General features: G+C 42.5%; 6 protein-coding genes, 3 long non-coding RNA genes and 1 other non-coding gene across 21 annotated transcripts in view; 4 read left to right on the top strand and 6 right to left on the bottom strand.

Annotated features, from left to right (window-relative positions):
• LOC107321995 overlaps window positions 1–434 on the bottom strand; it is a 5,626-nt gene extending 5,192 nt beyond the window's left edge. For all 3 annotated transcript variants that reach the window (XR_001558742.2, XR_001558744.2, XR_004309212.1), the window contains exon 1: window positions 102–434. This is a non-coding gene — a long non-coding RNA (uncharacterized LOC107321995). The remainder of the gene's footprint in view (window positions 1–101) is intronic.
• Window positions 435–470: 36 nt separating this feature from the next.
• HELZ (helicase with zinc finger) lies at window positions 471–66,477 on the top strand. 4 transcript variants are annotated; one of them, XM_015879518.1, is made up of 31 exons: window positions 502–599; window positions 14,934–15,161; window positions 16,877–16,913; window positions 19,509–19,633; window positions 22,272–22,328; window positions 22,801–22,849; window positions 23,120–23,195; window positions 24,572–24,770; window positions 25,817–25,924; window positions 26,253–26,550; window positions 27,453–27,720; window positions 30,349–30,682; window positions 33,522–33,652; window positions 35,941–36,120; window positions 36,616–36,720; window positions 41,337–41,515; window positions 41,932–42,050; window positions 43,224–43,369; window positions 44,858–45,005; window positions 47,014–47,197; window positions 48,139–48,367; window positions 50,831–51,035; window positions 53,701–53,752; window positions 54,547–54,740; window positions 57,070–57,280; window positions 57,754–57,830; window positions 58,205–58,772; window positions 59,162–59,402; window positions 60,572–61,085; window positions 63,233–63,485; window positions 65,346–66,477. In XM_015879518.1, exons 2-31 carry the CDS (start codon window positions 14,952–14,954, stop codon window positions 65,675–65,677), a joined length of 5,829 nt encoding a protein of 1,942 aa, XP_015735004.1. In that variant the 5' UTR covers window positions 502–599; window positions 14,934–14,951; the 3' UTR covers window positions 65,678–66,477. The 4 variants fall into 4 exon arrangements, with proteins under 4 accessions (XP_015735006.1, XP_015735004.1, XP_015735005.1 ...); XM_015879519.1 differs by having other exon boundaries at window positions 36,619–36,720; window positions 65,346–65,677; XM_015879521.2 differs by lacking the exon at window positions 14,934–15,161 and having other exon boundaries at window positions 517–599.
• A 5,871-nt stretch (window positions 66,478–72,348) lies between these two features.
• Window positions 72,349–78,023, bottom strand: CACNG1 (calcium voltage-gated channel auxiliary subunit gamma 1). Its single transcript, XM_015879532.1, has 4 exons — window positions 77,655–78,023; window positions 73,911–73,985; window positions 73,117–73,254; window positions 72,349–72,709 (listed from the first exon to the last, which is right to left on the bottom strand). The coding sequence occupies exons 1-4, from the start codon at window positions 77,893–77,895 to the stop codon at window positions 72,483–72,485; spliced, it is 681 nt and encodes a 226-aa protein (XP_015735018.1). The 5' UTR covers window positions 77,896–78,023; the 3' UTR covers window positions 72,349–72,482.
• Window positions 78,024–78,170: 147 nt separating this feature from the next.
• Window positions 78,171–80,364, top strand: LOC107321998. The gene is made up of 2 exons (XR_004309215.1): window positions 78,171–78,761; window positions 79,282–80,364. It is a non-coding gene; the product is annotated as an uncharacterized LOC107321998 (long non-coding RNA).
• CACNG4 (calcium voltage-gated channel auxiliary subunit gamma 4) lies at window positions 80,079–116,640 on the bottom strand. Its single transcript, XM_015879525.1, has 4 exons — window positions 116,303–116,640; window positions 89,390–89,473; window positions 85,275–85,415; window positions 80,079–84,093 (listed from the first exon to the last, which is right to left on the bottom strand). The coding sequence occupies exons 1-4, from the start codon at window positions 116,523–116,525 to the stop codon at window positions 83,555–83,557; spliced, it is 987 nt and encodes a 328-aa protein (XP_015735011.1). The 5' UTR covers window positions 116,526–116,640; the 3' UTR covers window positions 80,079–83,554.
• On the top strand, window positions 85,422–106,554 carry LOC107321997. Of its 3 annotated transcripts, none has more exons than XR_001558748.1 (4): window positions 85,422–85,803; window positions 88,293–88,464; window positions 92,020–96,393; window positions 96,494–106,554. It is a non-coding gene; the product is annotated as an uncharacterized LOC107321997 (long non-coding RNA). The 3 variants fall into 3 exon arrangements; XR_001558747.1 differs by having other exon boundaries at window positions 85,422–88,464; window positions 96,494–97,490; window positions 99,754–106,554; XR_001558746.1 differs by having other exon boundaries at window positions 85,422–88,464.
• Window positions 116,641–137,852: 21,212 nt separating the features above from the next.
• CACNG5 (calcium voltage-gated channel auxiliary subunit gamma 5) lies at window positions 137,853–147,881 on the bottom strand. 4 transcript variants are annotated; one of them, XM_032448232.1, is made up of 7 exons: window positions 147,267–147,363; window positions 141,785–141,926; window positions 141,290–141,550; window positions 140,403–140,489; window positions 139,918–140,058; window positions 139,600–139,745; window positions 137,853–139,392 (listed from the first exon to the last, which is right to left on the bottom strand). In XM_032448232.1, the coding sequence occupies exons 3-7, from the start codon at window positions 141,495–141,497 to the stop codon at window positions 139,135–139,137; spliced, it is 840 nt and encodes a 279-aa protein (XP_032304123.1). In that variant the 5' UTR covers window positions 141,498–141,550; window positions 141,785–141,926; window positions 147,267–147,363; the 3' UTR covers window positions 137,853–139,134. The 4 variants fall into 4 exon arrangements, with proteins under 4 accessions (XP_032304123.1, XP_015735017.1, XP_015735016.1 ...); XM_015879531.2 differs by lacking the exons at window positions 141,785–141,926; window positions 147,267–147,363 and adding an exon at window positions 147,710–147,881; XM_015879530.2 differs by lacking the exon at window positions 141,785–141,926 and having other exon boundaries at window positions 147,267–147,392.
• A 3,424-nt stretch (window positions 147,882–151,305) lies between these two features.
• On the bottom strand, window positions 151,306–255,389 carry PRKCA (protein kinase C alpha). Of its 2 annotated transcripts, XM_015879946.2 has the most exons (18): window positions 255,090–255,389; window positions 252,441–252,472; window positions 214,664–214,746; window positions 193,025–193,136; window positions 192,180–192,308; window positions 184,424–184,580; window positions 184,200–184,334; window positions 183,485–183,581; window positions 174,625–174,648; window positions 172,014–172,157; window positions 171,099–171,272; window positions 170,174–170,265; window positions 168,793–168,855; window positions 168,391–168,529; window positions 163,635–163,715; window positions 162,147–162,254; window positions 160,056–160,196; window positions 151,306–156,544 (listed from the first exon to the last, which is right to left on the bottom strand). In XM_015879946.2, the coding sequence occupies exons 1-18, from the start codon at window positions 255,260–255,262 to the stop codon at window positions 156,380–156,382; spliced, it is 2,049 nt and encodes a 682-aa protein (XP_015735432.1). In that variant the 5' UTR covers window positions 255,263–255,389; the 3' UTR covers window positions 151,306–156,379. The 2 variants fall into 2 exon arrangements, with proteins under 2 accessions (XP_015735432.1, XP_015735433.1); XM_015879947.2 differs by lacking the exon at window positions 174,625–174,648 and having other exon boundaries at window positions 255,090–255,386.
• On the bottom strand, window positions 223,134–223,206 carry TRNAR-CCG. The gene has a single exon. It is a non-coding gene; the product is annotated as a tRNA-Arg (tRNA).
• Window positions 255,390–268,112: 12,723 nt separating the features above from the next.
• Window positions 268,113–273,430, top strand: APOH (apolipoprotein H). The gene is made up of 8 exons (XM_015880169.2): window positions 268,113–268,245; window positions 268,391–268,567; window positions 268,902–268,998; window positions 270,111–270,187; window positions 270,772–270,960; window positions 271,523–271,702; window positions 272,130–272,327; window positions 273,038–273,430. The coding sequence occupies exons 1-8, from the start codon at window positions 268,182–268,184 to the stop codon at window positions 273,103–273,105; spliced, it is 1,050 nt and encodes a 349-aa protein (XP_015735655.1). The 5' UTR covers window positions 268,113–268,181; the 3' UTR covers window positions 273,106–273,430.
• The last annotated feature ends 2,511 nt before the right edge of the window (window positions 273,431–275,941 follow it).

Here is a 275,941-nt window from a genome sequence, read left to right as displayed (position 1 = left end):
ATGGAGAAGGGAAGGGATGGAGAAGGGAAGGGATGGAGAAGGGAAGGGATGGAGAAGGGAAGGGATGGAGAAGGGAAGGGATGGAGAAGGGAAGGCCCAACCTGCTCGGCTCGGGGGGCTCCGCCGGGCGGGTACCTGAGGGACCTGTCGGCCTTTGGCAGCTGCTGCGAGAGTGTGGAGGCAGCGACACGACTCCCAGGAAACGAGAGGGGGGCAAAAACAACACCCCCAACCCCAGCCAAAAAAAAAAACCCACACAAAACACAAAACAAAACAAAACAAACCTCGAAAAAACAGAGAAAAAAAGCGCCTGCCGCCCGGCCGTGCCCCCTCACACAGCGGTCAGAGGGGAGGGCAGAGCCTCGGCCGCAGCTCGCACACCCGCCGCCTCCCCCCATGTCCCCCCGGTGTGGCGGTCAGCCCCGCTCCCATCCCGTCCCTCCTCACCCCGTCCCGGCCGTTCCCAACCCGGCCGCCCTTCGCCCTCCTCCTTCCCCCGCTGCCCGCCGGGCCGTGAGGAGGGCGGGGGAGGGTTTTCCCACAATGCTTTGTGGGGACGTTGACAAGTGGATCCAAGATGGCGTAGAAAGTAATGACAGGTAAGTCAGGACTTCCCCATTCGCCCCCAGTGAGGCCCGAGGGCGGCGGGGCCGGGCCGGGGGGGCCCGTACGAGAGACTCGGGGTGTTCCCGGTGCCCCTCGGACGGTCGAAGGGCCGGGAGGAGCGTGCGGGGCGGGCCGGGGGCTGAGCGGTGCCGGCTGGAGCGGGCCCAGTGTCTGCGGAGGGCCCTGCGGCGGCGGCCGCTCGGGGGCTGTTTGCGGGCGGGCTCGGCCGGAGCCCCGGGGGCTGCCGGGCTCTGCCGAGGGCCCAGAGCTGGGGGCGGGCGGACGGGTGCGGCCTGGAGCTCGGTGAGGAGGAGGCAACGTGGGGGCAGCCCGGGGAGCTGGGGTGGGGAGGGGGGGTGCTCGCACAAGGCCGGCTGTCCCCGCTCTGGGGGTGCTCGGTGGGGGAGGGCGATGCGGGGAGGCGAGGGGCGGCTTCGGGTTGTGCCGGGCGGGGTGGGAGGGGACGGGCAGCGGCAGCCAGGAAATGCCGAAATAAATAAGTGGGGGGAAAATGGCTTAGATAGCAGGGACTGCGGAGGGGTGGAAAAAGAAGCGGTGAGGATTTAACGGCTGCTTTAAAACGAGCCCTCCGAGCGAGGCAGGCTTGGCACGGGAGGGGGATTTTGGTTTTTTTTGCAGGCAGGCTTTGTGAGGGCGCTGAGCTGGGAGGGCCGCGGAGATCCCGAGATCGCCTCCTGTACAAAGCCACTGTTGTGAAACTGCGGACGGGAAAGTTTATACCGCAGGTTGCCCTACGGCCCCCTTTTGTTTTGTTTTCTTTTTTTCCCCCCTTTATTTTTTGAAGCAGATTTCCCGAGTAGAGCTGCTCACAGCTTTACCCCTCTTGAGGAATTGAATGGGTCGTGTCCTGGTATTAATATCCAAATGATTGGGTTTGTTTGGATTCAGTGCACTGTTGGTGGAGCTGTTGTTTGATTGTAGTAATGTGATTAAATGCATCATCGATGGAGATTCAGAAATGCAGGGAAATGGTTGCAAGGTTGTTTTTCACTTACTGTCCAAAGGAGTTCACAAGGTAATGAGGTTTAATGTTTTTAGCCCAGTCACACTGAGCTTCAGCCGGAGTTTTAAAATCACATATTGAATTCTCTGTTTAAAACATAAAATAAATCAGTTGCAGTACCAGAAATGGCATAAGAATACATCTCCTTGTTGAGAGATGGCCAGTCTTGTTGAGGTGGCTTCAATTGGGGCTTTATAGGTGTTGGTCTTTCTGTTCAATATTAAAATGGAAACAAAGGAAAGGATGAGTTATTCCTCTTTTTAATATATTACTTTTAGGAGATCCAAATTCCTTTGTAAAATTAAAAGATAAAACTAAATTACATGAGATACTTTGCTTGTAAATGATTTTGATTTGTTTTTCCCCAAGACACACTGGTAGAACAGAGGTTTTAAGATGAGATTTCTTAAACTGTTATTTAAATATCGGTGAATCTGTGTTTTAAATGGCAAAGCCTGTTGGCTTGGGGCAGCTGGGTGAGGGCAGAGCAGTGACCACCAGCAACATCCTCCTCTTCCGGATGCAGACGGAAGGATTTGCCCATGAATGAATCAGGCCTGGGTAGGCTGAGCTTCCACTGCAGACAAATTATGAGCGCTGGAAGCTGAGTTCAGCTTTCTTTGTTGAACTTTAATTAGCAGAGCACTTCTTTATTGGTAAGTGAAAGAATGTTTTGTGCGTTATTACTGATAAAATTGAGTTGTATTTGTGGTATGTTATGAAAGCACAAATTACTTAAAACAAGCAACAGAAACACACAGAAATCCAAGTTCTGTTATCGTTCCTCACCTGTGCGGATTCTGGACTTAAAAAAACCCTCAAACATAGAGTATGTATTTCTCATCCTTTATTCATATGACCACTGTGACTTTTTCAGTGAGTTCAGATACGTTTTCCTGAGGAAGAGGGAGATGCATTCCAAGCGATAGCTCTAGGACTCAAGAGATTATAATAGCAAAGTGGTATGTTCTTATTTTTTCTTATTTTTGAGTGGTTTTGTCTCTCCCAGCTGACTTGAAACTAAAGGGAGATGTGGAAGCTGCATGTTGAGCTGTATTTTCACCCAGTTCTGTTACTTGATCTGCCAGGTTGTGGGATCTCATTGATTTCAGTGAAGTTGTTCCTGGGCTTTAGGATCTGTATTTGTGGAGCTGGTTGTAGGTTAAGGGCTGTGGTTTGCAGATAACATTTCAGGTAACACTCAGAAATTCCCATTTCAAGGGAGAGTGAAGAGCAAATGTTTCCAAGTGGATGGGGTACAGGCCTGGCCCTCAAGGGATTTGGGCTGTGTGATGAAAATCCCTTCACTTGTTTATGATTTTTTTTTAAAGGAATTTAAAATAGGAGTCATGAATCTTGTAAAGAGTTGTGACGGCTGTAGATGAGGGAGGGTATATAAAAGCTGGGCAGAATTATTACTGATCTTTTCTGATTGTTGATTTATTAGTCCGATGAAATATTTCCTCCAATGTATGCAATTATATTCGTTACTAGAATCCTCTTGGAAGTATAGCTGGATATTCTTTCTGACTTATTTTTTACTGCTGTTTAGTAGCACTTTGTTTGCTACTGCCCTTAATTCTAGGGATTCTCATTTTAGTAATGGCAGAAGCAGTTGCTGGAGCAATTCAGATGATTAGCTGAAAGCCCTTGAAGCTTTCACCTCCCTGGTATTCCCTCTTGAGGTCAGTGGTACCCAGATAGGTCTGGTAGCAGGAGTGAAATCTCAATTAGAGAAGTGTTTTGTAATAATATAACTCCTGTCTCCAGCATGCAGCCTAAATAACTTGGGAAAGCCGCAGGAGAACAAGAAGGAAGGATGGTGTTGTTCTAACCTAGCGTAGGGGTAGGCGGTTGGGCAGCCAGCATTCCCTCTGCCTTGGTGATCAGTAGGCCAAGAATTCTCACAGGAATGTGAATCCTGGCCGTAATGTTTTCTTAGCATTGTATCTGGGGGAGGAGATTGAGGTCTCGTTCCCAGAAGCAGATCCCCAGTGTTCCTCTGTGCCCAAGGTTGCTGATGGCCCACGATGGGAGGACGAAACTTGGCATTCCCCATCTTCCCTTCTTTCACAGTAGTCCTAAAGCAAGACCCCTTTATCACTGCGTGGAATGTATGCTTTTCTCCACTTAAGTGGATGTATTATGGATCAAATTACCAGAACAAACAAGGCCTTCCTTTTCTTATTTGTCTTGCTATTTTTTTCCATGGCCTTTGGCAATAGCCAGCACTTGTATTTATATATATCAGTAACATATTGAAAGATATAATAGTTCATATGCTTGTAGAGTACTGCTGTTGTCTTTTTTTTCCCCCAGCCCACCAGCAAGCAAATGAAGAGAGAGAACAGTGAAAAAGAGACCACTTCTTCAAAAGCTGGTGCAGCATTGATGTGCAGTGAGGTTTTGACCAGTATTTAGGGATGGCAGTGGACGACTCAACTGTTTATGGTGAACTTAGGAGTCTATGATGTTAGACTGCTATACAGAAACAGGGCTTCTGGTGGTTTTATTGTGGTAGTACTGGTACGTAACTCAGGTTCCGTATTCAAAACCAGTCCTGCTTGTGGAGATCTCATCTCTTCACACAAATGTTTATAACGTGAGGTTTCAACAAGAGGTGATCTCTCATGTCTGAGGAAAGGGAATGTTATTGTAGGAAAAGAAGTCCTTAGGAATGGAAGCAGGCAGATTCTAATTACTCAGGCGTGCAATTTTGTAGTTGTTGTTGCATTTCCATTGCACATTAACATTGGTTAAAGGATGCCTAAAGTAGAGGTAATATAATATGCAAATATTTCCCTACAATTTATATGTCAATTTTTTTGTTATCGATCTAATAGGAACGCACTGATTATTTCCCCAGTCTTTTCTCAGGGTCCTCCAAAAAGTCAGGTAAGAAACCATAGGTTTCAATCTTATTCCTTTGTAAATGAAATTTTACTACACTGAAACAAGTGGTTACTATTGCCCCACCTGAGTTGTGGATGAGACCCAAACGGTCTTGATCTGAGCATCACAGAGTCCTATCAGGTGTGCAAAGACTCTGCCTTGTACTCTACAGCATTGCCAAGAAGCAGCAGGTATGAAGTGCTGCAGAGTTGGGGGAAGAGTTTCTGTAAGTTATTTTATGTGGAGAGATATTTTGGAGGTGGTGACTGCAAACTGCTGTGTGATTTGTTTCTGTTAGTCTCAGGAAGTACCACTCGTGTGAAGAATGGCATTGGCTGAAGTGGATGTTTTTCAGTCTTTGGATTGTGTGTGCTCTGGGGAAATAGGTTTTCTGATCTGTTCTGTCACAGGAAGACTACTGATCTCAGGGCAGAAATGAAAGAAAAACAAGAGTAGAATTATGTCACATGAGAAATTTTAAATGTTGGAGGGGCAGGAAGTAAAGGTCAAAATGCGAGCAGTGCATGCGTTGTTCTGAGCTGTTCCTGGGGTAGTTAGTGTTGTTTAGAAGCAGTCGTTCAGTCTGTGAATTGCATGTTGGTTTTTTTTTCCTTCGTAATTATATACTGCAAAAATAGTGTATTCATCAAAACACTAAAAATTACACCGCTTAAATATGCTTAGGAAGATATTTTTCAGAGCCCTCCAGACCCCACAGCAAAGGGAAATACTTAACAGCGAGAGCTGTTCTTGAATCTCTGTTGTTAGCAAAGCAGCACAAGTGTTTAATTTGCTGGAAAATATTTAGTGGTTTAGCAAACCAAGAAAGTAGCAAATCTTTGTGGACATAATAAATAGAGAGTGCTACAAATGAAAAGCATAGTGGTTTTGGCAACATGTTAAACAGTGCTTCCTATGTATCTTCTCTACATTATCTTAAGATAACTGATATTTTAATAATGATAATTTAATTTTATTCTGAGATAATTCTGGGGGGAGGATGGACAGTGTGTTTGTGTTCCTGAAGGGTGATCTCTTGCCATCTGAATTCCCTGCAGCTGGTTGGGATTCCTGGATCCTGCTTGCAGCTGATCCCTGCCATCCCAGCAGCCAGAACGTGTTGGACTCCTCTCGTCTGCACAGGGAGGTTGTTAAGGAGAATGTTTTCATAACGTGCCTCTGAGTCTCTGCTAGCACAGTGTTGTAGCTGAGCACTGCGGGTATTTTGCTGAAATTGTTTTGGATTATAGTTGTTTAGGCTAGTAGCTTTGAGGTAACTGTACTTGGCCATATCTCGAGGCAGTCGCATGTGTGGAACGGTGCAAGGCAGTTGTTTTGACTTTGGAACTCATGGATATTACTTGGCTGTGCCCTGGTTTGTATTTGTTTGCCTAGGCTGGGCACCGCTTTTCTTCTCCCAAAGCTTTGTCAGAATGATTCCGTTAACCACAGTAGGATCGTTACTCATTGCTGCTGATGTCTGTTTTTTGAGTGGGGTTTAAAAATATGTGACTGAATCTCTAATGTTCATTTCAAAAGGGATGAGTAGGGAGAATGCCGAGGGGTCGGGAGAACGCCGTTGTGCAACTTGTGTTGTTTGGGAACTGAGTTATGGGGCTGCCCTCAGGGTTTGCTGTGTGAGGAGGAGTTTGGGAGTCCATATCCTGATCTCAGGAGAGTTCTGGAAATAGAACTTGTTTGTGGTATTGCGTTCCTGCATTTTAGGGGAGGAAATAAGGAAGTTGTAAAAGCATTATCTGGATGCAGAAGGATAATATCATTAAAATATGGAGCCAGAAGAATATTCCTCAATCCGAGGTTAGCTATATTATGCCTTATTATTTGAAACAGAGCCACGATGAGATGAATTTCAAAGATTATTTATAATAAAGATAATGATTTGTAATGGTGGAGGTTTGTTACTGCTTTGAACTTTCAAAACAGTGCCCAGAAATACCACGGTTACATGATAGGTAATAGCTTGGGGAAAGGTGTTTGGGGTATCTGTGGGTGGCACTGTGCTATGGAGTCTGGTACAGTGGGACCCTTCTGTGTGAAGCACTGTGAATGTGTAACAAAAAATTTGGTCAATGTTACTCACTATGATAATAAATGTAAGTTCATTATGATGCGACAATGAAGAATTTAAGTGTATTGAAAGAGGAGTTCTCTGTTTTGTGTCACTGCCTTCAGGCAAATTTCTGCATTCGGTTTATGAACTGTGCACTGTTAGCTGATATTCAGCTTGAAGAGTTTTGCATTCTTTTCCTTCTTGAATGAATTGAAAGAGCAATTCAGAGCAGTTCATGCTTTGCTTCTCGAACAAAATAAATTTTGGGCTTTTTAATTCAACTCTATGGTATATACCTGTAGCAACTGGTGACCTGAGCTGTGATTTCCGGGTAGATCCCTTACACATATGGTTGTGGTGCTCTGCATTATCAGGATGTGTAATGGTTGAGAAACATCTTGTGTGAAACTTGAAGCTTGACACTTGAGAAGAGACTCAGCATCACGACAGAATCATTTTAGAGCAGAGGAAACCTGGATTGAGCCACTGGGCTTTGGAGCTGCTTTGCTGGTAGAGGAAAAATGGGAGAGTTTGTATGGGGCTTTCCAAAAGGAAAGGGTTTGCTGCGGGAAAGAATTTCCTGGTTTTAAAAATACTTTTAATAGTGAAATCCAAATATAAGTTTGTTAGCAGAAGATGATTTGAACACGAGGCCAAGTGAGGAACTGCTAAGTCTGATTCTGTCCCTGAGCTCAAGGAAGTCGGTGAGCTTGGCCAGTGGGCTGTTGCTCTCTGTGGGCCGTGCTGTGAGCGGAACTTGAGTGAGCCTGGTGGGGAGCTGCTGTGCCATATGTTGTTGCCTTTAAGCTTCTGCATTACATTCATGTATATCGTTATGTGTGGAAATGGTGCTTGGGAACCTTGTCTGACATCCCTCTGCATTCACTGGTCACATCATTGTGTAAGTGCTTGGCATTTTGGAAGTGAAGTGACGTGTTTAGTCATACGTACGCAGATGTACCTGCATGTCATAGCACAGGCATAGCTCAGGAAGGGCTTTTGGCAGTCGTATGACTCAGCGGAGAAGAATATTGGTAACTGCGTGACTGATAAATCCTTGAGATCAGCGGGATTCGCTTTTTCTTGGTCAAAATCATTACTAACCATTATGTTGTGAAATGTGCAGATACTTGGGAACGAGGCCTGGTCGTGTTACTCAAGTGTTTGAGAAGAGAAGCTCTGCTATGTAAGCTGTAAGCGCTGCTGATAGGACATTTTAAACAGCTGTAGAATATGGATACCATCTTCTGCTGCATCACTGTAGGAGCTGGAGACCTGTAGGTTGGTCCTGCACCACGCCGTAGTGATTTTAGCCTTTGTTTTCCTTGGGTAAATGTCATTAAGAGAAGCCAAGATTGAATTACCTTTATAAAGCATTTTTAAACAGTAAGTAATTGGTGATGTTGTTATGGGGATAAAACGGTAACCATGAGACAATATTTCAATTAAAATGCCCTCATCTTGCATAAGTGTGAGAAACTCTGCTCTGAAAAAGCAGCAAGAACATATATGGGAAAAAAACCAATACGGAATACAGGCGGCTGCTGTTGCCCAGTTATTATGAAAGCCTGCTTACGTGAGGATTTTCTAAGAAGGAGCCAAAAGAACTTTAGGCGGGGCAGAAGCACCGCCTGTTATGATGTTACCTGCTGCTCACTATTACAGTTACTTGCCAAATTGTAATTATTTTGGGCTGAAATTTCCCATGGTAGGTGTCTATCTCAGGGCATCTTTTCAGGTGCTGTAGAGGGAGTGAAGGGTTCTGCTGACATGGTTGAGTCTTTCTAAACAAGTTCTAGAAAATATATTCTTCTGTTCACAGTAAAAAGAACAATGGAAAGGAAAAAATGGAAGGTGCTGGAGCTCAGCTTTGCAGGAAGATAAGAAGAGGTGGCATAGCGTGCTGTTCTGGCCAAGGTTATGTTTATCAACCCTGTGAAAATCTGCATCGGTTAAATTGGTTATTAGCGCAAATCTAAAAGATCATCTCTGCTGTGAATTTATTTCAGCCTGAGCTGAAGGGGATTTCCGTACTATTTGAAGGCTGGGGCTTTTTCATTCCCCCAGTCATTCCCTGGTGTAGTTTTGGACAAAAATGAGAGCGCAGAATTCCCCATCTGCGCTCCCAAAAGTCAGTTCCGCTTTCCTGTATGTTCTGTCTTCACACAGCACAGAGGAGGCAGTGACTTGGTTTAAACACAGGGTCCAAAGTGTAGGTTTTCCCAGGATGTGTACAATGAATTTGAAGATGAGCATGGATGAACAAGGAGATTGAGGTCAGGAAATACTGGGTGTTAGAAAGAAATGGAAGAGCTAATTCATGGGTACGTATAATTTCTCTTATAACACTAACACATTTTCATTATGTGCATAAATTGGGCAGTTTTTAGTAAGTTGGAATTGGGCAGGTGAAGCAATTCACAATTGAGCCATATCTTTGCTTTATTTTCTGTTCTTCTGATGAGTGATGTCGTGTTGTGATGTAAAGAAGTGCTGAATGCTGCAGTTACACTGAAGTCATACCACAGATGCTGAGTTTTACCCTGGTTGTATGACAGGCTCTATGGAATATGGTAGAACACAAGGGGGGAAAGTCACTTTTTTATATCTTAGGCTGAATATGAGAGTCATAGAGACTGGGCGTTAATGTTTATGAATTAAAATGAGAAGGCTTTTCTTAATACTTGCAAAGTGCTTTGTCAGGCATTACCAAAAAGCTTATGGAAACACTGAAATGCAGTTCTGAGACCAGGTTTGAGTTGCATGCAGTAAATAAGGCCTTAGGTGCTGTGCAGAAGAATTGAGCTGGGTGCTGGTAAAGCAGCAGCCTGTGCTTTGCCTGGTTCTTTGACCTGGTACCATGTGAGAGGGATGATGTGATTCCTGCAGGTACATGTGTTGGCATCATACAGGTGCATGGGAGGGCGAGCATCACCTTGTACCAGTCACTTGCTCACTGCACAGCTTCCGCATGGTGAACTTTGCAACCCAGTGCTTGTAATGGCACTTCAGTGCAGTGCTGTCATGTAACTAGGCGGTGTTTTCTGGTTTTGCTGTGTGTAAATAGGAGACTTGTGTCTGTCATTCCTGCATGCAGTGATGCATGTGAGGTGGATAGTGTGGGGCTGTGACTTGCCATCTGTTTTGCATAGTAATAGGTAATGCTTTTGGACAGCTGTATATAAACAAACTTACCCACCCCCTCCCCCCAGCCCTTCCCCCCAAAATGTATATATTGAAAGGCAGGAGATGAAGATATTCAGAATATTAATATGTTGGATGGGATGATTACAAATACTAAGAGCAGGAGTTAATTTGGGATGTGAGGCCAAAGATGGCCAATTTATCCATGTGTGATTATTGCTGCCATTTGTGACATAAATTGTTCTTCCTACTACTGCTTCCAAAGTGAAAACAGAAGAGATTAGTGGAGATAACAAGCTGTTAATGATCACTTAATAAAGGGTCTGTACTGAAATCCTAGCTGTCATGTGATAAAATCTAACTTGTTCCCATCTGTGATGTATGTAAAGTGATCTAAAGAGCACAGGATTCAGATGCAGAAACCATTTAATCTGAGTTGCTGCTGTATTTCTGTACTGCTGGTAAGTGAATGGTAAATCACCCATAGACACTTGTTCCTCATACTGTGGGTGCTGTTGTGTTTATTTCATGTGTTAAGTTTACAGGATCAGACTGAAGGCTGGAGTTGTGTGACCAGAGATCCCCTGTCCTCCTAGTTTACAGTCCTGTCTTTTTTTCTTGATTTTTGAAGTGGAAGGACAACCTGTATATTTAATATATTTAACAGGTTCATGATGTTCTCTACTTTTCATTCATTTTTTTTTCCTCCTGGAATCAAGCATATCATGTTCTCTAGAGGCAAAGCAGTGCAAGTTCTTGTTGCTGTTATGCTATATAGTGGAACCTTGAAATAAGCCTTCCTCCTTCTGTATGCTCCATTTCAGATTTCACATCATTTATGGAATGTAAAGCAGGGTCCTTTTCCCTGGAGTTGTACAGCATTCACTGGAGTAATTTGGTTATTTTAGAAAACAGATAAGATTGTCCTCTCTCAAGGGTGGGGACTTTGTATTTGTTCTGTAAGGTGTGCAGTGCATTTCTGAGCACTGTGTGTTACCAACTTCAGCCATAGCTACATCATCTACATCATACTGTAGATGAGTACATAAGAATTCAGCTGTTAGGTTCTTGCTTTAAAAGACAAACAAGCTCAGCAGTAATCTTTCCTGTGACTCTTCTGCATGCGAGAGGCACTGTTCTTTTCCTCTTTATTCTGTTCCATATTGGTGTAGTGCACAATCATCATCTGTTTACACTTCATTCAATGATTTCTGAGGATGGGATTATTTATGATGTATATGTAGTGCACATATGTACTGTATGTCTGTATGTATGTCTGTAAGTGGCATCTGTATTATATTCCGTCTTGTAAACTTGCCTAAAATACTTTTTTGTATAAATACTTTTTTAAAGCAAAATACATTCATTTTATATTTTTAAGTAAGGAAAGTTAATAATTTGATTTTGCTTATCTAAAGATACTTGAGTGCTATTTCAGTGTACTACAAAAACAGTTACATGACATTATGCAGAGGTACCTTAAGTTGATGAACAACTATATAATGTGGTTTAGCAGTAAATGGATTTATTCTCTATTTCAGTATGTGGACTGACAAATAGAGTATGTTTGCTGTGTCTCTATAGTTGAGCTTTAGTGATCTATTCCTTTTTGTTTTTTTAATTAAGTATGATGTTGCAGTTACAGGTATGACAGCTAACATTTGTGCTGTGTAGCACTACCTCGTGTATTTTACTTGCTTCGGGTTATAAAATGAACCCAGACTTTTCCTTGCCTGTATAAATTAAAGTTTGTTGTGAATCTTTTCCTGATCATTTTGAGGGAGACGGAAGTAAGGGCTGTTGAGTCACAATGCTGTGTCCTTCCCGGCTATCTGACTTCCCAAATATTACTTCTTTGTATTATGGAAACAGTTCTCACAGTTCTGAGACCTTCATATGTGAATTGCTTACATCTTGGTGTAACTAACTTCAGGAAGTTATGCCAGGTGTACAAGGTTTGGAGACTGCTTTAGTGAAGCATGGAAACTGATGGATGGATTCTTGAGCAGCTCCACTAATGAATGCAGTTTTTGGCCTTTATTATTACAGGTAATAAAATAAATTTGTTCTTAACTAGCAAAGATCTTTAGAACAGCATCTTCTGTCTGGGTAGATGGCAGCACGTGGCAAGAACTGCTGGAGCAGCTGACCTCTGCATATCAGTAAGAAGCTGAATGTGGTTTTCCTTATTGTCCAGAGGCCTTTTCAGTTTTGTGCAAGTCCTTGGAAGCAGCACAGTGACCATATACCTTTCCCAAGCTGATGTACTGCTGCTCTTTCTCAGCGCCTGCAGCACGGTGCTGGCAGGACGTACAGCTGATGGCTCTAGCAGGGAGCAGGTGGGTGCTGATTGCTGCCAGCAGAGCTGTGCATTGTAATGGGAGGCAGCTGGAAAGGCTCTTCCCCTCCGTGTGCCCATGGCCCTGGGTCTAACATGTGCTACAGAGCACAGATCCCACTTTGTGGCTCTTGGAGCATCATTCAATTCATGGCAAATTCCTCAGGTCTCGCTGTGGGACTGCAAGTTGAACATCGCTGCTTTAGCATAAATCTTCACAAGAGATGTTAATGTCTGGTTAAAATATGCAAATATTTACTGACTTGTCTGCTGTTTGTCAGCTTGGCATGCGAGACCTTGGATCTGATCCTTCTGTCTTGGCAGACATTGGGAATTTTGCCAATAGCATTAATAGGAATAGAATTGTGCCCTCTAATCTGTTTGTTTATGAAGTACAGCAGGAGTTATCTGGCTCGATGCTTTACAGTGAACTAAAAATCATCTGCTTGAATTTTTTTGGAACTGTTGTTTACTTTCTCTTACCATTATCTTAGCATGTGGACCCTTTGGTTGCATGAAATACATCAGTAAACTCTGTAGTTTTGAAGTGCAGAGTCGGGAGTTAAACTGCTCTGAAATACTGAAATTCTAGATCACGATGTTCTCTCCTACACTCATTTTCCGTTTGCACTTGGACCAATCAGGCTGTGGAGTACTACTCCAGAAGCTTCTTGTGCACCAAGCAGGGTGGTAAATGGGAAGTAAATGGCAGTGTAGGTGGTCTTGTTTGGAGCTCTTCCTTCTGAAGCTGTCCCTTCTGCCTTTCCTGGCCCACTCTGCAGTTGGGCAGGGAAATGGGCAGTTTTATTTGGGGATTAGCTTTTAATTAGTCTGTTTGTTTGTTTAGAGAATCTCATTGGCAAGAAGGAGAAATACACATTATGAAAATCAACCCCAAAAATCATTAGTAGGGAAAAAGCCTCTCACAAATCCCGGACAAAACAAAACCAGGTACCAGGGTTTGAGTTACACCAGTTTGGAGTTAGCCAGATCTTGGAAATGATAGAGACAGCAGATGTTCTGCGGAGGTTAAGCTGGACATGACTTGAAATAAATGTAGGTCAGGAAGTTTTCTTCTACTAATGGGAGGAGGCTTTTGGAAGCAGGGATTACAAAGTGGGGTTTACATCTCTGCATTAGCTCACCGGGAAGAGCTGCCAGCTCCTGTGTGTGCTCAGGTCAACATGATGCTTACTCTTCTATCTGGCAGCATTTGCAGGTGCTGTGTGTGAATATGTTACTTAATTGTGTAAATCAGAAGCCTTCCTGTAGGGCAGTGGCACTGCTGTGAGGTGGTTTGAAGCTGAGGAATGCTTTGAATTGGTCACTGATAATGAAGGTGTTGCTGATAATACGTTGTGGCTGTATTTCTAAGGTCCTCTTGTTTCAGATGTGTAACTTCAGATAGTGGGGATGTGCCTGTCAACTGATTCTGCAAAATTCTGAAGATGTCTTGAAGTTTGCTATTAGAATAAATAATTGTTCAGATGTGAATGAAGCTCTTTTGGTATGCAGCCCTCCGGGCCATTTGGAGAAAATGAATAATCCTGACATTTATTCTGCTTCATGCTTCGGATTTTAATCTCGGTTTAGCAGGCAGAAAGACTGAAGTGGGTGAGTCATTTGCTCAGTTTCTCAAAGAGCTGAGAATACAGCATCCACTGCAGTGCTCTCCAGACCTACAACTGACCGGAGAAATTTGTGCCTGCTGCTGGGGGTATCAAACCACTCCACAGAATAGTTCAGTGTTAATCAAAACAGCCAGCGTAATGCAATTGGTGAATAATATTGGCTTTTTGTAGTGCTGTGTTGGGGGAGATGGGCTGGGTAAAGGAGCTTCCCTCTGCATGCTGGTTGTGCTGGCCAGCGTGGGATCTGTGTATAAACTGTTGTTCTGCAGTAAACACACAGAAGCTCTGCTGAGACTTCTGGTCAGAGGAATTTTGGTTCTTCGTCAGCCAGGAAGTGAGGAAATCAGAAGTACAGCAGAGTTCATGAAATCCTCTCTTTTCAGTCCCTCAGGAGGAAAACAAAGTACGTGAGAAAGGCATCAATTAACTATTTTATAGCTGGGCAGCAAGTCCTGGATCTGTAAAGCTTGCTGCAGTACTGAACTTGAGTCAAGTGGAAATCTGTTGCAATTTTAGTTGTACACAGAAGGCTCTTTGCGTAAACGTAACAACACCTAACTTTTCTGATTGAAAACATGTGATTATTGAAATGATCCAACTGAGTGTTAATGTAGTTACTCTTTAGATGAACTTTCTCATGTGTTTGGAAACGCAGAAGCTGCTTCATTCCCATGTACCTTCCCCTTTGGGACGATGCAGTGTTGGATGTGAGACATTTTCGTATAAATGGTGTAAAAGGGCACATAATTTAAGTCCATCCCATGTGCCTCATCCACCCCGTCTGGCCCACGTGCCCTAGAAGTAGGTGAGGAGTGCTTTGAAACTGAAGGTGTCTTGGGGAAGGCGCTGCAGGCTTGGAGAAGTGGCTGGTGGATGAGTTTCATTGCTTCCAAAGCAGACTTGAGGACACAGAAGCCTCTATGCAGCAAAGTGCTTAAACCCATGCTGGCATTGAAGTTTGAAACCACTACATATTTTTTAAAATCAGTCATGGGCTTAAGTACCTTCTTGAATTAGAATTGGAAGTGAGAGCCAGGAGGGCTGTGAGTAGGAGCACGGAGAGAAAAGGGGTAAGAGGTTAGTTAGGTTGGGATAGGGAATGCAAGTGGCATGGACCAAAGGGGATGTGCTACAGCACCTGGAGGTGGGAATGGCAGTTGGTTGGCAAGTTGTCACTGCCATCATGCAGCTAACCAACGTTTTATCACCCCTCTGCCCCCACTCTAGGATTTCTGTCCCTGAGTCATGGCAGACAGAAGACCAGAGAAGTCATGTGAACAAGCATGTGAATCCCTTAAGCAGCAGGATTATGAAGTGGCAGTGAAGCATTGCACAGAGGCACTCCTTTCCCTCAGCCAGTACCCCCCAGCTCACCTCCCGGAGGCATGCCAGGCAGAAATCGACCGCATCAAAATCGAGACTCTGCTGTATAGAATTGCTTCCTTTTTACAACTTGTGAGTGTCACTCTTTCATAGTATCTAATGAACTGGAAAGAACAATCAACTATCTTATACCATCAAAAATTTAAATAAAATTATGTGTTTTCCTATAGTTGGCATATTGGTTGCCACAGAATCCTCATTGTTAAAACATTTTGAGGCTTCTCTCTCATAGCTTTCCCTGACCTGTTTATTTTTCAAGATTGGGCCCTCTGAATAGTCTGGGTCTGAATCACAGTTTCTTAAAATAATAGAGAATTATCTTTTTTTTTCCAAAAAAATCCCAAATATATTCTAAGAAGAAAAATAACTTATTTTTTGAGTATTATTTTCATTGATCTATGCTGAGTGATATAACAAATTACCTTCTCTTTAAAGAGCAGAAAATAAAGTTACAGATTTGATTGCTCAAAAAACAAAGTTAGGAAATACCAGAATTCAGGCAACCAGTTCATACTTAATTTAGCTGCTTTTGCATAACTGAACAGTAGTCTTTTAATATTTGATCACTACTAGTTTTCCATTGCTAGGCTAGAGCATGTCTGCTGAAAGACGTAACTCTTAGGCTCTGGCAGATTTTGAATAGAAATGTGAAAACTGGGAGCTTTGTAGGGGATTTTGTAAATGCAAGGCAAGGTGCATGTCCCTGTATTGTAGGTGATGCCATTACTGAAAGTGTGACCTTCCCTGAATGCATTAGAATGCTACAGTTCCTTAAGGGAAAGGACACTGGAATGATTAATTTTTCTTTACCCTTTTGGTTTGGAAATGTTGTTATTATCAATTTAGAGGAGTCTTCTTGTCCTCAAATCTTCATGTATCAGTTATGAACATCAACATCTCACATGGAAAATGTTTGGCCAACTTGTAGGACCTTGCTGGACGCCTTTAAGGTTGATCATGCCCCTTCTAACATCAAGAATCAGGACGCTTCCTGAGTTTAGATGTGACCTACCATATAGATGGCTTGGTTTTTCTGTTTGTTTTTTTAGTGGCAGTTGTGTTTCCACAGGTTGACTTCTCAAAATCATTTCCATAGGTCAATAGGCAGATAGATGCTTAGCAGTATTTAACACATTTCTGGCCTGAATGCCTCTGGAAATGCTTTGAGGCACCTGTCTGGCTGTTCAAGATAGTGACGTTTGCTGTAGTAAGTAAGCCTTGAGGGATTTTGGAAAACTCTTCCAATCAAAACCTCCCTATTAAAGAATTATGTAGATACTTTAAGTATTCAAGTACTTAAGTATTAAAGATTTGTACAGATTTTTAAGTAGAAAAGTGTCTTATTTCCCTTTGTGTTTTAGTAAAAGATGTAGTGTTTCGAATCACCATTAATAACACAGAGTAAATAAACTACAGACCCTACAAATTCCAACAGCACACCATTAGCAGCGGTTATTTTTTTTTAATCCGGAGTCTAGGAAGAAAATTCAGTTTTCTCCTGGATGCTGTGAGCCACCTACAAATACGTACTTAAACACGTACCTTAACTCATTCACATACCTCTTTTAAAATATTCATTTGCTGAGAATTTGAGGACAAAGTCAACATTGTAAGGGTTCTTTAGATTGGATTTGTCAAGTGACTGATGTTCCTTATATGTCCTACCCAGGAAAAGAAAGAGCCAATGAGTTTGTAAAAGTTTTAAGATACTTCTAATTCAAGCATGTCGTTGTTTGTGCCAAGTGGAATAACGCTATTTTTAAACTTTTTCATGTTTTACCTTTCAGAAAAAGTATGGGCAAGCAGATGAAGACTGTAGGCATGGTATGGTTATTTCTTTTTTTTTTGGGGGGGGGGGGGGTGTTTTTTTCTTTTTTTTTTACTATTTAGTGTTATAAATTGCAGTCAGTTGTCTGAATTTGTTGGTTTGCTAACAGGGGGATGTTTTGCTAGTTAAATTTGTGTTTTATAATACTTTCTCTACTTGTTTTCTAAGGAGATATCACTATTTTGTAATTCACGTTCAGGTGCTAGAACTGAAACACAGCTTCCTTTGCCATAGGGGTGCTCTTTGGCTAGTAGATATTTTAGTATACAGATGTAGGATAGGTTGATAATATTAGGACTTTTGTGATGATAAAGGCAACCGGTTGTTCCATCTTCCTTCCTAGGGCTGTTGGTTGATATTTAGCTATTATAACTCAAGTTGTAGACTTTTCTTGGTCTAACTGTTGACACATGCCAACTTGCCTTTCATGATGGCAAATGAGAGATGTGTGGAAAGAAGGATGATGGTTAAAGGAGGAAGGAGAATTCTTTTTAATGAATGGTGTTCTCATTGATGCAATATGATGGGATTGTTGTAGTGTTAGTTGGGTGACATTTGTCTATTGAACATTCTTCTTCTCTTGGCACGTGTGCCAGAAATCAGCATCTCGGATGAACTGTAGTGTGAACTGCATTATTCCTTTCACTGATTGTGTGTAGAAATGGGTGGGATCGAATACCAATCATTTGGTACACTTGAAAATCTGAAAAATCTAGAGAAACCGGCTTTTATCTTAGTAATAAAAAAAAATCAGTCCAGTGTAGTGTTAATATCTTCAATTCATGGCAGCGTGTTCTGCGTGCACATTTTCCAAATCTAAAACTGAAGACATTTATCAACTTCAGGCCAATGTAGAGGTGGTGTGTGTGTGTTCCTATGTATTATATACACCTTATTTTTATGCATATAGCAATCAGCAATTGGTTTGGGGTTCCCTTTGTTGCTCTGTTATTGATTGTAGCCTAGCACCTGAGTATTTTCATTGTCATTCTTAAAGGTTTTTCCTCCAGTCTTGGTTGAAATAGCACCTGAGTACGGCCTAGCTGTATTCCTTGATGCTCACAATGTTTTTTTTAAGGACAGATTTCCCTTTCATCTTTTTACAAACCCAGTGTGTTGCATACCTGTGGCTGTTTTACTTTGACCTTGAATGATAAGTTGTTCTGGGGGTAAATGCATGTTCTGTATAGTGTAGTGCTTGCACTGCTACAAGGAGTGATAGTAAAGTAAAATCTACTAAGTTGATACACAAATCTTTAACAGAAGGAATTAGTCCGTGTCTTGTAACATTTTATGCTTTAGCTCAGTAGTACTGTGTGGTTAATGATACGAAATTTCATAATTGGACATCCAGTCTTTGAGGCTAAAATAGCAAACTGTCAGACACGCTGAAGCTATTTCTGGTGCTGCTGCTTCTGGTTTGGGAAGTAGGCTCTATTTTTGGATATGTGGTCAGTATCATCAGAGTGGTGAAGCTGGAGTAATGCTGGCGGGGCTGTACACACAGTACTTAGTTACCGTTTCATTTTGAAGAGCTGTCTAATTGGTTTTGTGTACGTGTTTTTGTGGGTCTCTTATTTCTGTCACATTTTATGTAATTCCTGTTAGTGATGTGAACGTCTGTGTGAGGAGCTTTGATTTATTATTCCAAAATGTAATCCTGAAGCTGTGGCGAGTGTAAAATTCCTGTTTGCACTAACACAAGCTGTTGGTACCCATGGTCTGCGTGAATAGCGGTATAAACACAGATGCTGATGTTGCCTGCAATAACAGTGATACAGATTTGGAGTTCTGTGATTTTATTTATTTATTTTTTTATAAACAACTGTCCAGCCTTCTTTTCAACTCATGTGCTCAGATTCACTGGCCTTTTAGTTGCTTGGGAAGGCGTTGCTTTTTCTGGTCAGGTAATATATATGATTATATGTTATGCCTCCTGGTCTGAAGCAAAGCTGTGTCATGAAATAAGTCTTTTCACTATTGGAAGTGTCACTGAAAGTGTCACTTTGTCTCGCTGGCTGATTCAGTGCTAGAAAACATGAGGCAGGGTTTCAGTTACGTGGAGCTTGTAAACTTCTCGACTGAAACAATCGTTCCTATATCCTGAATTTACAGCATAAGTGAATAAAAGCCCTTTTAATGTAACAGGAATTGACCACGACGAGGTTAGCTATATTTGGAAACTACAGGGCATGCTTTTTGTGAGCATGAATGGATCTTCCTGAGCATGTTTGTGTTACTGAGAAGTTGTTGGTTGCTGGGTTTTTTTTTCCCCTTTCTGTGAAGAGGAGGTCCTTTGTGTCTGTGTCACATATTAGGATTTATCCTCCCCATATTTAATTTTTTGTCTATTTTAGAATGTAAACATTACAACCTTTTTTGAGACTCATATACAGCATTTCTTAGATGGCATGAGACAAGTTTCCAGTTAATATTAAGCATGAGCAAGTAATACCAAGCCTTGTCTTTCAAAGAAGCCACAGTTTTAACCCACGTTTCGGACATTATTTTCATGTTAAAGGTGAAGGAAGACTGGGGTTTATTTCACTGTATGCTGTGATGAAGCTAATAGTTTCTGGTTTGTGTTGCAGTGCTGGGAGAGGGGCTGGCCAAGGGAGATGGATCTTTCCGTGCAGTGCTCTGCTGCATGCATCTTAAAGGGAAGCTGCAAATTGTGTCTAATGTTCTTTCCAAATCACTGATGGGTGAATCACTGGTAAGTGTGTTTCCTGCAATCTGTGTAATTTAAAAAGCAGTTTTATATTTCCATTTTTTGGGGGATGTGTTTGAAAAACAAATGTATGTATGGCAGGTTGCAGCAAAATGAGTGATACCAAAAGCCAAAGATAAGTATCTGTTCAGTCAGGACATCGATCATGCTGTATCAGTGCTTTGGAGTCAGCATGATTTAGGCAAGTTTTTCTTACTGTTGACTATGAATCCTGAAGAGAGAAAGGAGAAAAAAAAAAATACAAGGAAAAAAAAAAGTGTATTTGTGTAATTTAATAGAATAATGTGAATTTCAAACTTCAGCTTATATTTTTGGGTCACATCTGATACCATTTTGTGTGTGTACTTCAGTAAGTTTAACCTTTGAAGCAGAAAAAAATACTGATGGGACTGTGAAGTAACTGGTCTACAGAGTAAGGCAGCATGAAGAGCTTCTCAGGGAAATACTTTATTGTATCAGTACTTCTATTTTACCCTTGAACTGTCAAAGGGTGTTAAGGTTTAAATGTGACTGCTCATATGGGGAAAACTAGGGGTGTGTGTAAGTCTCCAAAGAATGATTTCCTTTTAATTTTTTTCATCTTGATTAAATAATATGCAGTTCATCACCTTGAACTGCTGGTGGTGCTAAATCCAGAGATGTGGCTGTAGCACAGAGAAGAGCAACACTTAGAGACGTTCTAGGAGAGACTGTTACCTTGAAGTTGGGTGTTAGGAAGTAAAAGGAGAAAAAAGAGATCTCTTCTGGAGTATATTGCTGCATGAGCACTACCTTGTAATTACATATTTCCAAATGATTAATGGTATCCAGTGATACTTAACTGTAATGCTTAGGTGTAATTTTTTCTGTGTTATTATGAGTTGTGTGTTGATACTTTATTAGTTATGCAGAGTCACTTTCCTGATAAGGTAGCTATGAATATGGATATATATATTTTTAAATTTCTTTTGGAAAATATGTGAATTAAATCAAAGACATGAATGTGCACACTGAGTGATTGTGCTTTTCCCTTGTTAGATGTTCAGCTAGAAAATAACCTGCAGTGAGCTGAAGTCCATGTCTTGTATTTTGGTGCTTGACTTAAGCAGTAGGTTTTTCTGGGGGATGTTCTGGTTATCTGTCTGTACTGTATATATCTGGATCTATTCATTGATTTATTTATTTCCTTCTCTTCATTCCCCTCTGTTGCCTGTTTCTACATAAATAAAAGATTTTTCTTTGGCTGGCTGGTGTTTTCTAGTGGGGGAAACAAAACAGAAAAAAAAAAAAAAGAAAGAAAAAAAAAAAAGAAGCGTCATTGAAAACTTCAATGGCAAGTTGAACAACTGGCAAGACTGAAGGAAACTTGATTTTAGAAAAACTGTGTAAAATAGCCCCAAACTCCTTATCATAGGGAATGTACAGTGACCTTGTGTGGTACTGCTGTTGTATCTTCATCTGTGATTAAGGTCATTTACTGTTGCTTTTGGTGGGAATGTTAAAATCAAATTCAGTTACCGACTTCTGCCAGTGGATGAGAAGAGAAATGAAACAAAGTTTTGGAAGGAATTTGTTGAAGAGCTGGAATCCATCCACTTTCCTCCCCTGTGACTTAAAGAGAATGACTCTCGGTAACTTTAATTATGCTTTAATACATGTAAGCTCAGCAGGTTCAATTTGCAACCTTTCTACCGAGGAAGTGAAAAATGATTTTGAAAACAAAAACCCAAAACTTGTGAATTGTTGAGTACGTAAATTTTCAGCAGGGCACAAAGTAAAAATGTGAAGGATCCTGGTGAACATAGTGATACTAAAATTTCTGCAAAAATATATTGAAATTAAAACAAAGATCTTCTGCTGGGTTTTGTCTTACATGAGTGTGAAGCTGTTACACGCCAGTTATCTATGTGAGCAAATTCCATTTTGAAAGATTTTAATTCAGATATGCTTGAACGTGCAGGTATATTTCATTACATTGCTTATCTTTAGTGAAAAAATCCAGAAATGATACAAGTCTGCATCAGAGCAGAGAGAGTTGGAAGCAGAAATCAGTAGGCTGTAAAATACATCCTTAAGAAGAAATGAATTCATTGCTGCAATGGCAGTGACAGTTTATTATATTGATTCCTTTGGAGCTGAAGTGTTCAGTAACCATAGCATATGGCTGATGTATAGTGCTTTTTGCCAGCAGCTTACCAAGTGCTATGTAAAGGCAGGCAGTGTTACAATCAACATTTTGCAAGTGGGAAGCTGAGGCATGGAGATGTGACTTGCAGAAGGTGACCCAGCAGGCCAGTAGCCAAGCTGATAACAGAGCAGTGATGTTTGAGCATAGAACCCTTGTCCACTGGGGCATCATGCCTCCATGGCCACCTCTTGTGTGGGGTATTGGTCTGGATCATAGCATTCAGTAAGTAATGTCACTATTATCTATCTTGGGTGGGTACCAAATGTTGTAAGAGCTTTCTTTCCAACTTGTTCTACATGTGCTGCTCTTGTACACAGATGTCATTTAGCTCTATGCATTGCAAGTCAAATTCATCTTTCCTCATTACCCTTCTTTCAATTATCTTGCTGTTGCTTAATGTGTTTGAAAGTTTGTGTTTCATATGTTAACATTTTGTTCTTCCACGTCTCTCCCCAGAACGGGATGGTAACTAAAGATCTGACACGACTGAAAACACTTCTTGCTGAAACAGAGGTAATAATGAGCATGCTATTGGGAAAACAGTGAGTAGCAGCCGATAGAAATCAGGAATATCCCTGCTCACAGAGCACCTGCTGGTTTAGATTCTGTTGTTTCCATTGGGCTGTTGGTCTTTACCACCTTTTCAGCAGCCTTTCCTCTAAGTTTCTCATGACGTATAAGAAAACAGTGATGCTCAACCTCAGTATTGAGGTTGGACTTTTGGCCTTTTCAATTTAGTTTGCAGTCCATGTCCAAGTACCCTCCAAAACTCTCTTCTGAAGTTGGGTGGACTCAGTGTTCCTGATAGAATTAATTGTATCAGTGGTTGTAACTTAGTTGTTACGAAATCAATTTTGTGACTATAACTGATTTCAGACTTCTGATTGTTTTTGTATCAATTGATACATTTTAAAAGAAGACAGGGCAGTTCTCATTGCTGAAATTGTTTTGTGATCCTTTATAACTGTATTTTTAATGATTGTAGGCAGCTGATAAAGTTCCATCAGGATATCATGTAGAAGATTTAGAAGAAGGTATGTAATTCATTTATAAAGCTCCTTAATTTTGTAGTGAGAAATCCTTGAATATTCTGATTAATGTTCAACACTGGATAGCAGTCACCAGAAACTAGTTTTGACTGTTTATTTTGGTGATCCCTTGGGATTTAGCTGGAATTATCTCATTGGTAGAATTTGTTGACAGAATTTTCCACCTATTTGTCAAAGTGTTGTACCAGAGTTTGCTTAATTCTGCAAGTTATTGCAATTTGCCTTCATACCCTTAAAACCTTTCCTACCCTGCAGGGTCCCGGGATGGCTGGCAGTTCCGCCCTCCACCCAGGGGAGTCACAAGCAGTGAAGAATATACGCTATGTAAAAGGTAACGCTTTTGCTTTATACCAACGTTCTCGAAAGAATCAAAATGCTATTTGTTCTGGGTAATGAAGTTATGGAATTACAGGGATATTAAATAAGAAACTAATCACAAAAGGGAAAAAATACTCTTAACACAGAAAAGTTAAAAAACATGCATAATGATGATGGGTTTTTAAGGTAAAATGCTTTTCTATTAAATAATGGAAAGAAAAGCAAAGCTGCTGGATTATATATACATTTTCTAGATACCTTATAATAATTGCTCAATATTGTATTTTATACCTGTGCTCCATTTCCTCTGGGACATGATAATGACAGTGATGCTTTAGCATTTTAATATATAAATGCAGTGCTGAATTTGAAGATGTGTAATACTGTATTGAAATTGCCTACTAAGGAAAATATTTAATTCAAAAGGTATTGAATATCTTAGCTTCAAAAAATCTGCAGTAACATCATAGTATATATCATGCTAATTTTATTAGAAATTTGACACTTAAACCTTTACATAGTTAACAGATTTTTCTTAAAGGAAAGGTGTTATATTATAGTCAGTGATAAAAGCATGGCCTGTATATCCAGGTACTTTTGCTGCAAGGTTTTTCTGTCATAGCCACGTGTTATTTTTGTCAGCTAGTTCAAATTTCACATGCTAATTCATGCTATGTTTTGTATTATATAATATGTTTACTGTAGAAATGTTTTTCAGTCACTGATGACTTCTGCTGTGTTTGTCAATGATGTGGGGTGCTGAAAATCATTAATTTAGATACATCAGCTCATGCTGTGAATTTGTAACAGATCCTTAACCTCTTTGAAAATAGACCCTTTTGGACTGATGCTCTTCGCTGAGGGGAATAAATCTTTTCCTTGAGAGATTTCTGTGTAGGTGTATTTAGTGCATAAGTCCACGTGATGTCACTGTTGTTCCAGGAAAAACTGCTGATTGAGCAAATCACAGCTGATGACTTAACTATTGGAGGCAATTATGCTATAACATCCCTCGCGACAGCATTTTATTCATGTTAATGCAGTGCCTAGCAATTTTGGGGATGGTCTATGATCTCCTTGTGTTAATTGCTTTGCAGTCATTTGATTCTTCTTTGGAGCTTCAAGTCTTGTAAGAAGTTCCTGTGTGTTTCAAAGAAATCTGACACACCTTATTGGACTTTTCATTAAGAGGGGCTGCAGCCTATCTTACAAAACACTGTGTGTGTTTATACATTTCCAAATTAATTCCCATTGACTAAATGTACCTATAGTTCAGAGAAAGCTTTAAAGAATGTTCTTCTGGCTTTAAAAGTAAGATTTTGATAAATTTAACTTTTTAATTGGAGAAGGAAAAGTTCAAGGCATAATCGTTTTTCGTATTTTATGTAGATTTTTAGAGCAAGGGATCTGCAGGTACGGTGCACAGTGTACTTCAGCACATTCCCAGGAAGAGCTAACAGAATGGCAAAAACGATATGCTTCCCGCTTGATCAGATTAAAACAGCAGAAGGAAAACAAACAATGTTCGGGCAGTTATATGGAAACCTTGATTGAGAAATGGATGAATTCGTTATCTCCTGAGAAAGTGGTAAGGAAAATATGCTACCTCCCTATGTGCTCATGTTTTAAACTAACAGATGAGCCTGGTTTTGGCCCTTACTATCAGAGCTGGTTGAACTACTCATTACCAAAAAATTGTCCAGCCAATTTGCTCCTCTTTCCATCCTGCGCTGTATCTTCTTGCAAAGACACCCGAGACTTGAACTGAGTTCTGCAAATGTCCTTTTCAGGAATTCATGGTAGAGTTTGTGGGTTGATCATAGTGTGCTCATTTTGCATATTTACCATTCCTAGTGCAGGATGAGTCAGACAAGTCTCATGTTTCTGTTCTGGGAGTGGATGGCAAAACCTTTTAAGCTGGAGAACAATAAATGGTGAAGCTTTCATGACGTAGTGGAGAATACTTTTATTTTTGTATGGCTCCCTTTCTTTGCCTGCAGCTGCAGACACTTATGAAGAGAAATGTTCAAAAGTTTGAATGCTGAAGAGTGAGGGGGTATGAATATAGTGAAACCTAGCAACTGTTGGGAATTCCAAAGGATTTCTGTGGCATTTGACCAGCTCTACTTACCACTGACCCTAAGGAGTTTTCGGTCCATCTATTGTTGATCGAAGTGTGGGAAGAGTGGGCTTTCTACTGAATGGATTAATGAGAAGGAAGCTTCATTCTAGTTTCCTGGTGTCTCTAGAGTTCTCATTGATGTCATTGAGATCTGGGGTCTTCTGGAAATGCAGTCTTGGGGCCTCGTTGTATTGGATATTTCCTTCCAAATATAATCATGTTCTGCTTAAAACATATACAGTTCAGTTGGTTTTTGAAAATCAAGTCCTAAGTGGTTAATTGTCATAAATGGTTATACTCTCTACCTACTCTACATGATCTAGTAGATCTGGCTTGCTTATCTCTGAAGTAGGACATGTTATATTCAGTTCCCACACAGGGCTTACATCATTCCTGCACAATCTGAGAGACCATTCTTTTTGTTTTCAATTCCAAATTGCTGTGTTTTTCTTGCTTTTCTTTTAACTTTGACTGTAGAATTTTAATATTATGCTCTTTTTCTTCTAATCTAGCTTAGTGAAAGTATAGAAGGAGTGAGAGTAGAACATAATCCTGAGCTATCAGTAACTGTCACCACCAAAAAGTCTCATCAAACTTGGACATTTGCTCTCACTTGTAAGGTAAGACTCATGATTTTTTTTGACAGCGAGTGTGTAATAAAAATGAGAATGTATTCCATAGCCTTTTGTGGTCAGAGTTGTGTAGGGCTTCTTTTTAAAACAAAGCAGTTCACTGGAACCATGCCTTCTCCAGCAGTCCTGGTGGCTGTTTATCAGATGCCCTGTTTTGTACCATGACTTGTGCCTGCAGGACTTGTACCTGCTTTGTCAAGTTGAGAACTCATGTAAGCTGTCACTGACTGCGAATAAAGATGCTCTTGAAATATTTCTTGTTTTCCAATGTAGTTAATTTCAACCCTTGCATTTTTTTATTTTTTTTTTCTGATAGCCTGCAAGAATGCTGTATCGAGTGGCATTGCTTTATGATGCCCATCGCCCACATTTCAGTATCATTGCAATATCTGCTGGAGACAGCACTACCCAGGTATCACAAGAAGTTCCGGAAAACTGTCAGGAGTGGATAGGAGGAAAGATGGTCCAGAATGGAATAGATCACTATATATACAAAGTCAGTATAGCTTTTAACACAGAAATCTTCGGAACTTTTCGCCAAACTGTTGTGTTTGATTTTGGATTAGAACCAGTCCTCATGCAACGAGTAATGATTGATGCTGCTTCAACTGAAGGTAATGTATAAAAAAATTTATTTTTTAATAATGGAAACTTTTAATGTCATCTGTTTATTATTTCACATTTCTGGGCAGATCAGCATATTTATTAACAGCTAATGAATAAATTTTACCTTGTATTGTCTTAATCACATGTGTGAATACAAATAGTAGACAAAAGCTTCAGACCACAAACCAGGCTTTCCAGATGACCAAAGAGCAGGAAGTCTGTACAAGTTGTAGTGCCTCTTGAAGCACAGAATATTGTATTGGGGACAAGATACTATGCTTAGAAGTAAGGCAGTGGTCTTTTCAGGAACTATTATCTGATCCTCATGTAGCTGTGTTGGGTAATCACAGCTGACAGACTTTCATAAGACATCAAGTTTTGGGAGTGCTGGTGCCCTTTTATTTTAAAACTGTTTAAGACCCAAAAAAAAAACAACCTAAGTCATAATTTGTTTGCAAAGTCATTGTCAATCTAGTGTGTTCTGGGTTCTTGCTGGCTTAAACCAACCAGATCAGTGCAGGGAACAGCTGATTCAAGTCCGCGTGAAGGAGGTGGGTAAAGTCGAGATAGAAGTCTTTAGCATTAGTCAGTGATGTTTTCTCATATTGCTTCTCTATGTACAGAAGGATTCCAAAGTCTTAAAGCAGTTTGCTGCTAATAGTTATTTTGAATGAAAAGAGTGCTAGGTGTTTAATATGTACTCATAAAACCCAAATCCTGGACCCTTGTTAAGGTAATTTGAGAGCCTTGCTCTGTGTATACCTGACAGTAAGGGGTGGTAGGTCTGACAATTAACTTACTAAAAAATTGTAGGCAGAGGAGCCTCTTGCACTTCATTCATTCTCTCTAATGGGATTATTTTTGGTAGTGTTTGTCTGTAACTTACTTCCTTTGTCTGTTATGTACTCAGATCTTGAATACCTGATGCATGCACGGCAACAGCTACTAACTACAGCTAAGCGTTGGGATTCTACTTCTAAGACTATTGTAGAGTTTGAACCTAATGAAACTACTGAATTGGAGAAGAGCCTTCTTACCAGATACCAAATCCCTCTATCTGCTGACCAGTTATTTACACAATCTGTCCTGGACAAATCATTGACCAAGACCAACTATCAGTCACGGTTGCACGACCTCCTTTATATTGAGGAAATAGCACAGTATAAGGAAGTTAGCAAGTAAGTAATACATTTACAAAAGTATATGCTACATATTTGTTACCGTTCTGTTAAAATGGCAACTTTTCTCATTAAATCTTCTTAATTAGTTAAAATATTGTCATCTTTTTTGCTTGGAGAAGTTGAATATGAATTTGAAAATAGTGATTTGATGAAAGAGAATAGTGCTTAACAGGTGTTACTTAGTGATGCTCATTGAAAGTAGGTTGTACGTATCACTTTTTGCTTACAGTTGGAGACACTAAACTTCTCTTGTATGATGGTTTACTAACGTATGTATAAAAGTTATATATAAATATATATATGTTTTGGGCTCTTGATACAGAAAGAAAATGAGTTGTTGTGAAATATGCTGCAGAACGCGATTGTTATTGCTTAGTGAATTGTCACATCAAGAATTACACTCTTGTGCCTCACAGGAAGGCAAAGAGCAGCGTGCCTGTAGAAATGAGAGAATAAGAAATGTGTTCTGTGTCATGCTTCCCTTATGGTGCAGTAATAAGTTTTTGCTCTTCTTTTTCTGTCTTGTAGATTAGTAAGTTTTAATAATGTTCTTGAAATCTTCTGCTTTGATAGTGTTGATGACAGAAGCATTCTTTTGATCTTGTAGCTGACCCACTTAATTGCAGCAAGGCTGAAAGTAGCACATTTTTCTGATCCTCTGTGGCTAAGATCACACACTTGTTATTCTCTAGTGAGGTGCTAGGGTTGCAAGCCTAGAAGTAGGTCTGGAAATACAAATGCAGGTGGGTTGTATTACCTCTGAAGTTGTCGAGAGTCAACATGTTGATAAGCAGCTACTCTCTAATGCATTTGTGGACGCATCTTGTAAACCAGTAGGGTTGTCAGCATGGTCTTTTCTGGCAGGGTTGGAAAAATATGACTGTGTGCAGCTCAGATTGGGGTGGAATGTTGATTTTTTTGCACTTTCTAGGAAAACAGTTTGAGTTTGAGGCCACCTGAGTGGGACCACTGAAAGGTACTGGATGAAGGTTGTAATGATGTTATGAAGTCCTGAGTTTAATTCTAAGGGAGTCCATTCTGGATGGTCTTGAAAAGCTTTATTTTTAAATTGTGTTTATTCTAATATTTCAAGGGGTGTTTGTAAGCATATGCAACGTGACTGCATTGCAAAACAAAGCAATAAAGGTTAGAGAAAGGGCTGTATTACTGACTCATTTTCAAATGCAAAAAGCAAAACAGTGTTCTGATCTAGATGCTAGCTTGGTTTTTGAACACTTTGCTGTAGGTACCATCTGCTGATTGTTTTAAGTGTCATCCTTTTTTGTGCATTCTGAAGAGAAGCAGCCTGTAATGGTTAGGTTGGCTAAAACTCACTATATGTTTGCTTGTATGAACATCAGTGAGTGTGTGAGGCAACACAGCTCCTCCCATGCACTACATTTTCTGCTTCCAGAATTATAGAACAGGTTTAGCCTCGAGGCTGTGCAAACTAAAAAATTTGACTGATGGAAAATAGATTTGTTTTCATCATTACTGTGTCTTATATTTTATCAGTGCATAAGTACATGTCACACTGTGCATCCTGCCTGAGCTCTGCAGTTACAAATGTAAAATGAAATATGTTGAACTTACCTTGAAGAAAACATTACATGGGGCTTTGTTCAGAATGGTTTCACTTGTCACAGAGAATTTGGCTGCATTGGCCATGCACTGATTCTTGATTTATCTGGTATTTCTCTGATTTGACTTTGCAGTGAGGAGTCTTACATAAATTCCTCCCATTAAAAATGTAGTTAGTTGATCTTTGCATAAAGCTCACTGCTAAACAAGGTGAGAAATAGGGTGGAAGAAGAAACTTGGGGATTTTTAATTCTGATCTTGATTTTGTAATTTAACATCTTACCAGAAGATGTCAGCTTACTCACAGAGAACTGATAATCTCTAAACTTGAGATTCCCTTTAGCATAGTAGGATCAGTTTATTCATGTACAAAAACAGTAATTTGTGCCTTGTGTCAGATTGGCAGCAATAATATTTCCCTGTAGCTTTTTACAAATCCAAATTTGAGAATCAGGTAGTGTCCATTTAGCAGCTTGGGGATTTTTTAATACCTGCGTGCTGATTTTTAGGAAGCATTTTAATCAGTCCATCCAATTTATAGGTATAATATCATTTACCTTCTTCGAGATGTGCGCTGCTTTCATTGGTGTGCAGCTTGGGAGAGGTGGATGGAATAAACAGGAATAAATAGGTTCTTCTGTACCTCTCTGCCTGAATACCTTGTATTGTTGAGCGTAGTATAACGTTATGAAGTATTTATATCTTTTTTTTAACTGATTTGGAGCCTTCACAGCAGCTCAAGTTCACTTATTTTGGTCACAGAGATTTTTGTATTTGATTTAGTCTAGTGAAGGTGGTTTTTATGACTTAGTTTTTTAAAGCTTCATCAGTATTTCTTCTCTCAGTTGTATGTTTTGTAGGCTGACATCAAAAGGAAAGCATGTACGTGTTCTATAGCTACATACTTCTGAAGGGCCACTTTAGCTATGCTTGTTCAAATGTAGTTCCATACTCAGAGTGTTGGGCAGTGAACCTTGGGTCTGGATGCATGGTATTTCCAAATCAGAGTGTTTTCCTGCACTTACTAGATGCTTTCTTGCTTAGGTTCAACATAAAAGTGCAATTGCAGATTGTAGCAAGCTTCATGCTCACTGGGGTTTCTGGAGGTGCGAAGTATGCCCAAAATGGACAACTCTTTGGACGCTTTAAGCTCACTGAAACGCTGTCAGAAGACACTTTGGCTGGACGGCTGGTGATGACCAAAGTCAACGCTGTTTATTTATTGCCCGTCACTAAAGAGAAGTCAGCACAGACCCAAGGAACCAAAGAGAAGGTTTATGAAGCAGCTATTGAAGAGAAAACAAAGGATTACATCTTCTTGAGGGTATCCAGGGAATGCTGTGAAGAGCTTAATCTTCGGGCGGATTGTGAGATGCAGGTAAGTCTGAGACAAAACTGTTCTGGCATGTTTGTGTTTTGTCTGTTTCAGCTCCACCCGAAATAACTGCTGGAAGATATGGTAGGGAAGCTTTTTTTTCTCTTTGTGATAAGGAGAAAGTAGAGTGCAAATGAGAATTTCAGATAGGTGAAATGTGTATGCTTATTTATCAAACATGTTTTGTCACCAGGGTCCACAAGAATCATTTCATTAACAGAGTCAAGGGAAGGAGTGTTATGATTTATTTTTTCCTCCAAAACAATAAATCAGTGGAGCTCTTTACATTGTCAGCTGGAGCTCTCTTTGGTAATTTGCATCTGAGGCTGTTGATTTTGTGTTGTCTCCTTGTGTTGCTGTGGATTCTGTTACATTTGTTCCTGGGTTTGAGGTGAGATGGGCTTTGTGCTGCCTTCTTCATCTGTATCACAACAAAAGGAATATACCCTGAAATACCTGTCTGGGAGGCGTTCCATCACAACATGAAGTTACAACACTGCTGCGGGTGACTGTAGTGTTGGCAGTAAGATCAAGTTTTTGTTTACTTTGCAGTTAAAATGAAATGAGGGGGATGGAGTGTGCTTTCAAATGGTGGTGTTATGCAGCTTGCAAACAAGCTTGCAATTCCTGCTCATGCAGGAAGGGAAGATAAAGCTGTAGTTAACTACTTGCACTCCTCCTACCTGTTCCCTCTGTGTGCCTGCTGTTGAATTTGCAGTTGACCTTGTTTACTAGCCAGAAATGACCTCAAATTAAGGTCACTGAAATTACTTGAAGTGAATGCATTTTCACCAAGGAATTATCTCAATTTACTTTCTGTTGTGGAAACATATGTAGGAATCTTAATGTCTTAATTCAATGTGACTGATTGGTCTGGGAAGGCTTACGCTCTTCTGGGCTCTTGGTTTTGTGTTTGTTTTCTTAAAACAATAATTAAATCTACTAATTGATTCTATCAAAAACTGCTCTGGAATTCCAAATGAGCTGGAGTTTGAGTAACTGACTTATTTTCCTTCGAGTGTCATAGAACTAGGCCTGAGGCAGCAAATCTCTTCTCCATTAAAAACTATGTACTGAGTTTATTTGTGAAATCATGCAGTGCTTCACATATACAGCAGCGAACTGGTGGTGAAATCCTTAAGCAGTTACCTGTATTTTAATGAATTGTGACTGGGAAGAAAGTTTTTCTGATGAAATGTTGACTGAAAAATCTGAGGAAAGACATCCTCAGATTAGAACTGAGGGTGGTAAAGTTTGGAGGTATATTGATACTATTAAAGATGCTGGAAATCTTGCCATTATCTCTAGTGGATTTAGTAATCCCTGTATGATTCCTAAACACTGTCAAAATTGCTGTAATTTCTGTATATTTTGGATAAAATGCATGCCTTTCTTCCTTTTATTACCTAATCTTGGAAGTCTGCTGATAATTTCCTTGTCTGTTGTCCTGGCTAAACTAAAGCACGAAGAGAATTTTGGCTTGGGCTGGAACGAGCTGGTGCTTTAAAGCCCCTTGGCTGCTGCTCTTCTTGGTGACCAAACTAACAGGAGACTGTTTTATTTTTGGAGTAGTTGCACTGTCTTGTGTCGTTTTCTGTGAACTGGCAATGGATTAACTTCCTTTCCCACTGTTTTCTTGTTCTGGAATGTTTATTGAAGCAGGTTACATGCTTCTCCTTCACAGATGGCCTCATTCAGTACTCTGCAACAGCAAACATAACTACATGACTCAATCCAAACTGGATTCAAAACAAAACAAATCACAAGCTGTGAAAATGGAGAACGCTGGTAGATAATAAGAGACATTGAATGCCAGTCTCCCTCCTTGGACTCCCAGAAAGGGCTGTTGAAGTGTTGCTCAGATTTATAGTTTCTGTTTAAATGGCAGCTTTTTAATTGCAGGTGGGCTTCTGTTAGCCTTGGGTCTTTAGGAGCAAAGGAACTTTTCCTCTATAGAGTGGGGGAACAGTGGTTTGAGCATTTTTAAGAAACAAGCTTTGCTCCCAGTTAAATTAGTCTGTGAGCTCCATGCTTGTTCTTTAGCTCCATTGCTGCCCTTTTCTTTATACATCTTGCTGTAAGATGCAGTAGGTAAGATGAATACTTAGTGCCTTATATCTGTGAGAGACAGGAAGTTAATGGCTGCACTGATGCAAGCAGGTGTTTATTTACAGCAAAGCTAGTATTGCTTGCTTTCTTTTACATGCTACGTTGTGCTATGAACAGTGCTTTTAAATGTAATAGAGGGGAAAAAAGGGAAATGCTAAGAGCATTAAAATATGAGTAATTGAGAAGGCAAACAGAATGTATTGATAAACAACTAGATTTTAGAAATAACGTTTTGGAGAGTTCTCGCAATTCAACAGAAGCGACAAACTGTATTATTGCAGATTGTTTGGCTGGAATTAAGCACTGTTTGGGTTTTATCTCTGCTTGTCACACATCTGATTTGTACTATCTGTTCATCTGCAGCAGTTCCTGGTCTGTTTCTGTTTTCAAGTTGTTCTTACTGTAAAGTATGGAGGCTTAGATGTTTAAAAACAATGCTCTAGGTCAGTGCTGTTTTCAAGGAGTACTTTTTTGTGTTCCTAAAATAATTTGAAGGATATTTTGCTATTTTTTTCCTGAAAGTGCAGTGGAATCTAATCTTAAACAACAAAATGATGTTACAGAGGTGCTGTATTCTATTTTGTTTACAGAAAAACAAAACCAGTCCTGTTTCCTTCTGAGAACCAATGGGTTGTAGGAAGAGAATAGTTCTTGTATGCAGCAGAATCTACAGTGACTTCTAAAGAAATGGTTTTGGGTTCATCTGTTAATTCATTCATTTTTGAATTTGCAGGTTGAACTGCAGTTTCAGTTAAATCGCTTACCCCTCTGTGAAATGCATTATGCCTTGGACAGGATTAAGGACAACAGTATTTTGTTTCCAGATGTCAGCATGACTCCCACCATACCCTGGAGTCCCAACAGGTACAAGAATACAAACACTTTAATATCAACGGTTGTATGGTAATGTAGTATTGAATTTCCCATAACAGATGGCTGAAATCTGCCCTGGAACAGGAAATATGTCTTGCTCTTCATTAATGGTGAGGATGGTTCAGAGAAGGAGTGAAACTCTTGTGAATAAAACAAGAAAGCTGGTCCTCTGAGGACTGGAATCTGTTGATTAGTTTTTCCCTGTGGTTGAATGGTGACTTTAATAGACACTGCAATTGTGTTGTAGCTGCAGCAAGCAAATCTCCTGTTCTTATTTCCTGTTCTGCTGATATTCATTCAAAATATGTACTTTATGAAAATGGAAATACCTGTTACAAGGATTTTGGTGTGCAGGATCTTAAACATGCAGACTCACTAACATAGGCAATCTGTTAGTACTCCTTGAGTTTGATGCAGTGACCCAAATTTGGACATGCCACTGAAGGGAACGGCAAAACAAAGGGGTGTGTGAATAAGACATTGCAGTTAGTCCTGAGATTCCTTGTGTATATGTTGTACATTTTCTTTTAAAACATAAAAACCTCCACATTATTTAAACTCTTTTGAGAAAACTTTCATTGCATTACTGCACCCCTGTAAAAAGTTCATCTTGAAGAGGAAACTTGGAGAAGAAATGAGGCTTTGTGGCTTAGGGAATATGGCCGGTGTTCTTGGTGCATGGAGAAGGATGAGGGGGGAAAAAAAAGTTTCTGTACTTAGACAGTAGGGAAATGAGAGGTATGTGGAACTGATCCTGTGCAGCACTCAGGGAGTCGTGTGATGTCTTGAAGGTGCAAATGAGGAGTGTGATTGTGCTGCACTACAAAACAGAAGATAGCTCAAGGATGAGAAGGAGGGTGATCTGGCCAGAAAGCTGAGGCAGCTAGAAAATGTAAGGGAAAAAGTTATTGGAAAAAGTTGAGTTTGTTTTTGAAGCATAGGAAGAACAGCGATGATAAAAGGGGGCTGGTGCAGTGTTCTGGGTGGTGAAGATGACAGTAAAGGCTGAAAGAAGGGAGCAGGTTTTGCACAGCTATACCACAAAGCTAATGAGGGACAAAGACAATCTGTTCACTGACTTAATTAAGTTTTGGATAAATCTTGTAAAGAAGTAGTATTTAGGAATGGTTTGGAAGTAAGCAGTGATTTCAATGAAAAGGAAGGAAGTCGAGCAAGCTAGAACGTTTTTTGTTTCATGTCAGGAGATTTATGTTATTAGAACCTTACTTACTGCTTCTAGTTGTGTAATTATTTGTATAATTGATTTGTATCTTTTATATATGTAAATAATGTATATAATGATTACCATTCAGTTTAAGTCATTGTAATGAGCTTATTTTTTCTCCCTCTGATGGCTTGGTTTGCTTTAACTCTGAACTGTCTTTCCTATACTGCTTTTCTTGTACTTCTCTTTTTTGTCTCTCCTACTTTCCAGTATTTCTTAGATTCCTTTGCAAGCTTTTTGTTCATAGCTATCTTAAAAGTTAAGACTTCAGTCAGCTCCTCTTGATTTTAGTCCCTTTTGGTAGCAGAAGCTTTCCTTATTTGCAAGAATTGTGGTGCTTGTACCAAAGCAGATCACGTTACTAAAGTATGGCCATATGTGCAGCAGTGACAGGTGTTTTTTACTGTGTGTGTCTACTTTTAAATCTGTCACTGGGAATATTATAAACTGTGCCTACAAATCTTTAACCTCTTGTGCTCAGTGGAACTTTCTGAAAGAATCTTTCTGTTAATGCTGGTATCTCTAACTGGTTATAGCAGAGGTTCTTTTAGACTTCCTTTTTGTTGGAGTTATGCCTTAGTGATCTCAAAAGAGGGAAAAATAAGTCTGTAATTGGTGATTACTAGTTAGTTTTTGTTTTTCTTGTTTGATTTTGAGATTCATCCTAGTTCATTTTTGCAACGCCTGAGGTAATATAAATGTTGACTTTTGAAGCTGACAGGGTAAATACTGCCTGGAATAAATGTAGCTAATGTTACATTTTATACAGTAATGACAGAAAAACATTGATGTCTGCTTTCTTTTATTATCAAGTAGTGGTTTACTATATACTTCTGTCTGAAATATGCTTTATAGAGGGTAATTATTTTTAGGCAAGATACTGTAAACATTTTGCTAGATCTGTTGGTTTGTTTAGTATGCCTCAGAATAACAGAATCAATACATTAACATACAGACCTTCATGAAAGCTTTTGAAATCTTAACTCATTTCATTTCTTTTTGATTGTGAGTTGTCATAGGTTCTGATTTTCAACTCTTGCCTCCTTTTGTACAGACAATGGGATGAGCAGTTGGACCCTCGGCTAAATGCTAAGCAGAAAGAGGCTGTTCTGGCTATCACTACCCCACTTTCAATACAACTGCCTCCTGTTCTTATCATCGGTCCCTATGGGACAGGAAAAACGTTCACGCTGGCTCAGGCAGTCAAGCACATACTGCAACAACAGGATACTAGGTGAGGTGGGGCTCTAAAGAGAGCAATACATGATTAGTAAAGAGAGTATCATTTCTTATTAAATTCATGTTAAAGGTAGAAGTATAGATATAGAATTTCCATCCAGCTTAAAAACAACCAAAACCCGAGCCATCTATTACTGTTTCAAATGGTAAATTTATAGTCTTAGCCTGTATTTTCCATTTTAAAAGTATTTAAAATTGACAATGACTGATTTGTTCAACATGGAAAGCTGTGCAGCATATTTGATAGTAAAAGCTGTTCCTTACTTAAAATCAAGTCTGGATTAATAACTGCAAGATAATGTTTAAACTTTTACATAAGTGAAGGATTTAAGTTAAAGGACTGAACCTTGTGAACCACAGTAGGTCTGTGCCTAGTTTTGTTAAGAGAAATGTACAGGAAGATGGCCACTGTTTCCTTTGTTTTGTATTCTACTGCTTTGAATTGTTTTCTGTTTCTTCATTGCTTTTTTATTTGCACCATTTATTCCAGCAGGATTCTCATTTGCACCCATTCTAATAGTGCTGCTGATCTCTACATAAAGGATTATTTACATCCATATGTAGAAGCAGGCAATCCCCAGGCAAGACCTCTCAGGTATTTTTTAAGGCTTATTATGTATCTATAAAATACTCTTCTTAAGAAAAGGTGTCTATTAAAAAAAAAAAAAGTTAAAGAACATTTAAAAAATAAAAGCCTATTGGCATTACCAGCAGTGATTTAAAACAATAGACTAAAAGGAATGCGAAACGTCAACGTAACTTTGCATCATTTCTTAAACAAAAATAAAGACATCCTTTTTTAAGCTTTTATTTTTCTATTGCTAAATGTGTCGTTCCTAATGAGCAAACTTTTGATGTGCTCCTCTAAAAGCTACTGTAATAAAATAAAAGTAAATTTAACTGTATTTTAAATTCCAGAGGATTTTGACTCATGCTTATGGTTTGGAAACGGGGGCTGCTCACCTGGCTTTTTGAAGAACAAATATGTCATAGGAGTTAAATATTTGGAAAATACATGTATTTTTAAATCATGATAGTTTGGCCTCTTCCGATCAGTCAACTTGAAGTCATTGTGGATGTGATTAAATGTGTTCACCATGGTTATTTTGGGGGAGTTACTTATGGAAGAAGATGAAGAAGTAGAAAGCTAAAGCACAGGAAGAGTGAAACGTGCCTATGAATAGGGAGTATGTATTTATGGGCAGAAACTCACTCTTGGGAATATTTGCACAGATACCACAGGGCATAATACTGATAGCTTGGTGTATATTCTTTAGATTACAGGCTTCATTTTCTATATGCCAGTGTGTGAGTTTATTATCTTACAAAGCAAATGATTCGCTGTATTTACTTGGTAGCTACTAAGAGCCATCCTGGACTTAAATTTTACATAATGTCAGCAAAGCCAAAGAAGTTCCATGAAAGGGTGAAATTTGCAACAGATGTAAATTCTGGTAGGTGTGCTGGCTTTAGTTGTTACGTGACAGACACTGAGGATCTGGCCAAAAAGAGAAGGCAATTTGTATGGAGAAGTTCTCTTGGATCTGGTGTGTTTTGACACAGATAGTCTTCAAGCGCTTTGTAAAGCACTTTGTGATGGAAAGCAATACAGTATATTAATTTTGTAGTGGGGAAAATTGAATGTGATTTAACAGAGCAAGGTGATAGGTAGTCTTGTTGTGTTGCCAGTCTTCTGCTACCTTCTGCATGTGCTATATTCTGTTTAGCACAATCTCGACATGCTCGTGAAAAACATACATAAACAATTTCTTTTCCATTAAGGTGAAATAATATACATATATAAGTGTGACATAGCTTCCAAACAACTTATACTTGGGAAGCCTAACTGCATGCCAGCTGATCTAGCAGGACATAGAGGATCAATATCTGCACTGAAAACTAGAGCTGTGTGATATTCCTAGCATAAAATCAATTGTGGTTCTCTTACCTTTCTTATTGACTATTGTCAAGATACGTTTCCAAATTAAAATCATTACTGTTAGTTTAAACAGGGTGCTCTGAGCCTTTTGCTGCTGCCTGAGGGAAACAGAATGGAGCAGAAGCAGGAAAGTACTCAAGCAGGATGTGCTGCTTGCAGTGTTTGTGCTTTGCAATGGCCGAGCAGTTTGTTTTAGGTGTTTTGTATTTACTCTGCAGCTATGACTTGGTTAAATAGCATCTTTGCTAAGAATGTTCCCACAGATGACTTGGAAGCACAGTAATATTTCTATTGTTTGTGAAGTAAGCTTAATTATTTAGTATTGGTTGAGTACTGAGAACTACGTAAATATTTCTGTAAATTTCTGTGGGTAAAACACACACTAAATAATTTATCCCATTAGGAGTTGCACCATAAAAGCGTGAAGTCTTTAGTTTGGGGGGAGGGTTGTTTAAATACCATGTAATAAATTCATGTGTTTGTACTTTTTTCTAACAAATAATTATCTCTGCCCTCTGGGAAACATAAAGGCAGAATGAATTGGGGAAAACTTACGTTGAATCTAAGTTCTGCACCTAAATAAGAGAGCAAGGAAGCCGGGTGGCCAAATTCTCAGAGTCCTAATGTCCATAAACTGCTTTGTGACCAGTAAAGACAATGGCACTGGTTGTGATTAGGGGTAATGCAACTGTTCAAGGGACACTCTCCAAAACCTGTCTGTTTCTGAAGTTTTAGTGATGTAATTTAACGCTGAGGTGTTTCTGAAAGGAACCCAGTAACCTACACTTAGGAGAAAAGAGCCTGCAATTAAATGCTTCTATTCCATGCAAAGACTCTACATTATTTTTTATTTTTTTTTGCGTGCAGAAGCAGGTGGTGATGGAAAGTGATTCAAAGCAGTGGAGGTGGTAATTGACATCCAACTTGTGTATGCTTTAACTCTGTGGCTGTGCTTGTCTCTCTCCATCAGCTGCTGGAGCCCTCAGGAGGCTGCTCTGGCAGCAGGCACTGCAGGCAGGTGCTGGAGCTGCACGTGGCACCTAAAAACTCCAGTCCAGACCTGGGAAGCATAGAGATGCTCTCCATGCAGTGATTGCAGTATCTATAGTTTATTATTTGTGTGTTTCAAATACGTTATTAAAAGGAGGGAAATTTTGTTGGAATATGTGATGTCACACTTAGACACAAAGGTGGTATCATTTTCTGTATGAAATACAGATTCTGTGTAAGTTAAACCTGTATACGGGGGATATTTTCGGTGCTTTTGTTTGTGAAAGATTTAAGGGATTCAAACTTACAGGGCTTCTGTTTCAATGTGGTTCCCAGTGTATTTGTCTGTGATTCCACTGCCTGTGGTTTGGGTAAAGCTAGATTCCAGCATCCAATTTCTCTGTAATTAAAGTCTTGAGGTGAGGCACGTGATGTGAGAAAGTACACTTGCATGTGAATAGTGGTTTGATTTTGGTTTTGTAGTGGCATTGATTATACCTCCAGCTGCACATGAGCAGAAGAAGTTGGAGGCACTTAAGGAAAGGTCAGTTGGTGGCTCCTGACTGCTGGCACTCAGGGCCTTTGCTTAGGGAAGCATCAGGAGTAGAAGTTGGCTTAGTTGCTCGCTTGGAAGTTAAGTGTATGTTGCCGAACGAGCTGTTTTTGAATTGTGTTAAGATGGTTAAAAATATTTGTATATATTGCAGCAGGTTCCTCCAGCTTTAAGAAAACAAGGTTGAAATTACAGAAGGTGCTATTAGTGCAGATTGCACACAAGAAATGCCACATTCTGCGTGGCTTACTTATATCGTGACTTCCAAGTAGTCACATCTGCCAGGTGCTTTTGTGGCAGTGCTGCATATTAGCTTTGGGAAACCTTTTTGATCTTGCATCAAAATAAAATAAATTCATGGGTAAGCAACAGTGCAGTTTGAAATGCTGTCAGCCAGTCTTTGAGTCACAGATAGTTGGATTTGTGTAATGAAAGACAGTGCATGGTATAATAATGTCTAATAACCATAATATTTTGCATTTCAATAGCACCTTTCATCCAAGAATCTCAAAGTGCTTTACAAACATAAACTCACAATAAACTCATTAATCCTCACAGTACTCCTGTGAGATGGTAGGTAAGTATTATCCTCAGTTCACATTGGGAAATTGAATCATGTGAAAGCTGAATGGCTGCGATGGAGGGAGCAGGGCTGTTCTGCTCCTGCTGCCTCCTCCTTGTGATCCGGTTCTGACTGCATGTTGCTGCACTGGTGTAATAACAGCATATCAAATAAGGCTTATGAGCCTGATGGCTGGTAGGAAATAAATTCATTGATCATGTTGTAAGGTTCTTGATCCTGAAACAGTGCACTTGTGCAGCACCCAGGCTGAACTGGTTATGGTTGATCACTGTCAGTTTTGGCTGGTGGTGTTGCCATTCAGATTAGTGCGGCACAGTTGCACCCCTGTGCCTTTCATTTTGTGTGTCTTGTCTGAAATGGACATTGATAGTGTATTTTCACCAAATTAATCACAACCTTCACTGTTTCTCTCACGTTATGTGGAACTGAGCTGTGCTTTTCCAGCTTGAGGAGACATATGGTATCCAGAGTCCAGCCATTGCAATCATGTTTTGCACTTGAGTGCATAATTTCACTTTTTCAAATATTTTATTAATGATTTGGGATTTGTAATGCGGGTGCGGGAGAAACTTAATCAAAAGGAAGTAATTAATGAATAGATAAACAGCATTGAATCCCATATTCAGAACTTAAGTTATTTTAAACCATTTCATCTTAATTTGCTTTGGAAATAAGTTGGAATAACTTGAATTCTAAATAAGAATGTATAGTAGTGTCTCGTAATTTAAAGATTGCACTTCAGATTTGCAGTTCTGACTTGATACAGGTGATGTTTACGAGGAATGCCACTTAAAGAAGCCCTTTCACATCATTATCCTGATATTTTAGTTGAGGAAATTGTATATATTTTTATAGTGAGCTTACAGACAGAGAAAAAAGGCATTGATGTGAAGGTCATAGTAACTAAATGTAGGAAGAACTTAGAGATTTTTGCATGTGGATTAATCCCTGGTAAACATTCATATATGTAGTATTGCTCCTCAACAAGTAGTGGAAGGAAACCAAGGTATTTCAGCATGTAATTCTGCACAATAGTGATGATTTGCTTTTTGAAGACTTTTATTTGCTAGAATACGAGAATTTGAAACATTAGGCAGTCACTGTGTTCCAACTGTATAGAAAACAAACCTCCTTTTTCTTTCGTAGGGTATATTTCAGAAATCGCTGGGTAAAGACTGTCCACCCAGTTGTGCATCAGTACTGTTTGATTTCAAGCACACATTCCACCTTTCAGATGCCACAGAAAGAAGATATTCTTAAGCAACGAGTAGTAGTTGTTACTTTAAATACATCACAGTATCTGTGTCAACTGGATCTTGAACCAGGTATGATAGCTGTAGAGAAGACATGTCTGTAAGGTGCTTTGAAAGGTAGCTTTGTCTTTCCAGCATTGGTGACAAGTGTTCTTTCTGTTCCCTACTCAGTTCTTTGAACAGCTAAAAAGTTAAATTAAAAAAAAATAAAATTGTTTGGATTGTTTGTTTTGTGAAAAAAATGTTCCTTAAAAAGCTGTAAAATTAATGACCTTCAAGTTAGCCTTTTGCCTCCCTATTTTTTCCCCCTTGTATAAATAAAGAAGGAAGAAATACTGTGTGTGAACTGGTGTTTCAGAGGGAAAATTCTGTTTGATTTTTATTACTATCAGAATACAGAACTTTTATTACAGTTTCTTATATTGTTATCACTGTTTATTTTACCATATCTCTAGTTTCACTTATTTGCTGCTACCTCTGTCTTACAGGTTTTTTTACACACATTCTGTTAGATGAAGCTGCGCAGGCTATGGAGTGTGAAACTATTATGCCTCTAGCATTAGCTAATAAAAACACGAGAATCGTCTTGGCTGGAGACCATATGCAGGTAAAAGCTGTAGTATATAATATCAGATGTATATGTAGTATGTTTGTTTGATTACATAGTCTAACTTCTCCAGATGTCCATGGCATGTGTGATAGATTTGCCTTTCCTTTCTTTGACAATTCAAGATGGCAGTAAAGTGGATGTTTGCATAGTTCTTCAGGTCCTGCCTGTGAAGTCTCTGTTTTCTTTACCATTTTGATTCTTGTGTTGATATTGAGTTACGCATCCTGTTCCTGCTGCTGGATCATGTAAAGTCATGATAATCATAATCTTATGGACTGTTTTTTGTTTTTTATGAAACAAACCTCAGACGTGCTTTTTAAGAGGCTGGTGTGGTATCCTTAACTCTTCAGGCTAGAACTCGTGAGTCCCAGCAGGATGGCTGGAGGTAACTCTGGTCTGCGTGTCTCTGGCTACGTATGTAAAGAGCTGTTTTGTAGCTCAGGTTCGCACAGAGTTCTGGTGGAAGCTGTTCTGTGAGGAATTTACATTTCTAAAAATAATACCTGAGGGTAAAAAATAATGAACTCAGATTGTGAATAATGAACATTCAGAACATCAACAGTTTGGCTTAATTTTTGAATTTTGACTTGAAATTGTTTTTTCAGCATCTTTAGCTTCTGTTTTTCCTGCTATCTTAGATGATGTTGTTGTTAAAGAAGGCTGGTAATAGTGTATTTGTAACTGGGCTGCTTTTGTATTACTTTTTTTCAAATGAATTTGTTAGCTTTCTTTTCTTTTACAAATTTCTATATTTTATGTACAGCTCTATGGGTGGTAGTAACCATCTGTAAAAGGTTTCACAGCATAATTGTTAACGGCATTCAAAACAGTCTTTTTAATTTTAATTTTTTTGACCATACAGCTCTGCCCTGTATTATTCATCTTTGCAAGCCACAAAGAAAAATGTATGAAGGTTCTTCTCTCCTTTGTACCTAGTTATTAAATGTATTATTGTTCCTGTAAGTGCATGCTGCTCTTTTGTCACTTTTACAGTAGGAATGGATGTTTCTCTGGAATAGAAAATGCTTATCCATACTCTATGTATTCCAAATATGAATATACAATGCAAATTTTGTTTTTATTTTTATACAAAGTGTGTTTCTTGGGAGCATGAAATACAAAATCCACATATTTAGTTACGTTTTCTTTGTATGTGTGTGTCTATTACAGCTCAGTCCTTTTGTCTACAGTGAATTTGCCAGGGAAAGAAACCTTCATGTTTCATTGCTTGATCGGCTCTATGAGCACTACCCTGCAGAATTTCCATGCAGGATCTTGCTGTGTGAGAACTATCGCTCCCATGAAGCTATCATCAAGTAGGTGTGAACTTTTTCACTGTATCATGCTTTCACTGATGCGAGTGAACTCAACAGATTTTTTCTTTTGATATGCCAAGAACAGCTGATGAAGCATTTCACATTCCTCTAATGAAATCTTAGTTGTCTCAGAGTTAATTAGTAGAATAATTCTGTCTTACAAGGTTGAAATTCTGTCTCCTAGAGCAGACATCAAAGAGTCACTTATACAGATCTATTACAGACCTTCTTATTTGAGGAGAGCTGATCTGGCTACAAGATGGGCATGCAGAGCCAAAATGCTAACTTTCCCTTTTTAGCCATTACACAATATTTTCAGTAGGATCTGTATTTCCTTAAATTATTTCAGATTTTCAGAATTAGTAGGGTAAGTTATGTTGGAGCAGTAAAATATGTGCAGTATAAGGAACTTACAGATGTACAGCTATGTAGAGGGAAAAAAGTAGGTCAAATTTTGGGCATGTTTGCTTCTTCTTTCAAGAAGTTAATCAGTGGTTTTGCATTTTTATGCTATGATAACCTAATGGCTGCAAGTGTAATGTAATGAGCTCATCCATGAGCTGTGCTAGAAAGAATAAGTGCAATCATGGGGAAAAATGCTAAAGTTTAAGTCCTGACTCAAATATGTACTGAGGGATATTTTGTTGGTATCCAGTCATACTAATTAGGTTATCACTGTGTTCAAAGCAAAAGCAGGAATATTTAAATGCACTGGGGAATCAGAAAGGAGAATGTAGTGTACTTTATTACACAGCTTGATCCCTATTTTATTTTTTACATATTCTAGACTTCTTAGACATTTCTAGAAATTTTAAGTTATAAATGAGAGGGAGTCTGTAGGAATTGTTTCAGCTTTTTCTTAGAGGTGATTCCCATGAAACTTGCCTCAGAAATTTCAGCAGAAGAAATTCAGACATTGTGTTCCTAGAGAGATTCACTGTGTTGAATAACAAGGTAAGGATTGCAAAAGTACCGCTGGGGATAGTTGGCTATTGAGTCAAAATGCAGTGTATGTAATGTACTGTTGTGTGAAGTGAAACGTGCTCTCACAGTGATCCAGCTGTAGGGATTCTGTCAAGTTTACTTCCTTTATAATGTGGAGTTTCCTTTGGTACATTGGACCATGACATTTATGACAGAAATAAGTGTGGGAAGACAATTCATGGTGATCTCATTAATCGTGCCTACCTAACTGAAGAGGAGAGACCAAAAGAAATAAAGATCAGCTTTGGAGCTGTAACTGGAAAAAGAAGTCCTTGTGGAAAGGGTGTTCTGTTGTTTAATGAGAACTCATTACTAAGAATTAATGTACAAAATAAATTGTAGTATGGCTATACTGCTTTAGAGAGTATCCTTTGGAGACGGTGAATAGTAGTCAGTGGTTTTACTTACAAAGAATTTTGTGATTGCACATTTGACTGGTGAAATTCTCGTGTTAGTGACCTCATGTATAGGCTCCACATTTTATTCTGTTTTGCTTTGTTGCAGTTACACATCTGAACTTTTCTATGAAGGCAAATTGATGGCAAGTGGAAAGCAGCCAGCACACAAAGATTTCTACCCTTTAACTTTCTTCACAGCACGTGGGGAAGATGTGCAGGAAAAAAATAGTACAGCTTTTTACAATAATGCAGAGGTAACTCTTCTTTGGCTTTATTCTTGGTTTTTCTTACAGCTCTCATACCCTCACATCTATTGGTTTATGCTCAGTGTGGGAGGAAAGCGTGCATTGTTGTCTAACATGAGAGAGAAACGTGAAGTTTGTTAAATGTGAAATAGTGAACATTGCAATTGTGGTAAACGTTTCCACTAATTTATTTTCCTTTTCTCTTTGCAAATTGCAAGCTGCTTACTTTTCTCTCAGGCTCGTTTTTTGGGTTGTCTTTCCTGATAATTTTTGAGACAGTGTGACGGACGTATCTTAGCAACTGAGAGTAACTGCAATTTGAAGTAAAACTTAAATTTCTTCTACCGTTGTAGAAATGCTCCCACTCAGATAAGAGTCCTCTGGAGTAACATTTCGTATTTGCTTGAATGTGTTTAGGAGTGGTGTCTAATTGATCATGTGCAGATACTTTTTTTTTTGCTTTTTTTCAGTGAGAACCTGGCTTAAAGTATTTGTTTCACATACCTTTATGGGAATTCAAACAGTAGTTATTTTTAGTTGTTCCTTCCATTAAGTTTAAGAAAAAGACCAGACATGGCACTATTGTTAATAGGCATTACTTTAGGATTAGCCCTTGTAATTCACCTATTTTGGCCCCCACCATCAGAGGTAGATGCTGGTGGTATGGCAGTAAAGGTTGAACCTTCCCATCATTCTCCATTTCATGTGGCAGTAAAGGGGCTGTCTGATTTCCCTCCTTGACTAGAGGTTCATTTCATTCGACACACAGTTTTTAACCTTTTTGTTGTTGCTATTCTGTGCTAGTTATGCATTCCTCCATGTATTAAAATATCTGTTTCAATAAAAAACTCACGCTGGTTTTAGGAGCGTTTCAGCCTGCAGTGATCTCTGGACACATCACAGAGGAAAAACTGAAGGCACCTGACTACTTTCATCAATATACTTGTACTGCTTCTCCATTAGAAAAAAAGAAGTTGTAAAAAATGCTTAAAATATCTTCAGTGGCCCAATAACTGTCAGAAAACTGTGAGTCATTAATAGCTGCGGGCAGAAATGAAGGACAACAGCTGCTTAAACCCAACATAAACTGAAATTCAGGGGATGAAGGAGATTTTTTTGCTGTTTGTCCTTTAACTAAAATTTTAGTTGGGCAATGTAAGGTTTGTTGGTGCCTCTGTTAAGTGAATTTCCTCTCTTTGGTTCTAACTCCAAAATTTACCTGTGTGGTGATAATTCTAATGTAGGCATCTGAAAATTAATAATAAGAAGAAAAAAACCACCCATAAAGCTTTTCAGAAATACTTTTTATTGTGCAGAATATCATATCTGTGTGTTGAAACAGGAGCATTTATACCTGGTACATTTTGGCAGGCGGCTGCTTCAGGCCTGTCTTCTCACAGGAAATGTTTTTCAACCATTATTTTTGTTTAGTCTTTTCTGGTAATACACTTATTACTGTTCCATAGGGATGGGCTAACAGCTGATTAAATAAAATCTGAAACTCCTGATGGTATCCTTTGGAATGGGAAATGAATGTCTTCTGACATAAACGTTCTTTTTATTTTTTGAGTTACCAAACTCAAATATCACTTATAAAATCCACGGTAAAAATTAAATAATCCCTATTTAGGCAGTGTATTTACTTAAAAAAAAATTAGATAATTTATGATCAGAAAGGTCCTACTGCACTTGACATTTTAGTAAGATCATAAGTATTAAAATTAATGTTATTAATATCATTTTCCTGTTTGTACTGTAAGGTGACATTTTTGTGGGCAAACTTTTAGTTCAAGGTTGGAAAAATGTAATGTATAGTAAATACCTTTAATGCATTGTTTTACTACATAATACTTCAGAGTTTTGGTGTAGAATACAATAGTATTGTTTCTTGTTCAGTAGAGCTATGCAATGCTGTATTGTTTAAATGGTTTAGAACTTTAAAATTAAAACCATCTTTCCATATCAAAGAGTGATCTTCACTCAAGCATTCTTTTAAGAATTCTGACTTTCTTTTAAGGTGTTTGAAGTAGTAGAGCGTGTTGAGGAGTTGAGAAGAAAATGGCCTGTTGCCTGGGGCAAGTTGGATGATGGCAGTATAGGTGTCGTAACACCTTATGCTGATCAAGTGTTCAGAATTCGGGCTGAACTTCGGAAAAAAAGGCTGTCTGATGTCAGTGTAGAGAGAGTGCTAAACGTTCAGGGTAAGTAATGGTTATATGTCTCAGAGATGTGATAAAGAAGTTAAAATGTGATTGTTGAAACTAGGTATGATGTACTTAAAAACTTACAGTGGTCAGAACATAAGGAGACCTGTGATATAGCCAATGAAACTGGTGTATTGAAATGAACATGGCAAATAGGCTGATGTTTTTCCAACGTAGAATAGCAAAATAATACTCATGGATATGTTTTTGGTTTTTTTTTCCAGAACTAAGTTCAAGCTAATTTCAAGACTAGATTTACTGAAAGCAGATATATTTTCACTGTAAGGAAAAAAATAGTTCCAAATAAAAATGTAACAAAGCTTTAGCCTCAAAATGTTTTTCTGATTTTCTGCTTTTAGAACAGGATGTAAAAAAAGAGGTCCACACACATAAGTCTCTTGGATCATATTGATAACGTAAGAATTTTGTGTAGGCATGGCCTGTTGCTAGGTTGCACTTTTAGTCAGGAATAAGCAGAGCAAGATAAGAAACTGAGTGACAGGGAGTGGTGTGCTCTGTTTTTCTCATGGCAGTTATCATATATTGGAGAGATTTGGTCAATATAAAACAAGAATGTCCAGAGCATTATGTTTTTTTAAGGTAGAATAAATAAGTGCATGAGCTGTTATTGGCTGAACAGACGTATTATAAAGATTATTAGAATTTCAGAAAGTTCTGGAGTGATTAATTTTGTGATGGAAAATTATTTTTTTATACAGGAAATATTCTTATAATAGAAAATGCTATTTATAGTGTGTCTTTTAAAACTTTTACATCTTATTATTCTTGCATAAAGCCCTTCATGTGAAGGGTAACTGTCAGTTCTTCCGAATATCCAGGTGTGAAGTCTGGCTGGCAAGAGAAGTGTGCTGATTGTCTAACCAGCAGAAATAGCGAAATTATCTGACCTCTTTTGTTTTTCTTTGCTTTGTTTTTAGGAAAACAGTTCAGAGTGTTGTTTCTCAGCACAGTACGAACACGGCATACATGCAAACATAAGCAAACGCCAATTAAAAGGAAAGAGCAGTTACTCGAGGATTCAACAGAAGACTTGGATTATGGTTTTCTGTCTAATTACAAACTTCTCAATACTGCCATTACAAGAGCACAATCCTTGGTAGCTGTGGTGGGAGATCCCATTGCTTTATGTTCCATTGGAAGATGCAGGTATATTTTCTATATATATTATGTATGTTCCTTTGTTAACTTAGAAATGCTGGAAAATATGTTTCATCTATGACTGTTGGATTCAGTAAAACAATGGATGTGCCTTTAGGTACCAAATAAGACATGTTATTACATTTTAAGTCCTTAAAATAACTGCATAATGATATTTAAGCTCTTCACACTTAAACCCACTAAAATACCATAAAGGTGGCAAAGCATTTGTTGTATCCCCAACTCTTGCAAAGATTTGAACTTTGGATTTACTTTTTATAGACCTAAGTGAAGAAAGGTGAAAAAGAAATGTAAGCTGTGTTGTTAAGGATACTTAGCTCTTGTTCTTCAAAGGTTTCTTTTTCAATGGAAGACCTGAAATGTTAAGATGATCAGAGATAAGCCCTAAGGCTTGTTTTTTTGGAAGAGGGAAAACACTGCATGGACTGCGTCATTATAATAAAACTAAAAATATGTACTACATCTACATTGTATTCTACTTTCCTAACCAAGAACTGAAAATGGAATGTGGTTTTCAAAGGTTAGAATTGAGAAGCCCAGGTGGAATCCAAACCTTTGATTGCTGTATTTATGAAACATAATCTGTATTTAACTACTTATCTGTGAGGGAAGTGCCAAGAGTGTCCATATGTTTGTTACTATAGTAATCTGCTCAGGACTACTAATAACATCTTACTGAAAGTGAAATAAGAGTTGTGGTTTTATTTCATTTTTCCTATTAATCTGCTTCTGTTTCAGATGTGATCTAGTTTAGCTGATCAGAGAGAGCTCTTGAACACTTGACCCACAAATGATGAGTGTCTCTTAGTCTGCTGTTGCAGTCTCTGGTTCATTAACCCACACAGCACAGTGCATGACTCAGCTATGGAGTCTGCCATGATGTGCTGATTGACATTTGTTACTTCTGGTTCAGAATTTATAGTTAGTTGACAAATTTTCCTCCCCTTCCCAGAGTGGTGTTCAGGATGCACAATATTACCTAAGACAGTCTGTTAGTTAATCTGTAATTAGTTTAGCTGGCACCTAGAACCACTATAGGTTCTGCAACTAAGTACAGTTCTTGTGGGAGAATGACCATTTTATTTTCTCTAATCTCGCTGGAGATGATGATCTCATGAATTTTCATGTACGTCTGGATGTTGAGGTTCTAAATTAGATGGTGAAAAGAGACCTGGTTTTCAAATGTGGGAGCTGGGAAGTTGCTCTGGGTATGACTCTTTCAAAATACCCTCAGTCAGGAATGCAAGATCTTGTAAAAATACAAGCATAGACTATCAGCAGGGTACCTGTTACCTGAGTTACAGTGTTGGCACTTAAGATATTTGGTCTGCCTTTCTAAGACCAGCAGCTGTTTATACATCTATATGCTGTTCAGAATCATAAAACGAAAAAGATAATTAAGAAACCAGAACAACTGGAGCTTTATTAGGATGTAACTCGAGCTTTGCTTTTAATATGCCATTGTCTCATATCACTGAATAATTGAACATTCACTGTTTGAAAGTAGTGCTGGAGGGGCTCAGGCGTACTGCGAGGAAGATGGTTCTTTTTTAGTACAGCAGGAGTGAAGAAGTCTGAAATCAGTGACATTTCGTTAGGAAAAACAGACCTCAAAAAAGTTTAGAGAGTACTTGAATTTTATAAATATTCTAATACCTGTCAAGATGAGTCAAGACTCTGTAATGATAGTTGTAGAAAGCTTTGTGAAGTATGCCCTGAGTAATCATTACATTTCTGTGTGTTACAACCAGACTAGACAGGGCTGGTATGGCAGACACTCCCTTTAAACTCCAGAGCACTCTGGAAGACAGAGGCAGCAGTATTTTATTCTCTGTTCTTACACCCCAGTACAAGTGTTCCATGTATAGAGAGACTGCTTGGGGCATTTTAAGCAAAGTCTATGGGTCCCTGTGGATTTGTGGTACTCGACAGTAGGTTTGGTGGGTGAATTGATTAATCAGAGGGAGTTCCATCATTAAAGCATCCCAGTGAAATATTTCATTTTGGTTTTAGTCCTTCCTTAAAACTTTGCAAGATATAAATTCATGACGTCTTTTTGACATGTTTTGCAACTGGAAACCCATACGATCCCTATGACTCCTTGAGCTTTTATCACTTATATAAATCAGACACCTTCCAGTGTTTGGTCCTTTAGAAAAAAATTCTGTGTTGGGATCTATTCGTGCTGTTAATATTGTATGTGATATAGACCCAGTGCAGAGTCTGATATGCACAGACAAATCCATATGTCTGTTTTAAGAGACTGGAGAGCTTTGCATTATGCTGTTGGGTTCAGATGGAAGGGTCATGTTGCAAAATTGATGGCTTGATGTGTAAAATGAGCATATGGGAAAGGTAAAAATTGACTTGGTTGTATAAAATCCATTTTCACTTTAACAGCAGCCAGCGAGTCTTACTCCTTTCTATTGTTTCTAAAAATTGTTTCCATAGGAAATTTTGGGAAAGGTTTATTGCCCTATGTCATGAGAATGAAAGTCTCCACGGTATCACATTTGAACAGATCAAAGCTCAGCTGGAAGCTTTGGAGTTAAAGAAAACATACGTGTTGAACCCACTGGCTCCTGAATTTATTCCCCGAGCTCTTCGGCATCAGCATTCGGCGAATACCACCAAACAGCAGCAGTCACCTCCAAAGGTAAACCTTCAACTTTGTCAGGGAGCTGATAGAGAAATCCTGTTGGTGGGAAATGATGTAAAAGGCTTATGGGCAAGTTGTTTTAAAGTGGTATCCAGGCACCCAGATACAAATGCAAATTCTGATGGGATTCTCAGCATTTTCTGAGCATTTTCTACTCTGGACGTAGCAGTAATTTGGGATAGGTAAAGCCTTGTTCCCTTAGTAAAATATATACTGTGGGCCACTGTAGTGTGTTTAGAGCAACAGGTTGATGCAGTCAGTGGCAGGGAACACAAGGAAACAAGCCACGAGCCATTTGATCTGAAAATCACATTTAAAATTCAGGGGCTTATGTGTGAGATAAGTGTCTGATTTCATTAAAAATAACTTGTAAGACAATATAATGCCTGGATTATCTCACTGACAACATCCTCCAGGAGGCCAGACCTCGTGGGCATTAAGAGGGCAGAAAGAGGCAATTACCTCTCAGCAGTTATTTTCTCAGCTCTTTTCATAAAATCATGTGAAAAAAGTGATGAAAACACATTCCTTGCTTTCTTAAGATGATAAAGAACAACGCTGAATTTTTTAGAGCTGTTTGTGATGTAATTAATTCTATTTTAATAGATTTTTGTAGCTTATTTCAAAATGTATTTAGTTAGAATTTATTTAAATTGTCTTTTGAGAGGCAACTAAAATGCAGGCTGCCAGATTTTGTGAGGAATTCTGTTGTACATCAAAGAAGAAATGCACTTTTGTCACAAACTATTGAATTTCATTTAAATTTTTACCATTTTTTTCCCCTAAACTTCAACAATGCAAAACAGAAAGCCTTCCCTTTAACACTCCTTCTTTAAAAAGAGATTTTGTAAGTGAGAACATTTGGCTTCATCATCAACATGCATTACTCCCTGAAACAAACGTCTTTTGGAAGCATCCAGAGATGTGTCAAAACAATTCACTTACAGAAAAACAAAAATTAAGGAATTCTTTAAGCATTCTCATGAATGCTACAGCCTTGAAGGCTCTTTTCTTTCTCTTTTTTAGTGTCACTATGGAGTTATTTGAAAATGCAGGTATGGTAGTCTTGTGAATAGACTCTTATATTTTTTTCTTCCAGTTTGTTAGTAAACTAAGCACATGTGCTGTAGAAATCAGAAGGCGCACTTTGAATCAGCTGGCGCTGTAATTTCAGTTTAAGATCTGAAGCATTTTAACCACCTCTATCATAACTATAATGAAATCTCTTCCCTCTGTGTGCAACTGGCAGCTCACATGTGCAAAACCAGACAAACTATGCAGAGAGTTTTCCAGTGTTACAGAAAATGGCTGTGTTAAAGGATGTATTTCCCTTTGCTGAGGTTGTAAAAGCAGACGGTTTGTAGCTGAGCTCATTTTCAGCCTCAGAAGTGCAGTGTTTAACATACGAAGATGAAAGGCTAAAAACCTAATGCTGATGTGTTTTATACTGAGAAATGAATACAGTGTGTAAGACGCTGTTTTGTGCTGATTTTATGGACATCCATTGCAGTTCAGGGCCATCAGAACTGTTAAAAGAAAAAAAGGAAAAGACAAAGCTCCTTTTCCAACACAGAAATGGTCACAGTTCATTTACCTTCATCCATGTGATATGGTTACATCCTGAAGGCCCTGTTGGACAGGACAGCTATTTAATCAAATGTGTACAATTTACAGTTTTGGTTTTAAAAATATGGCCCCATAAAATAAAAATGTGGAAGGCAGAACAGACATTTGTTGTGCTTCTGCACATCCAGCTTAATGCTAACTGACAGCAGAACAGGTACAAAAAATGCTTTGTTTTAGCCAGGAGTGATTGTTAAAGAATGTAGCTTCTCTAAGGTTTGTTCTAAATTGTCTATTCGCTAAAGGGAACAAGATTCAGATTTCTTTTAAGTACTGTAATATAACGAAAAGTAATTATTACTTTATTTTTCAATAATTCATTTTAAAATGGGGAGGAAATTCAGAGACCAGTTCTTTAATCTAGTTTATGCATGAGTCAACACTGTCAAACAACCTGTCTTGGTACCCTGACTAATTTGCTCAGACTGCTGGAAAACTGCCTAGACTTATCTCCTGGGCAAGAAAAGTTTTGCAGCATCAAAGGGTTTTTACATTTATTTCAAACTAGTGAATGTATTTAAGTCCAGATTAAGTAAGGTATTCCTTTTCCACTAAGTATTTAAGAGCATGCAGATATTTGAATATGTGCTCACAGCTTATGAATATTCACTGCTTACTTGGTGCTGTAAACTCATCATCTCCAGAGGGGTAACTCAGTTCTGTTAGCCTTCTTTTCTAATGTACATTTTGTCAAGGACAGATAGATTCCTTGGGGTACTCTGATTGTCTATTACAGTTCTGGGGTGGGCAGTAACTAAGAGGCAAAGGTGCAGAAGCAGGTATGTGATATGGGGTAGGGAAGCATTTTCTAAGGAAGCTGAGTGAACATTGGCATCAAACTGGTGGCGGCTGCTTTGGCTCCAAGGTTATTGAGCTGGAACCTGGAGAAAAACATGGATTATGCTTCCACTGAGAGCTGCCACTCTGAGGGTGCTGAGGGTTTTGCATTTGATTCGGTTATAACATTCACTTGAAATAAAAGCTAATTTTAATTTTCAGTCTGCAAAGCATTACTATTACTATTTTTTCCCCTTTAAAGGGCAAGGTCCATCATCATAACCAGAATGACCATTTCCCACCTGATGGAATTGGTAAGTATGTGCTATAATAAGGAATTTCTCTGAGCTCGTGTTGAATTGGCTTCAATCAGGTTGATAGTAATTTGATGTGAATGGAATATCTGATCTGCTCTCTATCTGAAAGGCATTTACTTCTTGTATGCACTTGAGAAACAAATCGTACACTGTTAAGTGTACATCAGGTATATCCCAGGTTGTCCTTTTACAGGTATTATATGAATTAACTTTTTAGCTTTATCATAGTATAGATTGTGAACTGTTCAAAAAATAGCTGCTTGACATTCATTATGCAAGATACCATACCAGCAGTGTTCTGACAAGAGGTAGGACATAGTATTGCATGTAATGGTATGTATTTTGAACTTATATTGGACTGTCACATATCCAGATAGTACTGAGCATACTTGCAAGATAGCTTGAAGCAGCTTAAGAGTTTTGTTATTAAAAGGGTGTTAATTTAAAACTTGTCTTCCCTGCTGATGAAAGGAGGATGGCTCTGCTTTGATGCAGTGTCTAGCAGCTACTGTTACTGTCAGCAAATGTAACTGGTTTGGGACCTTCTTTTTGTAACAGTTACCAGTGACCTGTTATTCTGTATTTCAACTTACATTTTCTGTCTCTTCAAATTTCTGAAGTAGGTTACAGGATTTAATATATGATTAATAATTTTTCTCAGTACATCAGTCCTATCCTGTTGCTGTTGCCCATGTGCTTTAACAAGAGAGTTGCTGTTAGTATGAAGAAATAGACATCATGTTCTTTTAGTGTGTATACATGTATCTCTTTTTCTTTGTTTTTTTTTCCAGTTCAGCCCAATCCTTCTGTTCTAATAGGAAATCCTATCCGAGCATATACTCCTCCCCCTCCTCCTCTGGGACCTCACCCCAACCTGGGGAAATCTCCAAGTCCTGTTCAAAGGATAGATCCACACACTGGGACAAGTATTCTATACGTACCTGCTGTCTATGGAGGAAACATGGTCATGTCTGTGCCTTTGCCTGTAAGTATTCATTTCCTTTATTTTTTCCCCCATGCCTCCCTAAGGTTTATTTATGTACAATAAATGAAGTTATTGAATATTAGTTATTGAATATTTTGCTGCATGTTCCAGCACTTCACCTCAAATGTATGTCCTTAGCTGACTCGACAGAGTGGCTGTGCGGAGGGCCACCCAACACAGAGGGCTTAAAACTGTTGTTCCCACAAATAACTCCAGACAACCTAAAAGCAATTTCATGTTAATATAATTTGGCTTATTTTTTTCAGCTACAGACATAGACACGCCACTGGGATTTCTCATCTGACTCAAGATACCTACATGCGAATTAATTGCCTAGTCCAGTTCTTAATCATTGGAGAGATATGGGCAATTCAGAGCAAGCTCCATACTGTTAAAATTGTCTCTTTTGGATGTCTGCAGTGCAAGCTGTCTGAAGTGTAGTGATAAGGAAAATAAGCATAGTGGGATGTTTTCCCCTTCCAGAGCCTCACAGTGCACTCGTTTCCTCTCCCCTTTCGTCATAGCATTTGGGAGCATAGTGAAGATCTGTAATCAGGTCTCTTGAGCTCCACTTTGTATAGAATTTTGCACTGCATCTAAAGCTGGTCTACGAAAGCTCGTGCAAATGAAAGAAGCAGTCTCAGATTTCATTCTAACCTTCATAATGTATTTTGGGAGGAAAACGGGGAGGAAAGAACGGTGGCTGCAGAAAGGATGTTCTGGCATAAAATGTATGCACTGTCTGTAGGATTGGCATGGAATCCACACGTGCATGTGTGTTTAATTCCATTCTGAAGCCTAAGTATTTGCATACATTTTGCTGTTGACTACTTGAGTCTTCTGCTGAAATGTAGGTTATGGTCCCTGTGTAAGGGACTTGCTGGAGAAACTCGAATTTCAGATGCAAGTTTTGAATCAACTGGCAGATTGATTTTTATTTTTTCCTTCTTTTCCTTCACTAGGTCAACTAATTTGCCTTTTTCCTAGCTTGCTGGAAAGCCTGCATTTGATGGATAAACTTAAATGCAACAAGAAGGCGAGCAGCTGTATCTTTGTCAAGCTTGCTCACATTGTATTAATATCAAACCAAGATAATTTGAATATTTTTCTTTTATTGTTCCAAGCTTAATCTACTTTCATGTATTTCCTACTAAAAGAAATGTATTAGAAATAAGTATTTTGAGCTCACCTTCCCTGAGGATGGACTTTTAAAATAATTAAGTGGGAAGACTGAGGTACTAATGAGGATAGCTGCTCTTGAAGAGAAAATTATTGGCCATGATTTGAGATTGTGCAGATGCTGCAGCAGCCCAAAGCTGAAGTTCAAAGTGCATATTTTCAAGGGCAAATACAAATTTTTAAAAAGGAATGGCTTGGAAGTCATTGCACTTGAAAATAACTAAGATCTGAGGTAAAGTGAGTTTATGTTTGTGTAAGATAAAATGATCCCTTTACTTAATTTAAGGCTGTTTCCATGTCTGATGTAAAAACATGGAGAGTTTGGTTGTGTTCTGTCATCAGTAAAAGGATACTTTGTCAGCCTGAGTGTTGATAATTACTTTCCTGGCACTTTCCTCTTACTCATATATCTATTTGCCTTCTTTTAATAAATTCCCTACAGAGCAAGATGGAACTAATTTGATCCCGAGATGCCATCCTTTGCATTCCTTATAGGAATGAAATCTAAAATCTTGTAAAGTTTCCTGACTTTTTTTACATATTTTCAGGAAGTGCATTTTACTTGTAATAAATAGGAAGACAATCTGCAAAGATGTGTCATGTAGAATAGAGTGGTCGTCCATGCAGATAGTGGATTCTGTCAGTAGTCCGGTATGCCCACTCATTCTGTGTTACAAGGTTTACAACACAGGGTGATTAAAGGACCATAAGGAGGTCCTTTAGGTTAAGGAATCCTCTTTCTGTTCCATCCCAGAAGTGCAGCCCAATCTCTCTTCAGCTACCAGGAGGAAGAGCTTTGTTTTACTGAACCCAACGTTAATTTACCAAGAGAAAAATTGAATATAATAATTATTAAAATGTAATTTGTCCATCAACCTTTTCTGTTTTAATCTCGGCACCACTGAAGCTGGAATGGATTTCAGTACAATAATTTGTACAACGGATAGTCCTCTGAAACCTTTCTGTTCCTTGCCACTAGACTATCATTGTTGCTCTCCCTTTCAGTGTTACCTGTAGCTGTGTGCTAGTGTGCCAGGCCACCTGATGCATGGAAAGCTGCTTTTTACTGATGTCATATAAATATGCTTGTAACATTACTTCCTTTAATGTACCTTAACAGGTTGCTTTCTTTATTTTTTTGACTATATAGGTACCATGGACGGGGTATCAGGGTAGGTTTGCAGTTGACCCTCGAATCATTACACATCAAGCAGCTATGGCATATAATATGAACCTGTTACAGGCACATGGGCGTGGGTCTCCTATACCTTATGGCTTGGGACATCATTCACCAGTTAGTATAGGACAGCAGCAACAGCTTCAGCATCCAGACAAGGAGCAACATGAGCAAAGTCGAAATGGTGAGTTGTTGAAATTCCATTGTAAATTAGTTTTGTTTTGAGTAAGTTTGTAACTTAAGCTGGGTATTGTGGAAAGGATTTCTTTCTTTCTTTCTGCCTTTTAAGTGCAACTGAGGAATATGAAGAGTTAGGGAAACAATTGATGTTTTGCCAGTGTAAATAGAATAACTCAAATATTGTGGCATACAGAAGAGGAAGCAGTCAGAACTTGTCGAGGGAAAAAAGAGGTGGGAAGATCTGTTTCTGTTCTGCAGTCCAATGATAACTGCAAATAACATCAGCATCAGTTAAGTTGGAAGAACTACTTATTGATGATTAATGAAGAAAGCACAGAGATTAGCGGAGAATTTATTTGGGTAAATTGAATTACATTTCTGTGATACTGTAAATGCAATACTAATAACTCTAAATCTTGCTGCATCTGGAATACAAACTTCCATTAACTAGTTACTATGTTTCATAAATGTTTTTAGGTAAAAGTGAAGGCACTGCTGGACCTGAAATCAATAAAATTCGGACACCTGAGAAGAAACCTGTAGAATCTAAGCAGGTTGGTTTGCTGTGATCTCTTTTAATAGTCCCATTTTTTTCTAGATGCTGTTTTTTTGTTTTTGTGCAAAGAGTCTGTTTGTCTCTTTCTGACCTCTTCATATCGTTATTTTTCAATAATTGGAATAGTGACAGAAGAATTAGTTACCTTCATTTGAGAGGGAAAAAGACTTTAAATTCATTAGAGAACAGCAAGGAATTAAATTGATGGCTAGATATGTCTACTGTGTAATGAAGAATATATTTGCTATTCCCCTCCCATTATATTGTTGAAGTCTTACAGTCTTTATTCATTGTTAAATGGCTTTATGCATTGCTGACATTCCCTTGTTTATTAGGTATGTTTTCTTAGTTTTTCTTATTCTCTTTTTCTAGGTTGACATAGATACAAATTCTCAGACTAGAAGCCCGGAATCACGTTCCAATGTTGCTTACCCTAATGCTAAATTTCATCGTAAAGATAATCTTAACCCCAGGCAGCTGAACCTACATCTCACCCCACCCCACTCGCAGTATGCAGTTCCCAATCGCCACTTCCAGCACCTGTCCCAGATCCCAAGGCAGCCATATCCTCTGCAACAGCAGCAAAACCTTTTAAGTCAACAACAAAATCATTTGCCTGAACAACAAAACCAAATGCCACCACAGCAAAGCCAGGTAGTTCAGCAGCATAATCATTTGAACCAACAGCCTCCACAACCTTCGCAGCTTTCCCCTGCTTACCAGGCAGGCCCCAGCCAATCTTTTTTTAATAACCCAGTTCCCCACCGACCACATTCTCCTGCTGTAGATGCTGTGATTTCAGAACAACACCCCCCACCTATGTTACAAGAAGTCAGTAATCCTTTGAGGCCTATTGCACAGCACAACCCTGTTCTGCCAACCCACTTGAACAACTTCATTGAAGAGAATCCATCAGGAATGCCCCTAGGGGACACTTTAGGTAGGTGACTTTTCTTTATTTAAATTCGGTGTTCAATTATAACTACATTGAAGTGAAAATGAAGGAGTTATTTACCTTTCCAGGCATATTGCTCTGAATTGGGTCATTGTTGGGTTAGTTTCCATAAGTAATGTCATTGAGCATAATTTGCTGCTTAAGGCATGTTTGAATATTCAGCCCTTTATTAGAAGATTCATGTTTATATGATTTTCCGTATAATTTAAATAAGCAGGTTATACACTGCATTGCAGTTAGTTGACAATAGGCCTTGAAATATGCTGTATAAAAAGTATTTTTTTTCCTGACATAAAAATCTTTTTTCTTTTTTTTCTCTTAAAAAATAAAAAGGGGGGCATTAGATAAATTTTTTTTTAAAACTATTTTTATAGATCGTATGCATGGAAATGTAGCTTTGGAAACAATAAGGCAGCAGCAACAAGCCAGGTTACAGCAATGGAATGAACATAATGCCTATCTCAGTCAAGGCACAATTCCATATCAACACCATCACCATCCTCATCTACCACATCTTCCTCAGCAACCAATTGGATTGCATCAACAGCAGCAAGTTAGGGCAAACTGGAAACTTGCCAGTAATACAGAAGATGAAACAGAGGCAACATATTCAAGGTATTTGTTTACTGAGTCATCAGAGCTTGTATAAAATTGAGCAGTAGGCACCTATCTGTAACACTGTGATCTGGTACAAGGCACTAAAAGGTATTGTGTTTTGCTGCTGTTATTATGAAGGTTAAAATAGTTGGCAGGCTGACTCGCACCTGTGCTTTTGTTATATGTTATGCTTTATTCTGTTTATTGGATTGTAATGAAGCTGTAGTGCTTTTTTTTATTTGTCACTAAAACTAGTGAAGAAAATACGTTTATGGAGTATCTCAGTGTTGTATTTATAGAGCAAGTATGGCAAGAGGGTAAGGCCCCTGTGCTTATACAAGTGGTATTGGAGTGTAGTTAAGGCCTGCTAAGTTGCAAATTCTTCAGATTGAATTGGTCTTAAAAACTTCAGACTTCTGTGCTTGAAAAAACCAAACCCCTGCCCACAGCTCTTCTCCCCAGTCAAATCCAAACTTCTCTTCCTTTTTAAAAAGCCTTTGCTTTTAAAGAGGATTAAACAAAATGTGCTTATTCTTGAGATGCTGCATTAAGGGGCAAGAAAGAAAGCTGTTGAACATAAGCAAAAAAAATAAAATAGTTCCTGTGGCCACCAGCTTTAATCACATATATTGTAAAGGCCAGATTTTTCAATTGCCTCTGTTTACTGTCATCTCCCACTGAGCTTTATTTTCCATCTGGTTTGTTAGAGCCATGGTAAAGCCTGTAAATGCTCTCTTACCCGACTCTATAAAGTGCTGAATTGTATAATCCCCCACCTTTTAAAGAAGTTTGGAAATGCACAAGTGAGGGAAATCCCCAGTTGTTGTGGTTTTTACCTTTTAAAGAGTTAAAATTTTCCTTTAACTGTGTGAAGGCTTTTGTATAATAAAGCAGGAAATCCTTACTTTGGTTGTCTCCTAAGAGATAACAAAAACTTGATTCTTCTGACTGAAAAGGAAATCTCAAGAGTTATTAAAACTTTGAGATGCTTCAGGTGGGTATTTCATCCAGTTAATCCTCTTGTGCCTAATTTCTGATTGCTCACAGTCATATCTTTTGAAGTTAGGGTCAGCTCAAAGATGAGTGTATTTAAATCCAGTGTTTTGTGCTTTGAGTTTTCTCAGTCTCAAAGAGTGGGATTTTAGAAAAAAACACCTTTTCTTGATACGTTTATTCTGTCAATACAGATTCCAGGATTTGCTCAGAGAACTGTCACACCGTGATCAAAGTGAAAATCGGGACTTAGCTGAAATGCCACCCCCTCAGTCAAGACTGTTGCAATATAGACAAGTTCAGACCAGAAGCCCACCAGCACTCCCTTCTCCTTCCTGCAACTCTAATCACAGTGGTCACTTTCCTAACTTCACTGAAAACAACAGAGACATTGAAATCCCCAGTAACCCAGCATTTCAGCAGCATTTACCCCAAATATACAATCCCCCTTTCTCAATGCCATCTGAACACATAACCCCATCTCCCTTGAAATACCTGCAACCTGATGGATCGTGGACTTATGCTAACCTACAGCAGAATCACCTAATGGGGCAGGGCTTTCATTATGGTATACCTCCATTGCCCCATAGGTCACAACAAAACCCTTTTATACAAATACAGAATCATCAGCATGCAGTCGGTCAGGAGCCATTTCATCCACTCACATCTCGAGCAGTATCTGCTTCTTCGCTCCACAGCTTAGAAGAGGTAGGCATTTTTGTCTGCTTATGCAATTGTTGTGTCGTTTTAATATCAGGTTATATTTTGAAATGGTCATGAATGGAAAAAATGCCTCATGTTTTAAAAGCTTCACACTAGGGATTTCTTTGAGATCAAATTTTCTTTAAGTCTTCTGTTTTACCCTTTGTGTATTTGTGGTTCTCCTCGCTGCAGGTATAAAGTTTTCTCTGCTTAATGGGAGGTCTTTGGCTTTCTGAAGGTTACCAGAGGGAGAGAGGGGTAGTGTTTTTTTGGTGGCTTTTTTTTCTTTCCCTATTGTTGCTCAGTTATCTACAGTCATTTGTCTGTCATTTGTTTTCACCTCAGGTGAAAACCCATGAAATGATTCTCTGGCAGGTCAGCATGGATCAGCTGGCCAGTTGGCTTACTGCTAAATTGAACGTGTGTGTTTTCATACTAATTTGAGACCAGAAACAGTGCTTTTTTTTTAATTTATTTTTATAAACATGGTATAAAGTTTGATTTAATAAATCCCACCTGACCTGAATTAATTCTGTCAAAACCATTTTGTGTATTTTGGGCACTTGGTGTTGCATGTCAATGCAGAGATATCCAGCTGTGTAGCACAAATCTGGGTCCAGCACAGACCTACTACCAAAAACCGTGTCTGAGAAGAATAACTAAAATTGAAGTTCGGTGCATTTTACTAATTTTTGTCTTCTGCAGATGCACAGAGGTTAATGTAGTCCTCTGGCCCAGCTACAGCTGCAATAAGATTCGGATTTATAGGCATTTAGAAATTCTTTGTCTCAGTCCATTAAGCTGTATCACCTTGTATAAAATCTAATACTTTGTGACAGCATTTAATGCCATCAGTGCAGCGGGACATAAGAACAATGGCACTTCAGCAGTAAACTATTAAATATTCCCACAGAGTTTGTGACAGCTCCTGCTATCTGAAGACAAATAGGTTGAGTTTTTATGTAATCAGAGCAAATTCATTTTATTTCTTATTTCTTTCTCATTTCTTCTTCCTTTGAAAATATGTGACAGAAATGCAAAGTGTTATAAAGGTGTTACAAGACAGGACTTGCTTGTACAGTTTTCAGGAGGGCTTGAAAGCTTTTCACGTGTATAGTTAAGCCACGTTTGAACATATCAAAGGGAATAGAATCATAGAATCATTGAGGTTGGAAAAGTCCTGGCTTGTGTTCAGCCAAGTGCTGACCAACACCGCCAGGTCTTTTGCTGACAGGCAACTTTCAAGCTGCTACACTTTGATAACTTCCCAATCACTTACCAAAATATGAAATTGAGCATTGAACTTAATAAAAGGAAGGGCTTTTGGCTTTATCCCAGGCTATAACTTACAAATTTCGTTTCTACTGATATCTAAATGCTACTTCCGTGATATATTGTGGTTTAGTAGTTGTGATAGGAATGCTCTAGTTTTTCCTGTTTTGTGCATTGCAAGCAAGTTATTTGATACTTCTGAGCTCATTGTTTTTGGTGTAGACTAGTGGGTCTTTAAATCTTGAAGCCAACAAGTTAATGGAGGTTCTGCCATTTTCGTTTACGTGATCGTGAGGATTTGTGGAAGCAAGTAGTAGTTCCTGTGGTTTCAGATAAAAATCAGTTCTTTGCATTATTTTTCTTGAAGTCGTGCACTTGTCCAGAGCCTTCATTCTGTGTATGTGTGTGTGCATGAAATCGAGTGTACATCTGTGTTTTATTAAACTCTGGACCTTGGAATTGACTTTTCTCTTGCTCTCATTTGTTTTTGTGCTTCCTTTCTATCTTGTGTAAATGCTGGGTGTCTTTCTCATCATTCTGTGACACATTTCCTGTGTAGGAGTGTAAGATATAAGGGTTGATTTAAAAAAAAATAATAATAAAAAAGAAGGAATCTTAGTTAAAGCACTTTACACATCCTCCATCTGTTTTGTGTGGTTAAAGTACATCATCTGTGTACTTACATGCAACATATATTATACAACATATTTGAAATGCACTAGTTATTTTTCCTAAATATGCTTCTTTTATTTTAAGACATGGAATGGAAAAAAAAAATAAATAAAAAATTGGAATGGAAAAATGGCATTTGCTACATAAAGTTGAATAGAAGGACCAAAAGGTCTTTTTTTATAAATTGTTTTTCTCTTTTGTCTTTGCAGTATGAACCGAGAGGACCAGGCAGGCCGTTGTACCAAAGAAGAATTTCCTCTAGTTCAGTCCAGGCTTGTTCTGAAGAATTAAGCACTCCTCAAGACAGTCTTGGTCAGTGTAAAGAGCTTCAGGACCACAGTAATCAGTCATCCTTCAACTATTCATCACCTGAGTTGTGGGTCAACTCCTCCTCATCTGCCCCGTACCCAAACATTCCATGCAATGGAGCCAACAGAGCAGTTCCACATCGGGAGTTGTTAGGTAGGTACAGACTCAATCTTCGCTTGTCTCTCTGCTCCATTAGATAGACTATTGAAGTTAAGTTCTTTTGTGCTGGGTTTGGAGGTTCAAACTTGGGGCACATCCACATCCTTCAGGTTCTTCATACATTTAATGGATAATTAAAGAACTGAATGCATGATATTATGCCTTATCAAGGGTGGTGTCCAGTTCTGGCATACAGTAAACTCTGGGGTCACTGGTAGGAATTGCTTAGGAACCCTAGTGTGATTATGTTGGGATCTGTTGATACCACCTTTTCTTGCTTTAATGTACAGATGACGAAAGCATTAATGAGTAAAATCCTCAGTGGAAATACCTATAAGTGTGAAGTGGCTTACCTGCATATTTGCTGTCCAGTAATAAATACTAAAGTAAGGGGACAGGTTTTGACTGGTACCTGCATTTCCTATGAATGTGTTCTCTGTTCTGGTTAAGCATGGTTTCTGTTTTGTAGATATATCCATATACAGTGTTGTCCTGACCCTAACCCTGTATTTAACAGTTCATGGAAACTGCTGTGCTTTTCTGCATTTGCAGCTCTCTATGATGATAATATTTACAGGCCAAGTGGGTTTTGTCGTGCTGAAAGTTAATGAGTAGTAACTTCAGCGTTTCTGGTGTTTTTATATCCATGAGATAAAATATCTACAAGAATGAGAAGCTATGAACTGGTCCTGTGTCTGTATTCATGTATGGGAGTGAGCTTTTGTGACACCAGGCAGTTCAAGGACTTATGTACAACAGAAATGGTTATGGCTCAGCTATTCAGTTACATATAGCTTATCTGAAGGGGTATTTTGCTGGTGTTCTGTGGGTGTGATGTTGTTCTGTAGATATGCTGTTGTTTATTTGCTGTTCTTTTTTAGTTTTGTTTTGAATCATAGCAACCTTAGTAAAAATGTTCTGCTTGTGTTCTTTCCCCATTATTCTTCTAAGGTATTTTTGAGTACTTCATCAGAAACAAAAGGTTGAGAGCAATCCTTCCAGTGAGAAACAGAACTGTGCACGTCTGATTTTGTACTCATTTGATCATACATTCTTGTGTGTGCACTTCAACATAACTTTATGAATTTAAAGATGTAAATAATTACAGATTATATCAGTTCCTCAACTGCTGAGCTATTTTATCTGTAATAAATACCTGCATTTCAGAGTAGTTTCTTTAGCTGTGTGAGACAGCAGAATTCCCCTGACAAAATTAAGATGCTTCATTAAGATTCAGGAAATCCACTTGAAGGCAGTTTTATGCCTATGGTTTAAGGAACTGTTTTTTCTTGTAGTACAGAAGTTGTTAAACGTGGAGCAAGAACGCATCAATCAGTGGAAATGCATTTAGTCAAAAATATCATTAAGTTGGGTGGCATTCGGAAGGCCGAGCTGCTGCTTGAGAATGCATTATATGTGGTGCTGCAGATTGTAATGTGAGCCTTTTATGGTGTAAACCGAGAGAAATGAAATGCTCTTTATGCTGTCTCAGTGGATGAAGTGTCTAAATTAGGGTATATTCCATTCTGACGCAGCTTACTTCCCATCTGTGCAGAATTGCAGGTTCACTGTTACCAACTCTGTCGGTAGGTGTGCATGGAGAATATGCTCAATGATGTCAGTCTAATTAGCATTGCTGACAAGGCCATACAAGGGCCGGTAGCTGGGAGTGCAGCTAGGTAACTTAAGAAGAAATTTCCCTGGACAAAGAGGGACTAAACAGAGAAAATTGGTTGTGAGGAAGGTTACTGATAGAAGTGGTTTCTATATCCCTCTGTACCCCTTTGAGCTTCCTGGGAGAGGATTTCTGAAGTCTGCTGTTCACTTGACGGACTCTGCTTTCTCTTTTCCCAGCTCCGCTGAAAACAGTCAAGCCCCCAGAGGAGCACCTGAAGGCTGAAAACATACAACTCTCCAATTCCTTCAACTACAGCGTGCTGCAGCATCTCGGCCAGTTCCCACCTCTCATGCCCAACAAGCAGATCATGGAATCCAACAGCACCAGCCAGCAGAACGCTGGTGGGAGCAAACCTGTCATGTCCTACGCAAGTGCTCTGCGGGCGCCTCCGAAGCCCAAACCTCCTCCTGAGCAGACAAAAAAGAATAGTGACCCTTTGTCTTTGTTTCAGGAACTTAGCCTAGGTAGTTCATCAGGTAGCAATGGCTTTTACTCCTATTTTAAATAATCAGATTATTTTTTTTAGAGAGAACTTAATTTTTATTTGTGTCAGTAGATCTAAGATAGTTGGGGCTTCACCTGTAGTTGCAAATATTCCCTTTGTTTATATTAGTAAATATATCCTCACCTAATTGCTTTGCTGCTAGACTTGCAACTAATTTTTTTTTTTTTTTTAATTGTATTCCATTTATTTTGGCATTTTTTTGATTGTGGGTCGTTTTTGTTGTTTTGTTGGTTTTTTTTTCCTTTTTTTTTTTTTTTTGGAGCATTTTCTGTAGGAAAACACCACAGGTTATTTTTTAATTTGTGTAACGTTGATGAGGTGTTTGTTGCATTAAACTAGCAGCTGAGAAGCTTACCTGGAAAACTATTAAAAAAAAAAAAAAAAAAAAAAAAAGGAAAAAAAAAAGGAAAAAAGAAAAAAAGAGAAAAAAAAAGGAAAAAAAAGAAAAAAGGAAAAAAAAAAGTTTGTCTAAATTGTATTTAAAAAGATTGTAAGTAGCATTTACATTTATTCAATAACATTAGCATACTATGCTGGATTTCTGTACCAGAAATGGCCAGTTAATGTAAAAATGTATGTTATTTCTGCTTAAATTCATTTAATTTTTTTTAATAAAGATGCAGCATCTTCTAAATACTTTCAGTTTTATCAGCTTTTTTGTGAAGGGATGCTGCATTCTCAGACTTTTATAGTTTTAGATTCTGTATGATGTGGTCTTGTATTTTCCATTCACTGTAGGGTAAAGTAAAGGCATTCTTTGCAGACACCGATGCCATTGTTTGGAAGCATTCAGATATAAAAAAGAAAAAAAAAAAGAAAAAAAAAAAAGTGTTGGTATATTGAAAAAAAATAAAAAAATAAAAAATAAAACAGCAACAACAACAACAAAAAAAAAAAACAACAAAAAAATGGAAACAAAACCAAAAAACCCAAAAAAAAAAGACAAAAAACAAAAAACAAAAACATGACATTTTATTTTTGGACAAGCCGGTAATATAAGCTTGTTTGAAAAGTTAATTTGATAGGTTTTTTAAATGAATCATGAAGCCGAAAAGAAATTTTTAGGTATGTTGGTGCTTAGTAGATTTAATAACTATTTTAAAAGAAACAAATTGCGTGAATTTAGTAAAAGATTTCTTTTGTTTAATTTTTTTTTCCATTATGCATGTGTAAATGTTTGTAATCTGGCTTTTTCCTCCCCCTTCTCCAGTGGTATCAAGGATTGTGCCGCTTTAATTCTTTTTTTTTTTTTTTTTTTTCCAGTAAAACTTTTGGTACATGATTTGATGTTTACATTAAAATGTGACATTATACAAGGAAATTCAGATATTTTGCTAACTGTTTTGTTTGAGGAACGTCATTAAAGAAGAGATTTAATGTTTGTCAAAGCTGTATCCAAATTAATCCAAATCTTGTGGGGGTAAGAATGGGATCCAGGTTGTTCATCCTGTGCGCCAGCCTGGCCCTTCAGGAGTACAAACTGAAGGGAAAGGAAAAATCCAATGAAAAATCATAATTAAAATTGAATATTGAAAGAAAAAAAAAAAAGAAACAAGTGTGAATGATAACGCAGAAGATCAACTTTGTGGGTAAAGATTTCTGGTCTTGCACACTGTTCATACTTCTGGCTGGGGTGTTTCTTTAGATAAGCAGTTCCTTCTTTTACACTTGAAGAATTAACTCCAAACCTGGGAAACGTTGAATTTTGACTGAGCTGGGTTTCTTTGCGGTGTTCCTCTGCTTTATTACACACAGGAATTAAACTGGTAGAGCTGTGTGGAGGTGATGCCGGGTTTTCCAGCTGTCCGTGGGACGCCGTGTGGACCGGCAGTGTCAGCTGCTGTGTTCCTTGAGGTTTTTGCTCTGGTCACAATCATTATTCTTGCATTTGACTTCACGTTTAAAAGTCTTTACATAATGGGGCTGATTTAAACTCAGTACAACACGAAGGTTTGCATATAACTTTTTATTAGGAATTTTTGCTGGTTTATGATTCAGAGAAAAAAAAAATTATCTTTTTTTTCTTTTATTTTTTATTTTTTTGGCTGTAAAGAATAGCACGCGTAACTCGTTAATTTATTTCCTAACGTCTATACCAAACAAACGATGCTGGGGGAGGGGAAAAGCCCCTGCCACGATGAGCTGAGCCCTTCAGCACCACGGCATCAAATCACGAGGACTCTAAAATGAGTAGAGGCCAAATTCTGCAATTTTTGGGTTTTGTGCTGATCTGGAAGCTGCAGAAACAGGTCCACGGGAAACTCATTGGCAAAGGGCCGGGCATGTGCTCTGTACACGTTAGCCTCAGTCATTTTATTTCAGTGGAGCTGTGCCGGTCCTCTGAGCGCCTGGCACTCCTCTGGGAGAAGAAAAATCTGTGTGCCTGAATGTTATAGTCTGGGAGGAGCTGTGGGTGAGACGTGCAAGACTATGACAAGAGATTAGGTAGGGTTCAAATGCACTTCACTTCGCCGAGTTGGCATTGTAATTTCAGGGGTTTCAAAATCACTCATTTATATGGAGCAGTCTTTTTGATTCTGTTCACCATATTTGAATATTAAACTAATAAACATCACTTGATAATTTACCGCTATCTGTGAATTAGTTAAAGGGGAGATGGCCGCATCTCACCACGCTCTGTTCTCTTTCAAGCTTTATCACATTTTATCTACTCTGAAAATATTACGGGTACTTTTGTCGTACACTTTCAATTCAGTAACTTCATGGATGTCCCAGCAGATTTGGGTCACTAATTGTTCTGAGTGCTGCCACCCGAAAGTCTGGGGAGGATGTGGTGGAGATCTCCTGTCTGCTCTGGTAATATTAGTCATGAATCCATTATATTTTTTGGAAGTTAGTTTTTCTTTATCCCCACAACATCATTTTGCAATGCTTTGTCTGGCCCTCGTGCCCTGTATGCAGCCCTGTGTGGGTTCTTTTGCTTTTTAAAGCGATCTGCTCAATTGTTATTGCAGTCGTAGCTACTTAAAAACCCCCAGATCTGTTCTGTAAGCTCTTTTGGGGCTTAATTGAACTCTTATGAAAATCAAATTAAGCCTTACAGATGGCTCCAGTGGGCTCAGGCTGCACTGTAAATACAGAGCTGTTACAATTACAGTAAGAATTGATGAGTTTAGATTCTTAGTTTGCGTAAATTATCTCTAATTGATGGAAGCTTTGGGCAGTTTCTCTATTTGGCTTCTTGGCTTTGTTTTTTCTGATAGCTGAAATGTTTGAGATTACAAATAATGCCAAATCTGATGCTCTTTGTCCAGCATTTAAATGACTGGGTTGTCCAGACCTGTACTTAGAAAATGTGTTTACTAACAAAAAAAAGGGTCTGGTTTTATTCTTTACGATCTCAGTTTTCATGAGGAAGCTCTGGAGCTCTCATGGGGTGTCAGCGTGAGGGTGGGAACTAATGAAGAACGGAGAAGAGGTAATATGGAAATGGATTCTGAAGCAATGTTTTTTCTTCTTAAGGGTACAGGACTTCTGCTGTTAAGTTTTATTGAGGCATTGGCTGTGAATGTGCTCGTCTGTGCCTTGATGTTTTTTCTTGCCTGCAGACATCAGCATATTTGTAAAAAGCCACTGAAGTCTCAGGCAGAGTTTTCTTGCTCCTGTCCTGCCTCACTCCATTAGTTCTCGGCTCCCATCTGCTGCGTGCTGCCCTTCCTGCTCTGCAGGACCCCCAGGTACCATGGATCCACCTGGGGATACATTCAGATGTGCCCACAGTGTCATCATAACCAAAAGCATGTCAGGGGCTTCTCCATACCCTCTAGCATAAATCTTGGCCCTTTATAATGCTTAGCACCTACTCAAAGCCCATCCTTATGTGTTTCCACAATATAACTACTAAATAACTGTTATGCATAGAAGCTGACTAATTAGATCCAAAGCCCTTGCATCCATATTTTCTCTGGAAGTTGACATCTAGTATACTTTGTTCCATTATATTTAATTGCATGGACTGTGGCACCACCGACCCTTAGCAATATGTGAATATTCCACTGACTTTACAAACCCCTTGAGCATTATTCCCTACTTTGATTAATTAATGTTTTGTTCCCGGATTTGTCAAGTGCAGCTGGTGTGGGGTTTTTTGCAGAGGTTATGCTCTATAAGCAGTTCTTTTGCTGTGTGTACAATGCATCCACAGTGAGTAGCACTGAGAGCAAAGTTTGACCAGACAGAAATTTGCCTTTTTTAGAGTGAACTGAAGCGTATCAGAGTCTGCACATTTCCAAAGCAATAAACCCACGATGCTTCATGCGCTGTCACTCAGCTCTCTTCATTTGTTTTGTTACTTGAAGTTTCTGGTTTTCCTAGTTAAAAAAGCAAAAAAACTGAGGACAATTAACCTGTCAAATTGGTTGGTGATGATCTATGGAACCTATAAAAAATGTGTACATTGTATTCCTTGATGTGAATTATGGGCTGTTTCTGCTGGTGTAGCAATATTTGCTCGAGTGTCTTTTTAGCTGCTTGTGTCTGGAATTGAATCACACAAAGTTCTTTTCCTTCAAGAAAAGCAAAAAGGTTTTACAGCAAATGTGGGGATGCTGGTTGGATGTGGGGTTGTGGCAACTTCAGAGGACAAATACTGAGTGCACTGTATTTCAATCTATATGTTGGTCAAAGCCAAGATGTGATGCTCTTTTCTGGCCCCTGAGTGATGATGGAAAGGGGAAACGATTTGATTGATGAATCCCAAGCGGATCCCATTGCTCTATGTGTGATGTATGGTGCAGAGCAGCCACATAGACCTGTGTTTGTGGACCGTGGCAACACAGCATTCAAAAGGGCACCGTCCCACTGTGTGAAGCTGACGTTTATTTTAAATGAAGTTTATGGTGAGGTTTAATCTATGAATGTTTTCTGCACAGCAGTTGGGTTCTGTGCATGTATGTGTCTGCCTGGAGTCTGAACTCAGTCTGCAGAGCTTGCTGCATCCCACAGACCATGGCCCTGCTGCCTGGCCCCGCTTTCAATACTGGCCTCTTCCAGAGCTATCAGCCCATCTGTGGTGGGCTCTCATAACAGGGGGGTTAACACAGCCTTATTACAGCTCCTCCTCCCCACATGAAGTTATTCTTTTATTATTCTCATAGAGCAGATAGGAAGTAAAGCTTGGTGAGTTTAGAAGCTGGGGCTGCAGTCAGTGCTTCACTGCTGGGAGCTCTCACTGCTGTGTATTTGCTCTGAGCAATGTGAGTGCCCGGAGGCTGGAAAATGTCTGGATCCAAACCAAAGCCCAGAACCCAGTGGGAAGCTTTCCATTGCCTTCATGGGGCTTGTACAAAGTGTGTCAGCCTTGACACAAAAGGGGCACATGGGGGATAAGTGAGGCTGGGAGATAGGCCTATCTGCAATACGTTTGTAGATGCAAGGAGCATCAGTTTGCTCTGTGCCATGGCAGCATGTGAAGGAGTTCCTTAGGAACTGCCCCCTGTCTTTCCATGCAGCACAAATGCCAGTTGTGCACTCCAGCCTCGTGCCCAGAAATGAGACTTCAGACCCAGTTAATGTTTCATGGCAGTGCAGTGACAGCCCCAAGACTTGTGATGTGTCTCATTAGGAGCGAGTTCCCCAGCTCGTTCCCAGCTCTGAGCACCAACGAGTGCTTCATCCCCAAACTTTACAATCTGCATGTTAGTTGTAGCGCTTTCCAGCTTCAAAGAGCTTGAAAAAGATTCCTGCCACTTCACAAAGGGCCGTTTTCTTGCTGCTGCTTCTCTGATGGGAGAGCAGAGATGTGGCTGGCAGCAGGGCCAGCCCCAACCCCACTTTGCTGCATGATTTCCCACAGCGCTGTGATGCGTCACCATTTCAGATCTATTCAAAACAATTGGACGTTTTCTGTGCTTTTGTGTGTGTGTGTGTGTGATAAAATTGAGGACAGTTAATTGCAGAGGAAATGAAGAGTTTCCTTTTCTCCTGCTTTGTAAACTGTTGGGTAGAGGGGGGAAAAATACAACAAAAAACATGTTTTTCCTGCTCGAGAGGAAAAACAATGAGAAATGCTGAGTGGGCTCTAAAAGCTGAACTGTAAATAACCAGCAGCTTTGGGAGCAGCACTCTGTGTTCCTCCAGGTGTGCACAAACAGCCACGCACCACCGTCACGTTTTTGGGGCCGACTCTCCCATCTCCCTTTCTTCATGACAACTGCCTTGAAGGATTTCTCCTGATGTTCAGGTTTACACAGGTATGTGGTGAGCCTTCTATTCACGAGGCACAAATGAGAGCTCTGTTAAACACCACTTATAGAATTGCATTGTAATGCTGGACTTAGCGGGGATTGATGGGCCGGGTGATTCATCCATCACATCAGCTTCCAGAACATAGGGCTACTGGAAGGTTGTGCTTTGTGTTGGAGGGAAATATTGCTCTTCATGCTCACTCCTCATCAGGAGGCAGAGCAGTGTGGCACAAGGGGAGGTGGGCTCCCACAGGGCTGGAATTACCCCTCATGGAGCTGCTCTGCAGCCCCAGCAATGCTGTGTGCACTGGGGAAGCCTTCTGCTCCATGACACGAGCTGTCCTCTGTGCTCACAAATGGCAAAACAGCCCCTGGCAGGGGGAGGAGGAAGAGAGCAGTGCCCTTCACCCACAGCACTGCTCTTCTTAGTAATAGTAAAGGAAGAAAAGAAAAGAAATGAAGTAATAGTTACAACTGAACATGCCTTGGTTCATTAATGGCTTTGTTAATGGAGTGCCCATCGTACAGTGAGATCCCGACATCTTAAAAAAGACAAACTTTATCAAGATACTCTCTGGCTTCTCTCGGGGATGGGGGGAGCATCAGTGCTCAGGTTCTGCATCCATGCAGGTCTCCCAGGGGTTCTGGGGGAAGCGGGGCAGCGCGATGAGGAGGAGGATGATTCCGAAGACGAAGAGCAGGACGAAGGCGGAACAGGCACAGGCGAAGGACCAGGCGTAGCTGTACTCCATCCAGGCTGTTTCCTTGCTGTCGATCATCCTTTTCACAGACTGTCTCATGACTTCCACGGAGATGATGATGCAGAGACCTGAAGGAGATGAGAGCAGTGGATGGAACAACCAGCTGTCAGTTGTCCATCCTTAACTACCTTTCAGTGTGCTGTGGGGTTCACAGGTGAGCCATATTTTGGGCCTGGATCATCTTTTCTTTGGTTTGAGTTCTCATATGTTGCTGTGTTTAGAATAAATGAGATAGAACAGCGTATCGCTCTGATTTAGACCAGGGCCTGCACTTGATGTGTCAGAAATGCCCCTTTTAAAGGCAATTGTAGAAAATTCAGGCTGCTGTGTGATGTGACACACAGATACATGGCATCTCATTGTGAATGGGAAGAAAATGCCACCTCCAGGCACTTAGCAGTGTGTCCATCCACCCAGGATTTACCCGAGTTTCTCAGTGCTGTGCTGAGGGCAAGCAGCACGAAGGTGCTCCTACCTGCAAAGGTGTAGAACATGGATGCTGGCTTCAGCAGGTAGTCCCTCTTCTTCTGGAAGGAGAAGAGGACGCAGATTGTTCCGATGATTGCAAAGCCAACGCTGAAGATGGCGATGGCTGCAGCTGAAATGCTGTATTCTGCCAAAGGAAAGCAAACACCAAAAGGACATGAATGTTTGCATGTTTTCAGCGTGTTCCCATCAGCTGCTGTGATGTTGTGGTAGGTCACTCAGAAAGAAGGGTGTCCAGGCAAAATCGTGAGGAATCATTTTGCCTGTTACTAATTAGATCCCATCAAGATGTGGCTGCTGTGAAAGGGGAAACGTATCCCTCTTTGTTCTCATTGCCACTATTTCACTGTGATTTCCATAATGTTATGCTTTTCAGCTGTCTTTCCCATGTGCTGGAGCTGCCCCACAGAGTTAGTTGTGATGTGAAATCCTTCACTGATGTCTTCTTGCTTCTATGGTGAGGCTCAGAGTGAGGCAGGTAGTGGTGGAGCTGTGATGCTGTTGTGCTGGCAGTGTTGGGGTGGGATCTGATAGGAATTCCTCTCCTGCTTTCCATGGAACCAGGATGGAACCCTTGTTCTGGGGACCCCCTCCCCTTTCTAGGTTGTATGTGGCTCTGGGCAGCCTGGTCTGGTGGTTGGTGACCCTGCACATAGCAGGGAGTTGAAACTGGATGAGCACTGTGGTCCCTTTTAAGCCAGGCCATTCTATGATTCACCTACATCCCATGTGCTTCCTTGATTTGTGCTGTGTTGGAGAGAAGCTTTTCAGGGCTGTTCTTACCTTTCTGGGTGGTAACTTCAAATATCTCCGAGCTCTGTCCGGGTGTGAAGTGCTTGAAATAGGAGCAGTTCTGAACTGAAAGGGAAAAAAGGAATATTTAATTCTGTGCGCTTGGAAACCACTGATAAAATACAGCAGAATGGGATTTACTTTCTACCGATGTTTTTTGGGTAGGTGCTAATGGGATCTCATTCCTACTCCAGACATCCAGACAATGCTTTTTTCCCCCCTTTTTTTGTCTAAAGCAATAACAGCAGCAGGAGGCAGACCTCGAGGATTTGGGCCTGGATCTATCACAACACTTCAGGAGGTGATTAAGCAGCCCTGACAGCTGTGCTTCCCCAGGTGCCCTCCTGGGATCACTCCCTGCACAGAGATAAAGCTGCTGGTTGGACACCTTCCCCTCACACCCCAACGTCACTCACAGTGCTGAGCCCCAGCCTGGCAGCAGCACGGCTGGGACGAAGGGTGCCTGCTATTTATAACCTGTTTAATTGGAAGCTTGGAGAGGTGGGGAGCAGCTGTTTGTAGGGAATTTGGCTGGAAATGTGCACCTACAGCTCTCTGCTGTGCTGGGCTGGAGGGCTCTTCAGCACCCCAGTTTGTCCCTTTAGGATCACTGGCTCCTACCACCAACACCTCTGGTCTGTTCAGTCATGGAGCCAGCACTGGCTTCCAGGAGCTCCCAGAGCAAACTGCATTTGTTGTTTATTCACACAGCTCTCTTTGCTCGTGGTGAGGAGGTAGCAGAGCACTCTGTGTTACATCTTGGGTTCTTTTGTTTTTTTGCTGTCATGTAAATGGCAGATTGCAGAGTTACTGTTTCAAGGAAGGTTTACTTTCCCTCTCCCAGGGGATGAGCAATTCCAAGGCAGCGTTTTTGGGCCCATTAGTGGAAGATTCCTCAGAGATGCTGTTATCTACTTGTTTTAAAAGCTGAATTTTATTCCATCTGCAGCTTCTTCTCGCTGAAGACCCAGTTCATGTTCAGCTCTGACATCTCCTGACCTGTTCTATATGATCCCTGGAGAAAACATAGCTGAACTCAGACCTCACTGTCTAAAATTGCCTATTTTGAGGCCCAGAGCAGAGGCTGCATGTTGGTGCCTGATGTCAGTGAGGGTCTGGTGACCCGGGCTGGGGAATTCTTCAGCTCCCGTGCTAAATGGGAGGGAGATGGGATACAAATGGTGTGCTCCATCTTGGGTTGGTTGGTTGTTCAAAGTGTGAGGTGAAGCCAAGCAGTGTCTATGCAGGGATCCAACCCTTCACTCCACAAAGGCTCAGTGAAGGGGAGAGCACAGAAACCTCTCAAAGATAGGGAACTGTCTGCTGTGATGTATTGTTCTCAGTTTAAAGACACATTGGTGCACTGCTGAGCTGGGAATGTCTTTATCAACAAGATTCCCTGTTACTCAAGAGAACTGAGGCACTTCAGTCCCTCCCTGGTGCCATCATGAATTAGAGAAAAGCCCATTTGTGTCACAGCACATTTACATAATGGATGGGATTTAAATTGAGTTTTATAGTGGAAGAAAATTTTGTGGCGATCTTTGTTTCTCTCCACCCCTTAACTGCATTCTCTCTGCCACAGGTCGTATGCTGATGGAGCAGCCCATGAGCTCTGCAGTCATTTAGAGCCACTGTGAACTTCAGGGACATAGTGTGTGGTTTATCTGTCCTCCCTGCTGCAGGTCACCTGCAACACTCCTGGCCCCTTCCCTTCAGATCCATCATTACTGGGGGGATATGGACCAGAGGGGAACAAAGCAGATCTTCTGGTAACCTATTTGCTCTGCTACATTTCCTCTCTATTCCAGATGCTGGCACCCATGTTCCCACACTCACCAGCTCCCATCTCTGCTGCTGCCCTGAGCTAGGAGCACACTTCTGAGCTCTCCTAGAGGTGGAGGTGAGCTGTGCTCCCCCAGCAGTGCATTGCCCCAGCAGGCTTCAGACCACAGGTGAAAACATCTCAGTATTCACCTGAAATTTCCCAGCTTTTATAGCCCTTTCCCCGGACTTCATCTTTCTCATAGTAGCACACTGAATCCTCTCCAATTTGTCAGCATCCTCACAAGAGTGCTGTAAAATTTTAAAGTTCTGCCTAAATCACAGTTCTGCTCTGTGGACTGCAAGCCAACGCATCCTCTGCTCAGAACCCAATAAATAGTGCTAATTGTGGCATCCATTTCTTCCTCAGGGAGTGGCTGGTAAATGCTCATTAAAGCAGTGATAAGTTCTGCTGTTTCTTTTCCAGGGCTGGCAGTGATCTCTGACCACATCTCATGATTTCCAGGAAAACCAATGTCTGCATCTCCTCTCCCTGTTGCTCCATTCAGGTTTCCTTGACAGCTGCAGGCTGCACAGCTTCTCTGTCCCCTCAATGGACTGAGATCGATCCAATGAGCACACTGAGCATTAAGCAGCCCCAGCCCAGGGGGGCTGTGCTCTCCCCATCTCCCCATGGTGAACAAAAAGGGGATTTGGGTGTTGTTTTTATGACAGAGATAAGAATGCGAGGAGCTCTGAAGCCCCCGATGCTGCTCATGGCACAAGATATCATCCAAAGTGCCAAATATTTTTATAAACAGTGAAAAAGCTGCAGGCTGTCCAGTGTGGGACTCAGCTCCATGAGGTTCTTTGCAGAGAAAGGCAGCTCTGGGCTGGGGTTCAGTGCTCTGTGAGCACATGCTGGTGTCTGTCAAAGGCAGGAGCTGCTTTCATGCTGCCCTGGCCACAAAACTGCTGTCTGCAGACAGCTGGATATTTATGGGCTTTATATTTACCCTGCAGTTGAGCCGTTTTGTTGTTTATTGAACAATTTCTATGGTTTTCCTTCCATGGGTGCTATGCTCCCCATGTGAGGAAGGGCAGGGTGTGAGCAGCGTGCTCCTGGGCACACAACCACCTCTGTGAGAAGCAGCGAGTGACACACTCCCAAATTTGGTTCGAGGCAGATCTGAGCACTGTGACTGAGCCAAATAGGTAAAGAACTGTGCAAATACGGGCAGCATACAGCAAACACAGGCACTAAGATTGTTCACATGAAGTTTTCAAGTATATGCTAATGTATGTATTTCATTTCTAGCAGCGTAGCTGACATGAAGGCAGTCCTGTTTTTTTCTGACCTGGAAGGTGTCCAGTTCCCTACGGGCCTCCTGCAGCACAGTCACAAATGGGAACGTCAGTGCACGCGGTGCAAATGTTGCTGACTTGGCACCACGCGCGGAGCTGAGCCCGCTCCCCATTGACTGCAGCAGGGGAAAATGGGGAGAGAAGAGTGAAGGGTGGAGCAAGTTGGTTTTGAACTCCTTGTTGGAGTTTACAACTCCTTGTTGGAAGCTCGCAATATAAACGGCAGCTCCCTGCCCTGAGAAATGATTGTTCTTGAAACTGCTTGGGGATAAGCTAGTGCTGGCCATGAGCAGGCTCAGGGGATCCAAAAGGCACAGCCATGCAGTCGGGCCCAGTTCTTTAAACACTCCTTCTGCTAAAGCTCTGCCCACTGCTGTCAGTGCACCTGGGTGCTGTGGGACATCAGCAAAGCTCACTCTGTCCCAGTTCCCACCGTGCCTGACCCTCTTCCCCTTTTACCCCCTGCTGCCATTGCACTGGAGACGATGACTCAAATGCAGCTGCAAACACACAGCACTGTGCAGCCCATTGGGCCACATTCGGTTCCCACAGCATCCTGCAGCCTCCCAAGCAAAGTGCCACACAGGGACAACCAGCCATACGTACCTCCAGGCAGACTGATGGGCCCGCAGCCCCTCTCTTTGGCACCTTGCTCCTGCATCTGAATCCTCTTCGTGCAGAGCCTCCAGAGCCCGAAGTGAGCCGCCTCGCAGGTGGCATTGAAGTCCTCCACCCTGGGGCTCAGCACAGCCCAGTGGTCCGTCACCACGGCCGCGAAGAGCAGCGAGACGCCCACCAGCAGCACGCAGAAGGTGAGACGCACCTTCAGTGGTTTGGTCTCGTCCATCCCGTGCTGGGATGCAGCTCCTGGGCCGCCTTGCCCTGAGTCCTGCTCACCCGCAGCCTCCCCACGCGGGCTCCCTTCGTCCTGGCGCGTCTGAGCCTCTGCAAAATGTCAGCCCCAGCTGCTGGGCTGTGTCAGGAGGCTATTAATGCACAGAGAGAGGAAAGCTCAGCTTTCCGCCCCGTCCCATCCCGCGTTTGTTTTGGATTCCCACGGCCAAGCGGGTGCTCCTTCAGAGCCGCTACCGCCACTGAAAGACTCCGTTCTGCTGACTTGCAGCATGACCAGAAATAGGCATTAAAGAGATGATTAACTTTTCAGTTAGGTTCTAAGCCATCTGTGTTTATAATAGCGGCGGAGCTGCGTTCAGTCTGATCCTAAATAGCTTAATAACAGAGCCAGAGCCTGCAAAGTGCCTGCACACGCCGGCAGCTCGTGGCTGTGTCTGCACGGGGAGCTTTGGAGCTGGGTGCTGGCAGAAGGGCAGGCTGTAAAGGACATGCCAAAGGAGCCAATTTTTATCTGTTGTATTGCTTGTTTTTACTCATATTGACTCGTGAAGGTATTTAGAGGTGTCTGAAGGATGGTGCTGTGCTTCCCTCCAGAAGAAGAGAAAGGTTTATGTCCAAAGTTTAACTTCTGAAATACGGTGAAGTTATATCATTGTAATTCCACTGGAGAATGGCTGGGACTAAATGATACCTGAAGGTCCCTTCCATCCCAAACCATTCTGTGATTCCATATTGAAAGGATATGTTCCACTCAGAGGGTGGTGAGGGTGGTGAGGACCATCATTGCTTCTTTTGTTGCTGTAGGTTTTTGCGCCTCTTCCAATGCTGGCAAGGATCCTGCTGTCTGCTCTCATTCAGGTACTCTGTAATCTGGATTGTCCCTCAGAATTTGCCTTTCTTTTTCCTTCCTTTTTTGGGGGGGGCGTGGGGGTGAATTTTGTTAAAAACGTTCAGGAAATAATGAAGGTGAACGAAAAAGGAAAATTTCATCCTTCCCTGGCAAATAACATGATTTGGTGCCACTGGTTATTGAGAGAGGAAACTCCTTGGTTGGGCTGTGCTCCCACAGGACCTGTTCCCCCCAAACTATGGACAAACAACCAGTGAAGCTGATACCCAAAGGGGCAGAAGGAGCAGAGAGGATTGGCTCTCGCTGTGTCCCTGTGTCAGCTGGGCAGCATTTGCCTCCAAAAATCAATATCACTTGAAATATAAACAGAGTATTAATGAGGACCTGTTGGGAAGCAGGCAGGGCTGTAATTAGAGGCACTTAGCAGCAGTGAGTGAAAAAAGTGAAAATGGCACGGTCGTGTTTCTTTACTCAAGACAATGGTAAATGGTGTCTCGTGACCAAGTGCTGCCTTTTTTGTCCCAGCAGAGGTGTTGGCGTGGCTCTGCTCCCCAGCATCTGCACCTCTCTGCATTTTGTGCTGACTGACCTCAGTGCTCACCACAAGCACACTAACCAGGACCTGCAGCTCCCTTCTTGCAGGAGACCCTCACCGAGTGACAAGGACTGAGGCTGAAATCCTCGCAGACGGTGAGAACAAAGCAAGTTTTTGTTGTCATGTGTTCTTTAATAGACAAAGAAGCCTGCTGCCCATCTGCCAGCCCAGCAGCCCCATGGTGCACTGTTCCCTGCAGGCTCCGTCCCTTTGGGCAGTAAGGGCTGTCCCAGAGCTGTAAGGGCTCTGCCTTTGCTCCCCTCTCCACATCCTCCCTGTTTGTGATACCCCACTTATCTGTGAGCACTGGGGGCTGCAGGTTTGCAGGCACATGTGCAGCCTCCTATTGAGAGACCACCTGGAGGCATAGGAAATGGGAAGGGAAAGTTGAAAGAAGTATTTGAGGAAGACACCAAGCCAACAGCTAAAGAGTGCGCCTCATCTGGGCCATGTTCAATCTGGTAACAAGAATCATAGAATCTAGAAACTAGGAGGTGTTTTTTTTTTCTGAGGTTCCTACCTGAATGTCTGGAAATGTTGTAGAGATGGCTTATCCTGGGTATTTCTTGCTCTGTGTGAACACAAGAGTGTTCCTACCCTTCCAGTAAAACAAACTAGCTGCCATCAAAATAGGTAGAAACATAAAAAAGAACAAAACAATGCAGAAATCTCATCTCAGAGAATCTGGAAGCTGAGAATCTATAGATCTTTCTCCACGCAAGCCCAGATATACATTTAAAATGGTTTATTTAAAAAGGAAGGATTAAGTACATTATACACGGTTGTGATTACACCAGCAGAACTGAAGCACAGTGGCAATAACACGTTAGAACTGCAGACAGAAATGCAACCTCAAGGGATGTGATATATTAGCCCTTGTGGAGTTGTGATCCATACAGAAAGGAAATATAAAAAGAGTTTACTGTTATTGGTACGGGCACATGAAGTGATTTCTCCTATTCTGTATGAGAAACCAAAAAGAGAGAGCTGATGAGATACTCGAAATTTGTTTCTCAGAAAATGGAATCTGCTCCAATAGCATTTCTGCTGTTGTGGTGTGCTATAGGCTATTTCCAAAGGACCGGCTGTTGTTAATGATGGGATGATGATACCTGCGGGCCTTACTGAGAAACTGGGGCTGATCTGTTTTAGATGCTGTCCAGGGATGAACAGAGAGATGCAGAGAAACAGGTTTATTTTAAACTATCATTGAGTGGTTTCAAAGTCCAACAGCAATCCAGTGCCTTCTGATACATCGATACCATTCATGCTCAAGGATCACAAATCAGTTTTGTTGGAATCAAAGTTTCCTACAGGAAAAGGGATTTTGGGGGGATTTTATTTTTTTTTTTAATTGGAATTGGCAAATGTCACAGGTTGTTTTTTGCTTTGGCTGAACAAAGCAGCACGCTGCAGTCTGACACAGACCTTGGCTTTTGGGATGTGAAATCACTGCCCCATCCTCCCACAGGACGTGCATCCCAATCCCCATCACCTCCCAGTGCCTCAAATCCATGTCCCAGCACCATCCCAGGGACACATCCCCACTGTGAGCGCATTTAAGCATATTTACTCCGAATGAAGGTAGAAAGAACAAAACCAAGGCGCAAAGGGAACCTCACACTGTCCACTTTCTGTTCAATGGACATGAGTTTAGAACAAACAGCCTATATCTAACTCCTGGTTTGAAAGGGAACAGTTTTATTCTTAATTACAGTAAACACGGATGGGACTTATTTCTAACTATTAGTTTATTAACACAGTGGGAAACAAATAGTTCTGGGAAATTGCACTTGAAAAATACATTGACTATAATTAGATGTAAATTAATTAGCACTTAGTATGACACACTAATGAGACAGAAGGTTTTTTTTTCATTGCAAACTTCTACTTCTATCATAGCTAATCAAAGTATTTTAATATTACGAAGTCTCAAAAAGTAGGAAATAATTTATTGTTTGAAAGCATAAAGATTCTTGTAAAAAAAACCTTTCGTCAAGAACTTTAATAATTTTAGAACTCTTTTTCGTTGTCCTAGCCGAAAAGTAGGTAAAAAAGTTTTCTTGTCTGCCTCTGTTTGAATATGTTTAAAAAGCTCGTGTAATACCTTTCTCCATAGTGTGTTGATACAGAAAGAAGCACGATGTTTTCTACTTCTTTTCAATAGTTCCCATCACTCCGTTCGTATCAGCTCTCAGAGTTCAGAGGTCTGAAAAAGGATCCCAGCAGAGTTTTAACCTGAATGGAAATTCATAACAAGCAGGGATGAAGGCTCCAGCCCACCTCCGCTGGATGGTTTGCCAAAATAATGCTTTCCATCATCTGCCATGATGAGGGCAGAACAGAGCAGGACAGCGACTAGGGGAAGACTTGCACTTAAGACTGAGCATTGTCTCGGTTCTTGCAAGGAGAGAGGGCCAAGCAGGGTTTAGGTGGGAGGGAGAGGTTTGACTTAGTGGGTTGTTAAGGCAGCTCCCCCAGGGCTTCGCTGGAGGACTTGGTTCCACTGGCTGAAAGCCTCGCATCCAAACCACCATCGCGTTGTGACACTGCGGCCACCATAGGGTGAGTTAAGACTAATGAGGTTTTAACAGCTTGGCTGAGATCTCTCACTGTCAAGTTTCTCAAGTCATGTTCTTTCCTTGTCACCATTTCTCTAGTCTTCAGGTAGCAAAGATTTTCAGGGTGAAAAAGATGGATGTGTTCAAAGCAGCCTACAGGAACTGGATGCTCCTCTCTCATTGCAACTAACTCGTTCAAGGGGAATCGGGCACCTCATTCTCGTATGGCTTGGCTGAATGATCGCTAAAAGAGATGTGAGTACTGTTAAATTAAATTACCTTCAAGTTAGGCCCTCAAGATTTGAGAATCCAAGCCTAGGTGTAAAAACAAAAGCAGAAATTTAAAAGAAAAATAATTCAGACCCTTTTAGAAACATATAGAAGCAAAGGGTGCAGACCAATCTCCCCCTTAGGAGATGCATAGAGTTTCCTGTGGGCTCTCTGCACATAAGTAGAATCATCATTACGAAATAAATTAAATTAGGCTGACCCATCATTTCCATCTAAAAGCAACTATACCTTGCACCACGCGGCACTTATTCATAATAAAAAGTTTAATAAATATCTCATAAACGGCAATTGTTTTTGTTCCACTTCAAAAAAAACCCACAAAGTCGCCATCTATTCTGTTAACGCTCAGCTCCCATTGCTGCAGGATGTGTTGCTAGTCCGAACATAACAGCTTCTCATCTTCGTACGCGTGTTGCTCAGATATCTTAGTTTCCAGTAGCGTTAGTGTTGCACTTGTGAAGCAGTAAGGAAATAGGGGCTGTGGTCGCAGGCTCAGCCCTGCTCCTCACCCTGGCTGTACGCAGTCCGTAAGGGCCTGCTCCTGGCAGACAGCACTCAGCACCTCGCCGGATCAGGCACTAGGGCTAGTCAGAATGAGAATTCAAGTTTTCTAATTGTTAGGCAAGAAATGATATTTGCAAAGACGCTCAAGTCCCACCTACCTTAATCCCGCCCTTGCTGGGCAATGCACCCACCCTGTTCTCCCCACCCGCGCTGCCCAGAGGGTTGCCTTCCACCCCCCAGGTAGGAGACCCCTCAGTGCCCCGTCAGGGAGTCTGTAATGCTCAGCACATGGATGATCTACAGGTTCAGTAGCACAGGTCAGTTTTAGACATTGTTGCCTTCAAAAATATCTTCTATATTTTTCTTTTTTTTTTTTCTTTTTTTTTTTTCTTTTTATTTTTTGGAAGAGGCAAAGCTCACGCTGTGTCAAAGGGGAGCTGATCGCTGGAGGACTAGTTCGTATCCTTGGGCTTGGTTGTAAATTATAGTTGCAAGTTTGTAGTAAGGGATCTTGATTTAGAAAACAGTTGTACAACAATTCTGCGACCCTTGAGTCACACTGGTGGCAAGTCCTTCACAGCTTCTCCAAGGGTTTGTACACATTACAGAAGTGCAGGAACATGAACTACCTTCATCTTGTGACACCAAGAACTGAAAGAAACAAACTCCAAATAGCTTCGAAAAAGCTACAAGCGTGTAACATCTTTTGTTGGTCCAGAGGATCCCCACTTGCTGCCTCAATACATGCCACAGTTAAAGAGGTGAGAGGGTATTTTAACGTCGCTCCTTCTCTTTCATGACAGGTCTGTTCTGATATTCTTGTCAAAAAGCACAGGGAGGGGAAGGAACTTCAGACAGGCGTTGTTCTCCTGTTGACCATGTTGACGTGGAGTCCTTCCTTAAATTCCTTCTGAAGGAAGTTGTGGACCTGCAGAAAACTGGCTTCTTGGTCTGCGTTGTAGCTGGCGGCTGTTGTGACCTTCAAGGGCTCTCTGGAAAGAGTGTACATGGAAATCTCGTTCATGGGAATGGTGCTTGCTATCTTCATGCCAACCGGGGAAATGTCTCTAGATGGAGAAGGCTCTGTAGATCGAGAACTGGACCTGGATCTCCGCCTCCTGTACCTGTAGCTTGGCATCCTGGCATAAGGAGAACTGGAGGAAGTCTTAAGGAATTCCCTCTTGGTCTTAAACCTCAGCTCTTTATTCTTCTCAATATAAATGTTCACAGCCAGAACACCTATGGTTTCAGCCACGATAAAAGACAAGGCTCCAAAATAGAAAGACCAACCGTAGTTGTAATGGTTTTTTTTGTCCTCATCTCGCTTATCACTTGGGTCACCTGCGTTGCTTGATATGTAGACAATGATCCCTATGATATTACTTAGTCCTAGCGAGAGAAAAAACAGAAGTCAGCTGTCACGTGGCTGGGAAATTAAAAAATTCAAGCCATGTTACCTTATAGATAAGAATATTTCTAAGACTATGAACAGGAAATTTCATTAAGTTACATTTACTCTTTTAACTATCTACAGATTTAGTTCTTTCTTGAAAAACAAAGAATAGACCCACATCGTGTTTGTGGTTGCTTGCAAAGATCTTAAAAGATTCATTGGGATCCGTCCCCATTTCCTCATTGACATGATGGGAAAGAAGCAGCGTATGGGAACTTGCTAATATTGTTAGTAGTAAAAATACATTTTGAGCTCAGGGCTATGGCTGTTCACCTTGATCAAGACAAATTCTCTTCCACCTGAATTTCCATCTGAATGCAGCATGCTTAATGTGAGCTTCAGGGAAAACTATTAACAATGTGGATGGCTCTCTTGGATGTTTCTAACATGGGAAGCACACTCACCGAGTATAGGTGAAGTTTTTCTGTCCTCACATAAGAGGAGAAAAAAAGGGTCGGGATGTAAGAGATGCCTGATTCGTGCTTCTATTTAGGCATCTTATGTTTAGTACATTTTAAGTAGAGCAAAAGCTGCATGCTACGAGCTTTAGCTTCCTGCAATTTCTTTTTCAAGAAAAATGAAAGTTTCTCAAGGATTTGCTTTTTGTACAGCTTCAAGAACATTTTCTTTTCTTAAGAAACTTGCCTAGTATGAGGTTGGTCCTGCCCTCAGCAGAGGAAGGGGATAGAGGGAGAGATGTGTCACCCAGTTACCCTGTGGGAAAATCAGTCCTAGAAGCTTTGCACCCAGCCAGAAGGCTCGACCTCACTTGTTTTCCTTGTGCTCTCCTTCATCAGCAGTGAACAACGAAAACAGGATTTCCTGATTTGGATATGAGCAGCTCAGCAGCATTAAGCTGCAGGAGCACGTGATGCCCACCTGCAATGAAAATGGCTTGAAAGAATTGGGACTTTGGGGAAGAAATTCAGGAAATTGAAGAAGAGCTGTGGATGTGATGCAGTGTCCTTCTCTCCTCACTGGGCTGGGAGTTGCCCCATGGTATTTTTGGCCAGGCCAGGCCTTGCTGGTGGCTTTCCCACCAGATGAAGCTGCATTTATGCACGTTTCAATCCAAAAAGGCAGAGCTTTTTAAGGACTCAATTTAAGGAGGACATACCTGCTGCGACAAAGAGAATTCCAGCGCTGAGAATAATGTTGTTTTTGCTGTTGTAAATCCTCCCTGCTCCAACACAGAGCCCTCCCAGCAGCAGCAATATTGTGCTTAGAATGGGGAACACACTGGAGGCACGGACAATGCCTGCAGGGGAGATAGGAAGCAAACACAACAGACCATCATTTCAGATGCCTCCTCAGGTGCTGCTGTGGAGACAGCAAAGTTTCCAAACCCCACATTTTGCTGCAGTTACCACTGATTCTGCATTTGTGGGCAGGTGTGGGAGAGCCAAGGTGAGTGGTCAACATAGCAGGGCTACTCTTATTTAAGCAACTTCAATCTCTTGAGTTTCCCCCTGGGAAATCTGATGTTTTTGCCTTAATGTGATGCCACCAGAACATTTCTGATGAAGCACGAGGTAAATGACAGCCAGCATCACGCAGCGGGCAGCACTGAAATATTCACGAGCTGGCGATGAACTCTGTGCTGTTTGGGGACAGCCTCAGCAGAGGGTCTATTGCACGTGTGTAAGGTGAGCAAAGCTCTTGGAGTCCGCAGCATTTGTGTTAGCAGTGTGCTAATTACTCTTTTCGTCCCTGTTGACTATTTAGGACTTTGAAATCTTTCAAGTATCTAAGGAGGAAATTGTAACAATCTTGGGTGTTTGCGTTTAGTTTCCTGACAGCTAAATGGAGTCACTTAAAATGTTGTGTGCTTCAGCCTATTCATCAGTATGGGCTATAAAATCCCTACACAGCAATCTAAGCCACTGCATCTAGCCAGCCTTCAGACCCTATGGGACACTATAGGGCAAGGCAGCAGATGAAAGGGGAGAGGACAGCACAGTGTGAGGACACGCATGGGGAGGATGGGGGGCCTGCAGAGCTGGGGGCACGAGGAGGGAAAGGCTGCCATTAAATGGCATCTGGGACCATAGGCTGCTGCAGTCCCCCTGAGGTGCCATATTCCCGGGGACACACATGGTGCTGCTTCCCAAGCAGGAATGGCCAGATGCTGCTGCTGCTGATTTCTCATTTGACTTCTGATGTTGGTGGCGTTGCCAATTTAGTGAATTGCTTTCAAACGATTCCCCTGGTGACCGGTGGCAAAACTCCCACAGATTGCAAGAGGGACAGGGCTGGGCATTTAATAACAGCAGTTCTTTTGTGTGTGCTGCAAAGCCCCCGGGAGCCCCAGCGACAGGCCCGGGGCTCATTAGGATGGTGCAAACATAAAGCAAAGAGACAGTCCCTGCCTGGGAAGCTTGTGCCCGTATTGATCTGCCACTGTGAGAAAAGGACATCTCCTACCAAACCTGGCAAGGCTGCTGCACGTGTCCTTTGCTGAGGGGGAATGTTCTGTCCGGATTTAACCCAGCTCAGCTGGGTGCTTTCCTGTTCAGAGTGAGTCTTGCAGTAATTGGCAGACCCAAGGAGTGAGGGTGTCAGGTTGGATATGTGCTGAGTGCTGAGAGTGCATTCTCTTGTGCTGGGTGCATCCCTGGGTGTGGTCAGAGGTAGAAGTGCTTTAACTTTTGGGTCAGTTTTTGGGGTCAGTTATCAGAAAAAGACTCTGTGCTCATGGACACAGAAGCACCTCAAGTCATTGTCTATTTATATCCCAACAAAAGGCAGCATAGGATTGAAATCTGCTGTGGCCGCACTATCTGCTTATCTTTTTCCTATATTTTATCTTTGAGCAGTTTATAATGATTTGATAATGACTGTAGCCTACTCCAAGGAACCTGCTTTAGTGGGGTTGGACAGGGGGATCTCCACCCCTCCAACCCCTACAGTTCTGTGATTTCAAAGGACTTCTCTAAACTGCTTCTGTGACAGTATGAGAAGGGACTTGCCAGACGCGCCATGTACACGGGGTGGGTTGTATCACATCTAGCAAAAAGCCCCAGAGGTAATTTTTCTCTATTAGTTAATTAATGCGAAGAGAAACAAAACATACTGTATTCCCTTGGGTACAATGGCTACTTTCAGCTCTGGAATTTAAAAGGAGGCTCATAGGTACCATGTAGAATTTACATATGTCTCCCAGTACTGGTAATAAAATGACAGCAGGTCAAACAGCATTAAGGGAATCTGGGCTTTGCTCTCTCCTCTGCTTTCTCCTTGTTTACCATCCTGTCTGTTCGCATCGGCCGCGCTCTGTGTGCTGGCACCTCGGGGAAGCAATGCATGGGCTGTGCCATCAGCCACGGGGCTGTGCTCGGCCCTATGCTGCCTTCCTGCTGTATGCAGCTGCAGGAGCTGAGCAGGAGGGCTTGCAGCTTCCTTGCATGTGTTTGCAGTCACTTGGGCCGCTGCTCTTTTGGTTTTGCAGGGAGCAGATTAAGTGCAGAAAGGGCAAAATCCAAACTGCTTTTCCCTTTGCCTCGCTAAGACAAAGAATTAGGGCTGTCCCCAGCCAAGGTCTTGTGCTGAAGAACGGCTGCAGGTCCTGAAGGCTGATGTGGGAACAGCAGCTTGCAAAGGTGTTACAGAGGGGGCAGAAGTGGGAAGGAGGGTCTCACATCTCCTGTGAGCAGGATGCAAACTCCTTGTCTCTGTGTCTTGTTAGACGAGATCTGTGTCTCATTAGATGATATGTACATTTACATATAAGCCCATTTATTCTTGATTTAGGTACACAACCTTCCAGTAATCTCTAAATGATCTGCATTCATTTCATTTGAAGTGGCAGTTTTCCCTCCAGGAGTTAAAGCAGGGTTCCTGCTCTCCATGCAGGGCTCAGGAGAAGTGGCTGCATCCCAGTGTTGCAGGAGGCACCAAGGATTGGGCCAACTTGCTTTTAAGGTCTGTACTTAGTGACTCCTGAAAGCAGCTTTTAGGATCATCAGTCACAGTACACCTACAAACAATTTACCCATCTCCTGTCTTACAGAGCGGCTGTAACTGTTTTTCCCATCCCTTCCTCCAAACAAAGATGACATAATGCACTTTTATCAAGGCGCTGCTTAATTCATCTTTCCTTTAAAGTCCTTTTACTAATCATGTTTCTTTCCTAAAGCTGACTTGGCATCAACTGAACATTAGTTCCAAGGCTTTGTATGAAAGATAAATGCAGCCGTGCTCGCACTCTGCAAGCTCGACTTCGCCCAAGCACTGCAATCACGTCACCTCAGCATCATGACTGATCGAAATTGACAAGAGGAAAGATGAAAAAAGATTCGGGTTTTCTGGTAAGCACACTTTGCAGAGCCCTATTTTTCCCCCTTCTTGTCTTAGTAAACAGAAGTTGTTTCCCAGAAGCGAGCAGAAGGACAGAGTGGTTCTCTAAGTGGTGTTTCAGGTAATTAATAGCGGTGTAATTGAGGAGCACTTTGCCTCACTGGATGTCTCAGCCAGCAGCCAGGCTCATTGCTCCCTGAAGCTTTCCCAACACCTTGTGAACTGCAGTTTCTTTCTCTTGCAAAAGGCATTGCTTTCAGCTTCGCTGGGCAGCTCTTTTGCACGAAAGAAACAACAAGGTAAATGTGGCAAGGGAAGGGGAAATCTAACTCAGGTTTTGCAGGATTCATGAAGTCTCACACTCAGGTTCCAAGATGTTGTTTCAACTGAGTGAGCCGCGGTCAGGAGGAAGGCAGAACAACTGCCATGTCAGTGGATGGAAGTACTTCTGTGTGGGCTTTCACACCAGCACAGAGCATCAGCGGCCAGCTGCCGTGCAGGGAAATTGCAGCCCACATTCCCACTGAGATTTTGCTGTTATCTGCAGGAATTTCAGCTTCCTTCCTAAGCTGCAGCAATTTCACCGCATGGGAGGTGGTTTGGAGCAGCTGCAAAGGATGAGGCTTGCATAAGGGCTGTGTTTAAGCGACAGGAAAAGCTTCCTCATGGGCAGGAATTCACTCCTCAAACCGCTTTTGGTACAGGAACCAACTAAATGCTCCCTCTGTAAAACATCCTCTCCAATCTGGAAATGATCTTGTTTCCATTAAGAACATTTCCATGTAATTTTAAGAGAACCAAAATGGGGTGAGTTCCCATGGATGGAGGATATCCTTAAAATAGGGACCCTGAGGGCTGGGCTCTTGCAATGAATAATCCCTCTCTCGGGCTCTCAGGCTGTTAGCTCTGTGCACCAGGCAGTGCTTTCCAACTTACGGAGAAGGTATTCTGAGCTGTCATGGTCGTAGTCATTGTCTTCAGGGAAGTGGTTGATTCGGAAGCAGTGTCCTTTGTAGATTCCTAAATGAAAACAAAGCAAACAACATATATTCAAGAGAACCAGGTAAAAGTGCCTCTGCCAGCTCTGCTTTGTTCCCCTTTCCTCTTCCCATGGAGTTACTCTACTTATGCAACTAATTTGCCACTGATGTTTCATGCCATCAAGAAACCATCTCTTAGGTTATGAACTTGGAGCAGGTTGACCAGAAGCTCAGCTGCAGGAAGGGACAGCCAGGATTCTTCTGTTATTCTCTTCACTCTGCTACTTGTGAGTTTTTTAATCTCTCTGTGCTTTACTTTCTCAGTGCTGTTCTTATCTTGGTAGGACATCAAGTCTGCAAAGGTGCTTTTTATTCCTAGCACAGCTGTCCCTGTGGGTCCCTGCCCCATAGCATGGGCTTCACAGCAAGGCTGGACACCAGAGCCACGCTCATCCCCGCTGCTTCCCCTATCAGAGCTCCTGGATGTTGAACTGTCTGATGCCACTTCAATTGGAAAACAAGTCCATAAATCTCTTCCTGCTGCAACTTAAACCTGCACATCCCCCAGCCCCAAAGTTGGTTCAGTTTTTAATGGCATATTTGCTCAGTTAGCTGGGAGCCCATGCAGGAAACCAGACTGAGCAAGCATTCCTGAGACCTGCAGAAACAACACCAGAGTTGAATGGACGAAAAAGGTAAAGTGCTCAGCACTTTGTCCACCTGCATAAAGGTTTGCAGTGGTGTTTTATATTACTTTCTCTGATTACACTGAGCTGCAGCTGGTCTCAGCCTGGGAGCTGTGCCTGCTCCTGCAGGAGCTGCATGGGGAGGTCTATCTGAGAGCTTCCTGCAGCAGTGTGGCCCCGAGGTGTGATCCTGCCTTGCTGCTTTCATTATTCATTAACCAGCACTTTGGCGCTCAGGAGCATCCATCACCGTGGGTGAGTTATCCTCCGCACTGGAGTTTCGTTACTTACAGCTCTAGCTGGCAGAAGGATTTAAAAACCATCACTTAATACGACTTTAACAGAAGCACAGCTGCAGTCTGTAGGATATAACCATGGATTTATTTCGCTACCTATTACCAATGATTACAAAGATCTCAAAAGAATTACTAATCCGCGGGATTTCAATTGCACCCTGTGAGTGTCAACTGCAGGTTTGCTACTACAGTGCATTTAATTCTTCCAGCAAATGATAGATCAGCTCTAATTGTGGGAATAGCTCTGGCTTTTCCTGCACAGCATTTTAGGGACTGTGAACAACTCATCAGGGCTCCTGGTGCAGAAGACAGTGCCATGCCAGTGCTGATCCACTGAGCACATTCCCTCCACATCCCCTTTCCTAAACTTGGGTCTGTATGCACCCCCAGCAAGTCCAGATTTTAAAGATATAAAGAATATTATTATAAAGAAATAAAGAATAGTCCTCTCATTCTAATATCCTGTGGAAATAGGAGTTTCAGTGATACTCTGCCTCTGTGCATGTAGTTTGGGCTGCTGGATAGAATGGAGGTGTTTCTTCAAGAACTTGTAATTCAGTTGGTTGAATTTATCTGGAGTTGATAGAAAAGCAGAAGTTTCACAGGGAACAGAACTCCCACAGTTGCTCCTTATGAAGCTCCATTGCCTGGACATGGGCAGCAGCCCAAACAAATGTCCTGCTTCCAGAAATTCAATTAAGAGACACAAAGTCTGCAAAACCAAATTCCCCAAGCCTCTTGTGTCTGCAGTGCTGATGGACTGTGGGATGGTTTTGGCCTCCATAAAATGGCCGTATGTTATTAAAGTTGGGAATGAAATGGGCCCCTTAGTAGAACTTTCTCCTGCAATGAGGCCATGAAGCCATCCCTTCCACTGCAGGGCTGAAATGCACCAGCAGGACAGGAGGGGTTGGGATTAGCAGTGTTTGGCTTTCTCCTGGAGACATTTGACCCTCTGTCCTTTATACTCTGAGTCTCTACCACCAGGGTTAGTAAAGGTAGAAAATGATAATCTGCCCTAAGCAGAAAATTCTAGAAGAGCTTGAGAATTCCTTTTCATTTGCAGTTTTTAGGGATATGGAGGTTGATCATTCTGACCAGACACAGCACAGCATCTATATCAAAACCTGGGAATACAAAATATTCTTCCCAATACTTTTGCTATAGCTGAGATCATGGATGTTGGTTCAGGGTTCTCCCTAGTGTCTGTAGTACTTGATAGCTAATGACAGCAACAAACTGGATAATTTTTTTCCATAATCCTAATAGGTGTCATGTAACTCAGTGACAGCTCATTAAATCCTCAGTGAGGCTTGAAGTTGCTATCAAGAGCTCTGATGATCTACAGGGTGTGGAGGACTCTCTAAATCCCTTAAGTATCAAAAACGTAGTTTTGCCAGAAAATGTAAGAATACCTTTTTTTCATAATGATGGGCTTTGAAACTCAGATTTGGAACAAACTCAAAGTAGCCAGGCTGGAAGCCATTGAAGCTGTGGTTGGTATTTAAAGCACAACATCAGTCATACTTGTACTTAAACACAAAAATACAAACACCCTCCCTCCCTCGAGAACTGGTAACGTACTCAGTTCCATGTCCTAACAGGTAAAGCTATGCAAAAGAACAACAGCTGTGAAACAGAAGAGGTAGAGAAAGGAAATGGCTCAATTAAATCCAGCAGCAACCATTCTGCAGTGTCTGCCCAAGGAGGGCACTCTTGGAAGCTGTTCTCAAGGATTTCATGGAGTATGTCTCAAAGAAAGGCAGAAAATCACAGGATTATTAAGGTTGGTAAAGACCTTGTGACATCCCTAAACCCAAACCCAGCCCACCCCTGTGCCTAATGCCCACATCCCTCAGTGCCACATTTCCATGGTTCTGGAACACCCCCAGGGATGGGAACTTCCCCACCTCTGGGTAGCTGTTCCAGTGCTGTTTTCTACACCAAGATGTGATGTGGAAGGGAGAATTTTTGTATGTGTGAGCACAGGAATACAGTCTCTTATATCCTTTGGAGGGGAAGATGGAATATTTAACTCATAACTCCGTATCCACTAGAGAGAGATAAATAAACTGCAGCCACTGCCTAACAGATACTAAAATACTGAGGAGCACTTCTGTATACCTCCTGAGAGTAAGATATAACATCCCACCGAGACGCTGTAAGTATTATGCCTTTCTGCGAATGATTACTGATATGTTTAAGTGATGCTTTTAGAAATACAAATATTGTAATGCTTTTTTCTCCTCCTCATAATAATAACTTCATTTTGAATGTAGAGCCAAGACTCAGGATCTGGGTTAATGATGAGGAAGAGGCAAATTTTCTGAAGTACTGCTGATGTAAGAATGTTTTTTCCCTTGGTTGCTGCATACTTAGTTGGCATTTAAGAACTCAAAGTTGCTTCTGACTGCTTCAATCTGTGTTCAAGGGCTTCTTCCATAGGATTAGCACCTCCAGCCCCACTAAGTGTTCAGATACCTATAATTAGAGTGTGATGTACTCAGATAATACGATAAGGGGGTAAGTGTAGAGCCTAATCAAGATTAAGCTTTGTTTTGGGCTTTGGGATCTCAAGTTCATTGTGTTTTCAGCCGTAAATCAAAGTAGTGATCTCAACTTATGACAGCATGCTGCTTTCTCCTTGCTCTTCCTCACACACTCCTTCAATAACACAGCCTGTACTGTTGCAGAAGTGTTCGGTGGGGCTGTTTTTGGATCACTGAGAACAATAATGCTGTAGGAGGCAGGCTCTGACCAACCTTGCTTTTTTTAATGTTGGATGCATCTTGTGATCACATCACTGCTGGTCATACCATCAGCCATTGCTTTCAGAACTACCATCTCCCATGGTTCATGTTTGTCAGTGACAACATTCCCCGATGCCCTGGAAACGTTTGCACAGCTGAGCTCTGGAAGATGGAGCAATTCACATCTGACAGTGTTTGCCAAAGCTGTACTTCTGCTCCCCAACCCCTCCCCCGTAATTTAGAGAAACACAGCAATGTCTTTCCCAAACATACTGCTCTGTTGTCATTTAAAATAGGTATCCACCATGCAAGACGCTAGCAGCTTTGCAGCAGAGGACCTTGTCTGCAGGGTACTTCTGTCAATAGCAATTTCCGTCTCCCTGCTCTGAGCACGAGTTTTCGGGAGGCGATATCTGATAGCAGTGGGAGACACATGAGGATAAACGGGGCTAGCTGCTGCCTCCTTCTCCATCAGCAGCTTCTGATATGCTTGGTTAACCATTTCATCTACCAGCCGTCTCACCCACCCTGTTGGTAAGACTGCAGTAAAACAGCACTTTGGGGACTTATTTGTGCTGGCTTTCTCTTGAGACACCAGGCATTTGCTGCCTCCTTGGGTCAAACTCTCTCCTGCCAACACAACACATTCCTGTAGGTCTTGAGCAGCTACAGATACCCAGAGCACACCCACGCACACTATTAATAGAGTAAAGCAGAGTTTTCTCCTTAGGGAGGGTCTGTTGATGGAATGAGCGCTATGAATGTCAGCTGCAGAAGTGGTTGCATGGCTGCACCGATTACCTGCAGGCAGGTAGGGACAGCAAGCAGCTGCCCAGCATCACATGGAGCAGCTGACTTCTTTCTGGCAAATGAGGGTCTTCAGGGATGGTTTGAAGACATGTAAGGAAATGACTTACAAGATCTTTTGACAGCACGTGTTTCCAGAAACAGGAGATATAAGTTGTGAGGAGCTGACTGTGCATTAAAAGGAGGGTAGTTGGCAGGGAATCACTTCAGTTCTGGAGCAAACCATTAGCCTGATTTACTGCAACACTGGGATATTGGATGTTTAGCTGACAAGCATTCTGAACGTATCAGCACAGAGCAGGCTGATTGAGACCATCCCAGCCCTCTGCCAGCCATGCAGGGTGGGGATTTGTAACAGAAGGTGCCCTGAATGCAGCGTCCATCCGAGCAATGCCACGTGGGACTGGGTTTCCTTAACGGCACAGCTTTGCTCAGTCTTTGACCAACGTGGAGGTCCTCTATTTATAGGGAGTGGAGTGTTGGGGCTGCCAGGAGAGCACAGAAACACTTCGGTGCTCTTTTTTTTTCCTTAGGAAGATTTCTCTGCTGACAACTCCTGAAATCTTTTGCAGCTCTTATTTGAGTAATAGTGAGCAAAGGAGAGCAGGCATGCCAAAAAAATATTCCTCTTTGCAAAATTCACAGCACAGCATCTCTCTGTGTGCTGCGTTCATTGCTTTGATTTTCAACCAGTGCAACCCCACTGCCTCACTGGACTGACACACAATGGCAAACACGGCCACTGAATTGACCTTCTCATCATTCCTCTTGTGAAATTACTGCTGTAGGGATGAGTGGGTGAGGCATCTCCTTTGGCTTTCAAAGGAGGTGATGGTCAAATAGGGGCTGTTGTGGACCTGCCCTCTCCACACTGGCCACGGGGGACAGAATTAGATTATTTCCCTGTAAACTGGCACGTTCTCTGTTCGTTTGTCCAGAGCTTGATGATTTATCTCATGCTGTTTGCTGACAGTTTCACAGGTCTGTCCTTAAGTCACTCGAGCGAGAAGGCTCCTATGAGCCTGTGCCAGAGGACGCTTAATGCTGTCACTGCAGAAGAAATCATGAAGTATTGATGCAAGTCGTGTGCAAAACACACCCCAAGTGAATTTGCTACCCCACATGGCTGCTGTACTGCTGCCTTCACTGCCAAGGGGGATGGAGCCAGTGGAGGAAAAAGCCCTGGGAGGTTAAATACTCATTTACTGGGCGTCTGCCTTTGACCATGGCAACATCCCAGTGAATCTGGAAACTTGAAATATAGGTTGTTTTTGAGCCAGATGCTGACTGACACCTCCTGAGTCCTGACAGTCAGGGAGATTTTTTGTCCATTTGACAGCTGGTATTTTTGTTTCCTCCTGAAGATGAGTTTGATGAGGAGCAGTGCTGGTACCTGGGGTTACTGTCATATTTTTGCCAGGGTAGGTCTTGCTTGCAGAAAATGCTCAGTATCTAAGAAGATGGATAAGTACTGTATTCCTTGTTGTGGGGAGCTGAACTGCTTACTTTTAAGGAACCAGTAGGTATAGGTTGTGCGGATTTGTATGCAACAATATAAAACGAACAAATGCAGAAATGACGCTTTGCCAAAGACTGCTTTAAAATTCTACGAGAGCCTTTTGTTCCCTTATAAGATTCTATCTGGGACCTCAAGTGATATTAGGAAATCTGTGGCAACAAAACTCATTTCCCGAAGATTCACCTCACCTGCACATCTGGGAGCTAATAAAACACAGCACAGAGTCTGGCTGCTGTCCTTTGAATTCTCTTCAGTCATTACAAAACTGCTGCCAAAAGTACTAAGCGTCCTTGTGCTACCACAATGAATACCAATGGTATAAGGGAAATGTAGGGCAGCAGCAAAGCAGATAAGATTTGATTGTATGTTACACATTATTTTGCGCTACCTCATTTTCATTTTCTTCGAGCACCCCTCTCACAATCCAGTATTTTGGCCACAGAAGTTATGACAGAGGTTATTCAGCAATGCTCCTGTTCCTTTCCCAGCTGCCTTTTCTCAGCCAGACTGTAGATGAAATAGTGCACTGCATTATTCCACCCCAGTAGTCCCTTCGTGCAATGCTGAAAACCATCTTGTAACCATTTTCAATTTGTTCCTTATTAACTATATCAATCTGTGCAGCCTCTTGGCTGGCAAATTTGGGGGGAAATTTTCTGTGGTTCTGTGACTTATGTGTCTTATTATGTTGCCCCTTTTCATGGGCCTTATTGACAGAATGCATTTGTGGTTGTATTTTCTTTGTAGGAAGAATCACTGACATGCTTTCTGCCCTGATGTTTTGCATTTTGTTAATCATCTGCATAGGAGAAGAGGAGTAATTCCTGAGCCTGGATATGAACAGTGCCAATTACGCTGCTTGAGGAACTTTTTGCAATCAGAGCTAACTTAGCCCTGCCACAGTGAGTGTTTCCATGCCTGGCTCAGTCCCAAGAGACTGTCAACGTTTCTGGTTGTGGTGGGGTTGTTAACTCACTTTTCTCTGTCTGCTTTTCTATATAGACAACGGCCCCACTTTCTGTGCTCTGCCTTCACACCTCGTCTCGTCCCGCGTCTCACGCAGCGCTCCGTTATCCCAGCAGCCCAGAAACTTGTCTCACCACTCATCTCCATCCTTTTCTCCGCTGTCACTTTGCCAAGGCTGGTTTAGGATGGCTCTGTAGCTGTTCATTTAAAATCATTTGGAGGTTGAATAGAAACCTCCACTCATTTTGTATTTTCAACCTTGACTAAAACTTGTCTAACATGCCAGGAGTTGCTGTTGGGTTCTCAGGGTGGGCATCTTCACCCAGCATGACTTCTTACTGCAAGTCAACCTCCAGCAGCTTTCCTGCTGTTTATCTGGTCCCAAATGCCTTGAATTAAAGAGGTTCTTTGTAACCAGTTGCACAGTGCATCAGAGGCCAACCTGTTATCCACAACTGTAACTACACAGTGGCTGTCGTATCTCCAGCACCTCAGACAGCAGTGGGAAATAAGATGTGCTTCCCTGTATGCCAGCTAGGATTCAAATACATCTTGATTTGGACCAAAACTAACATTTCTCCCCAGCGCTCTTGACCGTGGCATACATCCACTGGTTTGAAATTTGCTCATTCAGGCAGATTCCTGCCAGTCTATCAATCATTGCAAAAAGGCTGAAATGCCAAATTTTACCGGATGCAATTCTGGGGACAGATAGTCATTTTGTCTGATGAAGCGTTCATATGCTGCAAAATGACAAATTGTGTTTATTTTCACATTGTCAAACTGTGCTTTTTTTCCTGTGTTGGCACAAATGGAATCAAGTTTCCCTTAAGGCATAGTTTGGTTTTTATCCATCTGGTTTCCCTTACTACAGTAAGTCATCAGTTCTCCCTCATTAACATGGTGATCAACCAGGACTTGATGGTTTCACCTCTTGCAATCGCAGCATGTCTATGAAGCTTCTATCATGGCTCATCACTACCTGGGGGAAGAATTTAAGGAAATGGCCATTCACATCTCTTCAAAGTCCCTGGTGAGTTTATAATTTGAGACACAGGCAAGGTCACATCTAGGGGATAAGCACTGTTCTGGAGCAGATGAAGTACGGCAAGTACGTGCATGATACATTGTCCCCTGTATCTCCTACCACCTCAGCTTTTCTACATCTACAGCCTTGAGCTGTGGTCTTCTCATTCTCAGTCTGTACTTTAGATTCCCTTTAGTATTAGAATCATAGAATCATTAAGGTTGGAACAGACCTCTAAGATCACCTAGTCCAACCATCCATCTACCACAAATAATGCCCACTAAACCACGTCTTCAGGTATCACACCTGCAAGTTTATTCTGCAGTTGTCAAACAGCAGTCTAAAACTTAAGAAACTAGGATGCCTGGGGTAAGGATGCACCTGCATTTTCTGCGATGGGCAAAACCTCCTGATCTAGTCAATAGGAAAACAGTTCACATTATTGATATTCCTTGTGATACCTCTTCATGTAGCAGCAGCTCACAAGTCGTCACATAATTACTTCTCAGCACACAACGAATTATTGTCTGCTCTAATAGCGGTGACGTCTAGAACTGAGCTCTTTATTTTGGCTTTTCTCTGCTCAGCTCTGTGGGAGCAAGTTATTCACACACTTGAAAATAAAAAGGAGAGAGGGTTACATTGGAAAGTAGTGACAAAGGAGCTCATTAGTTTACTGATAAGGAACACACAGAATATTTGGACGCTCCTGAATCAGGTAATCATTCCATGTCTCTTCAATCCCTTGTGATTTATCGTAAGTTGATGGCATTTGGAAAAACAATTGGATATTGAAGAAGCAATAGGGAAATTTCAGTCCATAAATTGTTTTAATTGAAGGCAATGCTTGCAATATGCCTGTCTTCATAATGCTGCGACCTTGAGTTGGATCCGCATTCATTTTGGAGCATGTCTTCCTCATTTCTATGCCAGCTTGTTGAGTTATACATAGAAGCAAAGCCTCTAGAGATTGATCATGCACAATCAGTGATGCGGGTCTGAAACAAGGCAGATGATGACAACAGGGAATCTAAAGGTTAGGAAAAAAGGGTGTAGCTGCCAGGCCCTGCTGATGGCTGGGATTGGGAAACTCAAAGCAAAGGTTTCAAAACCATCTGCATGATGTATTAGTGGAAAAGAGAATCACGTAAGGAGCATGAGGTTGCTCACAGGCTTGGTGGAGGGTGCATCCGTGGAGCAGCATCATGCAGGGGATGGGGTGGGCTGATCAAGCAAGGTTTGGGGGGAAAGGAGGAGGAGGAGGAAAGGGAGCAAGGAGGAATGGGGGAAAGAAAAGAGAGCTGAGGAGGAGGAGAAGAAGGAGGAGGGTGGTGGTGTGTGGCTGGAGGCAAGGAGAGGGCCTAGGAGGAGAATGGGAGCTTGGCAGATTGGTAGTGCCTGCGGAGACGGGGACCAGATGGCAACCTGGGTCTTCCCTGAGCCCCCCCCAACCTGTGCTTGCCTCCCTGTGCAGCTCCCCATGGGCACCCCCAGCAGTCGGCACTCACGCTGCTGCCAGGAGGAGAGGGCACAAGGCACTGCCCAATGGGAATTCACAGCCTGGAATTTATAGTTCCTGGGACTGATTTCAATGCTTACAGTTAACAGATGACCCAATAAATAAAAATGTAGACGGCTACCAAATAGGTCTCTTTAAATGAACAGAAGCAGAAGGGATTTCTTTTGGATCCTGCACCTGAAACTTTCTATTTTCTAACATAAGCGAAATAGTGACAAATAAAAATGAGACTGTAGAAGCAGCATGACCTCCTTAAGCTTTAATTATTCATTAGAACTGTTTTCTTCTCTGCTGAGATTGAGCAACATATTTAAGCAGGTTTTTCCCAGGTTTGTGGAAGATGTAGCTTCCATATTACATTGGCTAATAAATACCACTAAGCACAATGGCCCAACAGCATTTGTGGGAAAAAAGCATTTGGGAAAATGTGTTCAATGAATCAGAAGTGCCTTAATCTAGTCAGTCTTGAAAAGCAAAGCGTATCATACAAAAATTACAATGCACTAAAGCACAAATGCATGAATATTTTATTGCTGAGAATTCCGAGTTCACGTTCTTCCCTCTTTCAGTACTTCAGACTGCATTTTACTATGCAGTGTTTTTCCTGATTCAGAGAAGGACAGTGCTGGGAATAGCTCTGGGCAATCCAACCTGGGATTTTCAATAATGCATCTGAGAGTCCCTGCCCTTATCAGCGTCAGACATGTCTCTCACTGTAACTGGAATGCTCCTTGCTTTGTGCTATCCTAGGGTGACATGGAAGTGCCCAAGAAAGTGCTGAAATGGGAGGAGAAAACCAAGGAATCTTCCTTTTGCTGTGAAGTATTAACAGGCAGGTGAGCTGTGTGCCCGGCTCCATCACAGCCCTCCCTCTTTGCTCCTCCTTCTCTCCAGCACCTAAAAGGTATGGAATGACCACCAGGGTGGGGTGGGACACGCTCGTGGCCAGGTACTGTTGGCTAAGCCCCCTGTACCTTGTAGGGCTGATTGTTAATTAGCCTTGAACGTGTGTTGTGCCTGTGAGGATTAGAGCCTGCCCATTTACAACAGCATCCTGGGGACTATGTTTCCTCCTGAGTTTTGAAAGCAGGACAGGCCCAGCTCGTCACCACCTTGGTGAGCCTTCCCAAGAGGTACGCAGCAGCTCTGCCTGCCCAGGAGCCCTGCCATGCTTAGGGAGAGAATCACATCTCCTCTCCCCTTCAGACACCCACCTGGTGTGATGCAGGGCAGAGCCGTGCAGCATCCACGTGGCTCCCTGGGGTCCTCATGCTGAGCCCCCTAGCAGCTCATGTCCCCCTCCCCGCAGCCATGCTGGCAGACAGGGCCAGGCAGCCCGAGGGCAGCTTTCCAACACCCGCGTCGCTTAACGGGGCCGCGTTCTGGTTCTTACTCATGCTTTACAATTCAGTGATATGCTGCCAATGTATTTTTGCCAAGGAGACAAAAATACGTCTCCTCTTCCCACTCCCGCATCCTGTGAGGAATCTCAGTTGTGTGCAAAGAGATGTATATTTGTGTGTATTTGGGGAGGGTAAATGAAGTTTCTCATAATTTACTCTCCCATTGAAAGTCTGCCTTCCAGCTAAGGAAGAACTGCTTTCTCCATGTGTAAATTTGGGTAGAAGAGCCTTACATTGTGCTGAGCAGAAATGGCAGCATGTGCAGTGGAAGACTGAAGCTTCTGCTTCCCATCAGCAAATCCTTTATCAGCTCTGTGCCTCATTTCCAGGATGGGGGCATGAGAGTTTATGAATAATTTGTGGCTTTCTGGGCTGAAGAGCCCTATATTAGCAAAGTGGTCTAATAATGGACAAAGAAAAGAGGCATAATCCTTTTAAGGTGAGGATCCCTCTTCAAACAGAGCTCGAATCTCCCCAAGGGCCAGAGAGATTCCAGGTATTTAACATGTTAACTTAAATCAGCTTTCGGTTAAACAGGACTCCCCCACACAACCATGGTTTTGGATTCTGGCTATGCTCTCTGTGTGGTTTGGGTACTTTAAAAGCACTTGGTAAGGAGAGGGGGGGACTGGAGGCTTTTTCTACGCTTCAAGGCAACTTTGCAAACTTCACGCTTTTCCTGCATTTCTTTTTTTCCTCCTTCCCCTCCCTTTTCCCCCAAACCTTGCATGACTTCAAGGCATCAAATGTTAATGAAAGTTTGCCAGGCTTCCAGGTCTGTGAAATGGAAGTTAAAAATTCTGTGCTATAGGATGGCTCTAAAAATACTCGGTGTGTCGAAATATCAGCTCCAGCAGCTCCCTGCACGCAGCGCTGCGGATGCATCAGCCCTCTCACTCCTCAATAAGCTCTCAGAGTGTTGTCCTGGTGATTATAGATCACTAATGATCCACAGAGCGAATTCACCAGGCTATGGGCCAGCAAAGCCTCCTTGAAAACAAAGATCTGCCTGTGATGCTTAGCTCTAAAACAGTGCCCTAAGCCAGCAGTTCTGGGGGTGAACGCCATCCAGGTGAATGCCAAAGTGACAGCCATCCTCAGGGTGGGCTGAACCTGAAACACCAGCCCTAAGGTTTTGCAAGGCCAGATGCCATCCCACTTGTTGTTTGGCTCTTTGCTGCTGATTATTGTGCACAGGGTCTAGGTTTGTTAGCTGGGTTTCTACTAACCAGGCACGGCAAGTCCTAAATCCCTCTGGGATCCATTCCTAAGCCCTCCTGAGCATCCTATGGAGATGTGAGAGCTGCATGCCTAGGATGATGAAATGACAAAGGTATGAATGTATTCCCCCCGCCACTGTGGGATTTTAAATTAGTTTAACTTTTATTTCCTCCTGTTGACAAGTTGGGTTGTGTCGCTATCCAGTGATAATGTTTCCAGATAAGAAAATCTTGAAGGTCAAAATTTCTATTCTTAGTTATTCTCGTCTAATCTTCTTGTGTTGGTGACAATGTGCAGTGATCTCATGTCGCCATGGGTACCTGAATCATGCCTGTCTAGCAGCACAGTCCTCCATGCTTCTCCTTACACTGTTGCAACTAAACAAATAAAAAGGTATGTTTAAGGAAAATGTCATGCCTGGTGCAAGTGGACTGGAAGAAATGCTTTTCTTGGAGCAAGCCAGTGACTCCACATACTTCACCTATACACAATTTGGTGTGATTAATTACTTAATTTGTGCTCGGCTGTACCCAGTGAGAATTTTGCTACAAGTGCTCCAAAATGCAGACTGGGTTCTATGTGTTATCAGTGAGAGTTGTGATGCCTATGAGCAGATTGAAATGGCCACATTTCAGATGGGTTGCTTCATCCCATGGCAGCCTGGACGAGCAATCCTTTCTTATTGATGGGAGGGGCTGAAGTCTGTTTGGGTCTTTATGCTGGAAGTCCTTGTGCAATCTTTAAAGGGGGAAAAAGCTACACAGAAGAAAAAGCATTCTCTCCAAGAAAAGGGATCAAGCAGTGCACTGCATTTCTCTTTACAGCAGGATTTGCTTCTCACTAAATCGTTTCCGACTCCAGGGGTGTGTATCAGCCAGGTAGAGCTCAGGCCTCAGCTGCAGAGATTGAACCTGTGGTTTCTGGGAGCAGATCTGTGTGGACACCATCAGATAAACCAGCTTGTGCACGCTGCCTTGCTGCGCACCAGGGCTGTCCTTGCACTTCGCTGTTTGTACAATCGATATTCAGAATATAATCCTTTCTTTTACAGAATCAGGGGGCTTAATTCAACCCTGGAATAAATGGGCAGCTAACAATGGGCGAAGCTCAGCTTGGACGCTGTTCTAGTTAATTAAAAAGAGTAGCGTCGGGGGCCGAACTTGGCATGGAGCGTTTCAGTGACTGGCTTCAGAGGCAGGGAAGAAAAAGGCTCACTTAACTCGCTGCATCCAGCTCTTCAAATGCAAATTAACCTGTCAACATCTGCATGCAGCCACCCCGGACAGCTGCAGAAGGAGCTCCCAGCATCCAAAGGAAGGGCTGGAAATGTTTCGTTGCAAACAGCTATTTTCTAGAATAATTTCTAGTAAATAAGAATACATTTCAAGTGGTAAACTGAGCATCTGCTACATGCAACGAATGGAGGACAGCATGTGAAAAGAAACATATGTCAAGTATGCACTTCAGATGCATTGACTGCTTGCTTCCAAAACAGAGCGAGCTTAACCATATTTGCAGCATACATGAAGTAAAAATTTACTGCTGCAGCAAAAAGAAGAATCTCAAGTTACTGCAGAATTTTCCCTGGGTGAAAGAGAAGAGTTCAATGCATTTCAGCCTCTGCCAGGCACCTTTCTGTGAGACACAGCAGGAACATCGAGCACCAGCAGCTTTTGTTTGGAGCAAACAACATCCCTCCACCATACGTTTAGAAACCCAGCAAACCGAGTCAGGGCTGGAGACAAATCACACCACATTCAGCACGTAGAAGACATTAAAACACCTCTGTGCTTTTTAAAAGCCTCCGATATGGCAGAGGAGACCAATATCCTTACTCCAATGGCTTCAGTGCAGCAGGAGTGGAGCTGCATGACAGGCAGGGCCGTGCTGGTAGAGCAGGGTCTGCAACAAACCATGACCCAAGGCAATGGCATTTCTGCAGTTCCTTGAGCTCCTTATCCTCACACAAAATCTGCTCTGACTTCAGCAAAGCTCTTGTTTACAAAACAAGTACAGGGTAAGGCCCCTTCAGCAGGCAAGAGGAGGAAAGATTGGTTTTCTGCTCTGAAATATGCAGCTCTTCTTTATGGACAGCACACAGGGAGATTTTGCCATCATTGTAAAGGCCACAGGGCAGCTGTGCTCAGAGTGCTGCCACCTCCTTCTAGCAGCGCATCCCCACCAAACCTGGGATGTGGGTGCTGCTTTTGGTCCTACAGCCCTGCTCTGAGGGTGCTGCCATTTCCTCTTAAGAAGGATGGAAACCAGAATGGAAACAAACCACAAGCAGCTTCTGCAGAAACCACATGGCTACGATAATGTGGTACAATTGATCAGGAGTCTGAAATCCCACCTTCATAAAAGCCCACGCAAAGATAGCTTGTGCCAACACTTCTACTCATCCGTGGGTTTTCAGCCACAGTCAGAGCTAAGGAAATGATAAAGGCATTTGTCTGCACTGACAGCATTGGTCTTTCCTCCCAGTCGCCTCAGTGTAGCACTGCATCCTATGAAGGAACCAAGGGATGGGCAGAGGAGATGGAAGAGATACGCCTCTGGAAATCCTGGCACACCTGCTGCTCCAGGGAGAACTTCAGGAGCTGTGCAGCACTGCGGGACCATCAGCAGCACTTCCACCTCTCTGCTGGGTTTTGCTTCAGTATTTCCCCCACTAAATCCCAGGAGCTACAGTTCTGAAAATGAAGCCTTATTAGATGGCCATGGCCTGATGCAGAGCTGAGACATTGATCCCCTGGGCTCACAAGCAGCATGGTGGGTTCACTATTGAGGAGGAGCTCCAAAAATTCAATTTCCATCATGCCGCTGGCCTTGCCTTGACATTTTCATTGCTCCGCAGCTAAATAAATACACTCCAGGGATAGCGTAATAGCAATGTAAAACAGCGAACGCTATAGAACAGGGTTACCTAATGGTTAATTTAGAAAGGAACATATCATTAAAAACGTATGAAGGTGGCTACATATTGGTGCAGTATAAATATTTAAAGGGATGCCTCTCGTGAGGGCAGCATTCCAAGCTACACCTAAAAGAATGCATGCGAAGGAAAATTAAAAGAATATTTCACCATTCAGACTTGTTTATCTGCCTTTGAAAGGCATTTTCAGCCCAGCTACTAAACATTAGTATGGGAAAGGATATCAGACAAAACTCATTTTTGGTGTAATTCTACCGAAGTCAGCAGAGTTAAACTGGAGATGTTTTTTCTGGCCTTTTAAATAGAGTGTAATTTTCTCCATGGATAGTTATTAAATGCTATTGAGAGAGATTGCTGCTGCTGCTGCTGTTGGAAAGGCTTTCTGGAGAGGTCACTCTGTCCCATGCGAATAGCACCAGTGACAAACCAGGAGGTTTGCAGTTGTTACAACGTGAAGAATCCCTGGGGGCTCCAACCACATCATACAGCCCTGTGTGGCCCAAAGCTGAGACTGTATCTGCTGGGAGTGGAGCTCTTCTTGCAATAATGCTACCCATAGAAATTGCTTGAAGCATTAGAGGGAGTATTGCAAAGAACAGACACGCAGATGCTTGGTCCCCATCCACAGGAGGGCCTATTTTCTAAGTATACATTCTGAGCCTCACCTGCTGCATGTTCCCATTTTGGGGCTGGTTAGGCTTGCATCCCTTTCACCAGCTGCCCTAAACCCTGATCGATAAAGGCATTTCCCCATGCTTAATTTGGACTCTTGAACCTACTGCGTGTCTTCAAGACACGACAGACATTTTCAGGATGGCTAAGCCCCAGACCAAAAGATTCTGATTTCTTGGCACTAAAGTACCCTCTGAGATTACTGTCTGGGAAGGCAGCCTTGCTGTGAGCAGTTCTCAAAAGGGAATTCAAGGATCTCAAGAGAACTCCATTGCCCCTCATGTGGAGCGCTGCACCAGGGACCCAAGCTGCGTAGAAGAGCAGCATCCAGGCTGCAGCACAGCATTCATCCTCCCACAAGGTTGTGGAGGCAGCTCCCCACCCAGCACACGTATTTCCATAGCAGCTCTTTGAAGGCACCTGGGTTTTCCTTTTGCCCACATGGGGAACACAGCTGTTCGCCTGGCAGATAGCAGGAGCTCCAGTTTTAGGCAGTGCAGCACTGAACTTTGGGTCTTACATCAACCAAGGTAATAAATCTTGGCTAAACACCAGGGCCAAGCTGAGGGTATTATCAACCATTTTACAAAAAGCTTAACAAGAAAGACCCTTGGGATGAAAACAGGGGAACAGATGAGACCTCATAATTTATGTATGTATTAACTTCCCACTGGTAAAATTAAAATGCAAATTAGCATCTCTAAACAAAATAGTTAAGCTCCATCCCTTGAGACAGTTAAAAAATTAAAGGGCAAAGTATATAGCAGAGAATCTATTCTTACACTTGTAGCACTTTGGGCTAGATCGAAGGTATTTTCTCCCTCTCGCAGCTACAATGCTGAGCTCCAAAAAGGGATTTGTCTGCGTAATACAGCAAAGCTCAGCAATAATCACCCATTGTGCTATGTGATGAGCCATCCTTTTGGTTCTTCAGTAACCCGTGCACCTGGACTTTAACTAAAACCAAATAATATGCACAGAAAACATTTTTATGTAAGAGGAGGTGAACATCACTAAAAATCAGAGAGCCTTTGTATGGCATGCCAAACTGCTGAAGCGAAAAAATGTCTTCAGTGAAAGGGCTCAGATGTGAGCATGTTTCAGTGCACAGCTCCAGGAAAAACTCTGATAATAAATGTGAGCTTGTTATCGTTGCTTTTCAGCGGGAAGTAAAGCCGGAAGCAGGGTCGTGCTGGCTAATTGAAGCTTACATTTTCATTCAAGCACTGCATTTTAATTATAAACTGGTGACACAAGTGTCACTTAGTTCTTATCCTGTTTTAAGTGTGCATACGTATTAAAAATATTTTCAGTTATTAATTTATTCTTTCCATCGCATTCATTATCCTACATTATGTCTACCAGGCACGTGTCTAATGACATGTTTGATACACGCTAATTCCTATGCCTCTTTTAACGCAGGGCTTACACACACATTTTTTGCTGAACACGGTGCCAGTTGGCAACTGAAACAGGTGCGCATTCCTGCTATAAAATCAGCATTAGTAACTGCAAACCCATATTCTGGCCAGCTGCAACCACTTGCTCAGCCCTCCCAGGGCATGGCAGCCACGCCAGGGGAGGGTCAGCCCATGGGAGCTACATCCAGCACCGCAGCCAGGAGGGGCCGGCATCGCTCCCCATCCCCAACCACATGCCCCGAGTTCAGCTCCAGAGCCCTGGGATGACTCAGAGTGCAGGCAGAAAATATCTGGCCTGCTTTTCCTTCTCTACGGGTTTCTGCTGCTGTGTCTAAAGACTGTCTACAGCTTGAATGCTGGCATTTGTACACAGAAATTAAAATAAAGTGAGGGAAAGGTCGCTGGAAGTTGGCTACCAAGAGACGTAAAGTAAGTCATCGTCAGCAGACCAGGATCACAGGTAAAAACAGGGGGAATATCCCTAGAAAGCAAATTACGAAGATAAACCTCTTTCAAAGCTACAAGCTGGAATGAGATAGCTATTTTTTGTTCTTAATTTGCCAGCGAACTATAAAGAGGATTCTATTTTAATAAGCACTATCATAGCAGGACATTGCAAATGAATTGCTTGAATGGCTATAATTAGAAGTGATACCGAGAATGTAGCACCTTGCAGCACTCCTAAATACTACAAGTTTCATTTCAGGTCTTGCATCTTTAAGGATCTCAAAGCACCTCCCAAACATTTGCCAGTGCTAAAGGCAAGGACAAAAGTACAGCAAAATGTGCACAGCAAAGGAGAAACACATCAACCTCTGAAGCAAACCTTCAGCCTACTGAGGAAAACTTCAGCATACTGAGAATGTTTAATTGCCTCAAAGGGTTAATAATGTTGCTGAGCTCGAATTGCAGAGAATAAGCCATAGGTGGCTGAGCCTACATCAGGTGGTTTTCCCCCTGTGGTCAAATAAGGGTAAAAATCTATGTGGGTAAAAATGCAATGCCACATATTCCAACTTGATTCCAACCAGCACAAAGAAACCAACAGTAACCAATTCTGTATTAAAACACACACAAGTATGTAAAGGAGCACTGCTGTGATTTACCTGACTCCACCAGATCCACTGGGCAAAGGTGATTAACGCCCACTATTGCCATCACTGAATGACTTAAAAAGGAGCATAGCTAACTTTCAGATCTGGCTGCCTTTGAAATGCAGCCTAGATGTGACAAGGCAGTGGTTGTCTCTGAATGCTGGGGCATAAAATTCTTAGGTAATAAAGGTTATCCATTGCGTTGGGAATAGCCATCATTGATAACCAGCAAGCCGTGAGATAGGTGCATGCAGCTCTATGATAGGTATATGCAATAAGTTGTACTTTAGATTTGATTATATTTAGGCATTGTACCCCTGGCATGATCCTATTTCAAGTCATAATTGCAACATGCCATGGTTCCTTTTTAATGCCTTGCAGCAACAATAGATAAACTGTGCCTCTGGGAAGCAAGTAAGATGCAATAACAATCCCAGTATTATTGAATGCTATACTTTTGGACAAGAGAAAATGTACAGCCATCCATATTCTACACTAAATTGTATCATTTAAAACGGATAAATGGGAGAAAATGGATCTGAAACCTCTGGTACGGGACTGACAGAGGCTTAAAACAGTTACTAGCTAATCAGAAAGAAAGCTGAGCAGCTAAATGTGGGTGGCAGCTCCTTAGCGGCCTTGTGCCCCTCCCAGCCCGGCTGGGTGCTTATCATCCATGAATATCTTTGAATTATTTGGCAACAGCGAGCTAATGGGACTGGCTGAGTGAGAAGCATTCAAAGGGCAGAACTAAGTGGCACCATTCCAAAACAGCAATTAAAAGGGGGTAATGCTTGAAAAAGAACAATAAAAGAGGTTAATTCATATCGGTGCCTGGGTATCTGTACAGGAAATCCTGTGATTCCATACTGCACATCCCCACTATCCACTGCTTGGTGTTATGACAGCGTATAACACAGCTCTCCTTTACGTGCCATGGCTGAGAAAAAGCGGCTCTGTTCTATTGAAGAAGGACTCACCGCGCTGCTGGGAAGTTCTCTGCAAGCAAAAGCATGGATAAGCAAATGGGAATGAGAATCTGACGGGTAGAGAAGAGAGAACCTCAATCTCATACTTTCTGACAGGGCTACAATTATATGTTTTTGTTTTCTTCATCGGCAGGAGGGCACGGAGACACTTGAGAGTTAAGGAAATTAATCCTGGGTTTCAACCTGGGGCAGCAGCCATCGGTTTTCTAAAGGCAGGCTCTCACACTATGGCTGGAAAGCTAATTCAGAAGGTGCCTTTTCAATGGAAGGAAAGTTGTAATATTTCAGCAAGGGGAGAGAAAAAGAGAAAGAGAACAAAGATGTTCAGACTGCTGGATGCCACAGGAAGGAGGAGGAAGAGGGGCTGGACTGTCTGCCAGGCTGCATCAAGAATTGCTCCAATGATTTCATTGCATTTGACCCACAGCATGCAACAACTGGCAAAAAATGCCCGCAGATTTAAAGGGAAATCTAGCTGAAATCTGCCTGGACCAGGCCATCCATCCTGCAGGCAGCTTGCCCTGAAGCTTGCTATTTTGAGAGAATAGAGAGACCACATATCATTAATATTATAACAAATCCCAATATAGGGTAAGCCACAGTCTGAATTTTTGCTCTGGTCCCCAGCACCTCTGTGTGCCCCTCCATGCAGCAAAACCACTGCTCCGAAAGAAAATACATGAGCTTAAGTCTGGGAAAGAGCCTCCTTTCACTACTCAATATTTAAGGTAAAATAAACTGATGTTCTTTGGGAGTGGAAACAAATAAATAAAGGCAGTAACTACCTGGGAATGGAAGAGGGAGGACAAAATCCATTGTGATTTAACTGGTCAAAATATGCCAAAGGAATGAGACAGGTTAGTGCAAGGCAGAAAATAGAAAGAAGCTGTGCATGGCATTAGAGCTGTCTACAGAAACATCCTTTTGTTCTGAAGTCATAAATGTGTAGCAGCCTCTCAGACATATGGGCAGTTGTGCATTTATCCTGTTTATTTTACTACTCCTGTGCATCCTGCCTTGCCATCTGTTGGTGAGAATTTGGATGCCGAGCCATAAGTCTGAGATATAATAAATACCACTAAACTGAAATCTAAAATGAAGGCGAGCTCAAAGTAATGCTTTGAAGCAGGACCAGTTTCTCAGGGTGACAAAGATGTTAGAAAGTATGATTTATTTCCTGAGATGATTCTTGGCTCAGAAATGACAGAGCAGCAGGAAAAGGTCCAATTGAAGGGGCAGATCTACGATCCCTCCTCTTATATTGGCTTCCTATTGGCATAATTCCACCAGCTTCCTAGAAAGCAGTTTAACTTTACGTAGGTGGAGAACCAGACTTAATCCTGTCCCTCAAGGAAGACATGCCTGAACACAAAATGTTGCATGTATAAAACATAAGTTGCAAGCAAAATGCTTCAAAACCAGTTAAACTCATGCTCATACACCTTTTCAGAGCTGGGCAGCCCTACTGCTGTGTTCCACTTACTCCATACTGTCTTCTTCCTTTTATCATCAGTACAAGGGGATAGTGGATGAGAAGAAGCACAGCTACCCTCTAGACAGGGCAAAGGAGTTCAAAGTGCTGGCCCCTGATCACACAGCTAATGCAGCAAAACCCAAACTCCTCCTGCCTCTCTGCTGCCATTTCTGGGGTACAGAAGTCACCACTTGGCCCCTCACACAGAGACCCACAGCCCAACATTTGGGTGCACAGAGGTGTTGGTGACCAACTGGATTACAGAGAGAGCACATGTGCTCTGTGCTAAAAGAACTATTAGAGGTCACCTAGCCCAAATCCTTTGCAATGAACAGGGACATCTGCAGCTCAGTCAGGGTCATCAGAACCTTTTTCTCAGAGCCTTCTTCTTTTTTCTGTTTCTGTAACGACCCACATAAGTACAGACTGAATATGCTACATGCAGACTCCTTATCCTGCAGATTTTGAGGGGGGTTCACATGTTCTACACCTGCCAAACCGTGACCAAAGCTACAGGTTCAGCAGCACAACACGAGCAGAAGTAATGCAGGCTGACACAGCGCACATGACAGCACCCACTGGAGAAATAATCACTACGTTGATATTTTACAGGAACAAAAGCACATTGTCACGTTTGCCTCCTTTACCAGTTGACACCAGTGAGGGTCAGCAGAGCTGCCAGGAGGCAGGACCAGCCCTGAGGAGGTGCAATGGCTGCGAGCTGCTGCCAGGATCTAAAATAAGTAATAAAAGCCCATGGCGGAAGGGTCAGTAAAAGGTAATGGCAGCTGGAAGGAGCCCAACGATTACATTACATTACATTGCAAAGGTCACCGAGAACCCCAAAATGACTTACTGTGGCTCTGACAGATGCTACCACTAATACCATCTGTCAACCAGCTGCAACACACGGTGTGATTATATGCAGAGTGAAAAAAGCAGCTCTAGAGCACCGCAGCCACAGGTAGCCCATCCACATTGCCCAGCACATCCCCGGCCCTTCACACAATGCTTCCGAAATGTAGGTAAAAGTGCCTATTATCCACATTACATCTTACATAGATGAGAAAGCTTTACAGCTGGATTACAAATTTGCTTTCATGGGTTTACAGCCTTCGGGGAGTATCACTAATGCACAGAAAGTCTTTGGGTTCCAAGTTTTGCATTGGGTTAGCTGGCATGCTGAGAGCCACAGAGAAAAACCAAAGCCCTTGTGTAGCCTGATAGCTCCCTATCGGCTATATAGTAGATCATGTTCAAGAAAGCAAATTAATTCATTAAAGTGACATATATTCAGTCAATTAGCTTCAGATCTCTGTTTCATATAGTGTCTCAGGAAGAGTGGCTGTTTTGTTACATCAGTACAGTCATTGGAGAACTTCTGTTATTAATGCTCAAGGTGTATTTAGGAGGTCTGCATTTTATTTTCTTAACAGAACAGCCAACCCCTCAGCCCAGATTCTGCTGACATTTCCTCCAGCAAAAAAAATCTCAGTATTTTAAAACACATTTAACTACGCACCATATTTTAAAGAGATTGAGCTCTGCTTCCCTAAAGATCGCTCCAAACTCAGCTCTCTCCCCAGCGAGTGGAGCACAACAGAAAGAAATTAACCTAACGAGGCTGTCAAGAATCACTCAATCACTTTCTGACAAAACCCCACTGCTTCAAACACTGCTGAAAAGATGTCGGTGGAGCTCAGAAGATTGCATTTAAAAACAATCAGTGCAGCACGAGCTCTTCCCCAGCACGTGTTTTACCAAGGAAACGAGATGGTGTGAGCAGAATGTATGGAAGGAAAGAATGAAATCATGGACTGAAGCTCAGAAAAGCCCTTCTCCAATGTGTTTAAAATGCTTTTGAAAGACTTCTGGATAATAGTTCACCTAAGTCCAACACATCCTCATGCCTGTGAATTTAATCTCCAAAGCAGGTCTTGGCTGATACTACGGTGATACAGAACTTCCTCTTAGACAAACCCACTTTGGAAATAACATTTGAATACAGAGCTTGCATCATTACAACTCGTGGTGAGGTTAGCACTTCCTCTCCTTGCTTTGAGAATACTAAAGAACATTCATTCTTTTCGTGTGAGCCATTACTTTGCAGTAGTACGGAGGGATGGCAGCCTTCTTTGCTTGCCTCAAACATTTGTACAAGCATTAGTATTTTGCTTTCAGGACTATGCACATGACACCACGTATGTGAGACTCCATCCACTCCAGATGACTTGCAAATAATTGTTCAAATGGGCATTTGTGCAAGTTTTCAAATTACAGCTGATTTGTCCTTCCTCCTGATAGCAAACACTTCAACTACTCAGACAAATGGTTCCATGTGAATTAAATGGCCAACTGCACCACTTAAAAATAAATGGCAAACAGGGAATACTGAATGCAGTAGACACAATGGATTCAAAGCAATTCATATTCTGAAGTGTTTAATAAAATACTCTTTGAATAAATTTAAATTACAAGTACATTACTTGATTTCATATCTAGATGTCATGGGGCCTGCAGAGCTCCCAGTTTGAGCAGTCCTATTAACTTCAGCATGATTGTTCATGAAGATAAGCAGTTTCAGTGGATAAAGCACTGCTTTAAAATCTTTTTTTTTCTAAGCAAATACTTTAAGAGCAGATCCTCTTGTGAGTAAGAATGTGTGGGGCTTACATAGCAGCACTGGGCATTTACCATGAGAATAAGGGCTGCTGGAAAATTATAGAGGTGAAATCCTTCAAGTCAGGTTGGCCACAAAGACATGTGAAATGGGGCTGATTTGCTCCTGTTATTATTCCCAGGCTGGGATACAGACTTCAGGTATAGTCAAGACAGACAAATGAGGTCTTCATCAGAAGCTTCTCTCACTAGTAATGATTTGTCTTTAGCCACCAAAGTTTAAGTTAACATACACTGGTTGTGGTCCCAGGAAACCAAAAACCCAGCTTTGCCAGAGAGCCCCTTGCTCATTTTACTGCAAAGGCTCAATCGAATGGCATCTAGTCCTGCTGTACCCACATTTGTACCGAGAACTATTGTAAACAGTTTCTTACTTACATAATTACCTTAGCTATAAGTCTTCAATCCACACAGGAATACCGCTATTGCTTAAAGACCACTCAATGAGCCTCCTACTTCCACCTCTGACAGACACACTAAAAGAGCAGAACTGGGATTGCACAGGTGAGAATTGAACTGATGTATCATTGATGATGCTTCTTGAGCGACTAAGCTCCCTAGTAGTACCCACTACGAGTACCAAAACATGAAGGACAGATGCAGCTCCAAACAAGGACAGTATACCGGAGCCCTAAACAGTATCCCTTCAGTCACCATTATGATGATAATTTCTTGTAAAGTGTTATCCCAAAGAAGAAAAACAGAAAACTGTTGAGGAAAGCCCACTGGTTTGCATGGAAGGCTCTCCTTTGTCTGTTCTGTTCCATTAATTCTCTTTGAAATCCTGGAGTTTGGGATAGCGGGCAGGTGACCGCTCACATACAGAGCACAGATTGCTTTATGGATGGAGTTCAGAAACATTTTAATGGAAAATTTCAACTGACCTGAAATTTACTCTGTGTAACGCTTTACTCACATCGACAGCAATAGAAGAGGCTGCTCAAGATGCTTCCTGCTTGGGCATATTTATATCTGAAATACATCTTTTTTGAGATGAGCGAAACGTTGCTCAAGACCACTACAATAAATTAAGTAGGCTTTTATAATTATTAGCCCAAAACACACAAAGATCGTCCTAAAAATAGGTTTGAAGACAGACCACTTAATCATATGCAAAAATCTATAACTGAGATGATTTTCTTGCTGTGTATCTCCTCGGAGCTGTAATTATTACATCGATTTTACTAAAAGACCCATCCACTCACGATGAGTGACGTTCTGAAACAACCCAGGGGGTGTTTTCTTCAATCTGCCTCCAGAAATGGTTAATTTATCTCACGAAACAAAGGAACCTTTTCCATCTCAAAATCAAAGTCCCACAGCGCAGTCTAGAACATAAATATCTTCGTGCATCTACATACTGTTTCTTACAAAGAGAGATGATAAAGAAAGGGTGAGAAAGAACACCATCTCCGCTTCTCATATTTGTGAGCAGATGATGGCTTTTTTTCCTAAAGATTATTCATTCTGAGCACATCTTTGACAAGTTTGTAATTTGATTAAGAGCACTTGAATTTTGGAAATGGGAAAAAAAAAACAACCCACAACCCAAATGCTCAATTGCTGTTGGGTGGAGGGGTCACATGAAACACTTTTGTTGCCTGAAGTGATGAGGGTTTAAGGTCCACAGCTGCTCAGTGTGATCTTTCTACAAATTCTCCTGCAAACAAAACGTGCTCAGCAGGTAAAGACACTGCCTGGCGCATGCAGTGAGTGCGGGGATCAGAGCATCACCCTGTGTGTAGCACTGCCTCACAACCTCACCGACTTCTTATTTTACAGAGTTCTGACTTAAGCCCAGTGGAAATCCAAGCAAAAATCCCACTGCCTTCAGCCAAAGCTGCATTTCATTGTGATGAATGAGATTCCTGGAGGACCTCGCAGAAACCGCAACTTCAGTAAACTCAGGTTTCTCCTGCAGAAGACAGGCCCAGCCCAGCAAAGCACAATTCCATCAAGCTTGTTTGCCTTGACAAACAGAGCCCGGGGCACTCCAACAACTCAGCAAAGACCACCAGGTTTGGGGCAGGTGGAGGGTGCTCAGCATTGCCCAGGCAAACACAGGTGTGCTCAGAGGAAAACCCCACATCTCCCAGGTGTCAGAGAAGCCCATGCTAGGAGTTACATTCCTCTTTGAGCTACAAAGCCAAGTGCTTTTGTCACCAGCAAAACTTCACATTTCCATAATTCTCTTTTTCTTTTTTTCCCTAAATATTTATGCATCCTACAACCATTTTACATTATCCTGAGGTAGCAAATGTGATAGCTTAAGTGAAAAATGTTCATTATGCTGTAGCCTCCGATGGTTAGAAGAAGGAGAAGATTACAAGAGATGTGGCAATGAGGTGCCCCTGCAGTTCTACAGCTTTTTTCTAAGGAAAAAACTCAGAATACAGCCGGACTGGCTGGGCTGAGCCATCTGTCACTTGGAATAAAGCAGGAACCCAGGTCTGTAAAGTTCACATGTGCTAAGTTGCACTGATTGAATGAGGTGCACCGAGACCAATATGCCAAGTGAATTATTATGGCAAGACAGACTCAAGCATCCTCTACCCCAACAAACCCCAAAGCAGCTCTGAATGCCAGCAACGTGTGCTGCCTTCATCCAGCACAGCTGCACTGGGGCTGGTGATGGTCTGCTGCCCACACCCAGTGCTATGGAAGCTCCAGTGTCCCACAGTCAGAGCTCTGCCTGCTCACTCAGCAGATGTTGGCTCCCATCTGGGCTTTGCTGTCAGCTATGCCAATTCTTCCACACACCCATGTGCTTCTTTGTCCCAGCAGTTACCTGCTGTATCTTCTCTACAACTCCCTTTTCAGGGATGGAGCCACGTGTTTGGGCTCTGTGGGGAGTGAGATGTCCCTCTGCCCACCTCAGCCATAAGACACTGATCCTTCTATTTGCTCTGTGCCTGACCCTTAGGCTGGACTAAATCATCCCGAACCCACGCTGAAGCACTAAAACAGCAGCAAAATCCTCCAGCGGGTTCCTGGTGCCTCTGAGGGTGTGCAGGAGGAACTTGGGTTCCTGCTGTCCTGCCAAAGAGCTGTGGCTGAACCCTCAGACCCCAGAGGCCAAAGCCTGGCTGGTCCCTTGCCTTGAAGCCTGGAGAGCTTGGAAGCCCCCAAAGCCCCCAGACCTCCAGATCCCTGCAGCACAACGGCTACGGGATGCAATGGGGGGCCGCCCCACGGGCACAGCTCCCCCGGGCCGAGCTCCGCATCCCGCCGCCCGTTCCCATGGCAATCTCGGAGATGCCGGTTGCCACGGCAACACCATCCTCCTCCTCGGCCGTGTCCGAGACAGCGGCGCGGTTTCGACGGGGCTCAGCTCTGCCCATGGGCTCCGGGCACAGCCGCTGCCCCCGGGAAGTTGCTTCCCCCCCACGGTCACATCGCGGCCCCCGTTACCTTCGAGGCAGCAGATCCTCCAGAGCCCCGAATGCGTGAGGTCTCCCCTCGCTTTCTTCGGCGGCCCCTGCGCTTCGTCCGCCGTGATGTTGGTGCCGTTGCAGATGTGAGCGCTGGAGTACAGCCAGTAGTCGGTACCGATGGCGATGGCCATGAGGCTGAAAGCGGCGAAAGCTCCCACCGTGGTCAGCAGCATCTGGACGCCACGGTCACACCACACCATGGTGCTTCATAGTCCCCGCACGGGGCCGCACGACACCGCCCGGCAGCCGCCGCCGCCGCCGCCCGCGGGAGGCAGAGCCGAGTCACGGGGCGGGGGGCGGGGGGCGGAGGCGATGGGGATGAGGATGAGGATGGGGGGAGCCGCCCTCCCGCCGCCACGGGGCTGAGCTCCGTCGCACCGCCCCGCCCCGCCTCGGGGAGGGCAGGAGCCGCCCGGCCCCGCGGTGCCGCCCGCCCGGTGGCTGCGAGGGGTGGGAAACTGCAGCCCCCCCCCCCCACCCCCAGGGTCGGAGCATCGCGTGGGTGATGGTGTGGGGGGAGCGCGACAACACGGCTCAAGTCGCGGCTCCACGGGGGTCAGAGCAGCGGTGGGAGGGGGGCTCCGGGACCCAGCGAACGTCAGAGCACGAGGAGCGCTGCTCCAAGCCCCCCAACCTCGGCCCTTCCCCTGCCCACTGCCCCTTTCTTCCCTGGAAAGCACCGGACCGGAATGTGAGTGGGAGAGGGGTGTGCAGCCCTCGGGGTACCATGCGGTCGGGAGCTGCAGCGCAGCCAACTGGGTTTCCTCCCTCAGCCTCGCTCTGCTCTTAGTGACACGAGGGGGGTGTAGGCAAGTGGATGGCGAGCTGATCGTCTGCTGCTCCCGGGGGGGAAAATACAAAAGAAATAAAAAGAAAAAAAATCAGAGGCTGAAAATATTTCCTTTTGGAAAACCACGAGGAGAAACATCTACGTTTGTCACCGCGTTACCCCTCCTTGCAGCCCTGACTCCCATCGCTGAGCTGACAAGTCGGTCCTGCCCCCACCCCATCCAGAGACAAGGCAGATGAATGGGAGCCCTCTGATCAGCTAATGCATGCGTGTGAAGGGAGCGTGGCAGCACACAGAGCGATGTATGTGAATTAGGGAGTGGGAAGACGAGAGCTACAAACCTCGAGAAATGCAGCTCTCTTCCGAGCGGTGCGTGGATGGTGCAGGTGCATACGTGGCTCCGCTGCAGTGATGCCTTTCAGCTGCTCTTCCATTCTGTAAGAGCTGGGAAAGCAAAAAGCAAACACAAATTAAAGGCTGGTCTTTATTTCACAGAGCCTTGGAAACTTACTCAGACACAAAGCCTATAAAAGCAAAAGAGCTCCCAAGTTATGTTAGGTTTAAGCATATAAATTAGGCTTTACTTTCCCATTGTGATTATAGGTCCAATAGTGCCTTTGCAAAATCACCCTCTGAATTGATGTCTCCATTAGGGAGGGAAGAATGAAGGCAGGTAAGCTGAAAAAGCAGAGCGAAGCCTCGTTCAGAAAAACTGAATCAAGCATTTAAATTTAATGAGGTTCAACAAATTTCTCATTTAAAATATATGTTTGTACCTGTGTGCTTTGGGGCTTTGGCCAGGAAGGGAAAATGAGATACTGAAACAGCAGGAGAGAAGCCATTTCCACAGCTTTTTAAACCTATTGAGCCTTAATTAATATTATTTATTTGTATTGCCCACGGCTGGCTCTCCCAACAAGGAGCAGAGGAGGGCTGGGTGAGCTGTAGCCATGGCCACACTGCTGCTGGGGGCAGAAATAGCCCCATTCTCCTACTCAGAAGTGCAACAGGAGCAGGAAGGGGCAGCTAGTCTGGTGGGCTCTGAGCATCCTCAGCCAGCAGAAAGGGGTACGCAGCTGCAGGGCTTTCCACTTCACAAAGCCCTATTGGTTGTGTGAGATAACAGCAATTAACAGAACTCAGTAACAAAATTTTCCTCCTCTCCCCTTCCCCCCAGCATTTTTTTTTTTGCAAAGAAAACTGCTGCTTCTATTGCCCTGTGAGAAACCTCAGGCTACTAAAGGGTTACAGAGAAGCACCCAAGACAGGCAATCATTTTCTGCCCAAGCTATCTTCTTTAGTTTAAAAATGTTCTCTATTCTTTTGAAATGCATGAAGTAGATTGTGGGAGAGCTAATATTATATTCCACTACTGAAAGCTGGTGGAGTATTTTGCATTGATGTCTGGCTCTAGTGATTTTCTAAGGATTTTGAATTCATTAAATCCCACCATTGAATAATCTCCAATCGTGGCGGAAGGAAGGCAAAAGTGCTTATGCTTCTCAGTAGCAAAAAAGCATGTGTTCTTTTCTTAAATGCGAAAGCTATTTGACCCTCTGTATGTAGTAAAGGTTGCCCATCACGAAACCTTTGATTCGCAGACTTTGCTTACGGCACAGCCTTATAGCGATGCCATCGAGTTTCGCAGTAGAACAGCCTCGGCAGGGTGTTGTGCACTGCAGCGGCATCCTCCATCCTCAATGAGAATTAAACCCAATTGTTCTAAGCTCAGAACAGATGCAGGAGCTCATGACAAGGAGAAGTAAAAGCCCCAGATCTTCTCCCTGTAATTTAGCTCCCCTCACCCACACTGATTTTACAGTGCAAGTGTCCAAGCCCAGAAATGTATTTTTTTCAAAGGAGAAACAAAAACGTGAAGCAGAAATGTTTGGATTCCTTGATGCTGCTGTTCAAAGCTTTAAATGAAGTCCTGTGCCCTATCATTTTACTTTTGAACCGAAAAACACTTATTTTGGAGATGAAACTTTGGTCTGAACTGAATTCAGGGAGAGCTGTCACTAACAAAGCCTTGCCTGAGAGACACTGCTGCGATCAGAAGGAGAGAAAGAATTGCACCGTGTTACCATTTGGGATGACTGCTTCTGCTGCTAAATGTCAGGCATTGCCTTCAATACTCTGGGCTCTTTCTTCTTCTTCTATCTTTTTTTTTTCTTTCCTTTCTTAAAATTTATCATCTAGCAAAGGAACGCCAGAATTACAGGAATTTCACTAAAAGAAACTTTTGGAAATGACTCAAGAAAATCTCCAGGGAGCACTTTCTCAGAATGAAAATAATCAATTAAACACAGCTTTTGATGTAAATACAGCCTAATGGCCACCAACGCCTGGAACAGATCTCTCTTTCCACTTGCCCACTTGACTTTTAGCCCTATGCACGTAAGCACGACTTTTAGCATCTAGCGATGTCTTATAGCTATGAGCACATCTGTGGCATCGGTTGTTGCCATCTCCTACAGGTCTTTGTATCTCTTCTATTTAATCTGATACTGGTATTAGGAAATAAATCATCCTGAAGCATTTCATTTGGATTATGCTGCATGTGAAGAACTGAAGAAATGAGATTTACTTCAGCAGAGCTTCATGGGCAGAAAGATCTCCTCCCCAGCAAAGAACCTTGCAGGAACATGGGACATCATAGGAGGTATCAGTTACAGCACAGGTATATTTAAGAAAGAATGACTAAAGATGCTCACAGAGCTATATTTTTGTATGCTTTGGTTCAGATGTTTCAGCTTTACACGATCGCCACTGAACCGCATTGGGAGACTAATTCCAGAGCTACTTCCAACTGACACTGAGCTCATAGAGAAGGTTTGCGGCAAAGCAAGTGCTGAATTGACTTCTGAGGCATTGTATGTATGTGACCCATTGACCTGCCTATTCCTTGTATTGCTCTTAGCTATATATGTCAAGGTGATGTCTTTCATCTTGGAGGACCATACTCTGCTTCCACCAGCACAGAAAGACTGACAGAAGTCACCATCACATTTCATGGAGTCTAGAGAGTGGTGAGTCTAGAGAAAGGTGAAATTGAATTATTATTATTATTATTATTATTATTTTTTGAGAAGGCTGAATTTCTTCTTTAACCCTATGAAAGATCATCTTAAGTCAGCATCAGTAGTGCCAGCATCCTCCAGAACCTCAGGTCGCCTTAAAGGTAAAATATTGTCACTCACTCGCCACTTGAGGGGCAACATCTTGGCTGTGATTCTATCATTCCTTTTAATATATTAAACATTCCTTGGCTTAGTCATGGGAAGTGAAGCAACACAACTGCTTTCTAATAAATAAAATGTGCTCAGAAGCCACTCTGTAGCTTTTCAGATAACTGCATTTCGAGTTTGCCAGGAAGCCAGATGCTGCTATTGGAAAAGTAGCTGCCATGGTTTGTCATCCGAGCTTAGGAATTGATATCCAAGAATGATGTGATGAGACAGACTCGATGACAGCGCTGCTCTTTCTATAAATAATTTGAGGAAAACATTTTTTCATTTTGAAAAATGAAAAGCCTCTTTTGCTACAGACTTGCACAGCAAACCAGAAAATTAGAAAGGATGGGCATGCTGTGTTTGAATGGGGGCATCAAAAAAACAAAATATGAGCAATTTATGTAAAATGTATAGCAGCTCTCACACATTTTACACCACCTAGGCTGTATTTTTCCCATAATACCAAGTCACGAAACTCATTATCTTTCTGACAATGGAGAAATGGAATATCAGCCTTTTACTTTCTTGACCATGTCAAATGTCAGAGCCATTTGTGAATGCTTGTCCTTCAAATGCTCATCCCTCCTGCTAAGATTAAATATCAATAGTGCTCACATTCAGCTACAGAATGAACTAATATTGCACACACCTCTCAGATCTAAAGTTCACTGTGTCCATTACCTTTGATGTGATTTTGTCTCCCAAGTCCTACCTTTTGACCAGGTCCTAATGGATGAAAAATGCACTGCAGCCTCAGATGCTCGTTGAGGATTATCTGGAGCATGAGGTGAAACAAAGGGTGGGGGTTTCTCACAAGGTGTTAAGAGGAGTTACAAAGGGAATGGGAGGAAGAATGAGGGGCTAATAGGGCAAGAGCCTTCATTTTGCCATCCATTTTAGAGACAGCATGCCAATGGGATGCTGCTGGCAATTTCTAGCACATCAGATGAGCTTGAAGCACGGTGGAATATCTCATTATCTTTTTGATGGAGAAACAAACGTGCTGACCCAGGGCTTATCCAGGAAAGGCACTGCACTTATCCAGTGTCTATTGGGAATACAAGTGCAGAGTCATTTCTCCTTGGGAATACATGGGGAGCACAGGACAATGTGAGAGGAAGAAACAACTGTAAAATTCCAGGGAGGTTCTCTTAGTCCATCCATTATCAGGCAGTCCCAAGGAATAATGATATAACTGTGCAGAGCACATTGTGGAGAGGCCCTGTGATGCTCAAGTCACAAGAATGAGACAATCTGCCAGGGAGTTCTGCACCTCCAAAACAGTGCATTACCCAGAGATGGAGAATTCCCCCTAACTGCTGGAGGGAAATTTCTTGCTGCACTCAATTGCATTTTAACCTCAAACGGAGGTCTTTGACGGGAATGTGTGAGGAGGCAGATTGAGAGAAACAAGTTTTTAGGATAATAATCATAAATACTTACATCAATCACAACGTTCTGAGCTGAATTTGTCTGTTAAATTGCCTGAAGTCAATTCCTGAGATCTGTCTGAATAATTCTGAGCTGATAACACAGCGCTCAAGTAGGAATTCTGTTGCCCAGTAGAAGGATTTTCTCGTTAGAATTTCAGCTGATTGTTCACCAGAGAAGCGGTCTTCTGGGAGCACACCCCGATGGCTCACTTGGAAGAGTTCTCAGTCTAATAAGAAAGGAAATTGGAATGTGAAATTAAACTAGCCGTTATTTCTGAGAGGTTAGTGATCAAACAAGCTTCCAAGAGGACAAGGTTTATCTGATCTTCCCTTTTCTCTGACCCTTTTATTTCTACTAAAGAGAAATCATTTCAGATCAACCTGCTGCCAGAGCTGGAACAAGTTACCAAAAAATGATCATGATCAGTTGTGCATAACCACACAGATCCAAAGAGCTGCTTTCTATATAATCTTTGCCCAGGAAATAGATATAGAACCAAATAATTAAAGCTGCACTGCAAGACTTCTAACTCCAATGGGCTGAGATGATCTAAATCAAGAAGCATCAGAACCAAAGGCTGCCCATGAGCCTGAATAGACTTAAAACAGTTGAACAGCACAGGAAATCACTTAGGCTGATAGGAAAAGGCTGAGCAAACATGTTGTCATACCTATGTTGCAAAACAGACGCTGAGTATTGAAGGGCTGGAATCCAGGGAAGACCCTGTGAGAAAGTACGAATGCAGATGCTCACTATCAACCACACATACCCCAAAATCATGCTGGGCCAAAAATGAACTCCACTTAGCTCCTGGAAAGTGCAATTCCAATGCCTTCATAGGGTTTCTATCATTGATAGCTCCCTCCAGCCTCAGAGAGATGAGGCATCCTTAAATCATTCTGCTGCCTGCAATGAAGAAGCAGCCCTATTCCACTCTGGAGCTGGCTGGAGCACAACACAGCCTGTAAAGAGCTGCATTAACTTGGAGTTTTATTAATAGACTATTCATTAGAAGCATCTGCCTTTTTATATGTAATACGACAATGAGTTAAAGATCTTTCTCATTGCTGATTTGCAGTGTTGTAAATATCGTGTTTAACTTAATGGTGCCCTGGTAGGGAACAGCGAAGCTGAAAGCCAGGAGAAAAGCCTGGCTCAGTGCCTGGAGCCACAGAACACAAACCTCAGCCCTCCCCAGTGTGTGTGTGCACAGGGTGAGACAGAAATCCCTTTGCTGACTGTTACGAGATAGCAGCAATGAGGAGAGGAAAAAAAGCAGTAGCAATAATAACAAAGCAACCTGACATCATGTTTTAAGCAAGCTGTTAATACAGCCAGGAGAACACCTTTTAAACCTCACCATGCACATTTCAGTGGGACTGTAATTAGTACTACGATTTTTTAAAGCTACGCTGGTGTGTCAGTGAAGTGTCAGTATGGGGCTGAGCAAATGGCAAATGATGCACCTATTGATCTGAGGTCCCTTCACACCTCAGTGCTGCCTTTCTGCCCACCAATTCCTTAGTTGGGCCATCCAGCAAACTCTTTAGGACTCAGACAGCATCAGTAGTCAGCATGAGATCCCAATGGCTGCCCCTACCCCTTCCACTCACACTTTGATGCCATAGGAGACTTGCCCAGGAGAGCCCGAATTCTTTCAGCCGGAAAGAAACACCACTTGTGGAGAAAGACGACAAATTGCAGCAGCCGGAGCTGTGAAAAGCCTTGACAAAATATTTAACATGGGGAAAAAAAGAGAACGCTTGCCAATTCCCGGAGCCTTTCTAATTCAGGTTATTAGATGGTTACTGCCACTACTATTAAAAAGACACTGTTTTCTGAGCGATCTACAGAAAAAATGGGCTGGAACACACCTACGGGTTTTCAGTGCGCTTTTAGCTCTGCTAATAGAGAAAAATTTCCTCTCATACGAGGCTCAATTATTCAATTCAATTAACAAAATAAGTAATGTACTACTTATTTTGTGAAGTATCGAGTAAATACACGCCTAAGAAACTCAAATATAAATCTCCAGGTATTCTTTCAGTTTGACCACCTGCACATTGCTCCAATTGGAGTTCTGCTTTTAAATATCTGTAAGGAAATTCTGTAAGAATGAGGTTGTTTCAAAAAGAAACAAGTCTACTAAATGCAATTCGCTTTCCATTGAGTCCCCCACAACAACAGTGCCATGGGACTAATCCTACTGCAGTGCACTAATTAGAATGAGAAAGTAACAATAGATTTTCTGGTTCAAAATGTAAATAAGCTCTTTTTATTTTCATAGTGCAGACCCATTACAAGGTCAACATCTACAGCTGGACTTCACAGCCAGGCTCATTAGAACTGCCAGGTTGGTTTATTCTGGGAAGGGAGCAAAGAAAAACCACTCTTTCAGTGGGATATCATTATTATTTTTGCAGAAAATGCCCACATTTTTTGAACTTTAAAGGTATTTTTATAGGGAACTTGGAACCCAAAGTGAAAACCACCAGTCCCCCCTACATTTCTTTATGCATTACTTGGGCGACTGACTGTAGCAAGTGGTTTTGCTTTTTTAACATGGATTTTTATTTCCTTATTTTTACCTTTTTATTCCAACCAGATCGCTTAATACAATGGTTTCTAAGTAGCAAGGAAAAAAACCAAAACCACAGCATCTCAATGGAACAAGCTGGCAGATGTTGACCTTTTACCCGTAACTCTGATGCCTGTAATGCTTCTGCAGGAGGGAGCATTCAAGCCTTACAAGTGTTAAAATGGAAAATAAATAGGAATGGCAAACATGGCAAGCCAAAGATTACATGCAAGCCATTGGAAATTCAAATCCCCTCTCTGAGGGGACATTGCAGAGGTAATGAGAAGATGCAGAAGCTTTTCAATCTCCAGAATCAGTCCCTCATGCAACATCATAGAAGCAGAGAAACCAAAGTGGATACTGCATGCATAAAGGATTATTTAATGAGTATTGGCAGATGGGAGACACCCCCGGACACCCTGAACTGCAGACCTGCTAAAGAAAATTCCAGAAGCTGTTCTTATTGGCAATAAACTAATTATATGGGGGGATTTTCCTTTTATTTAAACAGACCATACTGTTTTGCTGGTGGTGATGTTTGAGGCTCGCAGCTCGGTAGAGGTGGAGCATGTGTGGATTTCCTATGTGGCCAAGGGGAATAGAGAGCACTGGGCAGTCCTGAGGCTCCTCCTGCAAACACCACACAGCCTATGGGCTCTCTCAGCTGTAGTCACTGCTTTTCTCACTTTGGTAGCACCACCAGCCCTTATTCCCACCATCCCAAACCAGGACTGGAGGAGGACAGACAGCCAGCTCCATGGGGGGAAAGATGAAGTGGATTTCAGTCAGTTGTTTAAAAGCTTGGAATAATTCACACTGCTGTAATTGCAGCAGGTGAGATAGCCAGAAAACACCCTTTAATATTTCAGTTTTCTGCTTCTCCTCCACTGAATCCCAAGATATTTTTTTATCAGTGGGGGAAGAGAACTAACAACAACTTCAGTACCAGAATGAAATATAAAGCCCAGATCTTTCCAATTCTGCTTATTCCTTCAAGCTATTCCAGTTCCCTTTATGTTTTTCCTACATACACGCATCTGTCTTCTTCAAAGCCTTAACCATCTCTGACACACCTGACCTTTCCATCCAAGTGCAATGGAGGGATGCAAAGAAAAAACCCTTTACCTACAGCAAGCAACTCTGATTTGTGAATCCCATGCCTGTAAATTTTGCTGCTGCACAAAGTAAAGCAGTGAGCAACCTTTCCTTCTCTGAACATGAGAACTGTCATCTCAGAGAGAAATAACAGCTTGTCTTTATTTTGCCAAATAGAGTTGACTTAGTTATTAGAACCTTCTAAGAAAATACTACAGGAGGAATTAGAACAGTGTTGTCACAGAAATGTCAAGAGTTCAGAAACTAATTTGACAAGATCTGGGAGATTTCAAACATCTAATCAACATTTCTGTGACAGTTGTATGAGTAAATACTGACTTTCTCTTAAAAATAAAGAATGGGTAAAACTCTTTTCCATCTACAATTAATAGATGTTAGAGCCATTCAATAGTATTACTCTGATGAAGCTCATTCATTTCGTGCCAGTAAGTACAGTTTCATCTACATGAGCACAGTTCATCCACTTTTAATCAAGAGATCCAATACATCTAATATATTCGGGTAATATTACTATAGCTTTGGCTGGCATTTATTATAAGCACCCCTCTCCTCCACTTAGCAAATGAGACCAGACCCTGCCATATGATAGAGCAGATGCAGCTCTGCTTTAGAAGTTCTCAGAATAATTTCCATAGGAAAAACTTAACCCATAGACGAAGAGAATTTAGGCCACAAGAAATTATTGCTAATAGATTCTGACCTCAACAGGCTTTAATGCAGGCTGGCTTTGCGCTCAGGAATATTTGCATCAAGCCCATATCTCATGGCTGCGCTAGAACATATTAATTCATCATTTAAAGAAGCCACTACATCCATTAGTAAATTGTTTTAATGGTTAATTATCAGCAGCATAAAAAAAGATGTGATTATCCCCAGCATGAGCCTCCAGGGGCACTGTCAGCACGTGGATTACACTACTTCTGCAACTCCCATCCAAAGCCATCAACTTAATGGAAATACAAGACACATTTTTGAAACCAGTGGTCAGCTCCAATTCATCAGCGTCTGGGTATGAGAGCATCCAGCCCAAGCTCAAAGAACAAACATGCATCAAGAACAAATAGTGGCAAAAGTCCATTCCTGCTTACCTCTTGTTCCCCAGCATCACTTGGTCTCTTCAGCCAAGGACATGGAAGCTGTGCTGCCCTAGGGAACAGTGCCAGGCAATGTGGGCTTGCAAAGCAAGTTGCTGGTAAACTTACAGATATCTGTTAATACTAAAGGCCTCAATTCTGGTACCTGAGCATGGCCAGGAAGCACACATTCTGCAGCTGGAGAATGAGATTAACAAACCCAGTAATTTCATTCACTCCCATCATAGATTTTCTGATGCAAACACGAAAACTATCAGTCGAATTTCAGGTTCATTTTGTTCTTTGACAACTGAACAACACTCATTTTTCCACCAGAATTTTTCCCTCTGCATCCCGTTTTCCCCACCACCTTCTCCCATTTTATTCTCCATTTAAGCTTCATTTTCAGATTGCTTGGCAGAAAACATGTCAATTACAGCTGCAGGTTCTTTGGTGGATGGGAGATGCCCCCAGCACCGGCCCCAAAATCACTGGGCTTCTCCCTGCATATTCCTAGCTGAATAAAGGGAAGGGACAACCCAACTTGGAGACTGAGGAGGGGAATGTAGAAAATCAGAAGAAAAGCTTTTTAAAAATAAAAATAATAAGAAAAAATAGAGCAAAATGTTCTCTCGCAAAGGTTTTTCCAAATGGCTCAGAAAAGGTAAATGCAAACTCCCTTTGTTCTGGAGGCAGATGAGGACAACCTCAAATCCCATCAGCAGTTTTCAGTGCTCTCACCACGCACAGCCCAGCAATCCCCACCTCCCTCAAACAGCATCTACGTTCCTGGGTAACCCCCAACCCATGGAGGCTAATGAATAAGACAACAGTGGGTTGTTGTTTTACTCCTTGTCCCCAACACTCACTCTGCATTAGGCTCCGTCATCTCACCCTGCGCCTGATGTAACACGATGTGGCAGAACATACCCTGAGCCGGGAGTGAGCCCTGATTCAAGGCGGAGCGGATGCCTTGGACTGAAACTGCTCCTTCCTTCTGTTTACTACCTTTGATCCACGTTTGCTGCTTGTGACAGGCTGTTAAATAAATACAAGTGACAAGGCTTGCTATGAGTTTGTTTTTCTGCGGCTTGCTTTCTTCTTGCTCAGCTCTCTCCAAGCAGATCCCTGCCGACAAATACACCGAGGCCATTACCAATTAATGACTGTAGACCCCTGTCCTCTACTCCCCAGTGCCAGTTCTACGCATTAGCTTGAGCAACATTCAAAGATAATTGTGTTTTGTTTATTTGTTTTGGATAGTAATAGCAGTCAGACAGCAAATCCCAGTCCTTACTGGAGCTGCAGTTCTGTGTTTAAGACTGCTACGAAGGGAGCTTGGAAAGCATTCACTGCAGTTGCTCGAGGTGAAGTTTCACGTTCCTTCTTTCAGTCTTCATCTCTTTCCACTTCCAAGGGGACGTCTCTCCCAGCACCCAGGGCTCTTGGCACTTCAGGGGCAGCACTTCTGCACATCCTTGATTTGTTTTGTTGCTTTTCAAAGCCCACTCGTCCTGCATACTGCAGTTAATTGAAGCAAGAAATCATTCCTTGTCCTCCACTGGCTTCAGCACACAGCACCAATGCTCCACATCACAAATATTTATACACAGAGGTACATTTAAAAGTATGAAGAGATATTCTGTGACTATTTCAGAAGCAGTCACTGACTTTGGGTACCTCAGTGTATCCTAATGCCAATCGATGCCTATTAAGTTTTGTTTGGGTAATTGGGACCTCCTCAAGTAAGAATCCTGGAAGGTATCTGAATTCTGCTGTTAGGAATCCAGTAAATTAAATCCCTGCAAGGGCAGGCAGAGGCAATGCAGCTCAAGGGTGTCCACATGGCTGCAGAACAGTGAGCAAGGGGCAAGCTGCTCCATAGACTCTGCTTTTGGAGATGCAACCTTATGCTGAACAGCCACAGCTGCACTGCACGTTAACCAAGGAGACGTGAGATGCAGTTGGCCAAACACATTAACATCTTCCGCTCTGATAATTAGTTTAGTGAAAAATTATTGTGTTATCTCTTTGGTTTCACTGGAGACCAATTGCAGTTTTAAAAGAAAAGAACAGCTCACATTAGGTGCTTATAATAAGGCAAAATCTATCATGTTTCCAAACAAGATTTAAAGCTCATTCGGCACGTGAGTAATTAGCATGAGTCAGGTTGGAGGCCAAATGCATTATTTAGTGACGGAATTAATTTTGTTTAGAAAGAATCTCATTAAATCCTCCAAACTGCAGAAGTATCGAGGCAATGGACCGAAAACATTGCAATGGCACTGTTAGTGCAGCTCCAGGATATAGTTTGGACTTCTGCACCCAACCTCATGGCCAACGACAGAGGCTTTGCTCTGGCCAAGCAGGGAGCAGTGATCCCAGTGGAGCTGTATTGCACAGTAGGTGTTCATCCCAGAGATGAGCTGAAATCAATTATCAGCACTGACTGCCATCCCACTGGGCCAGAACTCCGAGATCCTCCAAATTATCCTTGGATTGCCCTTATTTGCATCCCAAAGTGACACTAGAGACAGTCTTCCTGGTACAGAAAGGCCTTTTCCCTACAAGAACAACCTGTTTTATTATTTTTTTTCCAGGACTGTGACACCCAAATGACTTTTATCATATGCTGCTTTTTCCCTCTCCAATGGGGCAGGCAAATATACTTATCAGTACAAAGGATTCAGAAAAAAAAAAGTGGATTATGTTCAGCATCCTCGGGCAAAACCAGCAGAACAGACTGACAAAACTTGTGCTCCGTAATGAAATTCCAACGAAGGCTTTCAGTGCTTGAAAACTAGGACAAATGATGCTGTAAGGAGTGGAATATGTAAACGTGGCAAAGCTCTTCATTCTATATGCTGGCTTCAGAGGGGTTACTTCCAGCTGACAGCAGTGCAAAGGAGACCTAAATAAGACCCACAGCCACCAGCAGAAACACGAAACTTGCTTTTGTGTAAGAAAATAAAGAAACGTCTGTGTATAAGGTATTTTGGGTCTATTTGGGCCCTCCTAAATGGCAGTTTAAGAGATGACAGCTTTGGAACCAAGCGTTTATCCTGTAATGTACCAGCTTGGTCCTTCAGTAATTCTGCAGTGGTGCCCATGCCCTGCATCTGCAGCACAAACAGGATGGCAGTGATTGCCATAAAACTCAGCCAGCAGTGACAAATAGGAAAAGAAAATCAAGTACAAGTAAGAAATGTCATGTCTCACTGTTGTCTGAGGGAACTGTCCCTAGTGGGGAAGCATGTAGTTTTTCTCCCTGTACCCAGCAGTGCACCCAGACATGGCTCTCTCACCACAAGGTCTAAACACAGCCAAGCACCAGACAGCCCGACAGTCCTGACACAAGTCAGAGATCTGAGAAAGTGGGTTTGTAGGTGATGCAGAACTCTCTGATACACACTGGAGCTGCTGAGCTCCTCATGTCAGCAAAGCCTGCTTTCTTCTCAGGTCACAGGGAGGCTGGGTTTCCTGGAAGGCAGCTGTGAGAGTAGTGGGGCTCCTGGAAGGCTGTGGCACAGATAGGGCAAGACCTTTGCTAATGAAAGCAGGAGGTGCAGCTCTGCTCAGCCTCCCTTCAGCCCTCATTTCTGAGTTGACCCCTGTAGTGATCAGCCAACCCTGCTAGTGATGCCGAGCTCTGTGGGTTGTTCTATGCTCCAGCTTTTCCCATCTTGACCCCTCAGGCACAATCTCCAAAGGCAACTTCATCCCATTATACCAAATGCATTCAGTCACCACCAGCAACAACAGACAACATGCGGGTTGGGGCATCCCACCCAATACACTCAGGCCAACCCCAGCTCCCATCTTTACTAAAAGACAGACGTGTGAAGGATTACGTGGATATCATGGCAAACTTCAACTGAAATGGGACATTTCCTGTCTCATTAATATTTCAGATATGTTTGAACACACTATGGCAAAAAATATATTACTCTGAAACAAACTCAGGTAGAAAGAAAAAGGCAAGTTTCATTAAATAATGAACACACACTGTATGAAGCCATCCTGAGATTCAGCCCCATAGTGTCAACGAAAAAATCCTGGTGTTCTACTTATTTATAAGGCAAAATTATCTATTCATTTAGGAAAAGTAATCATGCTCAGTTAGACACGCCAGACAAGCATATGAAAAGAAAAATGGCTTTGAAGCCACTCTCAAAGTCAAACCTAGACAGCTTGAGGAGAAAACTCTGCCATCCAGGTTTAGGTATACATTAGAAAGTCTATTAAATAAGTGGTGTGAATTGGTGCTTCTTTTTGTTGTGTAACACTTTTGAGTCTTCAAAAGAACATTAATGCAACGGAGCTCATTTGCCAGTACCCACAAACCACCACTGAAAACAACCCCCAACTGAAGCTGTTCTCTGTATGCTGGATACGAGCAGGGGGCTGAGCTGAAGCTGCTCCCCTACTGCTGCCCTGCTTGTTCAACCATGTTCAACCATGATGCACAACCCATCACTTTCATGAAGATACGGGGCTGGAATTTTAGCTTCCACTTCTAAGCTTGGAGGAGTGATAACGGTTCTTCTAAGGTGGGAGGGAAGCCTTATTACTTACATTGACAATGGGGACAAAAACAGTCGTGTTAAATGTTGGAGAGCTTTGGTCAAAAACCTCCACCGCTATCAGTGGGCACTGGTGGGGCTGGGGTAGAGTTGGGCTTGGTGACCTTAGAGGTCTTTTCCAACCTGAATAGTTCTATCTCAATGAAACTCCTATGTGAGAGCACAGCCGCTGCTGCCAGGCACTCAAAGCAAACTCGTCTGCCACCTTCTGTACCTGAGAGGATATAGCATCCATGCAAGAGCATTTCCGATCCCTTGGTGCCCGCAGGCAGCGCTGCAGCGAGGAGAGCGCATCTCCCTGGGGAGGATCGTGGAGCTGAGCACCTGAGCTGCTGTGATAACGGATAGATGGGGCACAGACATACAGGGGTGCCCAGGCACCTCCCAGGTGTGTCTGACAGGGAGAAGAATTTCCTTATGGACGCAGCACGGGCTGGTCTTGCAGTACAATGGACTTGCTTTATCAGGCTGGAGTCAGCCCGGCACCGCACGGCCCAGGGATGGACACAGTCCCGAGAGGCCTATCCTGCATCCCAAAGCTTGAGACTGAACGGGTAATTGAGAGAAATAACCACGAACAATGACTGCTTGACAATGGCAGCAAATTGGGTTGGTGCTCCAAATGGCTCTCAATTGCTCAGTGCAGATGCTAATTGGAACAGTTCCTTTCTAAGGCGCAGTCAGCACAAATCTCAAAGCCCGAGCTAGCTTCTCTTTGTCGGCAGGCCATCTGTCATGCTAATACATCTTGCTGCCGAGAGCTGATGCTTGGGTTTTTCCTTATAGCACCGTTACAAAGAGAACACAGTGCTCCTGTGCTGTGGGTGCTCGGTGCTGAGGGATTGAGTGCCCTCCTGCAGCCTGCACACCTCACAGTGCTCACAATGCAAAGCAGCCCCTCCACTGCTGCCTCTCTTCCTGAGGGATTGATTTAGCTCAGTACCTGCGATTGCATCTCAGGATGCATTTAGTGATTCATTCCCTTTAATAATACAAGCAGATATTGAAGAGGCCTTCAGCTCCCTGAGATAGGCTCTTTCAATAACAACAACGTTCTCACTTGTTTTCTTCTCAAAATAATAACAGAAAAACTTGTAGGGATTTTTGGTCTCAGCACAGTCATACAAGCAGGGGCAGCCCACCCCCACCTGCTCAGTGCTGCAGCCTGGCCAATGCTGGCAGCTCTCAGTAGGGCAATATTTACTAAAGGGTCAACTCTGTCCACACCAAAGCTTTCAATTCTTATCAACAGAAATCTACGTGCTCTGTGCAGCTGTACCTCTGAGCAAGGTTCAGAGGCCGTACAAATCAAAGCTCAGCTGCCAGGAATCACACCAAAGAGGTGTTTATTGATATGTTCCTTTCACCAGAATAAAGACTGCTCCACTGCATACAAAAGCTCACATCTTGGAGCTATAGACCAAAAGAAGGCCAAGATAATCCCCTCAGCTGGCAGAAAGTCCCCAATTCCCCTCACCTGCCACCTCCAACCCATGACTCCATGCTCTGCTCACTCCTCCATGCTCCTTATCCAACCCCTGGCTCTACAACCACTTCTCTTTTCCAAGCCCACACTCTTGTTTGGCTCATTCATCTCAAAGGCACTGCTCTTCCGTCACAGCACTACTGAAGCAGCACTCCAAAGGCACTTCATTCTGCCCTGAGGACCTTTCACATTCACTTCCCAGTCACAGCATTTTCCCTGGCTGCTAAGAATTCAAATAACTTTCACCTCATTACTATATTTTTGTAGCCTTACTTCCTGAGACGCTCTGTGTGCGTAATGTTACACAGCCCATCACTCTCTCCAAGCCTTCAAGGTATCTGAGGACAAAAGCACACAGTGCCAGGACAGTGTTGGTGTTGCTTTGCCTCTCCTTGATCACTGCTTGGTCCCAGAGCAACACTTATTGCCACTGGGTCACTTCACTCTCACTCAAGTTCACTGCTCAGCACATACATCACTACAGCAGCAATGTCTCTTGTGCTCACTGGGTTATGTTAGTACCTCTCTTTAACATTATACATACCTATACATTATCATATATTATACATATCTATGAAACCACCCCAAACCTTTGCTTATTTTTAAAAGTACTTTATCTTGCACCTACCCTCCACCAGCGGGGCCAGATCTCCTGGGTGCCTCCTCTCTCTGTTTCCTTCTAGTTCTCGTAGTCAAAGCATCGCTTCGGGACGGAGAGGGCACCTGGCCGGGGGGGGCTTCGAGCGCTGCAGTTGCGCTGTACGCGCAGGAGATGGAGCTCCGCGACCGGCTGCTCCATCTGAAGGTTTCTCAGCCTAACTGGGGAAACACAGAGGTCTGCATCACCCATATGCCTTCAGACAAACAGGTCAGGCTGGGAGATCTGTTTCTACAGAGCTTTTATTTTCTCAGCCTGCAGGCCCCTGAACAGCATTTGGACCCTGGAGGAGTCACCCTAAAAATCCCAAGACATGCCTTGTAGGGCACTGTGTGCCCCATATCCATGGCACAAGGGCTGAGGGATGTGCCCAGCTGGCAGCGAGGCTTCGCCCTGAGGTGGCCCCAGCATCATCCCTGCTGGAGGCACTGAGATCCTGCTGCATTTTTAATTGTGAAAATGTATTTACATGAATAAAACACATCTTCAGTTGGGGCTGTGACCTACTTCTTTCTAGAAAGATAAAATAAAGGTAGGCTTACATTTTCCCTGCATTTATTTCAACCATTCTCAGGCAGATCAATAGGAAACTCACAACCACCAGGATGCTTTTCTCTACAAATGATCCTGCTCCCATTGAGGTGACTGCAGGCTGCTGCATTGCTGTGATGGAGCCCTTAACTGTCAGATTAGTAGAGCAGTTTTGACAGCATATCCCCAATATGGAAATAAAGAATGTGACAGGGCAGGAGCTCTATGTACACGTTCCACACCGCTAGGAAGACCTCCTTTGTTTACCCAGGTTATTGATAATAAATAATAGATAAACTAATGTCCTGGGCAAACGCAGGTTGGTCTGAAACTCACTGAGCATTGCAGGAACTGGGGATGCTCGCTCCTGTCATTCTGTGAAAACAGAGCACACAATTTGCTTTCTAAGGGCAAACAGAAGCTCTCACTAAGGTGTTTGGACTTGCCTGGAACTAAAGCAAGGCAGGTTTAAAGCCCTACAATGTTAAGGTCTCTGAGTGCCTCCTGGGGAGGGGAATGTCACCAGTCCCCAATTTGGCCACAGCCATCAATGCACAAACCCACACATCTCCTGCACTGAGGCAACTGTGGCATGTCCTGAATGGGCTGAACACAGTCCCCACATTACAGGAAGCAATCAGAGCTGACTTGCACACCACTGCCACACAGCAGGAACACACTGACACCCTGTGCTGACATGGCAACACACTGAGATGTCATGCACAGCTGCTCCTGTCAGCATCCCCAGCCCTGGAAACGTCCTATTGCCCTACACAGGTGAAACCTCCCAGCTCAGCTGAGTGACATCCTGGCATATAATTATCACTTGTTAATTAAATAACATCTTTCTGCTTTCTCCGCAAATTTCCCCCACAAAGCTGCAGTGGGGAAATGGCACATGTCACAGTGCCAGGCAGATGTGAGGACCTTGGAGCTGTATTTCCATGAGTGCACACACCATTAAAGATGTTATTACTACAGCTAAATAAGAAGTGTATGACTGGTTCCATCTCCTCACCCCCATATGCCTCCCAGTCCCTCCCACAGCAGCCCACCAACCAGCAAACACTGTGCTCATGCCTGATTTTGGCCAGGATGTGTGTGTAGGAATCCAGGAGGTGCCAACAGGCACCCACACACTTTGCAGGTTAGCAACAGAGTACTGGGTCTCTGGGATCCATCTGCATGCAGACTTACAGGTGCTTGATGGAGTTAGGGCAATACTGACTTCATTCCAAAAGGAAAAATTAGAACAGAAAGCAAGCAGGCCTGGCTGGAACAAGGCTGCTCTGCTACCCTGAGCCAGAGCAGCTGCAAGGCTGAAGGGAGCAGAGTCACTCAGCTCCTCCTCTGCACCTTCACACATGGTTCTCACAGAGAAATGGATTCACTCTGCTCTAGCATTAAAGATTAAAAGCAGCTGCAGCTCATCGCAGCCAGAAGATTTATCGGGAACTGATGTCAAAAGCGATGGCTTGCTGGGGAATAACCTTGGATGCTGGCACTGTGTGTTTTGAAGGCATATTAATCACAATTTGAGCATGAATAGTTCTCTCACTGGGAATGGAGGTTTAGGGATCTCTATGAAGGGTTGAATAAAAATGTCAGACAGAGCCTGTGGTACAGAGTGCTCAGGGCTGGGAAACATTCCCACAGAACCAGTGTATTCCTCAGACACGGACATCAGGACTGAGGATGGCAGCACAGCTGAACGAGGCTGATCATTGTGAAATACTGCTATGAACACTCTGCAAACAGGAATAATTCTAACACCTCCAAATCACAGCATGACCCGTAGGGCTGTTACCCACCTACAGCCCCAGGGAAGGACCAGCAATGGGCAGCACTCTGCCATCCAGAGTCACCTCTCCTTTCCTTCAAAGCTGTTGCATCCTGCTTTGCAGTTACAGGTGCCCAGAGTGGAAGCTGCAGCCATTGCCCGCCTGTTGTAACCGCTGCCAACGAGGTCCCCGTGGCCTAAAAAAATTCTCAGCTATATAAAACCTTACACAGAGATAAAACGAAGCAGCAGCTCTTCCCTTCCTATAGGTTGTATCCATGGGAACAGGATGCAATTTGGTATCCACATAATAGCAACAGATAGAAACCCCATGGTGCACAAAGGGGAGGATGGCAAAGCACTTTGAGCATGGCAGGGCATGGGGGGCACCCGCTGGGTCACAGCAATACTGTGTGTGGGGGAGCACAGGCTGCAGAGTGAAAAGTTACAGAGCTCACGTGGTCCTTGAGAAGGGGAGATAGCAGAACAACCTGAACCTGAGCAGCATGGGGGAATACAGAGAAGTACAGCAGGAAGCCCTGAGAGAAGGGAGGGAAGTACCGCTTTTGTTTTATATCAGGTAATGAAAGAAATGAAGAAAGGAAAGAAAAAGGAAAAAAATCTCAGCTACCTCTCATTAGTGAAGCAGCCCTGGTGGCTGCCCTGCCCGCTCACAGCACTCCCACCCATGCACTCCTGCACTGAGCTAACAAGCAAGCAGCAGGGAGGAACAAGAGTATTCCATTTCTTCTAGGACCTTGAATAACCCAACTCCCCATTTGGGAAAACAAACATAGAACCATAACAAGGAGCATTTATAAGGCAGAACAAGGGCTCACAAGCAGAGCACTCCACACTGGGAACCACCAACCTGCATACAGTGCCTTCATTCACTTTTCATCCTGCTCAGCTGGGCTGAAACCCACCTGTACAGCCCCTGGAGCATTGGCTTAAGTGGGCAGAAGGGCTACACTTGAGGTGGGAGGATTTGTTCTCCCCATGCCAACAGCAGATGAAGCAGAGCATGTCCCAGCAGAACCTCATTGATCCTGGCTTCTCATGGACTCCAGACCTGTAAGTGTTAAACCTTTAGCCTATTGTTAGCTCATCCCTATGTTTTGCTTTTCATTGATTGCCATCTGAGAGAGACACAGGACAGCACGAGGCTGGGGCAGAATCTGGAATGGGAGAGGGAGAGAAACCAAAGCCAGTGGCACTATTGAAGGAGCAAGGCCTGTGGTACAGTCCTGTGCTTATGGAGGACTCACTGGGTAAATGTATGAACTCCCAGGTTCACAACTGGTGCTCTATGATGACAATCTCTCCAGTGAATTACATTAATTACAATTCTAATTTGCTCCCAGACTCTGCTAAACCCTCTGGAGCCTTGAGGAAAGCCCCAGGTTCTTCCACATCTTCTGTTAGTATAGGCAGATACTTTAAAATGAATAATTCTGTATTCAATCACTACAAAGGAAAGTTTCACTGCTGAATGGGGATGTCCCAGGATGCTGGGCAGGATTAACCACACTGAGCAGATCCCAGTGCAGAGAGGACAGTCTGTACACCTTGGAGTGGAAATGGAATTTGGCATCTTTGTAGTTCTGAAGCTCTCCTTTGTAAGAGGAGCTGAGAACATAAGGGATCCATCAAGAGGAAAACACAAATGTAACAAACAGCCTTTGAGCCACCATCAAACAACATCCAGCCCATAAAAATAGATTGAGACCATCCTTCCTACTTGATGAGCTGTCACAAGGCATTCTAGAACAATCTTTGGGATCCATTGGCTGAGTTAAGCCAAGTTTCCCTGTATGGATGGGCCTCAAGGACATTATTCTGAGGTACACTTATAGCGAGGTTCCCAGGATGAGTGACAGCATCAATGCAAATAGCAGGGGTTGCTCAAGACTTGTACCCATCTTTAGAATAGCTTATAAGTAATGATAAAGCATTACAACTTCCATTACAGAGCAGCAATGTTCCAGGCTGCAGCAAGTGAGAATTTGCTCAAACACAGCAACTATAGGCACAGAAACAAATGGAAAAAGCTTCTTACCTCTGGAATGCCTCAGGTATGCAGAGATCTCTAGTGAGATACTCCTGCCTCCGCTGCCAGACCTTAAATGAGGTCTGGAGACTCTGGCCACTCAAATTTATTGCATGTACCTGAGCTCCCATAGGTTGGCTCTGCCCTCCACCAGGTGCTCCATCACTGCTTCAAGCCATGACTCAGCATTTCTGCTACATCCAATATGCTACAAATGAGGTCAAATATACATATATTCTATTTGTTTTAATTACAGTAAGATGAAACAAGCTCAAATATACCAAGAGTCCTTGGAGGGTTTTGTTTTGCACAACAGAAATGTCCAGAAAGGTTCCAAATAAAAAGACCAGAACTGAAGTTTGAGGAAGCTTCTTTGGAAAGGCAATGAGCCCACAGCTGGTATGGCATGCTTGGTCTGATGGATGCTCTCAGTCTAGCAGCAGTCGTTCTCCTAGGACCAAAGTGCATCATATGACAACTTAAAATATAAAACCTCAAAAGAAGTCTCATACACGTACATAAAAAGCAGCTAAAATTCCATTTTTCTGCCCTATTAAAACAAAGATCACCTACTTTCCTATGGTGGATGGGTGCCATTAGTTTCAATGACGCCACTTCACACCAGTTGGGGTCTTGCCTTACACTGAAATAATGTCATTTTAGGTAGGGCCTTGCCCAGATGGACATGATTTCCCTAAATTCTGTGCCTAGCATTTCCCATAGGAAGGTTTTAGTCTTCCACTGCAATGCAATCCTCCCAGCTGCTCTTCAGATCCCATCACTGGGATGATGGAGGGAAGGCAATGCCTGAGCACCTGTGGCTGCAGTGCCTTCAGGATGGGGAGGTGACATTGGCCACAGAGAAGTGCCAACCTGCTGGTATCTGAGCCTGCTGAGGTATAGTCGAGGAAGATGGCTATTTCCCATTGCAGCCTGGTTAGAAGTGATATCCAGCAACGAGAGGTATTGACCAGCAAATATCCAATCAAGACAAATTTCTTATTTTTCTAATGAGGACTATTTCTTGGAAATATACACAAATCCTTTACACTTTCTGGCACTCAGGCCAGTGAATCTACAGTTACTGAGAGCCAAATGCACGAACTTCTGTAGCCTACCTAAACCAGAAAGAAAGAATCATTGTTTTTCCCTAGTTCTACTCTATATCCTTTTTCTGCTCTTGAGTCAAGCCTTGGCTTTCCTCCTCAGGCAGAACTGCTGTAAGCTCAGCACGAAGAGCTGAAATAAGAGGGCTTTGGACAGATTTCAGTTAGGTAGAGAAATATAAATAAATAAAACAAAACAAACCCAACAACGGAGAAAGAAAAATTATTCCAATTCCCTAAGTTACATTATCGGTTATATAACCAAACCCTGTGGTTATATTTTTGCTCCTATAAACAGACAATTGCCCTGAAACAGAGGCCTAAAAACGATGAGCGGAGTGAGGATGGCGACCACCAGCCGCTGGGACTGTGAGGTGGGTGGCAGTGATACTCAGCACGGGGATGAGGACATCTGGTCGTAGTCGGGGCACTTGAGCAGAGCCGGGTAGCTGCTGTTCATCTGCAGAGATGCCTCGCTGGAGATGTCTGATGGGCTGCGGCCCCGTGCCCACGCATCTGGGTGCAGGAATTGCCCCGAGTAGTCGGAGCAGTTGCTCAGACGGGGACGGTAGAAGCCGGGGTGAGGTCGGTAAATGTCCTCAGCGGTGTATCGCTTCATGAACAGGTACACAGACATCACCCCAGCGCTCTGCAGGGGGGAGAAGAAAGATGAACGGCTTTCTTTGCCCTGCTGATGGCTTACAAGCACTTCCCTGATCTGTGGTGAACACAGCAGCCCCAAACCCATCTCCCACTCCTCCACATGCACACTCCACATCAAATCACAATTAACTGCCCTTACAGCCCTCTTTTTCTCTTATTTCTCATTACAGGGATGTCTCAGAGCTGCCAATACCTCTGTGAGAAGGAATGAGATTGCAGAGAATGCGAATGACCAGCCGTATTTGTAATTGAAGAATGTCTCTGAGTCCTTGGTCCTATTGAGCATCTCGTCGTTAATGCTGGATATGTAGAGGACCAGCCCCACCACCAGGGACAGACCTGGGAGAACCAAGGAGGAAGAGAGTGAGAAATATGTTGGAGATGAAGCTGGTGAAGCAGCACCTGCCTTTAGGAGCAGAGTGGAAGGTGAAACTCCAGAACTGTGAAATTGTGCTTGAAATAACCGGGAAAGGAGGACTACCAAGGGAAAACCTCGCCCAGCAGAACTCACCTGACAGGATGAAGAATATCCCTGACACAAAGGCGAGGATGGTCCTGTGCGGCCGCACGTGGCCGATGTTGCTCAGGATGAAGCCGATGAACATGAAGAAGAGGCTGACCAGAGGGAAGGGGGTGGCAGAGCGGATCATCTCTAGTGGGACAGGAGCAGAGGAAAGCAGGGACAGATCAGCACCCCATGTCCTGCCCATGCTGCATGAGCCCCTGGCACAGCTTCCTCTCTCCAATGTGTCTTTGCTAATGAGTTGAGTGAAACCCCTGTTAGAATTTGCATTTCTGACAGTTTTCATGTGAAGTGTTACATAAAAAAAGCTCCAGATATTGGAACCTGCATTTTTTCACATAGAAAATGTGGACACATCCCTGCTTGGGAGCACTCTCAGAGAACCAGGAGCTTGTACAGCAAGGGCTCAAAGGGCAGTTTCTAAGGGCCCTTTGGTGCATTGCAGGATGCAAAGTCCCCACTAAGTCACTTACTCAGGACATTGACTGTGGATTCAGACGTCAGCTGGATGTTCATGGGCATGACGTATTCTATAGTGAAGCACCGGCCACGCTCCTCACCTGCAGCAAAGAAAGACAAAGCGAGGTCAGCAGCAGGCCCATCTATTTGGTTTTGGAGGGGGATGAAGTGACTTTCAAATGCATTTCATTTTATGGAAGAAAACAGCCACGGTTCTTAGTGCTGCTTCCATCCTGGTGCTGAAGAAATCCACTGGTTGCTACTATTGCCCTGTGAGAACAGCTGCCCAGATTTCAGGTATCACTGCTGAAGGAGTGACAGCAGGACATGGCCCCCAGGTGCCAGCACTTGCTCAGGAAAACATCAACTGAGTCCATCTCATGTGTGTGTGTGGGCACACCAAACAGAATGGTGCTAAAATCCTCACTGTCACAGCGCTTCCACGTGTAAGCTTGGGGTGAATTTGTTCTGGGATATCTAAACCTCACCGTGAGCTCTGGGATTTCCTTATACCTCTAAACACTATCCTGAGGGCAGAGGATTTGGGGTCACCCAAGAGGACCCATTGGAGCCCTTCCCTCCTCACAGTTCTGGATCAGTGCATCCAACTCCCATTCCCTCTGCTTTGTCTGACCCACGTCACTTTGCCAAAAGCAGCATGAGGTGAAGGAATGTTTCAGCTGAGCTGAATCCCAATTTTGCAGGGACAAAACAGAGTTTGGATGGCTGCCGAGATACCACGATAGGCAGAGGGGCTGTAGTTATGTACCACAGCAAACCCTGCAGATCTATATACAGGACAGATTTATCCACCTTACTGTGATGCTTACCAGGTGCTGTGCCTGACTTTGGAAGCAAAATAGCACAACGGGAAGGGGACATGATGGGGAGGAGGCCATACCTGCCAGGAAGCAGACCCTCCAGAGCCCTGCGTGCAGGGACAGCTTGATTTCAGCCGACTGGTTCTGGGGCTGGACGATGCCTTCCTCCAGGTAGAGCCAGTAGTCAGTGCTGACGGAGATGCCCAGAAGGCCAAGGCCACAGACAGCGAACACACTGCTGAGCAGGGTCAGCGCCTTCCTGCTGCAGGCGCTCATCCCCAAAAGCATGGGGGGACGTGTGGGCAGAGGGGCTGCGGCTGCCGGCGCCCACCGTGTTGCTTCTGTAGGGAACAGAAGTGACAAAAGCTTTACCTTGGCTGCTTAGCCACAGCCTGTGCTTCCCACCCTGATTTAGCCAAATCTCAGTACCCAAATGTTCCCACAAGTGACAGTGAGCCATGGAGCCTCAGCATAGGAGCTGCTGAGGCTTGAAGGCACTACGTTAATAGATCAGCAAAGATACTGCCTGACTAAAACACACCCCTGTGCATTCCAGGTCACCAATACGTTATCACCACACTGCCAACTTTCCTCTTCTAGGGTAAAAAGCCACAGGTACCAGTGTGTGAACAGAGTTGGAAGATGGGGAAACAGGGCTGAAGTGCTGCTCCCAGAGTCTTGAGAAGGAAGGAGGGAGGCTTTTATTACTGCATACCCCCGGGGAGAAAGCAGACAAGTACATGTTGGTAGGAAGCAGATGTATTTGCACCCTCAAGAGCTGCAGCAGCTCTGACAGCCCTCTCCCATACGATATCAAGATTTGGCTCTTCCTACGTTCACACTGAGCCGTTTCCCAGAAGGTACCGACCTACGGGAAGGGGAGAGCTGTCACTTATAGACAGCCCGAGCAAACGCTCCAGCTCATGCTCCTGCAAGCTTTCCACCTTTGCTAGAGGTCTATTTTTAAGGATTTTATCTATCTGCACCCCCCATATCTCAGCAGCCATGAAGACAACCTTGCTGCTGATGGACCCTCACAGAGCTGATGAAGTTGGGAAAGCACTCCAGAGCTTTATGGGGTGCTAATGTGTCTTGCAAAACATCAGGAAGCAGCACAAGAAGAGTGTGAGCTGTGATGGAGCTGAGCTGAAAGGCAGCACACGCCGAGCTGCGATGAAGAAATTGGGCTATAGCTAAAAATACAGGGCCTTCAAGCAGCATGACCTGCTGCTCAGGGAGCAGCACAGGGCAAGAACAAATGGGCTGAGGAGAGGGGTTCACTCAATGCAAACCACAGACAGCCCAGTGCAGGTGGTTGCTGTCCTTCGGGCAGCCCTACACCTTGCTACTCCCTCCGGGTGAACCCCAGAGAGCCTGGCTTGGTCCTTTGCAAGCCTAATGCAGTAGGGAAGTGGTGGCAAAGCAGCATAGCAGTTCCCACTGAGCTCACAGGGCACGTGTCCCCAGCTGGTGCTCAGGGATGGCTGCAGGGATGGAGCCAGACTGCAGTTTGGATCCAGTGAGGAGGTATTAGAGGGAAAGAGAAATAAATAAGACAGCTGTACAGAGCTGCATTACTGTCACAAAGAAATGTGTCGGCTCTGTTTCTGAGAAAGAAATTACATATTGGAAAAATTAAGTACAGAAATAAATCTTTCGGATGTGGAGGAGGGTTAGCCTGATAGTAAGAAACAAAGCAGCTCATGGCAGTGTGAACCAGTGCCAGTAACCGCTCCATCCAGCAGCCATAAACTTCAGAAGGATCGATACCAGACCTGAAAGCTTCCCATGGCCACTAACAGCACTGCCAGCACAGTGATGGCCGTCACTGCAGGATGGAAATGCGAGCATCGACCGCATCGAGCACACTGGGCTCACGGCCTCTCAAGAGAGTTGTTTGGATTGCATTAAAAAACAGAAGGCTGTTAATGAGTTATTTAAACCTCGTTTAAGCCAGGCCAATAACAGTCCTACCAATTTTTTGCTTGTTGGCAGATATAAAGGACACCTGAAGAATAATTAGAATTAAAAATATACGACTGCTACACTGTCTTGGTCACCACCAACACACATTATGATGGGGTCACTTAGGATTTGTCCTTTACCCATCCTTCTTGTGTGGACCATGTTTGCAAGGGTGGGCGCAACCGAGCCCACCTTCAGTTTGAGAACCAAAGGCAATGCGACAAAATGATATCCCAGGGTCAAAGGAGTAGCAGCCAAGATTTACCTCCATCCCCAGCCCTCTGACCAGATCCTTTCCCAACAGGGCTGTTTTTGCTGTGCTGCTGTGGATCTGTGCCAGCTCAGTCCCACTAATGGCTTCGGATGATGCCAACAACTTCCAACAAATAAAACCATCGACTCAGTGGTCCCCCCCCCCGGCCCAGAACAGCCTGTCTGTGTGCAGCCATACCCCCAAACCCTCATGCTGAACATTTCCTCACTATCAGCAGCAGCACACACATCTCTCTCCTTGGCACTTACAACTCTTACCTTGTTTAACCCTAGCTGATAGAAAGTTTCAGAGTGTAGAAGCTCAGGTTCTGAAGGGGAATTGCTGGAGGATGATCCCAGTTACTGCTTTGGTTATTGGGTGTCTCAGAGGAGGTCTGAGGCAACAGGAAAGGGCTCAGTCTGAGCTCTGTACCCCATTGCAACCCACCTGAGGGGGAACAGGGTGGGGACCAGGGGATGTGGGGACGGCAGACAGATCTTGTAACCACACTGCAACTCTGATCCTGCTGCAAATCACAGGTTGCAATTCATATCCTAAATAAATGAGCAACCTGGTGATCCAGTGACCCTCTTCTGCCTTCAGCTTTGTGCTTCCCTCAGCTGCCCCTGGCCTGGCAGCAGCACAGATGAGTGATGGCAATGCGGTGTCCTGCACATGGAGCTGGCTTGGCCAGCTGCTCACCCCACACCCAACAGATGGGAGGTTTGTCTAATGAAATACTGAATCTTCTGCACTTGATTCTTGCTCATTTCCATGTGCCATGTAATACAGCGCAAAGTCCTGCAATGGTATTGAGCATCAAAAAAAAAGGAGAAGAAACCTCTTCCTTGCATTTGAGAGCTTTTTAATGTCTCCAGTCCCAATTGCTGCTGACAGGGGCCAGCACCCCCATTTCCTTCTTCTCCCTGTAGTGGCAATGCATGGCAGTGTGAGCTAAATTAGGCAGTGCTGGGAGGAAAAAATAGCACCAGGAGCTAATTAAAGCCCTTTCTCCCCCTGTGCTGGGAAAGGTGACCCCAGTACCTGTGGATCAGGAGGAGCTCCTGTATTGCTTCCCATAGCTGCATGGCTCCCATGGGGATTTTCAGCATGTCAGAGAGAGGGGCACGGTGGGGATGGGTTGTCAGGTACACTTCATGATCTTAGAGGCCTTTTCCATGATTCCAAGTTTGGCTCCATCTTCACTCAGGGAAGGTCTTTGCTTTGTGTAGCTCATTGCGTTCAATAGTGAGGTTACGTGACATTGAAGTATGTAATAAGCAGCACCTCTCCTCCACGTCTGTAATGATCAGGTGTCTTCTGCCCCATTTTGCCTGTAAGGTGCTTTGCAGACAGCATTGCAAAGCAGTTGACACAGATGACAATGACACAGAGATATCATTTTCCCCTTCAGCTGTTCTCCCTTTCCCTCAGTTGCAGAGAAAGGAGCAGTTTGGTGCTGATCTATTGCCTGCCTGCTGCCCACCTCTCCCTTGTGCTTGAGGAGAAACACGCTGCTTCCCAGCAGCAGCTCCAGCATAAGGGTGATTTAGCACAACTTCCCAAATCACTCAGCTTTCTAGGTCAGGTTTGCTGTGTTGCTTTTCACCATCTGCAGCTTCCAGCATATCCCAGCACAGCCAAGAGAGAGATCAGGGCATCTCTGAGCACCCCCAAGAGCCACCATCCCCAAACTGCCATGGGCTGAGCTGGGGATGGCAAAGAAGCAAGCAGGGATGTGCTTGGGCTGGGTGTTGTGGCAGCAAATGGGACATGGCACTCATTGAACGACTTTGTCCTGGGGACTGAGTATGAAAACGATGATCTGCAAGTTGTCCTGGGTCAGTGGCTGCCATCTGTTGTAGTGTTCCAATAATGCTCCTCAGTGTGGCTATAAGCACCTCTCCAGTGAGGTTTTCTACTGATGAACAGAGACAATTCCTTTATAATACAGGAAAAGAAGCAAGCCCCATCTTCCAAAGGGACCAGACGGACTTCTCTCACCCGTAACAGCTTATTTTCTGAGCCTGGCAATGCATTAGAGTGGCTCTTTGACAAATCCCATATTCCCAGTAAATATTTTACTGCAAATGTCAGAAGTTTGTATCTGCACAGTAATACAGATCGCTGTCATTTTGATTATCGCATTCCTAGAGCACACCTAAAACACAGATCCCCCTTAATTTCAGCAAGATTGAGGCTCTCAGGTAAATTTTGGGTCCAGACTGCATCACACAGTCATTTTACATATGCCACCCTAAAACCAGGGCTTTGCATCTTCCCAGCTGCCTTACAAAGATGCTCCTGGCACCCGCCAGAGCTGTACACTTGCACAGATCACAGCTCCCTGATAGCATGAAAGCCTCTGTGGGCTCGTGCATTATTTCCCTTTCTTATCTTCTATTCCCTTCCCTCTGCATAACAGAAGCTGAAGCTGCAAATGCGGTGGGACAGACGCAGCCAGATGGGGATTCATTCGCCTCGATGAATATATTCAGTAGCTACACTAACACAAGAAAGAGCTGGGGAAACAAGCACAGAAGCCTTCCCCCTGTGCCTTGAATGCCACGTGGAGCTGCTGCACGTTGACCAAGGTGAGGCAGCAGCAATGGGGCCACTGGGCACTTCTACGGCTTACAATGATTGAAGCAGTGCCCTACAGTGAACCCAAAGGGCAGCTGAGATGGAGATGTGGGGATGCTCATGCTGCAAAGCTCCCTGCTGCAGTCAAGCCACCGGCACCTGCTGCTATCACATGAAATTCAGCTAAAATCCTCTTTTTTAACATTCCTACTGAATCTGCGCTGCTTTTGCTGTCCTCACCAAAGGTTTTCCTGCACCTTCCCCTTCCCTCCCCCTGACCAGAGCCCTCTGCACACAGAGATTTGGGGTGCATGGGGGACAGCGATGGGGACAGTGATGGTACAGGTCAGACCTGCTCTCCAGACATCACCATTGCTTTGTGCACCCTGAACACTGCCACACATCAGGGGCTGATTAAGTTCCCCACAATGCCAAGCAATTAATCACCAGCCAAACTGCGTGTCAGAACTCTCAGCTCACTGCCGGGATGGCTGAAATCCCACATTTCACGTTCCACCTCCTTTTGTAGGATATGAATAAGGAGCGTGTGGAGAAGCAAAGACAGGCTCCACGTCCCCGTGAGCTTTGTTCATATGGCAACACACGATCCAGCGTTTTTTCCCCTCTCTACTTTACTCCACTTAACAAGCAGGTCAGATTTTCTCACATAGCTGCCCCTCCGAGGGCTTAACACCACCAGAAGCATTGGCAGCCCCAGACTTACAGTGCATTTTATATTCCCTGCGAAAAAATACACAGAGATGGACGTTCAGAAGCGACGGGTAAAACGTGAGGATGCTCAATGCGCCCCAGAGCTCTGATCTGCTGTAGCAGAACAGCCCCGGGTTGGGCAGCTTGGATCGGGGTGTCCTGTGTGCCGAACCCAGCCGGGTCTCCTGTGCCCACCCACAGCCCGGTACCCCAGCAGGGGGTCAGGGGCCCCGCACCCACCCCCGATGCCCGCACGCAGCCGGGGCCGAATACGGCTGAGCCCAGGGCGGTGCCCCCGGTGTCGGCCACCACGGCGGATCTGATTCTAACGGGGTGACGGACCATGAACGAACATACCCCCCTCAAACCCGCTGCTCCGCACCCACAAGGCACTTCCCAGACCCCTCCTCCTTCCTCTCAGGCATTAAACTTTGTGGCTTTTCCATGCAATTCCCCACGAAAACCCCACGAAGCCCCTTCCAGGACCGCGTGTCCTCCGCTCATCCATACGGGCACAGGAAGGTCCCCGATGCTCCCACACTCACCGGCCCCGCGTCGTTGATCTCCGGCCCCGGGATGTTCCCTCCGCGCTGCGCCGGGAGAGCCCGGGAGGAGCGGGCATCACATGGCGCCGGCGGGGCCAACCCACCGCCCTCCCCCGTGCCCCTTCCCTCCCCCCTCCTTCCTCCTCCTTTTCCTCCAGCCATCCCTCCGTCTTCCCCCCCCTCCCCCCCATTCTCCATTCACCCTCCTTCCTTCCAACCACCTTTCCTCCATCCCTCCTTTCTTCTCTCCATCTCCTCTTCCTTCCTTTCATCCCCCCCTCTCTGCTCCCTTTTGTCCCTCCTTTTCCCATCCCTCCCCTCCTCTTTCACCTTTTTCCTTGACTCCCCCTTTTTTTTTTCTCTCCACTCATCCTTTTTTTACCCCCTCCCTTTTCCCTTTCTCATCCTTTCCCTCCATCCCCTCTCCCTCATCCCCTGCTCACCTGGCTGTGCCACCTGGGACACCACTCACTTGGGAGCTGGGAAGGCAAAATCTGTCTGCAGTCACTGGAGTCAAACAAGCTCAGGTCTGAGGACACAAAGCCAACAGGGAGGATTGGAGGGCACAAAGCCAGCACGTTGGAGAAAGGCAGCTTGGCAGGACTAAGACCAAGGCAGAGAAAGCCAGGGCTAAAGGAGAGAGGGACAAAGGGGCACACGCTGCAGACCTGGAAAGCACATCCAGGCCAAGTGATTCAGCCAAAACACACAGAAAATGAGCTCAGAGCCAGGAATGGGGACATGGCTCTGTCAGGGTACCTGGCAGTGGGACACCACCTTGGACACAGCAGGAAGGACACAAAGCTCATGCTGAGCAGTTGGATCCTACCAGGTGAAGGTGGCTCTTGGCTGTCACCTCCAGTGCTCCACAGGGCAGCGTGGCACAGAACTGTCTCTGTGCAGGGCTCTGAGGGCATCTGTCCCCTGGCTGGTCCTGGCCATGACAGCAGTGACATGGTGTACAGCTACCTGAGATGGCTCTGGGGAAGGTACCTCTGAGACCTCCCAGCAGGGAAATAACAAAAGCAATTTGTTAATTACAAGTCTAAGAAATACTGGGTCACAGTTCCTGCACACGCATTATCCCAGCTGTACTTCCTCACTCCTCAGTGCTGAGCTATAGCATCCCTGCCCCATGTGTCCCCAGCCATCAAAGCACCAATAGCTCGAATGGAATAATTCAAAATAAAGTGAGATATGAGGTGCAGAGGAGGTGCTGGCTGGGGATAGCTCATCTGAAATCAATGGAGCCGCACGCTCCGGCTTGTTGAGTTCTGTTTTGATTTACAACAGTAATAAAAGCTGATGCAGGTGTATAAGTTTTGATTTTCCCAGCCAGAATGTGGCAAAGAATAACACAGCCAACACCTTTCAAACAACAAACCCATTTTCTCCAGAATTGAACTGCTGTGTGATCTGCTTGGGCACTGGGCAGGGCTGTTAGAATACAACAGGAAAAAGGCTGCAGTGTGAGCAGCCAGTGACATAATTAACCAGTACAGTGTAAGAGGCCCCCAGCAGCCATGCATATAATCAATTAGAAATACACATTTTGGGCCTCAGTCTCTTCCCATCCACCCCCTGCTTCTGTGCGGATGTACTTAGGCTAAAGCACTCAGATGGATTTTCCACTGCTGCTCATCTCACCGTGTGAGCTGTACCTGCCAGGACCAGGTGTGAGAGGCACCCAAAGCAGCACAGCAGAGCTCCCCTCCCTGTTCAGCAGCACTTCCCCATGCAGCTGTGTCCCCACTGACAGCAAAAATCACTGAGGACAAGGTGGAAATGCCTTCTACAGCAGCAAGCCCAGACACCTCGCATCTCAGCATCCCTAGAACAGATTCTCTTTGTCCTCTCCACTGCTTCCCTGCTTCAATTCTCTCCTTGCTCCTGTGCTCCCCTCCAGGAGAGCTCAGAGTTCACTGTGCAGCCCTGTAAATGGGAAGAGCCAGGTGGGATCTGGCACAGCCAGTGGTGGTGTAACCAAAACCCTGCACGCAGCTGGCACTGATCCTTTAATTTATACAGTGAACGAGGACTTTCCTGTGGAAGGAAACAAGAGCTGCTGCTGCACCTGTTTACACCAGGAGAGAAAACCCTGGGCTGGTGCAAAGCTGTATTTTGTGGTCACTTCTCCTGGCTTGGTAGTATTGGTCCTAAACAGTTCCCATCTCCTTCTGGCTCTCAGTGCTGAACTGCTGCAGTGATGTCCTCAGGGAACCTTTCTGAGAGTCCTTTCCTTTCCAGCAGAGATAACAACAGAGGACACAGAACATCATGCAGCAAATGGTCCCAACATCCTTCCTGATGCTGAAGGGCCATAGAATGATGGGGACCCTCTGGCTTCCTTCTGCTGTCTCCTAATTGCTGAATTACTCAGCTCTGCTCTGCAGGAGGATGAGGAGGAGCACAAGAAACTGCACTGTGACACCCAGTGTGGTGATGGGCAGCAGCCACCAATGAAGGGGTGTCACCAGCACTTTGGGCACAGGAAGGAAAAAGCTGTGCCAGCCCCAAATTCCAGCTTGTGCCCAAAGAAAGAAGGCTGGTGGATGCAGTGACCCCAAGGAGCCCACAGCAGCTGGGAAATGCTCAAAATGGAGGCTGCTGAGATGCTCCCCTGTGAGATATGGGAAAATGCACAGTGCCAAAGGGCAACGGCAGCTGCCTGGTCCCTTTTGGGCAGGAGGTTCTTGCATGCACCAGACTCAAGGCATCAGCCCTGGCACAGCCCTGAGCTCAGCCCACAGCGCTGGAGCTGCAGGGGGAGAAACACATGGAAAGGTGAAGCTCTATATTTAGCTCGGCACCCACACACTGTGAGAAAGCTTAAAAATAGATATAAAAAGAAAAAAAACCACCAAAAACAGAGCTTTTGGGAGACAGCCTCCCAGGGGGCTCTGACTCATGGGGTAACAGAGGCACACGTGCCAATGGAAGTTACACTCTTTATTTAAAATAAAACGCCCTCTGTAATCCTATGGGCCTCATTCAAGCTGATGAGAGCTGAGGCTGCGCCTGGCATCACGGCTGTGCATCCTCCAGCCTCACAGTAGCCCTGGGAGGGGATCTGAAGGACCCCCCAGAGGTTTTGTTGTGGGAAGTAAGTTTAGAGGGCACTCATTAAAGCCTCAGTGTGTCTGTATGAAGGGTAATAGCGTTCTGTGTGATTTGTATCACGCTGGGATTTGTTACTGACCTTTTAATGATGTTAGGGTCAAGCAGGAGCACTGAATGGGGTATCCCAGAAGTACCAGGAGCTGAGCCAAGCTCTCATCACTATCCTGAGCTCTTTCCTCCCTTCTGCCCTTGCTCTCCCGACTGGCAGCTTTCACCATAGAACTGTAGAGTGTTGGGGCTGGGAGGGGTCTAACAGTTCACCTGGATCTCTGGGCTGTGTGCTGCAGGGAGCACCAAGGCTGGGAGGAGAGGTCAGCATGGGCTGCAGAGAAGCTGTGTGCATCAGATGGAGCTGAGCAGTGCGTGGCAGCCTGGAAATGTTGTTTCCACCAAAAAAAAATTAAAATAAAACAAATGGATTTCATGCATTCCTTTGGGCAAACTCAGCCAGATTTTTCTGCAAATTAAACTAACTCAATTACTGAGTTAGCACGAGATGCAATACGTCTGAGAGCCAGCAGAGGAAAAGAATGTGTCCATCAAGTTGTCACAGCATTCATACACGGCTTCCAAATGTCGAGAATAAAATGACATCAGCTCCAATAGGGGGAGCACCAGGCTGAGGTGCTGGAAACCCTCTCCAGGAGCTGCTATTCCACCCCTAACTCCCCATGTCATAACAGCCGTCCTTGCACCAGATCTGCAGGCTGTCTGTACACACACCCCTTTCCCCCCAGTTAAGCCTCTTGTTCTCCTGATTTATTAACAGGGCTCAGGTTGGCGTTCCGTGAGTGAGGCTTTCACTGCAGTAGGATCCCACTCTGGATCCCATCAAGGCCCATTGCTGATGGAGCCTTGATGCACGGAGCATCCACACAGCACATTTGGAAATGAATTCCCATCAAAGCAGAGCAAACTCTTGCAACATAATGACCAGTATTTTTATTTGCACACACTTGCCTTGAAACTACAATTGATACTGAACAAAAGTGTTTCATGCAAAGACTGAAGATTTTGAGGAATAAGGGAAAAAAAAATATTAATAGATGCTGTAATTTATACACCAGTTCTGCCCATCACACTTCCAATGTGGTGGCTCTGATTTTTAGGAAGGTCGGTGGCATCTCCCAGTCTCCTGGGAGCATCTTGCAGAGAAATAAATTATGAGAGAATAAACAATGTTCTCCTCTTTATAAATACAAACTTCAGGTATTAAAATAACATCCAAAACTGTGACTGAGCTCAAGGTAGGACGACTCCTTGTTTAAATAAAGGGCAGCGTTGAATCAACACGCGATCATTTCAGACGTTTCAGGTGTGTTCTGCATCGTTGTGCAAAACCAAACATGAGTTGGGATCACCCCAAATGTGTTCCAAAGAGATGGCACACTTCAGTTTGTTGGAATTGTTTTTCTTACATTCATTTTAATAGCGCATGAGGGAGCTGATGAAGAGCTCTGGGCAATAAGCAGGGATCGGGTTTGTGTTATCGCTGTAAGAATGTTTGTTCCTGCCCCAGGTCAGCAAGGCAGCCATGTGTGAGGGCTGAGGCTGGGCTGGGTGGGAGCTGTGGGGCTGCAGGGAGCGCTGCTGGGGCTGGGAGCAGGTTGGGATCCAGTGAAGCTGCAGGGCACTGGTTGGGCTCCAGGCACTGTGGGCTTCCCCTGCTGCCTTGCTCCAAGACAGCATCACTCTGAGCCCTGGAAAGACCAAACCACCACATCACTGCCACCAGCAGCTTTGCTTCCCTGTGACTGGGAGGAATACAGCTGTACGACTTTCAATAATCAACAGGAAAAGGTTTAAGAAACACAGAGACCTCATTTCCCTCACTGTTAAGATGTTCCTGCCACCTACACCTCTGGCTTTTAAATTTGGACTGCAGTGTCACGCAGAAGCAATAGAAAAGCCTGAGGATATACGACATAGGAATACACTGAAATCTCCCTGGAATAAAACTGCCTCGGATGGAGCAGCTGTGTACCAAATATCACTCCTCCTTCAGCAGGAGTCAGTACAAACATTACTAGAAAAAAGCTGTGCTAACAGTATTTACCCATAGGGAATCATATCCTACAATGGTCAGTTCTGCTAAGCCCTCCATTGGCACGGAATAATCACACTGCACATAGAAATCTCAGTGTGCATCTCCTCCTTGACCCCTCAGCAAAGGCTGCACTCCTCAGTCTGGATGGAACGTATCACATCTGTCTGTGTTCTTCAAATGGTTTCAGCAGAATTACTAAAGTCATACAAAAAAAGGTAGAAAAACCCCATGGTATAACCAGCAAAACCACGTGAGTCAAATACGCGGATACAAGAGTAAAAATCATTGTACTTACACAACTCTTTCCAGGTTAAAAGTGCATTAGAAACATGAACTGAGAAGTCCCCGCACCCCTGCAGGGCAGCATTATCACCCCCATTTGACAGAGGAGGTAATTGAGGCAGGGACAGTGGGAGCCTGGGGGCTCAGCTTCTCTGTTGTGATTCTCTGGGGAGCAAAAGGGCTTTAGTGTGCAATGGTTCCTTGTTGTACAGCTGCTGATCACCAATTGCTGCTGGCATGGTCACTGGTTGATACAAAATCGTGTTTATGGAGTCAATTCTTATTCAACTCTTCCACTCAACTCCATTGGATTCAACTCTTACTCAACTCTTCCACTCAACTACTACATCTAAGCATGTGGAGCTGTAGCTCAGCTGCTCTTGTACTACATTGCAGCTCAGGGCCTGCCTACACGCAGCACACACACCCTGTAGCTGCAAAGAGATGGAACCTAAATGCACAATAATGCTAATGATGACTCAAAGTCAACAAGAACTCGAAGTCACATTAAATGTTTTCAACACATCCTTCATGGGAATGTCCTCGCTCCATTAGAAGGGAAAGAGTGGAGTGCTTTTGCTATTGAATATAAAGGCAGCCCTAATGCCTCGACTGACAAAAGCTCTCTAGGAAGCCACATTTGTGAGAAGCATTTTATAAATAACACCTGCATTAAAAGAGCATGGGAAAGTACTTGCTGGATATTTGATGTTTTATGAGGAGTAGCCACAAAGTGAGATGCTCCGCTCAGAGGCTGGACCAGCTCTTTACTGCCAGTGAGAGCACCATGTCACTGCTCTGCCAGCAGCAACTGCTTCTAGATGGGACATTCCAGCACAGCTCCTTGGGAAGAACAACAGAATCATTCAGGAACATCTCTTGGTTTTCTCTCCTGCTTCTCTATGGCCTGGGGAGCTGCACAATGTGCTGCTTTTCTTGCTCCACAAACCACACTCGCTCTATCTCCCCATAGTTTCCTTTTCATAATACCACAGAATCATTTGAGTTGGAAGGGACCTTTAAAGCACATCTAGCCCTCTTTTCAGAAGCCCCCCTTTCACATTCCTATAATACCTGCTGCCTGCTCCCAGCACACAGCACACACTGAGAGCTCCCTTATTTCCTCAACATCTGACCTCCACAATCTGCTCAATCTATGATCTTCTACAGCATGACATCAAGATATCCCCAAACTATGGCAGAATAATCAGAAAGACAGAAATAGTCGTGAATGCTGCACTAGTCCACATGCTTTATGGCAAACAACATACCATAATCTTCAAGTATATAACACACAAAGAGGAAAATGAATGCCCAGACTTGGCTGATAACATATTTGACACTGGATAGTTGAAAAACCGTACTCCTAAAATATATTAAAATGTTTGAGTTCTGTTTATTTAGGCAACAATCTGGGGAGCTGTTCGTTGGGGGATGCCATATGTCAGCGCTGGGTCCATCCACCATGGGCTGAGCCCTCCCTGGGGATGCTCCAACCTTAGGGCTGTGACCATGAAGGGAGCAGAGCTGCTCATACAACTGGAGTGATGCAAATCCCAGGCAGCAAAGGACGGCTTTGGAAGGCAAACGTGGTGCAGGAGCACTGCACAGCTGCTTCTGTTCACATCCAACTCACAAACTGTCCCATGTGCCACGGGGTCACTCCTGCACATGATCGCCATCCAATCTGCAGGACTGGATATTTCTAGCAGAATCTTTGGCACAGGCTCAATGTTTTATTGTAATAAAAGATGATTAGAAAGTAGATTCCTCCCCCCCTCCCATCCCCACCCTCCGGTTACATATTCTAGTATAAATGTAAGTCATTTATGGCAAATATCTGACTTTTGAATATGTTTACATGCTGGAAAAACCGTATTCAGTCTGCATGCAGCAACAGAGACATCATGCTTCTGGCATCGTCATGCACATCCGACAGACAAAGAGTGCCTATGGCTGCTACCATTAACAAGGCAGAAGGGAAGAAAAGGAAAACACACCGCCTACTATTTTACATGCTGTAACAAAACCAAAGTAAGCACAAAAATATTTACTGATATTTGAATTAAGATCTTCTGGTAAGTTGTTAAGAGGAAATATCAAAATTTGTATCTAAGTGAGACAGGAGAGGAGAAGATTGCATTAATTACAGTGTACATCATTGCAAATAGAATCTATTTCCTTCCCTGTAAGTAATCAGCAGACATGAAATGAAAGCCTAATTGAAACTTGTATAAAACCTGCAGGTTATTGTTTAAAAGTAGATCTACAGTTAAAAAAACAACAGATGATACCCTAAGTCATTAACAATATCCAAAAACTAGAAAAAAAAAACCAACCCAAAACAACAGCAAGAAAACATTTAGCTAAACCTAAATGATGTTGTTCAGAACAAGCACTTCCACAAATAAAGCACAATTTGTTTTATAAAACTTTTGTAATACTCTGTATGCTTGATATGATCATGTCAATATAGAACTGCTTATTATTAACTCTTATTATTAAGAGTTATTACTAAACATGCAAAATTCATTGCATGAAGCATATGTAAAATGTATTAAATTCCACTCTATCAATAAAACGAGCCTTAGGTGCTTCTTTCGGGCTTGATTATTGTACAGCCCCATGTTTTCTGAGTTAAAATTGATGACTGTAGAACCAGATCTCAATTCATTTTCATGAGTTTTCTGGACAAATCAGGAAGTCACCCGGGACTGTGTTTTTGTTAATTTAGCATACACAATACTTCCTTCCATTTACTGCCTTGTACTGCAGACTACAAACACACACACATAAATAAGATGTAAGGGATTACAGTTCTGTTTTACATTCTAGGTTCACAAATTTCATAGTAAAATGGTGGTGTCAGTAGAACCAGTCAACAGTGAGCTTGAGGAGTGGTGTAAATGAAATCAACTGAACAAACTATGGCACCCTGGATCACAGAATAATCTCACGGAGATTAAAATTCACAAAAATATTATTATTACTATTATTATTATTAAAGACAAAACTTCACCCTCGAGTTTATCACATGCTACTTAGCAAAGATCTAGAGATCTGGCCACTGCTGGAGAGTGTTTAAATTTGGTGTCGCTTACCGCATTGGTTCACAAAGCTTAGGGCTCTAATAGGATTTCATCCCCCCCCCACCCTCCCACGTCCAACTCATATTTATTTGTCAGGTTTTGGTAACAAGTGCTTTCCACCACGTTCTGCAATGCCTCTCCTCCCCGGTGCTCTCCAGTCCCGTGCGCTGCTCTCCCCATGGCGCCCATAGGAGCGGGGAGCACTGGTCCCCTGCAAGGACTGAGTACTGGAGGTGCTTCTCAGGTCAGGTCTTGGATTATTTATAACAGCAGCGGAGTGAAAAACGGAGCAAAAGGACAACAGGGAGCTATAAAACTATAGAATGTACCAAAAACGGGGAACTTCAGACGAGTCAGTGGCGAATTCTAATAGGAGAAGTGGGCACCATACGCTAAATTATCTCCCATTAAGACGTTTCGGTTGCAAAGCCAAAATCCTCACTAAGTGGCCTTTCCCCCATCTTACACTTTCTAACCCTACAATTTTCAGGCCCAAACGGAATCAAGGCAAAAACCTAAAAATTTTAGGGTTAAGAACCATTCCCCACTGCGGGATTTGTTCCTGTTCTGCTGTTTCATGCTACATTTTCTACTAGGGGATGTACAAACTGGGGGTTGACATAGGAGAACCCTTCAAAATCGGATTGATCTATGTTAGCAATGACCAGCTGGTCCGGCGGGGTTAACACCGGCTGTCCTCGTGTGAAGAATTTATCGAAGTTTTCAGCACCTTTGCCACACTGCAAGAAAACAAAAGAAGAGAGAAAAAAAGGATTGAAAAGATCAGCAATACATCAGCAGTTCTGGCCATCCACAGATTTCTCAGGACCAATGCAAGTCTTACAAGTAATTAAGATAACATTTTCTTTTCAGATATTTTAACCAGAACAATCCCAAGCAAATAGAGGAGCTCTAATTGATGAGTTGTGGTGAAAAAGCACAATGAGATGGCAAGTTAAAGAGGCTTAAATACAGAGACTGGTTTTACTAAAGGAAATACGGATGTAACATTTGAGAAATTATGTACAGATTTGCATACTCATATGGATCCATTTGCATGCACGTAAGTGTGTTTGGGTATAATCATTATTACAAAAATGATACCACGTTATAATGCTGCTGTCTATTATTAGATCAGGAACATGATTGCTTCCAGAACGTATTTATTCCAAATCACACTTCAGTCCCACTCAGTGAAATCGAAATGAAACGAAGCCCTGCAGAGTGCTGAAACCTTGGGCAGCCTCACAGGGAACAATGTGGGAGCTGTAAGAACAACCAGAGAGCCCTCGAAGCGTGGAGGAAGACACGGAGACAAACCTGGCTCTCTTCAGATAAGAGCAAGCACAGAAAAGGAAATGAACTGCTTAGCAGCACCTGAAGAACACTGTAGAGTGGATTAAAAGGTAGGAACTGGGACCCAACCGCCCTCACCAGTGCTCCCATCACAAGACAGTCCATGTGATTCCATATGCCTCGGTGCTGGATGCACAGGAACAGCAAGTATTTGATCCTTACCTTCTAAATTTCCCCCTGATTTAGCCCACAGAGGCAGTAATGAAAATCAGCTCCATAAAATGAAATGGAAGATATTCTTTCCAAACATCTGCAGGAGCTAGCAGACCAAACTAGCAGCAAACTGTTGCCTGCACAGGAATGGAAGTGGGGCAGGGAGTGCATCCTGGGAACAGGCCCACGTTGCAAAATGTGCTATAACAGGTTTCTTTCTTTTTCTGTCTAAGAGAAGAGACCTGTGAAGTGCAACTGAGAAGTGTGGTTATATATAACTCTGCACTGAGAGCTCCTCATTCAGAAGAGAAAACAAAAGGAATCAGGTTTGCTGAAGGGGGAGTTTGGAGTGATGTGGAAACAGCTGGAAGGCAGGAGAGTAAGATTAGCAGCAAGTGGAAAAGGAAGAAGCTGGAAGCAGAACAAAATGAGTTTGGGTGCAAGAAAGACTGCTCATCTAGGGATAGACTGACAGCAATTCTGCACAGAGGTCCAAGGGCAACTCATAAATCTGTTTATTTCAAATCCAGCCACTATAAGAGCTTCTCAAACAGTGGAAGTGTGATACATGCAGTGAACACTTCTTCCTGTTGTCCCTGACCCTTTCCTCTCTACCCTGAAGCAGAGCTGCACTATCATTTATTTCTGTGTCTGAATATATCTACATTGGGATTTGGAGGACTACAATGCATTACACCATTATTTTCTGACTTTGAGAGTAACTTCGAAAGGACAGAAGATGACTTGTACAGTATGCCAATATTAAACATTGATTTTTCCGAACTAACTCAACATGAATATAGGCGCACATTTATAGGAGGAACAAACTGGAGGGGGGCCATAAAGGGAATTCAAGGGCAAGACATGTGGCTCATAACCTATCTTGAAAACAGCTCAGTTAGTTTCCTAATTGCTTACAACACACCTGGCACACAGACTTGGATACGACAGTCAGTCTGAGCTACAGAGAACTTCTGCTGCCCCAGGCACAAGTTGTTTTATATCTCAGATGAGAAGTGCATGCTGAGGTACTGGACCAGTGCTCTGACAGACGGGCATTTGTTCAACCTTGTAAGAGTGAAAGCAGAGAAATGGCTGAACAGGTTAAAGGCCAACAGCAGATTGATTCTCTATTGAATATCCTGGCCAGTACCTTTTGGTCCAGAAAGCAGACAAGAGCTGAACTCTGACAAGGGGAAAACTGCATCATTTGAATGAAAATGGATGCCCCTTCAAATTAACAGTAATATTCTTTTTAAAGGCAGTGCATCCAATTCAGGGCAGGGATGTTTTCACAGGGAAGACTTTTTTTTTTGCTTTATAGATGTCTTATGAAGATGTCTGATGCTTCTACAAAATTATGCTCAATCTATTTTCCCTTTTTCCCCATAAATAGAATTCAAACCAGCTGTGTCTTGAAACCAAAGTCTGTGATTGAGAATAAGAGACCACCAGAACTCTTACAAACATGAGAAAATATCTTTCCTGCCAAGCAATGACCCTACACCTAAGGACTGTGAACTGTCAGTCTGGAAAGGAACATGTTATTTAAACCAACCAACTGCTGACCCAAAATCTGCAGCTCCATGTTGGAGTGAGAACTGTGCCTGTCTGCAAAAACAGCAGGATTGCTCCTGCAGCAAAGTGCTTCCTAGAGAAGGTTTTATGAAAACAAAACAAAGCCAACAAATACGTCCACATCTTAAAACAAATTAAGGTTTGTGTGTTTTTGAATTGATACAAATCGAATCAGCAATCACAATAAACGAGTTATACATAAGGTATGTAAATACTAGACTTGGATTTTAAATGATTTTTGTCTGGGAAAATGATGCTCTGTGTGAATGCTTGCCTGAATCTCCTTGGTATCTTTCAATAGCTGCCTGTATAAACAAAACGGGTCATGATAATCACAGAGAAAGATAACAGCTGCTCTGAACAGGAGCCAGGATCTGCCACGAAGTGTGCTCTGATGGAACCACACCATATTTCAGGATTTAGTATCTTCATGCTGACGAGCACTCAGTTCCCAAGCTATTAAAGCTTACAGTTGTGAAGGTAGATTTGCTTTATGGTCAGCTTCAATTTTGACTTAAAAAGCACATAATGAAAACCTTACATAGAATGTTTGTAAGGAAGTGAAGCTCCCCCTCTGACAGACAGTTCTGCATCAGCAGTGCCATGAATGGTTTTTTGCTTATTTATACTTTTCCTTCCATGCAAAATGCACATCATATGGAAAGGGTGATTTCCCCTAGCACAAAACACTTCTTGGCATGCAACTCCCCTCCTGGTGAGGGGAAGAATGCATTTGTATGCAGTAAGAGAGGAATGTACTCAGCCTCTGTTCATTAGTTTGTGGTGGCCCATTTGTATGTCTGCAATGACAAATAGATCAGAGCACAGGCCGATGATCCTATACCTGCCGTGCTACAGACCGCTGAGTATCTCAGTGGAAGTGAAAACAGTCTCAGAAAGCAAAGATTCAATGGCAGTTTACAGCTGTTCCTGAAGGAACTGCATTCTGGTGTGCAAGTAATTTTCTTTTCCTATCAATAAAGCACAGCACGTGTTGAAAGAATTTTTGTTTCAGCCAATGCAATTCTTCGAATTCTATTATACGAACAGTTCTTGCACTCTCATTTCAGGAGTGTCCCAGATGTGCAGCATCATTAGGCAGTATGAATCCCAGCCCAGGAGTGCAGACACATACTGGGTGGATGCGGCCATCACCCCACTCACCACTTTGGGCTTGAAAGGTGGCTGGATCTCTCTGTTTTCCAGTTTCTCCCAGTCAATTCTCCTGAAGAAAGCGTGTTCCCTGATGTCTCTTTCACCTTCGAGGCCGCAGCCAAGGCGCTTTGCGGGATGTTTAGTCATCAGCTGCCGAGCAGGAAAACACCAAATGATTACACTGAGCACTACAATTGGACGTGAGGCAGACTTTCCCCAGACTGCAATGTTCCCGAAGATGGAAGTTGCTAATAAAATTGCTGTGGATAACTAAAATTCATTTTTTGAGAATAGGTTCTGTTTGGTCACAGGAGACAGCAGCTTGTGGCCAAAGGCAGCGCTGTGTGGGCCTCACCGCACCGCTTGCTCCCCAGTTCCATCTTTTCTTTTCAGTTCAGTCTTATAAATCTCCAGAACAGCTTCTGCCCTACCTCAGCAATCAATTAAATGCAATAAATCCCAGTTTGCTGGAGCTGTAGGAAGCACAGCCCTCCCTTTATTTCTCTAGGCCTGCTGAAGATGTCTCATTATGGAGCCTGCAGCTCCTTGGCACCCAGCTGACAGCATCTCATCCGTGCTTCCTCCCGTGCATCCTTAATGACATCTTGGTCAACACTACACCCAGTTGTACAGATCAAGAAGACTTGAGAAAAAAAAGCCAATACCAGCACTGCATGCTTGGAAACACTAATGTACTTTCTAATTAAAAAGCTCATAAAAAATCTTGTTTGTCAATTAGGCATCGAGCAACGCGGCCTTCAGCTCTCAGCTCCAGTATTGCAGGGACTTTTTAAAGCTCTTCTACAATTAGATGCGATTGATACACTGCTAGCAGCAATACCACAACACATCTTTTTAAAATCTCAGCTGCACCACTTTACTCTCCTTCCAAATGTTCACTTGATCATATTCCAATTCCAAACCTAAAATAACAAGAGATGTGAAGCAAATTTCAGGAAGCCAGTGAAGCTTGGGGCTGGGATGGATCACATTATTCTTCATGCTTAAGAGCAACTTTGCCTCTTTTTTAAAGCTTTTTGAACCCCCTTGTTTTAACAGTAGGAGAAATAGGAAAACTGAGAATCTGGCAGTCATAATTCTGTCCCAAAGTTACTATGACCACCAAACCCAACACACTCAGAACCCATTAAAAGCTGTCAAGCAGAGACATCACAGTGGGCAGCACTGCTGTGCCTGGCTGTGTGGTCCTTCTAGCTTTCTGAACACTAAAATTACAGTGATTCTTCCTTTTACTCCATTGTTCTAAACAGCTTTACTTTTTCTTGATGATTTTTCCTTACAGGATTAATATCGAAGTTGTGTGCAATACTTCCTACATGCTTGCAAAGGAGAGTAAAAAAGGCATTACCAAATCAACTGACATGATGCGAAGTGATGTAAGACATCAAAGTAAGGCTTTATAGAGGATGGTTTGGAGAAGCTGTGTAATGATGGCACTCTGGGGAATTGCATGGAGTCAGAGAGAAAGTCAACCAAACTCTTTTTTTCTGAGCCAATCCCTTCAGATCAAATCTATTATTTTCCATGAAAAAAAATAGATTGACTCCCAATCTGAGATAAATTTTTGCCCATGCAGACTGCAACTGGGTCAAGATCTCCCCACAGTTCCCTTGCTTTTATGCTACAGAATTCAACATAGGCTCATCTTTATTCACACTGGAAAATGATTCTTATAAACTCTTCTGTTCTGCTGCTGTGATTAGGGCTGAGGACCACAGCATGTTCCCTGCAGTATCCAACTGAACTGGGAAACCTCCCCACCTTGCCAAACTGGGCTGGCACTGTCAAGGGCTGAGGCAAGGTGGGTGGAGATGTTTCACACCATCCTCCTGTTTGGAATTCCTGCTTTTGATTTGGCAGCTACTGCCTCTGACATTTGTTCTTACCATAAAATAAGCAGACACAGCAGGAGGAGCTGAATTCTTATCAGTGACACCAAGCGACAAGCACTTTATGACAATATAACTTAACACAGCCTGACAGAAGTTACGCCTAAAATACTAAGTGCCGTATCAAAGCCAAAGTTATTCACAAGGATTGCCAAAAAGAAGCTTAATGATAAAGAAACGTCTATCTCACCCCCTTGCAGATGGAGACAGCTTCTTTGGACAGTGATTTTGGATAGGAAACGTTATGTTCCATTATGGACTGGAAAAGTTCATCTTCATCTTCTCCATCAAATGGAGGCTGTTAAAAAATAAATTGCTGTTAATTCTCCACTTTTTGTGAGGTGCTATAGCAATACTGCTGCCATAGTGGCTCAAATGAAAGATGCATCCATGCTGCCTCCAGACAATCACAGATGCCCAAGGACATCAGTGGAAGCAATGGTTCCTGCTCAGAAGTACACAACAAACATCCAGGCATCTGCAACCTGGGGATGTGCTGATCCAGAAACTTAGTGTTCAGCAGTCTCAGACAGAAATTGATGAGAAGAATTCATTTCTGCCCCCAGCATGGCAGAAAATTAATGAAGGGTTTGCTGGATTGCCTTCAGTGATTTTATCTTTGTGATAATCTTTCATTAGCTTTTAAAGCTACTGTAGGCTGGACAGCCAAAAGTACTTCAAATGGTAAAGTCTGAAGACTGTAACTTTCAGTTACCTTCTTTTTAAGGTATATTCACTCCTCAATTAATTCTAGCTAAATCCCAGTTTGTTTTATGAGATGTGGCTGTAGACTCTGCTCCTGTGAAGGTGGAGCTGCATCACCAAACAGGGCTGCATTTTAATTTCAAATACAGGTGAAGAGGGAAGTGCCCCTGTCTTAGTCCCCAGGGTATGGACACTGTTAAGACTCAGCTAGCAGTAAATCTCATTTTCTCAGCTGTCTAATGTTAGCACTGTACACTGTAAATGTTAACAACTGCCACTGCAACCCTTTAAAAACTTTTAAAATGTCAAAAGGGATTTAGTAGAGAAACTATTAAACCCATTTGTTAAAATCATATGTTTTAAGAAATGCATACCTCTAGCTAACACTCACTGAAAGCTGCTTGCACAAATCTTAGCCAACTCAAGACCAATAGAGCTCCCGAAGTTGGTAGTTATATGCAATTTACTGTAGAACAGCATTGCTTTTCTACTTCAGTGACTCAGAGAGCAGCATCTCATTAACTGTGCAGAATAAGGGGTCTGTAACTAAGCTTATTTAGAGCAAGGAGACCCACACTTTACCCCTAGGACATGGAATACAAAAACTGTATTCTTGTGACTTAAGTGCAATGCAGAGCATAGACACAATCTCCCTGTGGTTTCAAACTACTAAGTGGTGTTTCTTCCATTTGACATGCATTTTCCTACTAAAGTGTCTCTCTCCCATTCAATTTTGAACATGGCTATTTATAACACCATTACAGTACAAAGAAACCATATTCAAAGGCAGTGCTTTATTATGGGGGTGAAATACAAAGAGCTTAAAGCCTACATTCTCAGTGAGCTGGAAACAGTTAAGAGTACACAGAGATAATAGTAGCATGAAAGACCCCACGCTTGCCCCCTAAGGGTCTGGCCCTTCAGCAAGTTTTGAAAGTGAGCAGCATTGGAGCCATGAAGAGGTAACCCTTACCTGGCCAGCTAACATCTCATAGAGCAGCACTCCATATGCCCACCAATCCACGGACTTCCCATAGGGTTGGTAAGCAATGATCTGTAAAATCATGAAAAAACAAATCAAGTTTTTACACTCAAAGTTTGAATCAAAGTTCAAGAATGAAACCTCAAAAAGCTCAGTTGTTATTCCAGGCTGCATGACCAAAATGCTCATGGTATGAAAGCAGGTACCACTCACACCAAAACAACAGGAGCCTCTACTGCTCAGCTTAATGGAAACACCAAGTGTTTTGTGCCTTTACACACAGAAAATCTTAAAACATTTCATCCTCAGCCCCTTTCCCACAACCTCTCATCTTATGGAACAGCAAGGTGTGTTGGACTGTTTTTCTGAAAGTCATTCGATTGATAGGGCAAAACATTCTCTAAGAGGTTTTGATAGGGACAGCTTATCTAAATTTGCGAATGAGATAAAGATAGATCCGTAGCCCTGAGAAGAGAAATCCCTCTAGACAGCCAAGCTCTCATCCTGGTCATTGCTCTGTTCAGCCAGTCACGATCTGCTTCTTCTAACGTCAAGGAGTGTGATGGGAGCGCTGACGAGAGGCATTATTTTTATAAAGCTAACACAATGACAGAAAATGAAAGATATAACAAAGCATGTACCTAATGGTGTTGTTTATTTAACCAGCAAGAAGCAAGTCAAGATTAGGGTTGCTCTCTAAATAGCATTCTCATCAGCAAATGCAATCTGCCCCAATTAAATTTGCCTTTGTGAGAGAATATCAAGCAGAATCATCAGGAGAGACAGAACTGACATGAATAAAACCTCCTACAGTTAACCTAGCATATGGTCAGCATCATGAGAGCACCAGAATTTCTGTCCTATGTCATCAGCTGAAATATTTATTTGATGCTACATGTCGGCATCAACAGAAGCTCATGACGAGCGGAGCAGTGGCCCTGCCGAGCTGGCATCCATCTCTCATGCAGAACTGGTTGCGTGATGAGAGTGGGATGCTGAGCAAGAGACACAGACACTGAGTTCAACTGGGATTGGAAATGTACCACGTCACAGAAGTTCCCTGGAGGCATTTGAAGCCAGGCTGGATGTGGCTCTGGGCAGCCTGGTCTGGTGGTTGGCAACCCTGCACACAGCAGGGGGTTGAAACAAGATGAGCATTGTGGTCTTTTCAACTCAGGCCATTCTGTGATTCTATGAAGTTCCACTGCAAATGCAATAGAACAGCTTTTTCACTGCATCTACTGCAAGGTAGGAAGAGGTAGCATTTAACTGTCAATGTCTGTTGATGTACATAACACTGTAAGGTGTTTTCCTTTAATCCTAATTAAATATATCCATTTGAATCACCTGCTGAATGCTGGTAAGGATGTGATGCAAGTGAAACACAGGAAAGCAATCTGCCATGTTCACTGCCAACCTGTGTGTCATGCATGGAAACCAACAGTTATACACACACACAACATTGGCAGTTAGTCCAAGCATTAATTGGAAAACGTAAAGAAGAGGAAAGAATGCTCATTTAGAGGAAGGGATTGCACGTGGGAGGAAGCAGATGAGTTTTCAATATACAGTCCAACATGCACCGGTACCAAGTCAGCAAGTTCTACGTGTTGTGTTATTAGCAGCTCCCTCCTCCTCACTCAGCAATCACCAGGCATTACCTTCCAGCTGTACCCAGAGCCAGTGCTGCCTGCTACCAACAAAATCCTATCTGCATGTACGAATTTGGGGATCTTTCAGGATAAATAGGGATATATAAACAAAGAGGGACATATCACTATTAACAATGCTCTTCTGTCTCTGTGCAGTTTGCAGAGCAGACCCAGAGAACAGTGAGGACCATTATGGGACTACAAGTGAAGACCCACACCCTTCTCCTGCTACAGTCTCTGCTTTCTACAGGCCTAGAAGGAACAGAACATTGATAGAATCCTTCCCCTTCTTTTCCATCACTGATTTATATGACTGCTTTTTGGCATTTCAGACCTCCCATTTTTTCCTACCTACAATCGTGTTTGAAGGTTTTGCCTTTTCAGGTTCTGTGGATTTGAGAGCTCAGGAAGAATTTTTCTCATCAACCCAAACTGGCATAGGAATGTTCACGGTGTTTTTCCTGTCTTTCTTTTATTTTGCCTCCAAGGAAGGCACAGTGAAGAGCAGGACACAGAGATTAATACCAGCAATCTGTAGGAATGTTTAGATCACTGCAGCTTGCAGCTGGTAGCCAAATGGGATGAAATGATTATACCCCAGAGGCAAGAGAGAACCTTCTGTGAACATCTCTTATGGTCTACTGGAAAAGTTAAACCACAGTTATTAAGAGAAATAAATATAACTAGCACAAAAAAACTTTCCAAACCTATGTAATTCCTATTACCCTCCCTCGATCCTTGAAAATGTGTGGTTAGAACTTAAGGTTTGAGGTTATTAAATGGAAGAGAACAGGAGAGGATTTTTTAAATTTCAATTCTTCTGCAATTCCAAACCAGTGCTGCAGCTGCTGCAGGGATGCTCGTGGTGGGTTCAGCCCTGTGCTGCAGGCAGTGGTGGTGCTGCCAGAATCCCTTCCCACTAATCTCTTGACATCCATCTCCTTCTGTCTCTCCTGATTTGCCAAGGGAATATAAGGTATTAATCGATTTCAAGGCTGTTATGCTGCCCTGACCATACAAATTTATATGTTTAAGTTCAGCATGTCAATAAATACTCTGTGCTAGAGAACCACTGCATGCCCAACAGATGTGGTCAAACCTTGGATTCAATAACTCTAACCTCTTCTCTCTGCACCAAAGCTTGCAGGTCCACTTTTCTAAATGCAATACAAGCATTGCCCTGAGCTTCTGCAAAGCCACTGAGATGTCCCTGTGTGACCCCTGCAGGTCTCTGCACCCCAGCCGTGGTATTATTCCCTAATGTTGATCAAAAGAGCCAATTCTCTATTTTTGATGGCCACACTCATTTTAGATGGTTTATTTAGATTTAGCTCATCTGTCTCCATGCAACAGGGAACAGCAGCATGCACATGTACACTCATTATGATCCATCGTGGGTTTTAGCCTATGGGTATGTGCTGAAATTCTCCTGCAAACTAAATGTGAACCTTACTCTGAAGTTTGTCATAGACCTACTTAGCAACATAACGTCTTCAGAAACCAATGAAAATCATCCAACTAACAAAAATATAAAATCTGTGTGTAAGATAATAGGAAGATTAATTTCCTTCAACTTTTGGTAAAAGGTTTATTGCTGTACAGGACATTTCCCAGTAAATCAAATAACCTACATTGACCTGTACTGAGCATTTTGGCACCAATAACATGTTCTTTGGTATCAAGTGGCACAAGTCTATTGTCTCATAGAGGACACATTTAAATGCATTACATTGGCTTCATTTATGTTTTGACAGAAGAAAATGAAATGCTGCTCTGGCTGTTCCTCTCTCCTATTGCAAGCAACAGCAATTTGTGAAAAATACAAGCTTTTATAATACACAATATTTCATTCTGAAAAGCATGAATTAGCAATTGGAAAAATAAACTATTTTTCATTCTAATTTCAGAGATGGCAAAATTCACCTTAAACACTAATTTGCTTGTCCGCGTACAAATCTCCTCTGTTCCAACAAACATTCAATTACAGCCAGCAATGTTCCAGCCAGCTCTGCCTCTTGCTCAGCACTCAGCGAAACGCAGCGTATCTTGGATCCTGGATCTTGCACTGAACTTGCAGCCAAACAAATCAAAGCTCTTGAAAGCTCAGCAAGCACAAACACCAGATTTTAATATTCATATAGTTGAATCATTTCCAAACTACCACATGTACTTGTTTTTCATGTTTTGTACCTAAGGTATTGAAATATAAAGCTGATCCACACTAAAAATCTTAGCGGTAAGATCCTATTTCTTGATCGCAGTGCTTCAAAACGTGACTGTGTTTCTAAGCACCCCATTTGCACTGTAGACACACTGCAGCTCGGTTTGTCTTTGAAACTGATTTTCAGTACTTCAGTGGCTTGAATGCAACAGAGGTACTGGTAAGTCACAGAAAACCGCAGCCAAATGATGGATTTATTATGTCAGCTCCATTCAAGCCCTGATCTTACAGCTTAGTTGAGGCTTTCAATGAGCCGAACTTTCCTGAGATCAAAAGCGCTGCCTCAGGGCATTGGTAAGTCATGGCCTGGAGCCGACCAAAGCAGCTTTGTAGGGAGGTCAATGAAAAGCTTCAAGACCTCACGAGTCTCTTCCTGAAGATCAATGAGATTTGTGACCTCCTAAAAATGCTGACCAATCTTTTCACTATATGCATTTTGACAGCTGTGTGAACCTATGAAGACATTAAAGAAACTACGTTTTCATCCAACAAAATGCTTGCTGACCTCATCAGCAACGCCCACAAATGCTCTGCAATTTCACACCAAAGCACAAGCAAGTATAGTAATACCTGCAGTCTACAAATTCAATAATCACAAGGGGGTGATCATGCTCACTTCATCTTGCTAGTATGAACAACATCTGAAATACTGATCCCATACCAACTTAGGTTTTCCATCAGCTAAATACATTTTAAAATAGCAACATATTACAGATATCCTCATGTTAAGTCATAGAGGTATTCAACATACCTGTAGAAATACAAACAGTACCATCCACAGAGCATCCAGAGCTACAGCTATGAGCATGTGTGAAATGCATGTTCTGACAGCTGATAATTGAGAAGTAAGATGCTTGAAATGGTGAATATTTACCTCTGGTGCAATGTAGTCTGGGGTGCCACAGAAGGTCCTGGTTGTTACTCCATCTAACATATGTTCTTTGCACATTCCAAAGTCAGCAATCTTAATGTGTCCTTCTGAATCCAACATCACATTATCCAATTTCAGATCTCTGTAAAGAATCAGAGTAATTCAATGTTAACATTTAGGATCATTTTCATTTACATGTTCAAGTTTTCAGTTGAACTGGGTAGAGCACAGAAAAGCTCATGTAAAGCTGAGGCTGAGGGGTTGGTTTACAGTGAAACAACACCAGAATGGCACTTCTGTGGTTATTTCTAGAAAATTTCTAGGAATTCACTGATTAGTCAAAGAAATTGACCATTTTGGGGTTTAAAAATAGTGCAAAAATTACTTACAACAGACTGTACTCACCGATAAACAATCCCTCTATTATGGAGGAAGAATAACCCAACTGAGATCTCAGCTGCATAGAACCTGTGTGAAGAGAAAAAGCCCAAGGATTTCTTATTACCTCATCATTTCCCCCTGACAAAATACTTTGGAAATGCCCCGTGGTAAATAGTGATAACATTAAAGTATAAAAAACATATATTATAGGCAGAGGATGTAACAGGCACCTTACTCCCAATTGACTTCAATGGATAAATTTAACTTCAAGTATTTCATGACAAAATAGGGCAGATTTTCATTTTTTAATTGAAAATTTGTTTCTATAACAGAGAGAAGAAGGTGCAGCTGGAGCACAGCACTCCTACTGCACCAATCAGACACAGGTCATTATCTCTAATCACATACCAATGCTGAGTTCAGGATGCAGCTCAATTTACACTGCAATTCATATGGCATTAAATCATTTGCAGAAAGAGCATTCCTTTATACAGGCTCTTAATGGATTAATTACATAATTAAAATGATGGCAATATGAAATAGAATTGTTGAACATAGTAAAAGAATATACAGTATTGATGGATGTTTGATGCCGGTTGCTGTGGATCTGCAGAAATTATAGGGAAGAGGATTATCTAAAGACAAGACTATTTTTTAGACTAGCATAAAGAAAATGAAAGGTTAGCTCTGAAACCAGAGCTGTTTGCAGACGTGTGCTGGAATATGCTCCACAGCCACAAGTTGTCATAAAGCTCTATCGTTTTCAACAGGTGTTGGGCATGGTACATGAGCTGGGAGCCAAAGATGTTCTGACACCACTGTGTTTTTCTTTAGGGAGTTGCCGACGTTTTGTTTTATATCTCAGGGTTTCTATCTGGAAGGCCTTTCATTTAACCAAGCCCTGATTACTTAAATCTAAATAAGAAATTATTTCCGTGGATTTCTTAAACAGAATTGGTTACGCTTGATTTGAAAGTTTCATTGGTAAATGATTCATGAAACACTAATAAATGATGATGAGATGTTATAAACACGACTAAAATGGCACTGATGTTCTGTCTGCTCATCTTGAAATATGCTACATATCATTATCAGCTACTCACTGATACACCAGATGTACGATGACCCGAAAGGGACTTTGTGCATAAACAACTCCTCATCATTTCCTGACTTCTCACAGATAAAACTTCTATAAAATGCAGCATCACAGAACTTCTCATAAGCTGCACACTGAAATATCTTCTGTAAACCATACTGCAATGTCGAGTGTGTTTCTTTCCCTATAATATCTCTTTCCCTATAATATTAATTCAGACTTAAAGGATAGGCTGATAAGAGATATCTAACTCTGTTACAGCGTAAAAAGATCATTACATGATTTAAATATATAAAAATGAACACTCACACTGCTTGTGGCTCCTTAAATTTTCCTACTTGCTGAATGTGGTACATGAGATCCCCACCATTCACATACTCCATAACAAAATACAGGCGGTCCTAGGATAAAGTATTAAACATGCACATAAACACATTGGGCACAATAACAGGTAAGCACTGATCAGGAATAAAGCATTTAAGGTTATTGGGACTGGTTGTACATTCTGGCAAAACTGATCTATCAGGAAATGGAAGTGGCATGTTCTGTAAAGCCTGCAGGAGTAAATGACTGATGGGAGCTGTCTAGTTTTGCCAATGTTAGTGACTCACGTTTATGTATTCGTTGCCTACATTGTTCCCATAATTACTCACACATAGTTTTGTCTGCTAAAAATAAATGTCCAAAAAGCATTAAATGTGGTTAAAAATCTTTGTCTTCAGCCTATTTCTGATGCTTCCTAATAAATTTAGATAAATGCATCAATATATATACTTCTGATAATTAAAAATAGACAAGAAAAGATGTCACAGGGTTTACAAAAGTATCTCGCATTTCCACCAGTGATACTAAATTCCTTTCTCACCTTATTCGAGATAAAGAAAGACTGCAATAAAGTATTTTGCAGGGTGATTTATCTTGATAAGTGAAGAATTTTAAAGCCCGCATCCAGGTATCTTAAGTGAAACATGACTACAACATATCTGAGTATTTATGTAGTATTTTCCCACAGTGACCTTAAATGAGACTTAAGCAATATATGTCTGTCCACCATTTTTCAGAGGACTAAAATTGACCTTTTCCAAGTTCCTGGGTATCTCATTCTTCACTGTTTCCTGTGTGTAGATGCTGTGATATACTACGATTGGATGATAATAAAGTTTATTGAACTGACATAATTCAGCATCACATATTATGAAAAACACCACTGCTGCAAGGAAGAGAGCTCACGTACAACTGTTTGGAAACAAGAGTGAAGCTGTGTTAGGAATGGTGGTTTATCCTGCAGTGCTAGCACTCGCTTTTCAACCATCGTGCACTCAACATCATCATCCTGTATCACCACATCTTTTTTCAGTATTTTGATTGCATAGAGCTCCTCTGTATTCTTCCTGTCCGCCAGCATCACCTGCACAAAAAGAAACAGGAGTGAAAATCTTCCTACCTGCCAATGGAGAAGGTGACTCACATGCCTAGTGAGCTGTATAGAGGCAATCCAGCTTGCCCTTTCATAGGTACAGACCAACTTGATCAAAACACCAAAAATAACATCATTACTCACCCACTGCAATGAGCTGTATCAGTCATTTCAGACAAAGCCAGAGCCAAAACCCCAATGTGAATTGCAGACACATTGCCCCAGGGCTGATAAGATGTTAAGTCCCAGGGGACTTCTTCAGTAAAGGGCACATCACCATATAAATGGGTGTTAAACTAGCCAGAAAAATAGCAGTCCTTTCTTTCCACTAACACACTGCAAACATATATACTATCTGTGATACTTCCCAGATATTCAGCCCTACCAAAGTTGGTGACTTCCAGAAGTGGCAGAGTAACCTAGGGAGCAAAGCCAGAAAGGGAGAGCTGATTTCCTTGGAACTGCTTAAAAGTGAGGATTTAAAAGTTCGTTTCTTACACCCTGACCAATAGTGTGAGGCTTTTCTCTCTAATTTGCTCTTGAAAAAGCAGTCCCCAACCATGACTGAAGCCTGCTAGTCCCTAAGGAATCGCCCTACTCTGCATTAAAAACGCTCCTTTTAAAGTACACTTCTTTTCAACTCTCTATTTTGCCTCTTAGGAGGAGATTGATTTATTTGTTGTTCCTCAAGAAAAAGAAAAACATAAATGAACAGTTATCAACAATTCTTACCTTTCCAAAACTTCCTTTTCCAAGAACCATAAGAAAGTTGAAATCTGTCAGCTTCACCCTGTCCAGATTGTTGGATGGCACACTTGAATTCTTGTCTTCTGATGGAGTAATGACTTTGTTACCAGCTGGCCCAAGTTTGGCTTTCTAAAGGACATACACACACATACATACACAAAAATGGGGCAGTGAGAAGAGCAGCCTATTTCACGAGCAGAGCGGGTCGCTGGGTGAGCACTAGGTTGGAGATGACCACATTGGAGATGGCATTCTTGGGAGAAAGGCTGCATAACAAAATTTGCACGGACACAAGTTCAAAGACTCATTCCAACAATACTTTTCACATTATCGAGGGAATTAAAGTGGAAATATGTTTTCACGTATAACCAGATAGAAGCTGATAAACTTATCTGGTTATTGAAGCAAAACCAAAGCATAAATGAAAGCCAAAGAAAAGAAGTCATGTATATTCATGCCAAAAGCGGGCTTCTCTGGTGCTTTTGTTTCATAATATAAAAAACATTTTTCAAAAATACCATGCTATCATCTACATAGAGTACTCTAGATAAATAAAGTCTCTTCAACACATTCTCTTTTAAAATGTAGTTCTCAAAGACACTCTGCGTAGCAAGAGTTAATAAATATTTAACATGCATTAAGAAAAATAACCTGCATCAAAAAAACAACAACATGTGAGGATTAATGCAGATGAACATGGCCACTTTCAAACTAGCATTACAATCAACTTTGATTTTCAATCAAGCGTTGATCTGGAAAAGGGAGGGAGGGAAATATTACATACAAGGGTTCTGTCTTGGCTACAGTCTGGATTGCAGAAGGTTGCAACCGTCTCAGTATTTTCACATGAGACACCACATAATTGCTCAAGTTTCATTTCAAATCTCAAAGTTAACAGAAGAGAAAAAAGTAAGACTCACCAGAAGATAATACAGGCTACAACAAAATATCCCTCTTGTTCTCAAACTTATCCCACATACCGGCAGAAGCAAAGCCAAGAAGGTTTAATAATAGCATAACTTTGGAATGTAAACGCTTTCCCCCAAGTAGCCAGTGAGCTGGCATAGTAAATAATCTCTAATATGGTTAATTTATTTTATGCCATTGACACATGCTCAACATTTAAGGATAATTACTTTTGTCACTACGCTGCAAAAGGACAGTATTTGCATATTATCAGTTTTACAGATAAAAAAACCAAAGTCTAGTAATCAAAGTGTATTCAGAGTCACACAGTAAGACTTGGCCTTAAAGGCTTTAAAGGCTTGGCCTGGTGTATGACCTTGGCAGCTCAAGTGGAAATTGTGAGATACCAACCTTCCCCTCCCAATACATTTTCAGCTCCTGTTGCTGGTAGTATCCAGTGGTATAATGGGAATTTTGTGCCTTAATGGCCTTAAGACTTGTGCAAGACTGAGCCATCAGTCAATAAAGTAACAAAAAACACACTAAAATAACTCACCAAAACCCCAAATTTGTGCATACCTTAACATGTGGGGGTTTTGTTTCTTCATGTAAGAAACAATTTAGATATTTCAGATAGAAAACTACAAACCAAAACTGTTCTTTAAGAGTGATGGTGAGGAGCACAGTGTGTTTTAATTTGCATAAATGAGATGTCAAACCACACACCATTTATTTCACCATTACCTCTGTGTTCAGGATTCCCCTTGATGAATAGCTTTGCTACTAATTAGAAAGGAAGAAAACCTGTTTGAGCCTTATGCTCTGTCAAGGCCAATTCAAGCACTGCAAGAAGGACAGATATTGGATAGAAGTATTTTCCAGAGCTCCACAGGATGCAGTTTCAATACTGACCATAGACGAATAAAGAGACCAATGGCCTTTTTGCATAGGGAAAGTGTGCATAAGGAGAGAGATTTGTGGCAGGGAGCTCTGGACACGCAGCTGAGAGCAGGGCATTGGGACCCAGGACACCCACAGACCATGGCACCCAGGTGTGAGGCTGCAGACCTTGTTTTCTAAAGCTGACGCTGTGAAATGGTGTCCAGATCTTTCTGGATCTTGGACAGATCCATTGTTTCCTCTTCCAGCTCTGCCCAACACATATATATTCTCAGGTGTTTACCTAAAGTCAGTGTCTTGGAACTGGAGCAGGTTTTCCTATGGCTAGAATAACAGGAATGGTATGGAAAACAGATGGAAGAGGTACACCTGAAAGGAGAAGAGCTAACCAGAATCACAGCCTTCTGGTTGCTGTCTTAGAGGAAAATGTATTTCATATGGAGCCATTCTAATATAATTATTTAAATGCTCCACATTATTTTGGGACTTCCTCATTTGTAGAGCATAACAAACATCACAATTCAAACCACCATATGGATTATATACATTAGGGGATTTTACAATAGCAGGAACCCCTCTGCTTGCTTAAATTTGTCCACAACACACTCTCAGCATACAATAAACTGGTTTTGTCTGTGTAAAAAGTACAACATTGCACAACAAGGCCAGCTTGCAGCAAACAAACCCAGAAAACAGTAAAGATGAATTAGTCTGCACTGGTAGCAGAAGGGTTAATCTTAAAAGAAAACAAGACATGCACATCATCTTACTTCCTCCGGCTCGGACGCACCTTATCTCGGCCCGTTCTTTTACCCTGAAACCACAGGTGAGACACGCTTTATGTATCTGGCCCAAATGCAGTTCTTAATGGAGCGCTGCTGAAGTTGCAGTGTGTTACTTTGGAGAGCCTAGTGGGGCTCTTAGAAAACACCTCAGTTTGACAGTTAAGAGATGCTTTTTGCTTTTGTTTTTTTAAATCACAAGTGTAAAAACTGTTCACAGGTTTATAATACAAATGTGTTCTTCTTCAAAATCTAGTGAGTGTGAAGCAAAGAAATGGTTTATGGTCCCCTCAACAGCCCATCACCACCCCCCGCTCTCAGTCACAGCTGAGTTTGCAATGCTGGGTTCCACCCCAGCCATTTCAGAAGGGAAAACCCTACATCATTTCCCATGACACAGAAGCCAACACAACCTGCTCCCAGCAGTCCCTGGATGTGCAGTGGGGAGATGGACTGGGGGTAAATTCAAGAGGAGAAAGCGGCAAATGACAAAATATTTAACAAGGCTGAATTTTAACAACAACACTGAATGCTTCACCCCACTGCAAACATCACACAGCTGTGACAGTCAGCAATGCAGCCAGGCTGCATCTGGGGTCCCAACTCTTAATATCAGTTGTGCCCTCTTGCCAGAACTAAGTCCCTCCATTAAACTCTAATGAAATCTGCCTCACATTGCAGCAAGGTTCCACCAGACCCCAACACTTCTCAAACGTCTTCATGATTCAAGCCAGCCTTGCCCTCAGTTTTTCCCTGCCTAATTTTGCAGGTAACCCAATAGCATCACAGGGCTGCAGGTAACTGCATCCTGAAGTGGCACAGTGTGATGAGCTGCAGGGCAGGGACAGGCAGAACTCACATTGCAGGGTGGGAAAAGGGAAGCTGAAATAGTTCCCCAGTGATGCATGGAAGGACAGAGCCCTGCTGTGCTTCCCAGTCCAGACACCTAACAGGCAGAGCCCTTAGCAAGCCTTTAATGAAGAAAACACATGCAGTAAATTTCGAGTCACAATCTGGAGGGAAAAAACCCTCCTCCTCGGCGACACATTCTCCATCACTGTGGCAGCTTGTTTCTTACATTATTGCATTTCCAATTCCATGTAATTATACATGTTGTGAAGGACTATCCATTTCCTCGTTTATACGACTTAATTGTCAGGATGCTGATAACTCGAAATGAGAAGAGTTCATTTCTAATACTTCACTAGACTGAGTTTTAAGCTTAATTCCATAACGTAATGCAAGCTTATAATTCATTAGCAGAGAGCTTCGTAGCCATGGAAACAACACGGGGATGAGAAGTTCCAGCCCAGGCCTGGGCGATGCAGCAGCCCAGCAGCTCCCACCAGCGAGGGATGCAGGAAATGAAGGAAAATGCATTTTTACTTCAATAGCTAAAATCGTTACTGAATAAAGGAGAGAAAGAAAAATCACACTATTCCCATTGCTAGTAAGAAAGGCAAACAGGATGGGTCATGAAAATATAAATGGGGAGGGTGATAAATTCTGAGTGTTAAATATGGACTGCTCCACATCTTTGGTTTGCTTCTCCCCTCAGCTCTTCTTCCTCTTAAATCTGTGTCACATTCACCCTTCTGGTTATTAACAGTCCTTTTATTTAAAGGAATTGCCTGAAAAAAAATATGATTGTGCTGTATGGAAAAATGATTAAAAATGCCTTTCTGATGAGAGCCTGACCAGGAGCACAGATGCTGAAGCCCATCCAGATGAGGCATTGCTCTGCTCATCACGGAACATTTAATGCAATCCCATGAAGAATTCTGAGTGATTGTTAAAATGGGGTAAATCTGGCAGGTTAGCACCTTACAGACATCTCTATGTGCAATATGAAGACTGACTGCCTGTCTACCAGCAGCAGCTCTCCGCTGCCATCCCATGTTCTGCACTGACCCCTCGTGGTTCCTGTCTGATTGACAATAGGAGAATCCTTAAGGACAACAAGAGACACCAGTGTGCCACACAGCATCTCAACAGCGCTGCTCATCTGGGGGGGCTTAAGAGCCACGTACCCTACTGTACCCTTGGTGTACCCTACTGTACCCTTGGTGTACCCTACTGTACCCTTGGTGTACCCTACTGTACCCTTGGTGTACCCTTCCACCATCTGTTCTGCAATGCTGGAGCATCCATGGGTTCTACCTGCAATTACAACTAAATACCCTATTGCAAAAACAAAGTATATATTTAAACACTACCTACAAACTTTGCTTTGATTATTGTTTAAAATCAATCAGCAATCTTAGATTTGTGAAGCGGGAGCTTCACTTTGTAATTTAAATTGTAATTTCACCAGTGTATGAGACTGAAGTGTGATCTGGGTCAGCAATAAAGCAAGAAAGTTCATTAGAGATCACATGCAAGTTCCAAGTTCAGATGCACAATGTCAATGCCGGCACACGTCGTTCTGTGAGATGGAGGTTAGTGAAGGAAGGAAGAGGGTAAGTGAATATGTGGGTTAGTATTTGGGTATCAGAGCCACTGTGCATGTGGGTTATATCCCTTAGGGGTATAGCATACAAACACACATACTGAAATGAAAGTAGTATATTATATCACAATACATGCGTGCTACAAATCCCATACATCCATGTTTTTAAACATCCAGTGAACACGAGAACTATTTGATCCATGGAAGTTAGTCAGACAGAGTTCCACGAGCACATTTCAAATTAAAGATGCACCATTTCCCATCTTCCACGAGACGGTGCCATTGGTTTAGCAGTGAGAGCACTGAGCTTCACAGAGCCCCTGGTGTGCATCCAGACAACCTGGGAGCACTCTGTGGCAGTTTATGGAAGATGCAGACTTCACATTTATTGATTTATTATTATTATTATTAAATTTAGGAAAGCTTAAATTGGGAAACAAAGCTTATATTGGGAAGCAAGTGCATCTTCATAACACGGTGAGAATGAAATTGAATTTAATCAACTTGGGACATTCATAGAGAGGGTTTTGTGAAGAGAAAGATGCAGAATGCTGAGGGGCTACCTTGAAGCAGCGGACATGTACATGGCAGTCCTAGAAGAGACAGGAAAGGGAGAAAACTGCTGTGTTAGTACAGAGCTGGCGAAGCAGAGCAACATCAGCATTCATAGCAGACAGACACAGTAAGGACAGAGCAGTGAGAAGTCAGATGGGCACACCTGTATGCACAGAAACACTTCAATAGAGAAACCACAGCACCAGCTGCTCCAGCATAGCCCGGCTTATCCATGTGCTCCATGCATGGGGTATTCCCAATGGCCTCAAAGCACCGAAAGGCACCAAGACAAATGTGTGCAGAGATGCGTGAAGACGGGGCTGCTGGCAGCACAAACACAATGCAGGTGGGTGACAGCGCAAAAAGGCTTTGAAATTTCTGCCTTGTTTTGAGCATCTATGATATACGGATCCCCATAACCAGCTTGGCTTGCTGCAAACTTGCTTCATCTTCAGTCACAACACATACACCAAGAAACCCCTCACTGAAAAACCAGCACCTCTCAGCAATTGGGACTGATGGATGTCACCTAGTTCAGAACTGTAGCATTGTCTCATATCAGAGATGGTGAGTGGATGGGAAACCTCCAGTTAACTGCATATGGGAATTCCCCAAGCCAAGTGACAGTATAGAACAGATGGAGTTATCTCACAGCATTTCTATACTGCTGCAAACGACTCCCTAATGATTAAATGTGCACGATTTAAAAATAGGAATGGGTGCCACAGCCAAAAAAAAACCCAGCTCCTCTTTTTATAGCCATAAAGAGCGTGGATTGATGTGCCAGTGAAACGTTGGCTGGCCACGATTTCAGTGCACTTAGTGTCTGTTTCCTGAAAAGTAAATTTAATCTTTTCTTTTGCAGTTCAGAGAGGCAGCAGCAATATTATTTCTCTACTCCCTTTGCTGAACTGCCTGAAGTCACAGGTAATGCTTCAACAGATGTGTACAAGCTACGTGTGGGTATGGCAGAGAACAACTTCTTATTTATTACAGAAAACAAAGCATAAAGTGACTGCAGTATTGACAGCCGTGGGGCAAAAGCACAGGCAGCCCCAAAGGCTGGGGAGAAACATCCCCTTCCCAGCCATTATGGGGAGGTGTGTGGAGACCAGGAGATAGAAGAAATTAGCTCACCAATTAGCAAAGCTTCAGGTTCCCATACATGTCGTTTTCTTTTATTTGTTTTTTAACTAAATGAAAACATTACATCTAATTGGGAAACTCGCTGGGTCTGAGGATCACGTACAGCCCACAGCTCTCAACTCACACTGTGCCAGCGAGTCCCTGCTCCTGATTAAAGGAGAGGAAGAAAATGCCCTTTTGACATAAGGTTGCGGTGAACATCAGAAAAATGCCAGAGTAATGCAGAAAGTGACTGTCTCCTCCTTAATAGCAGTGCAGCCAGAAGCTACTTGAAAAAAAGAAACCGAAAGGGAGTGCAAGAGATCTAACAAACTCGCAGCTTGCAGTGAAACAAGCTGAGCTGATGATGCTCAGAAAGGGAACGACAAATACGAGTCTTTAGCACTGGACTCCAAACAACACTGGCAACAATCAAAAGGCCTTAATTGCACCTCAAAATCTGCAGCCACGTTGTCAAACAGTGTTTAACCTCAGCTGTTATCCTGGCACAGACAAGATGGGCTGTGTGGTCACCAGTTCAAGCCTGCACACTTACATTCCCCCGAGGATTACGACAGAAGGTTGGGCAAACAGAATGCTGCTCTGTGCACTGCAGGAGGTCAGCACACAGCTCCAGCAGCACCAGAGAGGGGCTGGGTATTCACAGCCATGCCCAATGGATGCACTATTCCTCTCACTAAAATGGCAAGACGTTCAAAAAGACATTTCCTTAAGCATCATAATAAGGGTTATGTTTAGAAGTGCAGAGATGTCACCCAAATGTCACCACCGATGGTACTTTTCCATCTTTCAGGTACAGTATCTACCCTTGTCTGAACTGTTTCCTCTTTCATTGTGTCTCATCTGCAGAAGAACAGCACAGCTGTAGCCTGTGGGCAGTGCTCCTCACCAACCCCAGCACAAAGCAGCCCCTGTAATGACAATCTGAGACCAGCACTGACAACACAGGCTGCCCAGCCCTATGGCAGCAAAACAGCAATGGGACAGTGCTCCTGGGTGACCCATCCAGCATTTGGGTCAATCCCAGAGAGGGCAGACTGGGTATTTCTCCTCTGATAGAGCAGTGATGCACTGTCACAAGTTGCGCAGAGAGCTGAGGAGTCACCATCCCTGGAGGTGTTCCAGAACTGTAGGGATGTGGCACTGATGGATATGGTTGGTGGGCGCAGTGGGGATGACCTGGGGTTGGGTTTGGGGATCTCAAAGGTCTTTTCAAGCCTTAATGATTTTGTGATTCTAAAGCCTAAATGCAGCATGAACATGGTCCCTCAGTACCCTGTTGACCCTTGTGGCACACAGGGCTTTATGGTATTGGCCCTCTGCAAGGTGAAAGCATTCCCCACACCAACCAGTATGCCCTCAACAGGGTTAGTAGTCTGAGGAGTGGGAATGCCTTGTTCTATGGCAACCCCTCACACAGCTACACTGGTGGGAATGGTGAGAGCAAAGGAAAACATCCATCATCCTACGAATATGAAAAAACAGGGCCCCTATGTACGTTCCCCAGAGCTGCTCTAAACGAGGGCTCTGGGAGCACTGAGCTCCCCATTCTAACAAGCTGCCTGGATCCCACCAATCAGCAGAGCTGACTGCTCACATCACTTAATACACCCTACACTTGGGAGACATACCCACGTGTAAGGATAATAGCTACCCGGTTCTTTTTTAATTAAAAAATGAATATTGATACGAACCGCAGCAGCTGCTTTATTTTTAATAACATTTTCCATGATGGTGCTGCATAAAGAAGAGGACAGACAGAATAATTAACCAGCACATTAAGCCAGTATTTTTCTATTATTCTTCTAAGGTTATATTTAGGCATCTAGAAGTGCTATATTAAGCAGCAAATTACAGGAAACGGGGCTGGAGAAAACAGAAATAACCTCCTACAATTCAAGTTTAGAATTTGCTCGTTTTTTTTCCCTCGAATAAAAAACATATTACTGCTCTAATTGCAACCGGGTATTAGAATGACAATAATGTGTCACTGGAATAGTGGGTGCTTTCCTTTGGATAGCAAAATACAGTGACGGGAAAGAAGTATACAACAACTAGTAGATACTGCAGCGAAAAGCCCTGCTCATTTGGGTTCATGCAGCCACCTGGGACCATCGCGAGTTGCTGTGGCAACCTCAGCCCGAACAATTATGGAGCAGCCACAATTATCCTGGATGTGCCTGCTGAGAACCCAGCTCCGTCTGGAGATGGCACCAATACTGCCATTCTGGGGAGAAAATCCACACCCAAAGGTTAAAGCCCAATGAAAAACAGTGACAGATTTCAACCTGCCTCCCCTTCCTACAGCAGAATATTTTTGTCTCTAAGTATTAATAATGATGTATCATCTGTAGATCACTATATTGGATCACGGTGCAAAGGGAAGCGAGAGTTGATTCATAACTTTTAGTGACAGGTGAGATCCAAAAATATGTCTGTTTTTTAAAAAACAGAAAATACTGAACCTCTGCATAGCAAACCTCAACTTCAACATACGGTACTGCTTCATCTGGACAATACATAGGCAGCATATAGAAAGAAAATCCTTGTAGTAATAACTAAAAATACTTATGAAGCCACTGTATGTTTCCATTAAAGAAATTATTGTCTTCCTCAGTTTTCCTTTCCTGAACTTGGTCTCATTTGTTCAGCAGAACCAAGAGCCAGGTGCTGTTTATCAGCCCTTCAGACCTGGTAGGATGGGCTGCACAGAAACTCCTTTTTTTTTACCTTTCAATTACAAAGGAAAGTGAATAGAATGTTTTGAGCATTTTTCCACCCCAGTATTATTATTAATCTTGTACAGCTATTACATGGTAGATTTGCACTGAACAAACAACTCCATGTCAGGAGGTCTGGGAGGAAGCAGACAAACATGCGCCTACAGCAGGAAATCTGGGTTGTTAAAGAGGGTCCAGAAGGCTGTGATGGGATTGTGTCAACAGCCAAGGCCAAATCTTAAGGTTCTTAAGCCAAGAGTCTTCCTGCAAAGGTTCAGAGCTGAACCATCTAGGAGCATTACTTGGGGGTGCTGCTCACAGCAATAGACTTTGAGAAAGTAGTCAAACTAAAATCCTTTCACTATACAATACCACATCACATAGTCTTGGTCCAGTTATAACTACAATTCTGCTGGGCTACAGATAAATACATATCATATATACAGCAGCATTAGGGTTAAAACCTTCTTACTATGCAGCTCCAGCATGGTGAAAGACACCGTGCTTGCTGCAAACCCATTCCCTTTCCCTGGTTAATGCAGACCGCTAAAATGGCCTCAACCTTGCTGCCTTCAGAACAGAAGAAGACTCAAATGCACAGTGCTGGAACTGGACTAATTAGACTTTGAGACAGACTAATTATTTCTGAGACAGAGCTGACCCCATGTGAAGCTGCTGTTTCTGGGAGCCAGGCCTGCAGTTTTGCACAATGCAATCTCTCAGGGTTTCTACACCACTTCTCTGCAGAACACAGATCAACCCTGACTATCCACGCTGCAACCACTGAGTGCATTGAAGGCTCAAGTGAAAAAGGAAAGGACTATAAATACAACGTGCAAACATAGCGCATATAATAACTGACATTTTACAACAGAAATTTTTAGTGACTTGTCTTCATGCTGTTTCTGTCCCAAGAAAAAATACGGGTAATTTCCATACCTCTGCCACTAAAATACATGTCTACCCTATTCCGGACTCTGTATAATGCATAGAGCCATATACGTGGTGAAACAAATTACTTTTGAAGTTATTCTTTCTCAGGAGGATCAGAAGTAAATATGATTTTGAATAGAAAATGACCTAGTGCAGTAAAATAAAATCACACCGGTCAGATCACAACTGTAAAGAAAGGAAAATGAAATGGAGGTTAAGGTACTTGAAACAAAAATCATAGTTCATGCTGCAGACAAAGGTATGGTAGCTGATCCAAATGTGTTCAGAAGAAATTGAAGCACCTTTTCTTTGATTTTCTTGAAAGCTGAACAAGTGCCGTTTTTCCTCACTCTCTTGGGTTAACCCATCTTTATAACAACAATGTAGAATTCTGCCTGATGGTGAACATAAAAAATGGCCATTTCAGGTTGAGAGGAACAGGCTTAAGCGTTTGTTTAAGCACAAAATGTACATGAATTATTTTTGGAGAAATTGCTAGGCTAAGGTTGGAAATGTCTGACAAGAAACAAAAGAAATCACGATTAAATGGAATTTTAAAGTTAATTACTAGAATATTCAAATTTATAATGGCATATTCAGCTGGCAAGATCAGCTGAATCAAGTACAACCACCAGCAAAACACTTCCATCCTCAAAACATGCCTTTCTTCTCCTTGGGTTGAACCGACAGCAAGTATTTCACAGTGGTATTACTGCAGATGTCAGAAGAGCTGTGTTATGTCTGTTACTTAGCAAACAGCTCCTGTGCATGGCACAGTGAGGCCACGCTTGTGGCCAACCAACCGCTCCACTGTGGGTGGTAAAGGGCAGGAGGATCACCGTAACAGAGGAGCAGAACAGCCTGATCAATTCTGCTACTGCTGAAATAATCCCCTCGGTCCAACCTTCAGGAAACCCAAAGGTCGTACTCCTGACATAAGCAACAGAAGCTGGATTCTATGACTCTAATAACGCTGATAACACAAACTTTTAACAGTTTTTGGTTTTTGTATTTTTTTGTAAGGTTAAAAAATAAATGCAATACAGAGGTAGGTTTCATCCTCACCTCAAACTTCTGCCGGAGCTCTGCATTTCCATCTTCGTCAGCATCTGGAATTGGAACATTATAATATTCACCTTCTTCTTGATTCAGCAGCTTGTACCTGTGGAACAGTTGAGAAAAAACATATTTTTTTTTATACTTTTACTCCTTTCAGATATAAAATCTGAGTTAGTTTTTAATGTCTGTTTTGTATCAATACCACCGGTGTGTAAAGAACAACATTCTAAGTTCTAAAGGAAATACGGAAATGATATAATTCAAATAAAATCATATATTGAATCTCAAACTATGTGGCAAATCAAGGCAAAGACCTCATCCCTCCAAAGACTCCAGTGCCTCTAAATCATTCCCTCCAACAAGCTGTACTCTTTGAGGTCTGATAAGTTCTACCTATAGTTTGGCACATAATAAGATGGCATTATATAAAATCTATTCAAATGTACTTTAACTTGCTATACATAGCTGATATGCTTCATAATGAGTATATCATACTTGAGATAAAAATAAAATGTGTATCACAAGGCCATGAGTTTGCAGCAACTCCTGGCTCCAGCAGAAGCTTCATGAACATAACAAAAGGAAAGCTTCCTTTCATTATCCTCCTTTGCTATCTATAGCCCATATTTCCCAGTTGTAGTTGTGTTTTCAGTGAATATGAGATACAGAAATTATGCTGAAGAAAAAATACTATTTTAAAACTCTTTTCAGAAACTCTTACCATCCACTGGCTGGCATCTTCATGAGCTCTGAAACCCCAAATGAAAGAGAGCCCATAAAATCATTCCTGGTTGTTCGATCCCAGTCCCACACCTCCACAGAGAGCCGTCGATCTTTGTCTGTAGGTTTTAATTTACTGAAAAGGAGAGAAACAGCATTCTGAATGCAAAACTCAAATAAATGATTCAACGCATAAGAAAATGCATTAAAAGGGGTTAAACTTACAATGTGAATGACTCATTCCAGTGTGGATTCAGGGTGGAACGGAAGGTTTTTGTTTTCTGTTTACTTTCATTCTTGGGATCTGGGATAAGTTTCAGTTTCACATAAGGATCTGAAAGCCCATTTGGATCCATGGGAATTAGGTTTTTTGCTTCTCGCACTGTCAATATAAAACAGAGTGCAGATTTGCATGGGATTAAAAATCACTGTTAACAACACAGTAACAAGTCAAACCAAATCTGAAGAAATACATTGAAAGATAAAATAAATAAAATAAAAAACTCATGTGATCAGACTTGGCATGGAAGAAAACAGTAAAGTAAGGTTGCACTTGATTGTATTTGTAAGGCTGGTAGGGAGAAGTGACAGGAGATGAGAGCCATTCCCAAATAGAATGAAGCAGCTCCTGGGCAGCTCTTTCCTGGAATGGAATGATTAAACATCCGAGCTTATCTCTATACATTTCTAAGCAGGGAGCATTTCTGTGTGCTTTTATTTACTCATCAATCTTAGGTTCCACAACTATCAGCTGAATTCTATAAGGCTGATAGTTGGATCAGAACAGATTTCCAAGAAGGGCTGTTTTATACAACATGTTATTGGTACTAAACTTCCCTTGGATTCATTGCCCGTTAGCTGTCAGCTGGAATCACTGTGAGAGTTGTCACAAGATGGAACCCAAAGTAAAAGCACAGGGAAGATGAGTTTAACTTTGCCTTCACAAAAATGGTAACGCAGCTTCTATTTTCACAATGGCAGAAGAGCACAAAGTGAGTTCATAGCCCTCATGTTGCTACTGATGCCCAGAGATGAGCATGGAAAGCAATCTGCCTGTGGGACACTTCCAACACAGCCACATCCCTTTGTGGAACAAGGAGCAGAGGCAATGGTGGGCTCTGATCGCCTTTATCAGTGGCTCAGCAGTGTCTGGGGCACTGGTTGAGGTTGCTGTCACAGCTGTGGGGGCTTCACTGGGCAGCTCAGAAGTCACTGCAGAGAGTGGAGTTATCACAGTGGATGAGCATGGCAGCACCTCCCTCCATCTTGCAGAGGACCAGCACGACGCCCACATGACGTTTATATGCACGGCGTGTACGGTTTTATTATGTGTCAATGGCATTCTGCCATCAGTTTCTGCAGAAGTTCACAAACAGGCTGGATTTCAGGCGTTGTGAAACGCCGTCCCACCCAAACCAGTTGGGCTGACACGGATCGGCGTCTGTTCGTGTTGCCGAGCCTGGGAAACACCACTGACAGCATGTGTGAGGCTGCTCCTCTTTTGTAGGAGACACAGAATAAGGAAAAAGCCCTTTAAGCACAAAAAGCAGTGAAGCTCAAAGATGCGCTGGGAAAGAAAGATGCAACGTACACTAAATACAGGCTGCTGAAGTAGTCAAGATCTCGCTCCTTATTTGGCCCGTTTGTATTTTTGTCTGTGTAATTAGCACCCTTAGACATCCATTTCCAACTGGTAGCACTTTTTCTTCAGGAAATGGCATGATGATATCTTGCTAAGTATCATTCACAAGGAATTAACATCCTGATGGCTGGTCCATCCTTTTGAGAGCATCCTATCCTTACCAAGACAGATAAGAGGGATGGCAGGAAGCAGAGGTGCCCCCTTCCCATCATAGGTTTTCTCTCTCATGTGTAGTTGAAACAAAATTAAATGAAAAATAACTCCAGGAAAAGGACTGAACCAAGGCTGAATTCTGTTGTACCTTCAAGGATAACAAGCAAACTCTTGTTGCTTTACAATTAGTAGTTAATTAAACTCAGTACCAAGACGAACTTGGAAAGAAACATAGACTATAACATGCCAGATTTCTGTCAATCACGATGATGACCTCTGCACTGAACAAGGTAGCTGGTATGAGCTAAATCCCTAACGACTTGTCCAGGTTCGACTCTTTAATGGGGACTGAGAACACACACAGACAAACAGGGAGTGAATAGAAGCATATGCTCAAGTTTCCAACAAATCAAGTGTGCCCGTGTTGACAATGAGCCACAAGGAAAAGGGACCACCTTCCTCCTTATTGTTAATGAAGAAGAGATCATAAGTGCCTCATCAGCAGAAAATATGGGCTGTTTCATGACTCTTCCATTCGATATGTGTCACTGGTATTACAGAGGTGCATGCAGAAGCTGTGCCTAAAATTGGGATATTCACTTTTCCAGTGTGTAAAGATATGCAAACATAGAGCTGGTTCTTAGGTACTCGTTCTTTAAATAAATATCTAAATAAGACAGAGTGGGATGGCAGAGAACAACTGTCACTCTGTGTGAAGAGAGGAAATTAAGGCAGATTTCAGAGTTTGGATGGCAACACGTCAACTTTTCTCACGGAATGAAAGGGTCAAACACTGCAAACAATACACAGTTATGGATTTATAACTTCTTGAGCTGTCAGCAAATAGATTTAGCCACAGGAATGAGCAAAGAAATGCTTCTGTCCCTAAAAAAAAAGCAGAACTACTTGCAGCACAAGTTCACTCAATTCCTTTTCATGACTCACAACTGCCTTTTCCTTGAATTTTCAAATGTTGATGATAAAATGGTTTACTAAACACAGCAACTGTTGCTTGCCAATCTTTTGCTCCCTGCAGCCAACTTAGAGGAGCAGAAATCTCCCAGTGAATGCAAATAGATGCTTTTGAAAAAGGTCCTGCCAGGGAAGATCTCCAGTGAAGCAAAAGAAGAGGGAAAACACTGTTAGCTCAGAGTCTCTGTCTATGTGCAGTAAAGCTCTAGTGAATTACAATTACAGATGTACAACCGAATCCCCCCAAATCCTGCTGTTCAGACCATTTCCACACAGTGCTTGGCCACTAAGAGGGCTTCTCAATGTGGGACTTCTCTTTTGCATAACCATTCCCCTGCTGATTTTCTTAAGAACACCTCCTAAGATCACTATCTGCTCATTACACCCAGTTTCCTGCCTCCCATAGATGCCATCATATGAACATAGGTTGTGGGGATGCCCGTGTTTCACAGGTGACTTACATACAGAAATGGATGAGGAATTAATTTCCTCCCGAGAACAAAATGAGAAATGAACTGGTGTTCCATCACGCTTCGTTCCTCTGTCTTTTATTAAGACAGTCTCTCCAACTAATAAAAGGGTACCATCAACTCTAATGCTATTTAATAAGACCTGCAGTAGGTTCTCTGCTTTCATTTCCAGCTGGAAACCTCACCAGGGCATCTGTACTTTATGTTTAAAATCAGATTACCTCTATAAAAATTACCTTCATAAAAGAATACTGAGTACTGGGCAGTACAGCTACATAATAAGACACAAGCCTTAACACAAACATTGACTGCTGCTATATCAAATTGCTTGAAAAGGGGTTGTTTATTAAATTCCTAATCCCAATTTGTTCAAATTCTTATGCAAATAAGCATTTGAGGGCTGGGTTTTTTTTACGTGCATGCAGATGAACGACGACTGTTTCTTTTCCATACTATGCATTTACTGTTTTTTCACGGTAAAGAAAATTTAATGACTGAAATGGCAAATACTCATTTGCTACAGGGGTTGGCTTTTATGAAAGGCACTGCCCTCTGTGCAATCAGCACAGCAACCCTGCAGGTTCGGGGAATGCCAGAGAACACAGAAGGTATTGGTGAGGTAAAACATGCCATTCTTATTTGAGTTATTAAAAATGCCTCCCACACGCCAGCAAATTATTCGGGATCACTTCATAGGGAGTTCACATAACTGCTGGTCAACTCTCCCGAACACTCACTTGTTTTCCTTTTAAAATCAGCTGCAGAATGTTACGAGATTAACGCTAACAAAGAAAGACACTGTTAATGACTTAGGTAAACACAGATGAAATTAGGAGAGTGTGTGTGGAGGAGTCTTTTAAGGAAACAACCGGTGAGCGTCTGGCAATTTGCAGCAGCTCCCCACTTCCCCTCTCTAGCTTCCTTGGGCAGAGGCTGCTCAGCTGGGTCTCCATGGCAAGCAGTATGATGGGACATTAATATGCAGTGCCATAGGGTAGCTCAGCATCAGACATTCATAAATAATTTGAAATACGTACAGCAGGGAGTGCAGAACTCCTGGGGAGGTGATAGCTGGAGCCCGCTCTGTGCTCCCAGCCTCCAGAAATCACAGCCAGGTTTCCTCTTTTAAATCACAGAAGCATCACAGAATAAAACCACATTTTCTCTATTCTGTCAGCTCTGAAAAATACTCTTTGGAACCAGGGAGCTCTGGGCTGTGTGTATATGCAAGTGTTTTAATAACACTGATGGAACGGTGGGGTGCGATGGCTGACAGCATCGTGGCACCCTGCCCTCAGCAGCACCTGCAGCTCACTGCTGCTGGGAGGGCAGCTGCTGTCAGGCCCAGCTCCTGGGATCCTAACAGCGTGGTGGCTTTTTATGTGTCACTGCGCCAGATGGGGTTATTTTCTCACAGAGGTTGTTGTTTGCTCGCTATAAAAATAATTCAAAGATAAAATAAAGATCAAAACAAGAGATTCAGCCACCTGCAAAACTGCTCAGAGGGAACCCAGGTTACATGGTGAGCTGGTGAGTAAGTGTAAGGGTGACAAAACTTGTAACACACACCAGGAAGGGGAAATTTCAATGCGAAACAACAGAGATTAAGAGCAGCAGAAACAGCTTTACAACGCCTAAAAGCAAAATCCCAATACTCCATTCTATGGAAGGGTCACAAATTCAGTGATGTCAGGAAAAAAGCAATTAAGAGAGTTCCTATGACAAGCTGATTTACAGCAATTGCAATAACATATTAACATCCAAAGCCAGCTCTCAAGGTAGTAGGTATAAAATGAACTGCTGATATTTAAGAACTGCCACGTAAATGAGCACTGAAAATGGCACTGGGGAGGTGGTGAGATTTTGTCAGGGGGTATCGATACAAACCTCCCACTCCTAGTCTGTAGCACTCATGCAGAAAGGAATGACTGTCCACCTTTAGGCATCCACACCAAGGATCTGAAGCACACTGGAAGTTCACATGGAAGCACACCGGCATTAAATATATTTATGTGTAGGACTGAGCCAGTTCCAGGATCAGTTGAATTCAAAATGTGCCCGAGTGCTCTGATATTTTAGATAATCTGGCTGAACCACTGGCCAGCTCCATCTGGCCTCTTTCCTAGCACTCAATGGGGAAAAAAAACCCACAACAACATTATTTACCCTACTTTATTGGGAAAATAGTCAGTAAACGTGCACGTACTGTGGCCCTTTTTGGAAAGAAAAGCTACTGCAACACCCTCTCAGCTGTTACACAGAAGCAATCACCACTTGCTATGCACCAAGCAATGACTTTCCCCAAGGCACATTTCTCTCCATTGCTGTTCAGCACACGGCACCTTCCTTCCTCCCAGTGAGGAAGCAGAGCCGCCCACAGAAGGAATTGCAAGATGCCCACTGGAGTGCCACGTCTGCATTGAACAGCATGACTGTTCTGCAGGCACTTAAGGCTGGCTACAGGAACACAAGCTCAGCAGGAACCAATTAACAGCCAAAACAGGATGCAGAGCACAGATATTAAGGAATTGAGCTGAAGGAGTTCAACACCTACAGAGACATTCTTTTGAAGAAGAATCCGGCAAAGGCTCAAACCCAAGAGCAGTTCCTATACATCCTGGACATTAAATCCACCCCCTTCCTGAACCTAAAGGCAGCTCCGGGATCTGCAGATGTTTTGTCAGTAAACATTTCAGAAGAGATGCTGTACAAGGAGATACATTGAGTTAGAAATTTGGGGTTAGCAATGTTCATGAACTAACTGAATGCCGCTAATGTATTTTATCTACAAGAACACAAATAAAAGCATTTTCCAAGTGCACTCACACCAAAAAATGAAAGCACCTTTCTCCTAATGACAGCATCCTGGCCAAATTCACCACTCCTACACCACAGGATGCTATCTGAAAAGTGAGCTACAATTAAGTACCACTTGGGATCCACTCTAATCCTTGCTAACTAAAGTTGATCGTGCCTCTCTCTTTCAGTGCTTTTTACAAGTTTTGACAGAAGAATCTGGAGGTATTCAGATGCAGAGATAACAAAAGCATGAATGAATTGTGACAGAAGGGAAGTTCAATGCTTCTGTGAGCTGTGAAAATCCAGCGTGATGGCCTGATTTCCTTTATGCTGCCTACAAGGGGTATGGTACCTTTTGTGACTCATTCCCCAAATAAGAAGTGTGGAGGTAGAAAGAACATCCTTCTGGTGCAGAAAAGAACCATTCAATTGGAAGGGACCTACAGATATCATCAGTCTGACCGCCTGACCACTCCAGGGCTAAGCAAAAGTTGGGCTCTAAGTGTTTCAATCAGCAATGAGGACGCAATGGAACAATGCTCAACATCCACAGATTGCCAACAACCACATTAAGAAGTAAAAACCTCCTACTTTGTCCTGCCATAACTTTGCCCTTGAATCTGCAACAACAGTGTCCTGAGTTCCTGCTTCTCTGCGTGGTCTTTGTGAATTCAGCTGCTCACAAAACCAATTTCCAAGATGTATTTGTGTACACGTAATAAGCATAACGGTGTGTTAAGATGTATTGCTGAAGGAGCAGTGCTGGTCACTTGCCACGAGACGCTAGCTCATCCCTTACTTTGTTTTTGACAACTACAGCATGTCTTTCACATTTCCTGGAAGAGAATTCTGAGTCAAAAGAAATTCTACTTTCATCTTGACTTTAGATTAAACAGACTTGGTTTGACCTAATTTCCTTACATCAATTGCATCCAATTCCTACTCTGAGTTCTCCCTCTGAATACTTTGCATCCCGATCAGCAAAGAACAGCTTTGCGTTATTTGTGTCCAACAGAAAGGAAAAACCAGCAGTAAAGTTCACTACCAGCTTTGAACTTGAGATGTCTGAGCCAATTATCAGCTGACCCCAGTTAAACAGAAAGCACGCACAGAGCAAACAAATCATAGGCTGTAAATACAAATTCTTAAGTGGATCCTGAGTGATAAAATCTGATCTCTGTCAATGAAACAAGGAAGTTCTGCTCTAGGTGAGCAGCACATCTATGTAGGGGGACAAAATGGTCCTTCAACTTGCAAAATACATTTTCCATATGTTTTTCTGCAGTTTCAGCTGGAAATGAGACAGGGTGTGTGGGTGAAAGAAACCAAAGATGACTGATAAGCCCTGGGAGAAATGCTTCCAAGGAAAAGGACTGCTGCCCTCTCCTTCCTTCCTTTCTCTCCCTTCTCCCTATCTTGCTAACCTTAACCTCACAGAATATGATCTTCCTATTATAACTATTTTATAATACACTGGGAGTAATATTTGGGATTGAATCCAAGTTCCTTTGTTTACTAAATACTCTGAAATACAGGAAATCCCTCCTTAGCTGATGCAAGTTTAGAGCATTTATCATGTTCTGAAGATGATGGCTAGCTTCCTAAATGGTCAGCTATCCCACCATGCTGCTTCCTATGAGGGAAATTGACATGACAGCCATTTTCTAATGAACATTCCTGATTTTTTTAAAGCAATTATTACATCTTTACACTTTCACTTTATCTTTTTTAAGCATGAGGATTCTTCAGAATGCCATCTAATGCAGCACTTCTTGATTCAAAATGTTTCTGGATCCAAGGACCCAGTGAATGAAATCCTCATGCTTCCAAAAGGAAACACTCTGCCACGGGCTTCAGTGCCCAAAGACATTGAACAAAGCACGTCAGCTCACAGTGCATACAACACCTTCAAAAATCCTGCAGCATTTCAACAGGAGTCATTTACCTGTTACTTCCAGTTTGTCACCAGTGACTTCAGCCTTCAGATAAATCCTTCCCCTTTTCTCAGTGTGATCCATGCCACAGAGGCTCGGGACGTTTATCACACATTGCTTATGCACATTCATATCACAAGCTGTGGATAAAGAAGCGTTACAGCCAGCTGTGAGAAACTAATAATACAATTCCACGGCAAACAATGAGCAGTGCAAAGTTAAGATTACTGTGTCTAATTGCTGGCAATGTTTGCAGATTACAGCCAAATGTTTTCTGACTGACCAACATGGCCACTTTCCATCCTGCAATACATAGTGTGGACAGTGAATGAAACACCGAAGAAAATAATCCACTTTAGAGACTTAAATATATTAATGAAGTGCAAGAAAAAAGTAAAAGCAGAATAAAGGCTTGCTGGGAATATGCCTGAGAAAACAGATCACTTCTGCCAGCAGCAGCCACAAAGGAATTTAGGTTTAAGTCAATCATTAGAATTTGGTGCAGTAGACTTCCAAGATGAATGAAACACAAGGGAAATACTGGATCTTGGCTGCCATGTAAACTGAAATATCAGTATTCAACTGTGTTCATCCACCCACTTCTGAAACAGGTTTCCTGAAAAGCAACAGCAAATGCATTCCTCTCATATCAAAGTCCATGCAGCGCTTTCGCAGCAACAGAAGTGCTTTTCATTAGATTATTATTGTTCAACTGAAATATCCACTTGAAATACAACGGTCCTATAAATAGCTGACATTTGAAATGGTATTTTCCGCTGAAAAGAAGAAGTTGTTATGAGGTGTTTCCATGTGCTTTTAAAAATACCGTTTGGTAATGAAGCAAAACTGAACTTACTGTCACACTTCATCCCTTGGTGTAGGAGCCCATAAAGAAGTGACCCACAGTGGTCGCAGAAGGTTGGGCTCCCATAGGTGTGGATCTTAAATTTATGCTTGCTCCTGGGGTCCTATAGGACAAACAAAAAGATACATGAGTCATAAGAAATAAGATTGGAATATCTTTAATGTACCATTGAAAATCCTCCAACTCTACCAAAAAATATATACCAGCATGTGACTTATTCATAACCCTTACAAGACTGTTGATATATCAGCCACAGTTTTAGTGCTCAGCTCATATATTTCCTTTGCTTTGGTTTTGTCAGATAGAATATGTCAGTTTAGTGAGCTGAGGCTTGTTCCTATGATTCATCTACACTAAAACTGCCATTTACTGACTGTACATAAACATAAAACACAATGACGGCATTCCTCCTGTGGCTGGACTGTCATCTATCATCTGTTTATTTACAATCTATCATCACCACTCTTCAATGACGACACAAAATACGGCAGAAGAGAAGCAGCAGTTTGTTAAGGGACTAATCTGAAATGCAGTAAAATGACTGTAAAACAAGGATGTTTAAGATGGGATCATCTCGAAATGCTGCAAATTTATCACTTACATTACTGCAGATGAAAGAGAACAAATTCTAACTTGGCACATAGTAAATATTTTACAGAGACTGCTATTCCTGTCTGATTTTCCAGTAGAGAAATTTATAGTGAGGACATTTTAAGGCCACCGGCAGCTTGGAAATGGTTTCTAATTTAGGGCTAGTGAAATGGAATGCACCCAAATCCCTTAAAAACAAACACTGCAGATAGATCCAAATCCATCTGCCGTCCCTCCAAGGAAAGAGGTCCCCTTCAGAGAACTGACAGCGTGTATTTGGACATCCTTCAGGGCTGCCTCCAGCCCTACCTATACGGTTTGACGCAAGTTAGGGAAGCACAGTTTAGCTCTGCATTTCAGTCAAAGCTGTTGCAGCACAACATTCATCAGATCTGGGGAGAGCTGCAGCTCTTCTTCATTGGAAAAAATACAACCAAGTTTGTTATCAATCTTTGCAAACATTCTTTTTCCCTTCAGATTTTCACAGCCCCGTGCACTGGCAGGGAATGGAAGTGATGCAGGTCTTCCACGCATCAAAACATCCCAACAAATACAACTGCAAAATGAGGACTCAGAGTATTCTTCTGCTTACAGTTTTAATTGGTATTAATACAGCTCCGTAGTAGAAAAGAACCATTAAATTGTCATCAAAACCAAACTAAGCTAAAATCTTGCCAAGAAAAGCTTTCAGGATGAATCAAAAGAAAGCACACATTATACAAGATGGAAAAGTTGCCAACTCTTCCCTCAGAAACATAAGGCTCCTCTGCTATGAGCTCTTCCTCAAGAAATTCGGGAACTCCCAGCAGCAATTTTATTGAACACATTGAACATATGACTATGAAATGGCAAAGTCTTGCCTTCATAATGTAGTAGTGTGATACTTAGTGAAGGTTTTTTGTTTGCTTGCTTTGGTAAGCACTTCTGTGTCGTTCTTTTCTGCACTGCTTCTAAGCTTTAACATGAATCTATAAGCAGTAATTGTCACTGCACACATAGAATACAGCTGTTATCCAGGTGATCAGTACGGACCTTCCATCAAGGATTCAAACTGACACTGGATTTCAGTAGCTCTGCTTATTACACAGCCTGAGATATGAAATGCAAACTGTTAACAACCACATTGATGTTGTAAACATAGGCAACCTAAATGGAGTGGCATTCAAGATGCTCCAGAGAAAATCTCTTTTATTATTTATTAGTGATAGAGCCAATGTGTGTGGGGTTATGGGAATGCTGCCTTAGTAAATGGTTATCTGATGACCCGACTTTGACTATACATATGCCTGTCAAACAATTTAATACACATTTTCAAATGAAACTGTGCCTTAATTTTGTGTTTACAAACAAAACTCATTGGGAACTCATTGTCTTTCGAACATATATTCTTAAACATTATACTTGTTAGCATGTCTGTTGCTAAGAAGGACACAAATCACAACTTCTAATGATGCTGATTAAGGAGATCTTCATAGTTATGTTTAATATCTGACATAAGTGGCATTTATGAGTATAATGTAATTATATAGAGGGAAAAGATATGCATATATTATGTGTTTTTAAGAGCAAGCATGTTGTGACTATGATACCTTATTATCCTCTACACACAAAATCGCTTCTTCCAGGCACAGCACAGAAAGTCAGAGGACAAAGAAAAACAGAACTGAAACTAGTGCTGAAATGGAATCCTCAAAGAGAGGAAACCCAGCTATTTAAATCCCTTTCATAGAAGTAAGTGCTAAAACATTCAGAACATTCTAAAGGCTAACAACGAAGAGAGAAAATTCATCAGGATTTCATCCTATTTTCTGTTCCAAGCCCATGCACCTGCTTTAATTTTGGTAAATTGAAGAATACCAAACATCCAATTATTCTTCTGCAAGCAAGTCCGAGAAGGAACACATAAAGCTGAGAGGTGCCTATGCACCCAGCCCAGATGATAATGCACTAACGTTGTTCCCTGTACCAACATGGGCTTCTCACGTCCACAGATTACACTTCAATTGTAAGTCATACTAGTAATAATAATTATTTTGACACTGCCACTTAATTGCTTATATTATTAGCTGCAATTATCACTTGTTAATTGCTAATACAGTGCAACACTTCCAAATATTAAATAAGCATTCAGTGCATAACTGAGGAAATAACGCTGCTTTTTGTCAGTGCTGCTCAGCAAAGGTAAACCACTGAGTCAGAGGTAAGATCCCGCAGATTTCTTTTTCAAATATCTCCTTTTAATCAATGTAAACTTTAAATAATTCCCAAAGTGTTGCTGGCAGTCATATTTCATAGTAAACATGGGGAGCCAAGCCAGGATATGACAGATGAACTGCCAAATAATGGCTGCTATTTGCAAGAGAACTGAACTTTGCACTAAACTTGGCGTAGCTTAATTGTGAAACTCCAAAGGGAAAACCCACTTCTGCTTCCAAAATCCATCAAAATTAAGAAAGTGGCAATTGGAAAAGCATTACCACTGCATTCGCTAAGCAGTGATGAATGACAGTTTATATTAGAATTGCAGTTACTCTCATGCTGGAAAGTGAATTTTTTGCTTTTCTTAGAGCAATTCCAACTTTCTGTAAGGAGAACTGGATGCTATGTATTATAATTAAATTGCAAAGGATTGGCCTCAAAGCTAAGACATGCTTCTGGAGAGGAGCGGCAATGTGCTGTATGCAGAGGGGTACCTTGAGAAAGGAACCCCCAAATTCAATCAGCAACTCAAAAATGGGTCCATGCCCCAATTTGTGTGCAGAAGTGCCTTTCCCAGACCCCTTCAGCCCTGCCCCAGCTCACAGCTGCTGCTCCAGCTCCAGCAGAGGGAAGCAGAATTGCATGGCCATGTCTTATCGCGCTGCCCTCCTGCAGCAGTGCCACCACTTCCTTGGCCATTTTTCTGCATCAAAGATAGGAGTGGGAAATAACTGAAAGCGCACAACTAACCAGCTGCAAATGTCAAACTGTGCTTCGGCACACTGCAAAACAGCTTATGAGCATGATACTGACAAATTCCTTTCCAAATCTCTCTTTTGATCAGCATTTTATTCCCACTGATAGCACACTGAACTCACTGTAATTTTGCTGGCGCTAAATCACTGCTTTGCTTTTCAGTATAAAACATACAAAAAGCCTCATGTGAGGCTACAGCTGTGGGCATTTTATAGACAAAGCAGCATAGTATTATGACTTACTGAAGTCCTTTCATAGTAGGGGACTCCAAAGTTTCACTGTGTCACCAGAGCTACGTCTTCAAGACCAAATCCGATGCTGCTATACCTCTACTGTCATAACTGAGCATCTTCTGAGTGACATGGATTTTTCAGAAGGAGTTTGAATCAACATCACACAGACTAAAGAAGATAAAATCTTGAATGCGAGTGGCACAAATGGACGCTCTATGTGGTTGAATCGCTACCAAAGAGAGAAGGGGAGTTGTATTAAGGATATGCCCTGGAAGCACAGGCTGCTCTACCCACAGTGATCTCAGACATCTCCTGCAGGAGCAGGAACACCAAATCCTGCATCCTCCCTCATCCCCCCAGGAAGCAACACTGCTCCAAGGGGCTGAGCCCACCCCAATCTGCACCACTCATATTTCACTTAAAAGAGCTTCAAGTTCCCCAAGTGATTTCCAAGTTAATAAAACATATTTGAGAAGAAGCCAGCGTGTTTCCTCCGAATGGAAACAAGTCCCACGCTCATCCCACACCATCCTGGGGCAAACTTGTGTTTCGTTTGAGGTTTTCAGACTCCAGTTTTCAGACTGTTACTGAAGACCACTTTTACTTATTAATAGGAAACGATTACAGAAGGTGGGCTAAGAAGGAAAGTTGTATTTAGGTAATACTGATCGTTACTAACCAACAACTTCCATCTCCATACTGGTATAGAAAAGAGCTTCTCCACAGTTCAAATATGACTGAAAGGCAGATTTCTCAGTGCTTTCTTGGAATTCACACTAAATTACTACTTTTAATTAAAAGATACAAGTGGTCATCAAATCTGATGGCAAATTCTGATGGCTGCCTTTTGTTCCTATTCTTCTGGCATGGAAATGTTTTAGGACGGACTCTGGCTGCTGGTGGTGGCTTCTGGACTCAAAAGGCGCATTGGCAAGACAGTGGCACAGCTACATATGCCTTAAAAGTAATTTGTTATTTATTCATGTTACTCATGTGTTCACTATTGGACACACACATTTTTAAACACCAGGTACACCTTCACACTTTGATCACTTCTCATAATGTATGGTTTCACGTTGATCAGACAGGGGAAGTAATTCTAACAAATTCCTTTGCTAAAGTGTTTAATATTAGAATTACCAATGCAGCTTCTGTGCTTTCCAATGGCGCTGAGATGCAGTTAGGTGGAGTGCCTCATTAATGTGATAAAGGACTTAACACAAAGCAGGGATGTTGATGTCATTTGACTGTGGGACACCAGGTTGCATGCCAACTACATTAATACATTTATGTACAATATCTTCTAGTTGGGTTTTAACAATTTCAGTATCTGCCAACTTGCTCATCCCAGAGATGATACGATTTACATTTTTTCCCCAATATCCTCAGCTGGAGCTCACATTATCCTCCTTTCACTAATTTAAACAGAAAATGAAATGAGATAAAGGCTGAAAACCAACCCAACCTGAAATCCGTTGGTTTCTCTGTAAAAGCAGTGACCCCGAGAGCAGAGGACTCAGGTCAAACAGCTCAACATCTGCTGTAGCTTGCACGCTATCCATGCAGGCAAGCAGAACACATTTAGCCAAGAAATAATCAGAATTAAGGCAGGACAGAGTGGGAGCGAGTGCAAGCACATTTTTTCAGAAGCCATCACAGATGTCCACATCTTTTTTGCTCTGTTAAGACTCCAAAAACTGGCTTAGAAGTCTTTATTCAGCTGCTAAACCCTTTGATCGGCTCTGATACATATGGCACCGACTCATGACTGGTTTGCTTTTCCCACACTTCCTCCTAGTGCAGAATTCAGTTTTCCCCTATAAACTGAATGGTGCCAGCAGAGCACACCACCCCTTGCCCATCCTCACCAAACCCCACCTACCTACAGAGGACACTGACTCCCCCCCAGCTCTCAGTGCTCTCAAGGCATTTCCATGTCTGGTTGCATTGCTGCAGGGCAGGAAGGTTTATTACACACTTCTATCAGCTCATGGCCAAGATCTTAAATGTGAAGCTACCAACTTCTGTGCTGAAGGAGAGTATTTCTTGAATAGGGAAAGCGAAATCCAAGGAGTAATGTGTCATCTTCAGTGTTCTCCAGAGACACAATTGCCATTAACAATGGAGGGATCTGACCCAGACACATGTTGGTCCCAAACCTACATCTGGATGTGGAGATGTCACTCCCATACCTCACCCCATCCCAGTAGGGACTGAGGCATGGAGTCCCTGAATGGTCTTTTGAATTGTATAACCACTGAAACGCTATTTATTTATGCCTTGAACAGATGTTTTTCCATATGTCTAAATAACCCTTCTTCAGAAAAGTAATTCAAGCACATTAAATTTAGTAGACCAAGGAATACAGAGACATTAGACTCGTTGGTATTTATAGAGCATGAGGTATGTTTTCTATAGCAAAGTCAGAACGTTCTCCTTTGAAAAAGTCAGTAGTCCCAGCTAGAGCAAAAAACCTATGAAGGCTGACTGTACAAATGTTCTGACACAGCTTTTGTCCTCAATCCTGCCCTTGCAGTGGCACACAGCATTCACACACAGCAGTGCAGCAGTTACCATATATCTGTGGATGTAACAATTCAGAAAACAATACTAAAACTGTAAAAAAAAGTTATCAGCATACAATAAACCAGGAAAAGAAGGACGAGCTTTTAGCACAGCCTCTTGATTCCGAGCTACCCAGCTGCATTACTTGCGATTTAGAACTCAAACTCAGGGTTAGTACTTGAGGAAGAAAATGCTTCATTGTGACCACAGACAAAGCCCAGTTGGATGAAAACCAGGAGCTGACACGAACCTGCAGTCCCATGGGCTGTGTTTGGCCTTTGTGTGGTTTGCTAACCCAGCCCAGTGAGGCAGCAGGGCTGTGAGTAGTGGAGCAGTGAACTGTTGGCAGCCCAGCAGCACCAGGGGAGGGCCTGCAGCATGCAGCAATGCTCCGTGATATCACCTATAAATATTTAATATCTGGCAATTAACTCGGCGCTGTTCAAAGTAGAAGGAAATGATGGAGATGCACAAAGACCTCCTCGAAGCTTTTAGGAATGCTGCAGCATCTCCTTCTAGCTGCATCTTTTGAGTTTACCCACCCTGAGAGCATTCCACAAGCATTGCTTAGAGAAAGCAGCTCTCCTCCTTCTCCTTCTCTAATGAAGGTGTTTTTCTGAAGGCTACTGGTGCCGGAGGAGCTCCCCAGATCTCACACCATTGCATCCAAAGCAGCTGAGCGCTTCCAAAGAAGGAAGGCAAGCTCGGCCTGCTGCTTCTTATTTCTCAGACATCATTTGTGAGTAAGAACATTTCCCCCCAGTCAGTGCAAATTAATCACATCCTAAGTTCTGCCACACATCGCTTGTGAAGTTCATTGTCTTGAGTGCTGTGGGGTCGATTTTATACAGCAAATGCGGATTCAAGAGCATCAGACAAAAAGTGAAGAAGGAGAAATGAATAAATAACTCTCCCTTATGTGAGAGAAAGCTTTTCCATGCTGGCTGTCCTGTTTCACAGCACTCAGGCCAAATGAAGCCCTGCAATGAGCACCTGGGCAGTGCCCTCTGCAGATGGGGACAGCCCTGGGAATGGAGCTCTGTGCACTGATGCCATCACTGAGGGAGGAAAAGATTTAGCAGGATGTTAAATCACCTTCTTCAAAGGCCTTACATTGCCACGTTTGGTCAGGGGTTACATAAAGCACATCTATGGCAATTGCATGGTGTAGGAGAGCAGAATAATTGTATTTTCCCTAATCTGCAAGTAAAGAGTCGAGAAAGAAACCATCCTTCCTCTGTAATCCCAGTTTGCGGATCAGCAGAGGCTTTCTGTGGTGCTGCTTGCTAAGCCTTCGTAAGGCTGCGTGGAAAACAATTATTAAAATTAATCCCGGGCACAAATGGAATTGCACAATAGTAATCCTGCTAAAAATAAAAACTCAACGTGATAAACATGTAGAAGTCTGACATGAGGAACAAGGAAAGGAAACAAAGTGTCTTAGAAAACCAATGGGGCATGCATCCTTCTGTAGTGCCCATCCTGGAGGCAATGCACACATCTGCAGCCTATCAGGAAGAACCTGAAGGAAATTCGGAGTGTTTTCCTTCTTCCGTTTCATTTTTTAGCTTGAAGATGAAACAAAATCTAAAAGAATGTGGGAAAAAAATACCCTTCTGTAGCAGAGTGTCTCCATTGTGGAACCCAGGAAAACATCAGCGCAAAGCAGGGATGTATTCCCAAACTGGGCAGCCCATAGAACCCCTCCCATGGGACAAACAGGAGGAGGCATTCATTCACTGCCTCCAGATGAACATTTAAAGGACACAAATGGTTTCAGATAAAACCATTATAATGTGCATAATAGCTATTAGATTCCAATATAATGCAATTAGCATGAAGTCGGTTGAAGCTGTAACATAAATGCTGTCGGTGCAGTTCATAATGAGAAATTCATCAGCAGAGAAGTATGTTTCATGCACTGATCTTCAATGGAAGTTTGATTTTGGAAAAAAATAAATAAATAAATTGAAGAATTTCAGATTCATGCTAAATGCTTTATCTAGTTAAAGAAATAAAGATGTACTGAATCCAGTAGACACAGTGTTCTCCTGCATTGCCTAATGAGTGCAATCTCTGCACGACAAAACTACAATAATAATGCAAAATGTCCTCTGGCCACAGAGATGTAAGACAGCTCAGTCAGGCAGGAAATCTGCACGAAGGGGAAGGGACAGGACCTGGGAAGGCACAGGGCTAAGCATGAAGCAGCTCCTGTAGTCCTGATTAGACCTGGGGCATCTCCACAACCTCATGGTGGAGATGAGCAAATAAAAAATGGGTTGGGACAAAGAAGTGTGAACCACAGTTCAAGCAAACACGAATTGTGGCCTCACAGCTGCTTGGCCCCAGGAACAACACTCAAGTCCAGCTCCACACTGAGCATGAACTGTTCAGCCATCCTCTGCAAACCAGCTGTGGACAACTTCAAGGCTGCTCTGCAGAGATCTGCTGATTCAAAGAAGTCATCCAACGACTTGTGGCAGAATGCTGTTGTTAAGAAGTTGAGGCTAAGACAGACAAGTTGCAAAGGGGCTGACATTTGTAAGAAGGAAGTTTTGATTTATCCTGCACCGGGGTTACCAGGCACAACCTGCACTGTGCACGTCACCATCCCTGCCCAGCAGCCAGCAATCCCACTGCTGTGTGTGTGCAGGCAAGGCACAGAGGTATAGCTTGCCCTAATGCATCATTCAGTGCTGCAAGCGATGCAAAATGAAGCTTGCCCTCCAACTGGGAAAGCTGCTTCTGCTCCTAAGCCAATTGCCTTATTGATATCCAGGCCCTCAGACACTGCTCTCTCCCCAGCCAGCATGCAAGGCTGCAACGGGCTTCAGCTTAAAATTAACGAACGTGCCCTTGGGTTATTATGAGCAAGGCAAAACAGGAACAGACGAAGCACAAAATAAAGCACCAGAATTGATCACGGCTGATTGAACTTGGCTGAGAAATCTATGACAGAGCGTTATTTAAGAAAATGTGAATTGAAAAACACAATTGGAAAACACTTCAGTTTCAAACAGAAATGAAGTTTCACCACAAATGTCAGATGGAAGAAGGTTCAGCTCGCAGTAAGACAACACACAGGGTTAGAAGATAAAAAAACCTGGAATAACGTTAAATATTTATAAAATCACATCTTCCCTAAAATAAACATATTTTTAAAGCGATTTAAACAAATGTGTTTTGTTAAACACATGCTTTCCCATAGAATTAATTCACTGTTCTGCTGAGCGCAGCTAATTGTTAGTCCCAAATTCACCCAACTGCTTTAAATTCAATGCATTCCTTTATATCCTTGCCCACAGTTTCTGCCATTACCTATGTGCCTGGCTCGTCAATCACAACACTGCAGATTGGCACCTCTCTACTTACATTTATCACTTTTCCATTTTCCTTCAGCACTTAGCATCATTAATTTATCAAGTCCCATTCCATCCTACTCCCACAGCTCCTTTAAGCATGACAGAGCAAGGTCTTGCTTTATTATTTTTCATTTTTTTTACATATTTCATGTCAGGCACAACAAATGAGGCGACTCTGCAACGGCAACGCATCGACAATAGGCTTTTACCACGGCTTAATCAAAGCTTAAGTGCACAGAGAAGCAGCTCAGCCCCGTGCTGCATTCACCCAGTGCTGTTCTTTACAAGGCAGAAGCAGTCGGAGCAGCCACCCCTTCCCCTGTGCACAGGGCAGATGACTCTCAGCCCTGAGTTATCTGCTTGGAAAGCTCCTATTAAAGGAGGTGTACAGCCCTGGGGTTGGCAGCCCCTCTGTCACCATAGAGAAGAGAAAGGGGACAGAATCTCAGCAGGTTTGATCAGGTCAGACAGATCATAGAGCTGAGACCACAGAGCCTCCCATCTCACAGAGCTGCCTCAGGCATCATTGGAGGATTCTATCATCTCGCATTCTTCCTTTTTATATTACATTACCCTTCATCTAACAAAGAGCAGATCACTGAATTCTCATATCCCCCCATCCCAGCATCCCCACATCCCTGTATCCCCCCATTCCCTGTTTCCCCATGTAGAGCAGCTCTGCCGCACAGAGCTGAGCCAGCAGCTCGCAGGGATAACTGCTGTCTGCCAAACTAAACCTCCGTTTTCTTTTCTCTGAGAGTCACTCAAGTCTTTCCCTGAAAGTAAATTACATATCATTAACTTAACAGAATTTAATAAGAGTTTATTTTCAGCTTGCCCCGACGCTGCACTAAGTAACAACATAAAAAAACAACAGGATAACATCTTCGTGTCTGTCTAATCAAAGTCTGTGAATCAGGTGGGTACTTTTTAATCAAAGCTCTCTCTGTTTAGCAAAGAAGTGTTGAGTACACAGAGTGAAATAATGTCTGAAATACGAACATGGAATGTTTCTTAAGTGAGATCCTGTGTTTAAAAGAGCTCCACTGTGGAGAAGAATAGATATGCAATGATAAAGACGTAAACTGCAGGCTGAAAAATGAATAGTGAAAAGCTATGGAAGAAAAACACAGGAAAGTATTAATTATTGTATTGTTAAAGAAGCATTCTCTGCAAAATCTTTACCTACAGCTTTTATTGTTAATACATTTAATGGTGTTGAGACACTATTGGGTTGGTTATCCTGCCCACAGCGTTATGAAATAAACAATCCAGCATAAGCAGAGAATCCAATAAACTGGTCATTTATCCTGTGAACCATGGGTTAAAATGGCAACCTATTAAAAATGTGACTTCATTTCAAAGAAGGGGGCATCTGTATGGAGCTGCTGAAGGCAGTAGGGTTGTTAGAGAAGAAATACAGCCAGGAACAAAGATCAAATGAGAGAGCCCATGGGAGATGCTCACTGCTCATTGCTGCTTCCCAATGTAACGCACATGCTAAGCTCAGTGCATGAGTCCAGGCAGGAGCCAGCCCATGGTTGGAAGCTCGGGGATACCCTGCTGGCACTCAGGCTGAGCTCCCTGTGGTCCATCAGGGAATCAGACAGCACAGCAATCAACCCAAGAACACACTGTGTGACAAAAACCAAACCAAACCAACTCGTATCTCCGCGAACTCTTGGAAAAAGAAACTTTGCTGTGCATAAATGGGGTCGGTGTGAATAGGAAATCAGCATGCTGAGAGTGAGATACTCTCATTGTTGGGGCCTTCTGAATCCTGAAGCAAAGACATCTGCTTCCAAATCTCTGGGGCTTTGAATTATTTTTAAACTCTGAACAAAGAACACTTAGTACCACATACTTCCAGTTTCACAGCTGGGTTATTTTAAGCAGGCAGAAAACTCGTTGGAATATAACTTTCTTATTTTGCAATATTTTAGCTTGAAGTTATTAATCTGCCCCTTGAGAATTCGGAACATCTTAGAACACTCATTTTAAATATTCAGTATCTTTCAAAGCTGCAATCTTTTCAGATGGCCTTAAAACGAACGCCTGAAATATCTCACTGTATTAACACAAATGGAGCCCTTATTAAGGAAGAGATTCCATTTCTTCTTGATTAGAAAATTTTTCTCCCTATCTTCACTTCTCCCTTGAAAAGGAAAATCTCTGTCCTTATAAACAGGTGGGGAAATAGCCAGGAGAGAAGTGGTGGGATGAATTAATTGCTAGAACAGGGAATTAAGTTGCAAGGACTGAGCTTCAGGATGGGCGACACACCCTGATGTGCCACACATTGCTCTCTGATAAAACCAGCCTGAAATTGGAAAGCACAAAGGCAGCAGTAAGAAGCTTGCAGAGAGCTCACCAAAAGCTGTGCTAATATGAAGAGTTGGCTTCTCCACTCATTGCTGCCTCATTACTCGCTGGCTGATAGTTTCTAGGTTCTTAAAGAATGCAGATTGAATTTCCTCATCCAGCTTCAGTAAATTTTCATCTTATGCACTGACAACGCAACTAAATTTTCCTCTTTATTGCGGGATGATGAATTTTGTAGCTAAATCTCAAACTTCAATTTGAAGCACTTAACAGATACTCCATCAGCCCTCAATGAGTCACCCAAACCGCCAGCAAGAATTCCCATTTGTTCTCCCTGTCATTCTATGATATCACAAGCAAATAAAAGATTTGCTTTTCCATAGAATAATTCAATTTGTTTTAAACAACGATTAAATACCCATTAAAGAAAAACGGGGAATACTTCTGTGCAGTCACAGCATCTCTGGATGCAACCACAGAGCATTTTTGGGATGCTGCAGGCTCGCACACAGCCAGGGCATGGAAATATCCCAAAGGAAAACACAGCAATGCAAGGAAGTGCAGTTCACAGCGTGCTCTGCTTTCAACCAAAGCACTTTTTTGCTTCAAGACCAATCACGTTTCAAGTCTGCTGGACAGCTGTTGATTATAAATGAAACTGTAGAATGAAAATACAGTTGTGTGTGTCGCTACCTTTTCCCATTTGCTTGTTTGTTGTTTTTTCACCTTGCTCTCCTGAATTAACTATCAACAGAACCTCAACAAATCCATTCTCACTGTGTGCACCTGTCCCACGCTTCAATGGAAGCTGCAACTAACTCCGTTGGCCACTAAAAACAGAAAAATGAGCAGGGTGAAATGGTTTTAGCTGAAGGGAAGGTGGCTGACTGCTCCAAAACACTGCCAGCTGGTTAATGGAGACACACTGGCACCACCTTCTGTAGACACAACTTCCAACAAGACACAGGTGTGCAACACAAGAGGAGAGTAAGGGCTTGAGCCTTGTCTTGTAAGCATGATCAACTAACCACAGACAGCAAAAGAATACCGAGAACTTAAGGAAAATATCACTCATCAACGCCAAGCGAACAGCAGAATGGAAAGAGAGTGAATCAAGTTTGGCTACAGGAGGTATTACAGAAAGTGAACTATACAAATTAGAGCAGAAAGATGCACATTTTGATCTAATTTTAGTTATGCAGCCCGGCATTTTGTCCCATCTTTCTTCAAGATACTGTCTCAAGAGATGACAAGTCATCTTACAGGGACAGCACAGCCCAGCAAAATGCTTTGAAGAGCACTGAGACCAGTCCGACCAATTCCTTTTAATTGAACCAGATACAGACAGTGTATGTTTTACTTTAATTAGGCTGTAGATAAGGAACATTGCAACATACAAGATGCCAGTCAGGGATAAGTCATTAGACAGCTGAGTAAACTTGAGAATATGTGAGGCCAAAGCAGACGCTGCATAGATGAGAAGATGGGCACAAGATCCCTTTCCATCAAAGGACTGACCTCATGAGAAAGCAGGGAACAAGGGAACACTGCACAAGGAGATTGAGAGACATCACTTTAGAAATGAGAGCACTTTGAGAAAAATGGACTTACTGCAAAAGCAATGCTGGTTCTTTCTTTGCAGACATAATACAATCAGACATAGCAGTCTACCACAAACTAAAGTTACAGTCAAATATATTATTCAACCCATCCATTAGGGATATCTAATTATGGAACATCATTAGCAAAGAACTAATCCAATTTTCCCTTCATTTTTCTTTTTTATTCTAACCTATTAGTTTTCTCCCTTTATTGACAGACTTCACTTTTAAGTTGTTATCTTTGAAGTCAGAATAACATTAGCGGATTTATTTATAGTATTTTTCTAGCTGGCTGTACTTGCTGGATTTTGCAGAAGGATTTGGACACCAGAGAACTCCAGTTAAGACACTTTTTCCTTCTCTCTTTTGAAATTCTCATTCTATGAAGTTCACCTAAACCTACCTGCAGCACTGAGCTTTTTGTGTATCATATCAGCACAACTACAATGCTTTTTAAACATATAGGGAGTATATCACTATTTATCATTAGTTACTTGGTGTTTATATACAAACAGGCATGCAATTGCATAAGCAAAAGCCAGTGCAAACAGCATGCATCTTAATGGATATTTTAAACAGTGCGTAACCCACACTTCTAGATCTGGTGTCATGATTTATCAGCCTAATTTTCAAAGGCTTGTAGTGCCTTCTTCTGCTGACTCCAATGGTGAACGCAAACATCACTGGGCACATACAGGGAACAGCATCTGTGTGCATACAGCCCATCTGTGTGCAAGAGGAATTTCGTGTCCTCTTTAGAATAGGGAAGATTTTACCAAGAGGTTTTCATTCAGAAAATACCATCACCTTAGAGGTTTCCTCATGTGTGATATTCTGAGAAGACCAAAAATCCATGTATTAAGAGGGTACTTCATTTTGAAACGCGGTCGTTTTGAACCGCTGCTGCAGGAAATGTTTAATTTTTGGAAGGCTGCATCGATTAAGATGCATCGGTCTTTTACTGCAATGACAAACGGCCCGAAGTCTTGGAGAGAAACCAACAGTACTGGCAACACGCGCAGTAATGAACCTGAGGGAATGGGCTGCGCTCTGACAGGAGCAGCGAGATCAAAACAAAGTGCTGTTCAGTGGCAGCTAACAAGGAGAAGAAAAAGCACTTTTCTCTCATTCATTTCAGAACTGTTTGAAACTAAACTTTTATTACAGCAGCTATTTTAGGACTATTATGTCATTACAGCGACTTAATTTAGGTGTACAGAGTAACTCGTAGACCTGGTGGCCATTCAGGTCTACGTCCTGGCGCAGCATCATTCTCCTCGTTTGACCTAAAGGCTTCATTACTGCAAAACACAAAGCTCTGGGAAACACTTTGATTTGATTTGAGCTGGTAAGATCAGTAAACAGTTGTACCTTCTCACATCAGAGCAAAGGATTAGTATGGAATGGTAGAAGAGAACATTTTCTGCCCTTTTTATTGCATAATCTCCTTCCAGCAAATTAAAAAGAAAGGAAGTGTGTATTTCTATTTTGCTTAATTTTACCTCTGAGAGGCATGTTTCTAAATCGGGTGCATTAAATATAACACCATTTGCGTTTGACTGAAGCCTTTCATATTATTTATTGCAAATCCCCTCTGTGTGGGAATATTGAACAAAGTCTGTTGATTGCACAGCTCTTTTTGTCTCCGTGAATGGTCCAATCATGCTCTTGGCGCACGAAGATACAAGTGACAGATGTTAACACTGAGGGATTGTACGTAGCTCCTAAAAGTTACAGGACTGCTTGAATTTCTACTGCTTCTTATGTTAAAGTCATTTCCTTCAGCGGGCAGAGCCCTTGGGGCTCCCAGTGCCCAGCGGTGGCAGCCAGAAGCACACAGTCCATTATCACGCCCCATTTATCCAAATCAAACCAGAGCTGCTGACTTGCTGCTGTTTACCCTCTATACTTTCCCAACTTCAAACTTTCCATATTCAAAGTTTCCACCTTTTCTTGGTTAATTCTTATTTCCTCTTTTATATTAACAAGCATTCACACATGCAGAAGTGCTCTTTTGGAATGGAGAAGTACTGGAAATTATACTTTACTATTGACTTCATTTAATCTCAGGACTGAGAACAAAGTTAACAGGATAACATGAATAAAGTTTGAAGACTACTACCTGCAGTCCCTGCTTTTTAGAAGTCTTATTTGAATTAAGTAAATTAAAAACCTTTTAAATATTTTTGAAGAGCAATGTGGTGAGGAATGGCATTTTGGGCTTCCAGACCGAACAATACAACATGACTCATTCCTAAGTAGGTCAATCTGTAGGTACTAAGACATACCTTGAAAAACGAAAGTGGATTTGAACTAAGGAAGGATTAATGCAGCTATTTATAAGGCAGATAGCCAGGTCTTCTTCTGGTTATGTGCTAGGACAGTGGGGTTCAGATTGCCATCATTTACTATGATTCAATTCATCCTCTGGTACTGATCACAATAACCAGGTTTCAAAAAACCCCAAGTTTTGTGGTGCTATTATATATATATTTTATTTATTTTATTTATTTTTTTATTTTTTTTGGGGGGGGGGGGGGGTACTGTAGAGAAACAAAAGTAGCCAAAGCTTTGCATATGCTTTCTGTAACTATTTTTATAGAGGCTTTTATCTACTTTCTGATCCATTCTTTGCTGGTCTGATGTTCCAGTTGCCATAGAAACAGACCTGAAAGTAGCTTTGTTACAGATTACAACGGTTTTCCCAACACAGAGAAATTTCTTTCATGCCTTAGTTCAGCAAGTACCCTCCTCATGGGGACAAAAAGAGGAAAGAAAAACTCAGTCTCTGACCCTTGTACCTATTAAGTTCTCATTAGCAGAACGTATTACATGCTTTTGCTTTTACTTTGTGAGCTCAGCCTGCCATCACCGGTGTTTTAAGGATTAAGTTTCATTAATCACATGGGTCACACCAATGTTTATCTGCAAGGGAATAGCTGAAGTCAGATCACGGAAGGGACCATGACTGGTGCTTCAGTGGAAGGGGTAGAACAACATCCTTCAGTGCACGTAACATGTTGTTGGTCTAAACCCTGCTGGTATCAATACTCACCAGGTTGTTACACAAATCTGACCAATTATAAACATGAGAAAGCATTTCCCAACAACAGTATCATGGAATACATGTTCCCTGCTATCACTGGCTGTTTCAAAGGCACTCTGATCTCTTCTAAAACCTAAAGAAAATCTGTGAACTGCTTGGATGTTACCTTGGTAATGGACAATTGAAATGAAGAGGAAGCAAACCAGATGACAAAAGCCCAATAACCAAACAGAATTTGTTTATGTGAAGCTTCCCAAAGGCTCTACCAGGGCTGGACTGATGCACAGAGCTCAGCCAGGAGGAGGAGCCCCTCCTGCTATGCAGGGTATGGCCCCAGCTCCCTTTGCCCTCCTCTCTTCCCTCTGCTCCATGGGCAAAACCCAAGGATGAAATAACCCTCTTTCTCCTACAAGTACTTCTCATTCCCTCAACCCAGAGTTCGATTTATACTCAGAAACAGAGCCCCTATCAGTTAACTCAGCAATTATTAGCACATTTCTGCCAGCAGCCCAAGGAAACAGCTACCAACAATTTACAAAGATAGGTATGCTCCCTGGTGACACATCCCAGAATTATTTGTGGCATATGGGACCTACAGTGCTTTACAAAAGTAGCCCACTCGTTTTATTCCAAATTAAGATTTCATCTAATTTTGGTGCAAGAACTGCCATCTCACAAACTGACACTGCTAAAAGTGTTCTGCATTCTGCAGCATCTCGGTGCTCCGTGCCCGTGTGCCATCCAGCCAGCTTTTAAGTTCAGGATGCCATAATGAGACTTCTTACTAACACATGATTGTGGAGGTGGAACCCAATAGAGATGCCTGCGTTACATTTTACACGCGTTCTCATGCAAGAGAAAATGATCAGTAACTCTTAAGTTTTCTTCCCCCTCTACATCCCAATATCGCATCATTCCATTTACGCACAGCTTAAGGATTGACACAAGAAACTTCTGGAATGGTGACTGTGAGATGACAAAGAAATAACTAAATTAAACTTAACCCGGACAACTAAATATCCTCTAACAACACGGGCTGTTGGAATAATGTCAGCTTCACTGTTGGGAAGTTCTGATTGTAAATCAGTGCCCAGCAGATTGCTTCATCAGTTGTACTTACTGCTGTTAAAACTGCAGCCCTATCAACAAGGTTTCTTTTTACTATTGGGAATAACTTTGCTGAGAGTTCTCCTATAATATGACTGCCTAATCATTGTTCTCAGATGCTAACTTCTTATGAAAATTGCTGATATTTTTAGGTCCATCATTTATACAAATTTCCTATCTATCTCTCAGCAGTACTCTCTTTGGTTATTAACTCTTCTGAGGATCATCTGTGTTATACTGAATATTGCACTGCACCTATGCAGTGCCTCAGGCATGAGCTCTATGAACTGAAACTGGGATGGAAACCCCAGTGAATGGGGCTCAGCTGACATGGGCAGTCACCCCTCATGTCTTTCTTAGAAGCACAGGAAGGAAAAGATTTGCACTGCTCTTTTCCAGAGCTCTTTTCTCCTTTGAGAAAGAGTCAACCCAAGGGCTGTCTTGGCAGAGCAGAAGGAAGGGTTTGTAAAGTAGGCAAAGTTTGTGAGCCCATCCATGGTGCAACCTCAGTGCAGGCTGATTGCATGCAGGCTATTCACACCACACCAATATCATCTTTCTTCAGACATTTCTCATTTGAATTTCTCCCTCAGCCATTAAAAGAAGCTTTAACTCAGGGCTGGTCCTGCTTGAACTGAAATTTCAGTCACTGTATTGAAATATTCACATGTCAAAATCATTATTAAATGCTTAAAATTACATTTTTATAGGCAAGTTTGCCCTACGGTTAATTTTTGAGGCTTTTAGGTCAAAACCATAAGTAACACCCTCATGGCACACTCATTTCTCTATAAATTACTTCCAATACTCTGCAGAGATGCACAATTCAGAGTACTCACAAGCACTTGCTCTTGTAAGAAAGGCATTCTTGCTGTACCATAACATTTTAAACTACTCGCTGCACTGAATGTAATGTGTTGGGTTTTTTTTTGTCCCTTGGACTTGCTTTGTAGGAAAAGGGAGTAGGAATATTATAAAGAATGCCATTTTGACAGAAGTTATGCTCACATTGTAATTGCTTTATAAAAAAAATATCTACCAGTATCTGCTGCAAGCAAAGCCATTCCAATTAATAATTCTAATTACAAAAAAACAAAAAACAAAAAACAAACAAACACCAAACCTACTAAGTTGTTATTTTAAATGATACATAAAGGGATTTCTATATTTTCTTTTCTTCAAGTGTACAATGAAAGATTTAAAAGCATCAGAGCTGCTTCAGGGTCCCACCATTAACAAGAGCTGGCCTTTAGGAGTATATTTTTGTTATTCTGGCAGGGAGGAAACTTTGCTATTTGCCAGACTTGCCTGCCTTTGTGTACCTTCTGTGATAAAGTGAGCAGATATTTATTTTAATTACCAGGAAAATATTTCTGGTCTAAGATTGCCTGTCACCCAACACTCAGATTAGCGAGAACAAAGATCTTGTTGTCTATAATATGAACCAGTGATGTGTGTTTGTTGCTTGTGTCCCTCTCTGTGTCCAATAACCAAATGGTTAAAGGCAAAGCAGCCCCAGCCTGCTGCTACTTTTCATTATCCCTGGGAGAAGGGCTGCACGGCTTTCTGATTAAAATCCCTTTTGAACTGGGTTCTCGGCTAAGTCTTAATGCTGTGCTTCCAGCTGCTTTTTTGTTCTCGTTCTATTTTGTTCTGTTTTGAATTCCCAGTAAAGAGCAGTAAAGCAGCTATCTTCTTTTACTCTGAAATCTGGAAATATTTCCCCCCAAAAAACGCACCTTGGTAATATTCTGAAACCAGCCTCCTGGCATGAATATATATGCATGCTTCCTGCAGATATAAAGGCATAATGCCAGCAGAGCCAACCAGGAGGTGCCAGGAGCACTGCTCTGAGCCTGACGTGAGCCCCAAGTCCAATGCCAAACTCCAGCTTAGAAAGGGTCATGGAAAGCAGTCCAAAACCCTTAGCATTTCTTTCCACATATAGGAAATAAGATAAGGTCTGTGAAGGTGTGAAAACCTTTTTTTCTTTTCTGAATTGCCTGATTTGTAACTAAGTTTTCTTGCAGGTGTTCAAACCATTTAGGGAAATGACTGAGAGTGAGGAGCTTCCTCTACTTGCAGGGCATTGCAGCAGCCCCAGAACTGATCACAGTCCCTCTGCAATCGGAAATTGTTTGCACATGGTTTATAACAAAAATATCCTAATTCTCTCATTCAAAAAAAAGTATATTTTCAAAATCTGCTCAGACCTCGTCCTTCAACCATACAAACCCTTCTGTGGAAATCAAAATGATGTCTACAAAAATGAAGGGTTTCCCCTCTTTGGTGTCTCCCTAAATGACTAATGAACTTTGCTGCTCAGAAACCCTCCACATCCCCCGAGGCACACAGTGTAAATGCCACACTACCTCGCCTCGAGAAAAATCTATAAATAAATGCTTGCCATCGTGTCCTAGATACCTGGACCTCAGCAGGATGTGTGGGAACGCACCTGCAAGCACTGCCTCCTTTGGCTGCAAAAGATTTTTGTTTCGCAGTGGGAAATGTTCCATACATTGATGTTCTGCAGCTCCTGGTTAAGAGGTGTCTCTGTGGCTGCCAGACTTCAGATTCTCTTTATCAAGCAAAATATTTTGAACTGATAATTATTCCAGTGAAGCGATTGTGAATATCCCCTGATTTATGTGAGCTGGGCAGTGCATGATAGTTTATAACTGTTACTGGAAGCAGAATAATACACCCTTGGAAGTGCAGAGCATATTCCAAGCATTTCGTTAGCAGCTCTACACTGTCCTTTGATCCTGACCTGCTGGCTCCTTGCTGCTCTGACTAGGAACATCACACACAGTTCTGTGATACAGAAACTCATAACAAATGCCTATCACCTGAGAGAGCTTAAGAAGGAAACCCTACACAAGGCAGAGGAAAGTTATGAGGAGAAGAAATGGGTGTTGAGGGCAGCAGTGTTTCTGCCAGCAACCTCAGTCTGCTGCCACAAAGATAAGCATGTCTTATGTGCCTAAATTTATTAAAATTTATTAAATTTAAAGATTTTCACATTATGTGAAATGTTTGACAAACTGCCTTTAAAATACTTTTCAGATCTCAGACTGGAACTTCAGCTACTGTACTTAAGCTCTGTAGTTAAGCTAAAAAATAAGAAAACTTTCCAACCCCCCTTGCAGCTTCTGCTCATTGTTCACTAATTTCATGTCTAGCATATTAAAACCATTCATGAGAAGCACATTAAAACTTAGTAAGAAAAGTCTTCTGGTGTGTTTCATCAGAGGAGATAATAGCCTACAATCTAGAGCATGAATACGTTACAAGAGACAAAACAGAGCCATTTAGACAAAGAACACTTGGAATGCATTGTTCCCATAAGCAGATGTTAAATTACTTCACTGTAAAGTGGAATTTAGAAATCCCAAATAAATGTTATTTTTACGTGAACAAACAGTTCATTCTTGTAGATATGTCTCACCATATAGGCAGATGTGATGAAAGTTTGATTGTTGACCAAAAATGCTACTTGTATATGCATGTATTGATGGGGCAAGATGGAACGGGTGTATCCTGATGGGTGCACTAGCACGAGCACGTATATAAGTTTCAGATAACCTATCTCAGATAAGCCTGCTGGCTTGAGATTAGGTTGGATCTCACCACTGGCATGCAGTCAGAGCTGCAGATCCTTGTGTGTACAGGGGACAAGGAACAGAGTCAACTTTGAAGTTATACCTTGAAATATGTTGGGTGCATAAACATCTATAAACATCAACCATTTAGAACCTATTGATACTGTTTGTAATATCTTCTCAGAATTAAATGCTACAACATAAAAATACTTAGAGCAGCTTATAAAATGGCAATGTACTTACATCAGTGTCAGGTCCTTTGTCAGCTCCAGGACAAGAGAAGGTAACGAACTCATGGCATCTCTTATGAACCACAAAACAGCAAACTGGTAAGAAAATGGAAAACAACAGTTACAATGGCATATGCTTAATTTCCTTTTATTGATACACAGGAAATAAGATAACACTTAGAGGCAAACATCTCATCTGTAGGTTATTCAAAGAAAGCAGAGCCTAATGCGAGACACAGACACATAAGAAAGGCAGATGTCAAGTAAACCATGCAATTACTGGGGAAATAAACACATCTGAAAATCAAAAGATGTCCCATAGTGTGACAGTTTGGTGAGGAAATAACACCGTTATGAAGCTGCATTTCCTGAACCGAAACCCATGTTTGTATCTGGAACGGTCATTTTGTGTTCAGGCAAGAAAAGGAGAGATAAATGAGGTACATGAAGCTGGAAGGAAAGCCAGCCTTGGGCATGGGATCTGTTCCCCTGCACGCCTTGATGAAGATGCCTAAGAAAACCCAGTGTCTTTCCTAGTTAATTATGTCTGTGAGAAACCAAAGCTCCAAGTGAAGACTCTCGTGGAGAACAAAGTGTTCTCATATCACAGAATGGCAGGAGAGAACAGGAAAAGAAAATTAGCTCTGCTTACAGAATGACTCCCATTTAGAAATTTATGAATGATCTAGAAGAACTTTTTTCATATAAAGAAAGCCTATTCTAATCTCATTATATAATGTGACAGAGCCCATAGGCTGTCACACAACAGAAGTCATACATATCCCCAAAACCAGACACGAACAACAATTTGCTTGGGCGAGCTTTGTTTCAATAACAGGCATTGCAGCTTTTCAACCTTACAGAGGTTCAGTTTTCATTTTAAGCTTGGCTCTGCTATGTCACAATCAATCAGTCCACACCTCAGCAGAACTGAAAAACCCAGAGTTAAGACTTTGAACATCCTGACGCAAACACTGCACTGTCGGGTGGCTTTACAATGAGTCAGAAGGTTATAAAGAAAAGTCCAAAGTAATACACAACTTCTTTACAGATAATACACTGTGTTACCTGAGCACTTCAGCCTGCTCTCAGTAAATAAAGCACAACATTGTAAAGGACGGTTTTAAAAATATCAAATGGATTTTTTTAGACTTAGAATCATTTCAACTTTCACTAGAAACCAAGTCACAATCTCAGTTTTTCAAGGCAGCTCATTTCATGCAGAATCTCACTCTTCTTGCCCATTCATAACGCGTACAGAGTTCTTTCACCCAATGAAGAGCTCTGGGAAAGATGTTATCAGGTGCATTTGGTGTCACCGCAGTGCGCAACCCCTGGTTCCACCACAATGCCATCCCAGCCTCCTGTGTGCCCTTTATTCTGCCAGCTGGCTTGAAAGAAGTCTAATCACCCCCACATTTTTCTTCAGCTATTTCTCATCAGTGGCCCATGCAGCAATTGTCTCCAACTGTTCTATTTCTGACGTGGCATATGTTTATTCTTTGGACAAATGGTACAAAATGGGCTTTGCTCCCCTGATTCCATCTAAGCCAACTTCACAAGAGACACAGTCCTGGTTCCATGCACACTGCCCACTTGCTTGTCTACTTTGTTAATCAATCTATAGCCCAATGAATCCTACAATTATCATTTTGATAGTTTGTTTCTACCAAATGAAAGACCACTAAGTGACAATTACTATTAATATTACTTGCAGCTGAAAAACATTTCGCTTCCAAATGATACTTTTGGCTCCAAACTTTCCACTCTTTGAAGACAATAGCCTGATTTGGGTTTACAGGAATAATCCTGTTACATCCCTCATAAAATAAAAACGTTAAATAACGTGTGTTGGAAAAGTTTTGCATGCTTGGGCATCTATTTTGGGTAACATTCATGTAATGCAATAATTGTATCCTACCCCTGGGTTGACAACCTTTCACAAGTACAAAGAAATTCACTCACCCAGAGTCATTGTTTTTAATACTGATATGTAATAAGTGTTAAGACATGGGAGAAACATTGTCACTCACTGTTACCACCTCATCCTATGGCTCTGAACTGCAGCCTCTGACTTCCACTCTGTCAATCACATCACAATGTAAACTCCAATTCAGATGCCAACATAGGCAAGCCATGCAACATTTGTCCGACTGGACTTCAAACTTCACTCCAAACACAATCACTAATTAATGCTTCATACAGAAGAACTTTCTAATTCTCAGTTCACTCTGCTCAGCGCTCACACCTCACCACCAAAAGTCTCCATTCCTTCTCCTGGGTTTCCTATCTGTACATGCTGTGTGATACTCTTCTCCACAGAGCTCAGTTATTTAGTAAGCAGCTCAGAAGTATTACTACTGCCTCACACTTTGAGAATATTCAAATGAAAAGAGCATACTTTAACATGAAAAAAAGAAATGGGAAAGCCTCGGTGAATGATCAATTCAGTGGCAAATGAACAACGCTGGGCTAAGATCCCTCATTAGCAGAAATCATACATAAAATTCCATGTCTAAATTTTCATTTATCAATTCAGTCAATAGAGCATATTTTAGTAGGTTTGAAGCTTTAATGTCAATAAGCAATACGTAGCTCGAGATTTTGTAATAAAAAAAAATCACAGATAAGTGAAAACAAAATATTATCTGCTTAAAAATACCACCACACTTTTAGCAATAAAGCTGAGAAGTAACCTTTCAGTCGTTACTTGTTTTGGAAAGATGTTAATAGCTTTGCATCGCTTACTGCCTCTGTTAAGAACTCACATTATGTTCATCACCTTCTCCTAATGATAGTTCTATTACACCTCTTTGCAGAAGCTGCCAGGAAATTTGTTGCTTTACAAGAGTATAAGGAGGAGAGAGCTGGCACGTATGATGTGTAGTTGCTGGAAAGCAAGCACTATCTCCATGCTGACAGTTGAAACAGCAAGGAGCACTCTGCACCTGCTCCAAACACAAGCAGACGATGCACTGTGCAGTTTGGGGATTTATGATGTGTAACAGAGGGCAATTCGTTCCACCCAACCCTTTTCTTTCAGTTCACAGCGCTGAGAAAAATGTGTTGTTATTAAATATATATGTTGTCATCAGTCACTTATAGTTACAAGGCAGTGCCATAAATTTCAAGCTGTTTTCTAAATTATCAGACGTGTGAAGGTTATCAGCATGATACATGATGGGAGTTATCTGCTAAAAAATGCTGTTACTCGTAGCTCTTATATATGACACAGACCGATGAGACAGAAATGAAATATCTCAATAATAAATAACAGAAGCAATCTTCTCTATTAGATGATCTATAGAGGAGAAAAGCTCTTGCTGAGCCCCTGTCACCCACGCGACACTTAGCCAAGTATCTGGAGAGCTTTACAGACACAAGCGTGCCCAAGAACTGGGGGTAAATGTATTGAGGCAGAAGTCACGCATGATGCAGTTTGGAGTTAGAAAAATCCAACACACATTCAAAACCGCATTTTTACTCCCATTTTATGAGAGAACAACCCCCTAATGGGCTAGATGAGATTTCCCAATAGAAGTGGTCCTCTCTGCTATGCCCCAGATTTATTTCAGTTCAATAAATGAAGCTGCATGGAGAGCACACATTAAAAAAAAAACCCTTTTCTATGCAAGTTTATTTAAAAAACACGATGACAGCAAGCATTTCTAAGCAAGTCCGACTGAACTGCCAGGGAAATCAATGAGCTTTGTCAGCCTTTCACTTCTTTCTGCATCAGATGAGGTTATTTTCCCAACTCAGATCATATTTTTTCAAAACCTTAAGTAGCACAAAAATCTTCCATTAACTTCTCATTGAAACGAACTTTAAAGCTTTGTCTCCACTGCTACGACAACTATTTGCCCGACATCAACAGCTATACGTATGCTTGCCTACATAATTTGTTTCTAGGGTTGAGTATCGATCCTCTCAAAGGTAATGGGAGAAGAGGTCCGACCGGCAGCAACAGGGAATTTACTCTGTGCAACAACATTTGTTCTTGGCTTTTACTTTTATTGTCTAACAGAGCAAGAATTGATTCCAAATTAGACCAAGGAGTTACAATAAAACTAAAATAAGCATGAAATCACTCTGTGCTTCCACCTCAGAGTATAACAGAGAACTTTAAGGGCCTCAGTAGTCATGTGGAGCACTTCATAATTTTTATGTTGCTATTTTACATGCTTTGCATTTTCAGTGAAGCCACAGAATTTCCCCAAGGGACCCATATTACTGCTTGACTTCTTCTTTCTGCCCGACACCGAGCAATGAACAAATCTGTCACATGGCATGCATTAGCTCCTTCTATGATTAAATACAGTAATTACATTAAACAGAAATAGAGTACTGCTTCAAAACAGACAAGCCATTTCAGTATTAATTACTTTTTTTATTATTATTTTTAAATAAGCATTACTGTTTAAATAAATTTACTAGGAACAGAGTAAGCTCAGGAATAGGGAGTATATTCCAAGCACAAACTGAAACAAATAGGACTTTCTCTTCCTCCTGTTCTGGATATGATGCTCTGGTTATGACTTATATGAAAAAATCCACTGTTTGCATTGTATTTAATACAGATGAGGGTTCTATTATATATCAGAAACACGAGTCAGAAGAAGCAGAACCTTTAATTGTAATGGACATGAATCCACTGGCCATTTTACAGACTGCATCACCCCACCTACAGGAGGGCTAACAGGGCTCATAAGGAAAACACCCCACTCCCTCACCACCTTATCGTGTTCCTAAGCTTCTTAAAGCTCTTTTGTAACAGCATGAGGTCACAAAGCGCCTTAAAGTTCTCACCTATGAAGAGCTATCCCTTGCTTGCTCAATGGGTTACTTTATCCTCACTGCACTTTCTGCAGTCTTCAATCTACCTCCTCCAAGCAGCAGCAGAAACTTACCTTGAAGTCAAAGTAGATGAGCTGCAACATAATAAATTTAGAGCTGATTCCTTACTGTGAGCTCTAAGAGTCTGCCAGGCAGTAAATGGATGCACATCCTCAGCCTCACCAAATCACCACATTGTAGGGGTTGGAAGGGACATCTGGAGGTCATCCAATACAACCCCAAAGGTCATTCAAACGTCTGACTTTGCTCTACAGGTTTTCTTTTCCAACTTTGTCAAGTTCATTTATGCTAAATTAATAGGAGGGAGGACAGAAATCTCTGCTACAAAGTAGGAAAAAAAAAATAGAGATAGTAATAATTAGCTGCAACAGTATCTTATTTGTGTGAAAGGATTACACAGATCTCCTGGACAGTCTTAACTACTCGGGTCATTAACTCCTTTACACTAAGAACAAAACAGATGGATGCTGCCCCTAAGCTGGCTTTGCAAGATCTACAGCAGTGTGCAAATACTGGCTGCATGTCTGGCAGTGGCTGCGTATGTATTTTCATTTCCAGCAATGAATTCAGTGGACCTGGTCGTGCCGGGGGAGAAAGAGATGAATATATTCCTGCAGCACTTTTAAAACAGCTGGGATACAGCAAAATACCTCCCATACCACATCTTCTAGATCTGACATTTCTATAATGTCAGTTATAAGGAAAAGAAGGTACCTTATATTATTTTTATACTGCTATGCTCGCAAAACAAAAGAGGTAGAAGACATTAATTTCCAAGTATGCCATAGAACAGCATTTCAATCCATTGTTGACTGTGTTCCTTTTTTTTTATAGGCAGAGATCACCATTTCCCACAAATGTTTCCTGTGAATGTTCATCCTTCAGAATCCGCACTAATTCATTGACGTGCCTAACCTCAGAAATGGGATGTCTGTTATAGAGCAGCTGTCTTCAGCTTGTTGTGCTAACAGATGCAAAAACAAACGGGCTGGGAGAGCGGGTAATGTGGAGTAGCACAGGCTGTACATGTTTCAGGACAGCATGAGGTGAGAGGATACAGCATGAAACCAATCTCCAGCATGCAGCTGTTGGATGCTACTTGGTAATACAGCCAGAATCCCAGAGGGCTCCTCAGAGGAAGCCAACAGAAAGTAAAGGGCTTTATGGAAAACCCCATAACGGCCTCTGCTCACATTTCAACTGTGGTCCTCAATGAGGCAGTGAGCAGCAATGAGGGCCTTCATCTTCTGAAGGCTTTGCCACCACATCCAGCTCATCCAGCCTTTTCCCTTCCTACCCCCCTGCTCCCAGCCTGCCCCCACGCCAAGCCACACCATGTCCCCAGGCTGTGCTGCATCGCAGGCTGCGGGCGCCTCATGGTAACATCTGATTCACTCCCCAGCTGGAAGCATGGAAATCTGAACGAGTACAGAAAATGTCCTAGCACAGCTGGTGGGTTTTACCATCAGAATGGTACAAACACTTGGAAATATTTTAGTACTAGCTTTATAGCTTGCTTTTCACAACGCTTTATTAATAATTCAGTGATATCAAGCTACGGGTAGTTGTAAACTAAAACAGCTCCTTCCTTTAGCATGACTTACAATGGACAAAAACAGAAGAGAAATGCCAGATCCAAATGCCAAGAGCTGAATGCTACGCATTTTAGTGTATTTTGAATTAAAATATGTGTATTTAGTTATATTTGAGAAACCTTTTAACTTACTAACAAAATTAATAAGCCTTACTTGGCAGTAAACGCAAACCAAACACTTAATTCCACCCCTGCCAAAAGATTTACTTTATTTTTTTCCCCAGGATGTAAGTGAGGTCAGGACGACACCAAACAAGCTGTCTGAAATCAGAACAGAACCATCTCGCCACTGCTGAACTCCAGGAAATCAGCTCCCTGCAGTACCTGCCTGGATGCAATCCCAATGGGAGAATGAGTTCCCAGTCACTAACAGGACAGAGATAATAACCCAATTCTACATTTACTGACACATGTAAAAGCTGTTAAAAGGATGACAGAATGCTTTGACATTAACTTTCACACAATTGTGATTCCAGAAGAGTGTAATGGGGCTTCAGAAGCGCAAAAGCAAAATATTCATGACTTGAACATTTATTTTATTTCTTTTCTTAAAAGCAAAGCACTTCATTTTAAAGGCTGGAAGATCCAATCCCATCATGCAAATGTTATTACAGCTCTTATGTCCTGTTTATGTCCCACTTCATGTTTATGCTTGAAACAGAATTTCATAAAGTCATGTATGAATAAAATAATGACAGGAACAGCAGCCCATGCTTCCCTCAGTCAGTCTGATTTCATTTGCTCCTTCCAGTTCATTTTAGCTTGGGAAGGTTCAAATCAAAAAGAGAATTACAAAGCTTATGCCACAAAAAATGCACCTTATGGTGCTTAATGTTAATGATTCTCTCCGTGAGAGTTTAATGTGCATTTAGACAGCAAGTTAACTCCAACAATTAACTCATTCCTGTTTGCACAATGAATCCATTTTGTGGCTTGTCCTATAGGATATTCTGTGCTAAAATGACTGCATTAATAATGAACGATATTAATTTTGTGTCTGAAAGGCACACACAGAAAATAAATAAATTGAAAAGCAGTATTTACTCACCTGCTGACACCAGAACAAATCATTTGGATATAATGAAATCGGCAGTATTCACTGCATTATTGGATCTGTAGTGCCAATTTCAATATCTTCAGTTAGGAGATATGTAGGCATTCCCATTTTGTGCTGGGTTGCAATTATTATTAAGAATCAGATCTGATAATTTATTCTACATTAGCTCTGATTTGATAACTTCATTTGCTTTCATGCAAAATAGGTATTGATACGTGAACATTATTGTTCCTTTAATTTACGGCATGTAAAAATAATGGTTCAGTGATCCAACAGGAGGGAAGATATTAAAGATACATTAATATTGTCAACACAGTCAGACAGGGAGGGCAGCCACAGCATCTGCACAGCTATGGACATGGAGTTTCACCCCACAAAAGCAGAAGTTTATGGCACTAACCACCCTCTGCCTCTCAGCCTGAAGTAGGACTGGAGCAGCAAAGAGCATTTTAAATGTGAAAAGGTTCAGAAGAGAAAAAAAATCAACCATCATTTTGGATGCTTCTCTGAAACGGTTCAGGCTGGGGTTTAAAATTTAACCACCCATCCTGTTTTGTGTGGGATTATATCAAGAAATTGAGGCTCATTTGTTCGTTTGTTGAAGATTTTTTCCTGTTGCTGTTTCTCTTTACTTTTCTGATGTTATTCAACAGATGGCCAATATTTGTTGTAAGTCTGATCCAATTAAATACATCTTATTAAAGGGTCATCTGCTAGAAACTTCAATAACACTTTCCAACTCTCATCAGTCACTAAGAACACAGTTTTATCCCCACGTAACAGCATCCTCTTGGGAAGGAATCAGCAACAAACTCCGTGTTACACCAACTGGAGTCAGAAATACAACCATAGAATCTCCAAGGTTGGAAAAGACGTCCGAGATCATCCAGTCAAACCACTATCATCAATTTTTCCCCATGAAACTACATTCCTCAGTAGATCTAAACATTTATTGAACACAAAACGACAGCAGTACGACCCAGATGGGACTTGAACCCACAATCCCCAGCTCCGGAGGCTGATGCCTTATCCATTAGGCCACTGGGTCACCTCTTATCTGCGATTAAACAACCTGATAACTCATCAGGTTGTTTAATTACAAATGAACCATTTACATTTGCAGTCGAACTTTCAAAGAAAAACATTTTTCAACTGTAAGAAACAGACGAAGATGTAGAATCTGCAGCAGGGAAAGCAATCAGCAGCACTTCCCATCATGCAGTCACTGTAACTTTTAAACCTTGTGCTCAAGTTCTGTGTGCAAGGAAAACTAAGGCAGCTGCAGCCACCAGTCTGCTACCTCAGCATGCTGCATGCACATCTGCACACTGAGCCCTCCCCAGCTCATGCTGCAGCCTCCCCATGCTCTGCCAGCTCCTATGTCTGCGCTCTGAGGGAAGCACTGCGTCAGGAGATGGGGCTGGCAAGGCAACCGTTCCTTCAGCCGTGCTTACATGACTACTTTAATTTGACATATGGCACATTACTGTCAAAACCAGTGGTCCTGTCTGCTTGCTGCTATGTATTAACATCTACGCAGCCAATTTGTTTTTTTGGCAAGGTTGGATTTTAGCTGGAGCAGTTCCCTGAGTTCGCTCAATGCACAGAACGCTCACAAAAACTGAACACAGGACCTCCGTGGCAGCCTAGATTTATGCCAGGTTCATAGCAGATAAAGCAGCCGTGCAGTAATGACCTATGGGAATGTCAGAACTCAATTCACATCGCGCGATGAAGTCAATGAACTGAGATGCTCTCTGCAGTTTGTCTCGATGGCTGACAAAGACATCAAAACATTTTTCAAGCACAGAAAACACTCCTAGAGCTTGATCTTTGTCTCATAAGCGAGCTCCCACATTAAGCCCAAGTTCTTAGAAAGCAACATGGATATTCTTGTTATTCCGTCATACAGAACCTCAACTACAGACACATGGAAACTGTACACAGGCATTTTCCACTGTATGGTCATGACATATTTGTGCAGCTTTTCTTGGCTCACTGGAGCAGCAATATAAACAGTATCTCTCAGTTTAAGTCAGACGGAATGAATAGTTTTCTCATGATATGGCAAGGTAAATACTATTTTCTATCCCATTTATTTACTGAAAGCAATATATTAGTGTAAGTAACAGGCTTGGCATAAATGTCAGTGATATTCCAGCAGACATTTATCTGAGAATATTGCTTAAAACAAGCCAAGAATTTTCAAATAGAAATGCTTGAACTCAATAAGTCATCACCTGAGCTCCCAAAAACCAGAAGATTGCAAACTGCAACTCATTCTGACTGTCCGTGAAATACACAGGATTTCTTTGCTGCGCCTCCAAGTCCACATAGTGCTGATGGAAAACCGAGTGCAAGTAACAGAACCTCAAGGTTTGTTAAACAATTCAGGAGGTCTGTGCAAAGTCACCTCACTTGCATCACTTCCCCAGGGCTGTAATTTACCCAAACTGGTAAGTTAAAGCCACATTCTCCTTTGCATCCCTCCCCATATTAGCCCTTATACTCAATAGCCTGAATAAGGCACTTTTATATAATGTAGCTCATTCAACACATCTCACCCACACTTCTTAAATGCTGTTTAATATTTCTGATTGTGCACGGGCTATTCCTGCAGCCAAAAACAGTTTTTATTTTCCATTATTTTATGGCTTTTAACACCCCATGTGGCAGGGTGCTTAAATCCATCACAAATGGAGTAAAATAATGCAGAAAAAGGGCATGAAAGTAAGTGACTTATGTAAGACTGCACGCTCTCCTTGTAAACAATGTGAAACTGTTGCAGATGTGGATGGAAAATAACAAATTCCAAGCAGGTTCCAGCTGGCACATGCATTGGTAAGTTCTGTGTAAATCATATTGAAACGGTATAATAAATTTCCAGCTCCAAAGTTTGAAACTTAATCCCACGTACAATAAAGCACCATACATTAACACGCTGCTAGATAAGAAATCAAGCTTGCAACGACACCTGACTGCAACATGAATTTTCAGAGTGGCAGCAGCTGTGCTTTAAGGCAGTTATGATTAACACACAAACATGCCATTCATAATGTCTGCGTGGAGTGTGGAAATCAGACTAAACCGTGCCTGGCAAAAGGATGGGAGAGAGGAGTGAGCATGAGAGGAGGTCACAACACAGCACACAGAGCCTTCCTATTAACGTTCCTTTGGAACTCCTTCCCCCTTCACGTGCTCTCTGTTATTTTAACATCATATACCACTAAAGCCAAAGATTTTGCTTTGCAATATGAGTTGTTGCGTTCTAGAGGGGAAAAAAAACAAACACAAACAACAGACTGAGTTGCACTGAATGTGATTGGTGAGAATACCTACAGCTGAACAACCCATCAATGTGTTTGCTCTGAAGTTCACTGACTGCGTAAAACTCTTTACAAACAGATTTATCAAAGTGACTCAGAGATTGGAACAAACCAACAACGAGTAAAAGAAAAGAAAAGGAACAGACAAAGGTGCTCCATTGGTTTAAAACGTGCATGGTGCTGACAACATGTCCTGAGCCAGCCCTGGACACAGCCCCGCTCTCCCCAAGTCAATGCTTTTCAGCCCTGTGGTCTCTCTGCTTTAAGCTTTTTAAAAACTGTAAAATAATCAAAATTTTCCCCTTTAAGCCTCTGCTACAAAGTGCAAAGTGACATTTCTTTGTTTGTGTGAGGAAAGATCACATTAATGTCTCAGGAGTACACCAAGTTTTTCTTAGTTTGGCTTTTATGTCCATTCGGAGCTACTGGCACAGTAAGTCTATTAACAAAGGCAAGGGGTTCCACAAGTTCAATTGTGGTAATTAGTCTGATTTCAGTTGTAAATGACTCTCTGCTCTAAAGAAAGATTATGGCTTTTCTTCTTGCTCTATTACCCAATTGGCATTTAAGCCAATCTGCTAAAAGTGTATCTGCTTCAACGGAAGCTCAAAATAACCTATTAAAGGCATATGAAAGTCTCTGAGCTTTTTCTTTTTTTCTCCTTAATACTTTAATCTAATAAGAACTATTATATTGCTAAGAAATTGTGGTTGAATCTGTTATTCAGCTCTCCTCAGTTCTTTCATAATTCCACTTCTGCTCTCATGACAAAACCACGATGCTCCTTCAGAGGCAGAATATCTGCAGCAGCCTCAAGGTATCCTGCAGGCTGCAGGGAACTTCTGTCCCAACTCCCATTCCCGATGCTTAGCACACCAAGGAAGGCCTTGCCACAGCACGTGGCCAACACACTGCTTGCCTTAGAGCTGAAAAGCTGCATGTGCCTAAGTGTTGCCCTTTGCAGTAAACCACTATACCCCAAATCCTAATGGCAAAGATGGATTCTCACAAGACATGTGGCTTCGCTCCCTTGGAGACACCAAACTCAGATGGTAAAAAAGCTGAGCTCTTCTGATGGGCAAGAAGTGTGGCACCTGAATTCCCAGCAGCACTGGGAGTGAGCAAGGGCAGACCTACAGCTGCAAAAGGAGCTTTTGTGCCATACAAATCTGCCCCCAAGATACACACTGGCCTCTTCATTTCAGGTTCTTGCAAGTGGTGCTTTGCTAAATGCTCTTTTAAATCCACGTGTGATAAAAGCAGTAATCACGGCTCCCCTTTCAGGCACACACTGTCCACTGAAGTTCCATTTCCAGTAATGCTCTAGGTATGTATTCTGTTGGAGAGGAATCTATAACAAAGTCTGTGTTGCTTTAGGAGAGAAAAACATTTATGTTCACATGAGGGGTTCCCTTCCATATTGCTTATGTTTAAGATAATACCCCTGGGCTTCCTCCAAATCCTATCAGCAAAGCTTTCCTTTTTCAGATGATGGACACTAATGTGAAAATATAAACTCAGGTCTTCCCTTGCTTATGCTGAGCAGCGGATCCCTTGGCTTTTCTCCTGGTTTACAGCTGCTTTTTCCTTGTAAATAAATAATACGTGCTTTGTGACTGAAGCATTATGATTTATGAAGCTGCAGTGGGAAAGGGAATTGCACAGAGTTTCCTTATTATTACAAATTTATAAATGAACACCATTGGATTTATCTCATCCGTGCGTGTATAAAGTTTGAATCTGTTTGAGCTCATGGTCTTACAGCCAATGGAGGGAAGCAGGCCCTTTTTTTACAACAAAATGCTCTTCACACCCTGCTGCAAATGCCTACATTACATGGAAGTGCCTCCCTCTAGAAGAGATGGATGCTCCCCTGTTAACAAAATGCTTTAGGATGAGTGAAATCACATTTGAGGAGAGTCCATTTCTCTCCATAGGCTATAAAAGGATTCTCAGTTTAAAATTTACAGTGTTGACATTTAAATGGGAATGGATTAAGCTCATCCTATACATTGGCTAACGTAAAATAAGGTTTAAGTTAATAACATAATCTGTGTATGCACTGCGCTTAGAGCCAGCCACTGGTGCTGGGCTGTCTGAGTGTACTGCAGCAAACCCTGAGAATCCCCTGCACCATTGGGAACACAACCTAATGCGCTGCCTCGTGCTTTTTGGATTCCATTAGTACAACACTCTCTGAAGATTCCTTTCCTAGGGATTTCACGTTAAAAACTGTTACATCTTCATTCTGGTGTGTAATGCTGCCCTCCCACACAGTGAGTGGTCAGGCATTTGAACACGTCAACTTACACATTGCTGCACATACAGAAAATGTAGTAAAAAGCTCAGTTAGGACCAAGCAGCACACGTACATGGGCTGTCAAGACCCAAGTCTCCTCTAAGTAGAGCACATTGACTTTCATCATATTCTGTTCATTCCTTCCCCTTTTGGACCAATTTCTGGACACATTATGCAAGCTGAAAGAATAGATGCAAATTCCCTAGCAGCTATTAGCATGTCTAGACTCATTCATTGACCTAGAAGATGTCTTAATTGCCTCTTTTCTATCTGATGGGGAAAATATGCTCTAATTTTTCCTGGCTGTAATCTTTCTTGTTAAGTTTTCCAACTGAAATGGAAATAACCGTATTTCATAGAAAACCAGCTATGTTCTGTGTTCCCTGAGACTGTGTTACGTGGAATATTTATCACAGATATCAGATGTTTCAGGCTCTTTGCTGCTGGCCAAGGTACTGGCTGCTCTCAATGGATCTTACTGGGCTTTTACAATATGTAGGTTGGGATACACTATACAGTACTATGTACACGTGTAGGTGTTTTAATCAGCATATAACATCTATTTGTTTGGGGCTTTGTTTTTGTTTTAGTTATTTTAACAAGTTTTACATTTTGTGGAAAGGTTTGCTGGAAAATTTTCAGGCGTGTCCAACTTCACAAATGTTATTTATCTGTGACAAAACCAATGGTACTCTCACACTGCTCTTGGACAAGAAATAATAACACGGAGATAAAATGGAGCCAGAGACAGCAGTGTAACTTCTGCTAATATGGTTCTTAAGGGGATTATTAATGTATTTTCTCTCTGCATGGCTTGCCAAGTGCGTAAATGTAGCTAACCACAAGGATAAGCAATATAACTGCTAGGTTAGCTAGTCAAGAATTTGAATCTCAAGGTGAAAAATTGACGCTTACATGGCAGGTCTCCATTTGTAGGAAGGTGCCTGATCCTCAGATGAAGCAACACATTGGGTGGATGCAGTATTTTGTGATTTTAAGATTAAAAGAGGCTAAGAAGCTTTTGGGCTGTGCACTGCATCAAACGTACACTGCTGCAGCACTGAGCACCAGACGCCAAGAAGTATTAGCAGATTTAAGCGAGGATGCATTTCACTGATTACTTCCTGTTAATGAAATTTTGTTGTAGTCATTTAAACTATTAATGCTCGTATCAGGAATGCTATAAAGAGACATTGCAAGCACGTCACACGTCCTCCCAGATAGTTTTATCCCTGGGGAATCCCCCCCCTAGTTGGAATAACAGGCTTTCATACAGAAGAGATCGTCAGCTTGTCATGTTAACCTCTTTATTCCAATCCCCTCTCTACGTAATGCCCAATAGAAGAAGTAATTAAAGCTGCTATTTATAAGTCTGCCAGGTTTCCAACCTGAAGCAGCGAGGATCTGAGTGCTACAGTGCCATGCAACACAGCAAGCAGAGCCCTGCATCGTGCATTGCTCAGTGCCATGGGAGGTGCATGAGTTCACACGAGCTGTTATTCCCTCCCTGTTCATTCAATGTGAGCAAAGTGGCTGTGCTGCCAGAATATTCTTCAGATCTTTGACCCAGCAAAGGCACGGCAGGACTCTATGAGCCCATTCCAACACACAAAGAAAATGCAACCAAAAGCTCCCAAATTCATATTATTATAAAAAGTGGAAATAAGCCATGCTTTGTGAAACTGAATTTTCATTGCTTTACTCCATATACTTAACACATTTTTCCATTCTTTCAACTACTATTTTTATTCCGCTCTGCACAAGGCTGCCCACAAGGACAACGTGCTCATTGAGGGTATGAACGCTTCATTCACGGCCTTTGACAACCCGAAAAAGAATTTCACTGCAGAAAATATAGCTGTATATTTTCCACCAGACTCCCATTATGAATAATACTCTTTCAGACTTGTTTAAGTGCTTTCCTGGAAGAGCATAATGACCGTCGTTCTTTGGCTCTTCATGCTTGTACTTTTCCCTTACCATGTTCTCAAGAACGTTCTCAGCACTGAGGCAGACAGACCTTTGTTGAACACAACCCCTTTCCCACTGAGGAATCCACACCAGGATTACACCACAGGGGAGGCCATATCCAGGAGAATGTCTGCACTATTTGGCTCACTTGCTTAACTGCCGAGTGGCACCTGGCTTCCTAAAATGAATCTTAAAGCAGTGGAGATCAACTTTGAACTAAATTTTCTGCTACAAGAATTCAGCCTTGAATGGTTCCAGGAAAATATAACCAAATAAAATCTGCCTCTGAGAGGCTGAGGTGCATTGGTGTCATGTGCCAGTGCAGACCTCACCAATGGAGACATCCAACAAACTTAGATCACAGATCTGAAATGTTTGAAGCAGGATCTGAAGGATTCAATTTCACTATTCCTTCCAAAACCTTCCTCTTTTAAGGAATATTTTTGGTTTTATGCTCGGATGACAAATCCTTCAACATTAAAAATAAATAAATATATTTTATTAACTTTTTCCATGCTTTGACTGTAGAATAATTGAATCCTTAAATAGGAATCCTATACATTGAATTCCACAATCCAAAGGAAGTTCAAGCTTTTATTCATAGATGGAATTGCCACGTTAGGAAAAGGAATGGAATAGCACCAAAGTGAAAGGAAGGTGAAAATCCAAATAAGAAAAGAAGAAACTGTAAAGAGATCAGAATGGCTGCAATCACTGCTGAGATTCCTTCCCCTCCAGTAACACTTCTGTGACTCACACAGAACACAGACAATTCTGAGAGGTTTTACTGATGAACATCATGCTTTTTCTTATTTATGGCCTCACCGGTACCTTATAGAAGGAGTTAGTAAGCTGTTTCTAATACAGCAATGATTTGTGTCAGCTAGGGTGATGAAACCACTGTCATTGCTCCAAACGGATGTTTGATAGCACTGCAGCAGGAATAACACCAGAGCTTCATGGTCACTCATTGCAGTATAGAAGCCGATGTGCACAGCTTTAATTGAAAAATGCTTAAAAAACCATTGGAAACAATGGCTGTGAAGCAGTGGACATTTATGCTGAGTGGAGCAGACAGCTTCCAGCGGTGTGCCACTTCCATCACGGCTGCAGCACAAAATGGGAAGCTGCTGTGACAGGTACAGCCACATCAGACAAATAAAAGCTGCACTGGAGGCACCTCACACCAGGAGGAGTTCAATAAACTGTTGCCTTGTTTTCCTTAGGAAATACGAATTTCAAACTCATACTAATGAGCTAAAAACCACTCTTTTCTGTTGCACACATTATAATTCTGTACAGAAGTGACATTCAAGTGCTCTAAATACCAGGAGCACTCATATTCCCGGACTGAGATCCTTCCTAAGTGGCCCTCCAGCAATCTTTGGCAGTTCCAAGATAGGTGCTCTATAATACTGCAGTAATTCCCACATCATTTCCACAATCAAACCATTTCCTACCTCTCTTCTTCATGCTTTGTTTTAGGCCAACTTACACCATTTTTTCATACATGCTGTTACCTGCTGGGTAACAGAACAGCGCTGGTATAGAATGGGACAAGAAAAAAGCACAGCTGCAGAATTGCCTGTTTGTGTGTTTCTGAGTACAAACATCACAGCTGAAATCTGAATCAAATTAATGCAAGTGTTTCTGAAAAAGCCAAAGGCAGCAAATATTGGAATTCTTGCTGGAAGCTTTCCCTTACTTTGGACTTAGAATGCTTAGATACGCATTTGGGTATCAGAGTATCTTCAGTCACAACGTATGCGCACACATGGTGAAATGTAACATGATGGTACCTACACACTTCCCAAAGTACATTTAATTGAGCAGTAACTTGAAAATGGCTTTAAAAAATGTACACACATTTTTTGCCTTATAGAAAATGCATATTTATGAATTAAAGCACAATTTTAATGGCTCAGCATCGAGTTGCAGCAGCTAACTTTGAGACTTTTAATGCTTCACTTCAGCACTTCTGAGGACCCTTATTTTCTTAGTTTGTGCATTTAGAGATTAATGTTTGAATCAAAGGCCCTCACAAGTTGCTAGGTGACTGCACTGAGAACATCTAACCAAATAAGAAAAGCACTTCTTGAAGATGAACAGAAAAGGGAAGCAAACACTGTTTGTTCACCACGCTGCTGCTGTAGCATGCACAAAGAGAGCCTCAGAACTGAACCAGAAGTGTTTACTTGAAAAATAAATACCTTCTTTCTTTCTTTTTTTGGCACAGCCTCTGGCAGACCAACTAAACAGCAAAACACAGTATTAATGGCTTTGAGAACTTACCCTTATGTAATTTAACTTAAAAAAAAATGTCCAAAATTGTCCTGTTCTGAAAGCTGTTTTGCTGTTGCCCTTCTACATGTAACTCCTCTTGGGTTTGAGCTCAGGCATGCCGTTTCTGCCACCCATTTGCCTTTAAAATCCTGGCTAAACTGCTTTCCTATGGAAATCAAGACACACAGAGATTTTCAGAATACAGCTCTGAATGATAGCAGCTTATCCACAAGAATATACTTCAAATCTCAGCACATTTAACCTCTTCTCCCACACTGCCTTTGCTGTCATGATCCCAAGGCTGTAAGCCAAGCAGACGTGGGTGCAGAGCCAACCCTGTGTGGTTGGGATGGACTCTAACTTAAGTCTGATCTTTCATGCCAAAATCCCTGAGGTGAGTTCACGCAACTCTTCAGACGGTGAGGGAATTTATTCCGGTCATTCGTAGCTGAAGCTTAAACCAAAGCAGAAAGTTACAGAACCAGTGGTTCAAACACTATAATGTCGTGGAAAGTTCCATCTGGGAAAACACTCATGTCATGTCCTCAGCGTTCAGCTCCTTTAGTGGTGACAGCCCTCGGAAAGCAATCCCCTGCATGAATCCCACCCCTTACCCACAACATGGGCCGTCTCCACGTTCTCCATTCTGGCAGGATGTTTGCTGCTTCCTGCCAGCTCTGAGCAACCAGCCCACCATCCCGACACATGGCAAAGAAAACTGAGGCAAACATTCAAATCTGACAGCTTGTTGGAGAAGGGAAGAGGAAATCAATTAGAAGGGAGGCACGGAGCTTCTCCCCCTCCTCTCCCAGCGCTGGGTGGCAGTGGCCACGTTAGTCATCTGGCACTGAAGGACGAGGCTCTGACCCTGCCCCTGTGGGTTGCTTTCAGCAAAAACAAGATGTTAACACAGCACCCATTTGTCTGCCAACAGCATCCAGCTCTTTTGCGACTGGAACACAGAACAGCTTCTGCTGAGAAGCAGACACGAAGCAGGCTGTGAGCATGCAGTGACTTGGGCTTTCTCTGAGGTCACTCAGGAGATGAAGCTTCAATTCTTCCCATAAAAAAAGCCTTCAAAAGCTCTGCAGCGAGCTGAACAGCACACAGACAGCACTGAGCATTTCCTATTGTTACCCATAGATGTGAGCCTCTGCACAGCTAAGAGAAATAAAAGTGCAGATCGACACTCATCTAGCTTATCGATTCTGATATTAAGAAGAAAAAGGCACCGCAGGCAAAGGAGGGAAAAGAGGAGAAAAGAATGGTGACTTCTGTATGCTGCACTGCTGAGAAAGACATTTCTGTGTCGTGGCCTTTGTGCAGAGCCAGGCAGCAGTATGTGACACCAAAGGGCAGCACTCTCAGCTCCACCTGAGCAGTAGACACAGTGGGATGTGATCTCAAGAGTCACACACAGTGCAGTGATTGGGTTCTGGAAACAAAAGTCTGCAGAAATCAAGTTGCAGAGGGGCTGAATGTCTCCTCCACGCCCAGGCCCCATACAAAATGCCCTTCGTTGCTTTCCAGACTCTTTCTTACCTTTGTCACACAGCTCTTATATGACACAACCATCCCTACAACACCTGCACTGCTGGGAAAACTCTTCCCCAAGACTTCCATGGTGAACAGTCTCACGTTCACTTTTCCTTCGGAACAGCATTTCAAGCACTGTTCTCCCCCATAACTGAGCACCTTTATTCATAAAGTTTTCTTGTAGTATTTTCGTTCTGTATTTAAATGTCAAAACAACCTGGCGTACAACTTGAAACACACCATGCAATATTAATGTATCCTGTGCAACAAGCTGCTGCCTTTGAATTTCTTCAAATAGCTGTTATTAAAGATAACAAAGTTTCCCGTGTTTGTTTGGGATTTGCCTCATTTCACTGGATGTGGCACTGAAGAATGATGCAGCCTGAAATAACCACAACATCACATTTAGTTTGTGCTGTCAAAAGAACAGAACGAACACCAGACAGAGCTGATTCAATAGGAAGCAGAACATTAATCCTGTGTCGATTTCAGATGCACAGTCCCCAACGTACCACCCGCTTTACTTAATATTAATTAGAAAACCTTATGTAAGTTGGTTTAATACATTCAAATCGAGTTTTGTTGCTTTTTTATTTGGAGCTGGAACATATGATCAGCCCAGCTTCACCAAACTACCTAATTAGCCATCTGCTTCTCGAAATTTTGTTTAATATGTATTATATAGCCTTAACAAAAGAGTGTTTTATCATCACATGTATTCTTGTCTAATGGTACTAAAGTGCATGGCCGACAAAGTCTCCTCTGTTACACAGAAATGTACCCCAAAGACAAAGCTGTGCCCTCGTTTGGTACCACAACACAACACAGCAACTGAGAAACCAGACCAGAGCATCTCAGTAATGTGCAACAACATCCTGAAAGCCTGGAAGAAACACTCAACAGCAACAAAGCAACAACACACACACAGACCTTCAGCAGAGCCTTCCTTCTCTCTTAGAAGCAGTGGTGCTCCGAGGAGCAAAAGACTCACCTGAAACCTGGAGGTTCTCTTTCCATTTTGCAGCTTTGCTGATCTCTTAACCAGCCAAGGACCGGCAGAGCTCAGCTAAGCCAGCACAACAATCCTAATGCTATTAAGCAGGCAATCCAATTAAGCCATTTCCAAGTAGTGTTTGTCATTAAAGAGAACTGTAAGTGAACAGCAAGCATGTCCATATCTGAAAATCAGTAATGTGGACTGTCCAGAAATAGTCCTGCCAAGGCTTTGAGCTCAGTATGACAGGAAGCAGGAGAATATGGTTGCAGGGTATTTGCATTTTGAATGTCAAGAAGCATTTGTGCTCCGTGCTAGATAACCTTTCCTTTGACTTACAGAAGGAGTTTGGTCACAATCAACACGCTGTAAAAATGTGCTGACAAACATGCACACAACTTGCTCTGCCAAAAGACTCAATGCCAAAGAATATTACCCTCTGACGAGCCCAATTCCAGCACTAACCACAGTTATACTTCCAGGAATCACACACATCATCCAAGTATTTGCTGCACTTCTTATTAATATCGTTTTTCTCCTGTGTTTTCAAAACTGAAACCAAAGGAAGCAGCAGGTTATCTGAGCTGCTGATGTGAAAACGGATGGCAAATTATTCTTGCAGAAAACAAGAGGCCACACTAACACACTGATCTAAATAAAATACTTTGCATCTAGAATTGCTCCTACGTAATAAAAGTGAGGAAGGGGAAGGGGAGGAGACACACAGAAGTGCAGGAGTCATCTGCTGAGCACCAGGGAACCATTTCTTCACTACCAAGAGATCCTCCAGTTGGTTGGAATGGCCTGAGATCAGCCAGCACCAAGTACGGGCAGATTGATCATAGATGGCTAATACATCCTTGCTCATTTAATCTTTATGAAATTCAATTAAATATTAATAGTAATTAATAACAATTGATAACAATTGCATCTCAATAAATATTTCATACATAAGTAGATCAATAGGCCAGAATTTCTGGACCCAGAATCCTTCTGGACACAAGGGGAAGAATTTCACTCACTTAAGCAAAGACTTTTTTGGGTTTTTTTTGTTGGAAATTTAGAACAAAGACAGATTTTTAACATCAAAGCACACACAAAAAAACCCCATAAATTATCTTAACTATCTCCTACTTGGAAAACATGAACAACAGCATCATTACTCATTTCTATTAACCTCAGCCGCAATGTACTGCTTCCACTTCATGTTCCCAAGAAACAGAAGGAATATGCATCCACTTTTGTGCAAAAAAACCCCACATTTTGCAAATGCAATCTGCACTGGTTATTTTGAACATCAAAAATCCCAACTGATGCTGCACAATATGAAAGTCAGAGATGAGTGGCAGCAGTCAGGTTTCTTAGAAGAGACATTAGGGAGGGAAGAACAAGGGATTTTATCCAAATTGTGGTAGATTTCCAAGAAACAAGCACAAAGTTCATCTTTTGCTCGAATCACATGTGAAAATTCTGCTGTTTCTTGGGAGCAAAAATGATGATTGTATTCGGTTTTAGTCATAATCCTGTATTTATAATGGATCCACCAATGGCAGTATCTCTTCCTAATGTCTGAACCCAAATACTGAGCCATGATTCACCTGACATGCAAGCATCCAGCTCCTTTGTCTTCCCTAACTCACACACTGTAAGAGAGAACATGAAATGTCAAGTGCAAGGACTTCTGCTCCTTGGAATGGCAGGACTGAAATTTAGTGTATGAGTAAACACCTAAAGGGAATGTTTTCATAACACGCCAAGAAACACTGCAGGTAAGGGCTGTGCTGATAACTGAGGGTGCAGCTGAGAAAGCAGCTCACAGAGCTGGGATAGAGCTCCCTCACCCTCCAGGGGACCCAACAGACCTCTGTGCTGCTCAGCTTCGGCTTCATGGAAGGGTAATGCAGAAGGAAACACAACCAACACACTTCAGAGGTATAATACAGAAATAGGGCAGACTTATGAAGCCAGTTGCCGATGTTTTTCAGGTAATGAAATTCTCAGGATAAGCCTGGAGTTTATTTTCATAACAGTTCTGACAGTTTTTAACAGTTTGCTTACATTATCTCCTAAAAATATTTCCTATCACATGAAAAGTGTGTATTTCTAGTCAGACCCCACTGCTCAGTTTCTGTAAGAAACAAGGAACTGGGGGAGGCCACCTTCTTCCCAACACCCACAAGACTCACCCACCAAGCCAACATCCAAAACCCCACAGATACTAACGTCTCCTGAGACAAACAATGCAACACGAGCCGTGGGATGGGAGGGATGTGGGATGTGCTCTGCAGAACAGGATGTCACGGCACCACAAGGACAGTCCCAGGTCAGGGGCATGCAGGAGGCAGCTGGGATCCGAAGCAGTGCAAAGAGCAGCACTATGATTCATCCCAGTCATTGCTGACTCCTGGTACAAAGGCATGAGGAGAGCTACTGAGAAAACAAAAGTTCAGAAGGTAATAAAATAATAATGTTATTATAAGAGGGGAAAAAGAAAAAGGAAAAAGAAAACATCAGGTGAAATAAACTGAAAAAAAATAAGAGGAACTCAAATTTAATTTATTGTAGATCTCTTGTTTATATACCCAGCTGCAGAAGCAATAAAGATCCCTGCCACCTCCTCATGCAAATGATTTCCTCAAGACCAGGCCCTGTGTTTTTGCATGGTACCCAAGGACACTCAGCGCATAGCACTGCAGTGGGAACTTCCAGGCTGCAGCCCTGGTACCCACCAACCCATTACACTGAATGGGAAGCACAGGGATCAGACTGGGCATCAAGTGTGTGGCACCAAGCACATCATGCAGCCAAAAATCTGAGCAGGCTGCAAATTCCAACATGGTATTTGGAAAAATACTTTCATGCCAGAGGCCATCCACCAATGGGATGGGATGGAAGGAGGAGAAATCCCTGCCCTTTAGGTGTTCAAACCCCCAATGCATGGCCTGCCCTGAGCCAAATGACCACGTCTCAAGGCAGGAGCCAAGGCAGGGGAACAGGAGAGGACTTCAGAGGTCTCTGCCACCTCCCTTTGTTCTTGCACCCAAACGTCCCACAGTTCCACGGAAAAGGGAAAGCTGGGGGTGGGGGGAGCAGTTTACTCTCAAAACACTCCATAGCTTTAAAGTCAAGTGATGCAAAAGGTCAGACTTCTGGTGGGGAAAGGAAAGAAATGTCATGTTCTACTTTCATTACCACCCACTGCAACTTTGCAGGTGACTGATAGTCACAAAGAACATGAAGAGTCAGATGGAGGCTTCGTCCTGAGATTCTGCTGGCAGAACCCCCCGTACTACTGCCTTACTCATCCATTATGAAGACGGTAATAGCACAGTAATACAGCTCCGTTGTATCCTCAGATCATTCACTGTTTGACTTTATCCATATCATTAAGCTGTGGGGGAAATGTGAACAAACCCACAAAAATAAATAAGCTCGAGTATTGTCGAGTATTCTTAGCATAGAGAGTCCTTGCACTGCTCCCATCCCTCCATCCCGCTGTCATCTAGGAATGGGAGTGCTCCCTCCCTTACACTGAGGGAACAAGCATGTTGTGGGCCTTTTGGGCATAAGAAAGTGAAAAGACTGAAATAAATTCAGCAAGAAGGCATTCAAGCAGAAGAAAGGAGCACGCTGCATCCTACTGAATGCAAGGGAACCTGAAGTATGAGCTTTAAGCACCTTCTGTGTGTGGTTTTATGTGTTCATAAGACATATTTATGCCCTGAATTGAGCTTCTATAAATTACGGGTGGTACTTACTTTACTTGTAAGACCTGGAAGAGGTCAGAAAGGACACAGCTGTATCCAGCTGTTACCTGCCTGCAGGACCCTTAAACTCTCTTTATCATAACCAGTGCAATTGTTACAGAACGGGTCTACACAGCAAGACAGGAAGGAAAGACAGGTTACAAAAGCAAAGAAAAGGTTCCTCTAAATACAGAATGGACATAACAACAGCAAACGTTCAAAAGCACAGAGACTGTCTGCCATTGTTCCTCATGGCCTGGTTTTCCTAATCCAGGACATTCCCCTCTCCCGATGAGAGGCTGGTTAGGTTAATGCAAGGGCAGCCTCCAGCTGCTGAGGGTACATCCTTTGAAAGCATGGTACAAAATGAAACTGATTTCACGTGGGCTGTGTTCCCAATAATATCTAACATTCTCCATCAAACTAAGCAGTTTATCATAGGATTACAAGAAGATTACTGAAATGCATCATATAAAAACCCCACCAAACAGATTTTGACACAGAGGCAGCCTGTGAGGAGAAAAAAGAAACCTGGTAAAACACCTTTGGGTCTTTCTGTCCATTCTCAGCACTCCTTACCATCATATTGTTACATTTTCACTAATATTACAACTTCTACACATCCTCATATAGGATTCTAGTTTCAATTAATTTTTTCTATCTCATGTTATCAGCATTTACTAGCTCAAAAAAACCCCTTTCTAGCTGAATATAGCAAAATCTTACTTAATTGGGAACAGAGGACGAAGAAGGACCTCCAGGGTAATTGAATCCAGCCCCCTGCTGCTATGGGCAACCGGGACACAATCCTTCCAGAAGGTCATCTTCCAACCACAGGGTTTCTGGGTCCGACCTCCCTGTGAAGCTCTCCCAGGACAATTTTCTTCTGACAGTCACAAAATCTGCTGTTTTCCTCCTAAATGTCTTCATGACACACTTCTTTGTCCTCAGATTAACACGAGAGCGCTGTCACGAATGATAAAAGCACTTCTGGGATACAGCTGCCACTAGTAGTGCCGTAAGTGAAAAAGAAACAAAGTGCAGCACGGTAGAAATAAAGAGCATTTCAGTGCTGAAATAACAGGCATTGTAATAGCAGACGTCAAACATTCGATAGAAAAAAGCTTCAGTATTTATTGACCAACTCCAGCAGCCACCAGGTGGGACAGTGGGAAACAAGAAGGGTGGGATGAAAAGTGGTAGCTCTGTGAGAAAGGGTTATTTTCCTTTTACTTCTGAAATTGCTGCTGAAAAGAAGAGTATTAAACACAGCTATGGATTTCCACTCGCAATTAACAGTGAAAACTACAAATAAAATAACTAAGTTTTGTAATTTAACATTGCCTTCTTCTTCTTATATCATACATCTGCAGATATTAATAGGGGCCCTAAAAATAAGCATCACACAGCGCGGCCATGAGAGATACCTAATACTCAACAAAATGCAGTTGGGGGGATGAACACCACTGCTATTTTTAGCAAGAATAACATTTTCCTGAACAAAGTCCTTCAGAGACGAATTGATCTGATGGGAAAATTGGGGGAAATACAGAAGTTTCGAGCAGTGTACGTCCCTATTCAGTGCAGGGAAATGGGATCAGACAGACTTTAAGGGGCCCTTCCAGCCCAAACCATCCCATGACTCCAAGACTCTCCTAATGTGACTTAAGCTTGATTACACAATGATTTCAAATGAACACTGTGTTAGTCTTAAGTGCTACAATTGCACAACAACCTGCAGGTAAATGAGATCTGAATGCTTAAAACAGAGGTGAGAGATGACAACACCTAAATACACTGACTGTCTTTACAGTTACATTAGGTCAGTAAGCTGTTTCCTAGGCTTGAACACAGAATTAACAGCTTCAAGTTTGGAACATCTGACCAAAACAGAGAATATTATATGTAAGCATGGATGCAGTATCACGTAGCAAAGCTCTGATATATTTTGCAGACAAACTGAGTGTCAACAGTAATTGGACAGATTGATCTACCTCGCACCTAAACTGCTGTAAGTGATTAAGATGACAGAACAATAAATCACAGCAGGAACAGACTGCAGGATTTTTTCCCTAAACAAGACGCTGTTATTAATTAGTAAGACAAATAAAAGAAAAACTTGTCTGCTCCATTCTCATCGAAATGAGGAGCCTCAAATCTTCTTTTTAATTTCTGGCCCTGTTTCATAGGAGGGTGGGACCTGTGATGCCATGCAGTGCCATGCTGGGAGGAGATGGCAGTGCCATCTGGGTTCAATGCCAGTCCCAAGGAGGGCTCACCTGGTACCAAGATGAGGCTGGTAGAGTCAACACTCCTTGGTTAATTATTGCTACGGAGTAATAAGTAATGTCTGGGGGAGGTGCAGTGCTTGCTCCAGATCTTCCTGAGCAAGACAGTCAAAGTCTCAGCACTTAAAGCACAAAGCTGCTTCCCTTGGCAGAGGTGTTCTGCGGGGAGAAGTGAGAAGCTCTCCTCACATGGGTGGCTCTGAAGTGTCTGCTCCTAAATGTTCAGAACACTTTATTTGAATAGGAGAAACAAAACAGGTTGCAAGTACAATGCTCATTTCTGAGACTGTTACCCAGAGACCACTCTTAGAGGAATAAAAGCAAGAAATAACAGACTGTGCTATTTTTCCATTACGAAGGAATTCAGATTTATCCAGCACATGCAGCAACTGATCTGATTTACTGCCCCGAGAGAACCTCAACGCTTTAAGAACCAAAGTACAATACAAGGTATTGTGGGTATGCTGAAATGACAACTGATGGAAAAGCAGAGCATCTGAACCTGAGGATCCTGCCCTGTAGTAATCACATTCTTCTTGATGCAAATAGGATTTAATGAAAGTGCACAACATAGCTTTCATTTATTGCCAATACTAATGCATCAGAACTGAAAAAAAGCCACGGCCTCACTGAACACTCTGCAAGAAGCAGGAAGAAATGCTTCACCCAAACTGGGAAAGTGTGGTGAGATAAAACTGGATTGTTTCACAGCCACGCAGAGCGACGTCCTGGGGAAATTCTCCTTGCTTAGAACACATCCACCCAGAGCTGGACAATGCAAAGTGTGCAAAACCACAGCTGACCTTCAGTGAAGCACAAGGCAGCTGCACGCCTGCAGCCCCGAGCCTGCAGCCTGCCTGATGCATTTAGGCAGGTTAAGGGGAGCAGCAGCAGCAGCCCCAGGAGCTGCCCTGGGTGTGAAGGTGAAAACAGTGATCCTGGAGGACAGAAGCAACGTCAGTGTGAGCAGATTATTCTGTACACAAGGGAGTTTACAACCACATTATACACTGTGCTTTTAATGCATTTCTCTCATTCCATCAGCTTCAAATAAGGAAACATCCCAAAGCCGGGGACAGCATGCTGAATTTGTTGCTATCTGCTACTATAAATAGCTTTTCCTGGCTTCTTAAGACACAGCTGTACCATGTTTCTAACAGAAAGAGAATGAAAATGGCACTGACATCGATTTGCTGCACTGCTGTCCCACCACCGTTCCTTTCTCTGAAGGCACATCGGACACACATCACACCCTTATTAACCTTTAAAGGAAAGAACACCATCTGCAACCAGCTTTTAGAACATTTCCTCTTTTTAAACAGAACCCAGCCTTCAGAAGAAGATTCTGTGAGCACGGATGCAGGTTTGCTGTCTTAACCATGACCCAAAAGCAGTGCCAGGCCGTGGGAGAACGATGCTACATGTCAGGAACACAGCTCACAACGCTACTTTTATGCCCATTGCCTTCAGCTCTTGCACGTGGTCTCCTGCCTGCAGGCCTGTCAGCATCCACAGCAACGTGCAACAAAGCTGAGACCCACACAGAGTTCCTGGTTAAATCCTTGGAACACGCGGAGTGGTGCGGTGACTTCTCAACCTAAATACATAAAATCTTAGCGAAGAAATCACAATTTAAATTCACACCTGTCAGGCAAGTGATAAAATGACAATGTTGGAGAGGCAACAAGCTCAGCTCTGGCATGGGCAGGGTTGTTGCGGTTTACAGAAACTCATCACAGAACTGAATTAGTGCCAGTGGAATGGATGATCCTAGGGCAGATTAGTCCAGTGCCAGCAGCCATTGGGAAAGGGATACGTTGTGCACTTGTTCTCATTTAAGCAGTGCTCAAATCCTGTAGCATCCTACGGAAGGCAAAAGGGGTTTAGCAGAGAATACGCTCTCCTGTCAGAGAAGCAGATGGAAGAAGGAGATAACTCATCCTCCAGGTAAGGGAAGTGAAGTATAAAAACACGTCCTGAGTTAAAGACAAAGAGGAGAGATCTGCTTCTAGGCAACTGCCTCCTCTCCAACACGCTTGAAAAGAAGCCAACAGCTCCTGCAGAGCCGCAGAGTGAAGGGTGAGGGCAAACACAGAGAGCTTCGGTACTCAGCTCCTCAGGACAATGGTTCTGGGAAAAACAAACACATCTTGGCACAGCGCTTTGTGCTCATACATGAACATGTTGTGGCTTGATCTCATGTCACTTATTCTGGCAAAATCTATAACCCCGTGAGCTGCTGAGTATCTCCATGCTACAGGTGGAGGAAATATTTGGCTTAGACATAAATAAGACTTAATGCAATTCCACTTTAATGATTTTGAGAACGCTGAATCAAAGACAGAAGTGCAAAATTTCTGTCTAAAGACAACACTGGGCATCTTTAGCTCACAGTGCACTATAATTGTGTTATGACCTGCAAGTCCACGGCAAAAGGAAACCCACTGATATGCATGCACAGGTAAGGAGCAGAACTAGGACGTTTGCACTGATGCAGATTTTTTTATTCCTAAGGGAAGGAACCATCTCCACAAATGGTTCTTATCAGAGAAACAATTTGGAGACAGACTGGGCTGCAGGAGGCTCTGAGCAGCACCAACCACGTGCCTCCTGCCCAGCACCGCTGCACTGAGCCGCCTGTCACCCCGGTAATGTTCTTCCCATCCTACTGCACAAAAGACTCAGACATATTTCCAACAGATGCATTTTGTACTCCAGTAATTTAGTGATATTTCCTGATGGCTGGTTAACACAAAAGCTGACGCTGGTTGATCCAAGGACTGCATCTGTTCCCCTGCATCTCACCAGCGGGGCATTTCTAGCTGCTGAAAGAGATACCACAAAAACACAAATTTGTCTCTGTTCTTAAGCCTCAGCCTTAAGGGAGAAATAATTCACCTACACAAAAAGCACTAGAATTGAGAGACCTTCTAAAATAGCCTGAAAGAGGGAAACAAACCAACAAAGCAAAAAAACACACAACGCACAAACTTCAAAGGACATTCTCATATCAATACACGGATAACACAAGGGGAAAAGATGTACTTCTTGATCACTTTCTCAAGCCAAGATCATTCCCTTTAAGATGAGAGGTAATGGCCTTACATTGCAGCAGGGGAGGTTCCAGTTGGATATTAGTGGTGCAGAAAACTATAGGATAATCTACACGTGCCAGAACACCTCGTGTCTCTCTAGGTTACTTAACACGCTGAAACAGGGGCATCTTACTTCATTAAACACTAACACAGAATTCTGCATAATAGAAAGCTTTGGTCCTTCAGAGGATCTCTGCACTGCAAATAAAAATAAGCACAAAAGCCTATACGGGTAATGCAAATTAAGGTCAGATCCCCATAGGTGCTCCATATAGAGCAACGTAACAGATAGATGTTCTATTGAGTCAGATTCTGATCCACTCACACAAAGCGGCTCAGAAGACCCAGGCTTTGAAACATTAAGGGGAACATTTATTAGCTCAACAGGAATGTGATCCTGCCCTCTCACAGGCTCTGACTGCAGAATGATATGAATTGGAAGTTCTGGAAATACATCAGTTATGCTACCTGCTGGCCAACCTAGTTTCCATTCTCTGCACTTCACATTTGATGGCTCTAAAATTAAACCCTGCTGATTTTATCACCAATTTCCTCTTCATTTTGCCACATTAGATGTCAAATGATCTGAATGCCTGACACTGCCCTTTTAATTAGGACAACAAAAGCTTAAAGACACCACACACACACACACACACACACGCACCCCAACGGCTCAAAGGAACATGGGTGCTGAGAACTCAAAGGTCAATATTTGCATAAACTGCACAAAAGCCGAGGAAGAACAAGACTTATTAAAATTTAAATTCTATATTAAGTTCAACAATTAGTCCCCCTCCTTCCTAATGCTCCGTGGACGGCATTTAGGACTTCATTAAAATTTACTGAGGGTATTTATCAGTGCTGTCTGCAGTAAGCTTGTTTATATAGCCCGCCAAAGCCCCATCAGACCTCCCCAGTACATTAATGATGTACGATGAAGTCTTTTATGCCCTTCATCAATCTTCAGTTACATGTTTACTTAAACAATCAATACTCCAAATCTATGCCCTGTCCATAAATTCATGGCCTCACATCAATGAATTTGTTGATTACATGTCCTCCAGCACCAAGTCTCAGACGCTGTCGGCTGTATTAACACACCCACGTTTTATGGTGCTGTTGTGAGGACTCAGAATGCACTTAAGATGACAGCAGAAGCAAAAAGCCTTTGGACTCCCATGTCCCAGTGTGCCCATTACAGACACTGGGTTCTTTAACTCTCAGAGCAGTTGTTGCAGCAGACAGACATAGTAATGCACAACTGTATGGACCCCAAGGGGAGGTGAAGGCACAAATGGGTAATAAAAGAATACAAAGAGCTCCTGCAGAAATCAGGAAGGGATGCAGTGGTAAACAAGCTTTGTCTTCCCCCTTCCCATTACAGAAATGTCTCTTACCAAGCAATTTACAATGCTCTTACTATGATTTCTACTTTATCAGCACGAAGAAGTAAGTTTGCACGACAGCCCACTACTGCTCTGCCCACTTGGAAAAGAATGAATTTTTCTTAAAGTTCTCATATTTAACACAATATTGGTCTCAATGGGCACAGAAACACACAGAAGAATTGAAAAGCATTTCTGCACAGGAGTTAACTGATGCCTTCTGCCACTTGTATTAGTGGAGAAGTTCCATTTGATAAAAATACACCCAACAGATGTAACGTGTAAAAGTCAAAGGCAGGAAAGGAAGACATAAAACTGACACACTTGGATTACTCTCAGATCTAATTCATTTAAAGTGTAGGTTAGCAAACAAGTTAGAGCAATCCAAAATCTGACTAATTTTAGGGCACAGCAGAAATTCAATCAACTAACCTGTCATGATGGAGAAACTTGGAATAGAATGATAGACATGCTTTCATATCGAATTCTGTTGCATTAGTCTGTTTCTGTATTTATTGGAACACGATATTTTTGTAATGCTTCCTCCCAGTCAAACAAATTTAGGGAATTGTCAGAATGGCTTCTATTCATTTTATAAGGTTCTGGAATCAGAGAAAATAGGGATGCCCAGAACATGTCATCAATGAGCAAGATGTCATCTTCAGACACACACATTCTCTGCTGACCAAAGGGGCATTAAGCACCCAAGGTGCTATTCTATGTACTATGCAGTGTAAACCTATATAAATTAAGCTTCCCACCAAGAACCAAGCGAACAGATTTGGATAACGAGTCCATGTGAAGACCAACAAAACTTTCCTGTGATGCAGCAGAACAGGAAAACACCTCATACACACATTTCTGAAGTCTAACAGTTGTAATCATTATTAAAACATGTGAAAGTTCAGATCTGAATTTGCAGGGGCACAGGAGTGCCTACGCGAGCTTCCTCTGAAAACAAGGCCTGAGCACACAAGATGCTCACAATCAGCTTTGGCTCTTGTTTCTGCATTAGCATTATGGTGGCAAATACAATTAAACGTGTCCAACCAAGCATTCAGAGCAGTGCAGACCACTAAGGCAAAGATATTTCTGCCATTAGGGTAGCTCTTATTTAACAAATAAGAAGAGTATGAGTCTTTCTTTGGAACAAACAATCTTTTGACCTTATTCTTTTTCAAAGTAATCTTGAGAGGTAAAGAAAAACATTGACAGCTATAAACCACCCAGGAAAACCTTTCAGTTTGCTAGGATACAGACGGCAGAAGCACAAAGGGTGAGAAAACAACTGATGCCTCCAATTAATTACTTTTTATTTAAGGCAGAGAACAATGAACAAACAAACCTTTAGAAAAGTCTTATTAAGTTGTATGCAAAATAAATCAACTAGTTCAGGTAACAAGTACCAGGGATTGGGCACAAAATGCAAAGGTTACCCATGGATTAACATTAATCAGGCTGATCTCTTGAGGACAGCAATAATTCAAAGAGGATTCTGGCTGATGCGTTGGTGAGTAATGAACAGAACAGAAATGTGACATAGGCAGAAAGAAGAGAAACAGTTCTTCCAGCTCACCCCAGTACGTGAATAATGCTTTGTTTACTGAAGAACTAAAATAACACATTCCAGGGAAGTTAAAAACGCTATTAACTTCAAATGAAAATGAGGAATGAAATATTCGTGCTTTGGAAGGAGATACATGCAGAAGAAAAGTTCAACACTCTCCTAAATGAGAATCTCTACCTTTGGTCCACACCTTGATTTCTGCACTTTTCCCACGTCTAACAATAAAATAAGGAAGGATGGAATTTGGTCCAGTTTGAGTTCCTGTTTAATCTCTGCTGTTAACAGACACCAAATCTGACACTCACGTGCACTGTTAGTGGTTTTGAAACCCAGGCATAAGGAAGCCCAGAAAATAAGGACATAGAAAAATAACAGTTCCAATAAGTTTGTATACTTACAGACACATATTCTAGACTCCTAACGTAGCTCATTTCATGGGAAAAAAAAGTAATTACTAAAAACAATAACATCACTTCAAAATTTACATGAAGTCAGGAGAAGATACCTCCCAGGCCAACTTACAGAATTACACAAGGGACCTCAAAAACCTTCATGTAAATTGATTTATAATTAAAAGATCAGAGTAAGTAACACTGAAACCCACAGAAAGATGCATATGCATGGGCTGGGCTGCCTGACTTGTGAGGTAACTTATGAGTCATGCTTATGGAAGGCACTATTCATAAGAAGCCACAATGGAAAAACTAGCAGGCAATAACTGACTCCCAGGCACTCCAGATCTCTCTGTACCCCACCTCAGTGAGTGCTGAAATCAGCTACAATTTGAACCTTCAGCAGTTACAAGGATTAAAGGTGCTCAGAGGGCAGTTCCTGTTACCTCGGCAAACTCAACACCTCTACCAATGAAACTGGACGAAGGGATGGAGTGCACCTACAGCACTCCAAGTCTCCTTGGGAGATATCCAAACCCATTGAGACACTTTCCTGTGTCACTGCTGTAGGGAGCTGCTTTGGGGAGCTTGGACTGGGGGATCTCCAGAGTCCCTTCCAGCTCCTACATTTCTGCCTTTATACACAATAGAGTCATTCACACAGAGTTTATGCTTTCTACTGCAGACTTAAAAGCAGAACTTGGAAGTTTTTATTAAATAACATTATTTTTACCCTTCACCCTGAAGAGAAACAATCCAGAGAGAGGAAAAAAAAAAGCAGACATAAAAGAAATAACTATCTGTGCATCTCAACAGGGAAATCTGTTTTCTTCATCCTTCTGCAACTTTCTTTCCAACATTTCATTAAATTCCACTCATGGCATAAGCCATTTCAATCCACAGAAATCTTGTATAAAATTAACACCATATGTGGCTGCATATCAGCAGCTGATGTGTAGTATTACAATGAAACACAAGGGAAAATAAAGAACATGCCAAACTTTATCTTCCCCAGGTCTCAAACTGGTTTATCTGTCAGCTATCACTCCCACATGTTTAATTAGAAGCTGAGGAACTTCATAGAATTGCATCCAGGGCACTGGAACAGTCAGTTTCTCTGAACTGGAACACACTGCTGGGATATCGAAGGGATTCAAGTAAACAACCCAAAGTTTAACATGGCAGAAGTGTGGGAAGGGTGAAGATGCTTCTGCCTTTGAAATATAATGCAAGAGAACAACAGCAACAACAGAAACACAAAACTTGCTGCAAGATAAAATGTAATTAAGCTCCAATTTGGATGAGCACAATATCATCAAAAAATGTTCTAGAAAAACAGAAGTACAATGGCATATTTCTCTACTGTCATTGGTCCTTGTTGAGCAAATTGTGTATGCAATCATTTCTGTACTGTACACCTATTTTTATTTGATGTACAGGGTTGGTTGCATTTTTTTGTGGCAAGTATGACTGTAATAATGGTGAATCTTAGTGAATAGGAACACGTGCACCTGCCCTTTAGCACCTGGAGCATTCAGATCACAGGTCTATTAGGCCAAGGGCCAATGCTGAGCACAAAGCTGGCCGGGGGAATCACTTGCTCTGTGCACAGACACACTCTGCACTCCCAGTTCTGTTTAATGCTTTGGGTGTTTGTTTTTCTTTCTTTCTTTTGTGGTTATTTTGTTTCTGCTCTCTCTGAGGGTTCTATTTTGGAACGGATACCTTCAAGTTATATGCATGAAACATATTAAAAGCCAGCTGCCTTAAGAACATCCATATTAAGTTTCCCCCCTCAGAAGAATTCATCCTGACCTTTAAGTTACGTAGACAGACTTGGAGCGACTTCCACAGAGTTCATTTCTCCGTCTCGGGCTTATAGAAACATTACTTAATGTAAACTGTGGCACATGACTAATTAATATAAGGAGCACGCAGCAAAACACGCAGTTGTTCAAGCTATGGTCTGTAATACCCCATCTTACCCCTGAAATTACAGGGACAAGGGAAAAGCAGTCCTGGCAGAGAAGGGAACTTGGTATCTTATCCACCCCGAGGCAATAGCATTTCCAAGTAAGGAAGATGGAAAACCTTTTAATGAGAAATAGTATGGCCGTGTAGTTTACCCAAAATTCAACAGTCTGAAAATAAACTGATAGGATGAAGATGGGAGAAAAAAAAAAAGTAAGGAGCAATAGTGACACAGATTAAATGGTGTCTGCTGCTTCAACTAATTCCTCTAACTTTTATTTGCATAAATTAGAAAATACATATGGAACTCCCCCTTAGCTGGTTAGGTTCTACTCAGAGCGTAACGACGAATATCAAAAGGGAGACGGATCCAAAATTCAACTTCAAAGCCTCCTTAATTTCACGTTTGATCTCTCAAAAGAGGAGCATTCATCCTGCAATGGGCTCAGAAACGTGTTTTTGTCAGCTCCCTTTCTCACATTCGTGCTACTCCAGGTGTGCACTACATGGAAGCTCTCAGCAGCACTGACAGCTCACAGCTCTGCTGACAGCTTCCAAAAGCCCAACAAAGCCCTGACTCTCCAGCACAGCCTCACCATCATGTTTTCCCCACCACAAAGGCAATCAACAGAGCAAGAACTCCTGTTTCAAAGGCAGAGTGTTTCAGAGCAGTTTACGTTTGTATAAGTCGACAGTAAACCACAAATTTCAATAACAAGCAGTGACAGCAAAATGCATCCTAAGAAAGGGAATCAGGAATAAAGATAGCTAGGACAAAGTTAGGCTGGCTCTTTCGAGCTCATCTCCACATCCATACTTCTCAAGGCCCATCTTTGGTACTTTTCCACTGATAATTCTCGACTCCAAGGCCTCTTCCCAACAAATTTTCTATCATGGCAAATGAAACTGAATTCTGTGCCCCCTCCATCGGCACCATTTAATTTCAATGCATGATTACTGTGGACCTTTCCTCTTCCCTTTGGTATCAAAGACAGGAGGAATCCGAACCAACTTCAGAAACAGCAAAACCCTCCACCCCCAAAAGTGCCCAATGTCAGCTTCCAGTCTAGCAGGAGCTCTAACAGCACTCTTTAAAACAGAGCCAGAACACAGCTTCTTACAATGGAAACTCTGACAAACCAAGAATTATAACTATACCCGGAGCTGTCACTGTAATAGTCTTTCCCTCATGTCATACTGAAATTTCCATCATGTCTTCATCTGCTCTTCTTTTCCATGAAGGCAGAAGACTAAAAAACTGGGGTGATGTTTCTTTAATTCTTCACATTTCCATCAGTTTCTATCATTTCTCCTTCCAGCTTCAGCTGGTGACTTTTTTAAATGAAGCTTCAGAAAGTAGAACACAAGTTGGATTCAGCTGTTTTAACCTTATAACTAAGGATTTATTTTCCAAAACTATCATCCTGAGAGTGAGAGCTCTTTGATTTTGACTACAATTAAATACAGCAAATAAAAATGTCAGCCAGCAAAACAAAACTCACACCAAACTTCTACTTCCAATAGTTGGACTCAATAATCCTTCTGGGTCCCTCCCAACTTGGGATGTTCCATGATTCCACTTCCAGAACTTATTCATTAAAACACTCCCTGAATTTATTAGTGCACCACTAATAACTTCCTACAAACGATCTCACAACTTGGAGCTAAAAACAGCAGCATTTCATTCACATTTTGACTGTGTACAAACACAGACCAGAAACACTGGAGTACAACAGCCTCCATCAAAGAGAAACTGCAGTGTCTTACTTGGATAAAGAACACAAGTTGTGTTTGAATATAGTTGGGCTCCTGAAGAGCATCAACTCTGAAACAACGATAATTAAAAAAATAATCAGCCTGCTCTATTGCTTTTGTTCCTGCTTGTGCTCACACAGGGCATTTGGAGGGAAGAAGACACAGGATTAGTTCTCATGAGACAAAACTCCCCCCAGACAGCAGCAGTTGCAATAGTAGGAGGAATTCCAGGCACAAAAGACCATGTCCTGGAAGTGCAATGCAACACTAAATCTGACGGGAGAACAGCGTCAGCTTTGTGAGAATTATGAACCCACAGATCATTTAAATACAGCTCTGATTACTTCCTTTACACCAATGGAAATCTCTAATGCACATCTAAATAATTCCTTAACCAGAAATGGGATTCGGCTGCAAACACCACCCTCCTATGGCAGAGGATGCACTGCTCTACGCAGCGCTGCTGTGGTGGGGAGAGCAGCAGAGAGATGGTGGATATTCACAGCATTTGCCATTAACATTCTGGAGCCCAGATCTTGTGCACAATGTGCATAGTAAAACCATGGCTGCATTCTTACCATGCCTGAACAAAGCATGCAATATTTTCCCTGTATGCATCAGTAATGTCTCTCTGCAAGTCTCCACTTGAAGGCAGAAAAATATCTTGCGACATCTTTAAAAGGCATCTTTTGTGTTTGCGTTTGGATTCTCTGAGGTTTCATTTCCAGAAGTATCAACTAACATCAACTTTCATTAAAAATACCACAGAATCCATCATTTCCATTCGTTTCCAATGAATCAGTAAATGCAGCATTCAGCAAAGTCAAATACGCTCTAAGGCATTAGCAAATAACCATTAGGAGCGCAATGAAAGAAACAGGCAGCTAATGAGAACACAAGGTACACCTGCAGGTGAATCGTAGGGAAGGAGGCAGGGAAAGGAGAGGCACAACAAACACATGGCACAGAAAGGACAAACAATTGGGTGTGGCTGCTTTATGATTAAATGCTCACTAATGATAAGAATTCGGCAATAGCACAGAACACGTGAGAACACAGCGCTTCGTGCTTTGCGGTTCCTGCACGTTGTTATCTCCCAGTGCAATAGCTTTCAGTTTCTCAAGGTTAATAGAATTATTAAATTGGGGATTTATTTATTTTAGGCGGCATTATATGTGTCTTTTCTAGGGGGTGGGGGGTGGTTTATTGACTATTACCACTATCGCCACCTAAAATGTAATAAAACCAAAGGTCCTCCAAACCATACAACGTATGACAATTAAAAGCGGAGACTCTGGGTTATGAAAGGAAGCCATATGACTGAAAAGTGAATCCATTTTCCAAAACGCCCACACAGACAAAAGCTTCTGATGTGAAAAATGGTCTCTGCAAAAGCTAAATTGCACAGATTATTCTCAGGAAAAGTTGGAAGCTGCGCTTTACACAGATCGGATGACATTTCCCTGCCTTAAATCTCTTCACATCGAACTGTCATTACATCATCACAACTGTTCAATGCATATTAGATAAACACCAATTATTCATTAAGCAAATCACTGAGTTCCTTTAAAGAGTACAGAGGCAGAGCTGCTCGGCTGTTCCATGCTGACCGCTCCCAGCTGCAGGCGCACCTTGCCCACCTTCATACACCAGCCAGCAAACATTCAGGCTTACCTTGGCACTGAAATCCTTGTTTCCCAAATCCCCTGCATGAAAGAAGAAAATAAAGAACACCTGTCTCAGTATGTTTCGTTATCGCTTTGCTGATCTATAACCACATAAAATTAGTTTCTCCTTCAGTTTCTTTAGATGTTACCAGGACAGCAACAGACTTAAAAATACACAACGTAGCACAGCCCACCCATCTCCAGGCAGAGTACAAGTGCTGCCACGGCCTGTTTCATTTCAGCTTCCGGCAACTATTTATTATTATTATTATTACTTCACAAGCTATTTTTGATTTTCAATTATCATCATCGCTGATCACTGCTTAATATTTCAACTCTTTTAATGCCGTGCTGAATGTAAGACAGCCCAAGCTGCAGAACCCAGAACACAAACACGATTCCATTCCTCAGCCCCATCCCAGGGTGCCTGCAGGGTAAGGAGGCAGATAAAGGGTTCAGTACAGATGAGAGGCATTGGGTGCACTATAAGGCATTGGGTGCACTATAAAGCTCTCCCAGCTTCATTTCCATAACAAAATATAAATGTGCCTCAATGAGCGCAGCCAGAAGCTGCAACGCCATCCTGAACCTCTGTTACACCTACAGCAAATCCCCACGCTGCTGCTTTTGCTTATTTGTTTGCCCTGAAACACTCAACATCTCCCTTCCACAAAAATAAACTATCTGAGGATCTGACCCATAAACATTTGACTTGTATCTCCCCTCTTTGCGTGACGTTTCTCAACTGGAAAGCTGCAAGGCCAAGAGCAAACAGCCCGGACAGGAGACAGGCAGCTCGAGTGAAGGCAGAGTTTCATTGGGAACACTGCAGAAGTGAACTGAAACAATTATTCTCACCTCCCCAGTGTGTACTGACATCAGGTGGGGAGGGACTGTGTCCAACTCTCAGTATTTTTTCCTGTATTTCTACTAAAAGCACTCTCCCCACTATCAACATAGGCAGGCCCAAGCTGGGAAGCCCAGAAGAGATAGAAAATTATTTGCTAACTTGGCAGTGTGTGACTCCACTGTGGTGCCATTCTGTCACTATCGTTTCACAAATGTGGAAAGCAGGCAAGTGTGCCAATGGGACTGTGGGACAGCTGAGAGCAGAGCAAAGAACACAAAATGGGCTTTTGTGGTTTTATTTTCTCATCTTTTTGAACAGCCACGTGGCAAAGACCCCGTTCTGCTGTCTAAGCCCAGAGCGCAGCCACTCTTTATGGACTGAGCACATTGAGCAGCACAGGAAGGCAGCACCACCCCACGCTTTGAGCAGTGCATCTGAAGGAAGAGGTCTTCAAAATCCATTAGCGCTCAGAAGCAAAGCAGGGAGGTGAATGTTGTTCAAGGTAAGGAATGCTGCATTATTCCAGGAGGTGTTACCCACACGAGTCTAATCTAAGTAATAAATCTATTTGCCCGGTTCACTGAAGGTTGCTTTTGCCATTCTTTATACCTCGAAGCAGATGTTAACAGCCACATGTCATTCTGGAAAGAGATGAAGCATTTTTCACGGTGTGTGGCACTTATTCAAGACCTGTCTGTCTTCGTGCAAGGAAATGAAACAAGTTCTCGAGCTGTCACTTGCCCATGTGCTGAATGCACAAGAAAAGCAACAAGAAAAGCCCAGAGCGGCTCCCTGTGCCACCTGTCAGCTGCAGGATATCCTTCCCCTTCAGACCCATCCTGTCACCGGGTTCCTCTGTAACAGCAGCGCTGAGCTTTGGTTTAACTGTGGCACTCAGCATCCCAGCACTGTGCTTCCACACCTGCCCGTTCAATTCAGTCTGCTCCAAATTCATTCTAAAGCGGTTTGTGAAGGTCTCTCACTTCCCCAACAACTAGATTTGCTTAGTTTTTCTTTTCATATAGGATAATAAGTCGGCCTGTTTCCTCTGCACCCTCCCCATCTCTTGTTCCCTCTTCCTTACTCTGCAAATGTATGTTAAGCATTTCTAGTACATATTTCTCCCCTCTAGCATGCAAAGGAGGGATGCTCTGCCAGGCAGGCTGTGCTCAGTACCCAGGTGAGAAGATCTGGACGCACACCCAGCAATGAACCCAGCTCTCAAACGGGCAGCTGCCCTCACACCCCAGCGGATCCAGCTCCAACCCCGAGCCCGATCCATTCCCGTTCCCAGCCCCAGCTCCAGCTCGGGGCCGCTCCGTGCTCGGCCGGCGGCGGAGCTGCGCTGCTGCCCAGAGGAGGGCACGGCAGGAGGGTTCGGTGCGTGTTTTCCCCAAGAGGCTGAGTAATGAGGGTGTTGGAGGAAGTTTTCCTCCCCTCCCTCTAGCAGGAGCCATTCCCTCGGAGAACTCTCCTCTCAGCAGGGGTGTTACCGTGCTTTCCCAGCCAGAGGAAATAAATCGAGCTCAAAGTTCCAGGCGGGGCCGCACAACTTGTGTGTGCCACGGTGCTCAGCGACCGCGAGCCGGGCCGCAAAGCGCAGCCGGGGGAGGAGACGGGGCCGTGGGGCAACGCGATGAGCGACGGGGCGGGGAGCGCTGCTCGCCCGGGGACCGCGGCTTCACCTGCCCGGAGCGACGGCACCGAGAGGAGGCGCTGGGGGAAGCGGGGGCGGAGGTGGGCGCAGGGGGAGGAGGAGGAGGAGACCGCAGCGGGGAAAGGGGGCGGCTCGGGGCCGTCTCTCACCAGATGAAGTCGGTGCAGTGGCTGCAGAAGGTGGGCTGCTTGAAGAAGCGCGCGATGAATTTGTGCTCCTTCACCTCGTGCACGTTTTTCTGTCTCAGGGCCCCTTTACGAGCAAAACGCCGCGCCGCGTCCGGGGCCGCACCGGGCTCGGAGCCCTGGAACACGTCGGCCATGCCGCTCTGCCCGCCGGGAGCCGCCCCGACGTCCGCCCCGTCCGGCGGCCGCCGAACCTCTGGCAACGCTGCGGCGGCGGCGGGCGCTGCCTCCCGCTCCCGAGCCTGACGTCGGTGCGAGGAGGAGGAGAATCCCGACCCCGCGTCGCCGCTCCGCCCGCGGGGCAGAACGAGCCCCCGGCCGCTGCGGGGCGGGGCGGACCCGGGGCCGCCCCCAGCTCCCCCCGACCCGTGGGGGCGGCACCTGCTGCGGTCGGGGCCGCGGTCCCCGTTGACACGCGAATGTAGCAGCGGTCCGACACTCGATTCCTTCCTCCTCCCGTCCCTCCGCCGCTGATGGAGGTGCCGCCCGGTGCTCCCCGCTCCCCGCCCCGCAGCGCTCACGCAGCCGCACCGCCCGCTGCCCTTCGATACGTGCGGAGGAGGAAGAGCGGCCCCGCAGCAGCGCCCGCTGCGTTGGCGTTACCGGGCAGCACCCATCGCTGCGATGGGACGGGCAGGAAGAGGGCAGGCAACTCCACTACTGGGTGTGCGCACTCAAGCACAGCCGCTTCTGTCCCGTTTTCGTGCCCTGTAACGCTCTGTAAGTAACAGCTCTGTTCCTGTTCACATCACACTGTCCCAGGACTTGGAAACATTGTATTCACCCAGCACAGATATCATTTCCTACAGCGATCCGTACAGTAACTCCGTGCATTCAGGAAAACAGGGCATAAAGCACAGCCGTGTGCGTCTGAAAAGACTCCGTGTGTGATTAGGAAACAAGTCCTAATCGCTATCAAAAAATAAAAGTGTTATTGCCGAGTATTTTCACATATGGAGAACGGCTGCGCGTTGTCATGAGGCAGCAGTGTGCCCTGGTGGCCAGGAAGGCCAGTGGTTCCGTGGGGGGCATCGCAGGGCAGGGCAGGAAGGTGCCCCTCGGGGGCAAAGCTGGAGCATTGAGCCCAGACGGAACTGCTGGAGGGAGCCCAGAGGAGGGTGCAGAGATGGTGGGGGCCTGGAGCACCTCCTGATGGGGACAGGCTGAGAGCCCTGGGGCCTGGGGAAGGGAAGGCAGAGAGGGAGCTGAGCAATGCTCATCAGTAACTGAAAGGCCAAGGGGTTGGAGCCGGACTCTTTCTGGCAGTGCCCAACAACAGGACAAGGGGCAATGGGCACAAACTGAACATAAGAATTCATACTGGGGATTCTCCAGAGCTCCCTTCCAACCCCTACAGTTCTTTGATTCTGTGACTAAAAGTTCCTCTGCCCCACGCCGTTCCACACCTGTCTCTGTAAACGTGTACACTATGCAGTATTTCACAAGAACGAAAGAAGGCCAATTAATTCCAATTAAGTCTCATTTGCTGATGGGAGAAGTTGAGCACAGACATTTACCGCTGCAATCGTCACACGTTATCTCTCTTACTCTTGCTGTGCCAGCTTGGGTTTCTGGGTGCAGCCTGGCTGAGCTGACACACCACAGCCTCGCACCAAAGAGCTGGGGACAGGGCCAGACTTCCTTTATTTTGCACTTAAAGAATCAGCCCGTGTGCCAGTCAGCCCAAGTACTACCATGTGCCCTTACTTCACAGGCTCTTATTTTGCAAGCAACCGCTTTCAAATTTGATCTGAAATTCAATAAAATAGAAAGATTTTGCCTTTGGTTTCTACCTATTGTGCACAGATGTTTGAAAGCCCTTATTTCTCTTCAGAGGGATTGGATTTTTTCTTGTCTTAATTAACTTATGCCAAAGCACGAGGAGCACTGAGAAACATTTTGTACTCTCATTAAGTATTCTATCAAGAAATATGGAATGCATTCTTCTTTGTTTTTCCTTTAGTGCTGTCTTACAAACAAGAGCCACTGAAACCGGAGAACCCGACTGTTCAGACACACCTCCATTGCATTGAATTTGGGGGACTTTAGAAATTATGTAGTTCCTTAAGATCTCCCAAACCTGCTGAATCATTTTGCATTCCAGTGTCTTCCCTGAGAGCAGCTCTGGTTGAGATTCATTCACTGAAACCCTGGCATGTGTCCCAGGCTCCTATTTCTAGCACCTGCTGATCGCCTCGTTAGGCCCCGGGGAAAAGCCACAGTTGTGACACTGAGATCACATTGGGGTCACTCCTCTGCCTCACTGCATGTCAAACCCTGCCCATTTTCTGTATATTATGAATATGGCTATTAGGCAAGGGAAAAAATCCATTATGAGTGCATAGCAACCCTCAGATTAGGTAAAGCATTATGGTATTCTAACCTGCTCTTACTGTAAGTAATGTACAACTCCCCTGACCACAGTATTTTGGATACATCTCACTTGCACAAGGCTTTAATACACAAAATTCTGCATGTATGTCAATTTGTGTTTAAACATCAGGATTTTTCACCACGTCCAGGAAATGTCACAGCGGCGCTATGAAGGGATGCCATGTCCCACTCACCAGATGCTTTTAGCATATGCATCCCAACATCAGCTTTTAACAGCCTGGACATCCAATTTCCTCTGCCTGCAGGTCCTGCGGGTGCTACAGGAACTCACACTTCCTCTGTGAATTGCTGGAGGAAAGCAGTCTGCCAGTCTGAGCACACACAGCACCATCAGCAGCCCCAGTTTTGCCCTTCTGCTTCGGGTAGCACTGCAGTTTGTTTCTGAGTCAGGCCATCTGGCCAAGGAGTCAGTACTGTCGTCTGTGTTCAGGCATATAAGTGGTTATTAAATCAGAGCAGATTCAGATTTTCCAACTCCAAATCGGTTTATAGAGTCACCTGATAAAAAATTGACTCATGTATGAATATTCCTCCACTGGAAGGTCCCATTGCATGATGTGTCTGTGAAGATGATTGCTGTAACAAACTCAGCTCCTCCAGGGCTGTATCTGTATCAATATCATCCCAGGTCTGTAAGTGTCCCAGAGAAAGGTCCTGGATTGTTCTGATATATGCACTCTGCATCAGATCAGCTCAAAGCCAAAGGCAAAGAGAACACCTTCATCACACGCAGTTGTTTCTCTCTTTTATTATTTCCTGCTTCTTAGAAGTATGCAACTGAAGAAGGAATCACTTCCTGCTATAGACCTATACGGAAGTTCACAGCCCCATTTCTCCTTATATTTCAAAACAAATTACAATCACTTCCTCTTGTAGAGAGCCATCAGTACGAGCAGCAAGATTCCTGTCCGGAAGGATGAATTCATTGCAAACTTGTATAAAAACTATTTCCTTCATCCAATCTCATCCTTCAAAGGAATTTTCAGTCAGCTTATGAGACATTTGTTCCAGCAGTTATTGTGGAATAATGGTTTGCCATAACAAATTTAAACTCACCACCAGTTTCCACTAATATCCAGGATTCTGTCAAAATCCAAAGCCGGCTTTTCCTGTTATTTTTTCTCCATACAACACAATCTTTGCTTCTCTCTTTGAAATCATCCACAGTTTAGTTTTGAGGCTCCCATTCTCAAATCAGTAGCTGTTAATCAGGACACCATGCCCACTACTGCTACAGGTTTTCCAGCTCCTGTTAGGCATTCAGCAGCAGCATTGTTTCTTACTCTTATGCAGACACTTTGGCAACAGTGTACCGTACGTGTTTCCAAGACTTAGAAAAAGGTAGGATGTGGCAGAGTAAATACATGTGTGAGCCTTCTTCTGTCTCCTGCTGGAGCTGTGCAGGGAGGCAGGAGTATGTTCATACAACCACAGAATCAGGTTGGAAACGAGCACTGAGAGCATCCTGTCCAACCACTGACCCATCCTCACTGTGCCTGCTTTGCATCTTCCTGTACCAACACTGGTATCTTGGAGTCTTTCTGCATCTATGTATTCAAGGTCTGTTTAATTCAGTGTCTTTCTGTACTTACTCAGATTCTCTTTTCTGCCTTTCCTCCCTGAAGTTCATGATACTGAAGGTTAGGAAACACTGGATCTGTAGACAGAGTTTATTATCAAATTGTTCCATGTGACAGCTTGTTCACTAATGTGAAAGCTTGAGTGTGTGTACTGAAGCAGTCAGAAAGAAGGCTGAGTGTAGGAAAACAGTCTTACAAGAGATGGAATTTCACAGAAAAAATTACTGCCAAAGAATTTGGGACAAAAAGAAAATGGCATTTGATAAAACATGGTCATTTGCAAGGGATGAAATCGCAACTCACTGATACACACCAGTTAGGAAAGTCCTGCTTTCCTTTGTTGCATGTATATGGTGCCATTATTTCAATCTACAGATCACTGAAAGTGGTGCAAAGCTCACAGAGAGCTGTGAGTTATCCCCGCTGCACACCATAGGGCTAGAAATAAAAGGCTGGTGATATACGGAACGCTGAGGGTAAAATAGATCTTCATTTTTCATATCAATGTTCTCATCAGAACACTGAGTGACAACCGGTTGTTTTCCTTTCTCACACCTCAGGCGCATTAGGAGCACGCTGAAATATCTCCTACCTATGGAGCTGAATCAGAGCTTGATGCTGCTACACACTGAAATGTGATGGTGGCCCTTTGGGGCGCTTCATGTTTTTTTTGTCTCTTTCTAGATTGTATAAATACACATTTCTGCCTCAGCTGGATTGTTTGTTATCACCGTTGTTTTGCAGTTTGTCCTTCCCACCAGCAATCTCTCTGCAAAATTGTCAGCATCGCTTCCAAAAAGTAATTCCCATTCTTTTTGAATGCATCAGAACAATCCTCTTGTGTAGGCAAATTTCGGTCCTTAACCATACACATGAAAAAAAAAAAAAAAAAGAAAAAAAAAAGGCAGAAAGGCTCAGACTTGGAAACACAAATAAAGCACTCAAAGCACGTTGAAAAGAACAACCCTCTCTTGTGCCAGCCAAACAAGAGCGCCTCTATTATTGTGTTTAGAGAAACATGGCACACAGGTTCAAAGGAAACAAAGTAGGTGGTTCTTTTGATAGACAATGGGCCCCTGGAATCCTTGCCCAGCAGAACCAAGCACGAGGATTGGCACTGATGCAGGAGGCTGCCACGCGCATGGGGGTGGGCAAATATCTTTGGAAAAGAAGGTCAGGTGTTGTTAACCACAGGCCAGGAACCTCCACAGAGTGAAAGCAGTCAGCTGCCAGATGATGAAATGTCATCCTCAATCTCTACTTCTTTTTTTTCCCAGTTGTTTTGGTGCAAAATGTTAACTGTATATGTGGGGTTTAAATGAATGGGTTAAAGGAGCTCTGGTAGCTTGTGTAAATACAGTGCTTTGAATAGTAAAATCTGTCCATCAGAAACATGGAGAAGAGCAGCGCCTACACTGAAGCCTTTCTGTGATCTGTTGTTATTCTGTCTGTGCTTTCTGACCCTAAACCAGGACAAGCAACTTATTCTGTACTGCTGGTGTGCTGCAAAGCATCTGCTTTGGGTACAGACTGGCACATCTACACAATGTCAGGGCAACAGCTACAGCTTCTTTGTGTTGTTTATGGGCCGCATGGTGTCATCTCACTGACACCAAAGCAAAAGAGAAATATCCCATTATTTCGATGTGAACAGCAAAGTGCAGTGTATCTTCCACAGAATTCAAACAAATATTCTATTGGAAGGGACGATAATTTTGTACAAGCAAGCTTATTTCACCAAGCAAATATGAGACGTAAACAGACACTACACATTGTGCTGCAAATCATTACTTCTGACAGCTGAGCATCACTTATCACAGGTGTAAGAAACAGAGACTTACATGTCACAGTTGGTTTATTCTAGAGAATGACTGAGAGGAAAACAAAACCTATCAGCTGGAGTATACAGGATATGCCCTTCTTTGTGTGCCACCATTATGTTATGACACGTTGACAGGGAGAAAGCTGAATGCTGTTTCCAATGGCAAGATTTCCAATTGTTCCAGGTCCGGCTGCGCTCTGCACAAGTGTTTACACTTCTGGAAACACTAATAATGGAAATGACAGGAGTCTGGCTGGGCAAACACAGCTTTAAAATATTTGTTTAATTTAGAGGAACTGAAAAGAGAAAAGCGTGGTGCACAAAGCAAGCTGACGTTCATTTAAGAAGGAAAAAATTCAAATACCAAAGTGTCAGTTGAGTGAAAAATGAAGTGTGGGAAACCTCTCTGTCTTGAAGACACAGTGAGAAGAAGGGCTCTGGGAGTGCTCAGTGTTCATTTGATTCCCCACTGGAATTTTCGTTTTCCAAAACAAACAAACAAAAAGCCCAACAGGAACTGTCCTTTAAAGACAGCAGAGTCTATTTTTGGTCTTTTAATCCAGTATTGTGGATTAAAGACTGAAAAGATTAGCAGCCTAATACATATCATAACAGGGGAACATCTCTTTAGGTTGCATTAAGTAAGTCCCATGTTACCATTCAGTTCCACAAGGCGTGGTGACCTTAATAACTCAGAGCTGCTGCTTGCAAGAATACAAAAAGCTACAGATGTTCTTCCAGTGTGAACTGCATTCAAAAATAGCTTTGTTCCAGAAAATATCATTTTAAAACCAAACGCCCGCAGTGCTGCTAAGGAAGAAGAATGACAGGACATCCCTCGCCCGGGTGCCAGGGGATTTTGTTCCAGCCATACTCTCATGTTGATGAGATAGGAGCTGGGTAGGCAGCTCCCTTCAGAAAGGCTTGGAGCCAACTTGAACAGTGGGCTAATCTTACTGAACTTGACTACTTTGATGTCCATGCAAAAATAAAATGATCCCCTTGTTACTGAATGCATGCTTAGATAATACGGGGTGGGAAACACGAGGCTATTTCCAGAAATACAGACAGCAATGAAATAAATGGGAGTAGCAAAGATGTACATGTGCTGAGTATTTTCAACTTGTATGAGAAATATTAAGCACTTCATAGACTTGCCCTTTCCAAAGCATTCGTACATCTCATTTCAGAACTTCAGTTTATGAGAATGTCACTGGTCTCAGCACTGGCCACATTGGAACATCTGCAATTCCATTTCATTGCCAAAATGTTGACAATGTCTTTGTGTCTTCATGTGCGATGAGTAGAGAAAGAAAACTGTCCTCTGTTATATACTTTTCACCATAAAAAACACCTAACAGCATTAGAATCCATGTTTCCAGAGATACATCTGCATGTGAAGATTGGTAACGTGTCCTTCTGTAACTGAAATAGGTAGCTACATTTTCCAAAGAACCCAGTATGACAAAAACTTACTTGAATAAGGCGAGCACTTTGGAAAGCATGACCTCCATTTAGTCGTCCAAATAGAATTTAAGCCCTTCTGAAAATCTGATTCCAGTTATCGATACCGGCCCCTTCAAAACCTGCTTCCTCTTAGAGACGCTGTGCCCTGGATTTATTGCTGGAGATGGGAGGCTGTCACAAACTGAAATTAGTTTATTGATATCTTCGTACTGTCTAATGGTCCATACAATAAAAGCGCCATGCTGTTTGGTACGAGATCAGTCTGTGAACAGGATCCAGACGCAGGATAATGAGATGTCAGGAGCAGCAGACACAGAGCACATCAAGGAGCTGAAACAGCCGCAGGAGTTTTGTGCGGAACATCCAGCACAGGGCAAACTGATCTTCCCTATCACATTAGTACTAAACTCACTTCAGTTTATATATTCAAGAAAACTTCAAATTCAGCTTCTACAGGTCGATGGCCTTAACCTGGATCCAATTTTTTATGAAATTTCCAGTTCTGAGATTTTTCAGTTTTTTCAGACAACATCGAAGTGGGAAAATTCTCCTTTTGGAGTAAATCTGCTAAAAGAACCAGATTAAAAACATACGAGGAAATATTACAGTCAATTATTTGTGTTGACTAACAAAAATTTGGCACAAATTTCTAGTCTTGTTATGTTGTTAATTCCATATCACTTGATTCAAGTTAGGCATAAAAACAGTGATGAAATCCCCTATGAACTCCCCCATGAAGCACTGAGGAGCCCCAGCCTGCCTTGTGAGGGTTTGGGTTTTGGCTGTAAGGGAGACCAGTACCCACCTTTTGATTACATCGTACACAGCACAGGAGTAGAATAGCAAAGAAGATGAATTTGTTCATCTGGAACACTCTGGAATTCTCCCCAGAAAGAATTTCACAGATCATATCCATGGGTTAATAGAGATCAGAGGATCTCTCTAGATTGAAGCTGCTGATTTATTTGGCAATAGCAGCAGAAGCCTCTGACACTGCCAAAGCTCATTGATTCTCGGCTGCTCTGAGACACACGCACTTTTAAATGAAGTTTTTGATGTGGATGAATACATCTAACAACTCCTTAATTATTGATCCCCTAATCTGTCATTTGGATAACCGAAGAACGGCAGTAAGTAAATCTGGCGTTAGCTGGGCTTTCTGATAGTACAGTGGTGATGTGCCAAGGGAGGCAGAGGCAGCATAAAAGTGCTCTCATTTACCCATAGAAGTCCTCATCAGAGCAATGGAGTCACTCTGGAATGGAAGCTTGTGAGGATTGCTCCACTGGATTGCAAAGTGGTGAAATGTTAATGGTGTTCCTGATGTACTGGAAGCACAAAGTGCCTCCCTGCTGCACTGCGCTTCTATGGGAGAACCCGTGTGAGATCCTGGCTGGGGCTGAACTCTCCCCAACTTGTAAACAATATGACAGCCTGAGGCAGTACATTTCTATAATGAAGCTCTCATGGAAATCCAACTTCATGGAAAGCAGAAGATTAATGATGAAAGGAATCTAGAAAACGTATTTTCAGGCTTTGTAAGAGAAAATACTGGGTTTGATTTGAGCTGGGTAAGTACCCTGCCTTCTCCAATCTCCCCATTAACCTGGCTGGCCACTGCAGAGTCAAACTTTGATGGAGAACAATTTGCCCCCAAGTCTTCATATTTCAACATTCCTGATATATAGCACAGGATTATTTTAAAGAGAAAACTCAGAAAAAATAATCAGAGGAACAGACTGTTTTACAATATTTGTGTTGCAGTACAACTGTGAGAGATTCACGGGATTTTCTGTGCAGGAAATGAGAAGGCGGAGAGGAGGAAGTGGCTTTAAAATACTCTCTGGTTTTATACAATGTGAGTTGAATGTATGTGAAAAATGGAAGATCTCTGTGCAATGGCACAGACCTGCTCAGACCTGGGGAACTGCTCCTGTCAGCTCACCAGCAGCTCAGGTTAATACAAAAATGGGTATTCTCATACCACACCTCCTGTAAAGTGCTGGATGCTTCAAGAGACCTGAGGACTGAAATGATAACTTTTGCACTATCTTCTGTTACTGAAATCAAAGTGCCATTTAACCCTAAATTATGTGACTATTTTCAAAAGTTACACAGGTGTTGTTTACTTTTGATGTCAGCAAGACGTCCTTCCAGGTCAGTGTAAATTACCACGTGTTTACTTTCAGCAGGTAGGGAACATTGACTGGAAAACTAATTCAGTGCAGATGGATCTTGGCTTTTGGTTGGCTGAATATTTTGCTAAGCGTGAATACATAAAGCTAAATTATCTACACAGCTCTATATTAAATATTAAATGGAACCACTATTTAGGAAATAGCCTCAGCTTGGCCAGAACTAAAGGCAATTATTTTTCTTTAAGGCTGGAAATGATGCAGTTTACCTTCTTACATTTGTTATCTCTTCAGTGCTATGGAGCACTCCAATATCGGATGTATGGAGTGGAGGTGATAAAACTGTTTGTGCAGAGCATAAATGAACTTTGAACAAATATTAATAGAACTATCACAGCAACACGAAGGGCAATGATTGGACCTGCAACTTAACACCTGCTCCCATAGAGGAGCATGGAGTCAGCCGTGAACCATCTGACCGTCATCTCCTCATATCCAGAGAGAGCAGAAGGCACACACACCTACAAACCCAGTGATGGATGCGTGAAACAAAAGGAACAACAAGAAATAAGCTGGAATCTGAGTGTCTCCTCTTTGTAGGATAAAGATGATGTTGGTCCAAGAACAGCTCCAAACCCAGCTTTCATGCCAGAGAGAGAGGACCTCACTAAGGGGATGCTGGCACAAAAGGAGAACTGCATTCAATCTCTTTAATATTTTATCTCGGTGTCCTTAAGCAATACATTCTGTGTGATTCGAGAAACATCTGCATTTTGAACTGAGTGGGCTATATCACACATTTTATGGCTGAAGAACACTCCTTGGGAATGGTGGCTGACATGACCCAACATATCACCTAGAAGGACAGACTGCCAGCAAGCCCGTGGCAGCAGCAGAGGTGTGACAAATCCTATGAGATCATGAAAACGATAGCATCAGTTGGAGGAGCAGGTGGAGAGATTAAAGGAAAGTCTGGCTCATTAGCTGGGGAGAAGTTACTTTGGTGACCTGACCTCCAGTCTGTCTTGTTCCTGCAAACTTTCTGCAAAATATCTCTCGGAGAGACCATTTCTGCCTGAAAGTCTTTGTCCAGCCGCTTATTATCCTGTGTCCCAATTACCACAGTGTATCTCCTCTTGTCTTGACAGCTCCAGTTGACCCCTGGTATCAAGTAAGAATGCTGCTATATAGGCTGGTTTTCATCATTTTTCTTTTAGTATCCCTCCATTTTTTCTCCCAGTTTTTATTTTTTGTTTTAAACTCTTTCATGTTTCCATTTCCACTTTTATGGCTTTGCTGACTTATCCTCTCCCCATCTTTTATTCATTAATGAAACTACTCTGCTCAGTGAGTGACGTTGGGCTCCATCATTAGATTGCTATCTTTTCAAACACACACTCTTGATCTCTGCTTTGCTGCCCTTCGTATTTCTGCCCAGGCAGCACAGCTTCTGCAAAGTTCATTCACACCCCTCCTACATACTCTTCTTTTTGGTTGTGCTAGCACAAAAATGGGTAACAGGATGCTGTGACATTGATACTGTGCATATTGTGCTAGCCAATATCATCTCAGCGTGTCTTTATACTACCCTGCCCGCAGACAGCACTTCTTCCCTTAGAATATAATACTATTTGTGGTAGAGAACATCAGTCTGCTTTGCATTTATATGGCCACTAACAAAAAGTTTTGCTTTATAACCAGGCTTATAGGAGCTCTAGTAATAAATAACACATGGATGTGATGAGAAGTCAAATGATATAAACAATTGCATATTATCACCAAATATAGAGAGAACAAGACTGGTTTATTCATGCTCTGCTGAGGTGAATCCCTCCCGTGCAGCTATGGAAGAAGGCAGAGTTATTGGCAACATGCATCCTGATGACTCTTATTTCAGAAGAGTATGTCTTCCAAATAAATCACAATACTGGTAGTCACTGTGCAGTTGCATGGAACACATCCTTCAGTACTTCTCTTTCAGTTTCATACGCAATTATTCAAAGCTTTATTTCCAGTTTTAGAAGTCGTGAAGTTGCTGCACACAATGGTTGTTTAAGCGACGTGCAAAGGTCAGTGTGTGCTTTATTCAGCCCAATTTCTGTTATATGACTTCTCAAAGTAGCATAGGAAACTTCAGTTGGAGTTTACAGGTGTGTGGCACATGTACTTTGGTACATTCTGCCATCTGCTGAGCACAGTGAGAACTGCTCACATAGCGTCGAAATTGATTAATTCGCGTCCCTCTATTCCTGCACTATTTTAAACACAGACATGCAAGTGAAAGAGTAAGCAGGTCTGAGGAAGGACAAAAGCCAAATGCAAGAAAGTTCAGCACAGCACAGCAGTGTGTTGGGAAGGGTGAAAAATCTGTAGAGAAAGAAAAGGAAGAAGTAGACTGGGACAAAAGGAGAAATAAGCTGATATGAAAACAGAAAATCAGGCCTATAGTTTTGGTTGATTTAGAGATTGTACTTTGCCCTTTGGCACTGTGTATTTGGTAAACATTTTGAGCAAGCCATCCACGTATTTTTATTTCTGATAAGACCAGCATGTTCCTAATTGTTTAATGTTGTGGCTAAAGTCTGTGTTGCAAATGCAGAAAGAGAAAATGCATGAAGCAAAAATAAACAAAGTATTTAAGATCACAGCAGGAAGGATCTGACATAACCTAGCTTCTTGTCTGAGCTCCCAGTGTCCCTCACTCCCCCTCACAGGCTGTGAGTCAGCAGGCAAGGAGGATACTGAGATTAGAAACAGCAAACTGGGGAACAATGATTACACAAATGTTATTTTGGTTGCACTTGAGATGTTCCTGCAATTAAAATCTGCTAAATTAGGAAAAATGCACTGATCGGAGCATCAGTTGATGGTTTTGACTTGATGACCCCAAGTGGCAGAGTCAGAACAAGTTTCTATGCCACCCAAAAACACGATTCGAATCTGAGCTCCTTGTCACAAATTAAGCACAATCCAGACCCAGTCTTTCACTTTTCCTGCAGTGCTGGCACTGTGAATCATGAGAGAAGTAGTAAAGCAATGGCCAACTAGTTATCTGCTAATTGAAAGATGATGACTGGCAACATGAATCAGACAGAACAGGCCCATGGAGCCTGTTGTTACAGGCCAGATCATCATCCAGCACAAACGACCATTAAGCTGGTGTTATCACAGGAGGCCTACGACAACACCAGTGTCACTCCAATACGAGTCACTTTGATTCTGTGATTCTGTGACTTTGCTTTTAAATTTTTTCTATAACTCTTTCATATATGGAAGAGTACAAGCTCCAGCGAGAAACAAAAGCTTCTCCATGACAGTTCTATTTTGATCCAACCATCCTCAGCCTGTACAGATGCTGAGAAGATAATATTGTTTCCTCAAAACCATCAGTCCCTGCAGGAGATGCTCTGCAGAACCAACCGGAGAGGAGACATTTTCAGTAGAGGCTGTTTGAATCCCTGCATTATGTGCAAGCACAACATGTGATGGTTGTATCATCCTTTATTCCAGCAACACAAGGACCCTTTTATCTTCTGTTTACTTGGGTGGGAATAAATACAAAGAGTTAATATGTAACCATCCTTTTATGGATGCCTTTATTTTTAAGGGGGGGACCACTGGCCTGAGAGTCACTGGGGAAGCTGGTGGGCTGGCAGCAATGTACTCCCTGGCCCTGCTCCTGTGTGCGGCTGCTCTGACCCACTCTGCTCTTGGAGCAAAAGGTAAGTGCCTTCCACATCCTAACAGCAAGTCCTAACCTGGAGCGTAACTGAGGAAACCCAGAGAAAGAGAATTGCTTGTAATAGAGAAACCTGAATATCTCAAGCTTTCTGCTTTGCTTTTTGTATATTTTCTCCTCTCTTCCAGTCTGTCCCAAGCCACCAGAAGTGCTGTTTGCCACAATCGATGTGGTCAAAAATGAGTATAACGTGGGTGAGGAAATTGAATACACCTGCAGGCCGGGGTTTGTCCCCAACAACGGCCAGAGGAAGTACATCTGCCAGCCCAATGGCAGGTGGCCTCTCAACACGCTCTTATGCCTACGTAAGTAAGGGCTCATCTCAGTGTTGCTTATACTACAAATGACATACACTGGTCGACAATATCTGCCTATCAATCGCTATTCATTTTCATCATTTAATTGCATTACAGCTGTTTTCCTCTGACAATCAACTGCAAAAAAACATTTTCATCACAAAAACTTTGAAACTAGCATTGCTGTGTTCTGATAGAAATGTAAAACAGGTTATGAAATGTAGTCCACAGAAGTGGAAAAACATGGAAAGCACTCAGGTCCCTTTAAGAACAACCTGTTTCCACTATGTTAGCTTCATGCCTTGTGAAATAATACTATCCTTTTTTAAACTTTGATTAACAGCAAAGAGATGTCCCAACCCTGGCCCCTTGCAGCATGGAACAGTTGATTCTAGAGATTTCCACTACCGGAGTTCTTTAAGTTTTTCATGTGATCCAGGGTAAGCACTCAGTACAAAAATCTAAACCACAGCACTATGTTGTACTATTGCATCCTGCAGCACTGCAAGCCAAGGAGCTTCGGAAATCCCACACTAAAATCCACCTGCACTTCAGGGACTTAAAAATGGCATATCTGGGGTCCTTCTCTGTTTAGCTCTGACTATTGTATCCTGGGGCTTTGCTACTCCAAAGCAATGTCTTGCAGACCTGAAAACCATGAAAGTAGCAGAAATTTTATGCAAAGATTCATTCCAGATCACTTCCCCTTGCTTTTAAAATCCTCTTATTACATCATGAGATGAAATCCTACAGCACACAAAGGATAATCTCCATCTGAGTCATCGTGCTGTCAGGATCTGGAGGCTGAAAAATTTGTTTCCGTGTCTTTCTAAGCTCAGAAAATGAAAACATGAGGTTAATCCTAATTTAGTCCCTGGAGCAAATGCACTTTTACTGAAGGCTGCCTCCTGGTTTAGAAATGAGGATGCATTTAAAGAAACATAGTTAACTTAAATGCAGAGATATTTGATGGCAGCATGCAGTCACTCTGAGCAAGTGATTAATAAACAGTGCTTACCTAGGAAGATCCTAGGTGAACTGTAGGACGAAGTTCAATGAAGAGTACTAAAACCTCAGTTAACTCCATCTTCTGCAAAACAGACAAGAGAAGGAATAAATTAATCCACCTATGATATCAAATGTAGCAATGGGACTTGTATTGATTTGATTTCACTAACAATAACTTACTAGGATGCAGTTATGTGATACAGATATGATAGATACAAAATATCCCCAATATTAATCAGTTATAGGAATTATTGTAACATTAAAATAGAATATAGAGTTGAAGGGGAAATGCCTTGTTGTATCAAGCATTCTTTCTGGCAATTTGTAATACCTGGATATTAACACATTTTCATGTTTGAGTCTAAACTTCGCTTCAGGTTAGTAAGTGCTTGAATTAGAGAAGGATTCTCTACTATTTCTCAACAACTGGAATGTTGTTAAATCTGCATGTGGGCAATGGAAATCTTCACAAAGAACAAACTGATTTCTCTCAATACAAAAAGGTTCATTAAGCTTTCTGATAACCAGATCTTTTTGTTTACAGTTACACCCTTGTTGGGTCAAGGACGAGCCAATGCATGTCAGATGGCAAGTGGAGTGGAATCCCCCCACAGTGTCAACGTATGTGCTCAGATACCCCAAAACTACTGCATCCTTATTGTTATTATGGAAGGGCTCCTTTACATCACTCAAAATTACATATACTCTTCTTCAGAAGCCTCCCATTTCAGTGTTCTAAAAAAGATTAGGATCAATCAAGAAGTAGTTTCTTTATTTAGTTTTAGAAATGTGGATTCTCATTATAGAGAAATACACTTTAAAGACCTATGAAAGGCCAGGATCAGGGATGCAATTTACAGCTGAGGGGAAGTTGTTCATCCCTTTAAATTCATCTTCCCTGTGTATAAAAAAAGAGGATAGCAACATAATTTACAGCTTCTATCCATGTTTTTGCTATGATCTGTCCTGTATAGTTTTATGGAAAAAACACGATACTGCATAACATAGTATAAATAACATAGCAAAAATCATGAATTACACGTGGAAAAGCTCCTGAGACTTTTAACCTGATCTTTTATGTTTTGGTAGCTATACTTCCATAAGGCACTGTGTGGGTTACTTTAGCTATAAGCAAGTTGCTCCTGTGATAGCAGCAACAATTCAGTTGTTAAGCTTTTCTTTCTAAGAATGCTGTATTTTTCCAGCTGTGACCTGTGCACCTCCCTCACTTCCTGAATTTGGAGTCCTTTCTTACCGTCTCTTAAAGCCTGGGAACGTTTCTTACTTCATGGACACAATTGCATTTGAATGTGTACCACCTCTGGCTCTTATTGGAAATGAGACAGCAACCTGCCAGGCCGATGGCACCTGGAGCAGCATTCCGGAGTGCAGGGGTGGGTAACTGACTTTCAGCACCAGTGAAACATAACCCTAAAATTGTATGTGTCAACATATAAGAACAACTATTTCACAGGGGAAAAAGAGGATATTATTTGCAAACATACGGCACACTCATTCTGAAAGTCAGAATCATGAATGCAAGGTGATCACTGACAGCGTCTGCAAGACTGCACACAAATGGGGTTGACAAAATATTTGCTGCAGGTATGAAGGTTGTGCAAACAAGGCTGCGAAACAGCAACCAGCGTGGAGGCAGCCTGGCTGCCCAAGTGTGGGGACACCTCTCTGCTAAATGCTGGCATTCATCTCAGAGGCAGACAACCTCGTCCTTAGGTTAGAGAATCTCACAGTGAAATGATACCACATTTTGGGTATAACCACAGCAGATGTATTTAAATTCTTTATTTATTTAATATTTCCCCTGACTGTTCTCCCATTCAAGATGCTGAAATGAACCAACGTCACAATTTTACATGCATTTTTGAAGTACATACTGCATCCTTTAGAACTGAAGCGGTGACAAAGCTTTGTTTCTCTTTTGTTGCTGTTCTGCAGCTGTCACTTGTCCTGCTCCAACTGGAATAGAAAATGGGTTCTTAAATTTTGCTGTTCGTAGAACATATCACTACAACGAAAGTGTCAGCTTCAGCTGCCAGTCCAGATACGTGCTGGAGGGACCTAAGCACTCCCGATGTGAGAAGACAGGGAACTGGTCCACAAAGCCATCCTGCAAAGGTACACATATAGAAACTAATTTGACTCCATTTTCCTAAAAGAGTACCGCTGACAAGTAAATTGAAGCTGTGATTTCAAGGCCCTGATAATCTGACCTGCAGCATTCAATGTTCTATACAGTGATGTATTGGAATTGACTCCAATAATCAGACACCAAAATGTATTATATCTGAATATTTCCAGTCATCTTCCTATTTAATATAGTTAGGAATTTCACTGGGGATAAACTTTCACTGGAATTTTTTGCTCCTGTTTACAGGGTTGCAAAGTTCTTCAGTACCATAATATCAGCAGAAGTATTGCATGTGTTTGGGCCACAGCACTTTTCATTCTCTAATACTAATTTCTCATGGGATCTATTTGAATCATGTTTCAAAGCAGAGCTTTAACCATCCTTACGTGTTGCTTATAATTGGATTGTTTACAGAGCCATGTAAAATTCCAGTAAAGAAAGCTGTAGTCTTATACGAAGGGGAGAAGAAACGAGTTCAGAGTGATCTTAAGGAAGGCATCATGCATGGTGAAACTATATCCTTCTACTGCAAGAATAAAGAGAAATCCTGCGCCTACACTGTGCCTGTTCAGTGTGTGGACGGCAATCTCACTCTCCCTTTCTGCTTTAAAGGTAAGAGCTGGGTTAGTTTTACCACAGCTGCCTGTCTGTGTCATTGAGGCAATGTCCCAGTTCATCTTCAAGCTGTATTTGACCAGCTGATTCACCTGTCTTGTGCTAAAGTTCTTTGGCATTTAGGAAGAAATCCTTCTCCAGCTCCCAAGAGGTGTTAATTAGAGGTCTAGCCCAACCAAAGGGCCAGAGGTGAAGTGTTGTGGGATTTCATAAATCCTTGAGTCAACTTCTAGAGCTTAGGCCCTGCCTCAGCCCAGCTCACTGCTGCTCTGCTGAACTGCCCCCATATTACTCTGACTGCTTCTGATGTTGGGTCAAGAGTTAAAAAGCAGCTGACAGCCATCGTGATGCTGGAGGAACTGGTTCACAGGCACTCTGTTATTTAGAGTAAATAAAGCGATGTAATAGCAAAGTTGATCAGCAAGAAGAAGTGCTTTGCACCTGTTTTGTCAATATTCTTCGCAAGTGTTTTTTCACTCCTAGGTGAAGGAAGGAACACTGAATACCTGTGGTGAAAACCTCCTTGTGTTTGGTTTGCCTTCAGGTGGACGTCACTTAGCTCAGAAATTAAAATAGTGAATTTCTCCCAGCAGTTTACACCAAGAAAAATTCACTCCTTATCCAGCAGAGCCCTTGAGATGCATCGTTTTCAGCCACTGAACACTGTGGGATTTTAACTCAAGGTCTTAACCTCTTGTTTTCAACAGAGCGTGGCTTCTTTTCAAGTCTTGTTAAGACGGACCCATCAGACATGAAACCGTGTGAAGATTTGTAATGAGTCAAAGAAGCAAAGCAGTACTGAATGTCTAACAGAGACAGATATGTGGCTACACAGGACAACTTAAGACCTCTGAGTGTAAATTCCAGGCAAACATGGGATGCTCTGAGTACGCAGTCTCTGCTCTTTTCCCTGCTGCTGTTATCCCAGCCTCCTTCACAAGCTGTGGCACATTGTTTCAGCCATTAACTTCCATTTTCTTTCCTCTGCCTACCTCAGTGTCCCCGCTACACTACTTCTCTTTCAATATTTCCAGCTTTTATGTCATCATAAATGATCTTCTCAATAGCAAACCCGTCAGAATAAAGTAACTTTTGACCAACGGCGTGTTCTGATTTAGTATCACCTAGACATCAATCAAACCCTTTAGCTCTTATCTGATTTATAGAAGGCCTTCCTTATGAGAAATTAGCTGGGTTGTGATTCCATTTCCTCTCTCCTGTGATAAGGAGCCAACCTTTAATTATAGATGGACAGAAGTTCATCAGCCTGGGATTGTCCAGAATTCAGGCAAGCAAAAAGATGGAGCTTTCCAAACTGTGTTTAGTGACCAAGTGTCCAAACGCCACTGAAAAACCAACGGCGTCAGATAAAGGATCCTTCTATACTTCAAAAATATTGATGAAATTAATAAAACTGTTTCCATTTTCCTGACTTTAACTTTACAAGAAACTGCTGTTTAAAACAGCAGTTAATGTTTAATCTTGTTTAAATATTATGCAATGTAGCCGGTTCCCTTTTAAAGAAAGAGAACTGTGCACCATTGAGCAATAATAATGATTTCTGGTCAGTAAGCAGATTTGAAGTGATCTGTAATTTTCATTTCATTATAAGAGGGCCACTGCTGTGATTGAGTCTATATAACCTTGTGCTTATGTCTGTATTTCTACTCAGAAAATACTTAAAATTTCAACTTACTACTAATGATGGAGGAATATTTGTTGCACTCTTACAATAACTGATAGTGAAGCGCATGTGATTCTCTATTCTACTCTGTGATAAGACAGAGAAGTAAGTTACACAACAAGCAACCTACCTTAGAACTTTGTGAAAGATCCATTTAGCATTAATATCAACACCAAACTAGGCCTGTAAGATGCTGAAGCTGCTCTTAAGAAAACTTTGAACATACCCCCAACAGATTCTTTTTTTTATCTTTTAAGGCTGCACATAAATATTTTCATAGTATTCCTGAAATCCTTTCTCTTATTTTCCTATTTTTAAGGAGAGGTTGAGTCAGTCACTATTATTTAGTACTTGGTTCTTATCAGCAGATAAGAGAAGCAGAAGCTGCCTCCTCAGTTGTTAAGAGTAGAATTGTCTATTTTGTTGGCACAAAGCACGCTGCATTTGATTGCTAATATGTTTAAATGGAACCTTTAAAGGGTGTTTGACTTAAAAGCCAAAATATTCATAACCACCTTAAGTACATACGCAGATCACCTGGCAGGAACATATCTGTTTGGAAATCTAGTCTGAACATTGTGTGGGATCTGGATATTCAGGACACTAGCTGAGATACCAAACACAGTTTAATATTAACTTGTCTTTCAGAGTTAAAGACTGTGAAGCTGGAATAAATACAGTTTATATGCCTGTATCTCCCTGAAATGATTTGTATTTTGCACAAAAACTGTTGCTCCAGGAACATTCAGATTTTTCTAAGCAGTGTTAACAAGCTTTCCCAGTTACAGCAGGATGACAACCATCACATCAGCTGGCCCCGCTTCCTAGCTGGATAAGCAGTATTTGACTACTTGAAAGAATCACCCTTAGGAGTCGATGTTCACACACTGAATTTATTATCTAGTCTCCTAAAGGAAGAAGGATGGGGGAGGGGGGCTGGGGGGAAGGAAATCTATGACCTGATAAGTCTTTGAAGTAGTGAAGTGTTTGTGAATCACAACTTCTCAGACATGAAAGGTTTGCTTAGAAGGTCTGAAAAATAATGTATTGCAACTAGAGGTGTTCCAAAGGCTGCTATGAGTGAGTGAAACCTGTCATTTTATTTTTTAGATGTTTGAAAGAATGCCGTAAGCTGTGCTCGTGTTACTTGTGGCAACCTGCTGAGACAGTTAGAGAGATAAGAGAATGCGGTACATAAAAGTACCACGTGTTTCACTTAAATGAACATATTTTTACAATTCAAATTGGGAATTAGTTCTGTATTCTGGCTGCAAGATTGAAGTGTTCTATAACAGTATATCCAGAGCTTTCCTTTGGAGGCTATGCATCACATCCAGCTGCAGCTTTGGATGAAGACAAGACCACCATCTCTACCTGAACATTCTGTTTTTCCTTCTTTTTGCACCAAAGTTAAGCAATCATCACATAAATTCAGGGAGCCTTCAAACTCTGTCTGCTTGAATTGATATGCAGACCCAGAAACCGGTTCTGTTCCCTCAATAAATTTCTCTCGGAGAACTGGTTCATTTCACTGGTTCTGCCCTGACTCTTTTTCACCAGCAAAAACACAGGAGCAAATTTTGTTTTTCAAAGAGAAGATTTTTGTGTTTAGCATGACAGAGAGGTATTCATCTCTGAAGGCAATCCCTGGATGTGTACCAGTGAACAGCATACAAAAGATTTGGCTTAAAAATTCCCTTTTAAAGCAACAAAAAAAGGGCCTCTGGTGGTGAACAGAAATGCAAGTCTTACCCTGTTACCCAGCCAATATGCTGCCTTTGAAAAGCCTACCTGGAAAGAGATGTGTTGTTACACCCATCAAACTTCCCACGGCCTGCTCAGTAACAAAACTCTCTCCTCTGTGTTGGACTGACTTGAGCAGATCAGTTTCATTCTGATTACAAAATTCCCATGACAAATCTGGACA

The sequence above is a fragment of the Coturnix japonica genome, chromosome 18 (genome assembly GCF_001577835.2).
Source record: "Coturnix japonica isolate 7356 chromosome 18, Coturnix japonica 2.1, whole genome shotgun sequence".
NCBI classification, from domain to species: domain Eukaryota; kingdom Metazoa; phylum Chordata; class Aves; order Galliformes; family Phasianidae; genus Coturnix; species Coturnix japonica.
This window is presented reverse-complemented; position numbering and strand designations above follow the sequence as displayed.

Excerpts from the sequence above, each read along its gene's own strand:
- CACNG5 (XM_015879529.2), bottom strand. Across the intron at positions 140,490-141,289 it reads GAGGGTCTGCTTCCTGGCAG|GTGAGGAGCGTGGCCGGTGC; the intron begins GTATGGCCTCCT and ends TCTTTGCTGCAG. Across the intron at positions 139,393-139,599 it reads TCTCATTCCTTCTCACAGAG|AGCGCTGGGGTGATGTCTGT; the intron begins GTATTGGCAGCT and ends TCCCCCCTGCAG.
- PRKCA (XM_015879946.2), bottom strand. The coding sequence starts at position 255,262 with ATGGCCGACGTGTTCCAGGGCTCCGAGCCCGGTGCGGCCCCGGACGCG. Across the intron at positions 214,747-252,440 it reads ACAAGGATTTCAGTGCCAAG|TTTGCTGTTTTGTGGTTCAT; the intron begins GTAAGCCTGAAT and ends TTTTCTTACCAG. Across the intron at positions 192,309-193,024 it reads CCAAGGGATGAAGTGTGACA|CTTGTGATATGAATGTGCAT; the intron begins GTAAGTTCAGTT and ends CTTTATCCACAG.
- CACNG1 (XM_015879532.1), bottom strand. The coding sequence starts at position 77,895 with ATGGACGAGACCAAACCACTGAAGGTGCGTCTCACCTTCTGCGTGCTG. Across the intron at positions 73,986-77,654 it reads GCCCATCAGTCTGCCTGGAG|TTCAGAACTGCTCCTATTTC; the intron begins GTACGTATGGCT and ends TTTCCCTTTCAG. Across the intron at positions 72,710-73,116 it reads CATGTTCTACACCTTTGCAG|GTCTCTGCATCATCATCTCC; the intron begins GTAGGAGCACCT and ends CATCTCCTTCAG.
- HELZ (XM_015879518.1), top strand. The coding sequence starts at position 14,952 with ATGGCAGACAGAAGACCAGAGAAGTCATGTGAACAAGCATGTGAATCC. Across the intron at positions 33,653-35,940 it reads ATACCCTGGAGTCCCAACAG|ACAATGGGATGAGCAGTTGG; the intron begins GTACAAGAATAC and ends CCTTTTGTACAG. Across the intron at positions 45,006-47,013 it reads CTTTTTACAATAATGCAGAG|GTGTTTGAAGTAGTAGAGCG; the intron begins GTAACTCTTCTT and ends CTTTCTTTTAAG.
- CACNG4 (XM_015879525.1), bottom strand. The coding sequence starts at position 116,525 with ATGGTGTGGTGTGACCGTGGCGTCCAGATGCTGCTGACCACGGTGGGA. Across the intron at positions 89,474-116,302 it reads GAGGATCTGCTGCCTCGAAG|GAATCTACAAAGGACACTGC; the intron begins GTAACGGGGGCC and ends GTTTTCATTTAG. Across the intron at positions 84,094-85,274 it reads AATTCTCTTTGTCGCAGCAG|GACTAAGTAATATCATAGGG; the intron begins GTATGTCCTCCT and ends TTCTCTCGCTAG.
- APOH (XM_015880169.2), top strand. The coding sequence starts at position 268,182 with ATGTACTCCCTGGCCCTGCTCCTGTGTGCGGCTGCTCTGACCCACTCT. Across the intron at positions 270,961-271,522 it reads CAGCATTCCGGAGTGCAGGG|CTGTCACTTGTCCTGCTCCA; the intron begins GTGGGTAACTGA and ends GCTGTTCTGCAG. Across the intron at positions 272,328-273,037 it reads TCTCCCTTTCTGCTTTAAAG|AGCGTGGCTTCTTTTCAAGT; the intron begins GTAAGAGCTGGG and ends TGTTTTCAACAG.